Source organism: Leptodactylus fuscus, chromosome 6 (genome assembly GCF_031893055.1).
Source record: "Leptodactylus fuscus isolate aLepFus1 chromosome 6, aLepFus1.hap2, whole genome shotgun sequence".
Lineage (NCBI taxonomy): Eukaryota > Metazoa > Chordata > Amphibia > Anura > Leptodactylidae > Leptodactylus > Leptodactylus fuscus.
In genome coordinates, this window is record NC_134270.1 from 81,006,671 (window position 1) to 81,273,584 (window position 266,914).

The window sequence follows — 266,914 nt, forward strand, 5'->3', positions numbered from 1 at the left end:
GTCCCTCTTTCGGTTCTTCAAAAGTTGGGAGGTATGCATAAGCATAATGGCTGAGAGGGTGTTTATTGTGGCTGGTGAGGTGGTAACACCGACAAGGATGAAACAGCTAGCTGGAAAAAAAAATCCTCTTGTCAAAATGAATCAGGCATGTATCTGTGAGGATTTTCACACACCTCCTACTGATGCAATCCAATAGTGATTCAACTGTTTCCCTTTATCATCATGCTCCATTTACTGTAGTGCTGATGCTGGCTGCTACTCTTAAACAGCGACCACCACATACATGTGGTGGCAGTGGCGTAACTACCACGGAGGCAGCAGAGGCAGCTGCCACAGGGCCCGGGACATTAGGGGCTCGGTGACAGCCGCTACCACTGCTATCATTATTCTCGGGGGTCTAATGATTGGGGCCCCCTTTTGGTGGTACGATGCTGCAGCTACGGCTGATACACAGGAGCTGCACGTCTGGCTCCTCTCAGCGCTTCAGGACGCTTTCTCTCTCCCCTCCCCCTCCCTTTCTCTGGCTGTCCTCTGCCCACCAATGAGAGGGCTCAGGAGCACCAAGGAGGTGGGGCTTATCCTTATACAGGAAATGGACCCCTGCCGAGCTCCTGCATGCAAGAGAAGAAGCTCCAGGAAAGTGAAACTAAAAGAAGAAAGCACAGGTACACAGGTACATACTGGGGTTACTATACTTATTAATATCAGGCATTTGGGGTGATTAATTTTGTTTTAGTAACTCCATGTGCCTCATATTAATAGCAATTAACCCCATCATGTCCCTCACATTAACCCCTGTGTGCCTCACCATAAGAGTTACTAATATGTGAGACATATGGGGGTAATAATAATGAAGATACTTTATTATTACCTCCATGTCTCTCACATATCAGTAACTCTTATGGTGAGGCACACAGGGGTTAATGTGAGGGACATGATGGGGTTAACTGCTATTTCTATGATGAGGCACATGGAGTTACTAAATTGTAATGCACATGACCAGACTTTTTATCCACAATTGTCCTGGTATAACGTATGGGCATAATACTGTGTGCAGGGTCCACTATGGGGCATAATAGAGCACAGGAATGCATAGGCGGGACTCAGTCGAGATCGTCGGTGTTGGGGGGGGGGGCCCATGTCAAAAGTTCGCCACGGGGCCCCACCATTCCTAGTTACGCCACTGTGTGGTGGCAAAGCAGCTGGAAAGCAGGCTGTGCATCTCATGCCGACAATTAGGGCAATAAGCAATGAGGTTCATCACGCATGTGCGGAAATGTGTATTGACGTACTGTTGGTGTCATCGATGCATGCGCAGTTGAATGCAGTACACACTGGCATTGAACACATGGCACTGTTTTTATAGTGGACGCAATCATAGTGCCAAAATGGCCTGCAGGTCATTCTAACTAATGTCAGGCATTTAAGGTTATTAATTTAGTTTCAGTAACTCCATGTGCCTCACATTAATAGCAGTTAACCCCATCATGTCTCTCATATTAACTCCTGTGTGCCCCATATAAGGATTACTAATAAGTTAGACACATGGGGGTACTAATAAAGGACCTTAATTATGAAGATACCTAATTATTACCTCCATATGTCCCACATATCAGTAACTCTTATGTGAGGCACACAGAGGGTCAATGTGAGGGACATGATGGGGTTAACTGCTATTACTATGAGGCACATGGAGTTACTAAGCTGTAATGCACATGACCATGATGTCTCAGTTAATGTAATTTCATTGGTATCTATTTTAATTTTTGAAATTTTTGAGTAGCTGCTGCATTCTCCCGCCCCCGGCTTATATTCGCATCAATTTTTCCCAGTTTTTTGTGGTAAAATTATCGGCCTCGGCTTTTATTCGGGTCGGCTTATACTCGAGTATATACGGTATATATATATTTCCACACTCCAGTCACTTACTCCTCTCTTGCAGGGCTGCAAAGGGCTGAAATTTTGTGCTACATTTGGGCATTCAAAGATGCATTATGTACTATCATAAATGACTGGGTGGTCCTTCCAGATTCCTTATAAATGTATTAAATATTTCAGGTTTAATGTAATAGTTCTCAAAAAATTCAAAGAAAGATAGCAACATATAAAAATAATTAGAAAAAAGAAGTAGAAATCTGGAAGCTGAACTGCTGTAATTGTGGCAACACACATGGTGTATCCAGGGGTGACACGATGGCTCAGTGGTTAGCACTGCAGCCATGCAGTGCTGGAGTCCTGGGTTTGAATCCCACCAGGAACAACATCTGCAAGGTGTTTGTATCTTCTCCCCATGTTTGTGTGGATTTCCTCCCATTCCACAAAGACATACCGATAGGAAAATAAATGTTCATTGCAATTCCTATATGGGGCTCACAATCTACATAAAAAACAAAAGAGTAGGGTGAATCCCACTGACTATAATGAGTTCTGCCAGGTGTTTTTTTTTTTTTTAAACTCAAATCAGTTGAGGAAAAAGTTCTCCATGCAGGACTTTTTAATTCACCGATGTCAGGTGGACATTGTGATGAGGTCTGAAATGGAGACTTTGGGGAAGATGTGAGCATAGATAACCAGCAAACAGATATTGTAATGACATCTGTGTTTGTATCACCAACTTGTCATGTCTTACAGCATTGAGGCATAAATCATAAATATAAAACTTTTAATAAACTATTGTTAAAAATTTCTCAAAGATGCAAAACATCTATTTATAATCACATTGCATAACTAGGAATTAATTATAATAAAATTAACCCAAACCCCCCTCCCAAAAGAAGGTGCATATACAAGTAAGGCAATTGACCTCCCCCACAATCAGAATATGGCTCATGTATTTGTGGGAGATTATTTACATACGTATGATTTGTAAGCATGTATATGTAACAGTATGATAAGAAATTGGTTTAGTCTCATTAAACTGTCGATTCTAAAATAGGAGTTAAATAGGAAAGACACGAGGCGGAAGGTCCATTCAGTTCCATGGAAATTCCCTAGATTGCACCTCAATCATTTTGCCCCAGGGTCGGACTGGGAGGTCTAAGGCCCACCAATGGAATTGTTTCTAGGGACCTACCACCAGAACCCCTGCAGATCAGCTGTACAGAGACAGGGTTGCTAAAGGTAATAAAATATCAGGAGCCATGCTGCTCACCTGCCATACAATGTGCACCACTGCACTACCTAAACCCACTGCTACATCATGTATGACAAGTGCACAGCGTGGCTCCTAGAATTGTCATCATTACCTGTAGCCGCACTGCCTTGGAAAAGCTGATGTACAGAGGTCTTGGCTGTTAGACTCCCAATGTAATATTGATGGCCTATCCTAGGGACAAGACTGCTGAGACCAATGAGGTACACGATTTCCAAAAATGAGGCACTGCCTTGAGATTGAACATAAACAGGCAGGAAGGGCCGGTTTTAGACAAAATGTGGCCCTGGGCAAAATTAAAAGTGGGGCCTCACTTGTACATACAACATAGCTACATTCTGTTAATTCAGTGTACCACAGTGCTTATCACTGGTACTTACAGGTGTTCTTAATGTCTTTTAAGTGGTTGTTTGTAAATTTGTAAGTTTTTTTTACCTAGTGAAACTAGTTGCTTCTGTGCCTTATATTTAAAGATCAGGTGCAGAACCAACATGGCATATACCCTTCCCCAGACTAAAAAATATTTATATACATACAGAGTTATCAAATATGACCACTATACCAAGACTAAATACTGTCACGTCACACACTTACTGCTTTACCAGGACTAAATACTGTCACATCACCCACTGACCACTATACCAGGGCTAAAAACTGTCACATCACCCGCTTACCGCTATAACAAGACTAAATACTGTCACCTCACCCGCTGACCGCTATACCAGGACTAAATCCTGTCACATTAGCTGCTGACCGCTATAACAAGACTAAATACTGTCACGTCACCCACTTACTGCTATACCAGGACTAAATATTGTCACATCACCCACTGACCACTATACCAGGGCTAAAAACTGTCACGTCACCCACTGACCGCTATACCAGGACTAAATACTGTCACGTCACCCACTGACCTCTATAGCAGGACTAAATCCTGTCACATTAGCTGCTGACCGCTATAACAGGACTAAATACTGACACATCAGCCACCCACTGACCGCTATACCAGGACTAATTACTGTCACACTAGACATTTACTGCCAGATTCCCCTCTGCCCTCATAATACAATCCACAAATGGCTTTTTTTTACTGTATAATGTTCCCATCACAGTACCAAACAACTATCAGTTTCCTCCATTCCCCATATGAAGAACATAACCAGTTCCCTTTTATTTGCAGATGCCCCCTCATGTCAGCCAACAATTAACCTCTCCCTGCCCTGCACTGTAATAGTACGCTGCAGTAAGCAGGTTGTTCCTAGGACCCATGTACTCCTCACTTGTGCGTGTCGGTGCCCTCCAATGACATACACCGCACCACTGCAAGTTGAACAATGGTTTTATATCGCTGGAAAACCAACAGTGTGCTGAATTCAGCGCACTGTTGGCTTTCACGATCTGTGCCCCAGTTGAAGAGCTATTGGTCCTGGTACCGTAGCTCTTCACCATCAGAAGGGCGTTCCTGACAGTCTGTCAGGAACGCCTTCTTCACAGCAGCGCCTATAGCGGTGTACTGTGGGAACGTGGAGGCATGCTCTCCCAGTGTTCGTCCATAGACGAGTACTATCAGGAGGGGAAGGAGGTGTTCCTCCCTGCTCTCACAGTACAGCGCTATAGGCGCTGCTGTGAAGAGGGATGTTCCTGACAGACTATCATGAATGCCCTTCCGACGGTGAAGAACTACGGTACCGGCACCGATAGCTCTTCACCTGGGGCACCAGCGCCACACCTCTAATGAGGTGATGTGCCTCGGACGGCAGACTGGAGGAGGGGGGGGGGGGGGCGGTAGCCCGGGCGATTTTTCCACACAGTATTAAGGTTAAATTGCTGTGCTGGCACTTTGTGATAAATTATTGGAGTTTAGGTTGCAGTTTGGGCACCCAGTCTCTAAAGGGTTCACCATCACTGTTATAGACTATAATGGTATCCACTGGGATTCCACTGGAGAAACGTTGCTTACAGGGTTTTTCCCTCTGCATTTTTAGGGCTCGTTCACACGGCGGAAAACGTTTCTGAAGTGTGTTTTTTTGGCTTGACTAGCCGTGACGGGATGCTGATGCAGCATTGGCATTCTGTCGCGGTATACCACTCCTGATAAGGCTCGAATGGATGGGCCTAAACAGTAGCATGTCTCGAGCCAATGGGTGCCATTTTTGCAGGCAGATTTTGAGGCGGATTCTGTGTAAACATACCCTTAAAGTGGAATGTGGAATGCAATCCCTAGGGTAAACTGGGTGTAGGTGTGAATCTTGCCTTGGGCTCACTTGCGCTCTGCATAGTTATTTCTTTGTTATTTTACAGTTATTCCTGTACCAGTAGTAGTAGTAGTAGTAGTAGTAGTAGTAGTAGTAGTTATTCTGATACCAGTAGTAGTAGGATTAGTAGCAATAGTAATACTAATGACTAGGGAAGGAGGCAGACTGCCCCTTGTTATACATGCCCCCTTGCATCAGAGACAAATATAAAATGTGCTAAACCCATAATGGCATTATTAGTAGCAGAAAAACTGATCGCATAAAACTTGATATATGAAGGCTTGTACAGTCATAGAACAGAATGTCAAGTAAGCCCCTGCAATATGGTGACTCAGTGGTTAGCACTGCCCCCTTGCAGTGCCAGTCCTAGTTTCAAACCCAATAAAGGACAACATCTGCGAGGAGTTTGTATGTTCTTCCTGTGATTGTGCGTTTCCCTCCCAAGACATAATAAGGAATGTAAACTGAGAGCCCTATATGTGACAGTGATTGACAATGTCTGTTGGTGCTATACAAGTAAGCAAAATAAATATGAAAGATGTTTTGACTTTTCATGAAAACTCAGGTACCCTTTAAGGGTAAAACTAGCTCTATCTATTTTTATTAGAAAAAAAACCAGCAGTGGATATACCAAAATTTGACCCAAGAACAAAGGGAAATGTATTAACAGATGAAAGTGTTTGCATTATAAATCAAATACATACTGACATAACCTAACCTTCCATCAAGTACATCCTTCTTAAAATTTGCTGTGAATTTTATTTTGGCTTAATAAAATACATGCAGACACGCACTCACGACACATAATACTGGTCTGATTTAATATACTTCAGTTCAGATGATCACACTGCAGTACTGTTCTGAGCTGCCAGAGACTATATTGAATCAGCCCCTTGCAAAAGAAGCTAAGCACAGGCCTGCAGGCTTGTGGAGGAATGCCCTGTATAAAGGTAAGTAATCCATTTCTACCTTATCATAGAAAATCATGCATGCACACAAATCGAATATGTAGAAGCTGAATGTGTTATATGCATGGGGAAATGGGATTTGTCTGAGATGTCTGTATATAGGATTCTCTAGCAAGAGCCAAAACAATGAACAGCATGCTTTGTATCACCTAGATATGATTCATCAAATAAAAAGGCTATGCAGATTTGTAAGCAACAATATCAATATAGGATATGACGTGTTTAATGACTAAAGACGTGTAAAGAAAAAGCAATTTAATCAAATATGATTCATTGTAAAAAAAAACCCCAAAAAAACAGGGAAAATGTCTGTTTCATTCTCTCATACTCTTCTTTTCCATAAACCCCCCACCCTCTACTCATATCATTTTCCACTACACAGTAGTAGATCATAATGATGACTGGCTTTAGCTAGAGCCTTGAAATGGGAGAGGAGGAGAGTGGATCTAACTGTACACTCGGATTGGACAAAGATACAACATGTAATTAAAAAAAAGTCCAACTAGATTACCTTTGACATGTAATGCATTTTCTCACCTCATATGCAAGAAAAAGATATAAGCATGTGCAAGGAGGCAATGTTTTACTCAAAGTTATGGTTACAAACAGGCTTCTAAAAATTAAAGGGGTTGTGCCAATAGGGACACATCCTCTAGCCACAGGATAAGGAATAAGTGTCCAATAGCTGGGGACCCAATCAGGAGAACAGGGGACTGAAAGTCTCCCTTAAGCCCTCATGTTGATGGAGCGCCAGTGCACTTGTTTGTCTGACACTCCATCCACTTCAATGGGGCTGCAGGTACTGCTGGAGATTACAGTCCTGCACGCACATTTCACAAGGAGGCTTTAAAGGGGCTCTATCAGCAAAATCATGCTAATAGAGCCCCACATATGCGTGAATAGCCTTTAAAAAGGCTATTCAGGCACTGTAAGTGTTATATTAACCCCCGGTCCCGTTTTTAAATAAAAGGATAAAAACATATATGCAAAACTTACCTGAACGTGCACCCTGGGCGGGGATAAACGATGCAACGTCAGCTTCGGGCACACCTGCCTCTTCTGTCTTCTTGGAGTAACGCCCTCTGGTTCCGTGTCTTCCGGCTTCTTCTCTTAAAATCCTGCGCCTGTGTAGTAGCGCTTCCCTCCGAAGCGCTACTGCGCAGGCTCACTCGCGAACTGCCATTAAGTAAAATGGCGAGGGATTTGAAGAGGCGCGGGATTTGAAGAGAAGAAGCCGGAAGACATGGAACCAGAGGGTGTTACTCCAAGAAGACAGAAGAGTGCCCGAAGCTGACGTTGCATCGTTTATCGCCGCCCAGGGTGCACGTTCAGGTAAGTTTTGCATATATGTTTTTATCCTTTTATTTAAAAACGGGATGGGGGTTAATATAAGATTTACGGTGCCTGAATAGCCTTTTCAACGGCTATTCACGTATATGTGGGGCACTATTAGCAGAATTTTGCTGATAGAGCCCCTTTAAGGGTAATTTAGGTCCCCCGATCTCCTGATCGACATTTCAGCTAATACCTGAGCCTTTTTCGAGAGTGAATGTGTATTTTGGTAAATAAAATCCAATTTTTTCACTACTTCATTGGAATGCCACCTATTTTTGTATTTTTATGTTGGATCTTTGTGTATCCTTGGGCTGGCACCCATACATTTCCTAGCGCTGTCTTTGTTTGAACGTTTATAAATGATTACAAAGTAGAAGTTTATTGAGTAAGTGAGAACTAGGATTCTAATTATCTTATTATTGCTAATTATCCTGGACCTTTCTTCACCGCCCCCCTTCTTGCTTGAAGATCCCTCCTGCTCCTACTCCTCACTGCTCTGCTTCCATGAGCAGCTAGTCTCATTGGCACGTACAATAAAATTTTATTTGCGCCAATGTGACTAGCTTCTTATGGAAGCCGAGAAGAGTAGGAACAGGATGTATTTTCAAGCAAAAAAGGAGATGGTGAAAAAAGTTCCAGGCTGATGATCTGGGTGTCAGGGGTACAGGATAACACGCTCTCTACTTTGGATTATCCTTACTTGTTAGACATATCACTTGATAGCTGAGCACTCCCAATAACGAACTGCAATCTGTAGATTTTTTGCAGCAGTACTAAAGGACAAATTAAAGAGGACCTTTCATCACTTGGGGCACATGCGCTTTTATATACCGCTAGAAAACCAACAGTGGGCTGAATTCAGCGCACTGTCAGCTTTCGCGATCTGTGCCCCAGTTGAAGAGCTATTGGTCCTGGTACCGTAGCTCTTCACCGTCAAAAGGACTGACTTTCAGTAACACCCTTCTGACGGTGAAGAGCTACAGTACCGAAACCGATAGCGCTTCTGCTGTCGGCTTTCTAGCGGTATATAAAACTGCATGTGCCCCAAGTTATGAAAGGTCCTCTTTAAGCATAGTGTACATAGTCCCAATTGAAATCTATGGGTTCTGCATTCCGAAGAGGTGTCACTGAAAAATATAGCATTGGGTGAGTGCAGCTCTTCTAACTGTTCTCTGTTTTAGCCAATGAATGAAGATCTCCTATTGACTCAGAATTCCCTTATAGGGTAAAGGAATATGGGTTTTTAAACTGGACAACCCCTTTAAGTCACTGGAAGATTTCTATAGTTGGACACCAAAACAACATAATTATAGTTTTGAATATCTAATCGAAGTATGGATTGAGTAACAGGAAAACCGAAGGTGGTCCAGCAAATTCTTGAGAACCCAGATAAAGAATTTTATGACACAGTAGAACTGACAAAAAGAACAGTAAAAGTAGCAGTACATAAAAAAAATTGAAACATGCCATTGTTCTTTAAAGAGATTGTCCAGGTAATCAGTATCAGATCAGATGTGGTCCCAGCACCATTTAGAGTGGAAATTATGGATAATGAGAAGTATATAGGGAATACACAATGTTTCCGCAGATAAAATTAACATGCTGCATTTTTTTTTATGCATGTGTTTTTGAAAACAATGCTTTTTCGCATCATTTTTTTCTCCATGGGGGAAACCACGGGGAAAGCACACCAGGGAAGCTGCAAATACATACAAAACAAAATAATATACTCATAACCATTATATAAAACACAACATAAACCACAAGATATAGAAGCAGTGTCACACTGGGCTGCTGCAATTGTAGTATGATATAATATCCCCCAAACAATTTGCAGCATTGTTTTGGCTTCATTTGTGGGGGCTATGTCTGATCTGCTTCCTATAATCCTTCGCTCTGCCCTAAACACAGCATTGTTTTTCCTACTTGCTCCGCCTGTTCTATCACTCTGGCCTTGGAAAACCCCTTTAGGCCATGGTCCCACATAGTAAAAATACTGCAATTTTGCTGTGGCATTTTACAGTACCTGCAAAGCAGATGGGATTCTGGCATTTTCCGTATAGGTATAATATAAACAGAAAAGCACTGCGGGAAAAATCACGTTTCCACCAAGGTTTTTCCCGCAGTGTTTTTTGGCTGCATCCCACTACATGGGACCCTAGCCTTAAAATGAATAAAGCCTTAAAATGAAAGTTAACACATCTTTTTAACTTAAGATAATTGCTGACACATACAAAAAAAAATAATTGGTATTCAAGTGTCAAAAGCGTACATATTCTGGTTTAACATTCACTACCGTTTTTTTTATTGTCTCAAAGTTTATTGAACTTAATAAACATCAGGTAAAGTGTATATAGTATAAAACATACACTTAAAGTATTCTCATACAGTATCATACACTTTTCTTCACACCATAAAAGAGAGCAAAAGTAAAACAATGTCAACATTTGTCTTTTCCATTTTCTGATGGGTATTGAAAAGGAGCCTGCTCCCCCATGTCACTGCTCCCCTCCTCTCTCACTCCATTACACCCCCTCCCTGTCTCCCTAGCTAGGCTATCCTGCCCACTACTAGCCCTTCACCAGATTATCAGAAAATTTCCCTGGGACAGTCACATGGGTAGTTTTTTTTTTTAAATACAAGTAAATTAGAAGTTAGGAGGGAGTAGTGGGTTTAGTTTAGTTAACAAAACACCCGTCGGTACTGCAGCAAATAAAATTGGAGTTACTCTTTAACCTTGTTAGGATATTAGTTTCTGTCCTGCCAGGAGGCAGCTGCTTTTAGCCCCATCCCCAAACTTTGAATAAATGATTAATACAGGTCATTATAAGAAATTTTTTAATATATCTTATCAGAGAGAAATGACTGTTTCTGCTGTTTTCCTGCTCCCCCTTCCCTCTGCTAAAATAACTTACTTAAATTTTCACTGTGCAAATCTCTCCTGTATTGTCTCAAGATGGACTGCAGGTCACATAACTCAGATTACACATATCTATAATACTCTATAGAGAGGGGAGGGGAAATCACCACCTAAGCATTTTACTCATATGATTACATCAGTATATGTCAGTCCTCCTCTGTATATTTCCTGCACAGTAAAGGTCTGCTTTTGAGGAAGAGAGACTATTATGGAACAGATTCTCCTGCACTTATGGGATGTAAGTGTTATCGGCTAGTCTATACCCACCTGCTTAGAGAGAACTACATTCTCAAGGTGCAGCATACAAAGGGAAAATTTGATAAACCAGAATCTAGTAACACATACATGTTATTTGTACAGTCAACTCACCTGGGAAGCAGACAGAATAGTATAGCAGTTGAGCAGTAAAATTTGGTGGATGGTCATAGTATTGAGCAATGGCAATTTTATTTCTTCTTCTCCTTCTCCTCACCATTTATTCCATGGTGCTGTACATCTGAGGGTTTACATACAATACAGAAAGTAGCTATAATACTAACAGTGACCAACTAGGACAGAGGGGTAGATGACCTTACCTGGAAAGGCTTACAATCTATAGGGGAAAAGGAGTAGGTAGATGAGCCTAGAAGCTGTTTGGATAGTGGTATGGTTCCAGTAGGCTTATCGAAGGTTGTAGATCTTCCTGAAGAAGTGAGTCTTCAGGGTCTTCTTGAAGCTTGTGATTGTAGAGGACAGTCTTATGTGTCTTATGTGTCGTGGTGGTGAGTTCCAGAGTATGGGGTATGCATGAGAGAAGCTGTACATGTGGAGATTGGATAAGAGCATATTGGAGTAGGAGGTCTTGAGAGGATTAGAGATTAGGTTTGGGTAGTTATCTGGAAATTAGGTCAGAAATGTATGAATGTTGCAGGTTGTGGATGTCTTTGATTTCAGTGTTAAAGGGGTATTCCCATCTACATAATTATTTTTTTAATTTGTAGATGATTAAAAGTTAAACATTTTTGCAAATGTAAGTAATTAAAAATTCTGCAGAGTTTTAAAGATTTTCTCTAACTTTCTTAGTGGTGACAGTCTGTTATCTTGATCGGTTGCCATGGATACGATCACCTATGCAGAAACTTTCTAAGGTCAGAAAATCAGCTATGATTTCCTTATTGTGGCCGGGATATCTTCTCATACATGTAGTGTCCCTGCCTGATAACCCGGCTACAATAAGAAAATCATAGCTGGGTTCCTGACAAGTCCCAGACCATAGAAAATTTCTGCATTAGTGGTCATATCCAGGGCCGCCATCAGGAATTTTGGGGCCCCATACAGCCTAAGTGTCTGGGCCCCCCGCCGCCGCCATTTTAAAACTACTTTATTTTGCGACATACCAATTATGTATTACATTTCCCTTTATTTAGCAGCATTACAAGGCTTCATCAGATTCTATTTGCAGGTACAATCTGCTACGTGTGACAGCGCCTATAGAGAGCCATCACCATCTATAAGAGCCCTCCTAATAAATCCTCAGGGCTTTTTCACATTGCGTTTTTGGTCTCCCTTGCCGGGATACGTTGGTAACCAGTCAGAATAAGCTGTAAACTTATCCCTGCACGAAGAACTGGCCATTAAAAAAAAAAAATGGGGGCCTGCAGTTCTCCGTGCAGGGATAAGTGGGGAGCTGATTGTGACTAGTTACTAACGTATCCCGACAAGAGAGGCCAAAAACGCAATGTGAACACTCCTTTAAAGTGAAAGTCCCACCCCCAAACAGGCTGCTATGCTAGTAACATAGCAGCCTACATCATTATTAATACAAAGCACACATACCTTTGGAGCCATTGTGCGCTTTGTAGTTCTCCAGCTAAAAACTTATATATTATTGCCCCAGTTCCCTCTCCGCAGTGCTGCACACCCGATGCCCCAACAATCCCCCTTCCCCCCCGTCCACCTTCTAACATCTTTCCACTGCCCCTTGTACCCATACCTCCCAACTTTTGAAGAACCAACACAGGTCAGCTCCTCGCTTCAGCCGCATATGTGACAGCGAGAGAGGCGCACAGCGGCGAAGCAAGGAGTTGACCTGCGTCAGCTCCTTGCTTCGCCGGCGGCTACTGGCTTGAAGAGTTGAAGACACACGCGGCTGAAGCAAGGAGCTGACACAGGTCAGCTCCTCGCTTCGCCGCTGCGTGCCTCTCTCGCTGACACATATGCGGCTGAAGCGAGGAGCTGACACATGTCAGCTCCTCCCTTCAGCCGCATATGTGTCAGCGAGAGAGGCACGCAGCGGCGAAGCGAGGAGCTGAACTGTGTCAGCTCCTTGCTTCAGCCGCGTATGTCTTCAACTCAGATCTGCGTCCTCTGGATGCAGATCTGAGTTGAAATAGGACATACACAATGACTGCTATGGGCGCCTGGGGGCCGGCACACGGTGGCGGGCCAAAACCGGGCCCCCCCCATTTTTCAATTTGGCCGGGCCCCTGACGCCAGTAGCGGTAGTACTGGCCTATCGGCAGCCCTGGTCATATCCATGGCAACTGATCAAGACAACAGACTGTCACCACTAAGAAAGTTAGAGAAAATCTTTAAAACTCTGCAGAATTACTTATATTTGCAAAAATGTTTAACTTTTAATTATCTACAAATATAGATATGATTATGTTCATGGAAATACCCCTTTAACATTTAAACTTTATTCACTGGGCAATGGATAGACAGTGAAAGAATTGGCATAGGGGACAGGTTGTTTAAGAAAGGGGGAAGAGGAGGCAAGAGACTCTCTGGATAACAGGGTAGTAATGTTTCAGCCAGAGAGATATATCTGAGTCTTGATGGTGTAAACATGGTATTCAAAACCATGGGACTGTATAAGCTATCAAAGTCCGACGGTATAGATAGAGAACAGGAGAGTCCTAGGACAGAGCCATGAGAGACACCTAGAAATAAAGCGCGGTGAGAAGGTGGTGTATGGTTGGGAAATGCTGAAAGTGTGTTTGGTGAGGTATGAAAGATCTTCCTGTGGACCTATGTCACTGTTATATAGAGAATGGTTGCTGCTCCAGTCCTATGGTCACTGATGTAAATGAAGCTGTCACGAACAGGCTCTCCTAGCACATGATGTGGGTGTTGCTGCCAAGGATCAACTCATTCCAGTCACTTAATCTTGCATTCATCCTTCATTCAGGCTGCAAATTGAGTGTAAGTTGCACCTCAACACAGTCTCCGCACCTCAACTACACCGCCACCACCACCTATTGTATGCAGAATCAAGGACCAATAGGAATCCCAGACACACACTACCGCTCCCAAAAGCGAGTAATGGGTTCATAGAATATCACAAAGTAACCTTAAGTTTAGCAATTTCAACACCCAAAGGATTTAGTGCTATATATATATAAAAGAAAACATAACAAATGACACAAATGCAAACAGCCTTAAAATAATAGGAGAAGAACAGAATAATATTTAAGAGTCTTGGAGAATCTTCTGATGGAATTGGACACACACCAAGTCACGGATCTGGCTGTCTAGGCAACATATTGTTGCCCTGGATCTCTCTTTGTTCTGAGTGGCTGCCATATTTAACCCAACATTTGCCATAATTTTGTGGTGATGCCAGGAAAGGGGAAGGGTTAAGAACTATCATGCAATTCTGCTTCCAGAAATCTCACAAAGCTACGACATTGACCAGCACCAGTAAGCAATACATCACACAAGTCAAGCCATATATACAAACACTATACAATGTGCAATGGAACCTAGGTTAGAAAGGTTAGGGTGAGCCAAATTGTATTACACAACTGGTTGCCTCCCCTGCCTTTCTACACAACTGTTTGCCTGGACCAAGAGGAGAACAGCCAACTATTTAAGATTTACATCCACACCACCTTATATACACATACATAACTGCATATCCTGAAAAGTCAAATGACATGACACCTTACTGTTACACTGTATGAGTCATTTGTTTAACTTTATTGAAAAATAAAATAATTTCTTAAAAAATGAATGTAAATTTGTAATGATGGAAAAGAGGGAATTCCATATAGGGCCTACTACCGGAATTACACATCTTGTAAAGTATGTATGCCAGAGAGCTGGTGTAAATACATTGCTATATCTATCCCAATATATCTACCCCTAGACAAAATATAGTGTGGTCTATAAAACTAGACCTCATTCCAAAACTAAACTGTAGCATATACATACACAGCAATTTAGTTATTTGATGACATCTTAATGTTCTGTGTTCCGCCACTCTATTACGGAAATCTAGATTAAACAAATAATACAAATATATATATGCATTGGTTTAACCTCGGCACTGTAATAACAATCTATTGGATAATTCCTTAATATTACTTCTAAGGTGAATCAGAAAGTGAAATGCTGCACTGAACCCTCTGTACATAGATTTAAAGAACACGTTCACACGGCTGACACGAGACAAGTAAACTCTTGTCCAAAAAGGCTAAAGAAAATCTGAAAATATTCCTTAAAACATAGCCCTATTCATGACTGCAATGTGGAGACTTTTGGTTCCAGGATTAAACTGTTTACAGTGTCATGTCTCCCATTCATTCACTGGGGAAATTGGTGTGTTAGGGGAAAGATGAAAGGGACTATGGATGAAGTCAAAGGCTTGAAGGTTAAGAGACTCTTTTTCAGACTCTCCCAGATGTCTAGAAATTGAGCCCCTCCCTTTCTGTCAAGCAGAATCCTCCCTTTATGCAGAGCACATAGTCAGCTGGGTGACAGTGGAGCAAAACCCTTATTGGCTGAAAGTTTTTTTTATTCTGAGCTGCAGAACTTTTGTCTGAGGCAGTTTTCTCCCTCCCATCCTGTTTCCTCCCCAGGCCCTTCTCCTCCCTCCCACTGCTAAACCTCCACACCAGAGCAGTGGTCAGTGGTCAACATCACAGAGACACCTTCTGTCTCCACATCTCCAGGGATCCAGCTCTGTGTCCGTCATCTAAATTCCATGTGAACAGCTTCAATCCAAGCAACATGTCCAGGTCCGATGAGGTGAACAGATTGACAGAAAATGTATACAGAGTAAGTACTCTATGGAGAGCTCCTTTACTCTGCATGTACTTACAGGGTCTTCACCCTCCGCATACCTTTCATTTTTCATGTTATTACATTAGTTGTCATTCATCCGGATGGAGCTGAATTTGTCATTTATCTCTTTGTGGTTTGCATCATTTGTGCACTGTGATAATGTTGTAGGTTATTGGAAGTCCTATGTAAAATCACATAGAGTTGTGGCAAAGGACACACTCAGCCGTGCTCTACAAATGTATCTCCGGATTTATACTTATATTCACAATCTTAAAGTGTAACTCTTCTGAAATAATGCAAATTACAGGTAAAGAGCAAATAAAGTATGTACAAGCAAATGACAGACTAGGGTAGCAGTGCTGGACATGTTATACAGTCTGTGCTATGAGATTTACAGATGAGGGAATCGGATGAAATTATAACAAAAGTTACTGTACAGGATAGAAGCAATGATTTGTGGAGAATAATCCTTCCTACTAGTTTATGCACCATAACCTCAATGATATGCTTAGTTTTACTCACAAGGTTGTATAACAGAGAGAATGTTTGGGGTAAACTAATCGTCTCCTAATGGGGGCATTGTGCACGGTTCACTGTGGTCCACTTAACCCTTCTGTTATTTAGGATGGGGGAAGGGAGCCATTTTCATTGTATCCTGACACTAATATGGTCCTAAATATAACAGCACAATCTAATTTCTTTACTAATTCTGTAAAATTACAATACAGGTTCACACATATGGTGGAAATACGTTTTGTAATGAGTAGCATTAACAAATCAGTAATTCTCAGAATATAGATAAAATGCATTGGTTACAGAGTTTTTATGACCTAAGTATGAAGGAAACAATGTAAAGTATTCCCTAATCCCACATCATCCATACACAGTAAGGATGGATTTACACTATTTAAGACAACAGACATTGTCCCTCCTATTGTATTTCTGTGTCCAATGTGTGTGCCATCCAAGTCATCTGCTTTATTTCTCTGCATCCACAGAAAATAACAGTTGTATACTGATGTAGCACAGTTATGGATCACAGGTAGAGCGCATTAGCACAATGTGTCTGCAAGTCTTGTTGTGAGGTTTTCATTTGTAATTGAATCCCATACACAAACAAGGGAATGATCCAAAGATCTGCATATTTTGTTGTTTTTAAGCTTCATAAACAGTAAATGCAGGTAACATTAACCATAGTTTTGGCTTCCTTAGCAGCAGACAATTGCGTAATTGCCATTGTAGGACATAGCAGCTGCTACAGGGCCCTGGACCTACCGAGGCCTGGTGGGCTACTGCTGCTTTTTTTGTGTGTTAGATTTAGACCCAGCAGGTAACAGGCCCTATTTACTTACCGATTCCCATTCCTACTCATGCCTGCCTCCACTTCCCCTTCTGCCCTCCAGGGCGCCCTTTGTGTTCCATATCACGTCATTGATATGGGACACATGAGCCCCCTGGAGGGCAGAAGGAGAAGCAGAGGTGGCAGTGAGCAGGAGCAGGGATTGGTGAGTAAGGCCGCAGTCCCACAGCAAGATTATTTGTTGGGAGCATTGAGATTCGCCTGGTGGTTCCGTTCAGACCAAATATGTCTGAAACATATCTGAAACTGATATTGTTATACTCAGTATAATGATTGGAGGCCCTGGGGAGGTGAGCAAACATTTAAAAAAAACCCCTCTGTTACTTACCTCTCCTGGGCACTGGAGGACTCCCTGCTGTGTTCGGGCCTCTATAGTGGTCACAGACATCATGTGTGTCAAGCCAACGTTACAACACATAATGCCCCAGCGTAACCTACATCTGTAACACTGGGCCATTATGGAACATTATACATTGTAGAGGGGCCACTATGGGACATTATACTGTGTGGAGGGTCCTCTATGGGACATTATACTGTGTGGAGGGGCCGCTATGGGACATTATACTGTGTGGAGGGGCTGATATGGAACATTATACATTGTAGAGGGGCCACTATGGGACATTATACTGTGTGGAGGGTCCTCTATGGGACATTATACTGTGTGGAGGGGCCGCTATGGGACATTATACTGTGTGGAGGGGCTGATATGGAACATTATACATTGTAGAGGGGCCACTATGGGACATTATACTGTGTGGAGGGTCCTCTATGGGACATTATACTGTGTGGAGGGGCCGCTATGGGACATTATACTGTGTGGAGGGGCTGATATGGAACATTATACATTGTAGAGGGGCCACTATGGGACATTATACTTTGTGGAGGGTCCTCTATGGGACATTATACTGTGTAGAGAGCCACTATGGGACATTATACTGTGTGGAGGGGCCTCTATGGGACATTATACTTTGTGGAAGGGCTGCTATGGGACATTATACTGTGTGGAGAGCCACTATGGGAAATACTGTCTGGAAGCCACTTTAGGACATTATAGTGTGTGTGTAAGTGGGGTATAATACAGTGTGGGGACCAGGCAAGAGGTCACTATGATGTGTTAGGATGGGAGGAGCCAAAGCCAAAAGTTTGCTATGGGGCCCAGTCTTTGCTAGTTACGCTCCTGACTGCAGGTTAATGTTGCTACCCTGTTTCCCCGAAAATAAGACCCCCCCCCCTTCACCTTCTGGATCACATACAACCGGCAGTCATGCCGGAACTCCGCTAATTGTTCCCCGCTTCGTTTGCCAATTGTTCCCCGCTCCAGCCGCTGCATAAAACATCCCCCGAAAATAAGAAAGGTCATATATTTCGTTAGCTAATTAATTATAAGAACATGTCTTATTTTCGGGGAAACAGGGTAGTAGCAATGCAGCTAGTTTTGCTTCTTCAGCCTGACCTCATTCAAAGGGCACCTATTGACTCAAGCGGTCATTATCCTTAGATGCCATACACCCACATTACAATGTAGTAAATCACTAGGCCCAGCGGTCTCCTTCAGCGATTCGCTGCTGTGGTGGTGGGTTTACAACATGTCACTGCTGCAGGAAAAACCATAAAGATAAGCAGGGCAACCAAAGAGGTTTATTTAGCAAAAGAAAGAGTAATAAAGGAAAACGCCCATTGTCTTGTAGTAGACTCATCCAGTCTGGAGGGATGATACAGTATGATAGAGATATTTATTCTGAAACATAGTAATTGCTCGTGGTAAGACAATGTACTTCATGAACAGAATGAGCAATTTGTTGCGTACGTACAAAGCACTTGTTTCTAATTCTAACTTTCACATTTAATGCATTGTATCAGAATAAAGATTGCTATTAGACTGCATCATCCCCCTGACTGAATTCTACTTGGAGACAGTGCCAGTGTAGTTGTACTTCTTTCTCCTTTCATTGTTGAATTTATTAACAGAAATGGTCAATATTCTTGGCAAAGGCAACACTGCAGTTTCTCTTCTTCTGGACAATTGCCTTAAAGGGTTGTCCAGGATAAAAAGAAATTTCTACACTAATCTACACACCCTCCCACTGCCTACATTCTAAATTACATAATTTGTCAAAAATGTATATTTACCCACATTCCTGGGGTTTTCATGTGACCGTCCAGTGAAAAGCCGTTTCCCCGTTTCCGGAAATGGAACGTCACTACTACCCCTTTCCCCACCCACTCCATTATACTTACCTTTCTTCCTTCCAGACTTCTTCCTGCAGGGAACAGCTCCTCCTCCTTCTGTGATTTGTGCCCATGTGAGTCCCGGCTTTGCGCTGTAGCTAACACTCCATCTATATTGCTGCACAATAGAGATAGAGGGAAAGCTACAGCACAGTGCTGTGGCAGGCACTGGCAGAATCAAAGGAGAGGAGAAGTCGTTAGTGAAGAGGAGAAATCGTTAGTTAGAAGGAAGTCTGGACAGGAAGAAGATAGGTAAGTACAATGGGGTAGGGTGGTTGGCTGAGTTAGTTGGGAAGGGCTGTTATTGGGTAGGATAACTAGGAAGACGGAGGAGGTGTTAGAGAGGGAGGGGGGAGGAGTAAGAGGGAGATAGTGTGAGAGCCTACAACTACCATAATGCATTGCATTAGCTAAGGCAGCAGAAAGCTACACCAGGTAAACAAATGCAGAAGATGTCAGGCACTCCCATAGAAACCAAGAAATCACTCAAAACATGGCTAAAGGTATTTCGGTGCACTTATTAACCCATTAATAGCACTAACAGACCTGTTTTTAAAAATGATTTTTTTGCCCATATTTGTCACAGAGTTCTGCCTGCTAGCCCGGTGAGTGTGCTTTCAGGGAGCCGCTCACAAATGTACTTTCTAATTTTATCTTGAGGATAATACACAAAGAGTGCTTCCTACTTTTTCCTTATTTTCTTATCTTATTAAACCTAAAGGGAATACGCCAGCATTTCCCCCTGGTATAATTTGCTTGTTATGATTTTCAAAAATGCTGGCATTCAGCTTATCTGCATTGGATTTTTTTCTGCAATGTGTGGATGCGATTAGCCACAATCTCATTCACTTTGCAGGTACTATAAAATGCAGGATATATTTGCTGCATTTTCGCAACATGGGGCTTTAGTCTTCGACAATTTTTTCCACTCCCAAAATACCTCTTTAGGCCGGGGCCTCACATTGCAAATTCGAGTTGATTCTGGCTAATCCCATCCACACACTTCAGAAAAAAATCCAAGCAGAAAAGCTGCGATTTCAATAACCGTTGCAGTTTTGTAAATTGCAGCATGTTGATTTCCCTATAGGTATCATAGAACCAGAAAGTCTGTTTAGACTCTCTGTGCAAAACCATTGTGGAAAAAAACACAATATGATTACACTTTGTGATCTTTTCCGCAGCATTTTTTGGCTGCGGCTTGCTACATGGGGACTCAACCTTAACAAAAAGCTTCTTTCCTCAATGTGGGGCCTCAGCCAAAGGCTCCTTGTAAATGACTTAGGCCCCTTGCATGGATAGCACACTGACCCGTTATTTTCTATGGGCCCGTACAAACGATCGTGAATTTCACTTTTCCGAGTATGGGCTAACAGTCTGGGCCACAAATATAGAACAGGTCCTCTTCCTGTCCTATTTTGCGGCCCGTGCTTCCGTTGCTCCTATTTATTTAATGATAGGAGCTGCTGAAGCACAGCCCAAGCACGGACAGCATACGGGGAACATACCTGTATCCCCCGTGTCCCATCCGTGCTTTTAATTCATGGCAAGCCGGTTGTAGCACGATCATCTGGCTAAGGCCCCACATTGTGGGAAAGCTGCTTTATAGGCTGCTTATTTTGCTGCATTTTATTTGCGGCAAATCCAAGAGTGGCTACAAAATGAAGGAGAAAAATAAAGGGAACACTTCTCCCTTCTCCTCAATCCACACCTGGCTTTGGATTAAAAAAAAACAAAAAAAAAACAACCACAGCAAAATATCCCCCCCCCAAAAAAAAAATAAAAAGCTTTTTCCCAACTTGGGGTCTAAGGCTGGTGATACACATTGAGTACAAAAAGTAGGTTAGCAGCTGCAAAACTGCCATCAGCTAACCCTCCACGAAGTACAGTCAGCAGTGCAGTGGGTGGAATTTAAACCTCATCCACACACTGTAGAAAAACCATGGTTTTGGGTAGGTATCGTGTGAATTATTGCTGCATGTTCATCCCTGGTTTCCAATCTCTGCACTGAAAGTCAGGGTCGACCGCCAGAGAATCGCCACAGTGCTAACCAGCCTTTTGCAGCGTTTTTTTTTTTAAATTTTTAAGTGAAGGCAGTTCTGCTGCAGAATGTCTACAGCAAACATCATGCAGCAGACCCAACTCACATGGCCTTAGCCTAAACTTCTTCTTTTATTATAGACAGGAGTCTCCCTTTTCTACCGATCATACAAGATACTACCCCTTATAGCAAACAGTCACACCAGAAGTGGTGTTGCCTGAGCACAGTCTGACACCATTTTCTGTGTTATAGGGCCTCATCTTGGCTAATGCTTTCCTGAGTATCTCCAGTGTTTAATTGTAGGGACTGCCAAAGAAATAAGGTTGGATTCTAGAAATAACAGATGTGAAATGGTCTTCCTACAATGAATTCCAACAGCAAATACATTAAAAAATAAATATAAGCCATATGATGTTTCTTGAGGTTTCTCACAGTGTTAAGCAAGGTTATGGACTCACATGTCTTTTTTATAGAGGCTTAATAAAAAGTAAAATGGGTGTAGGCTGGTGTAAATCACATACTGAAAATATTGCGGATCATTACTGCATCTCATCTGCGTCACTAGTAATACAACCCAGGCTGCTTCACACAACCTCAATATGATGGCATATTAGCATCTCTATTGTCAATATTAGGACACTACAATAAATTATATATTATAAATATTTTTATACATATAGTTATAATATAACAACGCTAAACAATAGCAAGACATACCTAAGTAAAGAACACTTATCACTAGTATATGGATTGTATATTTATTTATATTTTTTGGATTATTGAATGTATGTGCTCCCTTTTGTGCACTGCTAATCTCTGTAAATTGTAGCTAAAAGAGACAGCATAAATCACAGCCCATGGGGTCTTTGTCTGGCCAGCAGTGCTGCCTGAGAACAATGTCTAGGCTGCACGAATATTGAGGACACACCATATGTTGTATGCTGATTTGTACAATTGCTTTTTTGGGTTAGAAGAGTGAATGGGTTGGGGTCCTTCAGACTACATGTCACAAAATGATAAAACACAGATTCTCGCAGCAAACCATTATCTTATCATTTTTAACTAACAAGTTCCTCTGTCAGTTACAGATGACGGCCGGGAAGTAATTAAGGTTTGGTGAAGATTTCACGTTATACATTCTTTAATGATTTCTTAGGCTTCTTGCACATGACAGACATATAGACATTGCCGGAAATTTATTTACAGTATTTTTATTTTTTTCTTAAATGTAGATTGTGAGCCCCATATAGGGATTACAATGCACATTTTTTTTCCCTATCAGTATGTCTTTGTAGAATGGGAGGAAATCCACGCAAACATGGGGAGAACATACAAACTCCTTGCAGATGTTGTTCCTGGCAGGATTCGAACCCAGAACTCCAGCACTGCAAGGCTGCAGTGCTAACCACTGAGCCACCGTGCTGCCCTGACGGAAATTTATTATCATATCTATGCTGGTTTCCTGTTATAGATGGGTGATAATGTGGCGTACATTTGGCTCAAGGTCCTTTATAAAACCAAATGTGTGACAAATTTCCATTCAGCCTCAAATGGGGCAGGCAGGAGAGACCTTTTATTAAGATTGGAGTATGAAACACTCATCTCACGAAATCTGCTACAATGATTTCAATGGGGAAATTCAAATGTTTTTTAATTTATTTTTTTTTGGGTCAATTTTATGTGTAAACTGAATTTTATTGAATTTTCAAAGAAAGAGAAAAATAACAAGGGACAAACGATCAAACAAAGAAAAATACAGGGTATTACAATAACATCAAAAGAAAGCCAACTACGGGCACGTCCAATATTCTGGAAACAACAGAACAGCACCTGAAGTGGATCAAATAGGACGAACATGCACCATGAGCATACAACCCCAGGCAACACAGGAGGCGCAACCACAGACACAACACGGCCCCAGTAGCGGGACCAACAAGACACAGAGCTGAGGTAGGACAATACGCCGCACAGACAGGATACAAAAGGGAAGAAAGACAACATCAAGAGACATGGACGTAGAAAGACAAACGACATAAAACAAAGAAAAAGAGTGAAAGAAAAACCCCCAAAAGGGACAAGCTGAAAAGAGTTTAAGGAAAAAGGGAAGAGAACTCAGACGAATCCTGAAATATGATCCACGGCCGCCAGAGGGTCTCAAATTTAGAGGAGTCAACAAGGTCTTCCGCGACCAAAGCTTCCATCCTCCTAATTAGTAGGAGTTCATGAAGCCACTCTGACAAGGAGGGGACCACAGTGCTGCACCAATGGCGTGGAATGACTGTTCTAGCAGCTGTAAGAAAGTGGCGTAACAAGTCACCCTTTACTTTAGAAATCTTTCCAGGAATAACGGAGAGGAGGGCCAATTGGGGGGAGGGGGACACAGAACGACCACTGACCTTAGTGTACAGAGAGAAAACAGACGACCAAAACTCCTGAATCTTCGCACAGTCCCACCAAATATGAAGGAGAGAACCCGCCGCGGATCCACAGCGCCAACAGTCAGCCGACACAGAGGGAAAGATACGGTGCAAAAGGGTCGGGCAACGGTACCAGCGAGACAAGATCTTATAATTTTTCTCCTGCGCATTACAGGGCATAGGCAGTTTGTGAGTCAACAAAAAGGAGCGTTCCCAGTCAGCAGCAGATAAACGAGAGCACAGGTCAGAGTCCCAGGCCCTAGTAAAAGGAGGGAGTCCCGGGGCAGAGGCCTGAAGAAGGATATCGTATAACAAGGAGAGGACACGGGATGGCGCCACGGGGCGAAGAAACTCTGTCTCCAAGGCAGTCGGGGCAGCGGAGAGAATGGGTTGTAGAGAAAACCGGTGAAGAAACGCAGCGAGCTGGTTATATTCAAGCCAGGAAAGAGTAAGGTCCGGAAAAGATGCCTGTAGTAAACTAAGAGAGGGCAGGGAGGGGGAACCTACAATAGACCCCAATCTGACATCGTCGCTAACAGACCAACAAAGAAATCGGCGGGCAGTCCGACCGGGAGGAAACATGTCATTCCGAAATAGGGGAGTCAGACGGCCCGGGACCGCGGCCAGGGAAAGAGAAGAGCGGACAGAATCCCAGGTAGACAGAAAGTGAGAAGAAAGAAGTGAGGCGCGTGGCAGGGCCGGTCGAAAATGAGGGGGGATCCACGGAAGAGAGGCGAGATGGGCAGAGAGAAGCGCAGCCTCAATGGAAACCCATTGTTTACCCGAGGCCCGAAAACGCCAATCGAAAAGTCGTAGCAACACCGCCGAGCGATAATACAAAAACGGGTCAGGAAGCCCCGCCCCCCCACAAATCTTACGGCGAGTAAGGGTTCGGAATTTAATCCTACTACGAGAGGAGCCCCAGACAAATTTACTGAACATTGATTGGGGGGTTTTAAAAAATCGCCTGGGTACGGGGACCGGAAGGGCCTGAAAGAGGTAAAGAAACCTGGGCACGACGTCCATCTTTAAAGCATTGATACGACCAAACCAAGATAATCCAAGGGACCCATACGCCCGCAAGTCTACAACTGTTCTCTCGAGCAGGGGAAGGTAGTTCAAGTTAACCAGGTCAGCAGGATCGGTAGGGATCTGGACACCCAGATATTTAATAGAGCTGGGTTGCCACTTAAAGGGGAAACTGGCGGCCAACCGGAGGACCTCCGACTGTGCAAGGGAAATATTTAGGGCCTCGCTTTTGGAGAGGTTAACCTTGAAATTAGAGGCTTTGCTATAGCGCCGGAATTCCTCAAGGATCGCAGGGAAAGAATCATGCGGCTGGGCAACATACAGTAGTAGGTCATCAGCGTAGAGAGCTAAACGAACCTGGGACTGACCCACCGAGAGGCCCGATATATCCGCGCGAGACCGAAGAGCAACCGCCAGATGCTCCATAACAAGGGCATAGAGCAAAGGGGATAAAGGGCAACCCTGTCTCGTACCATTGCGCACGGGGAAGGGAGCGGACAATAAGCCATTAGCACGAACCTGTGCCGAGGCATCTTTGGGTCAATTTTAAATGGACATCAAACAATAGCACATGGGGGAAGGGAAATATTACAGTAATATTGCTGATAAATATACATTTTAGGTAAAGTAAGTAAGATAGAAGTTAGGCGGGGAAGAGTGTTTCGCTTATGGTAAAAGTATCGTTTTACCCCAGACAGACCCTTTAGCAAAGGCCCGACAGGTGCAGGGTACAACTAATTTCTGAAAATACTCTGGCCTCTTCTTAAATCAGGCACCAGAATGGAGATCTCATGCCAGTTATAATAAACATGTCACCATAAACTTTACAGTACAGTAATAAGACTTACCATACGCCAAAATTATGCACCAAAATATTGGCAAAATTTGCACACAAAAGACACAGCCCTTCCCTGCTCGGGTGACCCTAACCTATCTATTTGCTCGGCTTGGTTGATATGCTGGGCTCTGGTGACCGATTCCGTTTATAAAATTGCTGCGCTACTGCAGAAATGTAAGCATGGCAAAATACATCTCTTTTGCCAAAGAAGGGCTCAGACACTGAGATTAGTTTAAGAAGCCGGAACAGTATTTTACTGTTCCCACAGTGCTGGGCTGCAAGATCTTCTGCTGTTGCTGTGGAAAGATGGGCAGTATGAATAGCCTCTTATATATACCAGGATATCCCACTGCAAGATAAACAACCTCTTTAGCCAGGGGTCGGGGAAAAAAAAGCTGTCACATTTTACATGAATGTCTCAGAGTTGTAGCTTGAAGCTCCTTGAGCCCAATCTTAAGTATGTACCAGGACCCCCTAACCATGATGTTATTTATAATACTGTCCTCTTATATAACAGAGCAGTGTTTGAGCTTCTTCAGGTCCCAAATCTCTGGAACTACTGCATTCTCTTCAGCCCTATAGTTACCCCACTGCTTATTGCTCTCTTAATATGGTGCTTGGAGTGTTATGTTGGGTTGTTATTATTGATATTGCAATTGTGATATTTTGTGCGGTAACTGCAAGTTTTTTTCCCCAGCTACTATTTTTGGTTAATATACTAATATGTCATAAATATGAGGACCATGATGGAATAGATGTAGCCGATACAAACTGCTGCTATCTCTAGGTGCCAACTCTTCAAAGTCACCAAATATAGAAACTAGAGATGAGCGAACACTAAAATGTTCGAGGTTCGAAATTCGATTCGAACAGCCGCTCAATGTTCGTGTGTTCGAACGGGTTTCGAACCCCATTATAGTCTATGGGGAACAGATACTCGTTAAGGGGGAAACCCAAATCCGTGTCTGGAGGGTCACCAAGTCCACTATGACACCCCAGGAAATGATGCCAACACCTCTGGAATGACACTGGGACAGCAGGGGAAGCATGTCTGGGGGCATCTAACACACCAAAGACCCTCTATTACCCCAACATCACAGCCTAACAACTACACACTTTACACACTCAATACCACCTCTCTGACAGTAGGAAAACACCTTGAAACATGTGTATTTGGCACTTGCAGTGAGGAGAGCTTGTCACCAGCAGTGAATTTGGCCCTTGTAGTAAGTTGAGGTTGGCACCAACATTTGTTTTGAAAATCAGGGTGGATTGAGCCTCTAACCAGCAGAGTTTGGGCAAATTCATGGTGGAGGGAGCCTCTAAAAACCCCAGTTTGGACCAATTCATGGTGGAGGGAGACTCTAAAAACCCCAGTTTGGACCAATTCATGGTGGAGGGAGACTCTAAAAACCCCAGTTTGGACCAATTCATGGTGGAGGGAGCCTCTAAAAACCCCAGTTTGGACCAATTCATGGTGGAGGGAGCCTCTAACCAGCCCAGTTTGGACCAATTAATGGTGGAGGGAGCCTCTAAACAGCCAAGTTTTGGGAAATTCATGGTGGAGGGAGCCTCTAACCAGCCCAGTTTGGACCAATTCATGGTGGAGGGAGCCTCTAAACAGCCCAGTTTGGGCAAATTCATGGTGGAGGGAGCCTCTAACCAGCCCAGTTTGGACCAATTAATGGTGGAGGGAGCCTCTAAACAGCCCAGTTTGGACCAATTAATGGTGGAGGGAGCCTCTAACCAGCCCAGTTTGGACCAATTAATGGTGGAGGGAGCCTCTAACCAGCCCAGTTTGGACCAATTAATGGTGGAGGGAGCCTCTAACCAGCCCAGTTTGGACCAATTAATGGTGGAGGGAGCCTCTAAACAGCCAAGTTTTGGGAAATTCATGGTGGAGGGAGCCTCTAACCAGCCCAGTTTGGACCAATTCATGGTGGAGGGAGCCTCTAAACAGCCCAGTTTGGGCAAATTCATGGTGGAGGGAGCCTCTAAAAAACCCAGTTTGGACCAATTCATGGTGGAGGGAGCCTCTAATTAGCCCAGTTTGGACCAATTAATTGTGGAGGGAGCCTCTAACCAGCCCAGTTTGGACCAATTAATGGTGGAGGGAGCCTCTAACCACCCCAGTTTGGGCAAATTCATGGTGGAGGGAGCCTCTAACCAGCCCAGTTTGGACCAATTAATGGTGGAGGGAGCCTCTAAACAGCCAAGTTTTGGGAAATTCATGGTGGAGGGAGCCTCTAACCAGCCCAGTTTGGGCAAATTCATGGTGGAGGGAGCCTCTAACCAGCCCAGTTTGGACCAATTAATGGTGGAGGGAGCCTCTAACCAGCCCAGTTTGGACCAATTAATGGTGGAGGGAGCCTCTAAACAGCCAAGTTTTGGGAAATTCATGGTGGAGGGAGCCTCTAACCAGCCCAGTTTGGACCAATTCATGGTGGAGGGAGCCTCTAAACAGCCCAGTTTGGGCAAATTCATGGTGGAGGGAGCCTCTAAAAAACCCAGTTTGGACCAATTCATGGTGGAGGGAGCCTCTAATTAGCCCAGTTTGGACCAATTAATTGTGGAGGGAGCCTCTAACCAGCCCAGTTTGGACCAATTAATGGTGGAGGGAGCCTCTAACCACCCCAGTTTGGACCAATTCATGGTGGAGGGAGCCTCTAACCAGCCCAGTTTGGACCAATTAATGGTGGAGGGAGCCTCTAAACAGCCAAGTTTTGGGAAATTCATGGTGGAGGGAGCCTCTAACCAGCCCAGTTTGGACCAATTCATGGTGGAGGGAGCCTCTAAACAGCCCAGTTTGGGCAAATTCATGGTGGAGGGAGCCTCTAACCAGCCCAGTTTGGACCAATTAATGGTGGAGGGAGCCTCTAAACAGCCAAGTTTTGGGAAATTCATGGTGGAGGGAGCCTCTAACCAGCCCAGTTTGGACCAATTCATGGTGGAGGGAGCCTCTAAACAGCCAAGTTTTGGGAAATTCATGGTGGAGGGAGCCTCTAAAAAACCCAGTTTGGACCAATTCATGGTGGAGGGAGCCTCTAATTAGCCCAGTTTGGACCAATTAATTGTGGAGGGAGCCTCTAACCAGCCCAGTTTGGACCAATTAATGGTGGAGGGAGCCTCTAACCACCCCAGTTTGGGCAAATTCATGGTGGAGGGAGCCTCTAACCAGCCCAGTTTGGACCAATTAATGGTGGAGGGAGCCTCTAAACAGCCAAGTTTTGGGAAATTCATGGTGGAGGGAGCCTCTAACCAGCCCAGTTTGGACCAATTCATGGTGGAGGGAGCCTCTAAACAGCCCAGTTTGGGCAAATTCATGGTGGAGGGAGCCTCTAACCAGCCCAGTTTGGACCAATTAATGGTGGAGGGAGCCTCTAAACAGCCAAGTTTTGGGAAATTCATGGTGGAGGGAGCCTCTAACCAGCCCAGTTTGGACCAATTAATGGTGGAGGGAGCCTCTAACCAGCCCAGTTTGGACCAATTAATGGTGGAGGGAGCCTCTAACCAGCCCAGTTTGGACCAATTAATGGTGGAGGGAGCCTCTAACCACCCCAGTTTGGACCAATTCATGGTGGAGGGAGCCTCTAACCAGCCCAGTTTGGACCAATTAATGGTGGAGGGAGCCTCTAAACAGCCAAGTTTTGGGAAATTCATGGTGGAGGGAGCCTCTAACCAGCCCAGTTTGGACCAATTCATGGTGGAGGGAGCCTCTAAACAGCCCAGTTTGGGCAAATTCATGGTGGAGGGAGCCTCTAACCAGCCCAGTTTGGACCAATTAATGGTGGAGGGAGCCTCTAAACAGCCAAGTTTTGGGAAATTCATGGTGGAGGGAGCCTCTAACCAGCCCAGTTTGGACCAATTCATGGTGGAGGGAGCCTCTAAACAGCCAAGTTTTGGGAAATTCATGGTGGAGGGAGCCTCTAAAAAACCCAGTTTGGACCAATTCATGGTGGAGGGAGCCTCTAATTAGCCCAGTTTGGACCAATTAATTGTGGAGGGAGCCTCTAACCAGCCCAGTTTGGACCAATTAATGGTGGAGGGAGCCTCTAACCACCCCAGTTTGGGCAAATTCATGGTGGAGGGAGCCTCTAACCAGCCCAGTTTGGACCAATTAATGGTGGAGGGAGCCTCTAAACAGCCAAGTTTTGGGAAATTCATGGTGGAGGGAGCCTCTAACCAGCCCAGTTTGGACCAATTCATGGTGGAGGGAGCCTCTAAACAGCCCAGTTTGGGCAAATTCATGGTGGAGGGAGCCTCTAAACAGCCCAGTTTGGGCAAATTCATGGTGGAGGGAGCCTCTAACCAGCCCAGTTTGGACCAATTAATGGTGGAGGGAGCCTCTAAACAGCCAAGTTTTGGGAAATTCATGGTGGAGGGAGCCTCTAACCAGCCCAGTTTGGACCAATTAATGGTGGAGGGAGCCTCTAACCAGCCCAGTTTGGACCAATTAATGGTGGAGGGAGCCTCTAACCAGCCCAGTTTGGACCAATTAATGGTGGAGGGAGCCTCTAAACAGCCAAGTTTTGGGAAATTCATGGTGGAGGGAGCCTCTAACCAGCCCAGTTTGGACCAATTCATGGTGGAGGGAGCCTCTAAACAGCCCAGTTTGGGCAAATTCATGGTGGAGGGAGCCTCTAAAAAACCCAGTTTGGACCAATTCATGGTGGAGGGAGCCTCTAATTAGCCCAGTTTGGACCAATTAATTGTGGAGGGAGCCTCTAACCAGCCCAGTTTGGACCAATTAATGGTGGAGGGAGCCTCTAAAAAACCCAGTTTGGACCAATTCATGGTGGAGGGAGCCTCTAATTAGCCCAGTTTGGACCAATTAATTGTGGAGGGAGCCTCTAACCAGCCCAGTTTGGACCAATTAATGGTGGAGGGAGCCTCTAACCACCCCAGTTTGGACCAATTCATGGTGGAGGGAGCCTCTAACCACCCCAGTTTGGACCAATTCATGGTGGAGGGAGCCTCTAAACAGCCCAGTTTGGGCAAATTCATGGTGGAGGGAGCCTCTAACCAGCCCAGTTTGGACCAATTAATGGTGGAGGGAGCCTCTAAACAGCCCAGTTTGGGCAAATTCATGGTGGAGGGAGCCTCTAACCAGCCCAGTTTGGACCAATTAATGGTGGAGGGAGCCTCTAAACAGCCAAGTTTTGGGAAATTCATGGTGGAGGGAGCCTCTAACCAGCCCAGTTTGGACCAATTAATGGTGGAGGGAGCCTCTAACCACCCCAGTTTGGGCAAATTCATGGTGGAGGGAGCCTCTAACCAGCCCAGTTTGGACCAATTAATGGTGGAGGGAGCCTCTAAACAGCCCAGTTTGGGCAAATTCATGGTGGAGGGAGCCTCTAAACAGCCAAGTTTTGGGAAATTCATGGTGGAGGGAGCCTCTAACCAGCCCAGTTTGGACCAATTCATGGTGGAGGGAGCCTCTAAACAGCCCAGTTTGGGCAAATTCATGGTGGAGGGAGCCTCTAAAAAACCCAGTTTGGACCAATTCATGGTGGAGGGAGCCTCTAATTAGCCCAGTTTGGACCAATTAATTGTGGAGGGAGCCTCTAACCAGCCCAGTTTGGACCAATTAATGGTGGAGGGAGCCTCTAAAAAACCCAGTTTGGACCAATTCATGGTGGAGGGAGCCTCTAATTAGCCCAGTTTGGACCAATTAATTGTGGAGGGAGCCTCTAACCAGCCCAGTTTGGACCAATTAATGGTGGAGGGAGCCTCTAACCACCCCAGTTTGGACCAATTCATGGTGGAGGGAGCCTCTAACCACCCCAGTTTGGACCAATTCATGGTGGAGGGAGCCTCTAAACAGCCCAGTTTGGGCAAATTCATGGTGGAGGGAGCCTCTAACCAGCAGAGTTGGGGGAAATCAGGGTGGAGGGAGCCTAGTATTAGCAGAATTGTGCAACGCTTATGGTGGATGAGTATGAGGATGCGGAGGAATTGGAGAGGTTGAGTACAGACATGGAGTTTCATGTTGGGGTGCTTTACACAGGTGGGCACAAAAATGACGGCTCTACCCAGTGGTGGTTCATTTTTATCAAAGTGAGCCGGTCGGCACTCTCAGCTGACAGACGGGTGCGCTTGTCAGTGATGATGCCACCGGCTGCACTGAACACCCTCTCAGATAGGACGCTGGCGGCAGGACAGGACAGCACCTCCAAGGCATATAGGGCAAGTTCAAGCCACAGGTCCAACTTCGACACCCAATACGTGTAGGGCGCAGAGGGGTCGGAGAGGACAGGGCTGTGGTCGGAAAGGTATTCCCGCAACATGCGCCTATACTTCTCACGCCTGGTGACACTAGGACCCTCCGTGGCGGCACTTTGGCGAGGGGGTGCCATCAAGGTGTCCCAGACCTTAGACAGTGTGCCCCTCGTTTGTGTGGACCGGTGAGAACTTGGTTGCCTACTGGAGGAACTGCCCTCCCTGCCGCCAACGTCACATGCTGGAAACATCTCCATCATATTCTGCACCAATTGCCTGTGGCAAGCATTGATGCGATTGGCCCTCCCCTCTACCGGAATAAAAGACGAGATGTTGTTTTTATACCGGGGGTCAAGGATAGCAAAGATCCAGTACTGGTTGTCCTCCATGATTTTGACAATACGCTTGTCGGTTGTAAAGCACCCCAACATGAACTCAGCCATGTCTGCCACAGTGTTAGTTGGCATGACTCCTCTGGCCCCACCGGAAAGTTCAATCTCCATTTCCTCCTCATCCTCCATGTCTACCCATCCGCGCTGCAACAATGGGACGATTCGAAGTTGCCCGGAAGCCTCCTGTATCACCATCACATCATCGGACAACTCTTCTTCCTCCTCCTCCTCCTCCTCCTCCTCCATTAAACGCAGTGAAGCGGACAGATGTGTGGACCTACTCTCCAGCTGTGACGGATCGGATGCTATCCCTAACTCCTCTGTGTGATCTGAGTTATCCCTGATGTCAATCAGGGATTCTCTCAGAACACACAAGAGCGGGATTGTAAGGCTCACCATCGCATCCTCAGAGCTCACCCTCCTTGTGGACTCCTCAAAGACCCGTAGGATGTCACAAAGGTCTCTCATCCATGGCCACTCATGGATGTGAAACTGAGGCAGCTGACTTTGTGGCACCCTAGGGTTTTGTAGCTGGTATTCCATCAAAGGTCTCTGCTGCTCAACCACTCTATTCAACATCTGAAACGTTGAGTTCCAGCGTGTGGGGACGTCGCACAAAAGCCGGTGTTGTGGCACATGCAGGCGTTGCTGGAGAGATTTTAAGCTAGCAGCGGCTACTGTCGACTTGCGAAAGTGGGCGCACATGCGCCGCACTTTCACCAGTAGCTCTGGAACATTGGGGTAGCTCTTTAGGAAACGTTGCACCACTAGGTTGAAGACGTGGGCCAGGCATGGAACATGTTGGAGTCCGGCAAGCTCCAGAGCTGCTACCAGGTTCCGGCCGTTATCACAAACGACCATGCCTGGGCCCAGGTGCAGCGGCTCAAACCATATTGCCGTCTCATCGAGGAGGGCATCCCTCACCTCGGAGGCAGTGTGCTGTCTGTCCCCCAAGCTGATCAGCTTCAGCACAGCCTGCTGACGTCTACCAACGCCAGTGCTGCAACGTTTCCAACTCGTAGCTGGGGTCAATCTAACAGCGGAGGAGGAGGCGGTGGCGGAGGAGGAGGCGGTGGCGGAGGAGGAGGCGGTAGAGGAGGAGGAGGAGGGGGGTGTTCTTCTCGTGTCCCTGCCAGGAATGTTAGGCGGGGAGACGAGGTACACCGGGCCAGTTTGGGAAGCAGTCCCAGCCTCAACTACATTCACCCAGTGTGCCGTCAGTGAAATGTAGCGTCCCTGTCCGCATGCACTTGTCCACGCGTCGGTGGTCAAGTGGACCTTTGTGCAAAGCGCGGAACTAAGGGCCCGCCTGATGTTGAGTGACACGTGCTGGTGCAAGGCGGGGACGGCACACCGGGAGAAGTAGTGACGGCTAGGGACGGCATAGCGAGGTGCCGCAGTTGCCATCAGGTCCAGGAAGGCGGGAGTTTCAACAAGCCGGAACGCCAACATCTCCTGGGCCAGCAGTTTAGCGATGTTGGCGTTCAAGGCTTGCGCGTGTGGGTGGTTAGCAGTGTATTTCTGCCGCCGCTCCAATGTCTGAGAGATGGTGGGTTGTTGTAAAGAAACGCCTGATGGTGCCTTTGATGGTGCAGGAGAAGGAGATAAGACAGGACCAGGGGAGGATGAGGTAGAAGTCAACAAAGTGGCGGAGGCAGATGAAGTGGTGTCCTGGCTCGTCCTCTGGAGTGCATCGCCAGCACAGTCAGCAGTGGCAGTGGCAGAGGCAGAGGCAGAGGCAGTGGCAGTGGCGTGAACGGCAGTCGGCCTTTGTCCTGCCGTTGCTGCCTGCCACTGATTCCAGTGCTTGGATTCCAAATGACGGCGCATTGAAGTGGTGGACAGGTTGCTCTTCTCAGAGCCCCTAATCAATTTCGAGAGGCAAATTGTGCAGACAACACTATATCTGTCCTCGGCGCATTCCTTGAAAAAACTCCACACCTTCGAGAAACGTGCCCTCGAGGTGGGAGTTTTTCGGGGCTGGGTACGAACTGGAACATCTTGGGAGATTCCGGGTGTGGCCTGGCTTCGCCTAAGCTGCTGACCTCTGCCTCTGCCTCTAGCTACCCTTTTTGGTGCTGCACCTGCCTCAACATCCACACTACTTTCCCCGCTTGACATCCCCCCTGTCCAGGTCGGGTCAGTGTCCTCATCATCCACCACTTCCTCTTCCAACTCCTGTCTCATCTCCTCCTCCCGCACAATGCGCCGGTCAACTGGATGCCCTGACGGCAACTGCGTCACATCATCGTCGATGAGGGTGGGTTGCTGGTCATCCACCACCAAATCGAACGGAGATGGAGGAGACTCTAGTGTTTGAGCATCTGGATACAGATGCTCCTCTGTTAGGTTCGTGGAATCGTGACGTGGAGAGGCAGGTTGAGGGACAATGAAAGGAGCGGAGAACAGCTCTGGGGAGCAGGGACAGTTTGGGTTATTGTTCTGTAAAGCTTCGGAATTTTGGGAGGAAGGAAGACAAGACTGTTGGGTAATAGGAGGAGAGGAGGCAGAGTCTGACTGGCTGCTGGACAATGTGCTGTAAGCGTTCTCTGACAGCCATTGCAAGACCTGTTCCTGGTTCTCGGGCCTACTAAGGTTTGTACCCTGCAGTTTAGTTAATGTGGCAAGCAACCCTGGCACTGTGGAGTGGCGCAATGCTTGCTGCCCCACAGGAGTAGGCACGGGACGCCCTGTGGCTTCACTGCTACCTTGCTCCCCAGAACCATTCCCCCGACCTCGCCCACGGCCTCGTCCACGTCCCTTTCCGGGAGCCTTGCGCATTTTGAATTCCTAGTTAGAAATTGGCACTGTATACCAGTAGTAAAAATTGTGGGTGCACGTAACCCCAATATATTCTTTGAATTCCCAGTCAGAAACTGGCACTATATGGCAGTAGCAAGAAATGAGGGTATTTGTATTCCCAATATACTCTTTGAATTCCCAGTCAGACAATGGCACTGTATACCAGTAGTAAAAATTGTGGGTGCACGTAACCCCAATATATTCTTTGAATTACCAGTCAGAAACTGGCACTATATGGCAGTAGCAAGAAATGAGGGTATTTATAACCCCAATATATTCTTTGAATTCCCAGTCAGACAATGGCACTGTATACCAGTAGTAAAAATTGTGGGTGCACGTAACCCCAATATATTCTTTGAATTCCCAGTCAGAAACTGGCACTATATGGCAGTAGCAAGAAATGAGGGTATTTGTATTCCCAATATACTCTTTGAATTCCCAGTCAGACAATGGCACTGTATACCAGTAGTAAAAATTGTGGGTGCACGTAACCCCAATATATTCTTTGAATTCCCAGTCAGACACTGGCACTATATGGCAGTAGCAAGAAATGAGGGTATTTGTATTCCCAATATATTCTTTGAATTCCCAGTCAGACAATGGCACTGTATACCAGTAGTAAAAATTGTGGGTGCACGTAACCCCAATATATTCTTTGAATTACCAGTCAGAAACTGGCACTATATGGCAGTAGCAAGAAATGAGGGTATTTATAACCCCAATATATTCTTTGAATTCCCAGTCAGACAATGGCACTGTATACCAGTAGTAAAAATTGTGGGTGCACGTAACCCCAATATATTCTTTGAATTCCCAGTCAGAAACTGGCACTATATGGCAGTAGCAAGAAATGAGGGTATTTATAACCCCAATATATTCTTTGAATTCCCAGTCAGACAATGGCACTGTATACCAGTAGTAAAAATTGTGGGTGCACGTAACCCCAATATATTCTTTGAATTCCCAGTCAGAAACTGGCACTATATGGCAGTAGCAAGAAATGAGGGTATTTGTATTCCCAATATACTCTTTGAATTCCCAGTCAGACAATGGCACTGTATACCAGTAGTAAAAATTGTGGGTGCACGTAACCCCAATATATTCTTTGAATTCCCAGTCAGAAACTGGCACTATATGGCAGTAGCAAGAAATGAGGGTATTTGTATTCCCAATATACTCTTTGAATTCCCAGTCAGACAATGGCACTGTATACCAGTAGTAAAAATTGTGGGTGCACGTAACCCCAATATATTCTTTGAATTCCCAGTCAGAAACTGGCACTATATGGCAGTAGCAAGAAATGAGGGTATTTGTATTCCCAATATACTCTTTGAATTCCCAGTCAGACAATGGCACTGTATACCAGTAGTAAAAATTGTGGGTGCACGTAACCCCAATATATTCTTTGAATTCCCAGTCAGACACTGGCACTATATGGCAGTAGCAAGAAATGAGGGTATTTGTATTCCCAATATACTCTTTGAATTCCCAGTCAGACAATGGCACTGTATACCAGTAGTAAAAATTGTGGGTGCACGTAACCCCAATATATTCTTTGAATTACCAGTCAGAAACTGGCACTATATGGCAGTAGCAAGAAATGAGGGTATTTATAACCCCAATATATTCTTTGAATTCCCAGTCAGACAATGGCACTGTATACCAGTAGTAAAAATTGTGGGTGCACGTAACCCCAATATATTCTTTGAATTCCCAGTCAGAAACTGGCACTATATGGCAGTAGCAAGAAATGAGGGTATTTGTATTCCCAATATACTCTTTGAATTCCCAGTCAGACAATGGCACTGTATACCAGTAGTAAAAATTGTGGGTGCACGTAACCCCAATATATTCTTTGAATTCCCAGTCAGACACTGGCACTATATGGCAGTAGCAAGAAATGAGGGTATTTGTATTCCCAATATATTCTTTGAATTCCCAGTCAGACAATGGCACTGTATACCAGTAGTAAAAATTGTGGGTGCACGTAACCCCAATATATTCTTTGAATTACCAGTCAGAAACTGGCACTATATGGCAGTAGCAAGAAATGAGGGTATTTATAACCCCAATATATTCTTTGAATTCCCAGTCAGACAATGGCACTGTATACCAGTAGTAAAAATTGTGGGTGCACGTAACCCCAATATATTCTTTGAATTCCCAGTCAGAAACTGGCACTATATGGCAGTAGCAAGAAATGAGGGTATTTATAACCCCAATATATTCTTTGAATTCCCAGTCAGACAATGGCACTGTATACCAGTAGTAAAAATTGTGGGTGCACGTAACCCCAATATATTCTTTGAATTCCCAGTCAGAAACTGGCACTATATGGCAGTAGCAAGAAATGAGGGTATTTGTATTCCCAATATACTCTTTGAATTCCCAGTCAGACAATGGCACTGTATACCAGTAGTAAAAATTGTGGGTGCACGTAACCCCAATATATTCTTTGAATTCCCAGTCAGAAACTGGCACTATATGGCAGTAGCAAGAAATGAGGGTATTTGTATTCCCAATATACTCTTTGAATTCCCAGTCAGACAATGGCACTGTATACCAGTAGTAAAAATTGTGGGTGCACGTAACCCCAATATATTCTTTGAATTCCCAGTCAGACACTGGCACTATATGGCAGTAGCAAGAAATGAGGGTATTTGTATTCCCAATATACTCTTTGAATTCCCAGTCAGACAATGGCACTGTATACCAGTAGTAAAAATTGTGGGTGCACGTAACCCCAATATATTCTTTGAATTACCAGTCAGAAACTGGCACTATATGGCAGTAGCAAGAAATGAGGGTATTTATAACCCCAATATATTCTTTGAATTCCCAGTCAGACAATGGCACTGTATACCAGTAGTAAAAATTGTGGGTGCACGTAACCCCAATATATTCTTTGAATTCCCAGTCAGAAACTGGCACTATATGGCAGTAGCAAGAAATGAGGGTATTTGTATTCCCAATATACTCTTTGAATTCCCAGTCAGACAATGGCACTGTATACCAGTAGTAAAAATTGTGGGTGCACGTAACCCCAATATATTCTTTGAATTCCCAGTCAGACACTGGCACTATATGGCAGTAGCAAGAAATGAGGGTATTTGTATTCCCAATATATTCTTTGAATTCCCAGTCAGACAATGGCACTGTATACCAGTAGTAAAAATTGTGGGTGCACGTAACCCCAATATATTCTTTGAATTCCCAGTCAGAAACTGGCACTATATGGCAGTAGCAAGAAATGAGGGTATTTATAACCCCAATATATTCTTTGAATTCCCAGTCAGACAATGGCACTGTATACCAGTAGTAAAAATTGTGGGTGCACGTAACCCCAATATATTCTTTGAATTCCCAGTCAGACACTGGCACTATATGGCAGTAGCAAGAAATGAGGGTATTTGTATTCCCAATATACTCTTTGAATTCCCAGTCAGACAATGGCACTGTATACCAGTAGTAAAAATTGTGGGTGCACGTAACCCCAATATATTCTTTGAATTCCCAGTCAGAAACTGGCACTATATGGCAGTAGCAAGAAATGAGGGTATTTGTATTCCCAATATACTCTTTGAATTCCCAGTCAGACAATGGCACTGTATACCAGTAGTAAAAATTGTGGGTGCACGTAACCCCAATATATTCTTTGAATTCCCAGTCAGAAACTGGCACTATATGGCAGTAGCAAGAAATGAGGGTATTTGTATTCCCAATATACTCTTTGAATTCCCAGTCAGACAATGGCACTGTATACCAGTAGTAAAAATTGTGGGTGCACGTAACCCCAATATATTCTTTGAATTCCCAGTCAGACACTGGCACTATATGGCAGTAGCAAGAAATGAGGGTATTTGTATTCCCAATATACTCTTTGAATTCCCAGTCAGACAATGGCACTGTATACCAGTAGTAAAAATTGTGGGTGCACGTAACCCCAATATATTCTTTGAATTACCAGTCAGAAACTGGCACTATATGGCAGTAGCAAGAAATGAGGGTATTTATAACCCCAATATATTCTTTGAATTCCCAGTCAGACAATGGCACTGTATACCAGTAGTAAAAATTGTGGGTGCACGTAACCCCAATATATTCTTTGAATTCCCAGTCAGAAACTGGCACTATATGGCAGTAGCAAGAAATGAGGGTATTTGTATTCCCAATATACTCTTTGAATTCCCAGTCAGACAATGGCACTGTATACCAGTAGTAAAAATTGTGGGTGCACGTAACCCCAATATATTCTTTGAATTCCCAGTCAGACACTGGCACTATATGGCAGTAGCAAGAAATGAGGGTATTTGTATTCCCAATATATTCTTTGAATTCCCAGTCAGACAATGGCACTGTATACCAGTAGTAAAAATTGTGGGTGCACGTAACCCCAATATATTCTTTGAATTACCAGTCAGAAACTGGCACTATATGGCAGTAGCAAGAAATGAGGGTATTTATAACCCCAATATATTCTTTGAATTCCCAGTCAGACAATGGCACTGTATACCAGTAGTAAAAATTGTGGGTGCACGTAACCCCAATATATTCTTTGAATTCCCAGTCAGAAACTAGCACTATATGGCAGTAGCAAGAAATGAGGGTATTTATAACCCCAATATATTCTTTGAATTCCCAGTCAGACAATGGCACTGTATACCAGTAGTAAAAATTGTGGGTGCACGTAACCCCAATATATTCTTTGAATTCCCAGTCAGAAACTGGCACTATATGGCAGTAGCAAGAAATGAGGGTATTTGTATTCCCAATATACTCTTTGAATTCCCAGTCAGACAATGGCACTGTATACCAGTAGTAAAAATTGTGGGTGCACGTAACCCCAATATATTCTTTGAATTCCCAGTCAGAAACTGGCACTATATGGCAGTAGCAAGAAATGAGGGTATTTGTATTCCCAATATACTCTTTGAATTCCCAGTCAGACAATGGCACTGTATACCAGTAGTAAAAATTGTGGGTGCACGTAACCCCAATATATTCTTTGAATTCCCAGTCAGACACTGGCACTATATGGCAGTAGCAAGAAATGAGGGTATTTGTATTCCCAATATACTCTTTGAATTCCCAGTCAGACAATGGCACTGTATACCAGTAGTAAAAATTGTGGGTGCACGTAACCCCAATATATTCTTTGAATTACCAGTCAGAAACTGGCACTATATGGCAGTAGCAAGAAATGAGGGTATTTATAACCCCAATATATTCTTTGAATTCCCAGTCAGACAATGGCACTGTATACCAGTAGTAAAAATTGTGGGTGCACGTAACCCCAATATATTCTTTGAATTCCCAGTCAGAAACTGGCACTATATGGCAGTAGCAAGAAATGAGGGTATTTGTATTCCCAATATACTCTTTGAATTCCCAGTCAGACAATGGCACTGTATACCAGTAGTAAAAATTGTGGGTGCACGTAACCCCAATATATTCTTTGAATTCCCAGTCAGACACTGGCACTATATGGCAGTAGCAAGAAATGAGGGTATTTGTATTCCCAATATATTCTTTGAATTCCCAGTCAGACAATGGCACTGTATACCAGTAGTAAAAATTGTGGGTGCACGTAACCCCAATATATTCTTTGAATTACCAGTCAGAAACTGGCACTATATGGCAGTAGCAAGAAATGAGGGTATTTGTATTCCCAATATATTCTTTGAATTCCCAGTCAGACAATGGCACTGTATACCAGTAGTAAAAATTGTGGGTGTATATAGCCCCAATTCTATTGCTAGGGGACTTGCAGGGTATTTCTGGGGTGAAGGTGGGGGGGCACACCGTTGGAACGGGTATCGGGGTATATATCGGGTATACGGGAATACACTGACAGTGTATTCCATTCAGGATCCTGGGAAAGCTGGGTTGCGGCGATTGAGCCCGTCAGTGCCACGTTACACTGACAAGCTTCTCCCTGGAATTTAGCTCTTATAAGAGCTGTTGGTTGTCTTCTCCTTCCTATCCTAGCCTGTCCCTGCCTACCCAGAATCTAAGCCCTAGCTAGCTGGACGGAAACCTCCGTCCTCGGTGAATTGCAAGCTCAGAATGACGCGAAGCTGGGCGTCGCTGTTCTTTTAAATTAGAGGTCACATGTTTTCGGCAGCCAATGGGTTTTGCCTACTTTTTTCAACGTCACCGGTGTCGTAGTTCCTGTCCCACCTACCCATCGCTGTTATTGGAGCAAAAAAGGCGCCAGGGAAGGTGGGAGGGGAATCGAGTAATGGCGCACTTTACCACGCGGTGTTCGATTCGATTCGAACATGCCGAACAGCCTAATATCCGATCGAACATGAGTTCGATAGAACACTGTTCGCTCATCTCTAATAGAAACCTATTACAGATATTGTGCAATATTATTTACTGACTGCAGCATTGGATTTACAGGCACAAGCTGTGTTGTTTGTAGTGGTGTCATGAAAGATTTCAAGGAAGAACGTCTGAGTCGTAGTGAACACATACAGGAAGATCTAGTTCATGCCAGCTGGTTCAAAGCTACAAAGACCACGGAACAAATAATGTCAGCTCAGAACATCTTTGCAAGTTTGAAGTTGTTTGAGACCCCTCAGGCTGTTATGAAGTTCAGCAAAATAATGTGAAATGAGCTGCAGCCATGGAAACATCTTCTGTGCCTCTGAGGTTCACAGCTCTGTTTTCCAGTACTTAGCATAAGTTGAGTGTTTTGCTGGATCTATTGTAATGCCCAGAACTCCATTGCTTTTTGCTAAGGAACTTCAGGGCTTTTGTTTATAATTATCGGGGATTAACAAGATACCATAGTAATTATGTGAATATTACCATATAAGAAATCCTAATAGGTTTAGGAAATATGCGCTGCTGCTTTAATTTCAGTGGAAGCGCCAAATATAAGTGAACACTGTACTCTGGCTATTTCTGGCACTCCCGCTGAAATAAAAGAAGCAGTGCACACACTTTATTCTGAATGGGGAGAGAAAGTCTCCCATTCTCTTTATAAGTGGTTGTCTGAGCGATTAGAGCCCCACCGATCTGCAAATTGACCCCGAACCTATGGATAGGATTTAATTGCTTTTGTGGGAAGGAAACCTTTAATACTTTGTTGGGCCATTCCCAGACAATGTAAGGTTTGATATTGGGCTGTACAGTTGAACAAGGTCATTTTGATGTTTTTGGTTTTCCTTATGATTTAAAAAAAGAAAACACAGAAGTTTGATAACAAATAGCTTCACCCAACCACTAACCATAAGTGGAGAAAAAGTTTTTGTGTTATGATTCACATTCTCCGAAAAAAAGACCATAAAATCTGCTGGGGTATGTAAACTTTTTAGCATAAGTGTATGTGGACAGGTTAAAGGTTATTCTTTTCTTAAAGAGGACCTTTCACCACTTCCATCAAGTACATCATTTAATAGGCACAGCTCTAATATTTCTGGTAAAGTTGGATTTGTGTATCTGAGTATTTACTATTAAGGCTGTGTTCACACAGAGGAATTTGCCACAGATTTGGGGACGGATTTTGTCCCCAAATCCAGAGCAGATTCCTCCCAGAATCCACCTCATATAGTTTTAAATGAAAGGCAAGGATCACAGTAGGATGCAGAAAAAAGAAGCGCTCTGCTCGATCTTTCCGTGGATTCCTCAGCTGATTCAGACACAGGGTCGGCTCGAGACTCCTTCCTGATTGAACCCACTCATCCGGGCCTAATCAGGAGCAGGAGGCCACGATGGAATGCTGATGCACTGAATCGGTATCCCGTCGTGGCTAGACTGCGGCGAAAATCCCAGTGACGGATAATGAAGAGAAATTCCTCTTCATTTTCCGCCGTGTGAACATATATACATGTTTTCCCTAGTCCCAACTTTCTCATTTTGCATACTAACTTATTATGTGGTACAGTATCAAAAGCCTTTGAAAAGTCCAGATATACTACATCTACCCATGTCAGTTTAGAGTATGTTCACATCTGCCTCTGTCACAGAATATGTTTAACATTGCAGGCACCATAATCCAGCATGCAGGTTCCAGTTTGATACATGGTCAATAACGTTTCACATAATTTAGGCTGGATTCACACCAGTGCTCAGGATTCTGTTCAGAGATTCTGTCTCCTATTCTGCTTAAAAATGTGGAGAGAAAAGTCTGGAAAACAGGACTTTTTTCTCCACATTTTTTGGAGAGAAACTGGATGGAAACCTAGCAGACCCCATTATAGTCTATGGGTCTACAGATTTCCAAGTGTACACGCTTTTTAAGCGAATTGGGTTTCTGTTTTTTAGGTCCCCAAATAGACCCGAAGAACAGAAATACAAGCCTAGGTGTGAACCTAAAGTTAGTCTCATTTCTTAGAACCTGTGATTCTGGAGCAAAATGTAATACACTTTACTTAAAAATGTGGCTGCTCTCTGCCATTAGAGATGGGATATTATTCACAGACAATAAGCAGCTTTAGTAACTGCGTTTGTAGATTCATTTTTTTCTGGGTTTTACAGAACAGTGTTGGTAATGGATAGGGGAGAAAGACAGACTGCTCCGTTTCGTACATGCCCTGCCTGAGAGAAAAATGTAAACTGTGCTATAGCCATAATGGGGATATTAGCTGCAGAAAACCTGATAGGGCATCATGTATGAAGGCATATACAGTCATAGAATGGACCGCCCAACAAAACCCTGGAGGTATTTAACATTTTCATGAAAACTCAGGTACCCTTTAAGTTTGCAATACCTGCAGAAAGAGGCATTTCTGCATCAGTGTCTTGTCTCTTGTCATGCCAATGACCACTCACCAAGCCAACCAGTACCTTGCTCTGTGTAGCACCCTGGAGTACTGCTAGGTTAAGTGTTTGTCTGTCTTGCCTCCAGGTTTTGTTGGTATGTCCCTTCTTCTATGTTCTGTGATATATGTTTTTATTTTGCTATTGTTTTTCCCACTCACAGATCAAAAACCTTACCTTGGTTCAGTAAAGGCCTATCACAGACCACGGAGTGGGGTTGTAGGAGGATATAGTCTCCACAGTGACCATTGAAGGCCAGTTCAGAGAGAGCAGCCACCCTGTAGAGTTCATACTGGACAGTGCAGGGAGAATACCAGCACTGGACCTCAAAGCTGCCAGTACAGTCTCTAGGAGGATTATTTATTGCCCTAGGCTCATGCAGGGACAGCCCTGAGACAGGGAATATTACTGAGCATTTCTGGTGGAAAATTTACCAGCCATGCCAGGAGGAGCAATGGAGGATCCTGACAGGAGGAACTTATTCAGACCTAATATCCAGGTAATCCTGTCAAGACTCCCTGCTCCACTTATATGCCCAACATCCCAGGTTGGAAGTGGCATGAAAGGAGGAGTAGGGGTGGACTTTATTACAGAGCCAAATACATCCCTGGGCAGCCTTCTAAAACCAAAGCAGGGGGATTGAACTGTGCACGCAATCCTAATCTGGAAGCTGCTGTTCTGTTGCTTAGTTGAGTTAATAAACTGTTACCTGGTTCCATTGCTCATCTGGACTCCTGACGCGTACCTGCATTACAATCAGGGCCTTTCCGAACACCACCACAACAGTTCAGAGAGGAGAGATCCCCCTTTCCAAATGGAAGTGCCCTGGGAGAATACTACTACTACTACCACCACCATCCGGCAGAGCTGCAGGACCCCCCTTGACTGTGTCCGTCCCTGGAGTGAGATTGGAGTGTATGTGGAGTGTGCATGGCCTAGTGGGTGGCACAGCATCTGCTACTACAACTCCCATCCTCTGGTCTCCTCCACTGGGTTGTGGCATCTGCACTTCGGTAAGAATTTCTGGTTTGGCTCATAACCCAAGTCATGTTAAAAGGTTTCCTGAAAGTCAGGAATTGAGTTATAGGGCGCTACTTTCCAATATGAGGAACTAAAGGAACAGTTTTTCCTTTTCCATCATGGAAAATTATTTACATGTTCTTCGACAGAATTCCTAGCAGAGCATGCATGGCCTTTATCTCTCTACACACCTGCAAAGGAAGTCTTCACAAGTAAACAAAGTACTGCACCTGACTAAAGATAGCTGAACCTCTGAAGATTTGTTTTATCTAGTGTTCGGGCAAGCCAAGAACCCCAAAACAGCTGTCTGCAGATGGAGTATCTTTTTTTTTTTTTTTTTTTGGAAGGGATTTTTTGGTTTGGGGAATACCCAAGTCATGTCACAAAGATTCTTGAAAGTCAGAAATTGACTGAAAAGATGGCACAAGAGGAGCAGTTTTCCTTTTTTTTTCTATCCAGAAAAACATGTTTGCATATCATTTTCTAGAATTCCTTGAAGGGTTTGCATGGTCTTTAAGTCCCCTTAAATCTCCAAAGATATAAATGAATACATGACAGGTTCTACTGAATTATTTTATACAACGCTGCAAATCTGTCCGGCTCCTGCTGCGCTATAACATACTGACTGCAGATTAGACTACATTTCTTTGGATGTAACTGATATATGTTGGTGATACTGTACTACATGCTATTAGATGAATTGTGATGTGGACTTAGTAAGATAGACTTGGCTTCCTTCATGTGTTACATGCCCATTGAAATAGCTGTTCTTTGTATACATTAATGTCTTTAAACGTTATGCTTTTACTATAGAGATTTTCAAAATTTTACTACAGTTTAGACCTATGTTTCAGTAAATTTAGACTCATGTGTCAGTTATGTCGCTGACAAAATAATGATTGGATTTGCTTGCAATTGTCTTAGTAGTTAGAAAAGTTCTTGCAAAGCAACTGAAAAGTGGGTCATAAAAATAACATGTATGATTTATCTGCCTTAAGGATTGATAGCAAATGTACAAAAAATATATATAAATCATGGCGATCACAGGATCCCAATGACCTCACAGGAAATATATACTTTAAACATTTGATCAGTTTGCACATAGACTTCTTCGTATACTTCTTTCCTCTTTGAGTCTTGGCTTTCCTACTCATTTTCTTTTTAGTAAAAACACATGATGTGTATGCATATTTCTCAGAAAATCTGCAGAGTTTTTCTCTGCTGACTTATTGCCCCTATTATACCTATATACCTATTATACCTATACGGAAACGTTTCTATTAGAGATGAGCGAACACTGTTCGGACCTCCGATCCGAACAGCACACAGCCATAGAAATGAATGGAAACACCTGTGACGCTGACTTTGCCAGCGTCCGGCCGGCGTCACAGGTGCTTCCATTCATTTCTATGGGTGCGTGCTGTTCGGATCGGCTGATCCGAACAGTGTTCGCTCATCTCTAGTTTCTATAAGTATAATTGGCATGCTGCATTTTCACAACGTGGGGCCTTAATGAGGTTATGAATGGTTAAGGAACGTTAGGTCATACTGAATGCACTTGGACACACAAATCATCAGGATTGGCTGCTGTCAAGTCTTTTTGTAGTTTCTGACTAATGGGAGACAAGTCAGGAGATACTATAGTACGTATAGGACTTGAAAGCAGCTTACAGTAGCACAAGCAACATGGATGGTGTCTTGTTGAAAAGATCCAGAGATACTTTAGAGTAATGGCCGTACCACTGGTTCCATGTCTAAATCAATGTAACACCAAGGCTAGAGAGGTCTAAATATCGTACATTATGCCACCCCACACCATAATCCTGGGTGTGACAATGTTCCCTTATGAAAGCCTCTTCATATTGTTGCCCATGTGGTCTTCAGACCAATCTCAGGATATCATTGCATTATACACAAGGATTCATCGCTGAAGAGGATAAACTCCATTCCAGCCTCCTTACATACTCTTCTGACCTCTTCCGGCCCCTGGATGATGTCACCATGCTGGGCATAGCCTGTGATTTTTAAAATAAAACCAGATGCGTATTTGGATCAATTTATACTATTAAATAAACAGATCCATTAAACAGATCTGCTGAACACACAGCAGAAACATGATATGAATGAAGCCTTGGCGACACCTGCTACTTCCGCCATTTGCATAATCTTATGTCTTGTCCTTCTTAGTGTTGCAATTTCAATGTTGATGAGTGTATATGAGGTCAACACAATGATCTGACACATGATTTATTCTTTATAAGAAATTTACCAAATGTCCTAGATAGACATATAAATACTAGAGATGAGCGAACACTAAAATGTTCGAGGTTCGAAATTCGATTCGAACAGCCGCTCACTGTTCGAGTGTTCGAATGGGTTTCGAACCCCATTATAGTCTATGGGGAACATAAACTCGTTAAGGGGGAAACCCAAATTCGTGTCTGGAGGGTCACCAAGTCCACTATGACACCCCAGGAAATGATACCAACACCCTGGAATGACACTGGGACAGCAGCGGAAGCATGTCTGGGGGCATAAAAGTCACTTTATTTCATGGAAATCCCTGTCAGTTTGCGATTTTCGCAAGCTAACTTTTCCCCATAGAAATGCATTGGCCAGTGCTGATTGGCCAGAGTACGGAACTCGACCAATCAGCGCTGGCTCTGCTGGAGGAGGCGGAGTCTAAGATAGCTCCACACCAGTCTCCATTCAGGTCCGACCTTAGACTCCGCCTCCTCCGGCAGAGCCAGCGCTGATTGGCCGAAGGCTGGCCAATGCATTCCTATGCGAATGCAGACTTAGCAGTGCTGAGTCAGTTTTGCTCAACTACACATCTGATGCACACTCGGCACTGCTACATCAGATGTAGCAATCTGATGTAGCAGAGCCGAGGGTGCACTAGAACCCCTGTGCAAACTCAGTTCACGCTAATAGAATGCATTGGCCAGCGCTGATTGGCCAATGCATTCTATTAGCCCGATGAAGTAGAGCTGAATGTGTGTGCTAAGCACACACATTCAGCACTGCTTCATCAAGCCAATACAATGCATTAGCCAGTGCTGATTGGCCAGAGTACGGAATTCGGCCAATCAGCGCTGGCTCTGCTGGAGGAGGCGGAGTCTAAGATCGCTCCACACCAGTCTCCATTCAGGTCCGACCTTAGACTCCGCCTCCTCCGGCAGAGCCAGCGCTGATTGGCCGAAGGCTGGCCAATGCATTCCTATGCGAATGCAGACTTAGCAGTGCTGAGTCAGTTTTGCTCAACTACACATCTGATGCACACTCGGCACTGCTACATCAGATGTAGCAATCTGATGTAGCAGAGCCGAGGGTGCACTAGAACCCCTGTGCAAACTCAGTTCACGCTAATAGAATGCATTGGCCAGCGCTGATTGGCCAATGCATTCTATTAGCCCGATGAAGTAGAGCTGAATGTGTGTGCTAAGCACACACATTCAGCACTGCTTCATCAAGCCAATACAATGCATTAGCCAGTGCTGATTGGCCAGAGTACGGAATTCGGCCAATCAGCGCTGGCCAATGCATTCTATTAGCCCGATGAAGTAGAGCTGAATGTGTGTGCTAAGCACACACATTCAGCACTGCTTCATCAAGCCAATACAATGCATTAGCCAGTGCTGATTGGCCAGAGTACGGAATTCGGCCAATCAGCGCTGGCCAATGCATTCTATTAGCCCGATGAAGTAGAGCTGAATGTGTGTGCTAAGCACACACATTCAGCACTGCTTCATCAAGCCAATACAATGCATTAGCCAGTGCTGATTGGCCAGAGTACGGAATTCGGCCAATCAGCGCTGGCTCTGCCGGAGGAGGCGGAGTCTAAGGTCGGACCTGAATGGAGACTGGTGTGGAGCGATCTTAGACTCCGCCTCCTCCAGCAGAGCCAGCGCTGATTGGTCGAGTTCCGTACTCTGGCCAATCAGCGCTGGCCAATGCATTCTATTAGCCCGATGAAGTAGAGCTGAATGTGTGTGCTTAGCACACACATTCAGCTCTACTTCATCAGGCTAATAGAATACATTGGCCAATCAGCGCTGGCCAATGCATTCTATTAGCTTGATGAAGCAGAGTGTGCACAAGGGTTCAAGCGCACCCTCGGCTCTGATGTAGCAGAGCTGAGGGTGCACAAGGGTTCAAGTGCACCCTCGGCTCTCCTACATCAGAGCCGAGGGTGCGCTTGAACCCTTGTGCAGCCTCGGCTCTGCTACATCAGAGCCGAGGGTGCGCTTGAACCCTTGTGCACACTCTGCTTCATCAAGCTAATAGAATGCATTGGCCAGCACTGATTGGCCAGAGTACGGAATTCGGCCAATCAGCGCTGGCCAATGCATCCCTATGGGAAAAAGTTTATCTCACAAAAATCACAATTACACACCCGATAGAGCCCCAAAAAGTTATTTTTAATAACATTCCCCCCTAAATAAAGGTTATCCCTAGCTATCCCTGCCTGTACAGCTATCCCTGTCTCATAGTCACAAAGTTCACATTCTCATATGACCCGGATTTGAAATCCACTATTCGTCTAAAATGGAGGTCACCTGATTTCGGCAGCCAATGACTTTTTCCAATTTTTTTCAATGCCCCCAGTGTCGTAGTTCCTGTCCCACCTCCCCTGCGCTGTTATTGGTGCAAAAAAGGCGCCAGGGAAGGTGGGAGGGGAATCGAATTTTGGCGCACTTTACCACGTGGTGTTCGATTCGATTCGAACATGGCGAACACCCTGATATCCGATCGAACATGTGTTCGATAGAACACTGTTCGCTCATCTCTAATAAATACTATGTCGGCATTTCCAGTGGACCTATCACCAAGTACAAATGCTAAATCACACACATCATTTCATGGGCGCTGTGCTCCCAAAAAGGTTACAGACCACTTGGCAAATAAAGCTAATTTACATATAACCTACTTTTGGGCCATATCTTTTGAACAGGTGGACGTATTAAAAAAAAAAAGTCATCACAGGCCTAGTGGCAATGAAATATTGTATGCCATATAACGCTTTGTACTCAGTGACCAGTTCTGTTAAAAAATGACCTGGATGCTTATATAATAAGAAATGCCATTGACGGTTACAACCTTGTGAGTTGATCTAGAAAGGCTGAACATGATGGACCAACCTGTATAACTATAATCTTTGTTTTTCGGCTCTCAAGTGACATTTTCTTCTCTTTCACAGGTTATATTAGACCAATTCAACCCAAGTCTTAAGAACTTCGTAACCATGGGGAAACATTATGAAAAAGCACTTTCTGGTATTTATTATTACTATTATTATTACTATTATTATTATTATTATTTGCTGGATATTTAATACACCTATAATAAATAATAGTTGTAATGTTATTAGTTGCAAACTGCAATATAGTTCATTTCCATGAGTTTTACTTGTGTTACTAGAATATATACAGCGCTGTGCAAAGCTTCTGAGGGCTCGTTCACATCTGCGCCCGGTCTCCGTTCATACAGGTTTCCGTTTCCTGCACAAAACAGAGAAGGAGGCGGAAAGCTGCAGGACTCTTTCATACCCATTCATTTGAATGGGTTTGAAAGATGTCCGGCCGTGAGCGCCTGTGAGCTCTCCTCCGCTAAACCGTTTTTTTTAAAACCGGACACAGAGTACACATCTCTTCTTCTAGGTACACTTATATACAGTTATTGAAAGAACTGAGCAGGAAAGCTATTCCCTACATATTGGAGAATGAAACACAGATCTTGTGTAGATGTAGGCTTGCTCAATTACTTCTGTCTCTTCATGTAATCCCAGGCAGATGATGTTGAGATCAGGGGTCTGTAGCGGCCAAGTCATCACTTCCAGGACAGCTTATTTATTTTTTTTATGCTGAAGATAGTTAGAAGATAGTTCCTGTCAGCAGGAAAATCTTTATCAAATTAATGACAGTATTTTGTAGTGTGGCTTCTACACTTTCCATAGATGCCCTTTTAATTCCACATTGCAGCTCCATTTTCCTGAATATCAGCATTTTATTCTTATGTAAAACATCTTTAGGGTATGTCTTCTCCTGCTTCATTCTCTGCTCCAGATGACTACCCCTAACGGCAGATAAATTGTGACATAGTAAGAGACGTCACTCAAGCTGAGCTGTCAGAAGGGCAGTGTCAGGTAGGAGCAGACATATTCACACCTTTGTTTTTTGCTCTCTGTCTTTTAATAGCTGTAGTTTTTTTTTAGTTTTTTTTTAGCTCACAAAGCCATATGAGGGACTTTATAAGACAAATTGCACTTTCTAATGATGCCATTTAATATTCCTGGAAAAAACACCAAATCCATATTCTAATACCAATAATTATTTTATATTTCTGTAACGGGGTTGTTCAAAAGTTGTTTTTGTGGAACAAGTTTCTGTTGTAGCTGTCTCTGATCACAGACACAGCAGGCATCCACCAGCCATGACACCCGCTCAGTGCCTGATCAATCTTTAAACATGCGTCCACTCATGGTTCAAGAACCAAGAGGTTTGTTTTTAAGATATAAAATTCTAACAAGGAGTATGGAATATTCTTGTAGATAACCTCGCAGCACGTTAAAACTAAGCACAAGAGTTGTACTTTTTTCTTTTTTTTTGAGATGTGCTCCAATTGAGTTTTTATGGGAAAAAGCTGACATCTATATAAAATGTGGCAGTAGTATATGAATTCCATTGCTTGTGCTTCAGATATTGGAAAATGTGAGCATTACAAAGAGTTTGGCAATGGAAATCTTAGCAATATCCAAAGGGTGTTGGAAGTATGTTAAGAAAAACTAGGATTTAAGGATGATTGAGAGAGGCGAGGTTAAAAGTCACACATAGAACATCCTGAAATGAAAATACTATTTGTAAATGTATTATGTTGAGTTGTCCCCTTATAGGGACCCTCTTAAAAAGAAGCCTTCCAGTATACTGTATATTTTTGCTTTCTATTTGAAAAATGGGCCTGTGTGTAGTGAACAACTTACTGACTACTACAAATTCTATTCACTGTGAAATACTGACTTTTTTTCTTCTCCTCTGATCCACACAATATTTCTTATATGAACAGGAGATCAGACTCAACATGCAGGCAGTGACATTGTTCTAATATACTTGCATTGTGAGTTCATACAGGAAACTCAGAGGAGTAGAGAGAAGGGCATTTTACCTTAATGACGATTAATGGTGATTATTTAGGCCACGTCCTATTTAAAAAACCAGACCCTTTTAGTGTTGTGTTGGGTGAACCTCACAAGTTTCATCTCGCAAGTTTGCCTGGCAGTTTAGTTCAGACTGAAACAGACCCCAGAGTATCATAGCAGTTCTGGTTTGGAAATTTTCAGTACAAACAAAAGTACAGGCAAAAGCCAAACAAATCACATTTGTTATCTGGATTGACAATTGGTTTTGTTTTTTTTAGATAAATTGCTCACTGCTACTTTACCGTATAGAAAATTGCGATTATAAGTGTAATAAGATGTACATAACAGCACTTTACACCATTAGCTTCTCATATATGTTCATCAACCGTTCTGTATATTCGCAATCCAAAAAAAACCTTCTGCAGGTTGACACACACTTGTCTGGATTTGGGTTGGATTGCATCTGCTCTGGCTATATGTAGTCACAAATTGTGGGCATACAGTATGTAAGTAAAGGTCCCTTTACCATGAGATGTTCTGTCAACATGATTAAAGTCTAGTTTGACATCTGCACATGTATATATTAGGAAACTGTAAAACAATTGCATGACATGGAAAGTCTATTGCTAGAATTCCACCCTTGATAAATATTTGCAGTCATCAAAGTTAGAGGGGAATAAAATTCTCTGAGGCTTCCTTATGAGGTGTTAATTTCCTCACAGTCTTGTGTCATACAATAAGAAAGAGCCTGGAGATAAAGGAGATGATTCCTATAAAATTATACTATTGAAATGCTATGTATGCAGTTCTCTAATATATACTTTAAAGTGGCTTGTCTTTGAATGAAAATTCTGAATTACATAAGTATGTCTAGTTCTTCCATGGCACTTACCCATAGCTAGCTATACACAAACGTGTTGAGATCTGTCTTTAATTCTTTTGCTAGTTAGTTACTAAGCCTTGGGGTATTAAATGCAGGTTGTCTGCCAGTTTGTTGTAAGCACTACTCACACTGATTCTATTCACTATTCACTAGCTCCTGGACATGGGTTGCAATACGGAAATTACTGTAATTATTGCTCATAAAAGTTTTAGACGAGTGCTTATGACTAGGAATTATTTAACCCAGGGCTGTTTTAACAGATTGGTGGGCCCAATTATAGATGAGCGAGTACTGTTCGGATCAGCCGATCCGAACAGCACACTCGCATAGAAATGAATGGACGTAGCCGGCACCCGGGGGATTAAGCGGCCGGCTGCCGTCAAAGCGGAAATACCAGGTGCATCCATTCATTTCTATGGAGGGTGCTGTTCGGATCGGCTGATCCGAACACTACTCGCTCATCTCTAGGCCCAATGCAAAGAATTGATAAATGCCCCCCCCCCTTCTGCTCTTAGAAATACTTGACCTTCACAAGTTATAATGCACTGTCAGTGGCTTCTACATGGTATAATGCCATTTAGTGGCCCTCATACAATATAATGTCCCTCAGTTGCTCATCACACTATAAAATGCCCCAGCATAGTCATCATACATTAACAGGTGCCCCCAGTAGGTCCTCATACATTAACCTGTCCCACCCCAGTGACCTATCAAACATTATATTATAATGTCCCCCTCCACGTTGCCCCCACAGTATAATTTCCATTTTCCATGTTGCCTCCCCCCCCTCCCCCCGTATAATATCCTTTTTCCAGGTTGTCCACACAGTATCATGTCCCTTTTCCAGATTGCCTCACATTATCATGTCCCGCTTCCAGGTTTCCCCCACAGTCTCATGTCCCTTGCTCCCTCACAGTATAATATCCTTTTTCCAAGTTGAGTCCACAGTATCATGTCCCCTTTGCAGGTTGCCCTCACGATGTAAAGTCCTCTTTCCAGGTTGTCCCTCCCATATCATGTTCCCTTTCCAGTTTGCCCACTCATATCATGTCCCCTTTCCAAGTTGCTTCCATAGTATTTTATTCCCTTTGCAGGTTATTCCCACAGTATAATTCCCCTTTCCAGGTTGCTCCCCTGTTTATTGTCGCCTTTCCATGTTGCCCCCCGATATCAACAAATTAAAAAAAAATCCATCTGATACCCATTCCCATGTTGTCTTCCATCTCTGCTGCTGGCAACTTCAGGGAGAAACAGATGTGATGTAAGTGACGTTATTACATCACGCCTTCTGCTCCTCAACAGTACCATGGGAGCAGAGATAGCAGAGCCAAATGGTGATGCAGGGAGCAGACATTGTACTTCATCTGTGCCCAGACGCAGATGAGTTGAAGTTGTGGAGTATCTGGGCGGCCCGGAATAGTAGGACAGCATTTTAAATGCAGAACTGTCCTGCTGTCCTGCTGTCCCAAGGGGGCTTAATGATTGGAGGTCCAGGGAAGGTGAGGGAACATAGAAAACACAGTTACTTACCTCTCCTGGCTCTGGAAGGCTTCAGGTCTACTTGTATGATGTCCCAGATGTCACGTGGGCCAGGCTTTCTTCCTTATGCGTCGCAACGCCAGCCCCAGCTCAAGTGACATCTGCGCTATCATTGAAGATGGCCGACACCTGTGGGGAGTGCTCCGGAGCCTGAGAGAGGTAAGCAACGGTGTTTTTTTATGTTTGTATCCTCCCCTGGGTCTCTGATTATTATACTCTGGGTTCTGAAAAGACCCCAGAGTATAATAATTGTTCATGATTGGGCCACAATGGGGAATAATACTGTGTGCAGGGGCCACTATAGGGCATAATACTGTGTGCAGAGGCCACTAAGGGGCATAATACTGTGTACAGGGGCCACTATGGGACATAATATTGTGTGCAGGGGCCATTATGGGGCATAATACTGTCTGCAGGGGCCACTATGGGGAATAATACTGTGTGCAGGGGACACTATTGGGGATAATACTGTGTTTAGGGGACACTATGCGGCATAATAGTGCGTGCAAGAATGGTGAGGGCGGTGTCGGTCGGGTTCTTCAGAGGGAAGGCGGTCATGGGGGGAGAGGAGGCAGCCACTGCAAACACCCCATCCCTGGTGTGACTGAAATCTCCCTTGTAAGGTCAGGAAGTGAGGAGAGACAGAACTCTAAGGGATATGTCAGTTATACCCAGGAGATGTGATCAGTAAGCAACAATGTGACAATGTCAAAACTGGTCCTGCCCATTGTAACTAACTTAATTTTCATATGACTCTTTTTGCTTTTAAACATTTATAACTTCACTTTGCTACAACAGTATATAAGTAAAGAAGGGGCACCAATAGAATGGACATTACTTGATCTTGTATATGATGGGGCAGGATTATGGTAGAAAAACCACCTGACAGATTCCCTTAAAAAAAATTAAATAAATAAATTCAACAGTACAGGATGCTTTGGATGTTACGCATTTAGAGTGTGAGTTAGGCAATTATTAGACCACATTTTATTAGTATACAATGCAGAAATCCAGTTAATTCCATTAGATAATTACAGGTCACACGTAAGTGCTGGTGTTAGGACTCAAGGAACCTGGGCAGATGCTCGGCTGGGAATTTTATTAACATAGCTTTATAGTCAGTTTCATCCATTCCTTACCTTCGCAATCCTGCTTGCTAATGTTTTTGCCCTCTGTGGCTGCTGTCCATGTGATATGTACTTCTGTACCTGTCCTGCTGGTATGTGAGAGCTAACAGATAAGTTAAAATCTTATCTTAGTAATGATGAACTCCTGCAGCAAATCTTTCTTTGTTTAAGTTTTGTTTCAAAGATATTGTCAGGGGCATGAAACCAAATTCAGGCTTTCATTGATCTTTCACATGATAGAAACCAATAACACCCATTGAGATATAATGGGGTCCATCAAGTACCATCAGGGAATTTGTCATTTACAAGATAAAATAGTAATACCTGCTGTGGTTTTTTTTTCCATAAAATATGTTGCAATCGAAAAAATAAAGTAGCATCAGAAAAGCTGTGTGTGATGATCTGTAGGAATCACATCATTTACTGAATTTAATTAATTGTGCCTCATATTATGTCTAAAAGGAGGCTACTGAGACTGTGTTACCCAAGGGCCCACTAAAACCTGGAGCAGGTCCTTCATATACTATATATATACACAGAGACAATACTGTAAGAATCATTTTACAAAGATTTAATTACACTGCAGAAACGAATTCCTAACAAATGGTGACTTATAATGAGAAACCTGCACTGTCAGGAAGCTGTATGTCTGCCAGATGGTTCTGAAGGGATGAATCATGTTCTTGTGTGTTAACAATTATTGGTCATGTCCTGTCATCATTTCATCATTCTAAGGCCCCTTGCACATGACAGTCTACTAGGTCAATGTGCTATCTGGGTTATTACATGGTCCTGTGTGCGTGCCAACAGTCTGGGCCACAAAAATCAGGATAGGTTCTGTTTCTGTCGGTTTTATGACTGTGCTTCAACATATCCTATTCATTGAATAAATGGGCCATGGAAACACAGGAGGCACATGGATGACATCCGTGTGCTGTGTCCGTGTATCGGCTGTGACACAATGGATCAGATTTACCAATAATTGGGTAACATCACACCACTTATAAGTTGGCTTAAAAGTCCTTGGCGCATTTTATTGGGACATGTCCCCTTTGCACAAGTGTAAAAGTGTCTAAAAAATTTGCTAAATTGCATTATTTCCCTACTTGGCAAATGTTCCCTGTAATTGTGTGAAAAAGTTTTCCTTCATTAGTACACTGTCTACCAATAAGTATTTGGACACCTGTGGTAGAATAGAAAAGCAACCTTTATTTATATTCAATAGTTGGTAGAACCCAGCAGATGCTTCCTTATGGATGGTATTGATCGACACAATACTCCCGGATGCCTGTTGAAACTCCTGGTGTATGTGAGCCATTGGTTGGATGCAGTTTCTCTGGCCAGCGCTCGTCGGTCTCTATCTCCCAGTTTTGGGGTCTGCCAACTCGGGGCACATTCCGACAATCACCGTTCACTTCCACTTCCTAATCACATCGGCCACTGTCGGTTTTGGGTAATTTAGTTGGCTTGCTATGTCCCTTAAGGATCGACCATTTCTGTGGTACCCCACAATTACCCCTTTCTCGAAATCGAACAACTCTACATTTCGTGGCATCTTGCATGTGACTAATGCCAATGCTGTTTCCTATTTAACGGTGGAAGGTGAGACGTACATCATGACCAGATATCTTCATTTACTTATTGGTAGACAGTGTAGTTTAAGCCTGGCATGGTGTTGGGGAGATTGCTGTCTGAATGTTCAGACCCGTTTGGACAAATTTATTAATACTGATATATCATACACCAGACTTAATAAAGGACTTGACTGGCAGAGGGAAAGAGAGATTTATGACAAGACTGTGGCCTCTTCATAGATCCATTCGATGTTCCTGTGCAAGAATGGAAATCTGTGGCAGTTAGGAACTGGTGTCGATTTCCATTATATCTCTAACCAGAAAACTCACATCCATTTTTACACATTGTTGCAAAGCTGATGTGGATTGGGGCTTGTGGCACAAGTTTGGCATATGAAATATCATTCCTCTACCTCAGACAACTGGCATAAAGGGATTGATGAAATCCCCCCATTGTTATCAGTGTGTAGACTATTAAATATACACTTTATACAGTTGATGTCAAAGAATGGAGCTGGTGAAGGGGAATGTATTACTGCTTAGCAATAATCTGCCATTTAGGATCTGTGGGAAGCTAAAGACCACCCTATGTGCACTATAGTGCCTGCTATTATTGGTTGTCACTTAACGACTGTTACCCAGAAAATTAGGAAATTTAGCCAAATAAAATATTTAAACATGGTAAATTCGGGGGCTTTCAGACATTAAAGGGGTTATTTGGTTTCTTACAATATTAGATCTGCGGGGTCCGACACCTAAGACCTTGTACCAAGACAGAGCAGTTTGCAATATTGTTTACATACCGTGATCTGTGCTGCTCACTTGCTGTATAGACTGTAGCAGTGAGTGTTGGTACTGTACCGCTGCCTCATAGATTTCAGTGGAGCCAAAGGATAAGTTATCAATGTTAGAAACCAGATAATCCCTTTAACTTAATTATATGCAAAGTGAAATGTGTTCCTGCAGTAGTATCACCACAGACAAAACTACACTTTATACTTAAAATCTTTTGCTTTCTTCTAACAGGTGTCACTGTAGCAGCCAAAGGCTATTTTGATGCCTTAGTGAAATTGGGAGAACTGGCGAGCATTAGCCAGGGGTCTAAGGAGCTGGGTGAGTTGCATGTATTCAGTTATCAGTTCAATATCATTCCAGCTTCTGTATGTCGCTCACTCTTGCTTTTGGTTCCTTTATGTTTTACAAGTATACTGTGTAGGACCCTTCAAGATCAGGGATTCATGACCAAGTTGATTAAACAGGAAGCTTTGCCTTCCTGCGGAGTGCCAGAAATTCCTGTTAACTGTCTCTTCTCGCACATAACTGCTTGGATGTAGAATATAGTGTGTCTCCTGCAGGGGAAAGTAAAATGAAGCGTCCATCAGCGTCTGCTCTGTTCCTTCCTTGACAACTCTGCCAGCTCCCGGCTTTCTTAATTTAAATCACATTCCCCATGTTGCTGCCCTGGCAACCTGCTCAGTGCTAGAATAGATTGTAAGAGGTGCACAGACAGTCGGTGCCTGGATTTCCCGTGGCCTCCCTCTTCATGCCAGGGTTACTTATTTCCATTAACACCTTTTGTTGCCCAAACGACCTTCATATTGATACAAAACACTTTGCTTTAAATCACGGTTTCTCTGTGGCTATCTATTACTGGGGAACCAGGCAACATTCACACAGAGTCTGGTCTGTTCATTATATTACAGCTTCACGCTCTAGGCTGATAGAAGATATAATGGCTGGTTCTGTAATGATAGTAAGGTTCTATAGGAGGACTTGTAAGAACAGAGTAACAGATCATTCCTAAAATATAAGCCTGTTCATACAGCACATTGTTAGAAGCATTTTACATTCAGTATATAAAATTACACATCTAAAAACCTACAAATAAACTTCTGACAATGCAGCAAAAATGAAGTATGAGCGAAGAAACACTGCTGCATGGCTGCACTGGGCTCCTAATCTAACATAGGGTAACATAGGAATTATGTTTGTGTATTCCTGTGCTTTTAAGGGTTTTGTTCAGGTTCTTTAGTTCTCTCACACACTTTAAAAGCAAATAGCTGATAGCTTAACCATAGAAAATTATATATATATATATATATATATATATATATATATTATATTATATGAAATTGGTCTGAGAAATTGAAACTATATTGTAAACCCTATTGAGAACACAGAGTTGTAGGAATGCAGAGATAGAGCAGAATAGTTGGAGGGTTATGCTACAGCTAAACAGAATATCCTTGGCATTCATATCACTGACGTCTAAAGATAGCGTTATAATAATAATCATCATCATAATGATAATTGTAATTGGACCCAATACAAATTCTATAGCAGTGCCCACCAATAATCATGTATTATTTATAGTACTGGACTTCTAAAATAGGGAAGGAGAACCTTTTTGGCCCCCTTAGGCTCCAAGGCCTAGGAGCATTTGTAACCTTTGTCTCCTTATATTAACCCATTATTTAGAGGATTCCTGTTTTTGAATCCAGCATGTAAATAATGTAGGGTCTCTCCGGTAGAAAGTCTAGTCACTGTTAACTTTGGAATAGGATACGACTAAAATTTTGAAATGTATATTTTATTGTTCAATAATGGAACACAATGGATACAAATATGTACACGCCATTCACAACATACCTCTAATGTACATACTGAGAGTTGTAGTTTACAGAATGCATGTTCTGGCATAGGCATTAGGTATTAATTCAATCTTCTTGAACCCCATCGTCAGACAATCATGATATTCCAGATAATGGACACAGCTACGTTACGTATGGCTACTCACATAGCTTTTGCAACTAAATAGAAACTAAAAGATTGAGTTAACTCAATAAAGGATTGTTGGTTTCAGCACTAGTAGCACACATCCATCTAGCCAAGGGTGCTCAGTGCTAGAATTAGATACTGTAAATGGAGAATTCTGACTGGCTGATTTTTGTTTTTAATTGACCATACCCCTTGCCCCAAGAAAATCTATCACCAGAATGAAGGATATTCAGCTAGCAACACAGTGAGATAGGATAGGCTGAATGGAATGCCTTTAACCCACTATACTCCGCTCAGTCGGCCTCAAGGACACTGCGCTCTCCTGGTTCTCCTCTTATCTCTCAGACCGCACTTTCAGTGTATCATTTACTGGCTCTGTTTCTTCCCCTCCTTCCCTTGCTGTTGGGGTTCCTCAAGGCTCAGTCCTAGGCCCCCTGCTCTTTTCTCTCTACACAGCCCCCATTGGACAAACCATCACCAGATTTGGCTTCCGGTACCATCTTTATGCTGATGACATCCAATTATACAGATCTTCCTGTGACATCACCCCTGCACTGATACAGAACACCAGCGACTGTCTTTCTGCTGTCTCTAATATCATGTCCTCACTCTATCTGAAACTAAATATCTCTAAGACTGAACTACTGCTGTTTCCACCATCTAATAGATCTATCCCTGATACATACATTACAGTCTCAGGCCCTACTATAACTCATAGGCAGCATGCCCGCTGCCTCGGGGTTATGTTTGACTCAGACCTTTCCTTCACCCCCCATATTGAATCACTCACACACTCATGGTAAAAAATATGCAAATCTATTCTCCAGGATGTAATTAGGAGAACAGTGCACTCTGTACACCACCCTATAGAGGGCAGCATCATTAACATCATGAACGACTCAGTTATAAAGTCTTTTTAATCATAAAAGACTTTATAACTGAGTCGTTCATGATGTTAAGGATGCTGCCCTCTATAGGGTGGCGTACAAAGTGCACTGTTCTCCTAATTACATCCTGGAGAATAGATTTGCATATTTTTTACCCAGAATCCCTAGCGGAGCAGGAATGACTTGTAAGTCTCAGTACTGCCTATGTAGGCAAACACGCTCCCTGATGTGTACGATTGTCCCCTGACCCTCGCACACTCATGTCACCTCTACCTCAAAAACATCTCCAGAATACGCCCTTTCCTTACCAGAGATACACTAAAGACACTTTTTGCCACTCAGATTCACTCTCGCCTTGACTACTGTAACTCCTTACTAATCGGTCTTCCCCTCACTAAACTCTCCCCTCTACAATCTATTCTGAATGCATCGGCCAGGCTCATCTATCAGTCTAGACGCTATAGCGATGTCTCTGGTCTGTGCCAGTCACTACATTGGCTGCCTATTCATTATACAATAAAATATAAAGTTATCACCCTCATCCACAAGACTCTCCATAATGCTGCACCTCCCTACATTTCCTCCCTCATCTCTGTTTACCACCCAACCCGTGTTCTCCGTTTACTCAATGACCTTACACTTACATCCTCTATTATCAGAATCTCCCACGCTCGTATACAAGACTTCTCCTGAGCTGCACCACTTCTCTGGAATGCTCTACCCTGGACAATCAGATTAACTCCCAATTTCTACAATTTCAAACGCAAACTAAAGACACATCTTTTCAGACAGGTCTATCACAATTCCTAATGTAAACCTGTCTGTACCATAGCTAGTGTAAGACACTGACCTGGATTGGTGACGGCTGAGTGCAAGTCCTGGAACGTGGGCGGGAGCAGGTTGGGAAACTTGCCCTATAAGAACCCCTGACTGAACCTGCCTAACGTCAGAGTAACGTCCTTACAAGGGCGCCCCTCACAGGAACCTAAATAGATTCCCTATAATAACCCTACAGTGGGCTGAGATGTAAAATGAAACAGGGAATAACTAGTAGCGGCAGGTAACAGAGAACAATAGCTGTATAGAGTTCAAGCTAGACCAGTAGTAGGTATAGGTAAGAAGTAGAATGCTGAAATAAACCAGAAGACGAAGCAGGCAAGGAACAGGAAGGGAAAACAAAGATTAAGAGTTTGTAGCAAGTGTACCAGAATACAGAACCTGGAAATACCAAAGTATATAGAACCTATAGCAGGCAAATGAAGATGGGTGAGTGGAGTTAAAATAGGAACTGGGAAACAACCCCACCCATCACAGATGGGAATGACTGGCCAGACACCCTGCCAGTCAAGCCGACACCAAGGAGGCAACTTAACCCCTTAGTGTACTAAACACGGCCAGAGGAATCACTGACACGCCTCCGGGGCATGCGCCGCCTGGCAGGGAAGCCATGGCGTCCGCGAATCCTGACAGTACCCCCCCCTTGAGGAGGGACCTCCGGACCCTCACCCGGACCTCCCGGCTTGGTGGGATAGGAGTGATGAAATTCTTCCACCAATCTGGGAGCGTGAAGATCTCTGGCAGTAACCCAAACTCGTTCCTCTGGGCCATATCCTTTCCAATGTACAAGATATTGGAGAGAATTCTGCACTTTGCGAGAATCAATAATTCGCTCCACCTCAAACTCCAACTCTCCTTGAACGATCACTGGTTGAGGTGGAGAACGAGCAACTACAGCGGGAATATACTTCTTTAATAAGGATTTATGAAAAACCGGATGAATACGGAGAGAACTAGGGAGTAACAACCTAAATGACACGGGATTGATTATTTCAGTGATGGGATATGGACCAATGAATCGTGGGGCGAACTTTGCTGATGGTACACGAAGGCGGAGGTTTTTAGTTGATAGCCACACTTTATCACCAACAGCATAATCTGGTCCGGGGCGGCGCTTTTTGTTGGCATATTTTACCTGTTTGAGTTGGGATTCCTTTAGAGTTTCTAAACTCGCCCCCCAAATCGTGTGCAAAATATTAGCAATGTCTTTCACTGAAGAGAAGGTTGATTCATTACCAGTTCCAGAGGAGTATCTGGGGTGAAAACCGTAATTACAGTAGAAGGGGGACAGTCGTGTCGAAGCACTAACATGATTATTGAGAGCGAACTCAGCCATAGGCAAATAACCACTCCACTTTTCTTGACACTCAGAGACAAAGCACCTAAGATACTGTTCTAGTGATTGATTAAGTCTCTCAGTCTGCCCATTAGTTTCTGGGTGAAAAGCTGAGGAAAAGGACAGCGAGATACCCAACTCGTGGCAGAATGCTTTCCAGAATTGCGACACGAACTGTACCCCTCTGTCTGACACTATGTTTGAGGGAATACCATGAAGACGTAAGACATGGCAGATAAACAACCCTGCAAGATATTTAGCTGTGGGTAATTTCTTTAACGCTATAAGATGACACATTTTAGTAAAACGATCCACCACCACCCAGATTACGGACTTTCCCTTGGAGAGGGGAAGGTCTGTGACAAAATCCATTGATAAATGGGACCAAGGTCTGCTGGGTAAAGGGAGTGGATGCAATAGTCCTGCTGGGAGCTGTCGGGGAACCTTTGCCCTAGCACAGGTTTCACAGGCTTGTACAAACCCCTTGACATCACGTTGCCAGGACGGCCACCAATAGGTGCGAGACAACAAATAACCAGTGCCGGCAATGCCCGGGTGACCAGCTAGTACCGAGGAGTGGACCTCCTCCAGAACTTTCAAGCGAAGGTGACCCGGGACAAAGAGCTTACCGGGTGGCAAGGCATCAGGGGCGGAGCCCTGTGCATCCGCAAGAGCAGACATCAGATCTGGAGTCAGGGTTGCGACAACTACCCCAGGAGAGAGGACATTTTCAGGTTCTTCATTTGGGATTCTACAAATTCCAAAACTCCTGGATAAGGCATCGGCCTTAATATTTTTAGACCCTGGACGATAGGTAACTATAAAATTAAATCTGGTGAAGAACAGCGCCCACCGCGCCTGACGGGGATTCAACCTCTTGGCGTTATCTAAGTATAACAGGTTTTTATGGTCAGTTAACACTGTAATTCTATGTTTGGCACCCTCCAGAAAATGTCTCCACTCTTCGAAGGCCCATTTTATAGCCAGCAACTCCCTGTTACCTATATCGTAATTGGCTTCTGCAGTGGAGAATTTTCTGGAGAAAAATGCAATGGGTTGAAGATTAGTGAATGGATCTATCCCCTGAGACAGGACAGCGCCAACCCCCGTCTCGGAGGCATCAACCTCCACCACAAAAGGACGAGTGGGGTCAGGGTGGACCAGGACTGGAGCAGTGGTGAAACATTTCTTTAAAGTCTCAAATGATAATTTGGCCTCAGATGTCCAGGTGGTAGGATCAGCCCCCTTTTTTGTCAAGTCAGTAAGAGGTTTGGCAATAGTAGAAAAATTTTTAATGAATTTTCGATAATAATTTGCGAAACCCAGAAAACGTTGGATCTCTTTCAATGTTGTCGGTTTTACCCAGTGAATCACGGCGGATACTTTCTGTGGATCCATACCTATTGAACCGGGGGTGAGTATGTATCCCAGAAACCCTACCTCCTGGACTCCAAACCGACATTTGGAAATCTTGGCGCAAAGTTGATTCTGGCGCAACCTTAAGAGGACCTCTCTCACATGCTGCTGATGGGACTCCCAATCTGGGGAGAATATGAGAATATCATCGAAATAAATGACTAGAAAACGGCCCAATAGATCCCTGAAAATATCATTTACGAAACGCTGGAAGACGGCTGGGGCATTACATAAACCAAAGGGCATGACTAGATACTCAAAGTGGCCCTCCGGCGTATTGAAAGCCGTCTTCCACTCATCTCCCTCTTTAATCCGGATTAGGTTGTAGGCTCCCCGGAGATCGATTTTAGAGAACCACCGGGCGCCGACCACCTGATTGAAAAGATCCGGTATCAGAGGAAGAGGATGCTGATCCTTAACCGTTATTTTATTGAGCTCCCTATAATCAATACACGGGCGGAGACCTCCATCTTTCTTTTCAACAAAGAAAAAACCAGCACCAACAGGGGAAACGGATGGCCGAATGTGTCCTTTCACCAAACTTTCCTTAACATATTGGCGCATAGACTCTCGCTCAGGGGCTGACAAGTTAAAAATGCGACCTTTAGGAAGCTTGGCTCCAGGAACGAGTTCTATGGCACAATCGTAAGGCCGTTGTGGAGGTAAAATTTCCACAGCGGCCTCGTCAAAGACGTCTTTGAAATCACAAATAAAGTCAGGGAGCTCAGGGTTACAATTAACTGAACATAAAGGAGACTGAACGGTATTTAAATGAGAAGTACATGAATTCCCCCATTTCACCAACTCAGCAGTTTCCCAATCAAATACAGGATTGTGGAGGCGGAGCCAAGGCAAGCCGAGAATAATATCAACAGTTAATTTCTCAATAACAAAAAATGAAATTTTTTCAGAATGCAGACACCCAACTTTTAACATGACCTCTGCAGTGCGAAATTTTATCCTTCCCTCAGACAGGGGAGTAAAATCTGCACCAGAAACCGAAAAGGGGGCACACAATGGAATTAACGGTAGCCCCAAGGCTTGTGCCACGGCCACATGGATAAAACTCATTGCAGCTCCTGAATCCACCATTGCCTGACAGGCAAAAGTTTTGGGCCCAAAAAACAGAGTCACTGGTAGCAATAATTTATCTGAATAGTTAGGAGGTACCTGTACGCCTGAGTGACCCTCCCGGAGATCACTCAGGCGCTGGAGTTTTCCTGTGGCGGTCTTGGTCTGGATGGGCAATCTCTCAAAAAATGTCCGGGTTTACCGCAATACAAGCATAAGGTGTTCTCCAAGCGATGCTTCCTTCTAGCAGCAGCTGTGGAGCCCAATATCATGGGTTCCTCTCTAGAGGTCTGAGAGGGAAATGGTGAAGGGGGCTGGGAAGGAATGGCGTTAGCGGTGACAGAAGAAGATTTAGAAGATAGGCCTGACCTAACCTGCAAGGTGGAACCTGCTTGCCTTTCTCTGCGTCTTTCCCTAAGCCTCCTGTCAATGGTCACGGCCAATGTCATAAAGTCGCCCAGGGACTCAGGAACGGGATGGCTTACCATGGCGTCTTTTATCATGTCAGATAATCCTTGTCGGAAAAGGGTCTTAAGCGGTCCGTCAGACCATCCGGTCTGCGAGCACCACTGGCGGAATTCAGAGCAATATTCTTCAGCTGTGCGGCGACCTTGCTGAATAGACAACAAATGGGTTTCTGCCAAAGCTGCACGGTTGGGGTCATCATAAACCTGGCCAAGTGACAGAAAAAATTTGTCTAAGGAATTCCATTCAGCGGCCCCTGAAGGAAGGGCTAGAGCCCAATCCTGAGGAGCCCCTTGAAGGAGTGATACCACAATCGCTACTTTCTCTGCTTCAGAGGGGAAATAATTAAAACGAAAATAGAGGCGACATGATTCCCGGAAAGTCCGGAACCTGTCAGGTTTACCATCAAAGCGATCTGGTAGGAGCATTTTAGAACTAGGCCGGACACTGTGTACAGGGAAGACAGGTGGAGATACTGGTGGGCTCCCAACGTCTGAAACTGAAGTTGTCAATGCGTCCAGACGTTGTGAGACTTGAGTTATTAACCCAGCCATTCCCTGCACATGATTTGACAGCTCATCCAGGCGATCAGTGACTGAGAGCTCGGTACTCATTCTGAACCGCCGGGAGTGCTGTCTGGGATAGGGGCCTGCTATAATGTAAGACACTGACCTGGATTGGTGACGGCTGAGTGCAAGTCCTGGAACGTGGGCGGGAGCAGGTTGGGAAACTTGCCCTATAAGAACCCCTGACTGAACCTGCCTAACGTCAGAGTAACGTCCTTACAAGGGCGCCCCTCACAGGAACCTAAATAGATTCCCTATAATAACCCTACAGTGGGCTGAGATGTAAAATGAAACAGGGAATAACTAGTAGCGGCAGGTAACAGAGAACAATAGCTGTATAGAGTTCAAGCTAGACCAGTAGTAGGTATAGGTAAGAAGTAGAATGCTGAAATAAACCAGAAGACGAAGCAGGCAAGGAACAGGAAGGGAAAACAAAGATTAAGAGTTTGTAGCAAGTGTACCAGAATACAGAACCTGGAAATACCAAAGTATATAGAACCTATAGCAGGCAAATGAAGATGGGTGAGTGGAGTTAAAATAGGAACTGGGAAACAACCCCACCCATCACAGATGGGAATGACTGGCCAGACACCCTGCCAGTCAAGCCGACACCAAGGAGGCAACTTAACCCCTTAGTGTACTAAACACGGCCAGAGGAATCACTGACACGCCTCCGGGGCATGCGCCGCCTGGCAGGGAAGCCATGGCGTCCGCGAATCCTGACAGCTAGAATCCCCAAAATTTAACCCTCCTCTGTTCTAGCTCCCACATTACCCCACATGATATGATGCCATCTCAGGCTAACTTTATCTGTCCAAGCACCATCCACATGTTACAGGACACCACTAGTGATGGCTCATAAAGTTTTATGTTTGTGTAATGACAGTAACCTCTATTACAAAACTGTCTGACCTCTACATAAGCAATGGCGCTCCTGCTACCTCTTGTGTCACTCCCTCTTCCTCATAGATTGTAAGCTCTGTTGAACCCTACAAAATTGTACAGTGCTGCGGTATATGTTGGCGCTATATAAATAAAATTAATTCATTTATTCATGATAATTTGCACCTGTCTTGCCGAGATATTCATTTATTTCTCTACTGTATTGAGGTGAATCCGTCTTTTAACCAGAAACTCACTTGGCTGATTCAAGATCCAAATCATGTATGTTGACGCTGCCGTTAGGCACTACAGAAGCAGATACAGCCCTATTTACTTTAATGCAAGTCTTGTTAACCCTGTCCACAGAGTGTGCCACGTGCCATATCTTCCTTGGCACTATCTCAGATCAAACAACAACAAATCCAAGAAAGGAAACCCATAAGCTCAAAAAAAATCATGTTTTATATCCCTAATAAGCTCCCTTTTCCTTTTCATAAGTACTTAAGAGACCCATGGGAAGTGTCATTGTAAAAGCAACAGTCATGTTTAAATTTGTCCTTTATTAAATTGCTCGGACTGTCCACTGCCTTGCCCTGCATTAGTCTCTCATCCTAATTGGCTCCTCTGGCCCCTCCCTGAAAAGGCTGTCCAAACCTGGAGGGAGACATTACTTGTAATCATAGGCCTATATCCCTGCTGCCAGGCTATCCTCTGATGGAATTGCTCGTCATATCACAACCATGTTTGACCACCGTAAATATGTTGAACCTCACTAATAGTGTCCATGAGCAGAAAAGGGTGGAGCAATTATCTTGAACCTTTTCCCTTATGACACTACCTAATATTGTGAAGACCTGTAGCCAAATGTTAAAAGTTTGCGGTATTAATGCCGTACTTCCTCTTTTTTGCTCTTGCCCTTTTTCCCTTATCTAAATAAAATGTTTCCAAATGTAACAAGGAGAATATTTAAACATATTCATCCTTCCATATCTTTTCTGTCACCTCCTTTTTTAGATACACTTCCAAGTGGTCCTCAAGTACACGTAAACCTCCCCTTTTGCTCTGTCATCCAGACAAATCCAATTCCATCCCCATCAGCTGCTGAATCCTTCTGCACCAGTACTATCACATTAGCCTCTTTACTGACATGGGTATCACTCTCCATTAGAGAGACATAACGATGGCGTTAGAATGGACAATTCAAGGACATGTACTCATTGGCTGCGTAGGTGCTGTGTGCCCACCAGATAGCTATTCAGAATCCTGTTTTCGAGGTTCACCATCCACATGTGCGTTGTCAGTGTGGCCAAAACCGTTGTCAACTCTCTGCTGCAGTTGCAACAAGATAGCCCACTGTGTCCACTGATGAAAGTCACAGTTGTCTGCACCATTGGCCTTGCCTCAGAGATGGTTGTCAAGGAACTGGATGGAACCAAGATGACTCCTGGTTGCATTACTTCCAAGCCCCTCTCCGTCGCTTGCAGTCCAGATCCACATGGATCCAAAAGGTGTCCAGCTGGTGGATCACCAGAAGGATCCACCCCCACTGTTGGTAAGGGGTGCCATGAGGTGGAAGTTGAAGGCTCTTCTTCAGCACCTCCCTCTAGGTGGGATATCTTGTCTCAGCCGAGCTGGAGGCTGAGCCGGATGGGGACGACGTTCCAGCACTGGAAGTTTTGAGGCCAGGCTGAGCATCCCCGGTACCTACCCCTTAAAGTTACCCTTCCCTCTGGTGCTGACAGCAGACCTGAGCTGCCCCAGGATATCTTCTATGGCGACCATAGTGGCCACTGTGTCAGTGATTAGAGCAGACCTCCGGAGTGGGACTGTTCACTTTGGCGTCCACCCACCAACTAAAGAACGCACAGCACGCTAAGCCCCGCCCCTGTCTTAAAGTGCATAACCCCACAGGGACCGCTGTACCTACAAAGCCAGTTATGCTGGCTTCTGCCTGCCACCTTCAGCTCCTGGCTCCTGCCCCCACTGGAGGGTTAAAAGCCTGTAATAAACTCAGTAGAAACCTCTTTTAGTTCTTTTAGTTAGCAAGCGTGCTGTTTATCTCATTTATCTATCAAGGAATACCCCAGCTTTCTGAAGTGTACTTTGACCTAGAAAGCAACTTATTAATGTTATAATGCTATAATGTATCCAGACATCAGCATCCCTGACTGAGAATTTCAGCTATGTGGGAGTATGTGATTAGTAATGTCTTAGTCTTCTTAAATGGAATGGAACTAAAAGATAATCTCAGTCACGTTGAGCTGCAAGAATGTCATAATTAGAGTGAAAACAATATTCATCTTTATTTCTGTTCAGGAGGGTAACAATTCGTAGCTGGTGCTGGCATAGCTGTTGACTTGATCTGTTCCATATTCTTTCAGATTCTAAACTTAATACGAAGCACTAAATAATGTATACACTTTTTGTGTCACCTGATAGCATACTGGATTTTCATTTCTTCCATTAAAGTACATAGGAATGGAGACATGAAATCCTGATCATGTAATACATAATGGTCTGAGTCTTCCCGAGTAAAAGCTGCCCTTTTTTGTAAAAGAGGGGTGACCTAAGTAGAGACTTACTGTATGATGTCCAATAAAGCCAAGCGTTGCCACTAGAGATGAACGAGTAGTATTGAATATTCAATGCACTTAACCCCTTGGTGTTCAGCCGCTTACACGGATACCTATGGCGGGGAGGTATTTGATTGAATACTACTCGCTCATCTCTAGTTGCCACATGACGTAAGCCAGTCCCTGACGTTAGACATAAGCACCGAAAATAGCAGAGAGTCGTACCAGGAGAAGTAATGCTGTTTTTATGTTTCCTCACCTCCCCTGACCCTCCCCTTATTATACTCTGGGTTCTAATGAGACCCCACAGTATAATAATAGTAGTTTTGGTTTGACCTGGATGAAACTGCAAATATTGTAATGACCAAACCAAAATAACCGAATGAACAAAATCACATCAGTTATCCTGGTTGATGTTTTGTTTCGGTTATTTTTCGATTAATCGCTCAGCCGTACCCCAAGTGGCTCCAAGACAGCTAATAATGTCCCCTAGTAGCCCCCAGGTAACTAAAATCATCCTTCAGAGGCTCCAAGACAACTCGTTATGTCCCCCAGTGGACCAATACTGTAGTTGTGCTATATAAAAAAGAAACAAATAACACTTACACATACCTCCCAACTTTCAAAGGATAGAAAGTGGGACAGTATGTGTGCTGTTGCAAATTTAGCTACACCCATTTCTACATTGACTCTGCACATTCTCCTCCATCTTTCCATGTGCCCCAACACAGTATAATGCTCCTACAGTCACCCTAACATTATATGCCCCCACATTATAATGTTCCCCTCCAACTGCCCAATAGTATGAAGTCCCTCTTCTGGTGCCCCAGTTTAAACTGCAGGAAACTAGAGGGGCACATTAAACTGGGGCAGCTGGAGGGGAACAATAAACCATGGGGGTAGCTGAGGGTAATATTAATCTGGGAGCAACTAGAGGCAGACATTTCTTCCTACAACTACTCCCATGGTTTAATGTCCCCTTCCACCTTGCCCCCATTTTAATGTCCCCATCAAATGACCCCCACTGTTTAATGTTGCCCTCCAGATGCCCCCAGTGTAATGTTCCCCTCCATCTGATCCCAGTTTAATGTAACCCTCCATCTGCCCCCCTGGTTTAATGTTCCTTTTCATCTCCCCCAGTTTAATGTCCCCCCTCATATGTCCCCAGTTTAATGTCTCTCCTCATATGCCCCCCCCCCCCCGGTTGATATCCCCCTTCATCTGTCACCAATTTAATATTCCCCTTCCATTTTCCCCCACAGTTTAACATAATAAAAACACAAATATTCACCTCTCCTTTCTCCCATGCTGCTCCTTAGAAGGCTCTTCTCCCGGAGTGTTCAGGAAGCTGCAGGCGTGATGTAAGTGACGTTATCACATTGCACCTACAGCTTCTTGGGCCGTACGCAAATGAGTTGATACTGGGACAGCAGGACAGGACCCGGAATCAAGGACTGTCCTGCTGAATCCTGGACAGTTCAGTGGTATGCTTACCCATCCTCAGTCCCCCACAACTCTGACGTTCTCCTGCTTTTTCTCTGCAGATTGATTCAGGAGATCTTCAGCAGGCATCACTAGCTGTTGAAAACTAGCATCACTAGTTATAAAGCAGGAAGCTAAAGAGTTCTTGCTGTACCGTTCTATTCCTCCTAAGGATACCGATTTAGTTAAAGGGGCTCTATCATTGGGAAAACTCATTTTTAACTAAGAACATACTTGCATAGCCTTTAGAAAGGCTATTCCACATGTACCTTTTGTATGTTAATCCCCTCAGACATTTTTGAATGAGCCCGCTTTTATTCATATGATAATTAGCCAGCAAAGACCATCAGAAGTCTCAGTGAGCACTGTCTGCTATGTGTAAGAGCAGAGAAGGCTGATGAGCATCATCAGCAGCAGCCTCCCTGCTCTCACACACAGACACAGCAGACAGTGCTCACTGAGATTTACGGGTGCATGCTGGAGGCTAATTAGCATGTGTAGATAATCAAGCATTCAAAATGGCTAGGAGGATTAACGTGCAAAAGGTATGTGTGGAATAGCCTTTATAAAGGCTATGCAAGTATGTGCTTAGTTAAAAATGAATTTTCCCAATGATAAAGGCCCTTTAAAAGGGGATATTCGGCTATTTCCCCACTGGGATGTCTAAAAACTCCTGGAAGGTGTCTACGGCACCCCAGTTGGGAATCGCTGGTGTAGGATTATTCAGATTAATTTCATGCTAGTGAATAGGGCAAAAGATGCAATGCCCTGCATAGCTGCTACTATGTAGATGTCATGCAGTGTAAACAATGAAGAAGAAACAGAGTTTGCATATTTGCCTGGTCCTTTGAGAGGGGAGCTTACAAAGAGCAGCTCTAAGGGCCCCTTCACACGGCGGATACGCTCACTGCTTTGGAGCGTGTAAACGTTCCGTAGCAGCGGCGTCTAAAAGCAGATCGCATTGTTTTCTATGGGAGCCGGCAGACGCGCGCTCGCCATAGAAATGAATGGGCTGCTTTTTCCATTCATTTTTATGGCGAGCGCGCGTCTGCCGGCTCCCATAGAAAACAATGGGAACTGCTTTAGACGCCGCTGCTACGGAACGTTTACACGCTCCAAAGCAGTGAGCGTATCCGCCGTGTGAAGGGGCCCTTACTCTGATAAACCCAGACCATCCATGTTTTACATAATCAAGCATTTATTTGCATGGCCAATATACAATAAATCCTACACTATAAAATCCTACATTTCCCTTGAAGTATCACTCTCTCCAGGTAAATTCAGATAATGGTCTTTAGTTTCTGAAAGCAGACCTGCAGTGATAATATTATCACTAGTCTAGGCCAGCTGCAGTCTAAAAATGGGGAGATTTTATGAGACTGCAATCACCTCAGTATTCATAAACAGCCCGTGTAATTTTGGCATCAAAAGAAGAGACCAGGAAAGAAAGGGATCTAGTAATGATGGAGGCAACAAGAGGATAAATGTCTATACTGTGGGACCTATCAATATAATATAGTAGAAGTACAGTAAAGACAGAGAATAGCTGGCAGCAGGGGAAAATCTGACTGCAAGCTTAGATGCTGTGATGATGCCCCAAAAATATCTGGGTGACTGTCGTCCTTAAGCCTTATTAGGGGGATCCTGCTCTGGCGGACTCAGCATGACTCAGCCATTTATGGGAAGTAGCTTTATGAAGTGATACATTTTGCCTCATCAATAAATGGATGTGTTAGAATTTTGTAAACGCCATTACTGAACCGTTGAGCTGTCAAAACAAGGATCTGTTGTTTGGAAATATACCTTCATAAGTTTGTCTGTTGTTATGTGATGATCGGGAAATTCACTTATCTTTATATTTGCTAATTCCAGGTGACACTTTATTTCAAATGGCTGAAGTTCATCGACAAATCCAAGTCCAGTTGGAAGAAGTTGTAAGTAGGCCTTTTGGTGTGGGATAACTCCATTGTACTTCTGTATTCTGAGACTCGCAGCCTTGCCCACATTCAGTACTTTGTTGTAATAAAGAGTGGAGTGATAACTGAATTGGTCGGATATTGCAAGTGTACTATGGAGACTATGTTTAGAGTATATGCATGGAGACAAAAAAAAGTCCATATTTTAGTTGTGGGATTTTATCAGAAGATTCTTATTTTGTATTATTATGAAAAATACTCATGTCTAAAGGGAGGAATTCCAGAAATAACTCTAAGGTATTGCTTAGCAGTCCTGCCACATGTTTGGCCAGCTTACATGTTCTTTTTGTCTGGTGTTTGTTGCATGTTCTTAGTTCTGTACAAGCTGTATAGTTGGAGTAGTTACAGAGTTGGGTCTGGGCTGTGTTGTAGTTATATAAATTTGAAAATAAATCCCACGCACATTGTAAAAGGAATACATTTATTAATTAAAAAATATACATATATATATATATATATATAAAACTCAAAATCTGTAGTAGCCTGCTCTATACAAATCCACAGTTCTCATCCAATTTTGGTGAAATTTGGCACATCTCCTCTCCATCCAGAGGTGCAATATACTGCGCACGTTACATCTCGCTAGCGTCCCCCCATCATGAGATTGGGGCCCCTGAAGTTAGGCCCTATACATATAATGGGGAAATGTGAAGGTGAAAGTGAAAGTGCTGAGGGGAATAACAGTAATACATATAGGTTTCCATCCCCAAGAGGACTCCCCGAACGGAATACTGAACTCAGAGGTGAACCAGGCCTTATTTATTTGCCTCTTTTTGTGGCTTGTCTGGGTTGTAATTATATTACATTCAGCTAATGAATTTGTGCTTTTTAAAAGAGTTGTCAGGCTAATTTTGTTAGCCAGAGGAGGTGGAAAAAGAAAAAAAAAACATCCACCAGTATCTCCCAGCATGATCCATTCCTATTCCCATCTCAAGGATTCTAATTGTAATTTAAGCTAACTGAAATGTTTTTACCCAATATATTTCTTGTCCTGTCCTGTCCATTTGCTAGATACAACTAAATCTCCCTCCTCCTTGTTTACAGTTGGTTACCTCGGTTACAGACCTGTTTGCAGGTCAGAATGGTGACTCAGTCCCTACTTCCAGGCATACATAATCTTTTTTGTCCCTTTTGGATTTTGAGCCCTGATACTGAGTGTCTTAAGCAGTACTTCGGTTAAAAGTGTATGTGAATCCAGGAGCTCTGTGCTGGAATGAGCTGAAAATCAGGAAGTGGAGAAGAGGAGAGACAGGAGAGCAAGTGAAATCCTGAGATAACAAATACCCTTTAAAGACCTGTCCTTGAATTGATTACCTATACTGATCCTACAAGAAAAGTTTCTTAGTAGAAAAAAATAGTATTGTGTATTTAATTGCTGACAACAAAGTCAGACTGTGTCACCTTTCATACCATTGTAAGAAGTTACAGTATTATAAGCCACAAAATAACATGTTTCTCAAATTTTTTTTTTCAGCTAAAACTTTTCCACTCCGAACTCCTGGCTCAACTTGAACACAAGCTGGAGTTAGACATTAAGTATTTAACAGTGCGTAGTTTGTCTTCCGTTCCGTTACATTGTCTATTGTGATTATTTGTTCCACCTTCTTGGTATCAGGGGATTGTCAGTCTTTAACTGATAGCATTTCCTTCACTATCCCCAGGCGACACTGAAAAAATATCAAGTTGAGCATCGTTCCAAGTCAGAGTCTATTGAGAAGTGTCAGTCTGAGTTAAAGAAGCTGAGGAAGAAGTGTCAAAACAGCAAAAACCCACAGAAATATGGAGACAGAGAGGTGCAGGTACGGCAATAATATAGTACTACTGTTGTGTTTAAAGAACAAGTCTGAGTAAAAATGTTCCAAAGACTTATTTGACGTCTTTGTTGGAGGTTCCTTTACAGATTCCATCACATTTGATGGCAAGAAATAGCTCTGCACACACAGCCATTTTTTTTCAGTAAAACAATGGACACTGTGATAGAACCAGACAAATTCCACTATGTGTCAGTAGGACCTGATGAATGCTCTTGTTTTGTGACAGATCCATCATGGCATTATGGCTTCTATCATAAATGGAAGAGCCAAAGTGCTACATAAGAACTTCTAGAAGCTTTGAAAATTTCCACTGCAGACATATCATACAGCTGTCATTCTAATCATGGCTGAAACATATGCTATCAATATCATAAAATTTATATTAAGAATTCTATGATCTATTCTTTGCAAAAACAAGAACAAAGACACCGAGCGCTCTAAGTGTAGTATCACTTATGGAAGAAACTTGAGTTTTATACTATAGGAAGAGAAACGACCAATAAAGCCTCTCACCTGAAAGGGTTGTGATGGAGTCACAACACCTATATCCGCAATTGCAAAATGAACCAGGTGAGAGTGGCAGCGGTTCCGTCTGGAGACACCGGAGGACCAGGAGAAGTACAGGGAGGTGGATGGGATCAAGGATCCGCGCTCAGAGGTTGTATGAGGAAATGATGGGTCCAGAGTTCAAACTAAGTATACTCTGGACCCATCATTTCCTCATACGACCTCTGAGCGCGGATCCTTGATCCCATCCACCTCCATGATCTATTCTTTCTCAAGGTGTATTCACGCTGTATTTAACACATAGCTACTGTATTTTTATGATAAACATATCTATTAGTTTATTTGATAGGTTTTCATGATGGGGCCATTGGGACAGTGTATGTCACCTTCACTATTCTATCCATGGATCCCACAGGGTATATGTTATTTAACATGGACTATAATAATAGCACCAGCTCTAGTGGGAGCTCTTGGGAGCATACAATACTGTGTGGGGGCCACTATGGAGCATATAATACTGTATGGTAGCCACTGTTGAGCATACAATACTGTGTGTGAGCCATTGTTGAGCATATGATACTGCGTGTGGGCCACTGTGGAGCATATAATACTGTGTGATGGCCATTGTCAAGCATATAATACTGTTTGGGAGCCACTGTGGAGCATATAATACTGTGTGAGGGCCACTGTGGAGGATATAATACTGTGTGATGGCCATTGTTGAGCATATAATACTGTGTGGGAGCCACTCTGGAGCATATAATACTGTGTGAGGGCCACTGTGGAGGATATAATACTGTGTGTGGGCCACTGTGAAGCATATTATACTGTCCCAGTAATGTTAACATGCCAGACACTGTGCTGCTCGCTCACCATATTCTTGATAACTGTAGTTCTGGGTACTAAAAACTGTATTCCTTTCAGGTATCTGAGATATCGCTGCAGCACCCATAGCCCTCACTATCATGAATTCGCTCTAGGAAGGGGGTAGGGGGCTCCAGACAAAAGTTTGCACCATGGCTCACAAGACTTTAGTTACATCACAGATCTGCATCTGTGTTGTAGGTCTCCATAGGTCTTCGTTGTATCTGGTTTAAGGAGAAGGTTAATATGTCCTTTTAGGGCACATTTAGATGATACTTGGATCTCTGCCCATCACCATCTAATGAAATAATCAAAATATTATTTATTATTTTATTTAAGGGGGCCTGTACATAATTTTATTTGGAGCCCCCAAAATGTCTGTGTGAAAAAAAAAAAAACTGCTCATTTGAGGTCCTGGTGATTATTGGTATCTCTGCTTTATGCCTGTGGGTGCAAATCTCATGTACAATATCCTGTAAATGCTGTAGCCTTTAGGTCTGTTTTGACAAATGTAGTACAGGGTTTATTCATAGAAGTTGAAATTGAGATCCTCATGTTACTCTTTTGAGAGGATCTTCAGATTGTTATACAATCAAAAAATTTTATGATATTTGTTTGAAATAGTCAACAAGTATCTATAAGCTGCTGCTCTGGATATGAAAGGGAGTCATTCTTTATGTTCAACACATGTCCCATAAAACAGCCAAATCCCATTAGTAATACAAGAGCACAAGAGCTTTGTAATTCATTGAAATCTTGTGCTGGGTCCAGGCAATTGTGCATACCAGTGCTTAACTGTTGAGTGTAATGAATGGGGATGGAAGCATTTACGTAGCGGAGCAGTCTATTGGAACTGTGGCTTATGACTGAAAGAAAATAAACACAAACAGCAGAATACAAAGATGGGGATCAAAGAGCCTAATTTGCAGGAACTCGGACTGTGTCTTCCCTGATTAATTGTATGCGTGGTTAACCCACAATGCAAATGGTAGCGTACATCAGCTACCCGGCATACAAAGTGTTTGGATATAGACAGGAGGGGTATTAATGACTGTTTATTGGGATGATGTTAGTCCTTGTAATGCGGCAGGACTAATACTAAAAACGGATGCCAGGAAATCACTGAGCACCAGCTGGAAACCGTCTCCGCTGACACATTTGTTGTAAACTGCTAAACACAGATAACATTTGTCTTAGTAATCACATATGTGGCTGAGAATATGTTGTTTGGCCAACATTAGCTATTAATGATTGTATGAAGTTGGAGAAAACGGGTCAGGTGACCTCTAAAATCTTATGAATGGAGCGATATGAATGCATTCTGCCGCAAATTTTAAAGTAAAAGGAAATTGCATTTAGTATAGATACAAAAGTCTTTGAATAAATATTTGACCCAGGTTGCAGATGATAAATCATCATTTATAACATGTACTATACAATAACAGTGTTGTCCGAAGACAGTTTTGTACTATGCACAAGTATGCTGTTCAATCTAACCGAACCTTACATAATGATGCGATAGTTAGCCCTGTTTATTTACCAACTATGAATTTTGTCTTTAATGCCGAATCATAGAGAGACAGAGTTGGTTTTGAAACAAACTTTATTGAATAAAAGGGAGTAACACTTACCCATAATCAGTCCAAAACAATACAGCTGGGAACACAGGGTGTATATAAAGAAGTTGTAACCACGTTAGTTCATAGCACCTCGCAAATGCTATGTTTAAGGGACCTAGTGTCCTGAAACGTGTCAGTCGCGATTTTAAACACTAAATATGTCTGTTTTTTCAAATTTTTCCCTTTTTGTGTGTGCTTTCGGATTTTATTTTTGTATGAATTAGAAGTTATATTTTATTGACGTGGCTCGAATCCTTCTTCAACTCTCTTGGGATATTCCTCTTTAAGGCTTCACTGAGGTCAGATGTGCAATTTAGTGGAAAAAAAAATCACATCACATCAGTGCTAAAAGGGATGCGCCACATCTCTATCCCATTAAAATGAATGGGACTTAGCTGCCTCATGGTCATGTGATGAACGGACATGATTGCACTTCTGTAAAGAAGAAAGTAGCCATGTTTTTGAAATTCTGCACAACCCCTTTAATTGTCGGTGAAAGAAGTGGATGAATTTCATTGGTAGTTTTACTTTGTAACCTAACCTACTCATCCTTTTTATTGTCAGTGAAATGGATATATTATCCCAAAAATGAAGTCCGTCAGGCCAGAAATATAGGCAAAAATAGGGCACGTCTTATTTTGTAACTGAAGTTGAGTATATACCCACTGACTCTTGCTGTTGTAAAGAGAGACGCGTCTGTTGTGTTGAGCGCATGGCCCCTTATGAATTGCAAGAAACAAATATTTATTAAACAAGATGTGGTAGAATTCAGGAATAAACTGTAAAAATTGGATATGTGTCATTTGCCAAATGTATCAAATATCTACAAAAACAAGCGAAAAAAAATGCTACAAATGTGACACATCTAGCTGCATGCTCCATAGTGTAAAATATGCATTTTAAGATGTGAGAGAAATAGTGTCTAACTTATCTTTCAAGTAGCATCAAATTTATTGTAAAACTTTTACCATTGTGACCATTTGTAAATGCAGGCCAACATGTGCCCACTTGTTTCCCAATATAATCAAGGAGGTGCATCCAGGGACAACTAAATGAATAAGTGCTCATCTGACAACTGTCAAGCTGAATTTAAGTAGCTGAGGAGAAAACACTCAATAACCACCCTCTTGGGCACCAAGGGATCTTGTCCTGCCCCTGGTGCCAATCCAGGCTTCTGCTAAACAGATGAGTCATTTGAGACTGACCGAGTTCTAGACATTCACACCCTGACAAGAGCAGCTTTGGTGACAATATCAATGACAGTAAGTGACAGCTAATGGTCAGAGAGTTCAGCCTGAACTAGCAGTGATAGGGCACAGAGAAGAAAGAAGGTTTAGCAGTATGCAGACCAAGCTTTCTTTATCTCTTATTGCAATATTAATTTCATTTTTGATGAAAAAAGACAAAGAAAACAAAAAGTAAACCCTTTTTATCCTACTAATATTATAAATGTGAAAGTTTGTGGGTTTGGATGTTTGTGGGTTTGGATGTTTGTTCCTCAATCACGCAAAACGGCCAAACGGATTTGCATGAAATTTGCCACATACATAGATAGGAACCCCGATTAAAACATAAGCTACTTTTTATCCCGGTAAATGACATCACTACACGACCACAGTGAAGGAATTTAGGTTCACACAACACTAAAGGACCTGTGATGACATCATCACAGGTCCTTGAGACATTCTAGGATAGGATCATGCTAGGCAGTGGGAGGATCTACATGCTATTTTGTGGGCGAAGCTATATAGGATGAAGCTGGACAGTGTGAAAGCTGATGAAAATGGAATTTCATGGAAGATCAGGAGACTACAGAACATGCAGGATGTGTATGGGCAAGAGGAGTATATCGGGTGTAGAGTTTCAGTGAGTACGATGGGAATGTGTTGTTCTGCCTCTGATGGGGGAGGGGGAGAACTTTTGCACATTTCAGCAACATCCGTTCAGCCCTTTGTAACACAGAAGCTGCTCAGTCACATAACAAAACCCCTGTAATCACAATTGCCCGACGTAGCAGAGCTTACGCAGCGCTGTAGCACACCTCTGTAGGCTTTCCTTATGCAAACATGTACATACAGCTGGGTATCCTACGCATATGCAGCGATGTAGCAGAGCCAAGACGCGGGAACAGGCTGATCAAACTTTGGCACATTTCAGCAACTACCATTCAGCCCTTTGTAACACAGAAGCTGCTCACACACTGACATAAGAACACCCCTGTAATCCAAATGGCCAGATGTAGCAGAGTTTAAGCAGCGCTGTAGCACAGCTCAGTACGCTCTCCATATGCAGAGATGTACATACAACTGATTATGCTTCGCATATGCTGCGGTGTAGCAGAGCCAAGACGCGGGAGTAGGTGGATCATCTACAACAGCAATTGGCTAAATATAAGTGGCTCAACGCCAAAACCAACTTGCAGACGAAGTCGCGGGCATATGCTAGTGTTTTATAGAATTATTGCCAGTCAAATGTTATTCTGTTATGTGACCTTCTGTTACCCAAGTATGGACTTCTGTCGGTCAGAAGATTACTTTTCGGAAAACTGCATACTTCCTTCCTAAGCCTATGTTTCTAAGTCTTTGCAGACCTGTGCAGTACAACTATACTATCTTCTTTAATGACATAGTATAGTAACTAACAGTTACTATAGAGTCTGGTTGCATTGTACTATTAGTCTATATATTTATTTTACCATGTAGTCCTATGTTTATAAAAGCTTTATGCCGTGCTTATTCTGTCAGGAAATGTGAATATAGAAAAGAGAACAATGGGATTTTTCAATGATATCACATCTGCGCAGGAAATTGTGAAGTGACAGAGATTCCATTGTAAAGGACAGTAACAATGTAAACTTAGGCTACACAACTTCCTCTTTCCTTCTTAAAATAGAAATCAAGTCATTCTAAAGTACTGTATGTATAACTTGTTTTTGCATCCAATCCTAGGCCACTGCTACTTTCATTTCGATATAAAGCTGCGTTCACATACTGCGTTTCTGCTCAAAAATGCATGCATATTTTACCCAAAAAATACTGAGACCGAATATTTATTTTTATGCAGTGCCCCAAAAGTGGCCACTATTAAGGACTTTACTGGTTTATTAGAGTTTAATATATTTTACACTATTTTGCATTGTCTTATACTATGTCGCACAGTTTACTACTAGTTATTTGCTCGTTCCAGCTTTGTGCTGAACACTGGATCTAATCTGCTATTTCTTTGTTGCTGTGCAAACAGGAGTGTCTTGAGTTCTTCTTTTATAGAGGGTGGGTGGAGATTAGTGGGTCCAAGAAGCCACCAGCCTTTAGCCAGTGAGTTTTTCCCATTCACCTCAGATTCTAGTTAGCCATATGTAACTCCATATGTAACTGCTATTTTAGTGATCTGTCTGTTCGTTGTTTTAGTCCTCCGATGGACCAGAAGAATGGATGGGCAACGAATGCGTGACCCTAGCTTTATATTTGAACCACCCAGTGCCCGTAAACCAAAAGTTATAAATGTAAAATTAGACTGAGGATATAAAAACATGAGTATATAACCAAACTGAAAACACAAAAACAAATTAGGCATGTATAATAAGATATAATCTAATAATGCTTAAAAAGATTCTACCATTAAAAATCTTTTTTTTTTATTTTTTTATAGCTGACATGTAGGAATAGCCTTAATAAAGGCTATTCTTCTCCTACATTTTGATGTCTTGTCCGCCCCGCCATTCGGTTAAAATCCAGTTTTCTGTCGGTATGCAAATGGTTGTTGTAAGTGTTGTAAGCGGCCATTTATTTGTGGCCAGTGGGCAAGTGCAGTCGGCTTTTCCCTAGGCCTGAGGACTAGAGGTTTGAAGCCAACCCCCGAAAGAAGACGCGTGAAAACCCCGTTCCTGAAGAAGATGCAGGCGGCGCTGGAGAGTTCTCTCGCAACATTGGAGATGCCTCCAGTGCTGTTTGAGCGCTGGGGCCCGCCCCCAGTGCTGCGAGGGAACTCATTTGCATACTGGCGAAAAACAGGAATTGAACTGAACAGCAGGGCGGAGAAGACATCGAAAGGTAGGAGAAGAATAGCCTTCATTAAGGCTATTCCTACGTGTCAACTATAAAAAAAAAAAAAAATTAATGGTAAAGTCCCTTTAATCCAGATCAAGTCCCTTCACTAAACCTACCAATAACTGCAGATTGGGGGGATAATTAATATTGTGGTTGTGGTAGGACTCTTGCACACAGTACACACAGCACTGTTAAGGGTCCACTTCTAGATTTGCTTAGAAATATTGATGCAAAATTCTGGACAAATACTGACTGTTTTTTGCATTTGGAGAAATCATTATTATTATTGTTTATTTATATAGCACCATTAATTCCATGGTGCTTTACAATTGGGGGTTTACATACGGTACACAAAATATACAAACAGATATAACAGATATAATACTAACAATGACCAACTGGCACAGTGGGACAGAGGGCCCTGCCCGCAAAGGCTTACAATCTATGAGGGAAGAGGGATAGAGACAGAAGGTGAGGGGAAAGATTGTACAGATGGTGGTGAGGTGATAGTGTTATTGGAGGTTGTAGGCCTTCCTCAATAGGTGAGTCTTCAGGGCCTTCTTGAAGCCTGTGGGGGTCAGTCTTATGTGTCGTGGTAAGGAGTTCCAGAGTATGGGGGATGTACAGGAGAAATCTTGGAGGCGGTTGTGTGAGGAGCGGAGTAGGAGGTCTTTGGAGGATCTGAGGTTATGCGTGGGCAGGTAGTGGGAGATTAGGTCGGAGATATATGGAGGGGACAGATTGTGGATCGCTTTGTGTGTTAATGTCAGTAGCTGGAACGCAATGGGTGGCCAATGAAGGGATTGGCAGAGGGGAGAAGCTGATGAAGAATGGGGGGGGGGGCGAAGTGAATCAAGCGAGCAAATCGCTACAGGTCTTCAGCAGCTTTCAATCTTTTGCAATAATTGACATGCCGTGGGTTTTAGGCCAGCCCCCCACGTGGTGTAAATGCCAAAAACAAGGAAAAAATGCAGCTTTTTACAGGAACAGTAAGGTGGATGGGATTCTAAAAAAATACCTTGTATTGATTTCTTGCGAAAAAATACTGGCTGCGGTTTTGGAAATTTCAGCATGTCAATTAAACCTACAGGAACCTTTCTCTGCAGTTCACGTTCAGTGAAAAGCGCTATGGGAAAAATCGCAATGTGTTGTCGCCGCAGTTTTTCCCGCAGTGCTTTTTTGCTGCAGGTCACTACGTGAGGCCTTAGCCGTAATCACAGTATGTGGAGCAGTTAATGATAACTTCGTTGGTCTCTCTTTATTGAGGGCCAATAAGGATATGTTCACATGTAGAAATTTGCGACTGATTTTGAGGTAGATTCTGTCTCAAAATCAGAGCTAATTTCCTCTGTCAATAAGCCCTCAATTTTTTTTTTCAGTCAGAGGCAAAGACCGAAGCAGGATGCAGAAAAAATAAACGCCCTGCTCAACCTTGCTGTAGATTCCATGACAGAAGTTGCGTGAGACACTCTACTGATCATCCCCATTCATTTGGGCAGAACATGAAGTCTGCCTCAGTTTCGCTTCATTTTCTGCCTTCCAAATGGGCCCTCTCTGCAGATCTTACATGGAAGGTTGTTACACAGTTATATTTCCCTGTGTGCCCTCTCCCTATTTTACAGTTATTCGTGTCAGTCTTTATTGTATATTTGGAATTATGTTCAACAAGAAAACCTTGGCTAGAGGTATAGCTTGCTTGAATATAAGAATTCTACGTGATAAACACCTGTAGACATAGCAATATCTGTAAAAATGATGGTGTATTTGGTAATACGCAAAGAATAGTTTTCCAGAAACATTAGTTGACCTGTTTAGCACATGCAAAGCGTGTCCTGGCATTGTCTAATCCTCTCAGCTATATATATCACTTTGAGCTCTGGAACCTGACAACACCTCTTTAGTCTATCTGTGAAATCATCTGGATAGAGGTAAAAGGAGATAGATAGATTATTAATGCTTTGAAAATGAAAGCCTACCTTGTTATGTGTGAAGTCATGATCCCAGCCCACTATTTATATTAAAAACATTCTTGTTGAATACATTGCCTATAGAGTCATTCATGGCTCTAAGAATCCATTAGTTATATGCAATCTGGACTCAGATATGCAATCTGGATTGCATGTTTATCCCCCTAGGTCATCCTGGGGGATACCATAGCCATAAGCCTTATTGACAAATAGTGAAAACTGCCATGCAGTATCCAATATTTAAATGGCCATCTCACGGTCATGAAAATCTATGGGTGTATTCACATATCACCTTTTTAATGGACTGTAAAAAGTCCATCAAAAACTGGCATGTCCTATATTCGTTTCTCTTGACAGTTACCCTTCATTCACATCTGTGTTTGGCATTCCATTTGGGGAGTCCACAGGGGGACCCCCTAAACGGAATACCGAATGCAACTGGAAGTGGTGTGCAGTAAAAGCACACGGACCCCATAGACTATTAATGGGGTCCGTGTACTTTCCACGTGCTGCCTGCAAAAATCATGCAGGCAGGAAAATAGATTGCAAACTACTTTTCTGTCCGTATGATCCCTATAGAGATCTGGCGGCAAGCACACAAACCCCATTATAGTCTATGGGGTCTGTGTGCTTTCACTGGCACACTGCTTGCAGTTGCGTTCAGTATTCTGTTTGGGGGCATCCTCATGCGGACTTCCCCGGACGGAATCCAAACGCAGATGTGAACGAGGCCTCACATGGACACAACAGAAGACAATGAGTCTGATTTATCATTGCTTTGGAGCCAGAATTCTGGTGTGTTAATACCTATTTTGTTTTTTCAATGGTTGCACCTAATTTATTGTGCTCCATTTTCCGTCTAATGTGCCTTTTTTTTTAAAAAGTGACTTGTAATGTGGGTGTGCTTTAGATGGTGAATAGGTTTACGCAGAATTTGTTATATTCTGCTTCAAAGTTTTTGCAAAAGCATGCTCCACTTCTAAATTGGCGTAAAAAAGCTCCAAAATTTTTTGCAACAAAAAAGAAAATGTGAGACAGCATTCAGAAAGGTGGGTTCAGTAAATATCCTTATGATAAATTGGCCCCAATGGATCAATTTTTAACAGGTGTCACCTGGATGACAATCTGTTTTGAAAGTTAAAGGCTGAGGCCCCAAGTAGTGGGCTACAGCAAAAAAAGTGCAGCGAGAAAACTGCAGAAAAAATGCATTGCTGTTTTCTTTGCACAGAAAATCTACAGAGTTTTCCTTTGCGGACTTTCTGCTTCCATTATAGAGAAACTGCTGTGATTTGTAAAATCATGACAGATATTTTTCTGCTATGTGTGGATGGGGTGTGTTAGATATCCGTTTCCACTGCAGCCAAACCGTGGCGTTTACAGCACGTGGAACCGCGGCCAAAAATGGACTAATACATCTGTTTTTATAGATGCTTGTCATGTGAAAAGTATTAGTGATATGAATGAAATCTAATAGTGGTTTACTGACATCTGAATAAATACTGAGAGCAAGAACTTTATCTACATGTACTATATTATTCTTTTGTAAACCCCAATTTAAAATGTATAAGAATTGCGACTAGAGACATATATTACTTGCCACTAGAGAGGTGATCAATGCTGGATCAGTAGAGATCAGACCACTGGGATCCCTCTGGTCACCAGGACAGAGCATTTTGATCTTCTGTTCCCCCAACTACAAGTCCATGACTATGAGCAATGTGAAACAGTAACAGTGCCACTCCATTCAAAGATTGTGACTCCAATTGAGCAAAGTGCTCTGCTGTTTCTGTCAGGACCTTAGACTTTGAATGACCCTTTGAAGAATCTGCTAATAATGTCTGGGTGCCAGATACCAAAGGAGACCTTCAGAGGCCTTGTACAGTCCATTCCTGAACTGATCAAAACTCTTTTGGTGGCAAAAAAAGAAAGGGGATGTACACAGTATTAGCCGAGTGTTTTTGATGGTGCGGCTGTATATAAATATATAATAATAATAATAATAATAATAATAATAATAATTTTTAGTAATATAATATAACGGCAACATATTCCGCTGCTCAAATCATAGTACAGACAAAATGAGACATTACAGAATAATAAATCAATTCTCACAATGGGACTGAGGGCCCTGCTCGCAAGAGCTTACAATCTATGGGGTAGAGGGGGTGACAAAAGAAGTAGCAGGGGCGGCATCGGAGGTAACATTGCTTATACAGTGGTCTAGACATTTTTATTAAAAAAGGTTATTTTTAATAAATAATGGCTTTATGAGGCGTCAACAGCTAGTGTCGTTTTATATGCTAATCCATATGCATATATATATATATATATATATATATATATATATATATATATATATATTACACAGACAAACACAGTTATAATCACCCTTTTTGTGTATTATTTCCTCCTTTAAGAAAGGTGTTTTAGAAGCTGTGGCCAAGGTATTGAACGAGAAAAGAGTAGTGGAATCTATAGATTTGACTTATAGGATAATATTATCCTTACTACCCACTTGGCCCAGGTCTCAGCAGGAATGCATGAAGAGATGGAGAATAATTGAACATAGAGTTATCGGCAATACAAATTAATAGTGTTGTCATTCATTGCCTGGTTCGGGCCTTTGTTTTCGTGTGTCTAGCTCTTTTTTACCTCACTCTTCCTCCATTTTTCATTAGCATGTCAGCTGTGTAAGGGGCTGAAGGGAGGAACAACATTTGGCTCCAGTGATTTAGAAAGGCTCGGCCATTATCTCTGCATCCCTTTTGTAAAGAGGGTTGTCATGGGAACCATTACTTTTGGATCATGACTTGCCTACTTGAGGCCAGTTTTATAGAAGAGAGGACTGGGGGAGGTGAACTAGGGAGGGAAGATGAGACTGGTGCTAGAGGCAGAAAAGAAGGAGGGGGCAATGAATAGTTACTGTTTCTTAAAGAGAATGTAAGGATGCCCCCACCCCTACCCCAGCTTAATGATTCGGTGCCATCCTGTTTATTGAATCACAGATCAGGAGGTCAGAGACCTCATTGTAACCCTTTCTCTGTCAAATTGTCCCTCATGCTGCGGAATGCTGTATTAACTCCAGTTTACTGGAGAGCTCCCATAGACCTCTTCTGACACAGCAAGATATCGTCTGACTTTCTGAAATACTTGGTACAGTTCATAATGGTAGTGATAGATTGTGAGAGGAGCTACAAGTCCACCAGATGCCCAGAAATTGTTCTAGTCAGGAGCTCTGGTAAATAAGCAATTGTCAAGAATGTTATCACAATGGAAGTGAAACAATCTGCGGTTTGTCTGTCTGCTGACATTTTGACATCCTTATCAGTGACCAGCCTGTTGGTTTTGTAGATAAATGATTTAATGCCTGAAATTCCATTAAGTAAACTGTTCACCTCTTAAAATTAAAAAAAGACAGAAAAAACCTGTGGGTCTGTTTTTTTAGATTACTTTTGTATGCTTTTTCTGTGTATTTGGGTCCAGTCAAGCATCTATGGTGCATATTTGCTAATGGATTTGGTATAAAACACATAAAATAGGTAACTTTAATTGAGGCTTGAAGATAAAAAAAAAAAAAAGAAAGAAAAATTTGTATAACATAATCGGTCCACTTAAAAAAAACCAAAAATAATAATCTGGGTTCATTTGCTAATTAGAAATCATCCTATTCCGTGGGCAGTTTAGCCAGAAAATTGGTGTACATGCTTTGTACTATGTTTATGAATCTATTGGCCGACAAATATGACCGATATGACTTGCCAAAACGAATGTGGCTTAACGTGCAAAAGAAAAAATATAGTACTTGCTTATTTGCCATCTTTGGAGCCCTGTAAAACTGTCTATGGGAAATAGTCTATGATGATATTTTATTGTAATGGAAATATAACAATTGAAAAACAAGTGAAATTTCAATCAGTTGGGATAATATCTTTAGAATATGGTCAGTGTAGCACAAATATCACTATTGTCCAGAAAAAGATAAAAACAAGTTTGTGTAACTGAAGAAGAAACTTTACCCTATGCCCTTAACATGGAAGGTCAAACAGGATCCTTAAAATGCCAGAGCCCCTCTGATCAGTGAATCTATGACAAGCAGATCCCTTCTGATTTATATGCAGGGGTCAAATGCAAGTGAATATATCTATTTAACCCTGACACAAGCCTACTAGACCATGTTGCAACTTCAATTACTGTATATTCATCATCACTATCAGAGTCATTTTGAAAAATTATTTTTTGATACGATTTAGGATGGAAATGCACCACTGCATGTGCATGTGCTAGGAGTTGTTACACCTGAAAGGTTGCTTATGGCGGTGGAACCTGATGCACTCATGAATAAAAACAAAATACAACACCGTACAAAAATAACATTTACTCACTTGGATAGGGCAGAGGTGTAATACATTCAGATAATAATAATAATAATAATAATAAGCCTAAATACACGTGTAAAAATACATGTGTAAAAATAAGACTCCCATTGACGTAAAAATACGCCAGTAAAAATACGCCTGTAAAATGTAATTGAAGTCAATGGGAAGGTCCATTCACATGGAGTAATGTGCCGCGTGACCTGGCACGTATACGGCGTGTGAGATTTTGAGCGCCGTAAAAGCACCCATTGATTTCAATGGGAGCCTGGATCGTATACGCCGCGTTATTTTGCGGCCGTGCTTTTACGGCGCTCAAAATCTCACACGCCGTATATGTGCCAGGTACAAATACAGCCCATGGAAAAAATGTGGGGTCTTTCTGAAAAGAAGACACTTTTGACGAGTTGCAGGCAACACCTTTAAAAAAATAATCATGTCAGACCAAGACCATTTTTATAAACAGACCCTAGTGTGTGCATACTTAGAAGTATATTGCAACAGGCAGAAGACTCATATTATACTAACCACAAATTCCATCCAAACCAAAGGTTTAATGACTCAAACTAATCTGAGTTATTAGACTGTTATTAAGGACCATAAAACAGACCAAATTATATGGAAGTGTTACAGCCATCTGCATGTGGCCTTAGGGTAAGTTCACACAGGGTATTTTGGCATCCGCCTCAAAATCCTGACCAAAAAGACAGCTCACGTTGAAATCAATGGGAGCCGGCCAGTTCTGTTTTCCGGGAGCCATTTGTTCCGGCTTCTGAAAAAAAAAAGCAACATGCTCATTCTTTCAGGAGGATTCGCCTCATGACATCCGCCTGAAGACACTCCCTCCCGAATAGGCCCATTCATTTGGGCCTAATCCAGAGCGGAGTGTATGACTGGATGCTGGTGCGCTGCACTGGCTCCAATCACAGCTACCCGTATTTTGGTCCGGAACCTGAGGCGGCCTCCGCCTAACAACCCCATGTGAACTTACCCTTAGGCTGAGTCCCCACATTGCAGAAATACAGCTTTTTTTGTTGCAGATTTTGCAGCATCTTTTTGAACCAAAATCAGGAATGGCTAGAAAGGAAGTGGGAAATATATAGGAAGCTCTTATAATTCTACTTTCTGCTCAATCCATTCCTTACTTTTGTCTCCAATGCAGCAAAATTTGCAACAAAAAATGCTTTGTTTCTGCAACGTGGGGCCTTAGCTTTAGTTAGAATATGAATATTGCATATAGAACTGATTACATAAATCCTTTGTGTAACTGTTTTACAGTATGTTGAGATCATGAGCACCAAACAATGTGAGTTGGACCAGTTTGTAGCAGAAGGATATAAAGCTGCGCTCACAGAAGAACGGAGACGATATTCTTTTCTGGTGGACCGTCAGTGTGCTGTGTCCAAACACTTTAGTGCCTACCACAGCAAGGTAAAGTACAGTACAAGTGTATATGAAGATTTTCCCCATGAACCATCCAATTGAACTATAGCAAATCTCAAGCAACCTAATTAAGGTCAGGTTCACACTACATTCAAGCTTACCATTAATATGAATCTTGTCTTTGACTTCTATATGGCAGCCATGTTTTCAAATCTCGCACAATCCCTTTAAAAATTCTTGTCACTCATTGCTTAGTTATTTCCTTGTTTAGAAAGCTAGCAGATTACACCAGTCTTTATAAATCTACTTTACTGTATTTACTGAAAACAAGCGACTCTTGTAGAATTGTCATAGTAGTAAATTTGGTCATCATATAACTTGGCAAAAATGTAACTAAAATGGGGAATAAAATTATTTAATGAATTTATTGCTATTAATCAAGTATAATATTAGCTGAATCCATGTTGCAAGTGCACCAAGGACATGATGCACCTATGATGCACGCAAAGTACAATCTGTTGGAAGTACCAACATGCCAGGAAAAACTCCTACAAATATACTTCTGATAGAGAATGATGATGTATGCTACTTTTATAGGCATACATTGGAATATAGTGTCCATAGGTTCCTATTGGCAACCTCACAAAAAGCAAAAAAACAAACCGTGTACTGTGCAGTATACCTTCTGAAATTTTTTAATGTGTTCCATTTTATGGAAAAGCCTATCTTTGTACCTCAGTACACTGACTTATACTGGCTTACTGGCGGCAATAGAACACCCTTTTAGCCTCTGTTCAGTTTCCGAATCTGCGTGGACATGCTTATTGGGTTTGTAGACTCTTTGCCTGTGTGTACACTAGAACAGTCCATTATCATGTTCTGCAGGGGGTCTTAATTATATAATTATTTAGCTTTATTAAACAACCACTTTAACAACTTGCCAGACGAGAGAACCTCAGAGACTGTTGCCATGTTTCATTTTAAAGAAAAATGTTCTTTAAAATTTATAAGTAATAAGCAACTCAGAAAAATACTCAACTCACAGTTTTTCTTTCATCTATAATGTTATACTATTCATATTATAAAGTATATATTTTGATATGTGATTCATGTTCTTGATATTTTAAAAGGTGAAGGAGTTGTTAAGTGCCAAGCTCCCGTCATGGCAGCAGTCATGTACTCAGCCCACTAAGCTTCCAGAACGCGCCCTCATGCTTGTGAAACAAACAGCTAATGCTTCTAATGAGCTGGTCATCTCAGATCCAGTGCCAAGCACAAAACCACTGGATGTTCCTCCTGAACTGGCCCCCCTTCTAGGCGGAGGACTGTCTATGAATCATGTAAGTATCTCCAAATTTCATTCTGCATAACTATGGATTATATCTGACACATGAAACCCCGTTTTGAAAGACTTAAGGACTGCTGAGCAGGTAAATGTGGTCTTATTATTAGGAATAACACAAAAGGCATAACAACAAATACTTTGTATGTAGATATAGCATATAACTGTAAAGATCACATAATATAAAATAAGTGAGATAAAAATAGGGCATGTAGTATATTATATATTTTTTAGCTTTAAATCTTCATGAATTTCGATTTAAAGGGATTGTCCAGCCTCAAAATTCCCATGAACGGCCTACCCACAGCTATTCCAAAGCCTCCATTTGCCTGGTAAGGAAGCTGTTAATGGCCAGGGAGCATGCACAGCACCTCTCGTATTCAAGTAATATGAGCTGCACAGCAGTCCCGTCCACTCAGGGGCAGATTGTGACCTCAAAGTGGAAAACATTTAAAAGTGGCCCCATTTTATAGGCAGGCTCGGTGCAAGTAGGCGGAGTCAATACAAGAGGGCAAGGCCAGCACAAATAGAGCCTCCATATAAAGTGGTCCTGTGTAAAGTAATTTTGCACAGGACTGCTTTATATGGAAGGAGAGGCAGCAGTCCTATGTAAGTTACCATGTCAGACTGAAACTGTAACTTTCACTGATATTTCTGTTACACAGGGCTGTCTGCTATATATTTAAAGGCAGCAGTCCTATGTAAATAAAGTTACAGGCACTGGAGTCATGATGGCAATTAAACTGTAGGTGCATCAGCAGCCACTGCAGTCATCAGTCACACTCACAGTTAACTGACTACTCTATATAGAAGCTCTCAGGATTTTCACAAATTCTAGAGCGGCTGGGGCAGGTGTAACATAAAAAAGGAAAATCACATTCCATGGCGTTCTGCTGTTTGCTGCCACAAACTGTTTGTTCGTTCACCATGCTTCATTTCTTAGAATCCAAGCATCACACGTGACTGGTGAGGCAACCTCAGCAGTCGCTATAGAAGGCCTGGTGATGCATGTGAGTTACATCACTGGTCCCTCTCCAGCGACTGCCTATTTGGTCTCAGTGGTCACGTGTGGTGCAGGGGGAATGAGGCATAATATGGGACCAAAAAGGCTGGAGTGGAAAGCTGAGTCCATTTCATTATGTTTTTTTTCTTACTGTTACACCGCTTTAAGAATAATGTCCCATAGTGCACACAGTATAATGCCCCACATTGACCCTCACACAATATAATTTCCCACAGTGACCCTCCACACCGTATAATGTCCCTTAGCGTCCCCTTCACACAGTATAATGTCACACATTGGCTCTCATACAGTATCATGTCCCATAATGGCCCCTCCACACACTATAATGCTATATTGTGGCCCCTCCACAGTGTATATAGTCCCATAGTGGCCCCTCCACACAGTACAATGTCCTATAGCAGTCCCTCCACATAGTACTGTATAATGTCTCATAGTGGCCCATCCATACATTATAATATCTCATAGTGGCCCCTCTTCGCACTACAATTCCCTATAGTGGCCCCACCACACACTACAATGCTCTATAGTGGTCCCTCCACACAGCATAATGTCTCACAGTAACCCCAACCGCACACTATAAATTCCAATAAAGGCCCATGCAGTTTTATAAATGCTCCAAAAATTTCAGGCTTGGAAAGAACTCAAAATTGTTTTGTGGTTTACATCCATGAACCATTAGTTTACTCTGGGGTCTCTTGAGACCCCATTTTCCGGCCTCTTTTGGTCTAGACACGTCATGAATGACGTCAGATACCACTGAGGCCTATGATTGGTGATCTATCCCGTGGAAAGGTCATCAGTATGAAAAATCAATTTGGGGCGGGACAACCCCTTTCAGTGGAAATTCATCAAGACTGGTGTTACAGATGATAGTCTTGATTTACTGTGCACTTGAATGATTTGTGCCTAATTCATTAGGAGGCATATGCCACCATACATCATGAATTTGTTGGACCCAACCAGCTAAGGCTAGGTTCACATATGCGTCGAAGTCTCAGTTGGAGACTCCAGTGTGTAAACTCCCGAATATCAGCGGAGAAAAAAATCCTGCACTCAATGTTTGAAAAATTTGCAAGTAGGGTGTCAAAAGTAAAATGTCACAATATTGCTAATAGTATTGAATTGGAACAGCTCAAGTGGAACTGTAAAAATGTGTATGCAATGAGCTTGTCCAAGTGGTAATGTTATGGGAAGGTGCATGTTCTTCTTTCATTGTAGCTATTCCACTTATAGCAGTACTTCCTATTGTGTTTATACAGGTTTGGAAAAAAATGGTACAAAGTAAGAATGCTTTCAAAACTAAAAGTATTAATAGCTCATTTTGTTAATTAACAAAATTAAGTGAGTGAACAAAAGAGAAATCTAAATCCCATCAATATTTGGTATAAACAACCTTTATCTGCAAGACGGCATCAATTCTTCTACATACATTTGTACACAGTTTTGGAACTTAGCAGGGAGGTTGTTAAATACTGTATGTCCAGAAGAACTAGTCACAGATCTTTTGTGGATGTTGACTTGCCCAAATACTATTGTGTCTTCATTTAATCCCAGACAGACTTGATGATGTTGAGATCAGGGCTCTACAGGGGCCATATCATCACCTAGTTCTTAATAACATTGGTCGTATGTTTAGGGTTGTTGTCCTGCAGAATAAATTTGTAGCCAATCAGACACCTCCCTTATGGTAATGAATAGGTTAAAGGGATTTATCAGGACATTTTAATTGATAACCTAGCCGCTTCCACGCCACTAGCCATGTGATGTCAAGTTCATTATAGTTCTGCTGATGTTGTGGGACTATCTAAACTAAACTATCTAACTAAATTTTTTGGCCCCACAATGTCAGCAGAGAGGGTACCACCCGCTTCATTGTTTGCAACCTGCTCACCCAATTACTTACCTGGCCTTCCTTCCGGTCTGGACGTGGGATGTCACTGCCAGATGCAGATGGGCTCTACACCTCCTCTTCTTTATGCAGAGCACAGTGGGAGGGCGGAATGGAAAACAGGGAGGGGAAGTAAGTGAGAAAGGGAAGAGGATAAGAAACTAGTGAGAAAGGGAGGGGAAGCAAGAGAGAAAAGGAGGGGGAGTGAGTCAGCTCTGAGTGCAGACCAAGGAATCATGGTAGTTATAGTAAAGCACAAGAAGATGCAGATGTAAAGCAATGCAGAGGATACCAGGAGCTCCCAGAGCACCCAGATATCAGTCAAAATACCGCTAAGGGTAATTGGGTGCGCTTATTAACCCATTAATAGCACTAACAGACCTTTTTTGAAAATTCTTTTTCTGCCCAGAAAACCCCTTTAATGTTTGGTCTTCAACTGTTCTTAAGTAGACATCACTGCAGTGTTTTGTTGCTTTTCAGATGCTTTATTCCAGAAAAGGTTATAAAATTCAATGTTTCAGATCTATTACTGATCCTTCCTCTGGCAGGATATGCTGTGTTGTAATAGCTGGACCTTTTGAACAGCATTGTACTATTACAGCACTGCATATCCTGTCATAGATGGTAATTGATCTAAAATATTGCATGTTACCTATAACCTTTTCTGGAATAAAGCATCTGAAAAGCAAATAAAATCTGCAGGGTTGTCTATTTAAGAACATTTTCAATTTGGGTCCCAAGGCAGATGAGGCTGGATAAGCACACAGAAGAATTTGGCTGTTCCTCACCCAGGTTTTAGCCTCCTACACAGCTGTTTCTGTTTTAGTTACTGACTGTTTTTCAACCTACATATGCAAATTATGATTATTATTATTATAATCTGCTTTATTTAATTGGATAATTACTTGAATATGCTCCCACAAAATTCCTGACCTTGTGCAAGTGTATCTAGAAGCGCTGAAATTGTTTTGAAGGCAAAGGTGATTAATGATGGAATTTAAAGGGATTCTATTATTAAAATTTTTTTTTTTCTGATTAACACATAGGAATAGCCTTAAGAAAGGCTATTCTTCTCGTACCTTTAGATGTCTTCTAAAGTTTTCTTTGGTATGCAAATGAGCTCTCTTGCAGCACTGGGGGCGGTCCTCAGAACTCAAACAGCACTGAGGGCTTCCCCAATGCTGCGAGAGAAGTCTCCAGAAGTTTCCTTCTTCTGGAATGGCCTCTCCCCGTGTCTTCTTCCGACGGTGGGGGTCAAACTTCTACCCATGCGCAGTCGGCTCTGCCATAGGGCCTCGGGCAGAGCCGACTGCACATGCATGGCAGCTGCATAGATAACTGTATTACTATTAGTCCCTCCACCGGCAAACTGTTCAGGCTGGTAAATCTGGTCAACACATGGACCAAGTTTAATGTTTAATTGTTTGCACAGTAATATATATAAGAAGTCAAATAATTCCATGTTAACGTTCAAGAGGCCTCATCTTCAGTGGTGAACCTAGCCTCTCTGCTGCCTGAGGCGGACAGTCGAAAGAAGGGGGGCGGGGTGTTGTTCATCTTTTGATCGTCCGCCTCAGACAGCAGGGGGGAACATTGAGAGCTGCCGCTCTCCTTGCGCTGGTTCAAAGAAAAAAAAAGTGCGGTGCTGCTCATCTTAAAGGGGTCTTCCCATCTGGGCAAGTTAAACTCAGACCCATATCCATCAGGAGAACAGAGGAGTCTTGTTCCCCATTCTGAATGGAGCACTGGTTGCACAGAATGAGTAACACTCCCTTCATTCCAATGGGAGTACAGATGATACATTACAGTTCTCAGCTGTCTCTGGCATTCCAACTGAAATGAATATAGCAGTGTACCTGCAGTGCACTCTATTTAAAACAGAGGATGAATGTAATCAGTGGGGGGTCTCAGCAGTCAGATTACCACTTACCATTGCAAATTATGCAAATTATGCCCTATTCTGTGGATAGAGATAACCCCATTAAATCAGGGGTCCCACATAGCATAAACGTTGCACAAAAATTGCATACGTTTACAGTACCTCCAAAGTGGATGGGAAGGCTAATTCCATCCTCACATTGTAGAAAAATATCCGGAGCGAACATGCTGTGATTTCAAAAACCGTCAAGTCTTCTGTTTAGATATAACTGAAGCAGTAAATATGCAGAAGAAACCTCGGACTTTCTGTGAAAAGCACTGCGGGAAAAAACGCAATGTGTTTCCGCCGTGGTTTTCTCGTTTTCCCTGCAACCCATGTTGCAGAACATATCTAAAAAAAAGATGAAACAGAAAAATATTGCTTTTTTTTCTTTTCTCCCTTATTAAATCTATAGGCAAATTGCAAGCATTTTCAACAGATAAAAGTGCATGCTGTGGTTTTCAAAAACGCAGCTTTTCAGCAGTCTTTTTTTACCCCGCAATGTTTGGATGGGATCAGCCAAAATCTCATTTACTTTGCTGGTTTTGTAAAATGTCAAGTCCTTTTTGAAAAAAAAAGCTGAAAAAAAATTCACACCAGTGCATGCTGCATTTTGAGAAAACACCACTCATCTAAAGCATTGTTTGGAGTGTGTTTTGCAGTATATTTCACTGTAGCCTTCGATGTAACATCCAGCCACAGCATTTTTTGGGGAAAACTGTATGAAAATGCACCACAAAAAAGTGGAGTTTTCCTCCAAATGTTGTGTGTAATATCAGTCACGAGCACAACATGTTCAGTATTTGCCTTTGGTTTAGTGATATTACCATTGTGATGCGTGACTTTATTTTAAGCAGGCCTTTTCCTTTATAAGAGATGGATATAATAGAACTATCAGTGATATTATTCAGTTACCATTATGAGGCTGTTACATGAAATATAAATAGTGTCCATTATAATATTTGTGTTGTGGCATTTACAGCGGATGTCGGTGCAAGAGGTTCTTCCCATACCTAATGGAGAAAGTCATCGAACAAAAGGAGCACGGGATATGGGAAACCCTGTTCATTTAGATCCAATACCAATGAATCAAGTGGTTCAACTGCATCCAGTAACACCAACTTCAGTTACGCCTCCAACCCCAAAGGCCAATGAATTGTATTCATGTACTTTACCGATACCACGCAAGCCAGCCTCCGAGAACAGATTGGCAACATTAGGTAAGCATAATATAATTTATTATTGTATAGACTGGCCAACAATGGACAGTGAGAGATAATTACCGGACTTACCTAAGATACCTCCTTCACTACCACAGTATGCAGATGTTTGCGAATGACTTATGTGTGGTGACATATACAGTATGTCACTACTACAGGCAGCAGCACATGGCTGTTATTTCCTATGTAATCCCTATGTATCCACTGCTTAATCCAGAGAAGCTGACCTAAGTGACATTTATAGCCCATTTTGCCATCTCTAAGTGATCCAACATATCCATTAGACTAGACTCACAAGTGCTTGTCTGAGTTACCGTCCTGACCTTCATGCTGAGAGCAGGACTCCTAGTATTTATAGTTATTTGTGATGTTAGGGGTCTTTGCCACCCAGCAATACACTGTCCTATATTGTGGTACTGGGATTCAGGGGAGTCCCGCTCCCAGCATGAAAATCAGTTCAGTAATTCTGACGAATGCATGTACCAACTTTGATGGGTGAAACTTGATGAGTGACCTTTGATGAGTGCTTTTGTTTTCTGTACCTATAAAAGAATAGAAAAATGGAAATAATAATGATGTGAACCTAGCCGAATACAGTATATGGATTCAATGTATGCAACTCGGCCATACAGTTGCGTACATCTGCCATTAACATCCAGTAACATAAGTATACTATACAGTATACATTTCTGCTGGATTCATTTCACTTGTTAAGTGTAGTTGACTTTCCTTGTCTATATTGTGATATAAAAATATGATAATGCATGCTATGTGAACAAGCGCATAGATATAGGGGATGCAAAGGTAGCATCTGCAACAGGCCCCTGGTTCCTAAGGAGGACCAGAAGCCCTTTTGCAACATATGATAACATCACTATTATAAATAACACATGGAACATTCAGGAACCAGATTTTGTATTGGATCTTAAGATCTTCACGTTACACTTTTGTTCCCATTATGACCTATGAAGTCCACAAGCTTGTCTTATCCAGGTATAGTTCCTACGTTTGACACTAGAAATGACTGATAGTGATTGCATAGATGTTATTGTTACATCATTGTATAGGTAGTCATTACAAAATACACTGCTTCTATCAGATTTGCTTTGGTAGTTATTAAGATAAGATAATCCTTTAATAGTCCCACAATGGGGAAATTTCAGAAAGTGCAAGCAGCAAAGGCTCCAGCAAGAATTGAACTCGCGACCCCTGGTTTTGAGCTGGGCCTAAGAGTACAGGCTGCTATGCATGGCTATCTGTATTCTGCACAGGGAACATTACAACCTAGCCTCTCTGCAGGTATATGCCTTGAATGTTACTTGTGCATGATTTACATGATATATTTTATAGTGGTTGTATAAAATAATATAAACATCACAACCAGACAACAGTTGTATATTACATTTGGAAAACATTATCAATGGCATTGAATTTGAAAGTTTCTCCTTTTCACCCCCTTGTAGTTGAAAATAAAACACTACCTCGGATTAGTCCTTTGTCTGTTTTGCCTCCTCGAGTGGAACGACGCAGAGTCCAGGCTGTCTTTTCTCACACCGCTGGGGAGAACAGCACGTTACTCAATTTCGAGGAGGGCGACATTATACTTTTGTTAGTACCAGAGGCCCGAGATGGATGGCACTATGGAGAGAATGAATCCACCAAAATGTGAGTTGTATATTTTGTTGTACCATTGACTTCTCATAGGACACAGTGTGCAGATGTACATAAAAGATCTCTTAGCCTTCCTGGTGACAAGGCAGATATGGTCAAGGCCAATACAAGTGCCCAATACAAAGATATTAATACTAAATATAAGGGTACAATAACATGATGTGGTCATGAAGTAGCACAGCCATGCCGTGGATGAAATCTGGGCAGCCATTCCAGCCACCAAAGAATTCCATTCTAATTCATTATACACTGATTGTTTATTTAGTGCTCCAAGTTAATACAGTTACTGATTATTACATAGACATTAACTAGAACTAGGAACACTTAAACAATCTGTAGTACGGTGGAAAGTTGGCATGGCCTTCCAGTTTTCAGCCATGTCTCAGCTGCCTCATGACTTCACCATGTGCTTGTAGCCTTATATACTATATGAAGCAGAAATCCTCTACACAAGTTCGATAAACATAACCCTATTTATATTTGTAGAAGATTAAAAGTTATTTTTGCAAATTTAAGTAATAAAAATTTTGCAACATTTTTAAGATCCTCTCTAACCATCTAAGTGATGACAGTCTATTATCTTTTTCAGTTGCCAATGGATTTGACCATGAATGAAGGAACTTTCAATTGTCTGAAACTTGAAAGAAAACCAGCCATGATTTCTTTATTGTGGACAGGTTATCAGGCAAGGACACTACATGTATGAGAAGATGACCAAGCCACAATAAGGCCAAAACAAATCATTGCTACATTGTGACAAGTGTCAAACCATAAAAAGTTCCTGCATTCATGGTCACATCCAATGGCAACCAATCAAGACAACGGACTTTCACTGCTAAGATAGAGAAAATCTTTATCATTTTTAACTACCTATAGTTGCAAAGATGTTTAACTTATAATTACAACAAATTTAGACATGCTCATGTTCATAGGAAATCCCCACGTTTGAAGCTAAGGCGTTGCGGAAGTGCAGCTTTTTTTTTTTGCAGATTTTGCTCGGTTGTTTTGTGTAGGGTTGAGCGAAAAGATCGGATTCCGATCCCGATCTTTGCCCGCGGGATCAAGGTCGAAGGTTATTTACCACAATACTTGGCTACTGGCCAATTATTGTAGGAAAAAGCTAACAATGACTGGCCAGTAACCAAGTATTGTGGTAAATAACCTCCCACCTTGATCCCGCGAGAAAAGATTGGGATCAGAATCCGATCTTTCCCGGTCTTTTCGCTCAACCCTAGTTTTGAGCCAAAGTCAAGAGGTGAATTTATCAGTAGAGAGCAGTGTAAATATTCCCGTTATATTTTCCATTCTTTTTCAAGCCCCTCTTGACTTTGGCTCAAAAAAGCGCAAATAACTGCAAGAAAAAATGCTAACGTTTCCGCAATGTCAAACCTTGTCTGAAAGAGCATTCTGATTTTATTTAAAGAAAAAAATAATAAATTTGTCAGTTTAAATTTGGGCAGGCAGTCTGAAAATTCACCAGACTTATTACAGGGCCTGATGCTGAATATTAAATGTGGCGTATCTTTAGACTCTCTATTCTGTTCATACTGCTTATTTCTTTGCTTACTATGAGCCAAAATTTTACAATTTTGCCACATCAGCACATCGTGGGACACATTTAAGCCACACCCCATTTTTCAGAGAATACACGCCCATATTTAGCGAGTCACAGATTTTTAGCCCAACCTAGATGCACCAATATGCCAAATACGCCAATGTCTAGTCATAACCCCAATTGTAAATCTGGACCTGTCACAGTATGATGATAATAAACACGATATTACAGTACAGAGATGAATGATTAATAGTGCTATTATAATAAGTTAGTCGCAAAACTCCCTGCAATAACATCTGCTGAGGGGCTTAGACAGCAGCCTTGCAACAATTACTTGCTCACCCGGCCAACTTCATATATCTCACTGTGGGAAATCAAGTCACTGTGGGAAACTTAGCAAGCCTCTTACGCCTTTTATCTATCTATTCTGTGCCTTTCAGAATGCTTTACGCTGTGTGAACAGGATTTATCTTTCTTTTGCTCCTATTTTCATGACTTTTACACAAGACTCGTCACTTTGTTGTTTTGGAAAGTGAACGTGGTTTATCTGGAGTAACATTTTGCAATGCATTTATAATGTTCATCTATGTTTTAAAAAGGTGCAAAAAAGGCTTAACTGTCCTCCGCTACATGGCCAGAGTAAAAGACTCAGAGGGGGTAATTTATTGACAGGCATTCTCGAGGAGTCCCCGGCTGTGCCAGTCAGGAGGTGTTGTAGATTTCAGATATAACTCGTGTCCAGCTTTGGGCACCGCCCACATGTGGAAAAATGGCGAGTGTGCTCCAGAAGCTGCAATGTGCCGATCTTTGGCGTTAAAAAAAAAGGACCATGTGACCATGATACACCGCATTTATATCTATCTACACCAGAAAACTGGCATAGATGGGTAAATTCCCCGAGAATATCTGCCAGCAGTGGAATCACATTTTCATCTTGGTGAATTACAGGATTTATTACTAGAGATGAGCGAGTAGTTAAATACTCGATATTCGTTTCAAGTAGCCCCGCAATATTCGACTACTCGAATATCAAATCCTATTATACTCTATGGGGGAAAAATGCTCGTTTCAGGGGTAGGCAACATTCAATCAAATTGAACTTACCAAGTCCACGAGTGAGGGTCGGGCTGGATTCTCTGAGAAGTGTTCTCCGTGCAGCGTCCCCGCGGCGTCTTCCGGCTCTCAATTCACTCTGAATTCACGCTTACAGTCAAAGTGGCCATTTTCTTGTAGCGCGGGCATGCGCAGTCGGCTCTGCCCAGGCCCGATGCCTGGCAGAGTGAATGAAGAGCCAGAAGACGCCGCGGGGAAGCTGCACGGAGAAGACTTCTAAAGGTAGGAGAAGAACCAGCGTTGATTGGCCGACTGTATAGCATTCGGCCAATCAATGCTGGTTCTGCATCGAACTTTTACATTCGAATAGCGAGTGGTACTCGATTGAGTACGAGTATTTTGAATACTGTAGCATTCGATCGAATACCTACTCGATCGAGTACTACTCGCTCATCTCTATTTATTACAGATCTTGTACCTTGTTAGAAAATTAAGTACATGTTAATACACTTCAGAAGGAGCATACAATTGAAAAGGTGCAAAAACCGCAAATAATAAATTCCTCCTCAATACAGTCCTATGAAAAAGTTTGGGCACCCCTATTAATCTTAATCATTTTTAGTTCTAAATATTTTGGTGTTTGCAACAGCCATTTCAGTTTGATATATCTAATAACTGATGGACACAGTAATATTTCAGGATTGAAATGAGGTTTATTGTACTAACATAAAATGCGCAATATGCATTAAACCAAAATTTGACCGGTGAAAAAATAATCGCACCTCAACAGAAAAGTGACATTAATATCTAGTACATCCTCCTTTTGCAAAGATAACAGCCTCTAGTCGCTTCCTGTAGCTTTTAATCAGTTCCTGGATCCTGGATGAAGGTATTTTGGACCATTTCTTTCTACAAAACAATTCAAGTTCAGTTAAGTTTGATGGTCGCCGAACATGGACAGCCCACTCTCAAATGATCTGAAAACAAAGATTGTTCAACATAGTTGTTCAGGGGAAGGATACAAAACGTTGTCTCAGAGATTTAACCTGTCAGTTTCCACTGTGAGGAACATAGTAAGGAAATGGAAGACCACAGGGACAGTTCTTGTTAAGCCCAGAAGTGGCAGGCCAAGAAAAATATCAGAAAGGCAGAGAAGAAGAATGGTGAGAACAGTCAAGGACAATCCACAGACCACCTCCAAAGAGCTGCAGCATCATCTTGCTGCAGATGGTGTCACTGTGCATCGGTCAACTATACAGCGCACTTTGCACAAATAGAAGCTGTATGGGAGAGTGATGAGAAAGAAGCCGTTTCTGCACGTACGCCACAAATAGAGTTGCCTGAGGTATGAAAAAGCACATTTGGACAAGGCAGCTTCATTTTGGAAACAAAAATTGAGTTGTTTGGTTATAAAAAAAAGGCGTTATGCATGGCGTCCAAAAAGAAACAGCATTCCAAGAAAAACACATGCTATCCACTGTAAAATTTGGTGGAGGTTCCATCATGCTTTGGGGCTGTGTGGCCAATGCCGGCATCGGGAATCTTGTTAAAGTTGAGGGTCGCATGGATTCCACTCAGTATCAGCAGATTCTTGAGAATAATGTTCAAGAATCAGTGACGAAGTTGAAGTTACGCCGGGGATGGATATTTCAGCAAGACAATGATCCAAAACACCGCTCCAAATCCTCAGGCATTCATGCAGAGGAACAATTACAATGTTCTGGAATGGCCATCCCAGTCCCCAGACCTGAATATCATTGAACATCTGTGGGATGATTTGAAGCGGGCTGTCCATGCTCGGCGACCATCTAACTTAACTGAACTTGAATTGTTTGTCCAAAATACCTTTATCCAGGATCCAGGAACTGATTAAAAGCTACAGGAAGCGACTAGAGGCTGTTATCTTTGCAAAAGGAGGATGTACTAAATATTAATGTCACTTTTCTGTTGAGGTGCCCATACTTTTGCACCGGTCAAATTTTGGTTTAATGCATATTGCGCATTTTCTGTTAGTACAATAAACCTCATTTCAATCCTGAAATATTACTGTGTCCATCAGTTATTAGATATATCAAACTGAAATGGCTGTTGCAAATACCAAAATATTTAGAACTAAAAATGATTAAGATTAATAGGGGTGCCCAAACTTTTTCATAGGACTGTATATGTATTTTGTGTGTTGATTTCACCCCAGATTCTGGTGCCTCATTCTGCATTACGTTCTTTTACAGACGTTGAAATTATAAAAATTTCAAATAATAGAAATTCTTTGTTGATACATATATGCAAGTATAAAAGTACAGAAAAGGGGTGTTAAAAATCACAGGTAAGAGGTTTATAGCTACACAACTATATATACCCCTATATACCTCTTACCTGCATTTCATTATTTTTGGGGTGCCATTCTTATATCATTGTTGCTATTCAGACATACATTGTACTTGTTGGTATCTTGCAGAAGGATTTGAATTTATGCGTTTTTTAATACCCATTCCCTGTACTTAAATTTGCATATATGTATCAACAAAGATATTCTATTATGTGAAATTTGTATAATTTCAACGTCCGTAAAAGAACATAATGTAGAATGAGACACCAGAATCTGGGGTGAAATCATCACACAAAATACCCACATTGAGGAGAAATATATTATTTGTGGGCTTGGTTCCTTTGTGGTATCTGTTTCTATATTAATAATACATGAGTGCCCTCTGGTGGAAAGGACAGGAAACTGCATGCAAAAGAATCCTGACCAAGAGCAGATTTGGCCCCATGATCAATAGATGTGTGTAAATAAAATCTTTTGTATTAGCTAGAAAATGTATCTGATCTGTTTATAGAACAAGTCACACTCCACTCTAACTTAGGCCACTTTCAGACAGCAGCATTTTGGTCAGTTTTTTGCTTCACTATTTGTCAGAACCAGGAGTGGAATATACACTGAGAAAACTAGCATGGATAGATCTGTACCTCTTGCGGATTTTGGCTCACATATCTGGTTTTACCTTGCAGATTCTGCTATAAAATACAAATCTAAATCCAGTTATGTGAAACACATAGAGATGAGCGAACGGCGTTCGATCGAAATGGTATTCGATCGAATATCAGGCTGTTCAATAAAAATTTGGGTTTCTGTCCATCCAATTGGGGAGGAAAGAAGGTTTCATAGTGGGGTTTTTTTTGAGTGTGGAAAGTGTGTAGTTGATAGGCTGTGATGGTGGGGTAAAACAGTGACTTGGGCGTGTTAGATGCCCCCAGACATGCTTGCCCTGCTGTCCCAGTTGCATTCCAGGGTGTTGGCATCATTTCCTGGGGTGTCATAGTGGACTTGGTGACCCTCCTGAGTCGAATAGTGGTTTCCCCTGAAACGAACAGTTTCGATCGAATAGTCGAATATTGAGGGGCTATTCGAAACGAATTTTAATTCTGTGTTTTGTCTGCGCCATCCACTGTGTAAACTATTTCATCTTTTTTTGGATGAAACACTGTAATTAGGATGTTCACATTAGTAAGTCCATTTTTGGGAAAGGCCACATTCACATGACATGTTTTTTTAACTTTTTATTATTCAAATTCCAATATATTACAATATATTACATTTCAAAGCAAATATCGAAGCAAATGTAAGAATAGAGAATACATGGAGTTTGTAAGCAGGACAATAGATCATATAATCTCTGCTGAACAAGTTATGAGACACCTTTTAGGAGACATTGAAAACTTGTGCACTCAAAAATTGACAAAGCAACAGTTAACATAAAAAATAGTGAATTGTGTGATCACAGAATAAAATCAAATTCTGCAGCAGACAGTACATGGGAGCAGTAAAGTGGGACATAAGCCAAGAGGGGTGGGAGATATTTGGATATTTGATAGGACAGTTGAAACATCATATGGTTTCTTTCCAAACTGTTATCCAGGGGAATTTATCAACCCCAGGTTTCTGGTATAGAGGGATGATGTTGTGATGCACATTTGCTGGGAGGCCCTTTCTTGTGCCAAACATGCATCACAACCCCCATTTTGGGTGGAGAGGAGTGGGGTGGTGAGTGACTCTTCGACCCCGACATATTCATTACTCATTTTTCTGGAGCAAGTTAGGACGGGGACCATGTGGCATAAACGCAGCATGTTAGTCACTGCAATTATTCCCATCCACACATTACGGAGTTATAATATGCGCAGTGGATATGCTCTGATTTCTACCACCATTGCAGTTAAGGAAATGACAGAATGTCAATTATACCTACAGAAATGCTGGTGGTTTCCATATAGGTGTAATGGAAACAGAAAGTCTGCAGAGGAAACTTTTGTGGTCTTTTGTGAAAAGCGCTGCAGGAAAAACTGCTTTGTACTGTCGCTGTGGTATTACTTGCAGTGCTTTTTTGTCGTAACCCACTACATGCGGCCTTCGTCTTATAATGGAAAAATGGAAATATTGAAGGCAAGAGTCTCTTCATATATGATCCTTTTTTGCTGTTTGTTGCCCTTGGTTGTTTGGTAAGGACATGTTGTTGTAGGGCCTATAATAAGTATAGGAGATACACGCATTTATTTTTATATGCGTGGTTGCTTTGTGTTTTGTTTTCTCTTCATATATGAGTTGTGCCCTGCTCCTGCTGGGCCCTTTATTAAGACTGGCAAATGAATTTCCCATGCCCCATCATGTCTTTGAATTTTAGGAGTCGTCTTATAAAAATAGGCAGTTCTGCATATGGGGGAAGTAGATCCCAGTGGGAAGCCAGTCCAGTCTCCATCATATAAGTAGAATAAATGATCCTTCTCTTCAGCCGGTCACAGACATGACATGTTTTAAAAGATTTGTCAGGTTATAGTTTTAGGCACCAGGGAATTTCATGCCACATCTTAAAGATGCAAAGGCCAAATTTATGTGGTAAAGATAGAATTCAATTGGATGATGTTTTTCTGTGGTAACAATATGGAAATTATCTGAATGGGATAAAACAGTTTAGTGATTTAGTTTACCATTTTTACAAGATAACACCTCATAACTCTCATGCTGTAACCTGGATATGATTTACTTATTACTTTATTTTTATGTAAAGCATTTAATGTAAAATTCCTTTAAGACCTTACAGACCATTACTCGTTATTCTGTAGAGCTGTATGGGGTCTCTACTGGACCCCTATATGCCTGTCATTTCATTCAGTGGTCTCTATGTGTGGACAAATGATACGTACAGAGTAGAGATGAGCGAACAGTGTTCTATCGAACTCATGTTCGATCGGATATTAGGCTGTTCGGCATGTTCGAATCGAATCGAACACCGCGTGGTAAAGTGCGCCATTACTCGATTCCCCTCCCACCTTCCCTGGCGCCTTTTTTGCTCCAATAACAGCGCAGGGTAGGTGGGACAGGAACTACGACACCGGTGACGTTGAAAAAAGTAGGCAAAACCCATTGGCTGCCGAAAACATGTGACCTCTAATTTAAAAGAACAGCGCCGCCCAGGTTCGCGTCATTCTGAGCTTGCAATTCACCGAGGACGGAGGTTTCCGTCCAGTTAGCTAGGGCTTAGATTCTGGGTAGGCAGGGACAGGCTAGGATAGGAAGGAGAAGACAACCAACAGCTCTTATAAGAGCTAAATTCCAGGGAGAAGCTTGTCAGTGTAACGTGGCACTGACGGGCTCAATCGCCGCAACCCAGCTTTCCCAGGATCCTGAATGGAATACACTGTCAGTGTATTCCCGTATACCCGATATATACCCCGATACCCGTTCCAACGGTGTGCCCCCCCACCTTCACCCCAGAAATACCCTGCAAGTCCCCTAGCAATAGAATTGGGGCTATATACACCCACAATTTTTACTACTGGTATACAGTGCCATTGTCTGACTGGGAATTCAAAGAATATATTGGGAATACAAATACCCTCATTTCTTGCTACTGCCATATAGTGCCAGTTTCTGACTGGTAATTCAAAGAATATATTGGGGTTACGTGCACCCACAATTTTTACTACTGGTATACAGTGCCATTGTCTGACTGGGAATTCAAAGAATATATTGGGAATACAAATACCCTCATTTCTTGCTACTGCCATATAGTGCCAGTTTCTGACTGGTAATTCAAAGAATATATTGGGGTTACGTGCACCCACAATTTTTACTACTGGTATACAGTGCCATTGTCTGACTGGGAATTCAAAGAATATATTGTGGTTACGTGCACCCACAATTTTTACTACTGGTATACAGTGCCATTGTCTGACTGGGAATTCAAAGAATATATTGGGAATACAAATACCCTCATTTCTTGCTACTGCCATATAGTGCCAGTTTCTGACTGGTAATTCAAAGAATATATTGGGGTTACGTGCACCCACAATTTTTACTACTGGTATACAGTGCCATTGTCTGACTGGGAATTCAAAGAATATATTGGGAATACAAATACCCTCATTTCTTGCTACTGCCATATAGTGCCAGTGTCTGACTGGGAATTCAAAGAATATATTGGGGTTACGTGCACCCACAATTTTTACTACTGGTATACAGTGCCATTGTCTGACTGGGAATTCAAAGAATATATTGGGAATACAAATACCCTCATTTCTTGCTACTGCCATATAGTGCCAGTTTCTGACTGGTAATTCAAAGAATATATTGGGGTTACGTGCACCCACAATTTTTACTACTGGTATACAGTGCCATTGTCTGACTGGGAATTCAAAGAATATATTGGGAATACAAATACCCTCATTTCTTGCTACTGCCATATAGTGCCAGTGTCTGACTGGGAATTCAAAGAATATATTGGGGTTACGTGCACCCACAATTTTTACTACTGGTATACAGTGCCATTGTCTGACTGGGAATTCAAAGAATATATTGGGGTTATAAATACCCTCATTTCTTGCTACTGCCATATAGTGCCAGTTTCTGACTGGTAATTCAAAGAATATATTGTGGTTACGTGCACCCACAATTTTTACTACTGGTATACAGTGCCATTGTCTGACTGGGAATTCAAAGAATATATTGGGAATACAAATACCCTCATTTCTTGCTACTGCCATATAGTGCCAGTTTCTGACTGGTAATTCAAAGAATATATTGGGGTTACGTGCACCCACAATTTTTACTACTGGTATACAGTGCCATTGTCTGACTGGGAATTCAAAGAATATATTGTGGTTACGTGCACCCACAATTTTTACTACTGGTATACAGTGCCATTGTCTGACTGGGAATTCAAAGAATATATTGGGAATACAAATACCCTCATTTCTTGCTACTGCCATATAGTGCCAGTTTCTGACTGGTAATTCAAAGAATATATTGGGGTTACGTGCACCCACAATTTTTACTACTGGTATACAGTGCCATTGTCTGACTGGGAATTCAAAGAATATATTGTGGTTACGTGCACCCACAATTTTTACTACTGGTATACAGTGCCATTGTCTGACTGGGAATTCAAAGAATATATTGGGAATACAAATACCCTCATTTCTTGCTACTGCCATATAGTGCCAGTTTCTGACTGGTAATTCAAAGAATATATTGGGGTTACGTGCACCCACAATTTTTACTACTGGTATACAGTGCCATTGTCTGACTGGGAATTCAAAGAATATATTGGGAATACAAATACCCTCATTTCTTGCTACTGCCATATAGTGCCAGTGTCTGACTGGGAATTCAAAGAATATATTGGGGTTACGTGCACCCACAATTTTTACTACTGGTATACAGTGCCATTGTCTGACTGGGAATTCAAAGAATATATTGGGAATACAAATACCCTCATTTCTTGCTACTGCCATATAGTGCCAGTTTCTGACTGGTAATTCAAAGAATATATTGGGGTTACGTGCACCCACAATTTTTACTACTGGTATACAGTGCCATTGTCTGACTGGGAATTCAAAGAATATATTGGGAATACAAATACCCTCATTTCTTGCTACTGCCATATAGTGCCAGTGTCTGACTGGGAATTCAAAGAATATATTGGGGTTACGTGCACCCACAATTTTTACTACTGGTATACAGTGCCATTGTCTGACTGGGAATTCAAAGAATATATTGGGAATACAAATACCCTCATTTCTTGCTACTGCCATATAGTGCCAGTTTCTGACTGGTAATTCAAAGAATATATTGGGGTTACGTGCACCCACAATTTTTACTACTGGTATACAGTGCCATTGTCTGACTGGGAATTCAAAGAATATATTGTGGTTACGTACACCCACAATTTTTACTACTGGTATACAGTGCCATTGTCTGACTGGGAATTCAAAGAATATATTGTGGTTACGTGCACCCACAATTTTTACTACTGGTATACAGTGCCATTGTCTGACTGGGAATTCAAAGAATATATTGGGAATACAAATACCCTCATTTCTTGCTACTGCCATATAGTGCCAGTTTCTGACTGGTAATTCAAAGAATATATTGGGGTTACGTGCACCCACAATTTTTACTACTGGTATACAGTGCCATTGTCTGACTGGGAATTCAAAGAATATATTGTGGTTACGTGCACCCACAATTTTTACTACTGGTATACAGTGCCATTGTCTGACTGGGAATTCAAAGAATATATTGGGAATACAAATACCCTCATTTCTTGCTACTGCCATATAGTGCCAGTTTCTGACTGGTAAGTCAAAGAATATATTGGGGTTACGTGCACCCACAATTTTTACTACTGGTATACAGTGCCATTGTCTGACTGGGAATTCAAAGAATATATTGGGAATACAAATACCCTCATTTCTTGCTACTGCCATATAGTGCCAGTGTCTGACTGGGAATTCAAAGAATATATTGGGGTTACGTGCACCCACAATTTTTACTACTGGTATACAGTGCCATTGTCTGACTGGGAATTCAAAGAATATATTGGGAATACAAATACCCTCATTTCTTGCTACTGCCATATAGTGCCAGTTTCTGACTGGTAATTCAAAGAATATATTGGGGTTACGTGCACCCACAATTTTTACTACTGGTATACAGTGCCATTGTCTGACTGGGAATTCAAAGAATATATTGGGAATACAAATACCCTCATTTCTTGCTACTGCCATATAGTGCCAGTGTCTGACTGGGAATTCAAAGAATATATTGGGGTTACGTGCACCCACAATTTTTACTACTGGTATACAGTGCCATTGTCTGACTGGGAATTCAAAGAATATATTGGGAATACAAATACCCTCATTTCTTGCTACTGCCATATAGTGCCAGTTTCTGACTGGTAATTCAAAGAATATATTGGGGTTACGTGCACCCACAATTTTTACTACTGGTATACAGTGCCATTGTCTGACTGGGAATTCAAAGAATATATTGTGGTTACGTGCACCCACAATTTTTACTACTGGTATACAGTGCCATTGTCTGACTGGGAATTCAAAGAATATATTGAGGTTACGTGCACCCACAATTTTTACTACTGGTATACAGTGCCATTGTCTGACTGGGAATTCAAAGAATATATTGGGAATACAAATACCCTCATTTCTTGCTACTGCCATATAGTGCCAGTTTCTGACTGGTAATTCAAAGAATATATTGGGGTTACGTGCACCCACAATTTTTACTACTGGTATACAGTGCCATTGTCTGACTGGGAATTCAAAGAATATATTGTGGTTACGTGCACCCACAATTTTTACTACTGGTATACAGTGCCATTGTCTGACTGGGAATTCAAAGAATATATTGGGAATACAAATACCCTCATTTCTTGCTACTGCCATATAGTGCCAGTTTCTGACTGGTAATTCAAAGAATATATTGGGGTTACGTGCACCCACAATTTTTACTACTGGTATACAGTGCCATTGTCTGACTGGGAATTCAAAGAATATATTGGGAATACAAATACCCTCATTTCTTGCTACTGCCATATAGTGCCAGTGTCTGACTGGGAATTCAAAGAATATATTGGGGTTACGTGCACCCACAATTTTTACTACTGGTATACAGTGCCATTGTCTGACTGGGAATTCAAAGAATATATTGGGGTTATAAATACCCTCATTTCTTGCTACTGCCATATAGTGCCAGTTTCTGACTGGTAATTCAAAGAATATATTGTGGTTACGTGCACCCACAATTTTTACTACTGGTATACAGTGCCATTGTCTGACTGGGAATTCAAAGAATATATTGGGAATACAAATACCCTCATTTCTTGCTACTGCCATATAGTGCCAGTGTCTGACTGGGAATTCAAAGAATATATTGGGGTTACGTGCACCCACAATTTTTACTACTGGTATACAGTGCCAATTTCTAACTAGGAATTCAAAATGCGCAAGGCTCCCGGAAAGGGACGTGGACGAGGCCGTGGGCGAGGTCGGGGGAATGGTTCTGGGGAGCAAGGTAGCAGTGAAGCCACAGGGCGTCCCGTGCCTACTCCTGTGGGGCAGCAAGCATTGCGCCACTCCACAGTGCCAGGGTTGCTTGCCACATTAACTAAACTGCAGGGTACAAACCTTAGTAGGCCCGAGAACCAGGAACAGGTCTTGCAATGGCTGTCAGAGAACGCTTACAGCACATTGTCCAGCAGCCAGTCAGACTCTGCCTCCTCTCCTCCTATTACCCAACAGTCTTGTCTTCCTTCCTCCCAAAATTCCGAAGCTTTACAGAACAATAACCCAAACTGTCCCTGCTCCCCAGAGCTGTTCTCCGCTCCTTTCATTGTCCCTCAACCTGCCTCTCCACGTCACGATTCCACGAACCTAACAGAGGAGCATCTGTGTCCAGATGCTCAAACACTAGAGTCTCCTCCATCTCCGTTCGATTTGGTGGTGGATGACCAGCAACCCACCCTCATCGACGATGATGTGACGCAGTTGCCGTCAGGGCATCCAGTTGACCAGCGCATTGTTCGGGAGGAGGAGATGAGACAGGAGTTGGAAGAGGAAGTGGTGGATGATGAGGACACTGACCCGACCTGGACAGGGGGGATGTCAAGCGGGGAAAGTAGTGTGGATGTTGAGGCAGGTGCAGCACCAAAAAGGGTAGCTAGAGGCAGAGGCAGAGGTCAGCAGCTTAGGCGAAGCCAGGCCACACCCGGAATCTCCCAAGATGTTCCAGTTCGTACCCAGCCCCGAAAAACTCCCACCTCGAGGGCACGTTTCTCGAAGGTGTGGAGTTTTTTCAAGGAATGCGCCGAGGACAGATATAGTGTTGTCTGCACAATTTGCCTCTCGAAATTGATTAGGGGCTCTGAGAAGAGCAACCTGTCCACCACTTCAATGCGCCGTCATTTGGAATCCAAGCACTGGAATCAGTGGCAGGCAGCAACGGCAGGACAAAGGCCGCCTGCCGTTCATGCCACTGCCACTGCCTCTGCCACTGCCTCTGCCACTGCCACTGCTGACTGTGCTGGCGATGCACTCCAGAGGACGAGCCAGGACACCACTTCATCTGCCTCCGCCACTTTGTTGACTTCTACCTCATCCTCCCCTGGTCCTGTCTTATCTCCTTCTCCTGCACCATCAAAGGCACCATCAGGCGTTTCTTTACAACAACCCACCATCTCTCAGACATTGGAGCGGCGGCAGAAATACACTGCTAACCACCCACACGCGCAAGCCTTGAACGCCAACATCGCTAAACTGCTGGCCCAGGAGATGTTGGCGTTCCGGCTTGTTGAAACTCCCGCCTTCCTGGACCTGATGGCAACTGCGGCACCTCGCTATGCCGTCCCTAGCCGTCACTACTTCTCCCGGTGTGCCGTCCCCGCCTTGCACCAGCACGTGTCACTCAACATCAGGCGGGCCCTTAGTTCCGCGCTTTGCACAAAGGTCCACTTGACCACCGACGCGTGGACAAGTGCATGCGGACAGGGACGCTACATTTCACTGACGGCACACTGGGTGAATGTAGTTGAGGCTGGGACTGCTTCCCAAACTGGCCCGGTGTACCTCGTCTCCCCGCCTAACATTCCTGGCAGGGACACGAGAAGAACACCCCCCTCCTCCTCCTCCTCTACCGCTTCCTCCTCCGCCACCGCCTCCTCCTCCGCCACCGCCTCCTCCTCCGCTGTTAGATTGACCCCAGCTACGAGTTGGAAACGTTGCAGCACTGGCGTTGGTAGATGTCAGCAGGCTGTGCTGAAGCTGATCAGCTTGGGGGACAGACAGCACACTGCCTCCGAGGTGAGGGATGCCCTCCTCGATGAGACGGCAATATGGTTTGAGCCGCTGCACCTGGGCCCAGGCATGGTCGTTTGTGATAACGGCCGGAACCTGGTAGCAGCTCTGGAGCTTGCCGGACTCCAACATGTTCCATGCCTGGCCCACGTCTTCAACCTAGTGGTGCAACGTTTCCTAAAGAGCTACCCCAATGTTCCAGAGCTACTGGTGAAAGTGCGGCGCATGTGCGCCCACTTTCGCAAGTCGACAGTAGCCGCTGCTAGCTTAAAATCTCTCCAGCAACGCCTGCATGTGCCACAACACCGGCTTTTGTGCGACGTCCCCACACGCTGGAACTCAACGTTTCAGATGTTGAATAGAGTGGTTGAGCAGCAGAGACCTTTGATGGAATACCAGCTACAAAACCCTAGGGTGCCACAAAGTCAGCTGCCTCAGTTTCACATCCATGAGTGGCCATGGATGAGAGACCTTTGTGACATCCTACGGGTCTTTGAGGAGTCCACAAGGAGGGTGAGCTCTGAGGATGCGATGGTGAGCCTTACAATCCCGCTCTTGTGTGTTCTGAGAGAATCCCTGATTGACATCAGGGATAACTCAGATCACACAGAGGAGTTAGGGATAGCATCCGATCCGTCACAGCTGGAGAGTAGGTCCACACATCTGTCCGCTTCACTGCGTTTAATGGAGGAGGAGGAGGAGGAGGAGGAAGAAGAGTTGTCCGATGATGTGATGGTGATACAGGAGGCTTCCGGGCAACTTCGAATCGTCCCATTGTTGCAGCGCGGATGGGTAGACATGGGGGATGAGGAGGAAATGGAGATTGAACTTTCCGGTGGGGCCAGAGGAGTCATGCCAACTAACACTGTGGCAGACATGGCTGAGTTCATGTTGGGGTGCTTTACAACCGACAAGCGTATTGTCAAAATCATGGAGGACAACCAGTACTGGATCTTTGCTATCCTTGACCCCCGGTATAAAAACAACATCTCGTCTTTTATTCCGGTAGAGGGGAGGGCCAATCGCATCAATGCTTGCCACAGGCAATTGGTGCAGAATATGATGGAGATGTTTCCAGCATGTGACGTTGGCGGCAGGGAGGGCAGTTCCTCCAGTAGGCAACCAAGTTCTCACCGGTCCACACAAACGAGGGGCACACTGTCTAAGGTCTGGGACACCTTGATGGCACCCCCTCGCCAAAGTGCCGCCACGGAGGGTCCTAGTGTCACCAGGCGTGAGAAGTATAGGCGCATGTTGCGGGAATACCTTTCCGACCACAGCCCTGTCCTCTCCGACCCCTCTGCGCCCTACACGTATTGGGTGTCGAAGTTGGACCTGTGGCTTGAACTTGCCCTATATGCCTTGGAGGTGCTGTCCTGTCCTGCCGCCAGCGTCCTATCTGAGAGGGTGTTCAGTGCAGCCGGTGGCATCATCACTGACAAGCGCACCCGTCTGTCAGCTGAGAGTGCCGACCGGCTCACTTTGATAAAAATGAACCACCACTGGGTAGAGCCGTCATTTTTGTGCCCACCTGTGTAAAGCACCCCAACATGAAACTCCATGTCTGTACTCAACCTCTCCAATTCCTCCGCATCCTCATACTCATCCACCATAAGCGTTGCACAATTCTGCTAATACTAGGCTCCCTCCACCCTGATTTCCCCCAACTCTGCTGGTTAGAGGCTCCCTCCACCCTGATTTCCACCAACTCTGCTGGTTAGAGGCTCCCTCCACCATGAATTTGCCCAAACTGGGCTGTTTAGAGGCTCCCTCCACCATGAATTGGTCCAAACTGGGGTTTTTAGAGGCTCCCTCCACCATGAATTGGTCCAAACTGGGCTGTTTAGCGGCTCCCTCCACCATTAATTGGTCCAAACTGGGCTGGTTAGAGGCTCCCTCCACCATGAATTTGCCCAAACTGGGCTGGTTAGAGGCTCCCTCCACCATGAATTGGTCCAAACTGGGTTTTTTAGAGGCTCCCTCCACCATGAATTGGTCCAAACTGGGTTTTTTAGAGGCTCCCTCCACCATGAATTGGTCCAAACTGGGGTTTTTAGAGGCTCCCTCCACCATGAATTGGTCCAAACTGGGCTGTTTAGCGGCTCCCTCCACCATTAATTGGTCCAAACTGGGCTGGTTAGAGGCTCCCTCCACCATGAATGTGCCCAAACTGGGCTGTTTAGAGGCTCCCTCCACCATGAATTTGCCCAAACTGGGCTGGTTAGAGGCTCCCTCCACCATGAATTGGTCCAAACTGGGGTTTTTAGAGGCTCCCTCCACCATGAATTGGTCCAAACTTGGCTGTTTAGAGGCTCCCTCCACCATTAATTGGTCCAAACTGGGCTGGTTAGAGGCTCCCTCCACCATGAATTTGCCCAAACTGGGCTGGTTAGAGGCTCCCTCCACCATGAATTGGTCCAAACTGGGGTTTTTAGAGGCTCCCTCCACCATGAATTGGTCCAAACTTGGCTGTTTAGAGGCTCCCTCCACCATTAATTGGTCCAAACTGGGCTGGTTAGAGGCTCCCTCCACCATGAATTTGCCCAAACTGGGCTGGTTAGAGGCTCCCTCCACCATGAATTGGTCCAAACTGGGTTTTTTAGAGGCTCCCTCCACCATGAATTGGTCCAAACTGGGGTTTTTAGAGGCTCCCTCCACCATGAATTGGTCCAAACTGGGCTGTTTAGCGGCTCCCTCCACCATTAATTGGTCCAAACTGGGCTGGTTAGAGGCTCCCTCCACCATGAATGTGCCCAAACTGGGCTGTTTAGAGGCTCCCTCCACCATGAATTTGCCCAAACTGGGCTGGTTAGAGGCTCCCTCCACCATGAATTGGTCCAAACTGGGGTTTTTAGAGGCTCCCTCCACCATGAATTGGTCCAAACTTGGCTGTTTAGAGGCTCCCTCCACCATGAATTGGTCCAAACTGGGCTGGTTAGAGGCTCCCTCCACCATGAATTTGCCCAAACTGGGCTGGTTAGAGGCTCCCTCCACCATGAATTGGTCCAAACTGGGGTTTTTAGAGGCTCCCTCCACCATGAATTGGTCCAAACTTGGCTGTTTAGAGGCTCCCTCCACCATTAATTGGTCCAAACTGGGCTGGTTAGAGGCTCCCTCCACCATGAATTGGTCCAAACTGGGTTTTTTAGAGGCTCCCTCCACCATGAATTGGTCCAAACTGGGTTTTTTAGAGGCTCCCTCCACCATGAATTGGTCCAAACTGGGGTTTTTAGAGGCTCCCTCCACCATGAATTGGTCCAAACTGGGCTGTTTAGCGGCTCCCTCCACCATTAATTGGTCCAAACTGGGCTGGTTAGAGGCTCCCTCCACCATGAATGTGCCCAAACTGGGCTGTTTAGAGGCTCCCTCCACCATGAATTTGCCCAAACTGGGCTGGTTAGAGGCTCCCTCCACCATGAATTGGTCCAAACTGGGGTTTTTAGAGGCTCCCTCCACCATGAATTGGTCCAAACTTGGCTGTTTAGAGGCTCCCTCCACCATTAATTGGTCCAAACTGGGCTGGTTAGAGGCTCCCTCCACCATGAATTTGACCAAACTGGGCTGGTTAGAGGCTCCCTCCACCATGAATTGGTCCAAACTGGGGTTTTTAGAGGCTCCCTCCAGCATGAATTGGTCCAAACTTGGCTGTTTAGAGGCTCCCTCCACCATTAATTGGTCCAAACTGGGCTGGTTAGAGGCTCCCTCCACCATGAATTGGTCCAAACTGGGTTTTTTAGAGGCTCCCTCCACCATGAATTTGCCCAAACTGGGCTGTTTAGAGGCTCCCTCCACCATGAATTGGTCCAAACTGGGCTGGTTAGAGGCTCCCTCCACCATGAATTTCCCAAAACTTGGCTGTTTAGAGGCTCCCTCCACCATTAATTGGTCCAAACTGGGCTGGTTAGAGGCTCCCTCCACCATGAATTGGCCCAAACTGGGCTGTTTAGAGGCTCCCTCCACCATGAATTGGTCCAAACTGGGGTTTTTAGAGGCTCCCTCCACCATGAATTGGTCCAAACTGGGCTGTTTAGAGGCTCCCTCCACCATGAATTTGCCCAAACTGGGCTGGTTAGAGGCTCCCTCCACCATTAATTGGTCCAAACTGGGCTGGTTAGAGGCTCCCTCCACCATGAATTTGCCCAAACTGGGCTGTTTAGAGGCTCCCTCCACCATGAATTTGCCCAAACTGGGCTGGTTAGAGGCTCCCTCCACCATGAATTGGTCCAAACTGGGTTTTTTAGAGGCTCCCTCCACCATGAATTTGCCCAAACTGGGCTGGTTAGAGGCTCCCTCCACCATGAATTGGTCCAAACTGGGTTTTTTAGAGGCTCCCTCCACCATGAATTTGCCCACACTGGGCTGGTTAGAGGCTCCCTCCACCATGAATTGGTCCAAACTGGGGTTTTTAGAGGCTCCCTCCACCATGAATTTGCCCAAACTGGGGTGTTTAGAGGCTCCCTCCACCATGAATTTGCCCAAACTCTGCTGGTTAGAGGCTCAATCCACCCTGATTTTCAAAACAAATGTTGGTGCCAACCTCAACTTACTACAAGGGCCAAATTCACTGCTGGTGACAAGCTCTCCTCACTGCAAGTGCCAAATACACATGTTTCAAGGTGTTTTCCTACTGTCAGAGAGGTGGTATTGAGTGTGTAAAGTGTGTAGTTGTTAGGCTGTGATGTTGGGGTAATAGAGGGTCTTTGGTGTGTTAGATGCCCCCAGACATGCTTCCCCTGCTGTCCCAGTGTCATTCCAGAGGTGTTGGCATCATTTCCTGGGGTGTCATAGTGGACTTGGTGACCCTCCAGACACGGATTTGGGTTTCCCCCTTAACGAGTATCTGTTCCCCATAGACTATAATGGGGTTCGAAACCCATTCGAACACATGAACATTGAGCGGCTGTTCGAATCGAATTTCGAACCTCGAACATTTTAGTGTTCGCTCATCTCTAGTACAGAGTACTCTGCTTTCTGTGGCCATACCCCATCTGACAAAGCCTTTACTAAGCACTCTGCTGTACAGACTTATGTGGGGTAATAAGTGAATGCTCTGTGCCCAACAAATCTATTATGTATGCTAAACATAGGCTGACATGTTGTTTTTTTTTTCTCAATAGGAAAGGATGGTTTCCATTTTCTTACACTCGCCCTCTTCCTCCAGCAGATAATACAGATAAAGTAGGCTCAAAGTAAGACTTATTTCTTTTACTTTCGTTTATTCAAATACCATTTTGGTGTTTACCTGTGCAGTTTAAGTAGCTCCTCATACTGCGCTTGTTCTTAGCCAAAATTCTCAATGGTGTTGAGCTACAACAGGTAAAATCCTGTCATAGACAGACCTGATCAAAAATCCGGTGTTGGAGAAAAATTACCCCAAGAAAAGAGGCAGGGACATAGCGCTTTTTCAAGTGTATGTGTCAAGGAAAAAAGGGCTATGTTCCAAAACGCATTGTGCTTGTTCTACTGCAATAAAGAACATCTCATTGGACCAGCGCTGTCTGCCTCTTTTCTTGGGGTAATTTTTCTCCAACACCGGATGATTTAATGACTACGGATGTGTGAATGACTTCACTACGTCCTTCTAGCGCCTAGCTGCTTCCTTGGTCCTATATGCATCCATTGGATGTTTAAAGGTGATTTGTGTAGTTGTGTGCTCTCCACAACTCTCTAAGGTGAGCATAAACCTCTTTATTTACCTATACCTATCTAAGGTATAATATCACTGCATTAGCGCTCAGCACTGTCTCTTTTTGTTTTTCACAGTATAGACAAACTTAAGGTCACATTTGTGACAGCAGTGGTCACCTGCTTTTTATTGACTACTACTATGTTTTATGACAGCTACAGTAATTCTTCCCAACACCAAAAAATATCTATCCTTATACATGTGTCACACATGCTTTTTCTTTAGGGGCAACACGCTGGCTCAGTGGTTAGCACTGCAGCCTTGCAATGCTGGAGTCCTGGGTTTGAATCCCGCCAGGAGCAACATCTGCAAGGAGTTTGTATGTTCTCCCTGTGTTTGCGTAGATTTCCTCCTATTCTACAAAGACATACTTATAGTTAAAAAAAATGTACATTGTGATCCTTATACGGGGCTCACAATCTACATTAAAAAAAAAAACATGATTTTTCTTTCTTTCTTGCAGTTTTCCACTTAGTAAATTAAACAGTAGCAGCACTGGAAATTTGGATAAAGTTGGTGTTTCCATCTCTGATTCTGAAAATATCCGGCTAGAAGCTGTCAGATATACACCCTCACCTCGCACAAGTACTTTCCGACAACGACCATACAGCATGATCAGTCCTGACCTGGTGCAAGTAAGTATGGAACCAAAAATCTAATGCCTATCAGGAGTCTGTTATCATGAAACAAATCTAATTCCATATATTGTATTGTTTCTGGGCATATGAGGAAATATGCCCCAGTATTTACTTTACACATGAGATGAGGTGACAGGTCCTCTTTAAGGAGGTAGGACTATAATAAATAATCAGAACTACATTACAATGTAATGCCAATGTGTGAATCTATGTCTGAATAGTGGGGGCCTATTCTAAATAATGCCATCAATATAACTATTCTAATCAATGATGCAATTACCTTGACATCATGTAAGAACATTCCCTTATATTTTACCATACAATCTATTGATATTAATCTTTGTTTTTCAGTTAGCAAATGAATTTGGAAGCTCAGCATCTTCTCCTTCCAGGTAATAAGTGATAAGAAGAATTAACTCTTTCGGTACAGATAAAACAGAGGTACCAATAAAACAGAGTGTTGCCCAAAAATGCAGCTAGAATTGTCTAGTGCTTACTCGGTAATGAAAGCAAATACAGGCATGGCCATATATGGCACCCCTACACATTTTCCAGAAAATTAAATATTTCTCCCTGAAACGTTCTGTTATACACATGTTTATTTCCATTGTGTGTATTGGAATAACACCAAAAAAAACACAATGAAAAAAAGCCAAAAATGATATAATTTCACACAAAACTCCAAAAATAGGCTGGAGAAAATTACTACCATTTGGAAAAAAATAACTGAAATCAATTGCTTCCTACAACCATCAAAAAGCTCCTTATACCTCTCAACTGTAATCTTGGACCACTCTTTTGAAAACTGCTCCAAGTCTCTCATGTTTGAAGGGTGTCTTCTGCCAACACCAATTGTAAGATCTGTACACAGATGTTCAATGGGATTTAGATCCTGGCTCATTGCTTTAGAACTCTCCAAATATTTCCAGCCATTTTTGGACGCTTTTTAAATATGTTTGGAATCATTGTCCTTCTGGAAGGACATGACCTAGGACACAAACCCAGCTTTCTGACACTGCAATTGCACTGGATTGCAACCTACATTGCAATCCAAAATCTTTTGGTAATCTTCAGATTTCATAATGCCTTGCACAGAGTCAAAGCACCCAATGCCAGAGGCAGAAAAACAGATCTAAAACATCTTTGAACCTCCACCATATTTGACTGTTGGCACTGTGTTCTTTTCTTTGTAGGCCTCATTCAGTTCTCTTCTCCTCTTTTTGTTCTTAGTGTAGCACACACACACAAACTGCAAAGATTGACTCAACTTCTCTCATTATTATCTGGTTTCAGGTGTGATTTTTATATTGCCCGCACCTGTTACTTGCCACAGGTGAGTTTGAATGAGTATCACATGATTCAAAGTTATTTACCCACAATTTTGAAAAGGTGCCAACAATTTTTTATATCCCATTTTTGGATTTTTGTGTGAAATTATGTCCAATTTGCCTTTTTTCTCAGTTTTTTTGTGTTGTTCCAACACACACAAAGGTAATAAACTTGTATATAACAAAACATGTGTAATTGCAATAATTTTCTGGCAGAAATACCTACATTTTCTAGAAAAATTTCATCAGTGCCAACACTTACGGCTATGACTGTACTTGAAAAATGTTCTTGATGCCTGTTTGAACACTTGTTAAAAGAAATAAAATGTTTATTGCTGATAAATTAAAAAAGAGCTTTCTAGGCCAATTTCAGTGCCCTGTGCAGAACCTATTACAGGCTTCCCTATAGTATCACAGACTCAGGAATATGGGTCCTTAAATATACCAATAGTGAACCATGTTATCCTCTCAACAGTCACCTGGCTGTTTTGGTTCTTTGCCTAAGTGGAACTAGCTAAAGGAGATCCCTGGGCAATCATTTTTGAGCTGCTTATACCATATAGCCAGCTTTAAAGGGGTATTCCCATCTTAAGGATCCTATGTACCCTGCTAGCTTATGTAAAATGAAGAGTTTTCCTAATTACATTGCTTTAGCAATGCTGCTTTGTTTGCCTGTTATGTGAAATTATTCCCCCTATTACATCTTTATCTTGTTAAAAAATAAACAAGCTAGGAGATATAAAATATATAACGTATAAAATCACTATCTTTATTAATACCATTTAAAAGATAAACTGCATGATTTTAATAAGTGTGCATCGCTCCATACATATAGGGGATAATGAGGGAAAATGAGGAAAATGAGAGCAAAATGAGGGAAATATCTATAGTGTAATCTGGTTGCTCATTACCATTAGCTCTCTTGACCCCCCCCCCCCCAATAGTAGCTAATTCTTAAGTAATGCTGGCGCCAAAGGAATAAGATGAGATAATAAGATAAGATAATCCTTTAATAGTCCCACAGTGGGGAAATTTCAGTATGTTACAGCTGCATAGTAATACAGATACATGATAGTACACAGTAAATATTACAGAAGTAGTAGACACACATATGCTGAGAAAGATATACTAGGAGTCCATAGCAGCTAAGGAACAGAGAAGAAAGAAGGAGGACATTCATAGTCATTTAGTTCTCTGTACGGAGTGATCTTCGCTTGGTCTGATGTAGATTATACAGCCTGATCGCGGTTGGAAGGAAGGACTTGCGATAGCGCTCCTTCTCACACTTGGGGTGAAGCAGATGGTCACTTACAGTGCTGCCAAGTGCCATCAAGGTCTCATACATGGGGTGGGATTTGTTCTCCCGCATGGAGGTCACCATAGACAGTATCCTTCTGTCACCCACCACCTGTACTGGGTCCGAGGGGCTCCCCAGGACAGAGCTGGCCCTCCTGATCAGCCTGTCAAGTCTATTTCTGCCCCTGGTTGATATACTGCTCCCCCAGCAGGCTACACCGAAAAAGATGGCTGAGGCAACCACAGAGTTGAAAAAGGCCCTAAGAAGTGTCCCCTGGACTCCGAAGGCCCTCAGCCTCCTGAGCAGGTAGAGTCTGCTGTGGCCCTTTCTGTGCAGCGCCTCCAGGTGATCAGCCCAGTCTAGTTTATTATTGAGGAGCACACCCAGATACTTATAGGCCCTGACTATCTCAATGCATGTCCCCTGGAGCACCCTGTTTACATTGCATTCCGAGTATGCAATGTAAACAGAGCCCTGGTGATACTGATCAGGTGTTCTGTAATCCCTAAAGCAACTTCCTATAAAACACAGCGACTAGCTGTGAGGACCATTAAAAAAGCATCTAACGCGTTTCAAAGGCTGGCACTGTCACCAGCGACCTCATCAGAGGCGCTACTACAAACAAGAGTGGTCTGACCACTAATAAATGGTTAAATATTTGAGCACACTGGTGCAGTCCCTCCCGCTCCCCCTTAAAGGAAGTCTACCATATCCCCTAAGCATTTTCAACTGTTACTACTTAATTACAGAACACATTATAGTGATAAATTTAGAGAAAAATCTTTGAGGTCTTTGTTGCACTTTTTTGAGGTAGTTGTTGCGCTGGGGGCATGCCTTCAGCCTTGGAAGCAGTACTCTTTCTGCTTGATTAGTTTGGGTGATGTGGAGGATAAACTCCCACTGCATGTGGTGGTGCATTCAGAAAATGGATAGGTCTGAGTGGCAAGAGCAGTGCTCGAGGGAACTGAAGACCTGCCTACAGTGCAACAATTGCCTAATTTGCATAGGACTTCAAAGTTGTTTTTCTCCATATTTACAACGGTGACATACATAACAAATGTATTATTTTTATCCTTGTAATGTGCATTGTAACATTGTGGTGGCAGTTGAATATGTTTGAGGAGGTGGTAGACTCTCTTTAATGAACTTAAAGAGGTTGTCTTGTATAAACTGTTAATAATCCCCTAAACTAAGTTTCCTCCCTCCACCCAACTTCTAATTTACCTCAATATAAAAAAAGTTTAATTACCCATATCCCTGGAGCGGACACATTCTGATAATACAGTGACGTTCTGTTTCACTGCTTCTGAGACGGTACATCCCAATGCCTCTTCCCTCTCCTCTGTAATACTTACCAAGCCTTCCTGTGTCCGCGAAATGGCTCCTCCTCCTCTTCTTGTCTTCTAGCAGTGGGCGGAATAGCTTAGCTAGGAAGATGGTGAGAGTGGGGGGGGGGGGGCAAGTAATGGGTGGGATCACTAGGCTAAAGAGACACATAGCAGGGTGGGAGGGGCTAGTAATGTGCGGGATCGATAGACTTAGTGAGATACTGAGTGTGGGAGGGGCTAGGCTTAGCGAGACAGAGGGTTTAGTAAGGGAGTGAGAGAGGAGGGGAGCTGAGTGAGAGGGAGTTAGCACAGCAGCTGCAGAAAGTCTGCACAGCAGGAAGCTACAGTATGTAAACACACACAGAGGATTCAGCAGCAACCAGAGACACCCAGAAATCACTCCAATAACTGCTAAAGGTATATGGGTGTGTATATATTAACCCATCACTAGCACTAACAGACCTTTATAAAAAAAAGATTTTCTGCCCGGAAAACCCCTTTAAGATGAATCTCCTTCTGATGACTACTGTCTCCCATCCCTACTGCCTTTTCCAATATCTAGGGTATGACTGACTGCCAGAGTATTGGGGGATTTTCCAGTGGACCCAGGCTCTGACTCCATTTTGGGCTTCAAAAGTCCACAGAAGACAAACCTATGTACAGCTGACGTTTGGAGCCAGTTACTTGCCATTGGACTTATTTTTGCATACCCATTTGAATATGTTTACTGTTTACAACAGGCATAAATGAAGAGTGGGTCCTCAGAATCATTCGCTATGGTAGAAGAGCCCAGCAGTGCTGATATCTAATAATAGGTGCTTACAGAGTTTATAGAGTCAATTGGAATTATTTATTATTTCGTCTCCTTTAGCCCATTATTAGTTAATACTCTTCATCCCCCAAGTAGTGTGTTGATTTTATTAACTCTTTGAAGCCTGAGGGATATTTGATCATTCTATATCAACGGTGGTTCAATAACACAAAAATGTCACCATTTCACTTTGGAACCTATATTGAAAATTGCCATTTTTTTTTGTATTTTTTCAAGGACCAACCCCTTTGCTCACATTAAATTGAAGAGAACAATAACTAACGATCGTTCAGCTCCTGTCATTCAGTGACCTTGTGAGGTCCTTCAAGAAGATGCTGCTTCAAGAACAGTCTATTGAAGACTTCTATTTCTCTGTGATTCTTCCTGTAAAAACTGAGCTACTTGGTCTTCTGAAACCAGCAAAACTATAATTAACTCTGGAAATATTCTGTTTACAGTAGTCATGAAACGTCCCTGCAATGTGTATGTTGACTTTATTGTTGGATGCATGGCAGCACATTTCTGTGAAAGTGTTTATGACCTCAGCAGTATTATACAAAAGGTGACCTTCACTGACCATATGTACAGAGAGCAAATTAGCCATGAACATTCTTAAGATAACCTTATGATAAAATAAAGCATTGTGGCTTGGAAATGGATAATATATCAGAAATCCTTAAAATAGATTGATATGTACATCAAGATGGCATTCGAAGGCACGGCTGCATTACAGTGCTCAACAGCATATAGGTATGAAAAGAATGCAAATTACAGTACATTAGGGTAAAGATGGAAGGAAAGCGCTGGCTTTGCTCTTTTGCCTTCAACTACATTAAGGGCTCTCATACTACGGTGTATCTGTGAAAGATGACATTTTCAATTATAAATACATATGTAATGTAATATATAGCTGTTTAAATTGCGATTAGCTTGAGATTTCTGCAACACCATATTTTTTTTTCAAAATGGCTGCGTATGTGCCAAACTTAAGATATTCAGAGAAGGAAGTGAAGTTGAAGACCTACTGGCAATGGAAAGTAAAAGAAAGTTGAAGAAAGTAAAGTCATTGAATGAAGGTTAAGCCGAAAGTGCACTGGAGGTGAAATAGTTAACAAGGCGGATTCACAAGCTCATATGGAAATAGGTGTCATGTGGAATCTGTCATTTGTTAGGCATAAATTTGAGAGTTGTACCCAGGTGTCATCTGAAAACCCATTAAACACCATATAATAAAGGCAGAAAAGAATATTGGGGAAAACGAGCTTCAGTACCTTCTGGAGTCAGCATTGACAACGTATGGTCTAACAATAGCTGTCAGTTATCCCTCTCAAGTCTCCTCACATACACTGACTACCAATAAGTATTTGGACACCCATGCAAATGAACGTATCTGCAGTCGTGATGTATGTCACGCCTTCTGCCATTAAATAGGAAACAGCATTGGCATTAGTTCATTGGCATTATTTGCATGCAAGTTACCACGAAGTGCAGAGTTGTCTGATTTTGAGAAAGGGGTAATTGTGGGGTACCACAGAAATGGTCGATCTTTAAGGGACACAGCAAGCAAACTGAATTAACAAAAATCGAGAGTGGCCTATGTGATTATGAAGTGGAAGGTGAACGGTGATTGTCAGAATGTTCCCCTAGTCAGCAGACACCCGAAACTGGGAGATAGACACCGATGAGTGCTGGCCAGAGAAACCGCACCCAACCAATGGCTCACATACACCAGGAGTTTCAACAGGCATTCTGGTATATTGTGTCGATCAATCCCATCCATAAGAAAGCATCTGCTGTATTCTACCAACTATTGAATATGAATAAATGTTATTTTTCTATTCTACCACAGGTGTCCAAATACTTATTGGTAGAAAGTGTACTTGCTTGCCTCAGCCATGTATACATCTATATCCTTTAAGGGGAGAAAGACCCTGCTAGGATCATACATGTTGCAATCCAGTAGGCCAAACATCTACAGATTAGATGCTAACCCAATGCTGCCAAAATTGTCAGGTTCAGCTGATATTAGTCTAAAGATCCAAGTGGAGATTGAAGATATTCAGAGTCACACTAAAACAACTATATACACATTGGGTCTAATATGTTAATATCAAAATACAAAACAATATATCAGGCCTATGGCTGATAATGACTATTTAGAATGATCAATTATTCTGCCCTGGGATATTAAACAAATTGAAATGCTTTTGAAGGTATTAGGAAAGTGTAAGATGGTAAATGTTATGTGTTCATGGTTTCTCTATATGATAGGACAGTTAATACATCCTTGATAAGAGAAAGGAAAAGAAAGACATTTTGTATGTATTATTATTAGTAAGGAACGATCAAAGAAGCCAATATCAGGTGGATATTTTAAGGGGTTGTCTGGTTTAGAAAAGTGATTTTCAAATATTATATTAAGAAATTCTAAAATTGGTTCACCCTCCTTTATTGGTTACAGAGAGTATCTCTGGAGGATCCAGCACATCCATACATTTCACATTTGGAACTATGCAATTCCTTATTTCTCCTGTGGGTGTGCTGTGGGGAAATTGAATAGTTGCTGTCCTGTGAGCAGCTTATTGTTGGGGGAGCCATCTAGCAAGGGATTATATAAAGAAGACCACAATTCCTTTTAAGCATCAAAGTCTGACAAAACATCTTATTCCTTGTAATAAGAAAAGAAGACTAATGTTTTCTCTTGTGCAGTATATGCACAAAAACAGATAGGCTTCACCCGTTTCAACCACCTATTTCACCAAAAATATTTTAAAAAACATAATTTTTAAATTAAATAGGACTTAATATGGATACTCCAATGTTTATAGGAAATTACTCTTTCTGTAAGGTATTTTTTTTATACAAATAACATACTTGTCTGTAATAACATACTTGTCTGTACGTACTGAATCCCTGACCTCAATGGAATACACTTGTGATTCAAAAGAGACTCCATTGTGGTTTGTGCTATATGTTTCTTTTATTTCCTCTAGCTAAAATAATTTATGAAAAAAAACTATTGTCCTTTCTGGGTCAAAGAGCAGAACAATGCATTGAAATTTATGGCCTATGAAATGTATTAGAGGCTATGTTTATTCGTAGATGGTATGGGAAGACTAAATGATATAATTAGGATATATAATGAACGATGTATAAATTATACAGTTTGTGAATCACAAGCAATGGTATTTTCCTGGCGGGATCGCTTGTAGGTTGTGGATTATTTCTGTTAACTTTATTTTTATCCAGGGTAGATTTTATGCTTATTTCTAAATGTAGTATGCGGCACAATGTCAATAAATGGTCTATTCCTTTAATGAGAACACAACAGCCATGGCTCATGCAGGTTTTCTTAAAGATAATAAATAATTTATAAAGGGTGACCTTGCGGTGACTCATCAATGACTTTGTTTCTTCATAAGAACATGTAATAAATTTACAGTGCCTGTCAGCTTCTTGTAACATATAGTGTAACATTGTAACATATATTGTACTATGTTGAAAACATTCACTAACTGAGAAAATAGATATTATATTAATACGGGCAACTGTGTTTTGTGTGTTATAATGGCTTTTGAGATATTATTAATTGTGCGGAGTATTGTTATTATAACTAGATTAATGTGTAAATCAGTTCTATCTACACAACACACATAAAGACGCAACGTTAGCAATTGGCACAATTAGCAGAGACACATGAGTATATGTAAAGTCAGCAAGGCTTGATGTTTTGTAAAAATTTCACTTCTCTTTATTTCATTTACTGACAATCAATGAGTATCCTTATACCCATGTGCACGTTACCCATCCAGAAACTTGAATTAGAGGTCTGAAAGAGCAGAATGCAACTGTGGGCGATTGACAATCTTGAGAGGAGCATGCTGCTCACTGAATAAGCACTTAGTTGGTTAGATATGGAGGTTGGAGAGCTGGAGGGACATCAGGAGGACCAGGTACAGGCTCCAAAAAGAAACTCATAGATGTTTAATGAATAAAATCAGGTCTATCAGCATAGAAAATATAGTTTGCAATTGGATTAAAACCTTGTTAAAGGATCGTATTTAACACGTCCTAGGGGAGTAAAGCTGGGAGAGTCACTGGTGGAGATGGAAATAGGTGTACTTGTAGGTCATAGGTTAAATTACAGCATGCAATGTCAATTGGCTGTTTCTAACGCCAGCAGGATGCTGTCAACTATTGAAAGGAGTATGGACTCAAAGGACAGGGATGTACTATTACCACTTGGTGCAGTTCCATCTAGAATATGCAGTTCAGGTCTGTGCACCAGTTCATAAAAGGTTGTCTTATATTTGGAAAAGGATCAGTGGAGGGCCATAAAACTGATAAGGGGCATGGAGGACCTCAGATATGAGGAAAGATTAAAGGAGTTAAATTTGTTTACTCTGGATAAGAGGCGTTTAAGGAGAGATATGATAAATCTGTATAAATATATAAATGACCCATGCAATAGATATGGAAAAGATGTGACAAAACTTCTTCACTGTTGATCTGTAGAATAACCTACCCCAGGAACTGGTCACAGCTGGCAGCTTCAAAAAAGACCATCAGGAACAGGGCTAGGTAAGTTAATAGGAGCCATTAACAGACCTCTACTCCTTATCAAAAAAACTGTGGGGGTACAGTAGGACCCCCTAAAGGCACAGGGCCCACTGGGACATTCACTGGTACCCTGGTGAACCCTTCTGAGACATTCATTTAAAAAGGAGAGATGTTCACGTAAAGCAAATGAAAAAAGCACACGACAGTCAGTATAAGATCTTATTTTAATGTTATTTTTTCCTTTTTGGCAAACATTATTTTGGCGAATAAACACCATTTGAATGAAAAAATTTTATTTTCAATTTGCACTTAAGAACAGCAAATGTTTCTATTTACAGACAAAATTGTCAAAATACATCACATTTTAACCATGTAAAAATAATGTGAGTTTCTGAGAGATAATACTGCAGTCTTTATGGTTTCTTACATATATATATTTTTATACTCTTTTCACTCATTTTATACATGATAGAAGTGTCAGCATTCCCTTAGCTACTAAAGCTCTCCTATTCCAGATGTTGTTGAACCTAATATAAAAAGAAAACAGCGAAAAAGTCATTCTGGATTTCTGTCTTCGGTCCAAACCTCATTCTAATAAATGAGAAATTTTGATAGCACATCTATAAGACACATCTATGATCAGTCTGTTGCACTGTACTATGAAAAAGTTTTAGATAGGTGTTAAAAAATTACTTCAAAGTAAGAATGTTTTCTTAATGGCGTAAAGTGTTAATGGTTTATTTTTGCCAATCAACAAAGTTAAGTGAAGAAGGGAACAAATGAGAAATCTAAATCAAATCAATACTTGGGGTGACCCTTTGGAGTAGGATGTATGTGCTATGCTCGCAACATTATCCGGTCTGTCTGGGATTACATGAATAGACAGAAGGATTTGAGTAATCCTACATCTAAGGAAGACTTTGTGGTTAGTTCTGCCAGATGTTTGGAACAACCTTTACACTGAGTTCCCTCCAAAGCTGTGTGCAAGTGTTCCTAGAAGAAATAATGTTCTGTAGGCAAAACATTGATTTAGATTTATCTTAAATAAACTATTAACATATTAACTACTAACACAGTATTTTTGTAGCATTTTTCCACACCTGTCTAAAATCTTTGCACAGTATTGTAAATCAACTCAAATTCATATGCCATTAACTTATGATCATTACACTGAAGGTGATTTGAAGTCACTGAAGATACATAGTAGACTCTACAGTGGTGCACATTTAATAAGCACACAAGAGTGGACATTTCTGAATATACTGTCGTAAAGAGAAAAGTGCTAGAACCCATATAGAAATAATCTAGGGGGCTACCACACTTTTTGGTATATCAATTGTAAATGTCCCAGAGTTGATTTGACACAACTGTCCTTCATTGCTTATGACATTATAGGACCAGACATTATACATGTGTAACATAGCATGACCTAATTTAGAATAGAGCATATAAACATTGCTAGCTTCAGTGCTGGCTTGTACAATTTATACACTTGTTGGTTGGAGAAGCCATTTACAATGTTTCAAAAAATTTTCTGAGCTGATGGTAATGCATATTTTTAATAAATAAAGAAAATTACCCATCACGCTCTGTTCACACTAAAAATTTCAATGGGATTTTAAAAGAAGCTTTCCAGAGGCGTCAATTAGTTGCTATCATACAGTCTCTGTTCTATTAGAAAACTTTATATTTGTTGGGTAGAATAGCACAGTCAACTATACTATTCTAAACAAAAACAATCACCGTATGTAATATTCCATTATTTTATCACTAAAGTCAATGAACGAATGGATCAAAATAAAAAGCTTCTGCTATCAACCATTACACTATGCATTTCCACCCACTAGAAATCGATCCATCATAAATGGAAGTCAAACTTCAGTATGAAGAGAACCTTAGTCCTTGAGTTGTTCTCATCTGTCAAGTTCTATGGTCTCCATAATAACACTGGTTCTAAATTTTAAAGATGTTGTTTCTTATCTTCCCTAGAATTTTAAAGAGCACTTTTCACTACCTCCACCAATTCCAGTTCAGGGTATCTGTTAATATGGGCCAGCTGATTCCAGCTCAGTTGAATTTTATTCTCTAGCCCCCACCATTCCTGAGCAATCGGAGCTGATAATTTTGCTGCCTAATATGCTACTCAGACTCCGTTCTGTCAGGTGGTCAGTAGAGATGAGCGAGTACTATACGTAACGGCAGTTCTGTATAGTACGCTCCCATAGGAATGAATGGGAGCGGCCGGCACGCGGGGGGTTAAGCGTCAGGACGCTGGCCCCGGCTGTGTGCCGGCTGCGTCCATTCATTCCTATGGGAGCGTGCTATTCGGAACTGCCGTTTCGAATAGTACTCGCTCATCTCTAGTGGTCAGTGTCAGGCAGGAGCAGTAAAGAGGATGTGATTCAGAGCTGCAATAAGTCATGTCAAAACTCAGAATCACACACCTAACCTGCTCCTGCCTGACACCACCCACTTGACAGTACAGAGTGTAGTTATCATATCAGGCACCAAAGCTAATAGCACTGATTTCCTGGGAATGAATGGTGGGGGCCAGCAAAAAAAAAAAAAAAATCTAACTGCTAGAATCATTGGAGCAGTACCTATGAAATAATTCCACAAGATAGACTTGGCGGAGGTGATGAAAGGTCCTCTTTAAGTGGTTAGTTTGCCAAAGAAATGTAGACCATAATAGAGCTAAGAAGGTGGTTGCAGGGTCCATGTTGGTTATCAAATAACTTCCTCAGATTAGGAAATAAATTAAAGAAATTTTGTGCAGTTTGACAGATGAGGACAACTAAAGGTCCATTGCGAATTTTTTATATATCTATGGGAAAGTGCTTAAAAAGAAGATCCTTATCATCATACAAAACTCAACATCTTTGTATACTGTCACCAAACAACATTGTGAACATTGAACAGACATCTGGTTCAGCTTGACTTTTACCACTATTCTGTTTTAAAGAAGCAGTACTAGATATTTGCATGATAAGTTCATATAAAAAGCTTGGGCTTAGCAGATAGTTCTTATAATGTTCTTGTCTGTAAACTATAATTATACATATACATGCATATATAATATACACACATATATACAGTGTATATACATAGTATACAAACTATTTTAGTGTCTAAAACCACATATGTAAAATTACTATATACTAAGATATTTTATCTTTGAGAGCTGATTAACTATATTGAAAAGGTAAGTTAACAATCTCATAGAGGTGTAACCTAAAGCTGCTAGGCCACAATACAAAATCTGTAATGGGACCTCTACCTACCAGGAGCCTTTTAGAAAGTGTGTATATTTTATGCAACCTGCAACTTTTGAACCCTCTATAGCTACACCCCTGCCATAATGCCAAGTTTGATAGAACATGCACAGAACTATTCAGTTATATGAGTAATACTATTTTGCCAAATTGGGGTTTAATTCCAAATTTGGTTCCATATTAGTTCCTTTGGCTGGGCATCTAGTTTAGTTATGCCATTTTCTATGCAATTATTTTTTGTTATACTTTCCCTTCCATTTGGATCCACATTCTGCTTTAGAGTCCAAAATCAGTCAAAAAATGCATCAATAACTGCACGTGTGGTCTACAATGTCTACAAGTAAGCCATTGATAGTTGATACATGCTGTATGTTGTAGTGTGATATCTAGTTAGCTTGAACAAACACATGGTAAAAGACCTAACAGGGAGATTTGCCTCTTAAGTAATAACTAACTCATTAATGACTGGTATCTTGGATAAGTTACAATGGCCAATGTTTTGATCAGCTTCATCAATATGTTAGAACATTTTTTCCAACTTTTCCTTCTAAACTGCATCTAATAAACTAGTGATATATATATAAATATTGTAGATATGTTCTTATTAAACATCACCTTTAGGTGCTGTCCAAATGCTTTAATTCTTTCCTATCAGGTTTGACAGTCAAAATCAAAGTGGCATTTCATCGGAAAGAGTGGCTCATTGTACATGGTATAGTATAATGGTGTGAACATTATTTAGGGTTATTAAAGTGATTATAAAGTGCCCTTATAAACAAAATTAAAGTGTTTACTTGTAAACTAGACGATTGCCCAATTTTTGAGTCATAGGCATTCAGTAGAATATAGGGGCATAATTTGAGGGTTCAGTTGTGCCTGGTCCCCAGAGCTACCTGGTAAAGATTTTGTACTGGGTCTAGTAGCTTTATGTTATGCTTGTAATGGGATATATTGATATCTTACAAAGATATTTTGCAAATCCTCCTGGGGCACAATGGGCGAATGAGAAAGTACCCCACTATTCTTAGGTTTGTTTAAAATTAGGAACTACAGTAGCACTATGTCAATGAGATCACACATGTCTTAATGCAGCAGATCACTCATGTCTTAATGCATCCATCTTACAGAATTGTAACAATTTGAATTGTCTTTGTAAATAGTCGGTCATATAGAAAATACTAGTGATGAGTTCTTCATTGTTTGCATCTGCCCTGTCTAGTACTGCTTCTTTATTAAGGAGAGGAAATATACTGCTTACTACCAATTACCTTTCTTTAGCTCACAGTTATTATTTAACAAATAAAAAAATATGGATGATCATAAAAAAAAATAAAAAGTAACATACAAATACACATTTATGAAGCCTGGGTTCTTACAACGCATTTTAAAAGCTGTACAAATGATGTGGTAGTCGGAGTGATGAGATGCCAAGTAAATGCTGTGCCACTCAATGGACCAAGAGAGAACTTGGTATGAGCTGGAGACATCTATGGTTCATTCATTGGAATCTTATAACAAACCAAGATTTCAACATAGTTTTTAGCTTTCTTCAAAGAGTAATTCCAGCATGAAGAAGGTGAAATAAGAAAATTTCCCAATATCAGAAAATCTTCTTAAAATGAAGCAAAATTCTTCCTAATGTCTTTATAGTAGAGAAGTTCATTGTTTTTTTGTTTGCTGTTGCAGCAAGAGTCATATAGCAGGGGAACAGCCAGTTATTGTTTTCCATATTGGTGTCAATTCAGCTTGGTCATGTATTAAAAACATTTTCTAACCAGTTATTGAAAGCAGCCATTTGTATCCCAGGGGTCAACACCACAGTCATTAATATTACCCATCTCCATGTGACATCTAATTCATTTCACGGTAAGACTGCAAAATTAGGCCTTTTATGCATCTTGTACTGTATAGTCTCACTACCATCAGTGCAAAGAATAAGAAAAATAAAATCAGTGTTGCAGTAAGTTATTTCATTGAACCATTTGCATGTATAATAGTTCTTTATATACCAAAACTCAGTTATGTCATTGCTTCAACCAATAAGGCTCCCTATTGGGTTTAGTTTGGCACTATGGAGAAACCAGATTATCACCAGCAGCAAGTTTACAATTCGGAACTCCTTTGCAGGTAGCAAAAAAAAAACTGCTTGGACAATAATGCTGAGCATCTATGAGGAATAAAACAATATAGACAGAGTGAGGATTCACTAAACAACTAACCAAACTTTACAAAGAGCTGAAGAGACCTTACAGCAAACTTTAAATTAAGGCCCGTATTCTAGTGCCCTTATAAACAGGCCTGGCACTACTTTTACCCTCCTCCCGCTACACACACTCCCCATCCTAGGCAGGAGAGAAGGGCCAGCATCCTTTCCATACTTTCTAATGCTTCAGAGTATGTGGAGAGGGAGTATTCTACCCATGGGGACGGGGCAAAAAAAAAAAACTTTGGCTCATCCCTCTCCAGTAAGACACATGGTACACTTTAAAACACAAGTTTGATAAAGTTTTGTGGTTAACCTTAAAATTAATTACGATGACTCAGGATGTATAAATGTAAAAGTAAACTTCATTAGCCAACATCTATTGAAATATATTGATATGTCACTGCTTTTCATCAGGGACACCAAAATCTATCTACTTTAGAAATTATTATTATTAATATTATTTTTATAAAATACATGTTAAATTCTTAATTTCACAGTCGCTAGCCTTTGATAATATGGGTAGTATAGATACTCTTAGCTTAACACAGAGCTTAAAAAGAACTCCTGGCATTTCCTTTCTCATCTCACCTGCACTATAAAAATGTCTCTCTATAAATAGTCCTTGTACATACACATCTTTCGAACCGTCTTCCCCCACTGCATCTGTTTGCGAAAAATGCGTCATTCACCAGTGCTGAGTGTTATAACATCTCAGCTAAACACCTATGTTATGTTTCTATCTAAAGTATTATACCAGCCCTGCCCCAATCCGGCAGAAAATGTCTGAAGGCGTCAGTTCTCCACTTCTATATTATTAGAAGACTGCAAGGTGTCATTAAAATACAAAAAGAACATCATATAAAATCATAAACGTATTACCGTAACCCTCGCATTATGAGCATAACCTAGCATGAAGGGTTGGCTACATTGTTTGGCACTCTGAGAAAAAGGCAGATATCCAAACAAAAGATTCCAAAAACGTTGCAACTTCAGAGCACTTGTACAGTATCATGCCCTGGTGGGACAAACATATATAGCAACATATCGGAGAAAGCCAGAAGAAAATAAATGTATCACAAGTATCTACTTGATCTGCATTGTAATGGAAAGTCAATATGACTATGTATGAAAGAAGTTCTCTAGGCTTTAAAATGAATCTTAGCTTGTGAAGCTAAGAATTAAAAATAATATGCTTAAAAAAGCAATGAAAAAAAAAAAGAATTGTAAACTGAGGCTGGAAACACTGCAGTCCGATTCACTTAGGCCCACAAGACACTGACGTACAGATCGAAGACCAAAGCTGGAACTGGACATCAAATAAAATAGAGTTAGTTTGGCACATTATTTTTTAAATATGAAGGAATCATCTTGTACAATTGACATAAGAGCTGGCTTTCCAAAATATCTGATGAAGAATTCTTGGGGGTGGCTGATTATGAAGAGCGTATATAAGATGGTCAACGTTATCTTTTGCGCCATAAATTGCAATCCACCATGCTTGTCTTTGCATGGATCTTGATAATCCAGAGAGAATCTACAGTATTTGTTCAGACATAGTGTAGAGCTGGCAAAGCAGGAAAAGAATCATAGAAAGTCCATAGTCCATAGAAAAGTAGTATGAGGCTTCATTGACTCCTGGTTGATGGCCAGATCTCTTAGCAGGAGACACTTCTTCAGTTTTCAATAGCACCTGGAATAAAAGACAATAGTCATGTATCTTATATTAATAGAATTAATTATATCAAACATGTTATTATTATTATTATTATTATTATTGTCAGAGACCATTTAGTTTGAGTTAGACAATATGTCTTAACAGGTTTGGATTACAGTCTCTGATGTACTTTTAGATAAATGAGTCGATAATAATACTAACCTGCTGGTGGAACTACATCTGAATCACATAAAGGAACATGTGGTTCTACAGCAGGCGAGACAGTGAATCGGGTGAACCTCAGCGAGTCCATCAGGTTTCCTTCCACTCGCTTTCCTTGAAGTGCTGGAGGTACTGATGTAGTAGGACTTATTGGTGACTTGAGAGCTGCACCTTCAGCTGCCATGGGAAGGAATGTGGAGTTTTGGGTCATCAAGGGAAAGTCATCATCCCATTCAAAACTCCCACCTATTAAACATGGAAGATACATTATGGCACATTATAGCAATGCTTTGGTATCTAATGTACTTTATTGGGTGACCAGCTCATTTATAGATATCAGCTACTCCTGGCTTTACTTAGAAGACAGCAAGTTGGACCTTTCAATAGCATTTCTGTAGGAGCAGTTTATTAAACGGGCTGTGCCATGAACATTACTCATCCCCTATCTAAAGACACTCCATTCACTACAAATGGTGCTGCCAAGACTGCAATCTCTGGCAGTATCATCAGCTCCATAGTAGAAAATGGAACAATGGTCCAGCAGCACTGGTACACAATTCAAAAAAAGACGCATGGAGGACTTTTGGTTCCGCACATCACTGCGCATACCAGCACCAAGCAATCTTACATATGTCTCCTATCCTGTGGCGTTCAGCCTAACACTTTCTTAGCCAACCACTTTTCCTTCAAATGCCAAGTTTAGCCAAGCATGCATGTATTCTGAATAGGCAGAGAGGAGCAAACCATCCATCTCCCCCTAAAAATTCTTTACTGCCACCTATTGGAGATGGTATTTCTATAAATCAATGTCCGACCCTTTAACTGTTCTAACAGCAGAACTTAGAATGTATGCAAAACCAGAGTATACTCCATAAGTAAAAGCCCACCTGCTGGCCACTGTTTTGGAGCAATTGCGCATCATTAGTACAGATCAGGTTGCATAGTTTTGTCACTGAAGATGTAACTAGATGAGATTTACATCCTCATTTTTCCAAGGGGTGCTAGCCTTTTGGCAACTATTCAATAAGAAACATTACCTACCTCAGCCTCAAGACAAATAGATAAGATAGATATAAAGGCCTCTCACCTAGTCAACCAGCTATGCAATGACATGAGGCAGGAAACCCGAAACAGCTGCCTTCAGAAGGGTGGTGTACATATTTTGCAAAACCTGTTAAAGGGTCAGACATTGACCTACAACTACCTCCAAGGGGTGCTATTAAAATTGCAGCTTTTATCCTTCTGAATGAAAGCTAATGTGCACATTCTTTTGACATATAAGTCTCCCCATACCAACCAAGGAGAAACAGTACCCACTAGACCACCAACTGCCTGATTCCTATTTCTCCTAACACCACCCATCTGGAGAGACAGCTTCATATATATGGTCAGCCAACATTCCTTTAATATGTATGTGCACCTTAAAGGGATTCTCTCACCAAACCAAATTATCCCCTATCTGTGGGATGGGATATCAATTGCAAAGAGAAATGGGAAGGGGGGGGGGGTGGTTCATCCCAGTACGAAAAGAACAGAGGTTGGGAAGGCTTACCCCACTCCATTCTATGGGACTGGTGGAGTTAGTTGAAGCGGAAAGGGTGATGCCTTTTGACCATTGTGCTGTTCAGACTGGGAAGTAAGACACCACCATTCTTGTGTACAGTAGGAATATGCAATTGGCAACTTAGTGCTTTGGTGTGACATCCTCTTTAAGCTTTTTTGTTAATATCAATTAAGATGTTAAGTAGATGATGTTTGGCGATGATATGTGCACAAAAGGACATTATGGGAAGTCTAATGTTTAAAATGTAATCCCTTTGGAAAGGTAAAGAGTTTAGCTAAAGCCTAGAAACTTCTGGGTTATCCATTTTAAATATAATGGCATGGTAACTACATGAATGTCATCGGATAAAGGACGTTGCTTACTGAAACCATCAGTTGATGAAAAGGCATCCAAACTTGACTCTAGTGAAGGATTCTGGGTATTCTGATCGTTTTCTGATGCATTCTGATTACTTAGTTCATTGGTGGGTGTCTCCTAGAAAGAAAGAAAATCATAACAGAATATTTATAACCAAAATACTAAGCCACTTGACTATTATATAAGAAAGTAAACGTAAAGCTGGTAATCTAAAGGTATACACTTTACTCCAATATGTATAAATAAATATCTATAGCAATTTCCATACAAATCTGCACACATAAAAGCAGCAAGTACTTTTCATCAGCGTTTACTTTTTGGCAACTGGGAGAGGCAGTGAAATAAAAATTGTCCATGCCAAAGATGTTATCCAGACATACCACATCTTTAATAGAGTTATTTAAGTACCTTTATGGTTATAACATACTAACTACACTTATAAATAAGAATAGATTTTATTTTATCGTCTAAAGTATTCCCGTTGCTGTTGTAGAAAAACACTCCCACTCCACAACATAATCCGACATTATGACATACATGTGCCCTTATACTACATATGGAAATGGTTGGCCTTACAGGACCACTGGTCTTTTCTACTATAAAGTGCAGCATTTTTTTTTTGATCTGACACATCAGTAAATTAAACTCTGATTTAACACAATTCTCATTATAACGTTTTCCTACAAACTGAAATGTTAACAGTATGTGGTATTGTCTAGGAGTCAGTAGACATTATCATCTTTAGCAAGGAGCATTTAATAACCACCTCTCCTGCCATATTCAGAATGTATAGCTCAAAACGCACAAATACAAATACAGAACAAAGGAGGAGTCTTCTTACCAAGCAATGAAATGCAGCATGAAGATAGGAACAAAAATGACAAAACAAGACATGGTAGTTGTATCATGACTGCATTGTTACAACACTGATTGACTCTCTTAAAATTTATCCTACCTGGTCAAACAAGTAAACTGTTACATCATCAAAAAAGGACACCATTTTCCGCTTTCGATCAAGGTCATCATCCACCTCATCAGCAGATTTTGGTGACTTTAGCAGACTACGGAGGTTACGTCCATCATCCATCTCTGTTACCACAATTGGGACTCCTGTTACCTCTACTTCAGCTTCTGAGCCTGTTCTTTGATGTTCTTGAAGACCAAAACCTTCATCTTCCTCATCTTCATCTTCCTTATTGTAATGCGCATCTCTTTTTTCTTCATCATTGTCCCAGAATGGCTTGCGACTGGTGGAGCTTTGGAATGCTTGAAGGTTTAGTGGTGGAAGAGATAGAGAAAGTCTTGCTACTTTTGCTGCAGGAATGTAATAAATGAAGAAAAGTAATGTAATATAAATGTGACAGTTCTTGCAATAAAATATATTCAGTTTCTGTAATCTGACTTGGAGAGCAAAAAATTTATAAAATATAGATTACTTCTGCCATTAGCTATACAGTTAGCAAATGTAAAATTTAGCAAAATTGTAATATATTTTGTTGTTTCCCTTTTACGCTAGGTGCACACTATTTTCGCCTCGCCATTGTTTTGGTCTATAATCACCGCTTGGTCTTCATGATATCACTTCTTGCCTTATCGTGGGGACAACATGAATGAAAATAACCATCCACATAAATGTTTAGTCTTGAATTCTATATTTACACAATAAGGGTTGAGCCAATCTTGAGATTACAGGATCGTTTTTAAAATCCGATTTCCGATCATTCGAACCTGATCCCGATCCCAATGCAAGTCAATGGGATTTTTTTGATGATTGAAGATGGGATTTTAAAAATGATCCTATTCACTACAAAGCATGGAGTACAAAAATTGATCGCTTTAATTGTCAGACTCCATGCTGTGTAAGGATTTAAAAAAATCCTCTGGCTACTTAGTCCCCCCTGGTGTCCACTTACCTGCACAGAAGCGCTGCTGCTGGTCCGGTCCCCGCTGTTCTCGCTCCTGTTCTCGCCTCACTGCCCCCGCCTCCCAGGTTAGTGTTACAGACCTTGGAAGAAGGCGGGGCTTGTGGCTTAGCAGAGTGTGGGCGGGTACAGGGCGGGGAGACGTAAGTGCTCCCCGCCCAGTACCTGCCCACACTCTCCTAAGCCACAAGCCCCACCTTCTTCCTAGGTCTGTAACACTAACCTGGGAGGCGGGGGCAGCGAGGCGAGAACAGGAGTGAGAATAGGGGGACCGCTTGCAGTTGCACTTGTGTTCTGTCCATAGGGGTCCTCATGCGGACTCTTACGGACAGAACACATCAGCATATGTGAAACAAGCCTTAAGCTACTAGAGATGTTAGCTAGTCTCCCATTAGAATGAATGGACGCAGCCGGCGCGCAGGGGGTTAAGTGGCCGGCTGCATCCATTCATTCCTATGGGGCCTGGCTAACATTATTAGCTTTTCCCACAATGCTTGGCCAGTAGCAAAGCATTGGGGGAAATAACCTCCGACCTCGATCCCACCTAAAAAGATCGGGATCGGAATTCCAATCGTGATCGTGAAATTTACTTGACCGCCGATCGGAATCCGATCTTTTCTACAGTATAACAAGAACATAAACAAAAGAGCAACTCTAAGCTTAGCTCCAGTAACTCAAAGCATGACAATTTAGCACATGATGGTGCTGAAAACAGTTTCATCTATATTACTGCATATTGCTTTACATCAAATCCAGGGGTATACTGCTGTGAATAGGATTTTGGAATGGCTGGATCATTAAACCTTAAAGGAAATGTCTCAAAAAAGAAATTAGCTCCTTTTTAAACCGTGTTTTTATGTTAAACATATTTTTAAGGAAATTTTGAATTAAATAAAAAAAGATGGCAACACATTTCTTTTAAAGCGAATAACTTTAGATTTTCTGCCAGCATTTATGGCATTAATAAATATCGTAACATACTTTATTAATTCATTTTGGCTCTTTTTCTGTGTAACCCTGTGCATCTTTGTTCTTTACCCTGTTTAATGCCAGCTGAAATCTGTGCACTGTTTCTTAAGTGTGAGAAGGAGCGTTATCGGAGATCTTACCTCCCAAACATGGTCAGGCTGTAGAATCAACATCAGGCCAAGGGGAGATCACTCCGCACAGAGAACTAAATGATCCTGAGTCTTTTTTCTTCCTAGTTGCTATGACTCCTAGTATATTTTCTATCTGCTATGCGCTTGTATGTGTTCTTTCTTTAATTATATTATTGTATTATCCATGCTGATGTTTCCCCATGGTGGGACTATTAAAGGATTATTTTATCTCTTATCTTACTGCAGTAAGGCCAGGTAGAGAAGCTAAGACAGGAATAGTATCATATAATAGATAAGACCCTCAGCTTTTATATGACACCAAGATCACAGTTCTTCCTGTATTATTTCAAGATATATTACCAGTTGGAAAAGAGTCAGGGTTAGCATATTTACATGCAGTTTATCTTAATCCTGACTATGTTTCAACTGGTGATATCTCTGGAAATAATACAGATAGACCCTCTGAGAATCTCATCTTTTCTATGACACAGCAACTACTGTTCCAGCTTTTAAAGTACAGGGATAAGGCTGTTTGAAGTGGCCCCATCCAGCCTTAGCTTCTGTACATTGTACAAGATTATGCCCACCTGCACTCCAGTGAGAATCAGGATACAGATTTCACTAGCACTAAAGAAACAGAGAGCAGGGTGTCACAGAAAGGAGCAAAAATGTGTTAATAATTCACTTTATTAATTACCATTTATTAATGTCACTATGCTGCCAGAAAATCAAAACTTGTGTAAAAGTTTAGAGACACGTTAATTCGCCCTTGAACTACAGTATCCCATTCCAATTATCAATATCGCTTTACCTTTTATAGCTTCACTTCCACTATTTGCTGCAGAGCCAATGTCTAAAAAGACTTTTGGTTGATTTTCTGACTGTTCTTCAGTTTGTTCAACAGGTGTCTCATCTGGTTTGTGTACACAGTTTTCAAGGGCTTGTTCTAATGGCAGTTCAACAGAATCTCCATTGTTTCCATTTTCACATTCTTCCTTTACTTCTTCAACACCTTTATTTGTGTGGCTCTCATTATCATTGTTCTCATTTGTCTCATTGTTTATGGTGAGTTCTGAAGGAATACTAACGCCTCCTGAAGATATATCCTCTTCATCTGTGTTAGGTTTGTATACATTGGGGTCATAGCTTTCTGATGACTCTTTGAAGAGAGGTTTATTATTTAATGTTCCTTCAATAACTGCATTTGATCTAGGCTCCATAGACCATAACTTTAAAACAGCTTGGTCTTTTAAGACACAAGAATTCACAGTTCCAGACTCAAAGGTAGACAGTACATTTCTGGTTACGTTTTCTCTCAAGGAGACAAGTAACTGTTCTTTACAAACCTGAACTACAAAACCACTCTCTGGTTGTTTTTTCAGCATGTTGTCACTTGAATTTTTTTGCTCTATAACTGTTTGTGACTTTTCATGTTTCTCTTGCAATTCAACAGTGGTATTGCTTTGGGGAACTGAATTACTTAAATCATCTTCTGAAATTGAATTTATTCCACCATTGCAATTCGAAATTCCATCTTCACTGTCTTGACCTACTTCTTGAATACAATCTGAGTTATGATGTTTTTCCTCTTTATCCACAGCTTCTACGGGCAATTCTACTGGAATTTCCTTTACATTCACACTATTGCCATTATTATCCTTTTTTTTACTTTCATCTTGAGAGTTTTGAATATCCTCAACTGTTGATATAACAACTGATATATCTTCACTGCAAACTCCATTGAGATTTCCACCATCAGGTGTTTGTCGAGCTATTCTATTATGTTTATCAGATTCATTGTCATAGTCAGAAAAATATGCTGAATCTCTATGTGGCGTGGCCAGATTTAATATTCTGAGGGAGCTGTCTTCTTCCATAGGTGTAGCCTGTGGTTCAGAGAAGTCATCTGTAAGAGTCAAGTCACTAGTTGATTCTGATATGGGGGTTAAGGGTAACTTTAAATCTTTAAGACCTGTTTCTTCTTCTTTCACTTCTTTGAAAATGAATTCTGGGGAAAATGTGTTTTCTGTTTCATAGCCACTATCCCCAAACTTTTGTCCAGGGGATGAAAAATGAGATGCTGGGCTGCATACATCGGATGAACTAGTATTGGAGGGAATATCCAGAGAATCAACAGAGTCTAATGTTGCCCTAGAGGAATGTGGTGGTTTTTCTGTTTGCAATGTGCTATGGTTGACTGGGAACCTATTTAGTACATCTGGAGCTATCTCTATTGTCTCCTCTTCAATGCTTTCTGCTAAGGTGGAAAGAGGGGGGATTTCAATTGGAACAATAACACTGCAGTTGGCCATTGAGTTAGAAATTCCAATGAAAGGAGAAGGAGGATGGTTAGAAATACTCTTCTGCAATGATTCATAACTTTTCACTTGACGGTTACGATAGTCTTGAATATCATAACTTTTTACTGCTGCTCCCATTAAAGGGTCATAAAATTCTTGGTGTTCTGCTGCACAAAGACTATCTCCAAAAGGACCAGCATAGAGATCTCCATCACCAAAAGTTCTTGCAGGTATAGAGCATTCTGATAAAGAACCCTGTTCAACTTTCAGAGATGAGTCATCATCCAAACCATAATGGTCTTGATGCATTGCAACATGTGTTGTCCAATCAATTACAACATCTCCCCGTAGCATTGCGCAAGAGCATCTCTGAAGACTACCCATCACCCCTCTACTACAAAGGGGACAAGAAGGCATGTTGCGATGACTGCTGTTGTCTGTGCTGCTACTACTGCTTTCAGTGCTTTGATCTTCCATTAATGATGGTTCACAGTCCCAAGGTGATGCACGATCATCTAAAAACTCTGCCAAGGACTCAGGATCTCCAGCAAGTGTCTCTCCAGCTCCTCTCTCTTCAAGTGTATCTGAATCCCAACTTCTCCTATGATCTTCAATATCTCTGTAAACATTCAAAATGGAATCAGAAGAAAACACATCAGATAGAGAAGGCTCCATCAAGGAAGTCTCCTGTACCTGCCTTGATAAGTCTCTTTCAACTGAGCCACGAAAAGGATTTACATAACGAGGCAATTCTCTTCCTACAGTAATGAAAGGATTATTATTACTGGGAGTCCATCTATCTATAAGTTTAGGAACTTCATGTAAAATCAGGTGAGCAGGAGGATCAGCTGGACTGGTTCTGCCACTCTCAAGTGGGTCCCAGTCTGAAGGAAACAATGGTTCCAGTGGTGAAGATGGGCTTCCAAGTGATATGCGTTGATGGAGCGATCTCGACTCCTGCATGTCATACTTTCTTTCATAGACAGGGCTAGGAGCACAGACAGTACAATCCACACCACTACCTCTGTCTGTATGTTCTTCTAGCCGAATATAATATTCACTGCTTACTGAAGGGCTACGGGCACTGATGACTGGGACAACACTTGGGGTCTCCAAGCTTTGGCGTGAATGTTGATGGCTGGTATCATAGAAAGGGTTAGCAGGGACAGTCAAATTACCATTATTTGGCACATAGTCTTGACACTGAGATGTTGCTTTCCAACGTCCTAATCTGGCTTTCTCCCACATGTATTCAAAGTTGAGACCACGACTGCTCTCAGTTACAGTTAAGATGTCATCCATGTCTGCATGAAAACCATCCCCACCACTAAAGTTATCTAGCAGTGGGAATGCAGAAATCTCATCAGAGTGCCGGAGAGGACCCACTGATGATTTAGTTGGTTTAAGAGCATTCCAGCGCCACTCAAAGCTTTCCTCTGTTTGATTGGAGCATTCATTTAGCAGGTAAGTGAGCTGGAGATGAAGTTCTTCTACTGTGGGTCTTTGTTCAACAGAAAGCCAACAAGATTGCATCACTTCATACCTAAGGACATGAAATTGTTACAAAGTTAGTAGGTTGAAAAAGACGGTTCATCAAGCTCAACTATTTTATATTTACAGTATAAAGTTGATCTAGATGAAGGCAAGTTGCATCTTTCACACGATCATATTCAGTGTACGAGTCAGTGAAAATGACACGGATGACATAGGGTAAAAAATATGCAAATCTATTCTCCAGGATGTAATTAGGAGAACAGTGCACTCTGTACGCCACCCTATAGAGGGCTGCATCCTTAACATCATGAACGACTCAGTTATAAAGTCTTTTAATCATAATGTGGATTTAATTGCCAAATCAGTATTTCTGTCCCAAAAGGAACAGATTTCCAGCTATGGACAGCGCTGTTTCGGCCTATTGGGCCATCCTCAGCATAGCGTAGGGATACTGATTTGGCAGAGTAAGAGACTATAGACCAGGGTCAGGGGACATATGGATTGGTATCCATATGTCATTCGTGCTATTCACCAAAACTTTATGAATGGAATGAGCTGTAAATACGGACAAGTATAAGACCTGCTTTATATTATATGGGCCCATAGAAATGCATACGTGTATACTTTCATCCACAATTGCAGATCAAAAGTACAGTCGTGTGAAGGAGGCCTTTATGGCACAGACCCAACTTTACATAAAGTGGAAAAATCCTTCCTGACACCAGTTTTTAATTTGACAGATGCCTGATTCAATGTTATACATTAATACTAATAGCCCTGTATATTGTGGTTTACAGACTTTTTGCTTGGAAATCGTGGCGTGTCTGGACAGCAGTTTTTACTGTAAGGTGGGCATGGAATTCAATTGTTTGCTAAGGAAGGTAGCAGGGGGGTAGCAAGGGGTTAGATAGAATTCTAGGAGCCCTCACAGTGTCATACATATCAATTTAAGTCAATTTGCACTTATGATTTGTGACAAACCATTTCAGACAAACAAAAATATGTAGTACAAACTAGTGGTCCTGAACAGGTCCTTGAAAGGCTCACTCATCTCTGTTAGATACTATCTTGGAGAAAAACTGTTTGGTCTTGGAGTTTTGCCTACATTCTTACATATACAGTATTTTGAGATATACTCTAGAACACTTTTACCAGTAATCTGAATGGGGCAGCTTGAGTCGTGGTTTGGCCAGCTTCATCTGTTGTTCTTTAATTACAAAAGCTAGGACCTCCTCATCTGATAGGTGGCGATATGGTTGACTTCCAAATTCAAAGAGTTCCCAGATTGTCACTCCTAGAGACCTGTATGGGATTAAAATATATTTGTAACATTTGTTATTCGCTGTATGGAAAAACTGGTCATGTGAAACTATGTTCATTCTTATTTAAAGGGTTTGACTACTTCATACATATATGAATATATATAGGACCTCCTAATAGCTCAGGCAAGAAGATGCTTAAAAGTCATGGTTATTTACACATTTTTCCCAATAAAGCCTAAAACTGAAAAATGAATGACCATCCATGTAATACCTCAAATGGCCTGAGTCTCATTATTAAAGCTTCTCTGCTGTGGCTACAAGAGATGACATCCAGGTGCCTTGATAGGACAATATTTTAAAGGGATTCTATCATTTGAAAATCACATTTTTAAGTAATGCCATATTGGAATAGCCTTTATAAAGACTATTCTACTAATACTTTTCTTCTTCTTGTGCTCCCCGCCATTTCTGAGAAAAATTACTTACTTTCAGATGCAAATTATGCTCAGGGAGTGCCGGGAGCGTTCCCCCTGTGCTCCAAGCACACCAGCATCATTGCCGCTCGTTGTCGTAACTTCTCCTCTGTGTAGCATCCGACGCTGTTCTGCTCGGGATTGAAATCCTGAACATGTACAGTTGGCTCTGCCTGAACCCGACGTGGCAGAGCTGACAGCTCATGCTCCATCGGTCATTGGCTGGCGAAGCATGCGCACGCCATCACTCTGCCTGAACTCAAAGTGGCAGAGCCCACTACGCATCTGCGGGATTTCAATCCCAAACAAACAGCATCAGATATTTTGCAGAGAAGAAGATGCGGAGGAAGTGAATATGCAACAAGGGTCGGTGAGCGGCGATGATGCTGGTGTGCTAGGGGGGAATGCCCTCTGTGCTACCTTGAGCATAATTCGCATATGAAAGTAAACGGAAGAAAGGTATGAGTAGAATAGTCTTTATAAAGGGTATTGCAACATGGCATTACTTAAAAATGTGATTATAAATGATAGAATCCTTTTAGGTTTTTCCTTTATAATCTTAGCAAATTATCTCTGGGTATAATTATATATGAAATTATAAATATTTTTGCTATTCACACAACTAAGTTCAGCTAGAGTTAAAGCTTTGTATACTTTCTCAATAGCTTTATACTTTCAAAATAGATGACATTCAACATAGTTGTTTATGACATATCATTCTACAAAAGACATACATACGGTACTGCAGCAGGAAACATATAGGGGTATTCATACTATAATAGTCCAAACACTAATTTTACAGCTGATCTTAAGGTTGCTCATACACATCAGATTTTGGACTGCTTTCATTTAATGACTATTCCAAACACAAAAACAATAATAAACTTTCTGACAAAACTTTCAACTACCCGAAACACTTGGAAAATAAACAGAGAAAAGTTGGCGAATGCTAATGAAGTGATGGAAACATGAAATGACATAAGCTTTGTGGGTGTATGTTAGTAGCACAAACACATGCCCACTATATAAAAAAAATCCAGCCCAACCAGTTTTTGGTGGCGACCAACTTAAGTTGACAGTTGGTTGTATGGAACCTTTCAGAATCTGCCATGTTAGCAGTCTAAAGTCTGGTGTGTACGGTAAGTTTACCACTTTATTGGTCATTCCATTTATATGCTTCAGTAGTATTCTTTATTTCACTTAAATGCAGGTCAAACCTGGTATTACTGGTGGTTTTATAAAGAGTATGACATAAGATTATCACAAGAAACTCATTATTTGCCAAGTTTCTGTTTCCTCCTTACAACATACAGTAAAAGAGGACAATTCTGGATCTGTCAGAGTTCTAATAAATATGTATGATGTGTTGTCTTAAATAATGCATTTCATCTGCACTTACAATTCTTGAACAATGAACAGATCAGCTGTCTACATAGAAAATAAAAGACAAAATCTAGGGAATAATAAAAGCATTGCGAAGGAATAAGGAAACCTACCAGACATTGCTTTCCTTGCTTTGGTCTACTACTACTAAGTTTCCGTGAACTTCGTCTAAAAGTTCTGGAGCAACCCAGCGCAATGGTATCCAGAGACGATCCGGAGTGATATAATAGTCCTCCTACATGCAAATAAAATATCTGTTACTGTAAACTTATCACAATAGGAGGCACAGCAGGAGAAAATGTTCTTTAGAGAGAACGTTGAGGCAACAAAGGAATATAGAAGAAAGCATTTATTTTACTTTAACAATAACTTTAGCAAATTACTTAGAATTGTCTATGGATCTTTTAATTGTCCTCAAAAGTTTTATGACATAATACTATAAAAAGAGCTGTATAGGCTTAGAAAAAGAAGATTTTATCAGAAACAGTGCATGGCATTACACCACAGCTTCACTGAAGTGAATGGGGATGAGCTGTAATATTATATAAAACCTGCGGACAGGTGTGGTGCTATTTGTATATTAAAGCAGCCATGTTTTTCTAATCCTGGACAACTACTTTTAGGCTAAGGCCTCATATAGCAAGGGAAACCTTTGCAGACTTTCTGTGGAAATCGTTGCAGGAAAAACCTTGATGCAATGCCGCCACGGTTTTTCCTGCAGCGCTTTTTTTGTTGCAGCCCGCTATGAAGCATCTTAGCCATAGGGGGCATTCACACTACCGTTGGTGTCCATCAGCAGTGTCTGTAGCTATTGTCTGTTTCAAAATTTTAGCAATGGACACTATCTGAACCATCAGTAATCCGTTAAAATTTCCAGACCGGCCGTATTTGAGCATTTATCTGAAAACCCCTTCCCCTCCACCAAACCCCTTGTGTGTGATCTTCACATAAATACGGACCAAGTTACCTTTGAATGGGTGGGGTCGGCCACAGCTTTATTACATATATATGGCATATGTATATATATATATATATACAGTCCTATGAAAAAGTTTGGGCACCCCTATTAATCTTAATCATTTTTAGTTCTAAATATTTTGGTGTTTGCAACAGCCATTTCAGTTTGATATATCTAATAACTGATGGACACAGTAATATTTCAGGATTGAAATGAGGTTTATTGTACTAACAGAAAATGCGCAATATGCATTAAACCAAAATTTGACCGGTGCAAAAATAATCGCACCTCAACAGAAAAGTGACATTAATATTTAGTAGATCCTCCTTTTGCAAAGATAACAGCCTCTAGTCGCTTCCTGTAGCTTTTAATCAGTTCCTGGATCCTGGATGAAGGTATTTTGGACCATTTCTTTCTACAAAACAATTCAAGTTCAGTTAAGTTTGATGGTGGCCGAACATGGACAGCCCGCTCTCAAATGATCTGAAAACAAAGATTGTTCAGCATAGTTGTTCAGGGGAAGGATACAAAACGTTGTCTCAGAGATTTAACCTGTCAGTTTCCACTGTGAGGAACATAGTAAGGAAATGGAAGACCACAGGGACAGTTCTTGTTAAGCCCAGAAGTGGCAGGCCAAGAAAAATATCAGAAAGGCAGAGAAGAAGAATGGTGAGAACAGTCAAGGACAATCCACAGACCACCTCCAAAGAGCTGCAGCATCATCTTGCTGCAGATGGTGTCACTGTGCATCGGTCAACTATACAGCGCACTTTGCACAAATAGAAGCTGTATGGGAGAGTGATGAGAAAGAAGCCGTTTCTGCACGTACGCCACAAATAGAGTTGCCTGAGGTATGAAAAAGCACATTTGGACAAGGCAGCTTCATTTTGGAAACAAAAATTGAGTTGTTTGGTTATAAAAAAAGGCGTTATGCATGGCGTCCAAAAAGAAACAGCATTCCAAGAAAAACACATGCTACCCACTGTAAAATTTGGTGGAGGTTCCATCATGCTTTGGGGCTGTGTGGCCAATGCCGGCATCGGGAATCTTGTTAAAGTTGAGGGTCGCATGGATTCCACTCAGTATCAGCAGATTCTTGAGAATAATGTTCAAGAATCAGTGACGAAGTTGAAGTTACGCCGGGGATGGATATTTCAGCAAGACAATGATCCAAAACACCGCTCCAAATCCTCAGGCATTCATGCAGAGGAACAATTACAATGTTCTGGAATGGCCATCCCAGTCCCCAGACCTGAATATCATTGAACATCTGTGGGATGATTTGAAGCGGGCTGTCCATGCTCGGCGACCATCTAACTTAACTGAACTTGAATTGTTTGTCCAAAATACCTTTATCCAGGATCCAGGAACTGATTAAAAGCTACAGGAAGCGACTAGAGGCTGTTATCTTTGCAAAAGGAGGATGTACTAAATATTAATGTCACTTTTCTGTTGAGGTGCCCATACTTTTGCACCGGTCAAATTTTGGTTTAATGCATATTGCGCATTTTCTGTTAGTACAATAAACCTCATTTCAATCCTGAAATATTACTGTGTCCATCAGTTATTAGATATATCAAACTGAAATGGCTGTTGCAAATACCAAAATATTTAGAACTAAAAATCATTAAGATTAATAGGGGTGCCCAAACTTTTTCATAGGACTGTATATATATATATATATATATATATATATATATATATATATATATATATATATCTGACATAAGCAGTAACCCTGTTCCCCTCCTCCTCAGCGAACGTTGTGGTGTGTGCCCCCCGGAGTGCCCCGCCTCCTGGTGGGCACGCGTTGGACTTGTTTCCGGTGGGGCACGTCGCTGGTACTCTTCATCGCTGAGAAAGGGGGCCAAGGTCCTGCTACTATGCCTGCTGTGACAACCATTTAATGCAAATATATATTTACAGCATGTCATTTGCTAACAGAAAGAAAGAAAACAAAACTTTTATCTGCACAGTACATAGTTACATAGTTAATCAGGTTGGATAAGGACATTATTCCCTACAAACGCTACAGTGTTGATCCAGAGGAAGGCGAAAAACCCCGTGATACTGATACGTCAGGGGGAAAATTCCTTCCCGACTCCAAATCTGGCAGTCAGTATGAAAACCCTGGATCAACGTGTCCTTAAAATTCTAGAGTCCATAACCTGTTATATTTTTACTCTTCAAGAAAGGCATCCAAGGCCCTCTTTGAAAAGAGGGGTACAATCATAAATGAAAAGAAATGACTTAGTGGCTTGGCTTAGGGGTGGGTGGGTGGGGAGTTGCTTTGTCAGCGCTGGCAGGGATTCAAAGGAATTTCCCCGCCCAGCGCTGCCCTGCATAATCCTGTGGGTGACCCCGCCCCCCTCCCCGGGCCACCAATTAATGGGAAACCCCCCTTGAGGGGAAGGGCATAGGTCACACGGCCGCTCAATATCCTGCTGGCTTATACAGCCAGCCGGCTTGCATGAATTTCAATAGGATTTTATCTTGTGTTCATTAGTGTCCGTTTGTGTCCATTTACACCCAATCCATCAGAAGTCCATTTTTTCCAGCGAACAAAAAATCCTACATGCAGGACTTTTGTGTCTATTTGAAAAAATGGATTCTTAATGGATGAAAAGTGTCCGTTACTTTTTTAACATTGAGGTTTATGGGCAACGGACCTATAAAAGACAGTAACCGACAGCCATCAGTTACTGTCCATTATTTTGTGTCCTTTTTTCTGTGCATGCTCAGAAAGCAGAAACAAAACAAAAAAAACGGAAAGTATAAAAAAAACAAACACTGACAGTAACTGATGCTAGTGGGCCCGTTTTTTTAATTGATCCATTAAATGGAATATAAGGAATGTTACATATACTTCTGGCTTCTACTTAAAAATTAAAACAAAGAACAACTGCATGAAAACCTACAGTGCCACTTTTCAAAAATAAATAAATCACTAAATCACCCTGAAGACTGCAATCACTACTGATATTTGTGGTCAGACATATAATCCCTCAATCACATATGTGTTTGGTATTCCGTTCGGGGGAGTCCGCATGAGGACCCTCCGGAACGGAATACTGAACGCATTTGCAAACAGTGTGCAGTGAAAGCACACGGACCCCATAGACTATAATAGGGTCCGTGTGCTTGCCGCCATATCTCCGCAAGGAACATGCGGACTCCCTAAACGGACTACCAAACGCAGATGTGAACAAGGGGTAACATTGTATCAGACTGGATGCGCTCATCAAAAACTACTGACCTTATAATTGTTGTGAGAAATGCCATAGTCTCCAATTCTGACAGTAAGGTCAGAGGTCAGAAGACAGTTCCTTAGAGCAAGATCACTGTATAAAGAATAAAACTTAGTCAATTACTTAAAAACTAAATAAAAACTCTTGAAGGGGTATTCTCACAAAAATAACCATATTTAGATTTGTAGACAATTAAAAGTTTAGCAAATATAAATAATTTTAAAAAATTGCAGATTTTAAAGATTGTCTTTAACCATCTTAGTGGTGACAGTCTGTTGCCTTGATCGGTTAGCATTGGAGAGGACCATGAATGCATGAACTTCCTATGTCTGAGACTTGTCAGAATCCCAGCCATTAATTCCTTGCTGTGGCCAGGTTATCATGCAGGGACATTGCATGGATGAAAAGATAGCCTGTCCATGAGGAAATAGGGCTTGGTTTCAGAGCAGCAAATATTCTTGCATACATGGTCATATCCATTGGTAACCAATCAAAACAACAGCCACTGAGATGATTACAAAATGTATTTAAAACTTCAAAATGTTTAATTATGAAATGTTCAACTTATCGATAATTGTCTAGAAATTGAAATATAGTTAAGGTATGTTCATTGTAAACCCCCTTTAGGCCAAGGCCTCACGTACTGGTCGCAGCCAAAAAGCACTGTGGGAAAAACTGTGATGGAAACACATTGTGATTTTTCCCGCAGCACTTTTCACAGAAAGTTTATAACAATTTATGCAACAATTTTTCCTCTGTGGACTTTCTGCTTTATTTATACCTATACACAAATTGCAGTTTTCAAAATGTGAAATGTTCTGCTTATCTGACAGATAGTCATTAGAAATGAGCGAATATACTCGATCGAATACCTCTGCTGCCTAGTTCTCGTTGCAAAAACACTTCCGGGGCTTCACATTTTTACCGCCCCTCCCACCTTCCCTGGCGCCGGGAGCTATGCAATGGAGGTATTCGATCGAGTATATTCGCTCATCTCTAATAGTTATACCACCAAAATATATTAATAAATATTAATAAATATCATCTACCATATCTCTGCTTTACATTGGTATTGTCTACAAATGTAAATATATTTATTTGTGGGAAAATCCTCTTTAATAATATAAGCATAATTCATGGTGAGTCAAAGGAAAACATGTATCGGTACTTGTATGTCAGGGGCTGTACATTGGAACTGCTCACTGTGGGTAGAAATGATTTAGTAACACAGCAACGTACCTAAAGTCAGGTTCTTCTTCATGTTGTGCAAATTCCTAACTTGCAATATGAAAATTATTATATAGTTGAAGAGGACCTTTCATCAGATTGGACACAGGCAGTTCTATATACTGCTGGAAAGCTGACAGTGCACTGAATTCAGTGCACTATCGGCTTTCCCGATCTGTGCCCTGGGTAAAGCGCTATCGGTCCCGGTACCATAGCTCTTTACAGTCAGAAGGGCATTCCTGACACTCTGTTAGGAACGTCCTTCTGCCCAGCAGCGCCTATCGCGCTGTAGAGTGTGAGCGGGGAGGAACGCCCCCTCCCTCTGCTCACAGTGCTCGTCCACAGATGAGTATTATCAGGAGAGGAGGAGGCGTTCCTCCCCGCTCACACTGTGCAGCGCGATAGGCGCTGCTGGGCAGAAGGACGTTCCTGACAGAGTGTCAGGAACGCCCTTCTGACTGTAAAGCGCTACGGTACCAGGACCAAAAGCTCTTTACCCAGGGCACAGATCGGGAAAGCCGATAGTGCGCTGAATTCAGTGCACTGTCGGCTTTCCAGCAGTATATAAAACTGCCTGTGCCCAATCTGATGAAAGGTCCTCTTTAAAGAAGATCTTTCACCACCTCCACTATTTCAGACTCCTTGTACCCTTCAATACACACAGCTCCCTGAGCCTCTGATTCTAGCAAAGTTGAATTTTTTTCTTACCCTCATCATTCCTGAACGATCACCTAAAGGACCGCCCACCTGACAGCAGAATGTATCACTGTGAATGAATGTATGACAGGGAATGGTAGGGGGTAAATAAAAATTCCAACTGCTGTAGAATCAGTGGAGCTGCCTGTTTAAGGGGTCATTCACACGGAGTAACGCCGGGCGTGTATTACAGCCGTACACGCCAGCGTTACGGCAGACTGCCGAACACTTCCCATTCACTTCAATGGGAGCGCTCATAAACGCCTCTGTTACGAGCACTCCCATTGAAGTGAATGGGAAGTGTTCGGCAGTCTGCCGTAACGCCGGCGTGTACGGCTGTAATACATGCCTGGCGTTACTCCGTGTGAATGACCCCTAATAGGGTGCAGGGTGAGTCGGAGATGGTGGGGGTGATGAAAGATCCTCATTAAATAATTGTCATAAACTCAGTCCGGGCATAGAAAGTAGAGTAATATTTCTGAACAGAGTATGTCAGACGTACTGTATAGTGGGTCCAAAACAAAGAGGTGCAAACCTTTATATTCCATTCCTGGTTTTGGAATAAAAATACTGAGAAGAATATAGCCATGTGAACATGCCCTTATGGGATCCATGGGACACAATGACCACCAATTACTAAAAGCACTGGTAATCTGAACCAAACTTCTCTATAATTTGATTAAAGTGTGAATGTGAACCAATGCCTTAGTTATAGAAGCTAGGTATTGTAAACAACTAACAATATTCACTGTCTTCTTCTCTAAATGCAGTAACCTGACAAAGTCAGTACACAGTGACCTGAGCCATCTGCTTCTGGTTCCCTACACTGTGTAGCTCCAGCACCCATGTCAGCTGATACCAGTAAAGTAAGGGTGTCAAATGTCTAAGCCCACCTATCTGATACTGATTAGGGATAGGTCATCTAAAGGCTCTGGAATATACTGTACCTGTGTATGTAATTGTTTTTATGGAGGTGCATAAGTCCAAGGGCTATCTCATATGCCATTCTCTGCAGGGTTGTCAGATCACATGTTAACAGGTCAGGGGTCATTCCATCTGCCTTCCGTTGTGCTCTGAGATACCTTTTCAAATCTCCCTGCAAAAATATGTCAGTGTCAATGTCTGTCAAATTGAAATGTCTGGCACAAAGCTTTGCATAATAATGCAGAATCTGTAAATAGATATCATGTGCAGATATTCCTTGATGCATCAGAAATACATTGAATGGATGTCTGATGTCACCTTCCATTAAATAGAACCTATAAACAAAATATGGCCAATAATATAGCATAATAAATCCAGTGAAAAATAAGGACATATACTAATGAAAGAAACACTCACAGGAAAGTATATAAATATACAGTGCCTTTGTATTAGATCTCTGGTTGGTGCCTATAATAGTTAAATATATATAGCTGATATGAGAATTATACTCCCTTGGTCGGGTGTGTTCTCCTTCTGTACTCTGTATGCATCCTCTTTTTACGCTTAACTTTTGCTTGTTTCCAATATGATTATTCGTTATTACTATTAGATAAGCTTTTATTATTTATTGCATAATGATTACGTTATCATCGTTTGCATCATGATCCTTATGCTATTAGGATATTTCTAAGGGGGTGTTCACACTACTGTTGACCGTCAGCAGTGTCGGTAGCTATTGTCCTTTATAAGATTTTAGCAACGGACCCTAGCTGAATCATCAGAAATTCATTAAAATATCCATTCATTTCAATGGGATTTTATCTTGTGTCCGTTAGGTTCCATTAGTGTCTGTTTACACCCAATCTGTCAGAAGTCCGTTTTTTTCCAGAGGACAAAAAAATCCTACATACAGGACTGTTCTGTCCGCTTGAAAAAATGGACGGCAAGAGTCCGTTATTTTTTTTAACATTGAAGTCTACTGTCAACGGACTTATAACGGACAGTAACTGATAGCCATCATTTACTGTCCGTTATTTTGTGTCTGTTTTTTCTGGCCATGCTCAATAAGCAGAAAAAAAACGGACAGTGTAAAGAACGGACACAAACTGACAGTAACTGACACTAATGATGCTAGCGTGTCCGTTTTTTTAATTGATCCATTAAATGGATCAGTTAAAAAACAGACACATTAACATCAGTTAGTGTCTGTTAATGTCTGTTATGAAAGGTGTTTTTTTTTTTTTTTTTAACCAATAATGGAATTCAACGGTAGTATGAACCCTTCCTAATAGTTCTATGGGTTTTCTATTCTGTGACCCTTCAGGGTTTGCTCCTTCTGTGGTTCATGTCTCCTGTCTTATTTATTGTGTATATGGTTTTAATAAGATTTGAATAATGATATTATATATTTTATACTATTCATGTGAGTGTTTCTTTGATTAGTATATGTGTCCTTTAAATAGGACAACTCTGTGACAAAACATATGTCTAAATTCTGAGGGCTGACTCTGAGAAGTAATCCCTAATAATAATAATAATAATAATAATAATAATAGACACAATTGGTATCTTATAATCACAGTTCTATGCCGCCATTGGTAATGGTGTCTTCTTATGTGACAAAGGGTCCTTTGGGACTCCATCAGGCACCATAACTACTGCAACCTCTGCATATCCTATGAATATGCCCCTAAACCTATCCAGATGAAAACAGGTCTATATAATCCTAATTAGTCCTGTAATTACTATAGTACACCAAAATTGTCAGTGTTCTCCACCACCTCTAGTATTCTAGGGATGATTTCTATAATGGCCATTTCAAACACAGCCGCTGCCTGGCCATTATTCACTGCCATGTGAATAAAGGTCATCTGTGTACTTTTACAGACACACACGGCTGTTTTTCACAGACATTAGGTCCATGAAAAAACATCATGACTGTATGCATAGGGCCTTAGGGCTTATTCACATGACTGTGAAAACCGTCATAGTTTTGCAGTTTCAGCTGTGAATCTTGGTCCGTGTGTAGGCGGAATTGTAGAGGGACTCCGACCAATAAACTGCTGTTTCTCAAGTAAGTTAGAATGAACTGTACAGTCTTATTTACACAACAATGAAAAATGGACGTGTGACTGACTTCACAAGTTAGTTTTGAGAAGACATTATATCCAATATGTCTATTCAGTTATCTATTTTTTGACGGTCCGTTTTTCACAGCCATCAAAAATCTGACATGCGCTATCTTTGACTGTCAAAATGGAAACTGATGGTGCCATGTGAATAGACCCATTGAAATTCATGGCTTTCAAAAACAGCCGTTGCATAGATATTACTCAGTGTCATGTGAATAAGTGCTGTCTGTGCACTTGCATGAACAGACATAGCCATATTTCACAGACATTAGGGGTGTGAAAAACAGCCTGATCATGTGCAAAGGCCTACACTATGTGATCAAAAGTATCCAGACACCCCAAAAAAACATACGTTTTTCATATTAGGTGCATTGTACTGCCAGGTACTCCACATGAGCGACCTCAGTAGACATTAGACATCGTGAGCGAGCAGAATGGGGCGCTCCGCGGAACTCATGGACTTCAAACCTGGTCAGGTGATTGAGTGCCACACATCATGCAAGTCAATGCCAAACGACGCCTCGCATGGTGTAAGGAGCGTAAACATTGGACGATTGAACAGGGGAAAAACGTTGTGTGGAGTGACGAATCACGGTACACAATGTGGCGATCCGATGGCAGGTTGTGGGTATAGTGAATGCCCGGTGAACGTCATCTGCCAGCGTGTGTAGTGCCAACAGTAAAATTCGGAGGCGGTGGTGTTATGGTGTGGTTGTGTTTTCATGGAGGGGGCTTGCACCCCTTGTTGTTTTGCATGGCACTATCACAGCACAGGCCTACATTGATGTTTTAAACACCTTCTTGCTTCCCACTATTGAAGAGCAATTTGGGGATGGCGATTGCATCTTTAAACACGATCGAGCACCTGTACATACTGCACGGTCTGTGGCGGAGTGGTTACACGACAATAACATCTCTGTAATGGACTGGCCTGCACAGAGTCCTGACTTGAATCCTATAGAACAGCTTTGGGATGTGTTGGAACGCCGACTTCATGCCAGGCCTCACCGACTTACATCGATACCTCTCCTCAGTGCAGCACTCCGTGAAGAATGGGCTGCCATTCCCCAAGAAACCTTCCAGCACCTGATTGAACGTATGCCTGCGAGAGTGGAAGCTGTCATCAAGGCTAAGGGTGGGCCAACACCATATTGAATTCCAGCATTACCGATGGAGGGCGCTACAAACTTGTAAGTCATTTTCGGCCAGGTGTCCGGATACTTTTGATCACATAGTGTATGTCAAACTGATTTATCTACTACGGACAGTGTGCCTCTTCACACACTAGATCCACCAATTGTGAGACTGCATGTAACCACTGAGCTAGTTGCCTTTTCTAATATTTTTGCAATCACTAAATCTGTTGCTATTTGTAACAATATTGTAACCACCAGATATCCAATTCAGAATGTAAAATAACTTTACACTTACCAGCTGACAGAATTCCATGATAAGAAGGAAGGGGATAGTTTCTGTGCATAGTCCCAGGCATTGTAAAATGTTAGGATGTTGCAGGCTTCTTAAAGGAAAAAAATATATTCGTGAATAGAATGGTTCTCAAATGTCCAAAAAAAATTACACAAATGTTTAAAAATCAATATTACATATAATATATTCTTTTTGTAGCTGCAGAACATGTACAACACAAACTGCATAATCATATTTCATGTTCCACATTTGAGATATTTTACATAAAGGGGTTGGAAAGGATCAGATATAGAGGGTGCAACACTGGATAATGGAAGCTTCTGCCTAAATCTTCTGCCACTCACCAGCTTCCTGTAGCATAGCCTTAGGAGCTGCTGGATCATAGTGGTAGAAGTGTTTCCAGAGCTTCCCTATGTCAAAACCATACAACCCTTGTTATATAAGTCCCCTCCTACAGTGAGAGTGCCAGAACTGTAAGGTAGTTTATGTCCTACAAAGGTGATAACCGTAGTTTTGCCTGTACTATCCATATTTGATCTCTACTTGTATCCCTAACTCTGAATGTGTTCTGCCTGTTCTGACCTCTGCCTAATTACCTTACTCTGTGTCATCTGCCTTGACATCTACCTGGATTATTGATACCCATAAACTCTGCTTGTCCTGACCATGGCCTTTCTCCTGACCATGTCTCTGTCTTTGTTGCCGAGTGTCAGCATTTCTGGACCTTTGTGGATCAGCTGTCACTGAATAAAGTCTACTCCAAGAGGTAGTGACCTCATGGTTTCCATCTCCACCTCAAGGCACAGTTCCACCTTCCCAGGTACCTGCTGGCAGACCAGGACTGGCACCAGCCATTATGCCTGTGTGCAGGTACATCTGGATGTCATCTAGGTCTACTCGCCTAACCCTGACATGTCATTGGAAGCATGTTCATCTTGTTCTATAATGGCTATAGGAGAATAGACAAGCTTGACAAGTGTCTATTTGCAAGATCTTCTCCCACAAAGGAATAATTCTTGTATGTTACTATCTCTTTATCCATTTTCAACCAGGCATAATGCCACAAGTGTTCCTCCAAAATGAACAAGTCCAGCATGTCTATGAAAAAACATAGGCGAGCATATGAAAGAAGTAGCAGTGTAGTGTATGGTTAAACTATCACCCATTTTTCATACCTGTTACATATTTTGACATACATATTACTATCACTTTGACATTGTATCAGTGCTATACGCTATGTTTTTCAAGTTTCATTTCAACACAAAATTAATATTTGAACTAAAAACACCAGAACCTGAATCCCTTAATATTTTAGAACAGACTTTAATCTGTAAAATATAATATAATATATAAAATAGATTCCTTTTGAACATGATATCAATAAATAGATAATAGTGGGAGCAAAGAGAAAAGAAGCTTCTGAAGTAATATGCTTTCCCTAACTTGAAACTCCCTATTCTAACAATGACTGAAGAACCTAACACTAATACCCTCCGACTGATTGTAGGAGAAAAACATGCCTTGACCCAAGAGAGTGGTGTCAACTTGACATTGAACATGGCAGCGGGATGGGTTAGGCCTCCCATTCGCACATCATTAATTCTGCATGTTTTAGTAGCACCTCATATATAAATATAAATATTTAGGGAAACTCTTGAAAACTGCAATTTTTTTTGATCATTTATATTAAAAAAATGTTTAACATTTAATTATCTATAATTTTAAATATGGTTATGTTCATGGGAAAATTCCATTCATAATAAATTGTAACCTTATTAGTAAGTATAACCTCACTTACATTATTATTACATTATCGTACATTAGTCTGACTTTGGTTCCTCTACCAAAATTTGCTTCTATTTGCAAGACACATGCAGCTAATCCATTTGTTTTGTTTAATAAGTTGGGACTACTTACAGGGGTTAAACATTACTAACACATAGAGAGATACTACGTAAGTAAAAAACTGAGAAGGTGTGTGTGATGTACTCAAATAAATTGATTTCCGTCGTTACATAAAGCTAATTTTACTGTTGATCCTGTTGATCTCAACGATTTCTATTTCTTCTGAACATTCAAGGAGGGAAACAAGTCTGCAAGGCAGAGATCTAGGTCACATTCCTATTATGGGTAAGAACCTCACAGATCAGTGGTTGACTCTGTGCGCAAGATAATCCTTCTCTGAATACGTTTTGAAATTGGGAAGATTTTCATAATATATCTGAGCGACTATTAGATTATTCTTATATGTATCATGGTAATCCCTTTGAGTAGGCATATTGCTGTTTATTAGTAAGATGTCATCAATGTCTGATCCATTAGAGTCACAGGGCACACTGAAACCTTAAAAGTAAAGAGATGGTTATCTATGTGCTAACTATAGAGCAGAGGACAAAAAAAAACACTGGAAGACAGAGGAGAATGAACAGACTAGCACCCAAGAATGTATCTAGGTATAATCCAAGCAACAAATCCAATTAGCTCTTAAGATGTTTAAGAATTATCCATAAACATCATCCCATTCATCATCCCATTCATCTTGTTGATCAGAATGACAGACATTCAGCCATTCAGTATTAGATACCCTAGAAAATGTATAATTTTCCCTTCATGGAAAAAGGTAACCTATGTCTTTAGTAGACCTTAAAAATTATTTAGGTCTATGAACATCTTCTCATTGGCCCCAGCAAAATGAGTGAATCTGCACATCTCTATTTGTGACGTGACTAAACCAGTAAATTATCAGACCACTGTTTTGTTTGTTGTATGCATTATAAAGCTGTGTCACAACTTTTGCACAAAAAATGTATTAAAAACATCTGGGTAAAACATCCTGATCTGTAGATAGCTTTTTCCATCAGACATCTCATTAACACCACAGGCAGGATTACAATAAAGCTAGGGTCAGATAATGCAGGTTCCACTATTGACATGGCGGGTACAGCTCATCTCCTCCTCCTCCTCCCACACACAGGCAGCTCTGTGCATATCATATAACATGCCAAAAACACTCATTTAGATATCATTTACTTGTTTTCTGATTGAGCTTTCTTGAAAAGAAAATACTGAAGTTTTGCAAATTAGCAATCCTACAAGTCATTATGTGAAACTTAAACAGGTCTTGGAACAAAACTTGAGTATAACCCAAACCAATATAACCAGACATCTATCTTCAAACAGCTATTTCTGGGTGAGTGTCTTTAAAATATAAAAAAAACCTTGCAAGTCTTCAGTAGGTGATACCTTTTTTAATGGCTAACTCATAATGATGACAGAATATGACGTTTTGAAGCTTACTATGAGCTTCTTCTTCAGATATATCTAAAAACACTTTCTGTAGGCTGCATATTTATCCACAACTGGATACAGGGATAGGATTTCAGGAGGGAGGGGGGAAGAGGCTTTAGTTAGTTCTCAGCAGAGGACTGCTTTGTTTAGGTGAGAAACCTTTGTGGGATAGTACTGGGGAGTACTGTTACTCCTTAGGGAGAAAGTCATGAAGGTTTCAGGACTTGCAATACTCCTAAAAATGTATATATTAAATCCATCCAAAAACTGGGAGTGCCATCTGTCTAGCACAACCCATGGAAATGTAGCAAGTCAATGTTTGACCCTTTCAAAAGGTCTAAAAAGGTAAAAGTGATGCTTTTCCTTTAAGGTGGACAATGGTATGTGAACTCTAAGGTCTGTCTATTCTATGGTGGTATATCATATGTTATCTGCTAATTCTAGGAATCAATAGTTGCTGACATCGGTACCCAGTACTGTGCGTCCTTTTCTAACATTCTTTTCTACACTTATCACAGCTGTTAGTCATGCTGTAACCTCAAGCACAAGGTGAGATATAGCTTGTTAACATAAGCATGATGATAAGGATTTCTTTACATCACATCATCGATAAAGTCACACTACTTTTTATTTTGAAAAATAAAATATATATGAATCCTATCTCTCAAGATGTAGGTAAGGTTACAGTGCAGAGTATTACAGTATAGTATATGCAAATAATATGTCTTAACAAAAATCACTAAGTACCTGTAGGGTTGCGCTTCAGACAGAAACTTCCGTTGTTCTAAAGGGCTGGCATTGACCCGTAGCTCCTTAACCACTACTTGCGCAGGAGTGTAGTCTGAGAATATCTCCCCCAAGATTACCTGGATGAGGCATGGATGGTGAAATGGTTAGTTAAGGTGCTTCATGTACGGCATGCATAATATCCATCAAGTATCTCTTCAACTAACCAGTTATGAAGTTTAAGGCTAAGGCAGCACGTTGTGTAAACACAGCTAATTTTGTTGCAGTTTTTGCTTCGATTTTTTTGAGCAAAAGTCAAGAGTGACTTGAAAAGGATTGGGAAAGATAAAGGAAACTCTGAAACTTCCCCCTCCCATTAAATGCACTACTGGTTTTGGCTGAGAAAAATACAGCTTTTCGGCAATGTGGGGTCTTGGACTTAACTTGTTTAAATTGATGCAAGATTCTTAAGATACTGAAGCTCATCAGTTGGAGACTGTGGGGGTCCACCTATCAGGATTTCCGGAGATAAGCTACTTTTATGGATCAGCTGTTTTGAATCAGTGCTTATTAAAGTGTATGGGAAACCACAGTAATGTTCACAACAGACACTATAAAAAAGATGTGTATGTGCAGTGTGCAGTAGCTCCCAGCATGTAGAGAAATCTGGAGACACGGTGCCGTGAAAACAGCTGATCGGTGGGGGTTCTGACTGTTGGATCCACACTGATCAAAAAGCGATGACCTGCTGTAACATTTCTGCCTGTTCAGGTCTCTGCGCCACCCTCTGCTCACGTGCTGCGGTGCAGGAGGCATGTGCAGTTTGGTTCTTGGCTTAAAGTTTTTGGTTGCACTGTGTGAACACAGGCTATAGTTCTGAGATTGTATTTGCACCACACCCGTCTTCTGCCCTTGTTTGCCTCTGTTCTTGAAGTGTTAATTTGTGTGATTGACAGCCTGCCTTCCTGTCAACTCCAGAGGCGGGTTCTTCCGCCCTATTTAGGCTTGACTCTCATTCACACTATGCTTGCTATTGCCTTGTGCATACTTGCTCCTTACTGTCGCTATTTCTGCTTGCATTCTTATCCTTGACCTCTGGCTTTCCCTACTGACAATTCTTTGGACTCCGATTTGGCACTGCATCGCTCGACTGTTACTGACCCCTGGCTAGCTGACCTCCCTTTGTTGTTGTCTGTCTTGTCTTCATTTTGTGTCTCACATATCCAGGAAGGGACTGTCTTCGTGGTTGCCGCCTATTATGTAGGATAGGGCCTGGCAATAGGAAGGGTCAGTTGGGGGCTTCAGCTTAGAGCTCACTGTCTCTTGTGTCCTGTCCCAGGGGTCAAATAGTTACTGGGGAATTGCTGTCCTAGCAATTCCCTAACAGCTGCCTTAAGGATAACCCATTCATTTTTATAAAGAAGAAAAGTTCTTTGATGAAATTTCTTTTTTTTGTACAACAATTTATAATATTCCAGACATGTCCCCTGAAAGTAATGACTACCAATGCTCACCTTTCCAAACCAGCCATTTCCAATCTCCTGTAGATAACTTAGATCCTGACGACTAAATCCTGTCTGTTTCACTGTGTGTACAAAAAATATAGTTAGTATCAAGCTATGCATTAATATATATGTCTTTACAATCTCTTACAGCCTTATATAATGGGGAGATTTGCTAATCCCCTACCTCACTTGTGTGGCATGAAAAACTCAGGTTTGTGTAATTAACACCATTTGCAACAAAAATTGTTGCAACTGACATGTATATGCTGCCCTTGCTACTTTATAAAAATGGGGAGAGGCGAAGGTGTGTTGTGAGTGGGGCCGTCTGCCATCCCCACTGGTATAAATGATGTCTGAAGCCAATGCCAGCTCCAAACAGGACACATGCACCTCGCCAAAAATCAGGCAAATCCTCAGTCAGCGTAGGGATTACCAAGACTGTCATACACAAAGGCCTCCCAATTTCTTTCACATTCTCAAGTGCTCAAATAATAAATATTTTACTTTAACATTATAAGAGGATAAAATGTCAAAGATAAAAATAAGACCTCTGCATGACAGTCACACAAGTCCTTACTATAGTAATGAAAATGACTCCATCTAGTAACATTCTGGCATATCACTAGGCATGGCACTGAATTCCAAACCATGTATTGGACAGATTCATTAATAATAAATGTGTTGAGGCCCCTAAAGTACCCCATCAATTATAAAGCATATATTCATAAAAGAGAAGAATAGGTAAATACAATAAACTTTGTAATATATGTTATTAAGGAAATATATTTCCTTCCTTTATCAGGTTGATATATAGACTCTAATGGGGTCTGTGTGGTTTCCACTCTGTTTTCGCGCAAAACATGGGGAGAGAAAAGTTTTCTCTCAGCATGATTCATGCGGAAACCAACCATTATAGTCTATGGGGTCCGTGTGTTTTCCCAGATACCTGCTTTTCTAAGCGTATACGTTTCCATTCGGGGGATCCCCAAGAAGAGTCCCCAAACAGAATCTTGAACGCAGATGTGAACCTGGGGTTAGATATTTTCACACTAGTGTCGACTCTCCATTGTTACATCTACAAAATACTATAGTTTACATGGATGCTTACTGAAAATGGTTACCTGTTTTAGGAGCCTGTGTGTTGGAGACAGGCAAAGAAACCTCTGAGAGAGGAAGAATGTAGACATCAGGAATCGACTGGGAAGAAGAGGTCTCCTCTGCAGGTGGAGTGTACTCTCCAGAAAACTCTTCTCCATCTGGATTTTCAAACTCCTGAAGAGCATAGTGACATGTGGATTACATGTTCATAGTGGATGTTTTGGTCAGTATGCAATTGTATATACAGTGGGTGAAATAAGTATTGAACACATCGCCAATTTTCTAAGTAAATATTTATCTAAAAGTGCTAATGCTATGAAATTCTCACCAGATATTGTAACAACCCATCCAATTTGCACAGGCAAAGACAACAAACCATAAGTGTCCATAAATTATAATGAGAAATGACACAGGGAAAAAGTATTGTACCCATGTAGAAAGAGAGGTGCAAAAACCCACGGAAAGTCCTGACACCAGCTAAAACCTATCAGGAATTAGAAAACAATCCTGACACTAAGTGACAAATAATATCAGCTGGTTCAACTGATGGCCTATAAAAAGGAGTCTCATTACTAAGGTGCTACACAAGGAACATCTCAGGATGGGTAAGACTAGTGAGCTGTCTCAAGACCTTTGCAACTTTATTGTTACAAAACATGCTGATGGCATTGGTTACAGAAGAAATTCTAACTACTGAAGGTTCCAGTGAGCAGTGTTGGGGCCATAATCTGGAAGTAGAAAGAACATCATTTCACCATAAACCAGCCATGACCTGGAGCTCCACGTAAGATTTCAGACAGGAGAGAAAAGAATTATTAGAAGATAAGAGCCAAAGATCATTTGTGGAGAGCTACAGAAATATCTAGAATCAACAGGTACAATGTTTCATAGAAAACAATAAGTAATTCACTCAACTGCCTTGGTTTATATGCACACTCACTACATGATAAGACTCCATTGCTGAACAAAAAGCAAGCACCTTTAAAGTTTATTCAACAGACAAGTCTGTGAAATACTGGAAGAATATAGTTTGGTCAGATGAGACCAAAATTAAACTCTTTGGAGGCCAAAAGGCACTTCAAATCACCCCAAAACATGATACCAACAGTGAAGTTTGGAGATGGGTACATCATGGTATGCGGCTGTTTTTCAGTATATGGCACTGACAAACTTCATATAATTGAAGGAAGGATAAAAGGACAAATGTACCAAGACATTCTTGATAAAAAAAATCTCCCAACTACCACAATGATAAAGATGAAACGAGAGTGGATATTTCAGTACAATGATCCCATACACACAGTCAAGGAAACTATCAATTGGATTCAGGGAAAAGCTGCTAGAATGGCCCAGCCATGTGAACTGAATCCAATAGAAAATCTATGGCAGTAACCCACAGACCCTTCAGGATTTGAAGAGTGTTTGTGTGGATGAATGGGCCAAAATCACACCTGAGCAATGCATGTGACTGGTATCTCCATAAAGGAGGCGTCTTAAAGCTGCCATTACCAATATAAGCTTTTGTACAATGTATTAAGTACAATTCAGTAAGCATGTTCAATACTTTTCCCTGTGTCATTTCTCATTATTACTCAGAACTTAATTCATGGACATCTATGGATTTATTTATTTGCCTGGGTGGATTGGGTGGGTTGTTCCAGGTTCAATATCATCTTTAGAAATATATCTACTTAGGCTACATTCACATGACAGTGAAAACTGTATGTGTGATGTCCTTTTTTTTAACGGATATCATACAGCAGAATTAATGTCGCTGCCAGTGAATGGTGACTATCCACATGACTGTTATTTTAATGGATCATTCTCATAGACTATAAGATCCTGAGAGGATACGGTTATATAGTTTCATTCTATACTCTTAGGCTAATCACACACCACCAGATATTTCTACCAGATCCAGCAAGAAGACTAATAATTAGGTCCTGTACCGGGCTTAGGATGACCAGCAGTGCTTATGGAAATTTATCTCCTAGTGCTGTTAAATATCCTTCCTCTGTTTTCACAGCAAAGAGAAGAATTGGCATCCTGCTGCTCTCTGGCATCAACATCACAGGCACTCACCCTGGCACCAATAACAGAATCAGCAGCTCAGACAAAACATCCAATTGTAAAAATAGAATTTCAAAAGACAAAACATTTGATTTTTTAATCCATTTTAAGGTCGAGCAATATATAAAAGAAGCCGATGACCAGATAGACTGCATGTGTTTATACAGTTATCCTTTGGGTGCATCTGAAACATGGATAAGGTCATCTTTGGTTACATTAAAAAACGTAAATGTAAAAATAAAGGCTCTGATAAACCTTTATATGTCGGAAATGTGCCAACTGTATGTCTTAACAGATCTGTTCAAATAAACCTTCATAAACATTAAATATATGTCCTTAAGGGAGAAACTGCTTTAAAGTTGAAGACTTGTCCTTAGAAGGTCTGAGCCAAATGGAGAACCATGACAAACTCTACAAACATAAGATGCCACCTGCGAATCGCTGGATTTAAAGAGGACCGCTCAGCATCATGGCTAGGCGGTAAGGCGCACCCCCTCATAGTATAGAGCTGTGGACAGACTGTCAGGAGGGGTGTTCCCAGTTAGACTGTCAGGAATGCCCTCGTGACAGTAAAGAGCTATCGGTAATTGCACCAATATCTCTTCCCCAGGGGCACATAATGGGAAAGCTGTTGGATTTCTAGTGGTATATACAGTGTTGGCCAAAGGTATTGGCACCCCTGTAATTCTGTCACATAATGCTCATTTTCTTCCAGAAAATCTTTGCAAGCACAAACTCTTTGGTAATAATATCTTCATTTATTTTGCTTGCAATGAAAAAACACAAAAGAGAATGAAAAAAAAGTCAAATCATTATCATTTTACACAAAACTCCAAAAATGGGCCAGAAAAAAGTATTGGCACCCTCAGCCTAATACTTAGTAGCACAACCTTTAGACAAAATGACTGCGAACAACCGCTTCCGGTAACCATCAATGAGTTTCTTACAATGCTCTGCTGGAATTTTAGACCATTCTTCTTTGGCAAACTGCTCCAGGTCCCTGAGATGTGAAGGGTGCCTTCTCCAAACTGCCATTTTGAGATCTCTCCACAGGTGTACTATGGGATTCAGGTCTGGACTCATTGCTGCCACTTTAGAAGTCTCCAGTGCTTTCTCTCAAACCATTTTCTAGTGCTTTTTGAAGTGTGTTTTGGGTCATTGTCCTGCTGGAAGACCCATGACCTCTGAGGGAGACCCAGCTTTCTCACACTGGGCCCTACATTATGCTGCAAAATTTGTTGGTAGTCTTCAGACTTCATAATGCCATGCACACGGTCAAGCAGTCCAGTGCCAGAGGCAGCAAAGCAACCCCAAAACATCAGGGAACCTCCGCCATGTTTGACTGTAGGGACCATGTTCTTTTCTTTGAAGGCCTCTTTTTTTTCCTGTAAACTCTATTTTGATGCCTTTTTCCAAAAAGCTCTACTTTTGTCTCATCTGACCAGAGAACATTCTTCCAAATCGTTTTTGGCTTTCTCAGGTAGGTTTTGGCAAACTCCAGCCTGGCTTTTTTATGTCTCTGGGTAAGAAGTGGGGTCTTCCTGGGTATCCTACCATACAGTCCCTTTTCAGTCAGATGCCGATGGATAGTACGGGTTGACACTATTGTACCCTCGGACTGCAGGGCAGCTTGAACTTGTTTGGATGTTAGTCGAGGTTCTTTATCCACCATCCGCACAATGTTGCGTTGAAATCTCTCGTCAATTTTTCTTTTCTGTTCACATCTAGGGAGGTTAGCCACAGTGCCATGGGCTTTAAATTTCTTGATGACACTGTGCACGGTAGACACAGGAACATTCAGGTCTTTGGAGATGTACTTGTAGCCTTGAGATTGCTCATGCTTCCTCACAATTTTGCTTCTCAAGTCCTCAGACAGTTTTTTGGTCTTCTTTCTTTTCTCCATGCTCAATGTGGTACACACAAGGACACAGGACAGAGGTTGAGTCAACTTTAATCCATTTCAACTGGCTGCAAGCATGATTTAGTTATTGCCACCACCTGTTAGGTGCCTCAGGTAAGTAACAGGTGCTGTTAATTACACAAATTAGAGAAGCATCACATGATTTTTCAAACAGTGCCAATACTTTTGTCCACCCCTTTTTTATGTTTGCTGTGGAATTATATCCAATTTGGCTTTTTGACAATTCTTTTTGTGGTTTTCCATTGAAGACAAATTAAATGAAAATAATAATACCAAAGAATTTGTGATTGCAATCATTTTCTGGAAGAAAAAGAGTATTATCTGACAGATTTGCAGGGGTGCCAATACTTTGGGCGAACACTGTAAAACCGCATGTACGTGAAGACATGAAAGGTCCTCTTTAACTGCACTATAAGAAATTCTATAAGGAATTCTATAAGGACTATACACAGGTACATAATTATATATACAACTCCAACTCCCAAAAAATTGGCATGCTGCGTAAGATGTAAAGAAAACCAGAATGCAATAATTCGGAAATTTCAGATAACCATAGAACATAGAACACATAGAAGTTGAAAGTTAGACAATTTTCCATTAAGTTGCACAGACAGAAAAATTAAAGTAGATAATACAACTTCTACAATGATTTGCACACTTTATTATGGAGCCTACAATTGTATGAATCCATTTTAGCCTACTAACCAATTTTTGTCTACAAGATTTTGTTATCTTCTATACAAGTCTCACCTTGAATCCAACATCACCTCTCTTGCAGCAGAGGCAGGTGAGGAGCAGGAAGATGAAGGCTAGTAGACCAGAGCAAGAGATAAGAACCACAGCATATGGTGGAGCAAGAGGGGCCCTCTGAGATGAGCCATCTATAACAAGATTGAGGAAAAGAAATTGTTTCAAATTATAGTTGAATGGTAACAGCATTGCTTTCATGCACATGATACATCCGCGCAGCTCCCAAGACCAGGCATTCATTGATAATGTTCAAGTAAATGAATGCAGAATCCTTGCCTTCCGATGTAGAATCAATTGTGAAATGTCAAATACTACAAAAGGCCAACAATACCCATTTCACAGCTACAGGGAGTGGAAATCTATTGCTCACAATACAATGCAGAAAATACTATTCAAGACTGGAGCCCTCATGTGGAGGAAATCTTAATTTATGTTCTTATTAAAAATATACATTATACCGAGGGGAAACAGCACATACTGTACATTAGAAACCAAGGAATTCTACTGACAATTTGTTTTTTCTAATTGTTCTAATATAAATACTGTACATTTTCACTTATAAACAATGAAATAACTTTGTATACCCATAACACATTCACTTTATTATAGTATCTTGATTCTTCATTGTGAATAGAATTAAATATACTCTTAGTTAAATCAACATCTTGTCCAGATAGTGTAAACTTAGCCTAAATAGTCTGGTAATGTGGCAGATTTATCAGTGGCAAATATTAGTGAACTTTTAGATAGTCTAAGATTAAGACTAATCTTATACCAGTTGGAGAGGAACCTGTCTCTGTCAGAACAGAACACCGTAATGGACTACATCATTTTCTGGATACGGTACAGTGATGATGTGTTCCTGATCTGGCAGGGCATTGTTTTGTTGATTTGACTGCCAAATATAAGTATATTCAATTAATATATACAGAGAGTACCATTTCTGGAAATAGTGGTTGTGGTTTTCTGTAGACAGATGTCTTTCCTCACATCTGCTGATTCATTACATGTTTCTTCTGCAAATCCTAGGTATTTTAAATGGGGTTTCTCATGTAAATATCCATAGTTAAATAATTAGACAATTAAAGGTTCAAGAGTTTCTAATTTAAGTAATTAAATATTGGCTGAGTTTATTTGTTGCAATCAGTTGCCAATGGATCTGACTATGAAAGCAAGAACTTTCTATGGCCTGGGACTTGTCAGAAACCCAGCAATGATTTCCTTATTGTGGACAGGTTTTCAGACAGGGACACTACATGTATGAGAAGAGAACCTGGTACAATAAGGAAATCAGGGCTGGGTTTCTGAGCATAGAAAGTTCCTGCTATTTCGGAATGTGCCGTTAGATTCTCCCGGATTTCCCCATGCTCTTTGATGGTGTCCATTTTGTATAACCCCCTCCTCCCAGATAGTTTGACTCCTGCCATGGTCAGAGTGTGGTCCAAGATGAGCCTTTGCTGAATTGCAGATATAGTTGACTCTGTGACGTAGGATGTCAGGCCTTTTGCTGATCTTATGACTAACTCAGGCTGAGTGGCATCATTATTCCCAGGTGGCTCACTTTGACCGTTCTCTCTTTGGCTCCCCTACGACTTATGAAAAGATTTGTCAGGCTGGGACCTCCACTAGGGGCCTTATCTCTTCCGTATATCAGCTTCTTGCCTCTCAGGCGACTGGTTCTCCTGTTACACGCTACATGTCTAGGTGGGAGGAGGCGGTGGGTGTGGATATTTCCCCGGGACAGTGGTAGATTGTTTGGTCTCGCGTTCAGAAGTCATCCCAGTGCGTGACCTTCAGGGAAATGCAATACAATCTTCTGATGCACTGGTATCACACCCCAGCCCTCCTTCATGCCTTGAACCCGGCGGTTCTCTCGGGGTGTTGCAGTTCCTCTGAGGGTACTCTGTATCATGTTTTTTGGACTTGCCCTCTGGTCCTGGACTTCTTGGAGGGAGGTCAGGTCTTTAACGGATGCTCTTTTTTTGCAGGGGGTCCCTTTAGATCCCTTTGTTTATCTCCTGAACCCCCCCAAACACCTAGGTAGTAAGACCTCTAGATTGTTCCTCTACCTCTGCACTGTGGCCAAGACCCTCATCGCCAAGCATTGGAGCAATGTGAACCCCCCTCCTTTACTGAGCTTCTGGACTGCATTAAGGAAGTAAGGAGCCTGGAGTTCCTGACTGCTAGCCTGAATAATAGCCTAGATGCCTTTCACTCTATCTGGTCCCCTGGGACACTTACTGTACGATGTGTGGTTTCTGAGCCTAGATTTTCCTTTCTCTCCCTCCTTGTTCCCTTCCTTCCCTCTTGTCTCTGTGTATTAGTCTTCCTTCTACCTCTCCCTTTTCTTTTTTTGCTCCCCTTTCTCGATATATACCATTACTTTATTACTTTGTTCCTTGTGTGGAGGTTAGACAGTGGAAGTGGAGCCTTCCCCCTGATTTCTTGTTTTACTGTGTGTTTTGTTATGAAAAACTTTCAATAAAAATTACAATTGAAAAAAAAAGAAAGTTCCTGCACCCATAGTCATATCCATTGGTACCCGATCACATAAAGTCCATAGAGTTTTCCTGTTTCCTCTAACTGCTTTAATTATACTTATACACAAATCACAATTTTCAAAATGTGAAATTCATTGCTTTTCAGATAGATAGTCATACCACCCAAATACATTAAAGAGGACCTTTCATCAGATTGGGCACAGGCAGTTACATACACTGCTGGAAAGCCGACAGTGCGCTGAATTCAGTGCTTTCCCGATCTGTGCCCCAGGTAAAGCGCTATCGGTCCCGATACCGTAGCGCTTTACAGTCAGAATGGCGTTCCTGACAGTCAGTCAGGTACGTCCTTCTCCACAGAAGGTGGGCACATGGCAGTGCACAGAAGGGAAGGAGTGACACTGGATGTTTGAAAATCAGATTTCGCTGGAATAGATTTCAGATGCCATGTCTCATTTGCAGAGTACCAATATATTGGAAAACACTCCAAAATTGACCCTATTTTAGAAACTACATCCCTCACAGAAATTCTCAAAGGGTATAGTGAGCATTTTGACTCCACAGCCGTTTCACATATTTTATTAACATTGGCTTGTGTAAATGACAAATTACTAAAATGTCACTTTATCCCTAAAGTTCCATTTTCACAAGGGGTTACAAACACCCCTCATGAACATGGCAATACACTATATGTAGTTGTAATCTGCTGTATGTATACATTGCAGAGCTCATAATGGAAAGAGTGCTATTTGGCTTTTGGAGGGCAGATTTTGCTGGAATAGTTTTTAAGTGCCATGTCATCTTTGCAGAGCCCCTAAAGTGCCAAGTGACCCCATTTTGGAAACTACACCCCTCACAGAATTTATCAAGGGGTGTAGTGAGCATTTTGACCTCAAAGCTGTCACAAATTTGAAAAATTTAAATTTTATAATATAATTTTTTGATCGCTTTTTGATCACTTTTTAGGGCATATTTTGTAATGCGAAATTGTGAAAAAAATCATTATTTCCAGCATATTTTTTTCAGTTTTTTCCCAGCATTCACCATGAAGGTTAAGTAATGTTTCAGTTTTAAGTAATGTTTCAGTTGTATTGTATGGGTTGTTAAAAACGTAGTGTTACCAAATACGTAATAAATAAATATATATATATATATATATATATATATATATATATATATATATGATTATATTTTTTTTCATTGAAGTAAATTAGAAGTTAGGTGTGGGAAGGGAGTTAAGGTTTGGAGATAATTATCAGTTTACCGTGGACAACCCCTTTAAGGATTTTAGGTCCAAATGCAAAAACTGCAATTGGTTCTCCATCGTTTATGTCTGCTACCTCTTATAGCTGTACACAGTGTATTGTTTTATTGGACTGGACTGTATGAAAAGGTGCATAAACCTTAATGTAGAATTGAGGGTTACAACAGCTGTAGTTTCCTCGCCTTTAGTTTGATTCTTGTCAATTTACAATGAATCATATACTGATTAAATGCTGATGTTATAAAACAGCAGTGAAGGAACAGCCAAGGGAGCATTTAGCTGGGCTGAGAGGGTGCCTGCTGCAGTGTTAAATGTGACTTGAATGCCAAGCAGAGCTATTAGCAGATAAAACACTTTATTACATCCTCTCTCCTGAGTACATTGTGAGCACATGAGAAGTATTTATCCTCCCAAATAATATACAATAAACCTCGAATACTGTAGATATATTATGTATGCATTTAGAAACCTGATACCTGACAGGGCAACCCCGTGTCAGAAAAAATTTAAGAAATAAATTACAGTCCTATGAAAAAGTTTCTTAATCATTTTTCGTTCTAAATATTTTGGTTTTTGCAGCAGCCATTTTCATAGGACTGTATAACGTAGTTACCATGAGGTCACATGACTCAGGTAAAGAGAAGAGTTTCATGAATGTCAAGATAGAAAGGAATAATAAAAACAAGGTGATACTAGTTAAATTAGATATATTAGGGAAGTACAGTGAAACCTTCCCAAAGACCACCCCTTTTAAAATAAACTCCCACTTAAAGGAGTTGTCCCATCTCAAGGACCCTATCTATACTGGTAACTTATGTAAATTGAAGACTTTTCCTAAATATATTGTTTTAGAAATGCTGCTTTGTTTGCCTGCTATGTTTATACTGCACTGCTATAACCATGTACCTGTGAAATAGGACAAGTGATGTCACTTACTCACTGATGGCAGAACAATCATGTCAGCTTTTGTAGTTTGCTAATAAAGCCAAAAACCCGAGTCTGTTATCTCTCTATATAAACACACAGATAACACTGAGTCCGTTCTTTACAAGTATCTGCATATTATCTGATCTGCATAAGTATTGTGATAATTCATTTACTGGTTCGGGGAAGGGGGAGAAAATGAGCAGAAAAGACATAATGCAAACTGCTGAAACAAGAACATGAAAAAACCCCTTTAAAGAGTAATATTCCTCCAATAATACGTTATGGAAGCTGCCTCTCTATACACAGACCAACCCCTTATCCAATCAAAGACCACTTGTGTAAAATTTGAAAGACCACAGGTTAGACTTGCATAAACTCTGAGACCAAGGTGGACGGAGATCTACTCTCTTGCACAGCACTGAGCTATAGCAATTAATAGCAAGACATTTGCAAGGGATATCAGGAAATATCCCTTTGCCCTTCCTGCCAGTGAACCACTTCCTGCCAATGACATTTTTCAATTTTCTCTTTTGACTCCCTGCCTTTCAAACTCCTATAACTTTTTAGTTTTCCATTCACGGAGCCATATGAGGGCTTAAAGAGGTTGTTAAGGCAAAAATGGACAACCTTTTTAAGGTTTAAATAAGCTAGGTACAGTAAAAAAGAAAAAAAAAATGTATACTCACCTGTCCCCATTGCTCTAGTGTTCTACCACGACTCATGTGTAATCTGCACCCGTGGCGTCTTCCGGTGTTGTGCAGTCACGTAACCACTGAGGCCAATCAGCGGCACAATGCCAGAAGACACCCAGGAGAGCAGACAACCCCAGAGGCGCAGGACGATAACGGAGAAACTAAGACAGTATGTTTTTTGTTTTTTTTCACTGCGCCCAGCAGATTTAAACCTTAAAAGTTTAGCGTGAACAACCCCTTTAATGTCTGCGGGAACAAGCTTTGACCCGCATTATACTCTGCATTATAGTAATAATATTTAAATACCCATTCTATTGAGGGGTTAAAGGGAGTTTACCAAGCACTTATGCATATTTAACTGTCACCACTGTATTACAGATCACATGACGGTAATAAACATCATAACTTTGTTATGTATGTCACTTTTGTAGATTTGGATAAAAACAACTTTAAATGTTATGCTAATAAGGCACTTGGTGCACTTAGGGGTGGGTCTTTAACTCGCTTAAGAACTGCTCTTGCCATGCAGAACCCTACCATATTCTTTCTGCACAACCTTGCACAATGAACATTGATCGTCATTGATCATCACCTATCCTACTTGAACGGTAAGGTTAGTGCTCTAAGGAACTGAAGTCCTATCCTCAGTCAACCATCTGCTTGATCTGTATCGGAACGATAGCCCTTGTATAACAAAGGTCCCCCTTAGGACCATGAAACATAAGGGCTCTGCTACTATAAATATGTAAATAGATTGTGGTACACGTTACCCCATTGTGGTCATAAGGCCTGTTATATTATCCTATCCTACTAATATTATAAAAGTGAAAGTTTGTGTATTTGGATGTTTGTTCCTCAATCACGCAAAAATGGCTGAATGGATTTTAATGAAATTTGGCAAATAGTTTGTAACCTCGATTAAAACATAGGCTACTTTTTATCCCAGTAAATGACATGGCTTCATGACTGTTATGAATTTATGTTCACAAACTATATTAAACTGCTCTTGGCAGCAGCTTATCTCAGGTTCTGATAAAGCCATGTCTGTTATCTCTCTTTTTAAACATGCAGCTAACCCTCAGTGGTTTGTGTACATGCATTTGCATATTATCTGATCTGCTCTAGGCAGTAGGCTGACACACTGGATGGGAAAACTCCTTAAATCCAAATTCACAGTTTGCTACTTTTATACCGCCGGAGGAAAAAGCAAATCTAATTTGTAGCAAAATTTTAAAACGACGACAGCTATGAAGAGAGCCAGAAGTCAACAGAGTTCTGCTCAATTGGAGCTGAGGGGGATCATCGATGCCTCATTATATGGCATAGCAGCGAGCTGCTGAGATGCCGGAACAATCATGGGCACAGTGCAAGGAACAGCTGCCAAAACACTGGAGCAGGTGGATCATTGACGTCAACAATATGCTCATTGTATGGCTTCCCAGCGAGCTGCTGAGATGCCAGAACGATCACGGGCACAACATGAGGAATGAGTTCAGCGGCAGGCCAGCTTGACAGCTGCCGAAACGCCAGAGCAGGCAAACCATCGACGGCAGCAACTTGATGAATATAGGAGGATCATCGACGATGCCAACAGCAGGCAGGAAGAGGCTAGTATGTTATATGATACAAAATTTAAAGTATTTGACCCTTCTGTGGAGGGAAATATATATAAATGCAATATAAAAGTTTTGAGTTTGCTGCAAATTTTAAACATGTTTCCACCTGTCTACCATTGTTTCTGTGACATCACCACCTGCATATCTATGTGCTCTGCTACCAGGAATAACATACTGTAAGTAAGGCAGCACGAATAATATACTGGAATAATATTATATACTCAGGGCCCTGTGCAAAGATTTCAGAAGTGAGTCCCCCCTTCTCATCACCACCACTTAGAAAGACCTGACCTGCACAAATTATAATGGTCCTTCAATGGCCCCCACATATTATAATGCCACTTACTGGCTCTCACATAGCATACTGGCTCTCTAGTGGCCCCATACAATATGCCCCTTATAATGCCCCCTCCAGATTGACCACAAAAATTCATGTCCCCCCACTTCCCTGGTTTCCCCACCATGCCCCTGTCAGGTTGCATTCGCAGCATCATGTTTTTACCACAGTTTACCCCCACAGTATCATGTCCCCCCACATAGACATTTCCGCTCAGGTTGCCTCTACAATATCATGTCCTCACCCTAGGTTGTCCCCACAGTATCATGTTCATACCCCAGGTTGCCCCCACATTATTAAGACCTCTGACCCCCCCCCAGGCTGTCCCCATAGTGTCATTCCACTATGACCCCTCCACCCACCCCCGATATCATGGCTGCATCCCAGGTTGCCTCTACAGCATACTGTCCTCACTCCAGGTTGCCCTCACAGTTTCATGTGTCCCCCATCAGTGTCCCCACAGTTTCATGTTGTCTCCCCCCAGGTTGCCCTCACAGTGTCATGTTCCCCTTGGGTTGCCCCCACAGTTTCATGTCGTTTCCTCCCCCCCAGGTTGCTCCTAGAGTTTCATGTCCCCAATGTATATAATATATATATATATATATATATATATATATATATATATATATATATATATATATAAAAAATGCAAGTGCACCATTGGCCATATGGTTAAAGTAGCCCTGTATGTACTCTTCCAAACATATTTATTCATATAATCCCATTAAAAATACATTTTCATAGTCTCTCAGTTTCATGAAAAGTAACCTTCAGCCACTATATAGGCCTCATAATAAAGAATTTCATTAATGGGTAAAGGAAGGCAAATATAATTGCATGGCATGGAGAAGCGATACCTCTGGTCTTGGTACAATCCAGGAAGGACAGAGTATGGGAAAAATGTAAGAGAGATAAAAATATGTATCTATTCCATGTGCATTTTCACTTGCTGAGCAATAAGATATTTTTCTTACTGCTATGTTTTCAGACTGGAGTATTATAAATTATAGAGGTTTACCAGCGACACTAAGTGCAAACCTCGAGTGAGCCGGATAGAAATTCCAGCATGAACAAGCATCTACTTGTTGCTGTGTTTGTCAGTTTTTAATACATCTTATACATTTTTAATGCGGCACCATCCACATAATTTTTCTTGCACAGTTACAATGCCCATTCATATTAACAATTAATTTTATCTCTGCCTGGGGCATATGGATGCTTCTCAAATGAAAAGACATCTGAGAATAGGAACCAAACTAGAGTGCTCTGCAACTGCTCATGCCAAAGAAATTGTACAACATACGCTGTAAGGGGATGTTCACACTACCTTTATATGAACATAAGATGAGTAACAGTCATTAATGGTAGTAGAGTGTAGGATTCATATGGACCTCCCCCCCCCTTCCTCCATCTATTTCCAGTCCCATTGACTCTAAAACTTTCTTTTATCATGTTTGTTTACTTTTGTAATGGAGGAAAAATCCCGACATGCACAACTTTTTCTTCTGGCAGAAAAGTAGAAACAACAGAAGAAAGCTTCCATCATGTCTTTTACATGATGAAATGTAACGGAGAATGCAGATGGACACCTGATGGACTACATTTGCATCAGTTACTTAACCCCTTAGCAGTCTTGGATGTACTACTACATCCTGTGCGCTAGATAGTTCACACGGGCGTAATACTACACCCAAGGCCAGCCAGCTGACAGCTAACTGCCTGCTCCATAAGCCCGGGTCGGAGCTGAGCTCTTAAGGGGATTTTAACTCCTTGGATGCCGTGGTCAAACAAGGGGTTCTGCCATGTTGCCAACCCCTTCCTCCCTCAGCACTCCCTTGCGGCAAGATTAGGGGGTGTCAATTTCTATTTTGTGCAGCCTGGGGTCTGGTCAGTGACCCCAGGCTGCCTGGAGTCCCCAGTACCTGGTTGATCCTGCCTGCGATGCAGGAAGCCAGCTGATGCATCTACATTGGCTAACTTCCTCCTATAGACTGCAATACACGTGTATGCTGTGTATTGCAGTGTATAGCACTGAATCAGCGATCAGAGCAAAAGTGTATTTGGATTGTTGGTTTTCGAACACCATGTCACATTTGTAGAGACCCTAAAATTTCCGCTACAAAATGTCACTTATTGGGGAATTCCAGTTTATTGTTACCTCCAGGTCTCTGCAAAAACAATACAGCGTCCAGAAGGTCCCTCTAAATCTATACTTCAAAAGCTAAAACATATTTGACATATTTCTGTAAAAATCAAATTTTTTACTTTGTACATTAATTATTGCAAAGAAGTTTTAGGTTCAAAATGTACCCTTTGATAAATTCCTTGAGGGGTCTAGTTTATAATATGGGGTCACTTTTGAGGGTTTCCATTGTCCTGGTACTTTAGGGGCTCTGCAAATGTGACATGGCATCCCAGCCACATCTGCCCTCCAAAAGCCAAATTGCGCTCTTCTCATTCTGAGCCTCACCATGTACCCATACAGCACCTTACAACCACATATAGGGCATCTCTGTGTACAGAAGAAATAGCTCTATAACCATTAGCAAAAATTAAAAATATGGTGGTAAATGGATGGTTTATTGTAAAAAAAAAAAAAAAAGTAATTTTTCATTTTTACGTCCCGATGTTAATAAAATCTGTGAAACAGCTGTGAAATCAAAATGCTCACCAAATCCCTACATAAATTCAATTAGTGGTATAGTTTTCAAAATTAGGTAACTGTTTGGGGTTTCCATTGCATTAGTATGTTAGGGGCTCTGGAAATGCAGTGTCGCTCCCTCCCTTCCGTGCACTAAACATCAATTTACACCCACATGTGGAGTATTTCTGTGCTCAGGAGAAATTGCATAACAAACTGTCAGACGCATTTTCTCCTTTTTTTTTACCTATCAGTATGTATTTTTTGGAATATGGGATGGAAATCTATGCAAACACGGGGCGAACATACAAACTCCTTGCAGATGGTTTTTTTGCCTTTGGCGGGATTCGAACTGAGGACTCCAGCGCTGCAAAGCTGCAGTGCTAACCACTGAGCCACCGTGTGGCCCCCAATGCATTTCCTCCTTTAACCCTTTGTGATTGTATTAATTTTAGAGCTAAATGAATACATCTGTGAAAAAAATTAAATGTCTAAATTTCACCTCCATATTTTAATTCTTTTTTAATTCTTGTGAAATACTTAAAGGGTTAACAAACATCCCAAATGCTGTTTTGAATTATTGAAGTTTTGAAAATGTGGTGATTTATGGGGGTTTCTAATATACAAGCCTTTATAATTCCTCTCAGAACTGAAGTCGTCCCTAAAAAATTAGTTTGAGAAATTTTGTAAATCTGGAAAATCGCTGTTACACTCGTAAGCCATCTAACATCCAAAATAAATTAAAGGACGATTAAAACATGATGCCAATATAAAGCAGAGATATGGTAGATAATATTTATTAAAGGGATTCTACCACTAAAACACTTTTTTTTCTAGTTACCACGTCGGAATAGCCTTTAAAAAGGCTATTCGTCTCTTACCTGTGGAAGTGCTCTCCGCCGCGCCGTTCGTTCAAAATACCGGTTTGTACCGGTATGCTAATGAGTTCTCTCGCAGCGATGGGGGCGTCCCCATCGCAGGAGCAGCGATGGGGGCGTCCCCATTGCAGCTCGAAAACCGACCGCAGCGCCGCCTCTCTGGTCTTCGGTGTCCTCCCCTTGCTTCTTCAGCGTACTGTCGGACGCCTGCGCAGTACGCTCTGTTCGACGAAGATTGCTGAACGTACTGCGCATGCGCGAAATTGCGATCCCAGCCATAGTGCGGGCACCGAACTTTCGCGCATGCGCAGTACGTTCAGCAATCTTCGTCGAACAGAGCGTACTGCGCAGGCGTCCGACAGTACGCTGAAGAAGCAAGGGGAGGACACCGAAGACCAGAGAGGCGGCGCTGCGGTCGGTTTTCGAGCTGCAATGGGGACGCCCCCATCGCTGCTCCTGCGATGGGGACGCCCCCATCGCTGCGAGAGAACTCATTAGCATACCGGTACAAACCGGTATTTTGAACGAACGGCGCGGCGGAGAGCACTTCCACAGGTAAGAGACGAATAGCCTTTTTAAAGGCTATTCCGACGTGGTAACTAGAAAAAAAAGTGTTTTAGTGGTAGAATCCCTTTAATGTATTTGGGTGGTATGACTGCCTGAAAAACTGAGCATTTCACATTTTGAAATTTGTGATTTTTTTCCCCCCAAAATTTCCTATTTCTTTTATAAATAAATACTGATATTGATTTGTGTTTACAACTAATATGAAGTACAATGTGCCACAAAAAACAATCTGAAAATCATTTATGTACGTTAAAGTTCTTGTTATATAAAGTGACACGTCAGTTTTGAAGAACGAGACCTGGTCCTTAACGCACTTTTAGGCTGGGTCCCTCAGGGGTTAATGTCCGGTGCTCTCATCCTGTGATGGCTGAGAGCAACAGACATTAATAGCAGTAGTGTGAACCCACCCTAAGGCTATTCTCACTGGCCAACATAACTGAATTCAAAAAGGTATTGAAATACAGTGGCTTGCAAAAGTATTCATACCCCTTGAACTTTTTCACATTTTATCACCTTACAACCACAAACTTAAAGGGGTGTTCCCATGTACAAAACTATTTTTAAATTTGGAGATAATTAAAAGTTAAGTATTTTTGCAAGTATAAGTAATTAAATGTTTTGCAGAGTTTTAAAGTTTTTCTCTAAATATCTTGTGTTCACAGTCTTGTGGTCTTGATCGGTTGCCAGTGGATACGAGCATGAATGCAGGAAATTTCTAAAGCAAGAAAATCAGCAATGATTTCCTTATTGTGGCATATATATCTTCATACATGTAGTGTCCCTGCCCGATAACAAAATGAAAATCATGGTTGGGTTTAATAAACATTCAGACCTTATAAAGTCTCTGCATTTGGGGTCGTATCCATTGGCAACTGATCAAGACAACAGATGTCACCACTAAGATAGTAGAGAAAATCTTTAAAACTGCAGAATTTTTAACTACTTAAATTTGCAAAAATGTTTAACTTTTAATTATCTAAAAATATATATATGATTATATTCATGGGAATACCCCTTTAAATGTGTGGTTGGAATGGTTAGATCAGGGGTGCCCAATACGTCGATCGCAATCTACCAGTCGATCGCAAAGGACGTATGGGTCGATCACGGGATGCAGCCAGGGATCCCCAGTGTCTGCTTGTTCACAGTGCAGGCTGAAAGTCATCTCCGGACACTTGCAGGTGGGGCCGCCGCAGCCCTGACTGCGAACGAGTGAAAGGCCCTTGCACTCGTTTGCAGTCAGGGCTGCGGCAGCCCCAGTCTGCCAGTGTCCGGAGATGACTCTCAGCCTGCACTGTGAACAAGCAGCACCCCGGCTGCTCCCTCCATCCCTAAGAGTGGGGAGCGCGTCATCCCCCGGAGCTGCTGCTGCCCGGCCTGCAAGTGTCCAGAGTGCTTGTTCACAGCGCAGGCTGAGAGTCATCTCCAAGATGACTCTCAGCCTGTGCTGTGAACAAGCAGACACCGGGGATCCCAGGGAAGCCGCCTTGCCTTCCGTGTTGTGGGCATTCTGTGGCTTCCCATCATGCTGAGCGAGGGCCGTTACTAGGCAACCACAGAATGCCGCTGCCTCCTGCTCCACGCTCCGCCCACCCCTGCTCCGCCCACAGGCCCCGCCCACAAGAAGTGGGTAGTAGATATTTGAACTTGGTCATGTTATAAAGTAGCTCACATGCTGAAAAAGTTTGATCTAACCATTAGATCAAAGAATGTTCATGTGTTAGAATGGCCCAGTCAATGTTCAGAAAACCTAAATCCCATTGATCATCTGTGGCAAGACATGAAAATTGCTGTTCACAGACGTTCTCCATCCAACCTGGCTGAGCTTGAAATATTTTGCAAAAGAAAAAGGGGAAAAATCTCAGTCTGTAGATGTGCAAAGCTGGTAGACATAACCCAAAAGACTTGGAGCTGTAATTGCAGCGAAAGGTGGTGCTACAAAGTATTGATATAGGGGGCTGAATATTTTTGCATGTCACACTTTATTTGTATAAAAATGTTAAAACCATGTATCATTTTTGTTCCACGTCACAATTATCTGCTACTTTGTGATGGTCTATCACATAAAATCTCAATAAAATACATTTACGTTTATGGTTGTAAGGCTCCGTTCCCACGTAGTACCGCGCCGCTCATTCTGACACGTGTAAGAGTGTGAACGCTTTAAAACAGATCCCATTGACTTCAATGGGTGTCGTTTTACGCGCGCTACACATTGAAATCAATGGATTAAAAAGCCTCCCATTGATTTCAATGTGTAGCGCGCGTAAGACGGCACCCATTGATGTCAGTGGGATCTGTTTTGAAGCACTCACACTCTGACACGTGTTTACGTGTCAGAATGAGCGGCGCGTTACTCCGTCGGAATGGAGCCTAAGGCGACAAAATGTGAAAAAGTTCAAGGGGTGTGAATATTTTTGCAAGGCACTGTACCTGTGTTATTTTAATCCAAACATAAGTATATTTGCTTATTTTATTTATTTATTTGCTTAATTTCAAATTGCCTTAAAATCACACTGTAGGGCTTCCATGACACACTTGGCCATACGGGAACATTAACAGCATTCTCCCTGAAGGTAACAGCGACTAAACACTTGTCACTTTTACAGTATGATTGGATTTGTCAGCTTTTTTTTAAAGATGCTCGGCAAAGTAGTCAACAAACTCAGCCCCTTATAGCAGATGATCTGCAGGCATGTCAGAACATCACCACTCTGTTGTGGTCTTACATATCCTATGGTATTAAGAATAAAATATTACCACTTCATAAATCATTGGTGCGGCCCCATCTGGAATATGCAGTTTAGATCTGGCACTAGTTCATAGAAAGGATTTCCTAGAATTACAAAACGTGCATAGCAGAGCCACAAAACTAATAAGGGGCATGGATGACCATGACCTCTGCAATGAAGAAACATTAAAATAATTAAATTATTTTACTGTGAAGAGACATATGTGGGGGGACATGATAAACCTATAGAAACACATAACTGGTCCATACAAGAAACATGAGGAAATGCTGTTCAATCCTATTAATATTACAAAGGTGAAAGTTTGTGAGTTTGGATGTTTGTGGGTTTGTGTTTGGATGTTTGTTCCAAACGGCTGAATGGATTTTGTTGATATCTCACACACATACATACACATACTGCCCAGGAAGAGGTAATAGGCTACTATAAATGTGGGTCACTCACCCCAAATCGCTGAATGTGGGGCTGAATGTGGGCGTGCCGATTGAGCAGGGACACAGTGAGGAAGATGGCGGCAGCCCACATGGTCCCGGTGCCGCAGCTATCCCAGACCACCTACCCACTTACTTTGCGGACGGCTAAAGAGGAGGCTGCTGCACCCGACACACCACATAACAGGTCAGTGCAAGCAGGTTGGGGGGGTTTCCCGGGGGAAAGGGGGTGTACCCAGGTTGGTGTCCCAGCCGGTGTCCCCAGGGATCAACCACATTCCCCCTGAACACATGTCATCCGTCGGCGCAGCCATGTCCCCTCTCCACGCTGGCACCAAGAGGAGTCTCCGGGGCCGGCGTCATGTTGAAGCCTTGCGCTGGCTCCCCTGCCTGTCAGTCTTTCGCTTCTATTGCAGCCTCGTTTGTGTAGCCTGCAATAGAGGCGCCGGTATTTTGCAGTGCATTGCATAAAACTGGCGCTTCACTTGCAGTCTACCTGCCATAGGCTGCAATCGAAACGAAAGACTGACAGGCCGGGGAGCCAACGCAAGGCTTCTGGCTGTCATAGCAACCTGACGCCAGCCCCAGAGACTCCTCTGGGTGCCGGTGTCAGTGGAGTGAGCGAGCGGAGAGAGCGGCGAGGGAGCGTGGGAAGGTGAGTACAACTATTTGTTTGTGTTACACATCGAAGGGGGACATAATCTAAGGGGCCTATGAAACTGGAGGCAGATAAAGAGCAGGAAAGAGAACAGCATGACACTAGGGCACAAAACTGGAGGCAGAGATGAGGGGACATGAAACTGGAGGCAGAGATGGGGGGACAAGAAACTGGAAACAGACATGGAGGACATGAAACTGGAAGCAGAGATAGGGGGACATGAAACTGGAGCAGCGATTGTGTACATATAAGCGGTTCAGCGCCACCGCCAACCTGCAGATGAAGTCGCGGGTAACTGCTAGTATAAAATACCCTCAAAATACAAGGGGACACTTCCCTCAGTGGGGAGAAAAAAAAGGTTTACTCTTCAGAGGTAACTGAATGTGTGCAATAGCAGACATTGGGAGCTGGCCTTACTAAAATATTTAACCTCTCTCTCTCTTCTGGAATCTTCCCATCTTCCTTCAAGCATGCTGTTATAACCCCGCTATTGAAAAAACCCTCCCTGGACCCGTCCTGTGCTGCTAACTATTGACCCATCTAACCTCCCCTTCATCTCTAAACTCTTGGAACGCCTGGTCTATTCTCGTTTAATCTGCTATCTCTATGCTAACTCTCTGCTTGACCCCTTACAATCTGGTTTCCGCGCTCTGCACTCTACTGAAACGGCTCTCACAAAAGTCTCCAATGATCTCCTAATGGCTAAATCCAATGGTGACTTCTCTCTTCTTATTCTTCTGGACCTCTCTGCAGCTTTTCACACTGTTGACCATCAACTCCTCCTCACTATGCTCCGCTCAGTTGGCCTCAATGACACACTGCACTCTCCTGGTTCTCCTCGTATCTCTCAGACCGCACTTTCAGTGTATCATTTGCGGGCTCTGTTTCCTCCCCTCTTTCCCTTGCTGTTGGGGTTCCTCAGGGCTCAGTCCTAGGCCCCCTGCTCTTTTCTCTCTACACAGCCCCCATTGGACAAACCATCGCCAGATTTGGCTTCAGGTACCATCTTTATGCCGATGACACCCAATTATACACATCTTCCTGTGACATCACCCCTGTACTCATACAGAACACCAGCGACTGTCTCTCTGCTCTCTCAAATATCATGTCCTCACTCTATCTGAAACTAAATCTCTCCAAGACTGAACTACTACTGTTTCCACCATCTAATAGATCTGTCCCTGATATATCCATTGTAGTCTCAGGCCTTACTATAACTCCTAGGCAGCACGCTGCCTCGGGGTCATGTTTGACGCAGACCTTTTCTTCACCCCTCATGTTGAATCACTCGCATGTTCATGTCACCTCCACCTCAAAAACATCTCCAGAATATGCCCTTTCCTTACCAGAGATATACTAAAGACATTTGTCTGTCTGATTCATTCTCGCCTTGACTACTGTAACTCCTTACTAATCGGTCTTCGCCTCACTAAACTCTCCCCTCTACAGTCTATTCTGAATGCAGCAGCCAGGCTCATCTTTCAGGCTAGATGCTACAGTGATGCCTCCGGTCTGTGCCAGTCACTACATTGGCTGCCTATTTATTATAGAATAAAATATAAAGTTATCACCCTCATCCACAAGCCTCTCTATAATGCTGCACCTCCCTACATTTCCTCCCTCATCTCTGTCTACCGCCCAACCCGTGCTCTCTGCTCACTCAATCACCTAACACTTACATCCTCTATTATCAGAACATCCCACGCTCGTATACAAGACTTCTCCCGATTTGCACCACTTCTCTGGAAAGCTCTACCCTGGACAATCAGATTAACTCCCAATTTCTAAAGTTTCAAATGCAAACTAAAGACACATCTTTTCAGACAGGCCTATCACAATGTCTAACGTAAACCCTTAACCCTCCTCTGTCCCAGCTCCCACATTTCCCCACATGATATGATGTCATCTCATGCTAACTTTATAGATCCAAGCTCCATCCACATGTTAAAGGACATGACTGTTGACAGCTCATAAAGTTTTATGTTTGTGTAATGACAGTCACCTCTATTACGAAAGTGTCTGACCTCTGCATAAGCAATACTGCCCCTGCTACCTCTTGTCTTACCCCCTCTACCTCATAGATTGTAAGCTCTTGCGAGCAGGGCCGTCAGTCCCATTGTGTGAAATGACTTTCTTTGTAATGTATCTTTGTCTGTATTTGAACCCTACAAATTGTACAGCGCTGCGGAATATGTTGGCACTATATAAATAGAATTTATTATTATTATTAGCTGGCCACAGCAGCAACAACTGACAGCTTCGAAAAAAGACTTAGATGACATTTCACAGCAAAATATCATTGAGTTCTTGTTTTTCTCACATCTTCCCTTCAGCTATGTCCTTACACATCTCTTGGTTGAATTTTATATAAGTATAAGCGCAAGAGTTCTTAAAATGTGCCGTGACCAGCTGGGTGGTATTATTACGCACATGTACAATATGAGTGTAAAGCTGGGAGTGGTACCTCAACTGTGGAAAACATCTTGCATGGTACCAGTCCCAAAGAAACCCAACCCGATGGGCTACAATGACTACCAACCCGTAGCACTGACATCCCACCTGATGAAGGTCCTAGAGAGACTGGTCCTGACACACCTACGCCCCCTAGTGAGCTCCGCTGTGGACCCCCTCCAGTTTGCCTATCGGCCGGGCATTGGGGTAGATGACGCCATCATCCACCTTCTTCATAGAGCTCTCTCTCACCTAGAGAAACCCAGGAACACTGTGAGAATAATGTTCTTTGACTTCTCCAGTGCTTTCAACACCATTCAGCCAGGGTTACTGATGGAGAAGCTGAACCTTGGTGGAGTGGACCATCACCTGTCCAACTGGATCCTAGACTACCTGACAAACCGCCCCCAAGTATGTGAGAGCCCAAGACAGTTCTTGCCCCATTTCTCTTCACACTGTACACTGCGGACTTTAGACACAACTCATCTAGCTGTTACTTACAGAAGTACTCCAATGACTCTGCTATAGTAGGCCTTATCACTGATGGCAACGATAGGGAATATAGAGACTTAAATCGGGATTTTGTTGATTGGTGCCAGCAGAACCAGCTCAGGATTAAAGCTGGGAAGACCAAGGAGATGGTGGTGGACTTTAGTAAACGGAGAAGTGCCCCGACCCCGGTGGAGATCCAAGGAACATGTATTGAGATAGTCAGGACCTATAAGTACCTGGGTGTGCTCCTCAACAATAATCTAGACTGGGCTGATCACCTGGAGGCGCTGCACAGAAAGGGCCACAGCAGGCTCTACCTGCTCAGGAGGCTGAGGGCCTTCGGAGTCCAGGGGACACTTCTTAAGGCCTTCTTCAACTCTGTGGTTGCTTCAGCCATCTTTTTTGGTGTGGCCTGCTGGGGGAGCAGTATATCAACCAGGGACAGAAATAGACTTGACAGGCTGAACAGAAGGGCCAGCTCTGTCCTGGGGAGCCCCTTGGACACAGTACAGGTGGTGGGTGACAGAAGGATATTGTCTGTGGTGACCTCCATGCGGGAGAACAAATCCCACCCCATGTATGGGACCTTGATGAGACTTGGCAGCACTGTAAGTGACCGTCTGCTTCACCCCAAGTGTGAGAAGGCGCGCTATCGCAGGTCCTTCCTTCCAACCGCGACCAGGTTGCGATAGTCTACATCAGACCAGGTGAAGATCACTCCGCACAGAGAACTAATGATTATGACTATGAAGTCTTCATTTTTTCTCTTCCGTTCCTTAGCGGCTATGGACTCCTAGTATGTCTTCTCTTCTCAGCATATGTGTGTCTACGTCTAATATATTACTGTGTATTATCCTGTATCTGTATTACTATGCTGCTGTAACATGCTGAAATTTCCCCACTGTGGGACTATTAAAGGATTATCTTATCTTTATAGACATAAAGGTAACTACAGTTAGATCCAGAGATATTTGGACAGTGACACAATCATGATTTGGACTCTGCATTGCAACATACAAGGGCGTGACTAGCAAAGACTGGACCCAATGGCACATTTTTGACTTGGGCTCCCTCCCACGACATACACCACCTTTCCTGGCTCCTGCACAAAATAAGACCCCATTTACAACACACTACAATGTCCAAAAGTGGCCTCCAGTCAGTATAATGTCCCATAGCAGTCCTTGCACACATCACATTTTCTACAAAGTCTCCTTATTTCAGGGGCTCAAAATTAATTGGACAAATTAAAATTACCATAAATAAAATGCTCTTTTTTAATACTTAGTAGAGAGTCCTTTGCAGGAAATGACTGGCAGAATTGTGGAAACCATGTAAATCACCAAACGCTGGGTTTCCTCCTTTGTGATGCATTGCCAGGCCTTTATTGATGACCACAGTCGCTGTCTGCTTGTTTGTGGGTCTTTCTGCCTTAAGTGTTGTTAAGTAAGTGGAAGGAATATTCGATCGCGTTGAGATCTGGTGATAGACTTGGCCATTCAACTTCATTACCATAAAAATCTCCTGGGTTGTTTTTGTAGTATGTTTTGGGTCATTGCCCATTTGCTGCATTTGGTTGAATCTGAGCAGAAAGTACATCCCTGTACTCTTCATAATTTATCTGGCTGCTTCTGTCTTCTGCCACATCAATAATAAAAACTAGTGAACTAGTGTCATTAGAACCAATGCATGCCCATGCCATCACATGGCCTCCACTATGTTTTACAGAGTATGCAGTGTGCTTTGGATCATGAACCTTTCCAAGGCTTCTCTATATTTTCATCTTCCCATCATTCTGGTACTGGTTGATTTTAGTTTCCTCTTATCAAAGATTGCTGTTTCAGAACCGTGCTTGGTTCTTTAGGTGGTTTTTGGCAAAGTCTAATCTGGTCTTTCTATTTTTGATACTCATTAATGGTTTGCACTAACAATGGTTAAATCTTTGCTTTATGGTATAATTAGTTATCATTCTCTACTTGGTAGATGTTGTGAAGGGGTTTTTCTACATCATGGAAAAGATTCCACCATTATCCATCACTCTTGTCCTCTGTGGACATCCAAGCCTTTCTGATTTCCAGAGCTCACCAGTGCATTTATTATACCAGTATGTATTGATTTGGTCACTCCTAACATTTCCATTATCTCTCTGATGGATTTCTTCAGGTTTTTCAGCCTAATGATGGTTTTTTTTTTTTTTTTACTTCTATGGAGAGCTCCTTTGACCGCATATTGTGGGTTCACAGGAACAGTTTCTGAATGCAAATGCTACACCTGGAATCAACTCCAGACTAGAGATGAGCGAACAGTGTTCTATCGAACTCATGTTCGATCGGATATTAGGCTGTTCGGCATGTTCGAATCGAATCGAACACCGCGTGGTAAAGTGCGCCATTACTCGATTCCCCTCCCACCTTCCCTGGCGCCTTTTTTGCTCCAATAACAGCGCTGGGTAGGTGGGACAGGAACTACGACACCGGTGACGTTGAAAAAAGTAGGCAAAACCCATTGGCTGCCGAAAACATGTGACCTCTAATTTAAAAGAACAGCGACGCCCAGCTTCGCGTCATTCTGAGCTTGCAATTCACCGAGGACGGAGGTTTCCGTCCAGCTAGCTAGGGCTTAGATTCTGGGTAGGCAGGGACAGGCTAGGATAGGAAGGAGAAGACAACCAACAGCTCTTGTAAGAGCTAAATTCCAGGGAGAAGCTTGTCAGTGTAACGTGGCACTGACGGGCTCAATCGCCGCAACCCAGCTTTCCCAGGATCCTGAATGGAATACACTGTCAGTGTATTCCCGTATACCCGATATATACCCCGATACCCGTTCCAACGGTGTGCCCCCCCACCTTCACCCCAGAAATACCCTGCAAGTCCCCTAGCAATAGAATTGGGGCTATATACACCCACAATTTTTACTACTGGTATACAGTGCCATTGTCTGACTGGGAATTCAAAGAATATATTGGGAATACAAATACCCTCATTTCTTGCTACTGCCATATAGTGCCAGTTTCTGACTGGTAATTCAAAGAATATATTGGGGTTACGTGCACCCACAATTTTTACTACTGGTATACAGTGCCATTGTCTGACTGGGAATTCAAAGAATATATTGGGAATACAAATACCCTCATTTCTTGCTACTGCCATATAGTGCCAGTGTCTGACTGGGAATTCAAAGAATATATTGGGGTTACGTGCACCCACAATTTTTACTACTGGTATACAGTGCCATTGTCTGACTGGGAATTCAAAGAGTATATTGGGAATACAAATACCCTCATTTCTTGCTACTGCCATATAGTGCCAGTTTCTGACTGGGAATTCAAAGAATATATTGGGGTTACGTGCACCCACAATTTTTACTACTGGTATACAGTGCCATTGTCTGACTGGGAATTCAAAGAATATATTGGGAATACAAATACCCTCATTTCTTGCTACTGCCATATAGTGCCAGTTTCTGACTGGTAATTCAAAGAATATATTGGGGTTACGTGCACCCACAATTTTTACTACTGGTATACAGTGCCATTGTCTGACTGGGAATTCAAAGAGTATATTGGGAATACAAATACCCTCATTTCTTGCTACTGCCATATAGTGCCAGTTTCTGACTGGGAATTCAAAGAATATATTGGGGTTACGTGCACCCACAATTTTTACTACTGGTATACAGTGCCATTGTCTGACTGGGAATTCAAAGAATATATTGGGGTTATAAATACCCTCATTTCTTGCTACTGCCATATAGTGCCAGTTTCTGACTGGTAATTCAAAGAATATATTGGGGTTACGTGCACCCACAATTTTTACTACTGGTATACAGTGCCATTGTCTGACTGGGAATTCAAAGAGTATATTGGGAATACAAATACCCTCATTTCTTGCTACTGCCATATAGTGCCAGTTTCTGACTGGGAATTCAAAGAATATATTGGGGTTACGTGCACCCACAATTTTTACTACTGGTATACAGTGCCATTGTCTGACTGGGAATTCAAAGAATATATTGGGAATACAAATACCCTCATTTCTTGCTACTGCCATATAGTGCCAGTTTCTGACTGGGAATTCAAAGAATATATTGGGGTTACGTGCACCCACAATTTTTACTACTGGTATACAGTGCCATTGTCTGACTGGGAATTCAAAGAGTATATTGGGAATACAAATACCCTCATTTCTTGCTACTGCCATATAGTGCCAGTTTCTGACTGGGAATTCAAAGAATATATTGGGGTTACGTGCACCCACAATTTTTACTACTGGTATACAGTGCCATTGTCTGACTGGGAATTCAAAGAATATATTGGGGTTATAAATACCCTCATTTCTTGCTACTGCCATATAGTGCCAGTTTCTGACTGGTAATTCAAAGAATATATTGGGGTTACGTGCACCCACAATTTTTACTACTGGTATACAGTGCCATTGTCTGACTGGGAATTCAAAGAGTATATTGGGAATACAAATACCCTCATTTCTTGCTACTGCCATATAGTGCCAGTTTCTGACTGGGAATTCAAAGAATATATTGGGGTTACGTGCACCCACAATTTTTACTACTGGTATACAGTGCCATTGTCTGACTGGTAATTCAAAGAATATATTGGGGTTACGTGCACCCACAATTTTTACTACTGGTATACAGTGCCATTGTCTGACTGGGAATTCAAAGAGTATATTGGGAATACAAATACCCTCATTTCTTGCTACTGCCATATAGTGCCAGTTTCTGACTGGGAATTCAAAGAATATATTGGGGTTACGTGCACCCACAATTTTTACTACTGGTATACAGTGCCATTGTCTGACTGGGAATTCAAAGAATATATTGGGGTTATAAATACCCTCATTTCTTGCTACTGCCAAATAGTGCCAGTTTCTGACTGGTAATTCAAAGAATATATTGGGGTTACGTGCACCCACAATTTTTACTACTGGTATACAGTGCCATTGTCTGACTGGGAATTCAAAGAGTATATTGGGAATACAAATACCCTCATTTCTTGCTACTGCCATATAGTGCCAGTTTCTGACTGGGAATTCAAAGAATATATTGGGGTTACGTGCACCCACAATTTTTACTACTGGTATACAGTGCCATTGTCTGACTGGGAATTCAAAGAATATATTGGGGTTATAAATACCCTCATTTCTTGCTACTGCCATATAGTGCCAGTTTCTGACTGGTAATTCAAAGAATATATTGGGGTTACGTGCACCCACAATTTTTACTACTGGTATACAGTGCCATTGTCTGACTGGGAATTCAAAGAGTATATTGGGAATACAAATACACTCATTTCTTGCTACTGCCATATAGTGCCAGTTTCTGACTGGTAATTCAAAGAATATATTGGGGTTACGTGCACCCACAATTTTTACTACTGGTATACAGTGCCATTGTCTGACTGGGAATTCAAAGAGTATATTGGGAATACAAATACCCTCATTTCTTGCTACTGCCATATAGTGCCAGTTTCTGACTGGGAATTCAAAGAATATATTGGGGTTACGTGCACCCACAATTTTACTACTGGTATACAGTGCCATTGTCTGACTGGGAATTCAAAGAATATATTGGGAATACAAATACCCTCATTTCTTGCTACTGCCATATAGTGCCAGTTTCTGACTGGTAATTCAAAGAATATATTGGGGTTACGTGCACCCACAATTTTTACTACTGGTATACAGTGCCATTGTCTGACTGGGAATTCAAAGAGTATATTGGGAATACAAATACCCTCATTTCTTGCTACTGCCATATAGTGCCAGTTTCTGACTGGGAATTCAAAGAATATATTGGGGTTACGTGCACCCACAATTTTTACTACTGGTATACAGTGCCATTGTCTGACTGGGAATTCAAAGAATATATTGGGAATACAAATACCCTCATTTCTTGCTACTGCCATATAGTGCCAGTTTCTGACTGGGAATTCAAAGAATATATTGGGGTTACGTGCACCCACAATTTTTACTACTGGTATACAGTGCCATTGTCTGACTGGGAATTCAAAGAGTATATTGGGAATACAAATACCCTCATTTCTTGCTACTGCCATATAGTGCCAGTTTCTGACTGGGAATTCAAAGAATATATTGGGGTTACGTGCACCCACAATTTTTACTACTGGTATACAGTGCCATTGTCTGACTGGGAATTCAAAGAATATATTGGGGTTATAAATACCCTCATTTCTTGCTACTGCCATATAGTGCCAGTTTCTGACTGGTAATTCAAAGAATATATTGGGGTTACGTGCACCCACAATTTTTACTACTGGTATACAGTGCCATTGTCTGACTGGGAATTCAAAGAGTATATTGGGAATACAAATACCCTCATTTCTTGCTACTGCCATATAGTGCCAGTTTCTGACTGGGAATTCAAAGAATATATTGGGGTTACGTGCACCCACAATTTTTACTACTGGTATACAGTGCCATTGTCTGACTGGTAATTCAAAGAATATATTGGGGTTACGTGCACCCACAATTTTTACTACTGGTATACAGTGCCATTGTCTGACTGGGAATTCAAAGAGTATATTGGGAATACAAATACCCTCATTTCTTGCTACTGCCATATAGTGCCAGTTTCTGACTGGGAATTCAAAGAATATATTGGGGTTACGTGCACCCACAATTTTTACTACTGGTATACAGTGCCATTGTCTGACTGGGAATTCAAAGAATATATTGGGGTTATAAATACCCTCATTTCTTGCTACTGCCAAATAGTGCCAGTTTCTGACTGGTAATTCAAAGAATATATTGGGGTTACGTGCACCCACAATTTTTACTACTGGTATACAGTGCCATTGTCTGACTGGGAATTCAAAGAGTATATTGGGAATACAAATACCCTCATTTCTTGCTACTGCCATATAGTGCCAGTTTCTGACTGGGAATTCAAAGAATATATTGGGGTTACGTGCACCCACAATTTTTACTACTGGTATACAGTGCCATTGTCTGACTGGGAATTCAAAGAATATATTGGGGTTATAAATACCCTCATTTCTTGCTACTGCCATATAGTGCCAGTTTCTGACTGGTAATTCAAAGAATATATTGGGGTTACGTGCACCCACAATTTTTACTACTGGTATACAGTGCCATTGTCTGACTGGGAATTCAAAGAGTATATTGGGAATACAAATACCCTCATTTCTTGCTACTGCCATATAGTGCCAGTTTCTGACTGGTAATTCAAAGAATATATTGGGGTTACGTGCACCCACAATTTTTACTACTGGTATACAGTGCCATTGTCTGACTGGGAATTCAAAGAGTATATTGGGAATACAAATACCCTCATTTCTTGCTACTGCCATATAGTGCCAGTTTCTGACTGGGAATTCAAAGAATATATTGGGGTTACGTGCACCCACAATTTTTACTACTGGTATACAGTGCCATTGTCTGACTGGGAATTCAAAGAATATATTGGGAATACAAATACCCTCATTTCTTGCTACTGCCATATAGTGCCAGTTTCTGACTGGTAATTCAAAGAATATATTGGGGTTACGTGCACCCACAATTTTTACTACTGGTATACAGTGCCATTGTCTGACTGGGAATTCAAAGAGTATATTGGGAATACAAATACCCTCATTTCTTGCTACTGCCATATAGTGCCAGTTTCTGACTGGGAATTCAAAGAATATATTGGGGTTACGTGCACCCACAATTTTTACTACTGGTATACAGTGCCATTGTCTGACTGGGAATTCAAAGAATATATTGGGGTTATAAATACCCTCATTTCTTGCTACTGCCATATAGTGCCAGTTTCTGACTGGTAATTCAAAGAATATATTGGGGTTACGTGCACCCACAATTTTTACTACTGGTATACAGTGCCATTGTCTGACTGGGAATTCAAAGAGTATATTGGGAATACAAATACCCTCATTTCTTGCTACTGCCATATAGTGCCAGTTTCTGACTGGGAATTCAAAGAATATATTGGGGTTACGTGCACCCACAATTTTTACTACTGGTATACAGTGCCATTGTCTGACTGGTAATTCAAAGAATATATTGGGGTTACGTGCACCCACAATTTTTACTACTGGTATACAGTGCCATTGTCTGACTGGGAATTCAAAGAGTATATTGGGAATACAAATACCCTCATTTCTTGCTACTGCCATATAGTGCCAGTTTCTGACTGGGAATTCAAAGAATATATTGGGGTTACGTGCACCCACAATTTTTACTACTGGTATACAGTGCCATTGTCTGACTGGGAATTCAAAGAATATATTGGGGTTATAAATACCCTCATTTCTTGCTACTGCCAAATAGTGCCAGTTTCTGACTGGTAATTCAAAGAATATATTGGGGTTACGTGCACCCACAATTTTTACTACTGGTATACAGTGCCATTGTCTGACTGGGAATTCAAAGAGTATATTGGGAATACAAATACCCTCATTTCTTGCTACTGCCATATAGTGCCAGTTTCTGACTGGGAATTCAAAGAATATATTGGGGTTACGTGCACCCACAATTTTTACTACTGGTATACAGTGCCATTGTCTGACTGGGAATTCAAAGAATATATTGGGGTTATAAATACCCTCATTTCTTGCTACTGCCATATAGTGCCAGTTTCTGACTGGTAATTCAAAGAATATATTGGGGTTACGTGCACCCACAATTTTTACTACTGGTATACAGTGCCATTGTCTGACTGGGAATTCAAAGAGTATATTGGGAATACAAATACCCTCATTTCTTGCTACTGCCATATAGTGCCAGTTTCTGACTGGTAATTCAAAGAATATATTGGGGTTACGTGCACCCACAATTTTTACTACTGGTATACAGTGCCATTGTCTGACTGGGAATTCAAAGAGTATATTGGGAATACAAATACCCTCATTTCTTGCTACTGCCATATAGTGCCAGTTTCTGACTGGGAATTCAAAGAATATATTGGGGTTACGTGCACCCACAATTTTACTACTGGTATACAGTGCCATTGTCTGACTGGGAATTCAAAGAATATATTGGGAATACAAATACCCTCATTTCTTGCTACTGCCATATAGTGCCAGTTTCTGACTGGTAATTCAAAGAATATATTGGGGTTACGTGCACCCACAATTTTTACTACTGGTATACAGTGCCATTGTCTGACTGGGAATTCAAAGAGTATATTGGGAATACAAATACCCTCATTTCTTGCTACTGCCATATAGTGCCAGTTTCTGACTGGGAATTCAAAGAATATATTGGGGTTACGTGCACCCACAATTTTTACTACTGGTATACAGTGCCATTGTCTGACTGGGAATTCAAAGAATATATTGGGAATACAAATACCCTCATTTCTTGCTACTGCCATATAGTGCCAGTTTCTGACTGGGAATTCAAAGAATATATTGGGGTTACGTGCACCCACAATTTTTACTACTGGTATACAGTGCCATTGTCTGACTGGGAATTCAAAGAGTATATTGGGAATACAAATACCCTCATTTCTTGCTACTGCCATATAGTGCCAGTTTCTGACTGGGAATTCAAAGAATATATTGGGGTTACGTGCACCCACAATTTTTACTACTGGTATACAGTGCCATTGTCTGACTGGGAATTCAAAGAATATATTGGGGTTATAAATACCCTCATTTCTTGCTACTGCCATATAGTGCCAGTTTCTGACTGGTAATTCAAAGAATATATTGGGGTTACGTGCACCCACAATTTTTACTACTGGTATACAGTGCCATTGTCTGACTGGGAATTCAAAGAGTATATTGGGAATACAAATACCCTCATTTCTTGCTACTGCCATATAGTGCCAGTTTCTGACTGGGAATTCAAAGAATATATTGGGGTTACGTGCACCCACAATTTTTACTACTGGTATACAGTGCCATTGTCTGACTGGTAATTCAAAGAATATATTGGGGTTACGTGCACCCACAATTTTTACTACTGGTATACAGTGCCATTGTCTGACTGGGAATTCAAAGAGTATATTGGGAATACAAATACCCTCATTTCTTGCTACTGCCATATAGTGCCAGTTTCTGACTGGGAATTCAAAGAATATATTGGGGTTACGTGCACCCACAATTTTTACTACTGGTATACAGTGCCATTGTCTGACTGGGAATTCAAAGAATATATTGGGGTTATAAATACCCTCATTTCTTGCTACTGCCAAATAGTGCCAGTTTCTGACTGGTAATTCAAAGAATATATTGGGGTTACGTGCACCCACAATTTTTACTACTGGTATACAGTGCCATTGTCTGACTGGGAATTCAAAGAGTATATTGGGAATACAAATACCCTCATTTCTTGCTACTGCCATATAGTGCCAGTTTCTGACTGGGAATTCAAAGAATATATTGGGGTTACGTGCACCCACAATTTTTACTACTGGTATACAGTGCCATTGTCTGACTGGGAATTCAAAGAATATATTGGGGTTATAAATACCCTCATTTCTTGCTACTGCCATATAGTGCCAGTTTCTGACTGGTAATTCAAAGAATATATTGGGGTTACGTGCACCCACAATTTTTACTACTGGTATACAGTGCCATTGTCTGACTGGGAATTCAAAGAGTATATTGGGAATACAAATACCCTCATTTCTTGCTACTGCCATATAGTGCCAGTTTCTGACTGGTAATTCAAAGAATATATTGGGGTTACGTGCACCCACAATTTTTACTACTGGTATACAGTGCCATTGTCTGACTGGGAATTCAAAGAGTATATTGGGAATACAAATACCCTCATTTCTTGCTACTGCCATATAGTGCCAGTTTCTGACTGGGAATTCAAAGAATATATTGGGGTTACGTGCACCCACAATTTTTACTACTGGTATACAGTGCCATTGTCTGACTGGGAATTCAAAGAATATATTGGGAATACAAATACCCTCATTTCTTGCTACTGCCATATAGTGCCAGTTTCTGACTGGTAATTCAAAGAATATATTGGGGTTACGTGCACCCACAATTTTTACTACTGGTATACAGTGCCATTGTCTGACTGGGAATTCAAAGAGTATATTGGGAATACAAATACCCTCATTTCTTGCTACTGCCATATAGTGCCAGTTTCTGACTGGGAATTCAAAGAATATATTGGGGTTACGTGCACCCACAATTTTTACTACTGGTATACAGTGCCATTGTCTGACTGGGAATTCAAAGAGTATATTGGGAATACAAATACCCTCATTTCTTGCTACTGCCATATAGTGCCAGTTTCTGACTGGGAATTCAAAGAATATATTGGGGTTACGTGCACCCACAATTTTTACTACTGGTATACAGTGCCATTGTCTGACTGGGAATTCAAAGAATATATTGGGAATACAAATACCCTCATTTCTTGCTACTGCCATATAGTGCCAGTTTCTGACTGGTAATTCAAAGAATATATTGGGGTTACGTGCACCCACAATTTTTACTACTGGTATACAGTGCCATTGTCTGACTGGGAATTCAAAGAGTATATTGGGAATACAAATACCCTCATTTCTTGCTACTGCCATATAGTGCCAGTTTCTGACTGGGAATTCAAAGAATATATTGGGGTTACGTGCACCCACAATTTTTACTACTGGTATACAGTGCCATTGTCTGACTGGGAATTCAAAGAATATATTGGGGTTATAAATACCCTCATTTCTTGCTACTGCCATATAGTGCCAGTTTCTGACTGGTAATTCAAAGAATATATTGGGGTTACGTGCACCCACAATTTTTACTACTGGTATACAGTGCCATTGTCTGACTGGGAATTCAAAGAGTATATTGGGAATACAAATACCCTCATTTCTTGCTACTGCCATATAGTGCCAGTTTCTGACTGGGAATTCAAAGAATATATTGGGGTTACGTGCACCCACAATTTTTACTACTGGTATACAGTGCCATTGTCTGACTGGGAATTCAAAGAATATATTGGGAATACAAATACCCTCATTTCTTGCTACTGCCATATAGTGCCAGTTTCTGACTGGTAATTCAAAGAATATATTGGGGTTACGTGCACCCACAATTTTTACTACTGGTATACAGTGCCATTGTCTGACTGGGATTTCAAAGAGTATATTGGGAATACAAATACCCTCATTTCTTGCTACTGCCATATAGTGCCAGTTTCTGACTGGGAATTCAAAGAATATATTGGGGTTACGTGCACCCACAATTTTTACTACTGGTATACAGTGCCATTGTCTGACTGGGAATTCAAAGAGTATATTGGGAATACAAATACCCTCATTTCTTGCTACTGCCATATAGTGCCAGTTTCTGACTGGGAATTCAAAGAATATATTGGGGTTACGTGCACCCACAATTTTTACTACTGGTATACAGTGCCATTGTCTGACTGGGAATTCAAAGAATATATTGGGAATACAAATACCCTCATTTCTTGCTACTGCCATATAGTGCCAGTTTCTGACTGGTAATTCAAAGAATATATTGGGGTTACGTGCACCCACAATTTTTACTACTGGTATACAGTGCCATTGTCTGACTGGGAATTCAAAGAGTATATTGGGAATACAAATACCCTCATTTCTTGCTACTGCCATATAGTGCCAGTTTCTGACTGGGAATTCAAAGAATATATTGGGGTTACGTGCACCCACAATTTTTACTACTGGTATACAGTGCCATTGTCTGACTGGGAATTCAAAGAATATATTGGGGTTATAAATACCCTCATTTCTTGCTACTGCCATATAGTGCCAGTTTCTGACTGGTAATTCAAAGAATATATTGGGGTTACGTGCACCCACAATTTTTACTACTGGTATACAGTGCCATTGTCTGACTGGGAATTCAAAGAGTATATTGGGAATACAAATACCCTCATTTCTTGCTACTGCCATATAGTGCCAGTTTCTGACTGGTAATTCAAAGAATATATTGGGGTTACGTGCACCCACAATTTTTACTACTGGTATACAGTGCCATTGTCTGACTGGGAATTCAAAGAGTATATTGGGAATACAAATACCCTCATTTCTTGCTACTGCCATATAGTGCCAGTTTCTGACTGGGAATTCAAAGAATATATTGGGGTTACGTGCACCCACAATTTTTACTACTGGTATACAGTGCCATTGTCTGACTGGGAATTCAAAGAATATATTGGGAATACAAATACCCTCATTTCTTGCTACTGCCATATAGTGCCAGTTTCTGACTGGTAATTCAAAGAATATATTGGGGTTACGTGCACCCACAATTTTTACTACTGGTATACAGTGCCATTGTCTGACTGGGAATTCAAAGAGTATATTGGGAATACAAATACCCTCATTTCTTGCTACTGCCATATAGTGCCAGTTTCTGACTGGGAATTCAAAGAATATATTGGGGTTACGTGCACCCACAATTTTTACTACTGGTATACAGTGCCATTGTCTGACTGGGAATTCAAAGAATATATTGGGGTTATAAATACCCTCATTTCTTGCTACTGCCATATAGTGCCAGTTTCTGACTGGTAATTCAAAGAATATATTGGGGTTACGTGCACCCACAATTTTTACTACTGGTATACAGTGCCATTGTCTGACTGGGAATTCAAAGAGTATATTGGGAATACAAATACCCTCATTTCTTGCTACTGCCATATAGTGCCAGTTTCTGACTGGGAATTCAAAGAATATATTGGGGTTACGTGCACCCACAATTTTTACTACTGGTATACAGTGCCATTGTCTGACTGGGAATTCAAAGAATATATTGGGGTTATAAATACCCTCATTTCTTGCTACTGCCATATAGTGCCAGTTTCTGACTGGTAATTCAAAGAATATATTGGGGTTACGTGCACCCACAATTTTTACTACTGGTATACAGTGCCATTGTCTGACTGGGAATTCAAAGAGTATATTGGGAATACAAATACCCTCATTTCTTGCTACTGCCATATAGTGCCAGTTTCTGACTGGGAATTCAAAGAATATATTGGGGTTACGTGCACCCACAATTTTTACTACTGGTATACAGTGCCAATTTCTAACTAGGAATTCAAAATGCTCAAGGCTCCCGGAAAGGGACGTGGACGAGGCCGTGGGCGAGGTCGGGGGAATGGTTCTGGGGAGCAAGGTAGCAGTGAAGCCACAGGGCGTCCCGTGCCTACTCCTGTGGGGCAGCAAGCATTGCGCCACTCCACAGTGCCAGGGTTGCTTGCCACATTAACTAAACTGCAGGGTACAAACCTTAGTAGGCCCGAGAACCAGGAACAGGTCTTGCAATGGCTGTCAGAGAACGCTTACAGCACATTGTCCAGCAGCCAGTCAGACTCTGCCTCCTCTCCTCCTATTACCCAACAGTCTTGTCTTCCTTCCTCCCAAAATTCCGAAGCTTTACAGAACAATAACCCAAACTGTCCCTGCTCCCCAGAGCTGTTCTCCGCTCCTTTCATTGTCCCTCAACCTGCCTCTCCACGTCACGATTCCACGAACCTAACAGAGGAGCATCTGTGTCCAGATGCTCAAACACTAGAGTCTCCTCCATCTCCGTTCGATTTGGTGGTGGATGACCAGCAACCCACCCTCATCGACGATGATGTGACGCAGTTGCCGTCAGGGCATCCAGTTGACCGGTGCATTGTGCGGGAGGAGGAGATGAGACAGGAGTTGGAAGAGGAAGTGGTGGATGATGAGGACACTGACCCGACCTGGACAGGGGGGATGTCAAGCGGGGAAAGTAGTGTGGATGTTGAGGCAGGTGCAGCACCAAAAAGGGTAGCTAGAGGCAGAGGCAGAGGTCAGCAGCTTAGGCGAAACCAGGCCACACCCGGAATCTCCCAAGATGTTCCAGTTCGTACCCAGCCCCGAAAAACTCCCACCTCGAGGGCACGTTTCTCGAAGGTGTGGAGTTTTTTCAAGGAATGCGCCGAGGACAGATATAGTGTTGTCTGCACAATTTGCCTCTCGAAATTGATTAGGGGCTCTGAGAAGAGCAACCTGTCCACCACTTCAATGCGCCGTCATTTGGAATCCAAGCACTGGAATCAGTGGCAGGCAGCAACGGCAGGACAAAGGCCGCCTGCCGTTCACGCCACTGCCACTGCCTCTGCCTCTGCCTCTGCCACTGCCACTGCTGACTGTGCTGGCGATGCACTCCAGAGGACGAGCCAGGACACCACTTCATCTGCCTCCGCCACTTTGTTGACTTCTACCTCATCCTCCCCTGGTCCTGTCTTATCTCCTTCTCCTGCACCATCAAAGGCACCATCAGGCGTTTCTTTACAACAACCCACCATCTCTCAGACATTGGAGCGGCGGCAGAAATACACTGCTAACCACCCACACGCGCAAGCCTTGAACGCCAACATCGCTAAACTGCTGGCCCAGGAGATGTTGGCGTTCCGGCTTGTTGAAACTCCCGCCTTCCTGGACCTGATGGCAACTGCGGCACCTCGCTATGCCGTCCCTAGCCGTCACTACTTCTCCCGGTGTGCCGTCCCCGCCTTGCACCAGCACGTGTCACTCAACATCAGGCGGGCCCTTAGTTCCGCGCTTTGCACAAAGGTCCACTTGACCACCGACGCGTGGACAAGTGCATGCGGACAGGGACGCTACATTTCACTGACGGCACACTGGGTGAATGTAGTTGAGGCTGGGACTGCTTCCCAATCTGGCCCGGTGTACCTCGTCTCCCCGCCTAACATTCCTGGCAGGGACACGAGAAGAACACCCCCCTCCTCCTCCTCCTCTACCGCCTCCTCCTCCGCCACCGCCTCCTCCTCCGCCACCGCCTCCTCCTCCGCTGTTAGATTGACCCCAGCTACGAGTTGGAAACGTTGCAGCACTGGCGTTGGTAGATGTCAGCAGGCTGTGCTGAAGCTGATCAGCTTGGGGGACAGACAGCACACTGCCTCCGAGGTGAGGGATGCCCTCCTCGATGAGACGGCAATATGGTTTGAGCCGCTGCACCTGGGCCCAGGCATGGTCGTTTGTGATAACGGCCGGAACCTGGTAGCAGCTCTGGAGCTTGCCGGACTCCAACATGTTCCATGCCTGGCCCACGTCTTCAACCTAGTGGTGCAACGTTTCCTAAAGAGCTACCCCAATGTTCCAGAGCTACTGGTGAAAGTGCGGCGCATGTGCGCCCACTTTCGCAAGTCGACAGTAGCCGCTGCTAGCTTAAAATCTCTCCAGCAACGCCTGCATGTGCCACAACACCGGCTTTTGTGCGACGTCCCCACACGCTGGAACTCAACGTTTCAGATGTTGAATAGAGTGGTTGAGCAGCAGAGACCTTTGATGGAATACCAGCTACAAAACCCTAGGGTGCCACAAAGTCAGCTGCCTCAGTTTCACATCCATGAGTGGCCATGGATGAGAGACCTTTGTGACATCCTACGGGTCTTTGAGGAGTCCACAAGGAGGGTGAGCTCTGAGGATGCGATGGTGAGCCTTACAATCCCGCTCTTGTGTGTTCTGAGAGAATCCCTGATTGACATCAGGGATAACTCAGATCACACAGAGGAGTTAGGGATAGCATCCGATCCGTCACAGCTGGAGAGTAGGTCCACACATCTGTCCGCTTCACTGCGTTTAATGGAGGAGGAGGAGGAGGAGGAGGAGGAGGAAGAAGAGTTGTCCGATGATGTGATGGTGATACAGGAGGCTTCCGGGCAACTTCGAATCGTCCCATTGTTGCAGCGCGGATGGGTAGACATGGAGGATGAGGAGGAAATGGAGATTGAACTTTCCGGTGGGGCCAGAGGAGTCATGCCAACTAACACTGTGGCAGACATGGCTGAGTTCATGTTGGGGTGCTTTACAACCGACAAGCGTATTGTCAAAATCATGGAGGACAACCAGTACTGGATCTTTGCTATCCTTGACCCCCGGTATAAAAACAACATCTCGTCTTTTATTCCGGTAGAGGGGAGGGCCAATCGCATCAATGCTTGCCACAGGCAATTGGTGCAGAATATGATGGAGATGTTTCCAGCATGTGACGTTGGCGGCAGGGAGGGCAGTTCCTCCAGTAGGCAACCAAGTTCTCACCGGTCCACACAAACGAGGGGCACACTGTCTAAGGTCTGGGACACCTTGATGGCACCCCCTCGCCAAAGTGCCGCCACGGAGGGTCCTAGTGTCACCAGGCGTGAGAAGTATAGGCGCATGTTGCGGGAATACCTTTCCGACCACAGCCCTGTCCTCTCCGACCCCTCTGCGCCCTACACGTATTGGGTGTCGAAGTTGGACCTGTGGCTTGAACTTGCCCTATATGCCTTGGAGGTGCTGTCCTGTCCTGCCGCCAGCGTCCTATCTGAGAGGGTGTTCAGTGCAGCCGGTGGCATCATCACTGACAAGCGCACCCGTCTGTCAGCTGAGAGTGCCGACCGGCTCACTTTGATAAAAATGAACCACCACTGGGTAGAGCCGTCATTTTTGTGCCCACCTGTGTAAAGCACCCCAACATGAAACTCCATGTCTGTACTCAACCTCTCCAATTCCTCCGCATCCTCATACTCATCCACCATAAGCGTTGCACAATTCTGCTAATACTAGGCTCCCTCCACCCTGATTTCCCCCAACTCTGCTGGTTAGAGGCTCCCTCCACCCTGATTTCCACCAACTCTGCTGGTTAGAGGCTCCCTCCACCATGAATTTGCCCAAACTGGGCTGTTTAGAGGCTCCCTCCACCATGAATTGGTCCAAACTGGGGTTTTTAGAGGCTCCCTCCACCATGAATTGGTCCAAACTGGGCTGGTTAGAGGCTCCCTCCACCATGAATTTCCCAAAACTTGGCTGTTTAGAGGCTCCCTCCACCATTAATTGGTCCAAACTGGGCTGGTTAGAGGCTCCCTCCACCATGAATTTGCCCAAACTGGGGTGGTTAGAGGCTCCCTCCACCATTAATTGGTCCAAACTGGGCTGGTTAGAGGCTCCCTCCACAATTAATTGGTCCAAACTGGGCTAATTAGAGGCTCCCTCCACCATGAATTGGTCCAAACTGGGCTGGTTAGAGGCTCCCTCCACCATGAATTGGTCCAAACTGGGGTGGTTAGAGGCTCCCTCCACCATTAATTGGTCCAAACTGGGCAGGTTAGAGGCTCCCTCCACCATTAATTGGTCCAAACTGGGGTGGTTAGAGGCTCCCTCCACCATTAATTGGTCCAAACTGGGCTGGTTAGAGGCTCCCTCCACAATTAATTGGTCCAAACTGGGCTAATTAGAGGCTCCCTCCACCATGAATTGGTCCAAACTGGGTTTTTTAGAGGCTCCCTCCACCATTAATTGGTCCAAACTGGGGTGGTTAGAGGCTCCCTCCACCATTAATTGGTCCAAACTGGGCTGGTTAGAGGCTCCCTCCACAATTAATTGGTCCAAACTGGGCTAATTAGAGGCTCCCTCCACCATGAATTGGTCCAAACTGGGTTTTTTAGAGGCTCCCTCCACCATGAATTTGCCCAAACTGGGCTGTTTAGAGGCTCCCTCCACCATGAATTGGTCCAAACTGGGCTGGTTAGAGGCTCCCTCCACCATGAATTGGTCCAAACTGGGGTTTTTAGAGGCTCCCTCCACCATGAATTGGTCCAAACTTGGCTGTTTAGAGGCTCCCTCCACCATTAATTGGTCCAAACTGGGCTGGTTAGAGGCTCCCTCCACCATGAATTTCCCAAAACTTGGCTGTTTAGAGGCTCCCTCCACCATTAATTGGTCCAAACTGGGCTGGTTAGAGGCTCCCTCCACCATGAATTTGCCCAAACTGGGCTGTTTAGAGGCTCCCTCCACCATGAATTTGCCCAAACTGGGCTGGTTAGAGGCTCCCTCCACCATGAATTGGTCCAAACTGGGCTGGTTAGAGGCTCCCTCCACCATGAATTGGTCCAAACGGGTTTTTAGAGGCTCCCTCCACCATGAATTGGTCCAAACTGGGCTGGTTAGAGGCTCCCTCCACCATGAATTGGTCCAAACTGGGGTGGTTAGAGGCTCCCTCCACCATTAATTGGTCCAAACTGGGCTGGTTAGAGGCTCCCTCCACCATGAATTGGTCCAAACTGGGGTGGTTAGAGGCTCCCTCCACCATGAATTTGCCCAAACTGGGCTGTTTAGAGGCTCCCTCCACCATGAATTGGTCCAAACTGGGTTTTTTAGAGGCTCCCTCCACCATGAATTGGTCCAAACTGGGCTGGTTAGAGGCTCCCTCCACCATGAATTGGTCCAAACTGGGGTGGTTAGAGGCTCCCTCCACCATTAATTGGTCCAAACTGGGCTGGTTAGAGGCTCCCTCCACCACTAATTGGTCCAAACTGGGCTGGTTAGAGGCTCCCTCCACCATGAATTTGCCCAAACTGGGCTGGTTAGAGGCTCCCTCCACCATGAATTGGTCCAAACTGGGGTTTTTAGAGGCTCCCTCCACCATGAATTGGTCCAAACTGGGGTTTTTAGAGTCTCCCTCCACCATGAATTGGTCCAAACTGGGGTTTTTAGAGGCTCCCTCCACCATGAATTTGCCCAAACTCTGCTGGTTAGAGGCTCAATCCACCCTGATTTTCAAAACAAATGTTGGTGCCAACCTCAACTTACTACAAGGGCCAAATTCACTGCTGGTGACAAGCTCTCCTCACTGCAAGTGCCAAATACACATGTTTCAAGGTGTTTTCCTACTGTCAGAGAGGTGGTATTGAGTGTGTAAAGTGTGTAGTTGTTAGGCTGTGATGTTGGGGTAATAGAGGGTCTTTGGTGTGTTAGATGCCCCCAGACATGCTTCCCCTGCTGTCCCAGTGTCATTCCAGGGTGTTGGCATCATTTCCTGGGGTGTCATAGTGGACTTGGTGACCCTCCAGACACGGATTTGGGTTTCCCCCTTAACGAGTATCTGTTCCCCATAGACTATAATGGGGTTCGAAACCCGTTCGAACACACGAACATTGAGCGGCTGTTCGAATCGAATTTCGAACCTCGAACATTTTAGTGTTCGCTCATCTCTACTCCAGACATTTTACCTGCTTAATTGATGATAGATTAATTAAATAGCGTATAGACCCCATTATATAGTGTCAGGGTCTGGGGTTGCTAGGTGGGGTGGCATAGACACACAAGTCCAGTTTCTTTAGTCCAAAACAAAGGTAGAGTATTATTTTCACTCTAAAATATAGTGCAGCAACAAAAGGAAACAGTACCAAAATAAATACCTGCCTGGCTAGGCTCTAACTAAACATAGAATAGGTTACCTCACCTAGAATCACAGAAATCAAAAGCCAGTTGAGTCATTCAGGACACAGCTCCCAAAATGTGACCTCTCTCTTTGGCTCTCCAGCCCAACTCTGCCCCCAGTCTGCTGCTGGAGCTGACTTCTTAAAGCTCCCTTGATGAGCAAACTCTCTGCAGCTGAGTTGCTGCCGAAACATCCCCAAAGTGTGGACTGGAGGGGGGTGGAATGACAGGTCCCACTACCAACCTACCTGTCATTCCTAAAAATCCAGCCCAACACTGAGCATTTATCCAAAATGCTCAGCAGACAAAAGTTGTCTGCTGAGAACAAACATTCCTAGAGTTTTCTCATCTCATCCACCTTAGCAACCTGGGTGAAATGTACACCCCCTCCATTACCTGACCAGCCTCCGGTTTACAATAGCTTTTGAGATAATTGTCCAATTACTTTTGGTCCTTTGAAAAAAAGGTAGCTACATATTACAGGGCTGTAAATCCTAAACTCTTCCTCCAGTTTTGATGTGAAAACCTTCAAATTAAAGATTAGAGTTTGCACTTTAAGCAAGTGTTGATGGTCTAACTGTATATTGAATATATTTTGGTAAACAGGTAAAAGGCCAAAACTTGTATCACTGTCCAAAAATTTCTAGACCTAACTGTATGCAATTATATGTAACAACTTTTGGTATGCTCAATACTTGCCCACACCTCCTAGCAAGGCCCTGCCACAAAGAAGCATCAGGTAATTACACTAAGGCCCACTTACATTATTGTAAAAAGCACACTCTTTTCTTACAGTCCTGGGGTTCTGGGTTCTGAATTTGACCATGAGCAACATCTGCATGGAGTTTGTATATTCTCCCTGTGTTTGTGTGAGTTTCCTCCAGGTACTCCAGTCTCCTCCCACACGCCAAAATATACTGTTAAGTAAATTGGGTTTTTGTAAAAGAACTAACCCTTGTGGGTGTTGGGGATGAGCGCCTGTACAGCAGTCTCTACTCCCCTACTCCACAATGCTCCCTGTGCTTTGAGTTCTTTTTGTGAGAAAAGTTATTTGCAAATGTTTGTCATTGTCATCATAATATTATCTTATTAACGTGAAAAATATGACCTGTGGGGTTTGTTTGTTGGTTTCACTAACTTTCCATCTAAAATAATCAGGAATATCAGTGATGACTATCTCCAGCCTGCAAAAACCTTTCTTTGGGATAATGGTGGAAAACTTTTTCTCCACTCATGGTTAGTGGTTGGTTGAAGTCATTTATTGTCAAACTTCTGTGTTTTCTCTTTTTAAATCATAAGGACAACCAAAAACATCAAAATGACCCTGTTCTAAAGTTCACATACCCCAGTTCTTAATAACGTGTATTGTCCCCTCTTACATCAATGACAGCTTGAAGTCTTTTGTGGTCGTTGTGGAAGAGGCTCTTTATTTTCTCAGGTGGTAAAGCTGCCCATTCTTCTTGGCAAAAAGTCTCCAGTTCCTGTAAATTCCTGAGCTGTCTTGCATGTCCTGCGCACTTGAGATCTCCCCAAAGTGGCTCAATGATATGGAGGTCAGGAGAGTGAGATGGCCACTCCAGAACCTTCACTTTCTTCTGCTATAGTCAATGACAGGTCGACTTGGCCTTGTGTTTTGGATAGTTGTCATGTTGGAACATCCAAGTACGTCCCATGCGCAGTTTTTTGGCTGATGAGTGCAAATTTGCCTCCAGTATTTGCTGATAACGTGCTGCATTCATCTTTCCTTCAACTTTGATCAAGATTCCTGTATCTTTGAAGCTCATACATCTCCACATCATCAGTGATCCACCTCCATGCTTTACAGTAGAAATGGTGTTCCTTTCATCATAGGCTTTGTTGACATCTCTCCAAATGTAACGTTTATGTTTGTGACCAAAAAGTTTGATTTTTGTCTCATCACTCCAAATTACCTTGATCCAGAAGTTTTGATGCTTGTCTCGGTGCTGTTTCGCGTATTGAAGGCGAGATTCTTTGTGGCATTTGAGCAGTAATGGCTTTCTTCTTGCAACTCGACCATGCAGCCCATTTTTCTTCAAGTGCCTCCATATTGTTCATCTTGAAACAGCCACACCGATAGTTTTCAGAGTCCTGTATTTCAGCTGATGTTATGTGTGGGTTTTTCTTTGCATCCTGATCAATTTTCTGGGCAGTTGTGGCCGAAATTCTGGTTGGTCTACAGTGGTTTGGTTTTTACAAAGCCCCTGAGTTTCCATTTGTTAATCACAGTTTGAACATTGCTGACTTGCATTATCAATTCCTTGGATATCTTTTTGTATCCCTTTCCTGTTTTTTTCAGTTCAACTGTCTTTTCCCATAGATCTGTGGACAATTCTTTTGCTTTCCCCATGACTCACAATCCAGAAACGTCAGTGGCTGGAGGAAAGATGCCACAGTCTGTCTGAATCCCAGAAACTCTCTCAGCTTTTATACACACACAGGTCACAAGTGAGGATGTTACCTTTAGTAGCCATTCAAACCCCTTTGTGTCAACTTCTGGGCATGTTATCAGGACAAAATCACCAGGGTATGTGAACATCTCACTCTCCTGACCTCCATATCATTGAGCCACTCTGGGGAGATCTCAAGTGTGCAGGACATGCAAGACAGCCCAGGAATTTACAGGAACTGGAGACTTTTTGCCAAGAAGAATGGGCAGCTTTACCATCTGAGAAAATAAAGAGCCTCTTCCACAACGACCACAAAAGACTTCAAGCTGTCATTGATGTTAGAGAGGGCAATACACGTTATTAAGAACTGGGGTATGTGAACTTTAGAACAGGGTCACTTTGATGTTTTTGGTTGTCATTATGATTTAAAAAGAGAAAACACAGACGTTTGTCAATAAATGACTTCAACCAACCACTAACCATGAGTGGAGAAAAGGTTTTTGTGTTATCATTCATATTCTCTGAAAAAAGGCCAAAAAAACAAAAATCTTTTTAGCACCACTGTACAAGTATAATGGAGCTGTGTGACAATGTAGTAAAGCTCAGCCTTCCATTTCATTATGACAACAAGATTTGTCGTTTTTCATAGGAATATGGCAAAAAAACATAGTCTATTATTTAAATGTTTTCAGCTATCATAGTACATAGAAATACTTTTATTCATGGTTAATTCAACTGTACTATACTATAGCTTGATTCCCATGATTTACAAAGCAACAGATCATGTTACACATTACTTTATTAAAGGGATTGTTCAAAAATAGACATCCTACTAATATTATAAATGTGAAAGTTGGATGTTTGGATGTTTGTGTGTTTGTTACTCAGTCACACAAAAATGGCTGAATGGATTTAGATGAAATTTGGCACATAGTTTGTAACCTCGATTAAAACATAGGCTACTTTTTATGCCGGTAAATGACATGGCTTCATGACTGTTATGAATTTATGTTCACATACTATATTAAACTGCTCTTACAGCAGCTTATCTCAGGTTCTGATAACGCCAGGTCTGTCTCTATGTAAACACTCAGCTAACCCTCAGTTTATTCTGTACTTGCATTTGCATATTATCTGATTTGCTCCAGGCAACATGCTGATACACTGAATGGGAAAACACCTTTAATCCAAATTGGCAGTTTGCTACTTTTAAACATGCCGGGAAAAAGAAAATCTAATTTGTAGCAAAATTTTAAAACAAAGACAGCTATGAACATAGCCAGAAGTCAACAGAGTTCTCCTCAAACGGAGCTCATGGGGATCATCAACGCCAACAACACACTCATTATATGGCGTTCCAGCGAGCTGCTGAGATGCCAGAACAATCACAGGCACAGTGTGAGGAATTAGTTCAGCGGCAGGACAGCTTAAGAGCTGCCAAAATGCTGGAGCAGGCAAACCATCAACGGAAGAAATTTGCTGAATATAGAAAGAGCATCGACGCCAACAACACGCAGACGAAGTTGCAGGTAGTGGCTAGTTTATTATAATTGATAAATATGTGATTTCTGAGATCCTTGCCAATCACTAGGAATAGGGTCTTGACAACCCCATTCCTCTTCACAGTGAGGAGGAGTTTGTATGGACTTTAAAGTTTCTAGTGTTGTCTGTTGTCTCTCTTGTTTTCTACTCTCGTCCTCTGGAGGTTGGATGGAGATTGATACCTCTCTCGACTTTCTGGATTTGGACTTCCTACTAGTTGATTTTTGCAAGCCTTCAATCACTAATATGGACTTTGCAGCATGGTTTTTGGTTCTTGTTCTGTTTGACAAGATTTTTTGGTCCAATGTTGCTTTGGATTGTGTACTCTTTACCATCTTTTATGTCTTGTTTTTTCTTGTACTGTAATTTGTTATATACTTTCTCAATAAAACGAATTTTTTAAAAAAAGTTTCTAGTCTTTCTAGACTTTCTAGGCACTTGGCTGTTTCTGTCAGCCCCATTGATATTGGGTAGAATGACAAAGAATATGCTTGGCTGCTACTTCATTTAAACTCCTTCTGAATGTGGTCTTGCAGTCAGGTCATCAAGTTCAGATCTAAAAATCTAAATGGTCCAAAACTGAGACATACTGCATGCTTCCAGGCTTTAAACAAGCTAAAAGGGTAGTCAATCTTCTTTTCATCAATTGTAAGTGTTAATAGTGCTCATCATAAGATACGTGCCCCCTGTATTGTTTACATGGTTAGTGCTGATACTCCCTACGGGTGGTATTGCTCATGTAAACCATGAATGGGACATACCAATTACAACATTCTGTTAGTCAGCGGGGGTCCTAGGGGTTGGATTTCTGCCATTCAAACATAATGGCTTTCCTATGGAAGGTCATAAGTGCTAAGGTCCATGACAAATACTGATGAATATGCCTCTCCAATATATGCTACTTGCTCCATTGTGCAATTCTGAAATAGTTTTTATGCCAGTCTTTATATTGACCATAGATACATTCATATACATTCAGAAATATTAATAAAATAATTCCAATAATATTTTTTTCAAATTGCATAAGAAACGTCTCTTTTGTGTTTGTATGTCAAAGTGATATATATGTAAGTTTTGTTGTGACAAGGACCAATATAGATACATAAGTTGTCTGCACCGTACTGTGTGATATGTTGGTGATATATCAATAATGGATTGTATAAAACACATCATATTGGTGTTCAGGTGGAATAGTTAGAGAGACAAGTCAAAATGTAAAAATAAAGAGGAACTGTTAAACCTTTATACAAGTTTCCCTGCATTTTCTATGCTTTAGCAGTTAAGTAAGGTGCGTGATGTAAGTAGCAAGCAGTGCATATATCCTTCCTTTGCTGTACCATGTGACTGGCACTCTGCCTCACTCAATATTAATGTGGGGATCATAGGTCACTTTCAAAATAAGCACCTCATAGGTATGAATACATACAATGGCTTCCATTCTACACATAACAGGCTTAAGGATATAGTCAGCCAAAACTGATGGTGATGTGGTGGTGTGATGAGTTGTGTTTTCAGTTTGCACCATTTTGGGGTACATGTAATGTTTCCAGTAGAATTTAATAACTCTTTTTTTGTGGAGACCATATGAAAATAATAACAACTAATAATAATAATAATAATAATAATAATAATAATAATAATAATAATAATAATAATAATAATAATATTATTATTATTATTATTATTATTATATTGGTTTATATGATGTCTTACCACTTTTATTAAATAAAATGCCATTTTTCAATAATAAACTATTTGCCTGGGTGCACTGTATTCTGTTGTCTATAATTTTTTTTACTGTTTTGTTGACAGAGCTTTGTCAGGGCTCTTTCTTGTGGGTCAAGCTGTAGTTTTTAATGGTACCATTTTATGTACAACTATCTGATAACTTTTATTGCTGTTTTTGGTGGGAGGAGAGGTGACCAAAGCACATTAATTTGCACATTTGAGATTTATTATTTATTATGATTTTTTATGCTGTATTTCATTTGTATTAATTAAGCAAAAGCACAATCTTCTATCCAAACAAGCATGTCTTGTCTAGAGAAAGAACATCCACCATTGAACAGAAATTGTGCTTATTATAAGGGGGTTTTACAATCTTTCCTCCATACCCATAATAATGATATCACAGCAATTTAAAGTTTGACTTAATTAATTTGGTATCTGGGGGAATTTTAACCCGCAAACCAGAGTTGGTAAGAATATTACTTTATCGACTAAGCCACAATAGATTTTTTCTTATACTAATTTGCAATAGTATTGTAGTGCCCAGGGGCGTAACTAAAGAGGAAGCAGCAGAGGCAGCTGCCACAGGGCCCGGGACATTAGGGGCCCAGCGACAGCCGCTACCGCTGCGGTTTTTTTTTTTAATAGGCCGTTACCGGCTGGAATTACTAACGGGTCCTATATACTTATCGATTCTGGCAGGGGCCGGGATCAGTAAGTGACGGCGCGGGCCCCACAAGCTCACACATCAGGGGTCTTTTCGGACCCCCGAGTATAACGATCAGAGGCCCAGGAGAGGTAAGATAACATTAAAAACTGTGTTACTTACCTCTCCAGGCTCCGGGCAGGCTACGGCCTACTTGCCTGATGTCATATGACCCGCGACACAGGGCCCCGGTCACATGACGTCCCGGAAGATGGCCGACAGCAACGGAGAATGCAGCGGAGTCGGGAGATAGGTAAGTAACAGTAGTTTATGTTTGTATCCCTCTGGGTCTCCGATTATTATACTCTGGGGTCTGAAAAGACCCTAGAGTATAATTGTTCATGTGTGTCCACAATGGGACGTAATACTGTGTACTGGGGCCAGTATGGGGACATAATACTGTCAAAAAGAAAAAGTAGGAAGGGCACTCACCCACAAAGAGGCTTATCTTCTTTAAAAAAGCTTCCTTTATTAGGGTATCACATCTTTAAAAACAATGTTCTTCTTAGGGAGGGAAGTACAGCATCGATGGCATGAAAGGCAACAGCCGTTTCGTGCTTCTACATGCGCTGTTTCAAGCCTCAAAATGCAAAAATATGAAACGGCTGTTGCCTTTCATGCCATCGATGCTGTACTTCCCTCCCTAAGAAGAACATTGTTTTTAAAGATGTGGTACTCTAATAAAGGAAGCTATTTTAAAGAAGATAAGCCTCTTTGTAGGTGAGTGCCCTTCCTACTTTTTCTTTTTGCTATTGTTTTTTCAAATGTCTCTTATTGGATGTTGAGCACCCCCACGGCTTTATTTATGTTCCCATACTGGGGCCAGTATGGGGACATAATACTGTGTACTGGGGCCAGTATGGGGACATAATTCTGTGTACTGGGGCCAGTATGGGGACATAATACTGTGTACTGGGGCCACTATGAGGACATAATTCTGTGTACTGGGGCCAGTATGGGGACATAATACTATGTACTGGGGCCACTATGAGGACATAATACTGTGTGCTGGGGCCAGTATGGGGACACAATACTGTGTACTGGGGCCAGTATGGGGACATAATTCTGTGTACTGGGGCCAGTATGGGGACATAATACTGTGTACTGGGGCCAGTATGGGGACATAATACTGTGTACTGGGGCCAGTATGGGGACATAATACTGTGTACAGGGGCCACTATGGGGACATAATACTGTGTAGTGGGGCCACTATGGGAACATAATACTGTGTAGTGGGGCCACTATGGGGACATAATACTGTGTACTGGGGCCACTATGGGGACATAATACTGTGTGCAGGGGCCAATATGGAGTATTATAGTGTGCGCAGAAATGCACGTGGGGGGACGGCGTTAGGTGTCAGTTGGTCGAGGTCTTCAGCGTCGGTTGGGAAGGGGGAGCCATGTCAAAAGTTCACCATGGGGCCCCGCCATTCCCAGTTACGCCACTGGTAGTGCCGTACATGCTATCTCTATATGCCAAAACATTGTATACTTAAAAGCTATATATGTTAAGCATACAATGTACTGACATAGAGAGAGATTTCTCTGAATATCATACAGATCCTATTTTAAGCAGAATGGGGGACAGGGTCCCTGAACGCTAGTGTGAACAAACCCTAAATGATGCATATAAAAATGGCACACTTGTTTGCTTTAATTAATTAGTAACAATCTTGGGTTTAATATTACTTTATACAGCCTAGATATATGTAACTGTGCACCTTTATAAAGGCCACATACACTTTTGAAGTGACTTGTCATTCGCGAATAAACCTATGAAGGGATCTCCAAGGCTGACATTTCTGCTATAGATACACTAAGGAAAGCTAGATTGCTTAAAGAAGCTAAAGAATGAGTTATGCCTTGACAGACACCAACTGAGCTCAAGTAACGGATGTAAATTCAATAAGTTACATGGTTGCATCCATGGAGTTGAAAATTACCTATTGTATAGAGCAGGTTTATATATTATACATATTTAGTATAATTTTTGGTGATGTTGATCAAAATCCAAGTGGTCCTCAGGAGTGCAACGAACCCCTCAAGGGTGTACAACAGAATGCAGTTGTAGTAAATAGAATTCTGAATCTGCTATTATAACATCTACTATTAGAACTCTTATTTAAAGCCCCATTGTCTCAGAGATATGAACACATAGCTTTAAATATACAATCTATAGGAAATGTGGTGACTCTTGGCACAAGGCTAAGATTAAAGTGGTTTCCAGGACCTGAATAAAATTTATACTGATGTCCTATCTACATGATAGGTCATCAGTATCAGATTGGTTGGGGTCCAACATCTGATCCCCACACCAATACGCTGATGCAGCCACTGGAAGTTGTATATAAGATAAATGGCCAACTGCAGTTCCCTGAAACCATACTGTGCCCTGTGTACAGCTTCCAGTTCATACACTGTACTGGTTGGTGGCTTGAATAAAATCAGAGCTGCTCCCGGCCATATACACACGTGAACAAAATTGTTGGTACCTCTTGTTTAATGAAAAAATTGCCCACAATGGCCACAGAAATAAGTTGAATCTGACAAAAAATTATTTGACAAACTACATGTTGACAAGCCACAAAGCTTCTGGGAGAATGTCCTATGGACAGATGAGACAAAAATCTAACTTTTTGGCAAGGTACATCAGCTCTATGTTCACTGATGGAAAAATGAAGCATATCTTGAAAAGAACACTGACCCTACTGTGAAACATGGAGAAGGCTCTGTTATATTCTGGGGCTGCTTTGCTGCATCTGGCACAGGGTGTCTTGAATCTGTGCAGGGTACAATGAAATCTCAAGACTATCAAGGAATTCTACAGAGAAATGTGCTGCCCAGTGTCAGAAAGCTTGGTCTCAGCTGTTGGTCATGGGTCTTGCAACAGGATAATGACCCAAAACACACAGCTAAAAACACCCAAGAATGGCTAAGAGGAAAACATTGGGCTATTCTGAAGTGGCCTTCTATGAGCCCTGACCTAAATCCTATTGAGCATCTTTGGAAGGAGCTGAAACATGCCGTCTGGAAAAGGTGAAGAGAACTAGAGCAGTTTGCTCATTCAAGGAGGGCCTGGATGCCTTTCCTGAACAGAAAAATATTACAGGTTATGGACTCTAGATTTTAAGGACACGTTAATCCAGGGTTTTTATACTGACTGCCAGGTTAGAGTCGGGAAGGATTTTTTTTCCCTGAATTGGGGCAATTGGCATGAGCCTCATGGGGTTTTTTTGCCTTCCCTTGGATCAACACTGTAGGGATTGTAGGGTTATAGGTTTTACTTGATGGACTGATGTCTTTATCCAACCTCATCTACTATGTAACTATGAGGACTGAGCCAAAATACCTGTTGAGAGGAGCAGAAGTCTCATTGACATCTACAGGAATCGTTTGATTGTAGAGATTGCCTCAAATGGTTGTGCAACTAAATATTAAGTTAAGGCAACCATCATTTCTGTCCAGGCCTGTTTCATGAGTTTTATTTTATTTATTTATTTTTTAATTCTGTTGAAGCAAAAAGCAATGTCTGACTTTCATTTGTTCATTTTCATAGAATTTTTATTCATTATTACTATTGTCAGATTCAAGTTATTTCTATGACCATTGTGGGTTTTTCTTTCATTTTGTGCACTTAGTACATGGCTTCAGGTGGCTGAAACAAGTGATTGGAGTGGAGTCCGGGCATCGGACCCCAACCAATCTGATACGGATTACCTATCCTGTGGATCCTGTGGATAGGTCATCAGCATTAATTACCTTCAGGTCTTAGACAAACCTTTTTAAGGAGTGAGGCCTTTGGTATTGGATCCTGTATATTTACCTCAGTTTGCATGTAATGTATGCTATGGGATGATCATCTTACTGGAAGTTGGCTTGAACTCTGATCAGCAATATTCCGTATATTCACATGAGTAAGATTTATGAGACATAAGATCAATGGTGTTTGTCCATCTAAAGAGTTGATAATGAATTGTCACTGTTATCTTGTTTGGATGAGGTCAACATTTTCAACCTGAGCATTCAGAATTTCCTTACCGATATACTGGAGTATACGCCAAGTTTTTCAGCACAGTTTTTGTGCTGAAAATGTCTGCCTCGGCTTATACTCGCGTCATTATGGTAATTCAGCAATATTATAGCTACAGACCCGGCATCCAGACCCGGCATACATACACCAGGGCAGGTGCCGGGCTCGCAGCATCTCCACGCTCCTGGCGATGCTTTTCATTTCAAACTGCAGAAGTACTTACAGTACTTCTGATAGCAGGCCCGAATGCAGACCCCGCCCCCACTGCTCTACCACACGCGGGGTTACGTAGCCATGTAACCTCAGGCCTGCACCCGACGTGTGTCTGCGTTCCGGGCCTGCTAGCTGAAGTACTGTAAGTACTTCTGCAGTTTGAAATGAACAGTATCCGCGTGGCTATGAGGTGGGCCCGGCACTCGCCCCTGTGTATGTATGCCGGGTCTGTAGCTATAATGGCGCCATTCTGCTCCAAAACAGTCGCCATGGCAACCAGCACCTACGTTGTAACTCTTATAGCAGTAATGATGGAGCTCAATGCTTTTCTTTTGCAGGCTGCTCTATACAGCCTGCAAAAAAAATGACAATTTTTGCAATGTATTGCAATGCATTAGCATTATAATGCATTGCATTAGTGATCAGACCTCCTGGGGTTCAACACCCCTGGGGGGTCTAATAAATGCAAAAAAAAAAAAAAAAGTATAAAAAATAAAATAAAAAATAAAGTATTAAAAATTCAAATCACTCCCCTTTCCCTAGAACACATATAAAACTAATACTGTGAAACACATACACGTTAGGTATCCCTGTATCCAAAAACGCCCGCTCTACAAATCTATAAAAATATTTTTCCTGTACGGTAAACGCCATAATGGGAAAAAAAAGTTGTCTAACTGCCCCTTCCCTGAGACTGAGTTTTTTACCCCCCACTTGGAATTCAGCCATATAGTCAGAGTATATATATATATATATATATATATATATATATATATATGGTATCTGCAGTGCTCCTATTCCGTCGGGAAGGGGTCAATAGGAGCACTGCAGATACCCTATATTCAGCCAGGCTGAATTCCAAGTGGGGGGAAAAAACCCAGTCCTCAAGCTCAGAGAAGGGGCAGACAGACAACCAAAACACCCCCTCCCCTTCCCAAGCACCTACTGCACCCAAAAACTCCGACCATTTTAATTTTTGAAATTTTCCAGTAGCTGCTGCATTTCCCCCCTCGACTTATACTTGGGTCATCAAGTTTTCCCAGTTTTTTGTGGTAAAATTAGGGGCCTCGGCTTATATTCAGGTCGGCTTATACTCGAGTATATACAGTACAAAAGTTTTCAATCATGGAATACAAAGATATTAGCAGTTTATCTGTACCTAATGGAATTGGGCCACAAGTGTGTGTACCAAACTATAAATAAATAAAAAAAAACAAAACTCCAACAGGGAAGGAACAGGATATATTAGTATCAATGCATTAGCCACCAAACAGGTATAAGAGCATATGTAGCATTCAGTCACCTTTGTTGGTTGTATTTCTCCTCATGTAGTCTACAATTATTAGTATGGCCCAGGGCCCCTGCACTACATAACAAAAAGAAAAGGATTCTCATAATTTGATGTGTATTACATTACAATGTATTGTGTCGTGTCCACTGCTCCACAGAGTGATATAATTTCTGCTGATACAAAGCACAATCACACCCATGTATACCATGGGGAGCCTTAGAGGTAAACACTTGACAGAGCCTCTGGGATTTAATGAAGAGAAGCACAAATGCTGAAGTGCATTTCACGTTCAGAAATGGAGAAGCGACCAACATTTTATATTGCATTATCTAACCTGAGAGGCCCCATAGATTAACCCTTTCATCACGGCATATGCAAAAAAAAATCCATCCTATACATCTCAACAGTATTAAAAGCAAGCAATAAAGCCATATAGTGGTCAAAAACCTGGTTTGCAGTTATTTTCTTCTAAGGCACAATTCATAATGACAGGTGGAATATGGTTAAAATATAGTTGTCATTGCAATGAAGGTGCTCTCTGTTGGTAGAAATCATATAGCAGAACACTCAGTGAATAAATATGGGATTTAAGGGGTTAAAATGGCTGAGGCAAGGATAAATGAATGGCTAGTGATGAGATAACTGAGATGCTGCGTGAAACCCTAGCCTAAAATGAAAAAAAAAAGGCATGCGGTGTATAATAGCAACAAGGATTTGCAGATAACATCAAAAGTCCAGGTGAAATAGCAGCACATGCACACTGTATGAAATAGGATGCAATAGGAAAGACACAGGACAAAAGGAAAAGGGGGGTGGGTAGCTCACCGCTTTCTGCTGGGGCTGCCAAGGCCTTTTCTGGGTTGAAATACGACATGGAAACCACCAGGATAAAGAGGGGGTCCACTCTCAGCATCTTAGGGGGACAAATTCCGTGGTCTTGGAGAGATCACACTCTGCTACAGCACAGGATATAATAAATAAAAATGGACAAACAGAATGCAATGCACATCATGAATGCAGATAGCATGCAACCACATCTCCAGTCCAACATGAGCTAACGTAAAAGTCTATGCTTCCTGCATAATGAAAATCCCCCAGATCACTAAAGGACACAGCAGAGCGATGCGGTGTATGTGTGGATTTGTTTGTCTGTATAAATTATGTCAGTGCCCCTATTGTGCCTGTCTGGAATTATCATCATCATCATCATCTTCGCAAACAGAGATGGAGAGTAAAAAGGGCCATTGAATTGCCCTGTCTTACCTGCTTCCCCATTGGTATGATAGCATTGCAGAACGGAGGGATCTAGGTCTCATGTCAAGAACGAAACTCTGCTCGTCATGAGGATAAAAAAAATATATGCATGGAATGATAAAAAAAATTCCCAGACAGATGCAATGTGGTAGGGGATTATGTTATTTCAATACTACGGCTTGTGTCTGCTATAAAGCATAGAAAAAAATACACTCAGTTATAGGAATAGGAACATGTCAGTCTATACATGTATATATGTATAGCTAGAGGAAAAATAAATGATTTATCCAAAAATATAATGAAGCAGAGATTGATATTTTTCTGCTCTGTATGTTGCAAGGGCCCCCTTCTATGTGATGGATAGGAGACCCTCCTTTTGTCCCGCCTGCCTGTCCTTAGATATGGGAATAGTGATTGGCGGTCAGGTCTGTCTTTTAGGATCTCGGGTAAAGGAGATGCTGTAGAGGGGAGGGAGGAGGCTGTCGTCATGGAGACCATGGTGCTAGCAGCCTCAGCAGCAGCTCGAACTGAGAATCTGCAGAAGGACTGAAGCTAATTTGGTGGAAAGGCAGAGCCGACATAACCTCCATTGTGATGATGGTTGAGACCATTTAAGAAGGCTGAAATCCATACGTGTCATTAGTTTCTTCATGCCATTCCTACATCTGATATTAGCAGGGATGAGATGGACCAAAGCCTGACAAGACCAAGACTCTACCTATATAATGATGACCCTCATCCCCCCTGACTAGCAAGATGCTGAAAAGCCACCACAAGGCTGCATTCACACTGGCCGATTTTTCCTGTGCTTTTATAAAATCAGATGGATGTTCAATAGCAGATGAACGGTTCTTTTTTTTAAAAAAAATCATGTTTACAGATTTCTTTTTTCTGCTGTTTTAGAGTACAATGTGTTTTTTTGCTTCAGCTTTTACATTTATTTTTTTTTCAATTTTTGCTTACATAAGATATCGCACAGGCAGCTACGTATCTCGCCATTGTACATGAACCTTTTTAGATGCTGAAGCCGGCATCCCATGTGACTGTATGGCCACCTGTCCTCTGCTGAGGGTCCAGTGTAATGTAGCAGTCACTTTGCTAGAGGAGGCTTTATATCCTTCCCTACAAAATTATTTAGGTGTATATAATATATTATTACTATGTGCAACAGAACTAAAAACAGTATGAGACTAGCTAAAACATGGAAGTAGGCACTTCTGAGAAGTCATGGACAAAAATCACCATAGATAGGAACAGAGGATTGTATAGTTATATAAAGTATGGGGATGGGAACAACGGACATAAAAGGACAACAGATATCACACGGCAGCATTAATTTGACTGTAAGTGAATGAGGGATATTCACATAACTGTTATATCTACGGGATGTTAACAGGGACCATCAAAATATAGATCATGTGCTATTTTTGGCCCTTTTCACACTCGCTCCATACACTGACATGCAAGACGTGACAGGCATTGGCATTCTGTACTGTTTTCATTTAGATGTAGCCTGTGTGCTTTGTCAGTGTGCTAGACTTCTTTTCATGGCTAGCACACTGACTCATTCATTTTTTTGCTCACATGCAAGGTGTGTAACTAGCAAAGACCAGGCCCATAGAAAACTTTTGACAGTGCCCCCCCCCCCCCCCCGACCCCACACTGTATAGTGCCCATTTTACTGGCACCCATATAGTATATTGCCCCCTTTACTGACCTCCACATAGTATAAAGCCCCCTTTTCTGGCCCTCGCATGATTTAAGGACCCCTTACTGACCTCCATATGGTATAATTCCCCCTTTACTAGCCCTCACATGGTATAATTACCCCCTAACATACCACCCACACAGTTTTTTACCCTCCTTATTGGCCCTCATACAGTATTTTGCCTCCTGTACTGGTCTCCACAAAGTAAATGTCCCTTTTACTGCCCCCTTCCCCACCTTCCCCACTGCCCCTTTATTGGCTCCAATCTACGAAGTGCCACATTTACTGGCCACAAATACAATAAGTGCTTCACATAGTGACTTTAGGATTACTCTAGAAGGTTATGACCGCTAGCATGAACACATATCACATCAGGAAGTCACTGACGCTGTTCACCGTGGCGCATGGGACTTCCTGGAGGCATAAGGCTGATGGACAAGCAGTGGTGGCAGTGGGCAGAAGTAATCCAGCAGGTAATGGTCTATTAAAAAAAAAACTAAAAAATAAGCACAGGGCCTACCTGGCATCCTAAAGTTGTGGGCTCCATAGCAGATGCTGCAGTTACTATGGCGGTAGTTCCGCCTCAGCCACATGCACATGCTTGTGTATTATCATGGCTCATATATGCAGCAGTGAGCCTGAGTCAATACTCAGGACAGGCATCATACCTGTCCATTTTGTAGCCTGAGCTAGCCGAGAGTAGCGAATGAGGCTTTGGCATGGCTGGGCATCGATACTTCAACTCAGCTCTCATTGAAGTCAAAGGACAGCGCCTGCTGCTTCTGGTGCCATGCCATCTATTGCTTCCTACACCCACAGGCAGCTTTAACATGTGATTGGTATGAAGTCCAGGTGTCCGATGCCCACCCAGGAGATTCTGATGGTCAATCCTAATGACAGGTCATCAGAAAAAAAAAAAAGTGTAGAGGCCCAGATAATCAGGCATATCTTTAGTGTCTGTCAGGGACAAAGTCTATACATAACCCTCATGGCTGAGCAGATCAACTGTGCAGTCATACACTCTTTAGTGGTGGGTTGGTGGTATCTTGGCCTCCACCTTGCTGAAGATGTCCAAAAAAATGGAATATCAAGAAGAAAATTTGCGTAAAGTCTCTGGAACTGGAGGTGCAAATGTTTAACAACATGAGGCCACATAGCTGAAAGGCTTCAGATCTTCATCAGATGACTTGTCAAATTTTCTAGCATGAAGGCTTAACCACAGCTGCCCCAGAAGCAGAGGAATGATAGACTGTGGCAGTATGTAGAAAGTCATCTTTTTGTTATACAATATTCAGACCTGAATATCTATTAGCTGAATGACAAAATGGATGGGCTCAGGAAGAGGAGTTTCATTTACAGAAACCACAGCCAGGGATTATCCAGATGTAGTGTGAAAATGCAGCTGTAGGTAAGTAAGACCTGATGTATAAAGCTATTAACAGAAACAAAGCCCAAATAAGATTGTTCAGAAACCACTACCACAGGACATGGTCACAGGAATAGTTAATTCTTAGGTTCTCTACTACTAGCCATAGGTATTGGTGCCCCTGGTTTAAGCAGACAAATCTGAATATAGCATGTCTTGTCTATGTCTGTGCTAAAGTTCCCTTAATAGCCTCCGTCTTTCCAGTTCAATGGAATTCTAAGGAGATGGAGATGCTGTTGGTACATTGGACCCAGACAACATGTCTTTTTCTACCAAGAGGACTCCTTGAGACATTCCCTAAAACACAGATCAAAATGGATGGACAGGAGAATTAAGTCCTGGATAGGCAGTATTTATGCATAACCCTAATCCAGGCATATGTCAAGGCAGGTGGCAAAGAGTCAATATTTAAATCAGGCAGAGGTCAGGGCAGACAGTACAAGTTAGGAATACAAGCAGAGCTAATATTGGCAAAATTATGGCAAAAACCTTTACAGGACACTAGTTACTTTATTGCTCACGAGAACATTGTTATATAACAATAAATGTGTGCTGATTGGTTCATACTTTGTCCAGAATGTGCATGCCAATCCTTTAGCATACAGAGAGGGCAAACACGCACCATGTAAATATTACTAGTACTAGAACCCAGTGGCCTGATGACCCAGATCAGGGAAGCTCCACTTACAATAGTATTACACTATGTTATACCGTGCTATAAACAATGATACTGACAGCAATCACCTATGACAGGATAGGGATCTATAAAGTCCCTGACACTGAAAACTAACAGTGGTATATAGGGCATGCTGCAGACTTCATCGGTTTGGAACTTATGACTGAGGCCTGTGATTTGGTCACCAGCAATCACATGGGCATGCCAAGTGTCATGACATCATGACTTTCAGCCTGCCCAGATCACCTCAGCACGTAGTCCAGCCTGATGACGTCACAGAGTACGCAGGCATCACCAGGAAAGCGCTGAACATAGTAAGGAGGACCAAAAGGTGTAATGGAAGGTGAGTATGAATATTTTTTCTATTTTTTTCACCTCCCCTGGGCCTCCAACTATTAAACGATGGTTAAGATGACTTAGGTGGTGAGGCAGGCAAAGCTGGTGGCTACTGCAGACCAGACAGTTCTCTGAACAACCATGTCAGGATCTTGTTTTGTTGAACTCTTTTTTGCCAGCAGTCAAGATGGATTTTTGTGTGTTTCCTGCCTGTGACTTACCCTGATTTACTGATTCTTGATTATTTAGCATGTGTGTTGTGATTACCCAGTTGCCTGAGTATTGTTTTCAGAAGCCTGTCTTCTGCAAGGTCCTCAAGATCAAACTGACTGTTCCAAGTTGGTTAATTACCTGCAAGTTGGTTGCTACCTGGAACCACTACCCCCCAGCAAGTCCTCCTGCTACTTAAGACTTGCTATCCACCCGGTCCACAGGAGCCGTGGAACTACTGACCCCAGCAAGTCCTCCTGCTACTAAGACTTTGCTATCCACCTGGTCCAAAGGAGCTGTGGAACTACTGATCCCAGCAAGCCCTCCTGCTACAAGGACTTTGCTACCCACCCGGTCCAAAGGAGCCGTGGAACTACAGCCTCCAGCAAGCCCTCCTGCTGAGTATAGGAACACTGCTTCCGACCAAGCCTCCCTGCCTTCCACAGAACGGACTGTAAGTCTATTTGTGTATTACTATTGCTAGACTCACTGTTCCCAGCCATTGGTCTCTAGAAAATAGAAAGGGTATTGTGACAGAATACTCAGGCCATGATGATGGAGACCGCTGGTTCAGAGAGTTTGGAGGTACGTTTCAAGAAACTATACAATCTGACTACCTCTATGCATGTTGAGATGCAGGCTCTAAAAGCAAAGATTGATGCAATGGAGGGACAATCTAACCATAATACCCAGGTGTTTGGGCAAGCAATTCAGGAACTACATAACCGCACTGCACAATTGGAGACACAGGCACCAGTTCCCATTCCCACTCCCATTCCTAAGTTACCACCTTTTAGATTCGGCGGTGAACGTGACAAGTACCATGGCTTCATAAACCAGTGCCGTTTATATTTTGATGCCAACGCTAGCCAGTTTCCAACCGATCGTTCCAAAGTGCTGTGTATTATCATGCTCCTGACTCATAAAGCCATAGCTTGGGCCAACCCTTTCATTGAGACTGAAGATCCCATCTTGGACAAATTGGACGATTTCCTTACCGCTATGAATCTAATGTTTGATGACCTCAATCGATGTGCTACAGCTGAAGCTGCCATTCTAACTTTACGTCAGGGCAGGCGCTCCATTACTGACTACGCTATGGAATTCCGAAGATGGGCTGTGGATACAACCTGGAACAGTCAGGCACAGCTTCCTCTTTTTCATAAGGGCCTATCCAGTATTATTAAGGATGAATTATCCCGAGCAGAGGCTCCTTCCAGCTTGGACGATTTCATTAATCATTGTATCCGTATTGACACGCGTATTACTGAACGGAGGCAGGAGAAAGAGAGATGGCTCGCCCTGAATCGGAGTAGTAATTTTCCCCCCTCTTCATCCGTGAAGGATCCACTGAGTAAGCCTCCCCGGGATGCAGGTGTTGAACCTATGCAAATAGATTCTCTACAGAGACGTCAAAGTCAGTACCGTAAAGAACATAGGCTTCGGGAGGGCTTATGCCTGTACTGTGGTGGTTCGGGTCACTTCCTTATGAATTGTCCTAATCGTCCACTTAGAACGGCTGCAGCAATTGCTGAATGTGACTTTTCTGATTCTGAGTCAGTCGTTTCGGAGTCAGCTTTGCTTCTGAATGCTGTCATAGCTCCTGTGACTCTGCACCCTAAAGAAAAGGAAAGAGGATCACACTGCCTCCTTCCAATTCAGATATTGATCAACTCTCAGTGGGTTACTAGTATGGCCATGATTGACTCAGGAGCTAGTGGAAATTTCATAGATCTATTGTTTGCCAAGGAGCATGGAATCAAGTTCCGGAAGAGGGCTTCACCGGTGGTACTGGAGACAGTGGATGGATCTCCACTAGTCTCAGGGCCCGTAGATCATGAGACAGTACCCTTGAGGATCCAGCTGAAACCTGATCACCAAGAGACACTTACCTTCATGCTGATTTCCTCGCCACTCTTTCCTGTTATTTTGGGTTTTCCATGGTTGCAGACCCAGAACCCTGATATCAACTGGGAAACTAGTGAGATACATTTTCCGAGAAAGGATCTCCCTGCTAGCATGCATATGTGGAATCCAGTTCCAGCCCCAAAAGTACCCTTTAACAGCATGAATATCCAAGATCCGGCTCCAGCACCAAATGTACCACTTACCAGCATGAAGATTCAAGATTCAGCTCAAATGCTGAGTTTACCATCTTGTTATGAGATATTCTCTGATGTTTGCGACAAGAAGAAAGCCGATCTACTTCCTCCACATCGTCCATATGATTGCCCGATAGATCTCCGACCCGGTGCATCTATACCTTTTGGGAGCATTTATCCACTAGCATGGCCAGAACTGGAAGCTCTCAAGTTGTACATTGATGAAAATTTGGCTAAAGGCTTTATTCGTTACTCTTCATCTCCAGCTGGAGCTCCCATATTCTTTGTCAAGAAGAAAGATGGCTCTCTCCGACCTTGCATAGACTATCGGGAATTAAATAAAGTTACAGTTAGGAATCGCTATCCTTTGCCATTAATCCCTGAATTATGGAGAGAGTACAACAGGCCAAGATATTTACAAAATTAGACCTTCGTGGTGCATATAATCTAGTCCGCATCAGGACCGGGGATGAATGGAAGACCGCTTTCAGATCTCGGTATGGGCACTTTGAATATCTTGTGATGCCGTTCGGACTTTGTAACGCTCCAGCCACCTTCCAACACCTTGTCAATGACATTTTCAGGGACCTTCTAGATCTCTTCATGGTCATACATCTGGATGACATCTTGATTTTTTCAAATTCTCTCGAGGAACATCAACAGCATGTAAAGACCGTCCTAGGACGCCTGAGGGAAAATCATCTCTACATCAAACTTGAGAAATGTGAGTTCCATAGAACTGAAGTGCAGTTTTTGGGGTACATAATCACCCCTCAAGGATTGAGCATGGATTCAAGTAAGATACAAGCAATCCTTGATTGGCCTGTTCCCAAGAACGTTAAGCAAGTTCAATGTTTCATTGGTTTTGCAAATTTCTATCGACGCTTCATTAAGAACTTTTCAGGGATCGTCTCCCCTATTACCCAACTAACAAGAAAGTCTACAGCGTTTATTTGGACCACTGAAGCACAGGAAGCCTTTGACCGTTTAAAGGAAAAATTTACCACAGCCCCAGTCTTAATTCATCCTGATCCTTAACGGGCCTTCATTGTTGAGGTAGACGCGTTGGACAGTGCTATTGGAGCTATTCTCTCTCAGAGAACAGGAGAGAAGAATTTATTACATCCATGTGCTTTCTTTTCTCAACGTTTGTCACCTGCAGAAAGAAATTATGATGTAGGGAATAAAGAATTATTGGCCATCATCGCTGCCTTTAAGGAATGGAGGCATCATCTCCAGGGAGCATCACAACAGATTGTTGTCCTCACTGATCATCGTAACTTGGAGTTTATCAGATCTTCAAAATGTTTGTCTCCCCGACAGGCTCGCTGGAGTTTATTCCTCAATCAATTTAATTTTGTGATTTCTTTTAGGCCAGGTTCTCGTAACGGTAAAGCTGATGCCTTATCCAGAATGTACGCTGCTGACCCTACTCTGGGTTCTTTACCCAAGACAATACTGTCAAATTCCAATTTTGTAGGGGTAATTCACAATAAAGATTTGTTGAGTGACATTAAGGAGGCTTATAATTCAGATCCATTTCTTTCACAACCCACAAGGGATGTACGTTTAACTCTAAGGAATGGAGTGTGGGTTCAAGGGCAAAGCCTTTATGTTCCTGAAGCGGTGAGAGTAAAAATTTTGAAGCTGATGCACGATTCCAAGATGGCAGGTCACATGGGAATACAGAAGACCCAAGATTCTCTTTCTCATTTTTTCTGGTGGCCAAGTTTTTGAGAAGATGTCAGGAATTATGTTTGCTCATGTGATGTCTGTGCCAGATGTAAGACACCACGTTCTGCACCAACAGGACTACTGCAGCCTCTTCCTATCCCAACTCGCCCTCGGGGGTCAATCTCCCTGGATTTCATTGTAGAACTGCCAACCTCCAAGGGAAAAAAATACAATTTTAGTGGTGGTTGATCGTCTGACGAAAGCTGCTCACTTCATACCCTGTGCAGGTCTACCTTCAGCTAAAGACACTGTTGACTTAATTATTCAAAATATCTTTCACCTACATGGAGTTCCAGATGAGGTTGTTTCTGACCGAGGTGTTCAATTTACTGCAAGATTCTGGCGAGGGTTCTGTGTGGCATTGGACATAGATGTCTGTTTGTCCTCCGCTTTCCATCCGCAATCAAATGGACAGACAGAACGTACTAACCAGACTCTGGAACAATATCTACGATGCTACATCTGCCATCTACAGGATGTTTGGGTTGATTTGCTTCCCATGGCAGAATTCTCCTGCAACAATTCGCAAAGTGCTTCTACAAAAGTAACACCATTCTATGCTAACCAAGGCTATCACCCAAAGATCTTTCCCAGATTTCCGGTGGATGCCCCTGTGCCAGCAATTACAGAAAGAATTGCCTCTATACAACAAGATCTGAATTTGTTAAAACAGACATTGCGCACGGCTCAAGAGAGATTTAAGAATACAGCTGATAGTTGTCGTAAACCAGCACCAACATTCAAGGTAGGAGACGCAGTTTGGTTATCTACCAAGAACCTGAAATTAAGGGTGCCGTCACGAAAATTGGGACAAAAGTACATTGGTCCCTTTAAGATTAGTGGTCTGGTAAACTCAGTAACCTATCGATTGAATCTTCCAAAGATCATGAAGATTCATCCTGTTTTCCATGTCTCTTTGCTGAAACCTACAATTTCCAATCCTTTTCCGGGACTGTCATCTCCTCCTCCTGGTCCTGTCTTGGTAGATGATCAAGAACATTTTGTTGTGGAGAAGATTCTGGATTCCAGGATTCTCAGGGGCAAGTTACAATATCTTATCAAATGGCAAGGCTATCCTCCAGAAGAGAATTCCTGGGAACCTCTGGATAACATCAATGCCTCTCGATTGATTAAACAATTTCATGATAAATATCCTGAGAAGCCTGGTCTGGGATCGTCCGGAGGCCGCTCCTGAGGTGGGAGTAATGTCAGGATCTTGTTTTGTTGAACTCTTTTTTTGCCAGCAGTCAAGATGGAGTTTTTTGTATTTCCTGCCTGTGACTTACCCTGATTTCCTGATTCTTGATTATTTAGCATGTGTGTTGTGATTACCCAGTTGCCTGAGTATTGTTTTCAGAAGCCTGTCTTCTGCAAGGTCCTCAAGCTCAAACTGACTGTTCCAAGTTGGTTAATTACCTGCAAGTTGGTTGCTACCTGGAACCACTACCCCCAGCAAGTCCTCCTGCTACCTAAGACTTGCTATCGACCCGGTCCACAGGAGCCGTGGAACTACTGACCCCAGCAAGTCCTCCTGCTACTAAGACTTTGCTATCCACCTGGTCCAAAGGAGCCGTGGAACTACTGATCCCAGCAAGCCCTCCTGCTACAAGGACTTTGCTACCCACCCGGTCCAAAGGAGCCGTGGAACTACAGCCTCCAGCAAGCCCTCCTGCTGAGTATAGGACCACTGCTTCTGGCCAAGCCTCCCTGCCTTCCACAGAATGGACTGTAAGTCTATTTGTGTATTACTATTGCTAGACTCACTGTTCCCAGCCATTGGTCTCTAGAAAATAGAAAGGGTATTGTGACAGAATACTCAGGCAACTGGGTAATCACAACACACATGCTAAATAATCAAGAATCAGGAAATCAAGGTAAGTCACAGGCAGGAAACACAAACTCCATCTTGACTGCTGGCAAAAAAGAGTTCAACAAAACAAGATTCTGACAAACCAGCTCCGCTCTGTCTCCATGGCCTAGTAGGCAGTGGCGTAACAAGGAATGTCAGGGCCCCATTGTGAACTTTTGACATGGGGCCCCCCTGACCGCCTTCCCCCTCCCCAACCGACCCCCTCCCCGAAGACCCCAACCTACTAACATCCCCTTCTCGCATTCCTGCACACACTATTATACCCCATAGTGGCCCTTGTACACATTATTATCCCCCATAGTGGCTCCTGCACACATTATTATACCCCATTGTGGCCCCTGTACACAATATTTTACCCCATAATGGCCCATGTACACAGTATTATGCCCCATTGTGGACCACCTATGAATAATTTATACTCTGGGGTCTGAAACCCCAGAGTAATTGGAGACCCAGGGGAGGATAAAAACATTAAAAACACTGTTAACTACCTCTCCCGGGCTCAGGTGCAAACCCATTGATGTCACCCATCTTCAATGATGGAAGAGAAGTCACTTGATCCAGGGCTTACATCACAATGCATAAGGGCGCAAGCCCTGGCCCATGTGTCGTCTGGGAAGTCACACTAGTAGGCCTGAAGCCTTCTGGAGCCAGGAGAAGTAAGTGACTAACAGTGCTTTTTATGTTCCATCACCTCCCTTGGGCCTTCGATCATTATACTTATACAACCTCACTTACCAATCCCAACTCCTGCTCACAGTCTCTGCAGAAGGGGAAGTGCAGGCAGCCATGAGCAGGAACCAGGATCGGTAAGTAAACGGGACCTATTAAAAATGAAAAAATCTGTAACATAAGCGCCTGCCGCCGGGCCCCCTGATGTCCCGGCCCTGTGGCAGCTGCTACCACTGCTACCCCAGTAGTTACGCCCCTGATGGTAGGCTTGCACAGAAGCAGGGGTGATAGTACTCTTGTACTCCACACCCCACAACCAGGCCTAAGGGTCTTGGTTTAGGTCCTTGACAGGTGGAGGACGCAACATTTTGCTCATCATGGTCGGGAACTGGCACACCACTTTAAGCACTTCTACTCTTAGGAAAGTCTCCTCAACACTACAGCAACTTAGTCTTGAACATTCCGGTATCTTCCGCACACTGGTTGTTGGACAGCGCTGGCTGTGCATAGGACTGAATGGGGTTGTGGTCTCAACCAAGATGATGCTCCACTTGAGACTGTTCTGGGAGGTGCTAGTCTGTTGCTATGCAGACTTGGTGTCGTCCCTCCTGAGCGTTGTTTTGGCAAACTGGCAGTTAACCTCTGCAGAGCTGAACAGAATTTGTGCGATGCAGCAATAATTCTCAAACTGGCATTAACTTCTTGCAGGCCGGGCTCTTGTTCAAAGATATATTGCAGCAAATGAGTAATCACTTAGGTAATGGATGACACTCTCTGAATATGCAGTATTGCTAATAACTTAAAAACAGTTGCAATAAACCACCAAACAGAAGTAAAATTTAGGCTACGATAATCCACAATATGGCTGGAGACTATACAGTTCAATGGCACATGTACGGAGTCCTCAGTTTACTCCACATGCAGCAGTTAGGAATTCTAATTTCTCTAGCAGCAAAAGTTTGGCAGATATTAGTACTTGCATAATATAGCAAACAGTCTTTTGCAGGAGAGCACAGTACAATACAGTCTTTACATTGACGCAAATGGTTGGGATTGCTTCAGTAGCAACTAATGCATACTTGCTAGGATGTAGCAATGCAGTCCTGCGAACAAGGAAGGAGGTTTTTGCTCACCAGTTGATGTTACAGAGGTGTTGATCTTTTTCACTGTGCCACAAAAAATGGTAGAAGGTCATAGGGGGAATGAGCTCTATGTACAGTAACCAAATGGAGGGAGCCGGAGGATGGAAGTTGTAGTTGTGGCGGTGATCTCATGGGTAGGCCTAAGATTCCAGACCAGCTCCTGCAGCCACCTCCACAGTTTGAGGGGAGCCTGCGTTGTATCTGATGGTGGTGATTGTTAGAGATGAGCGAACACTATTGGAAACAGCCGTTTCAAATAGCACGCTCCCATAGAAATGAATGGACGTAGCCGGCACGCGGGGGGTTAAGCAAAGTCTGCGTGCTGGCCTCTTCCACTCATTTATCATTGAGGTCTATGGGCAATGGACATATAACGGACACTAACTGATAGCCATCAGTTACTGTCCGTTTGTGTCCGTTAGGATAGGTGTCTGTTTTGTTTTTTTAACAGACACCAACGGTAGTGCGAACCCTACCTTAGAAGCAGGAGAGGACAGAGGAGAAAGCTTTGTTAGGGCTCAACCTGAGAATGAACAGGGATAGACAGTGAATGCAGATGACAGGCCAGCAACTCTGTCAGTAAGGGATCATTCACATCTGCGTCCCGGTCTCCCTTATGCAGGTTTCCTGCTCGAAACTGGACAGGAGACGGAAACCTGCAGGCATTTTTCAAACCCATTCATATGAATGGGTTTGGAAAGTGTCCAGCCGTGAGCGCCGGTGAGCATTTTGTGCTTTCTGCGGCGAAACCGTTTTTTTTAACCGGACACACATTCGGACATGCAGGAATTTGTGTCCGGTTAAAAAAAAACGGTTTCACCGTGGAGAGCACAAAACGCTCACCGGCGCTCATGGCCGGACACGGTCTGTCAGGTTTCTGTCTTCTGTCAGCAGAAGACGGAAACCTGAAAACACAATTCAGGCACTGGCATGAACCCAGCGTCATGTGAAGTATCTGTCTACCGTAGAGTCAGGAAGTAAGACAGAGCTTCAGAACTTTCATGTCCTGACTACGAAGAGGAGGAGAGTTTATTAAAACATCAGTTACAGGAAGCAGAGCCCATCAAAGGGACTCAGCAATACCACACTTTCATTCCATGTAGTGAAACAGAAATAAAAACAAGGATTTTTTTCATTCAGCAATGACAGTGAAGTCCATGAAGTGGTAGAGGGCGGCACAAGATTGGTAATGGATGACATAACTAGTTCTGTGACTTGTGAATATGATCGGCGCTGAGGGCTGCTACAATACTCTCCAAAGATAAAAATGAAGATGTAGAATTGACTTTTTTGCATCCTTCTAGTCCAGCACCATCCTTTGTGTATCCAAGAAAACCAGAAATTTTAAAACTTAAAGGGGCTCTATCAGCAAAATCATGCTGCTAGAGCCCCACATATGCGTGCATAGCCTTTAAAAAGGCTATTCAGGCACCGTAAAACTACCCCCCCGTTTTAAAATAATAACCTAAAAAAGAATGTGCTCTACTTACGGAACGTGCACCCTGGGCGGGCATTCAGGGTGTGTCTTCATCTTCTTCCCCGCCTCTTCTTCCTCCGATGTCTTTGGGTCTCGTCCTCCTCCGGCGCTTGCTCGCGGACACTGATAAAAAAAAATAGCTTGGGCGCATTCGCAGTAGCACATGGCTTCTACTACGGCTACTGCGTATGCGCCCAGGCTATTTTTTTTTTTTAATCAGTGTCCGCGAGCAAGCGCCGGAGGAGGACGGGACTGGAGGACATCGGAGGAAGAAGAGGCGTGGAAGAAGATGAGGTCACACCCTGAATGCCCACCCAGCGTGCACGTTTGGTAAGTAGAGCACATTCTTTTTTAGGGTTTTATTTTAAAACGGGGGGGGGGGGGGGTAGTTTAATATAACTTTTACGGTGCCTGAATAGCCTTTTTAAAGGCTATGCACGCATATGTGGGGCTCTAGCAGCATGATTTTGCTGATAGAGCCCCTTTAACAAAAATCAGATATTAAAGGGATTCAATCATTAAAATGACATTTTTTTTCTCCCTTCTTCCGGTGCTGGCTTCAAACTTCTGGGCATGCGCAGTTGGCTCTGCCGTCGGGCTTCAGGCAGAGCCATCTGCGCATGCCCGCGGCAATTTTCCTGTGGTTGCTTACACAGTAAACTGGTGTAATTGGCCATTTTCATGTGGCTGATTACACAGTAAGCTGGGGTAAGCGGCCACAAGAAAATGGCTGCTGGCATGCGCAGTTGGCTCTGCCCGAGGCCCAACAGCAGAGCCGACTGCGCATGCCCAGATGTTTGAAACCAGCTCTGGAAGAAGATGCAGGGAGAGGCCGTTCCAGGCAAAGATGGAGTCGGCGTTGGAGAGTTCTCTCGCAGCATTGGGGACGCCCAAGAGAACTTATTTGCATACAGAAGAAAACCGGGATTTCTACCAAACGGCGGTGCAGAGAAGACATCTAAAGGTAGGAGAAGAATAGCCTTTCTTAAGGTTATTCCTACGTGTAAGGAAGAAAACAAATGTCATTTTAATGATTGAATCCCTTTAACTCAGGTGGAGCCGAACACCATGACAGGCCGGACATACCCTGTGACACATTGCTAGTAAGTTCTTATGGACAAGATTACATTTCACTCACTAGAAGAGACAAATTGATGATAAAAGGCCAGTAGTTTAAATACGTCCTATTAATTGTTTGATTACCGTATAAGCCGACCCGAATATAAGCCGAAACCCCTAATTTTACCACAAAAAAACTGGGAAAACTTATTGACTCGAGTATAAGCCTAGGGGGGAAATGCAGCAGCTACTTGAAAATTTTAAAAATTAACATGGTCGGAGTTTTTGGGTGCAGTAGATGCTGGGAAAGGGGAGGGGGTGTTTTGGTTGTCTGGCTGCCCCTTCCCTGAGCTTGAGGACTGAGGTTTTTTTCCCCCACTTGGAATTCAGCCTGCCTGAATATAGGGTATCTGCAGTGCTCCTATTAACCCCTTCCCAACAGAACAGGAGCACTGCAAATACCCTATATTCAGTAGACTGCGCACTGTCAGACACAGGGATACCTAATGTGTATGTGTTTCGCAGTCATTTTCTACTTTTATATGTAGTCCCTCCACTGGCTACCCATAGCCCAGCGAATTGAATTCAAGCTACTAACGCTAACATACAAAGCCATCCACAACCTGTCCCCTCCATATATCTCTGAACTAATCTCCCGCTACCTGCCCACACGTAACCTCAGATCCTCCAATGACCTCCTACTCCACTCTGCTCTTGTCCGCTCCTCACACAACCGTCTCCAAGATTTCTCCCGTGCATCCCCCATACTCTGGAACTCCTTACCAAGACACATAAGACTGACCCCCACAATCACAGGCTTCAAGAAGTCCCTGAAGACTCACCTATTCAGGAAGGCCTACAACCTCCAATAACACTATCACCACACCACCATCTGAACTGTCTCCCCCTCTCCTTCTGTCTCTACCCCCCTTCCCTCATAGATTGTAAGCCCTCGCGGGCAGGGCCCTCTACCCCACTATGCCAGTCATTGTTAGTCATTATATCTACCTGTATATTCTGTGTACTGTATGTAAATCCCAAATGTAAAGCACCATGGAATTAATAGTGCTGTATAAATAAACAATAATAATAATCGGTATTCTAGGGAAAGGAGGGATTTAGAACTTTTATTTACTTTATTTTTTTATTTTTTCTTAAAGATTTTTTTTTTTCTCTCACTATTTTATGGGAGATTCTATACATTACTATTGTGGCTGGACATAGACCCCCCCCCCCACACACACACACACACACACACACACTCACAAAAAATACATTTTTTTTTTTTTTTGTTGACTCGAGTATAAGCCGAGGGGGGCTTTTTCAGCACAAAAACTGTGGTGAAAGATTCGGCTTATACTTGAGTATATAGTTCATATTTTATAGAATGAGGGTTTTACTACTGTACTATTCTTCTTAATCAATTTATGTTTAGTGATAAAATTAAAAAAAAAATGTTACATATAGAAATAGGTGTTAAAAATCTTGGTTCTTTTAATCTTAACATATAATAAGGATGAAACTGTATTTAGAAAATCCCACTTGAGGATATGATCAGCTTTTTTCTTTTGGTTTGTTCAATGCATTCAGGTTGAAAATGCTGGACAAGTTGTGTTCTGATGATAAGATATATTTATTTTGGCACTTACGGGATTTGTTTTTTATGTTTCTTTATTGTTGCATAATTGTTGAATTCAGCAAGTTGTAATATGAAAAGAAAAAAGGAAGAAGTTCACACAAACATAAAATCAGATGATTCAAGGCTTAAAACATTTTTTAAAAAAATTGTCCCAAGTTGAAGCCCTGTACAAATATAACCAAGAACACAAGTAACACATATTCATTTTTTTCACAATTGCGCATCAAAATTTTGAATTTGATTTCTCCAAAACAAAATATAAAGAAAAATCATCTTGTGACATATCAAATGAAAGCCGGTACCGTTCTGAGAAAAATGATACCTCTCCCAGCTCTATCTCTTTAGTGTAACCACCTCCACCAGTGAATATCTTATATCTGCAGGTTCTGTATAATATCTGTAGGTATATCCAGCACCTTAATTCTCTGTATAGTGGTAATGGCGGTAGTCACAGTGGAGAGGTAGCATATTATATGGGCCTGGTATATTGCTTTGTTCAGTAATTGTTGGTGTAGTAGTAATACTGTAATTCTCTCCAGTATAGCAGTATTATATCATAGCTATATATAGTATATGCTGCACTGCCTTCTGAATTGACTGAATCTCATGGTATTAATGGTATGTCTTCATTTAGGACTCCGCTTTTAATTTTCCCCAGGCCCACACTTTGTCTAAAACTTGCCTTGCACTTATTCTCAATCTTCTTGGTCTCAGGATCAATAAGTCACTCAGTGAACACCTATGTAATAACAAAACTATACACAGATACATGTGGAAAGAAAATACTATATCGTATACTACAGCATAATAATATCTATTATGGTGGTTTACTGCATACTGTAAGACCATATGTTGATATACTAGCCAGTCACAATAATGCATAGAACACAAACACAGCAAAATATGTCACATATGCTAAGTCTCAGCATATCTGTTACTGCATTCTGAAAATGAGGTAACTGCATGGGAAAAATCCAAATAGAAAGATTTCATACAAACTCACATGAAGGACGCCAGTAAAATTTACTTTGTCGAGTCACATACATTAAAGGGGTTTTCCAGGGAAATGATATTGATGAGCTATCTTTAGCCGATCAGTTGTTCTTACCACTATACAGTGAACCGAGCAAGAAGCAAATATTTTTTTCCATGTAATATTTTGTCATTGTTGCGTTCTATTTTGTGAACTAGGATAAGGTCAACCTTTATTCCAGCCACTGATTCTCTGTAGATAAATCACAGAGGGCCTAAATCATTCCACCTCGCATAATATGATTCACAGACCGAATGATTTTACTAAAATATAACTTTTATTGAAATAATTATTAAAACAAGGACAAAGTCAGACGTACTAAAAGTGAAAATTATGTGTCACCCGTACCCTCCATACAGTATAGGGGTGCCCCAAACAGACTCACTGTAGTGACTCAATCATAGCCATATTGTCTAGTGCCTATGACTATCAAGCTCTTTTTGTGGAAAAATGATCAATCCCTAGGGGTACTAGGATTCACATAAATCCCATACATATGTGTGACAATCACCTGGGGTCATTATACTCAAACAAGAGCTCCACAAAGTGTGCAACAAAGCACATATGACATACGAAAAAGTAGAATGCCCGAACGTAGGGTATTAAGAAACCAGGGGGCTATTGCAGTTATTCATACCACCCACTACTGTTGATAAAAACTAGTGCTACATACGGCCCCAACACTATATCAGTGACCATTCCAAAATAGGACAGATGGGTAGGTCCGTGAGCATTTTATACTGGATGGTCATATAGTTGGGAACAAATGAACAATCATCTCTAACTGTTGATGCACCTAAGTATTCAAACAGCCTATTTCCGCCAATTGCCTGACCCATGTAGTATGTCCACACTCCACAAAGAATGAGCCTAGGCTATGATAATGACCAACTCATTCCTAAACCCCTACTCTGAAGTACTGGGGCACACCATCTGTGCTCCAGGAACTGCGGTTTTTACAGTTATTAGTGCTTCTTAATGGATTGGGAATATAACACTAAGAGCAGGGACCTTATTTAGCTCCTGATGATCCTGAAAAATTGCAGGTGAAACACGTAGAGTTGTTGGTATCAGTGGAGAGTGGAATGCTGGAGCTATCATAATCGTGGCTCTAAGTGCTCCTTGGGAGTAATGTCTTGTATGTAGTGGGATGCTGGGGCTGACATAATTGGTGTGGCTCAGTAGGATCCCGGCATAGTTTGTTCCGCTACTCCACTAACCCATGAGTGCTGGAAGGTTTATTATAATACTACCAGCTATAGCCTAGGCTCATTCTTTGTGGAGTGTGGACATACTACACGGGTCAGGCAATTGGCAGAAATAGGCTGTTTGAATACTTAGTTGGATCAAGAGTTAGGGATGAATGTTCATTTGTTACCAACTATATGACCATCCAGTATAGAATGCTCACAGAGCTACCTGTCTGTCCTGTTTCGGAATGATCACTGATATAGTATTGTGGCCGTATGTAGCACTAGTTTTTATCAACAGTAGTGGGTGGTATGAATAACTGAAATAGCTACCTTGTTTCTTAATACCCGATATACCCTACGGTCGGGCATTCTACTTTTTCATATGTCATATGTGCTTTGTTGCACATGTTGTGGTGGCTCTTGTTTGAGTATAACGACCACAGGTGATCCTATATTATAAATGAAAGTTTGTATGTTTGTGTGTTTGGATGTTTGTTAATCAATCACGCAAAAAAGGCTGAATGGATTTGAATGAAATTTGGCACATAGATAGATTGTAACCTCGATTAAAATATAGGCTACTTTTTATCCCGGTAAATGACATGGTTTCATGACTGTTATGAAATTATGTTCATATACTATATTAAACTGCTCTTATCTCAGCTTCTGAGAAACCCAGTGCTGTTATCTCTCTGTGTAAACACACACTAACCCTCAATGTTCACATATTTGAATATTATCTGATCTGCTTCAGGCACTAATGAAAAACTGACATGGGCAAACACCTTTAATCCAAATTGGCAGTTTGCCAATTTTCAACATGCCTGGAAAAAGAAAATCTAATATGTCCCCAACAACGAGAGCTATGAAGGAAGCCAGAAGTCACAGAGTTCTCCTGAAGTGCAGCTGAGAGGGAACACCGATGCCAACAACACATGCATTACATGGCATCACAGTGAGCTGCTGAGATACCGGAACACTCACGGGCACAGCTCAAGGAATGAGTTCAGCGGCAGGCCAGCTTGACAGCTGCTGAAACGTCGCAGCAGGCGGATCATCAACACCAACAACATGCTCATTATATGACGTTAAAGTGAGGTGCTGAGATGCCGGAACAATCACAGGCACAGTGCAAGAAACAAGTTCAGCGGCAGGCCAGCTGAATGCCAGAGCATGCGGATCATCAACGCCAACAACACGCTCATTATATGGCGTCCCAGCAAGCTGCTGACATACCAGAAGAATCACAGGCACAGCGCAAGGAACGAATTCAGCAGCAGGTCAGCTTGACAGCTGTCGAAACGCCGGAGCAGACAGATCATCAACAGCAACAACACGCTAATTATATGGCATCCCAGCGAGCTGCTGAGATGCTGGAACAATCACAGGTACGGTATGAGGAACAAGGTCAGCAGTAGGAGAGCTTGTGAGCTGCCAAAATGCCAGAGCAGGCAAACCATCGATGGCAGTAATTTGCTGAATATAGGCAGATCATCAACACCAACAACCCGCAGACGAAGTCGAGGGCAGAAGCTAGTTGTTACATAAATGTATGGGGCTTATGTGAGTCCTAGTACCCTAGGGATTGATCATTTTTCCACAAAGAGAGCTTGATAGTGGGCACTAGACAATATGGCTATGATTAGGTCACTAAAGTGAGTTTGTTTGGGGCACCCCTATACTGTATGGAGGGTACTGGTGACACATAATTTTCATTTTTAGTACGTCTGACGTTGTCCTTGTTTTAATAATTAGTTCAATAAAAGTTGTATTTTAGTAAAATCACTGATTCTCTGTGGACACCAAAACATCTGCATTGGGTTTCTCTACTAAAAAGTACTACAATAATTAAAGGGCTTGTCCACTTTCTATCTAGTGTTAATAAATTCATCCAAATATTCAACTTGCTAATATACTGTATTTTTCACTATATAAGATTGACTTTTTTTCCATCCTAAGTGGGGAGAAAAAGTCAGTCTTATAAAGTGAACATGCTGAAAATCAAGCTGGCCGGCATTATTACAGGATCACAGGAGATTTCAATAAGCCTGCTCCTGAGCTGCAATTAAATGTGTGGGTTACACTGCAAGCATTTTACCTCAATGGTCTCAGATGTTATTCATGACGTCTCTATGACCAAAAGAAGCCAGAAGATTGGCGTCGGAGCCCAGGAGAAGTGGGTTACACTATTTATTATGATTAACCACCTCTCCTGAGCCTCTGCTCATTATATGTTGGGGGCTGAAGAGACCATAGAGTATAAAAACGGTTTGTGGATGGGCCACACGGTGGCTCAGTGGCTAGCACTGCAGCTTTGCAACGCTGGTGTTCAAATCCCACCAAGGGCAAAAAACCATCTGCAAGGAGTATGTATGCTCTCCCTGTGTTTGCATGGATTTCCATCCTATATTCCAAAAAGACATACTGATAGGAAAAAAATGTACATTGTGAGCTCTATGTAGGGCTCACAATCTACATTAAAAAAAAAAAATGGTTTGTGAGTGGCAAACCCATAACTTTTTGGTTCTTCAGAAAATTCATAAAGATACTATATGGGCACTATAGGGCATTATAGTATATGGAGGGGTCACTATGGGACACTATACTGTGTGGAGGGGCTACTGTAAGACATTATACTGTGTGGAAGAGCCTCTGTTACGCATTATAGTCTGTGGGGGCCACTATGGGACATTATACTGTGTGGGGGCCACTTTGGTACTTTTGTGTGGAGGGGCTACTGTAAGACATTATACTGTGTGGAAGAGCCTCTGTTACGCATTATAGTCTGTGGAGGATACTATGGGACATAATTATATCAAGTTTGTGAGTGGCATTGTGACAGGCAGTGAAGGATGAAATTATTCTATCATAAGCAGAAAGTACAAGCTGAAGTTTTGCCAGTTTTCTGGTGTGGAGCACTCAGGCCTCTGATAACACAATAAGGGTCCATTCACATGAACACAGAGGGGGCAGATTATGGTGCAGAATCCACATCATAATCCGCCCCCTCACAATGGTGGTCTATGGAGACCGCTATTGTTCTTTTTTCACCTGCAGAAAGAAGCGAGCTGCCCTCAACGAGCTGCGGAGTCCGCCTTGCGGCAGCAACCTCCGGACTCAGCCCATTCATGTGACCCCGCCCTTCCGCTCCCCGTGTGGGGCCTAAAAAGGAAACCACAATATGAAACTCCCTGAAAATAAATAAGTAATAAAATTTATTTTTATTTAATAAATACTAAAAAGCACATCGAGTACAAACACAATAAAACACATCTTATAGGAACAGAAGCTGTAAGTAGTAATAATGCTGGTAAGGAATTCCATGCACCTCTTGTGGCAGCAAAAATGGCAAAAAATAAATCAAAGTGATGCACACACAGCCACCTTACATATCCACACATAGTATTCAGCAAAATCATAAGGAAAGTACCCCACAATTTAGAAAAAAAGAGTATGCTACTGACCTCTATGATGTCTATGCCCCAATGCACATTTCACCACTCAGGCTTCATCATCCCCCTACAGGGATTAGCAGAAGGGAGGGCTGGTCCCCAACAACATGGTTGGGAAGTTAAAAGACTGACAATAAAGCTGTTGTGTTAATAAAATGAATGTTTTAATTTCTCAGCCAGACAGTAGGCCCCCTTGATCTCAGTAGGCCCTGGCTTCTGGCTGGTTTGTAGGGTGTTGGAGTCATACCCATCATACCCATCATGGGCTATATAGCCATTTTCCAACAATTTTGAAATTCATAAGTGGAAAAGACTCAACTGTTTGACAATCTTCCCAGGAGTGGATCTTCCAGTAAATTCACCCTTATGAGAAGTTACAAAAAAAGCTTAAGACCACATCTAAGACTCTATAGGTCTCAATGTGTTAAATGTTCAAGCTCACGACAGCACTGTTAAAAAAAAAAACCTGAATAAGTTTGTCTTAGTTTGGACGAGCTGCCTGGCAGAAGCCTCATGCTTCTAAAAAGTACATGGCAGTTCTAAGTTTGGAAATTTACAACTGAGCAAACCATAAGACACCTGGAACAATGTGATTTGAACAGACAAGACCAAATTGGAGATGTCTGTCCATAATGCACACCACCATGTTTGGTGAAAGTCAAATACAAGAAATCAGCACAAACACCTCATACCAAGTATCAGGCATGGTGGTGGAGAGGTGATCATTTGTGCTTGTTTTACAGCCACAGGACATGAGCACTTTACAGTCATTGAGCCAACCAGGAACTCCTCTGTAAAGTATTGTAGAGGCCATGTATCCAACAGATGACGTTAGGTCAAAATTGGTTTATGCAATAAAATAATGATGACAAGCACACAGTAAATCTACAACAGGATGAAATGAACTAGGGTATTACAGTGGCAAAGTCGGGAGCTTAACCCAATAGAAATGCTATAGTGGGACCCTAAGGAAAGCTATGCTTAAATGAATGCCGACAAACCTCAATGAACTGAAGCAATATAGTAAAGAAAAGTGAGTCAAAATCCCTCTAGAACTATGGGAGTGACTAATATAATCATACAGAAAATCATCAGTCTTCAAGTTATTGCTTAAGGTGGTTCTACAAGCGACTTATTCATTGAGTGTTCTTAGTTTTTCACTCATGGCTTTTCCATTTAGGCTTCTTTTCTGTTAAATAAATAAATACACAAAGTAATACGTCATGCGTTGTATTCATCTAGGACCTTCATGGAACAGATATTTTTTATTAAATTCTGATACGCAATTCCATAGAAATCGAAGACAGTGGATTTCGCTTTTCTCATAACTGCATTTAATATGGATGGTATATATGTCTTATAGCTGGAGTTATTTGTTCATATAGCCACTATTATATTGTGTCTGTGTCTGTTGTTATATGTACAATGTTGCTAGTGCTATTCATGCCTTGTAATATGGATTTTTCAGCACATGAACAGCATGTTCTAAATTCTGCAAGAATTGTCTTTTCAGGCCAAATCTGGAAGGGCTTTTTAAAACCGCATTGATAAGTATTGTACTAAAAATGCTAACAATTTTTGGTGCAGTGCCCATGCAAAGGACATGTGACAAACCTGTGACATCTGACCAATACTTAAAGGGAAAAAAAACAATGGCAAATAGCAATTTTGTCATTTTACAAGGGAATCCGTTTTGTCCTATTTAAGTTATATACATTACCAAATTTACCATACCACGGCAATGCAGCTATCTGATTTCTTGTGTTTTTCTCGTTTTAAAGCTACATTCATTATCAAATTTGTCTTATGCAATGTTTAATCATTTCTTGTGATATTGTCAGTAAACTGCATTCAGTCTGTCATACACTATCAATGCATAGAATTATTTATTGTGGTATTGTTAGTTGTAAATTGAATTTATCACCAAATTTATCAAATGGTAATGCTGGATGGCATGACAGCTGTCTGCAAGGGAAGGGGTAAGTTACTAATAGGGACCCTCAGAGAAAATGGTGCTGGCAACAGCAAAAATAATGAACCATCAGAAAATTGTGGGGGTGGCAGCACAGACGGGCATGTTTCCAGTGTTGGTGGCTGCTTTGTGTGGATATCTCCTCTGTAGGATTCTTTTTGTAAGTGACACTATGGCACCGTGCAAGATCTGCAAGCAAAGAATAAACCCAGGCACGAATGTAAATATACACATAAACACATATGGTGGCTTTTTCAATTTTCGTTTTTAGCTCCCTACTTTCCACCCCTATAACTTTATTTTTCTGTTCTCAGAGCCACATTAGAGCTTATTGTTTACATTACAAATTGTACAATGTAGGGGGCCACACGGTGGCTCAGTGCAGCCTTAGGGTGCATTCACACTACGTAACGCCGGGCGTGTATGAGAGCCGTACACGCCGGCGTTACAGCAGGGCTGCCGAACACTTCCCATTCACTTCAATGGGAGCGCTCGTAAACGCCGCTGTTACGAGCGCTCCCATTGAAGTGAATGGGAAGTGTTCGGCAGTCTGCTGTAATGCCGGCGTGTACGGCTCTCATACACGCCCGGCGTTACGTAGTGTGAATGCACCCTTACAGTGCTGGAGTACTGGTGTTCAAACCCCACCAAGGGCAAACAACCATCTCCAAGGAGTTTGTATGTTCTCCCCGTGTTTGCATGGATTTCCATCCCATATTCCAAAGACATACTGATAGGGAAAAATGTACATTGGGAGCTCTATGTGGGGCTCACAATCTACATTACAAAAAAAAAATTTACAATATACTGGGAAGCTGGAAAATGTTCAGAATGGGGTGGAATTGGAGGAAAAATGCATTTGTGAACCTATATTTTTGGGCTTCGTTTTTACGACATTCACTGTGCAGTCAAAATTATATGTCACCTGTATTCTATGTTTCAGTATGATCCCAGCTATACCAAATGATTATAGTTTTATTTACATTTGAATCCCTTAACAAAAATCTAAAACTTTGCAAATAATTTTTTTTTCTAAAAGTCATTGTATTCTGACACCCATAACGTTTTTTGTTTTTTTTATATTGCATAGAGGATGCATAGAGCACTTTTTTTTGCAGGGCCAAGTGTACTTTTTAGCTATACCATACAAATGAATGCCAGACAGGCCTGGGTGCCTTCAATAGGCTCCCAGCTGTCATGACAACAGGAAGTCAGCCCCAGAATTTGCTCCAGGTGCCAGTGATCCCTGGCAAAATGGCACCTGGATCAACCTTATTGTCCGTGATCAGTGCCATTCCCGAGATCTGCCATACTATTACAGCAGATGTCGGAAAAGATTACATACAAATGTTAATATTTTGAGCCATTTTTTGGCATGCACCTTTTTGCACCTCATCATTCCATGCACTTTGGTTAGGGTAGATTCTGTTTCTTCCATATTTTCCCTGCATGCATGCAGGGTTCCTCTGTCCGCTTGAGAAGTCGGACATCTTCTCTTGCGGACAGGAAAGGATGGGCACGGAGTGCAAAAGAACGCACCCGATGCTCATTCAAGTGAATGACAGGTGTCACGGACACATCTAGTGTCCGCTCCTAGTGTCCGTGACAGATTTTGAGCGGACACTAGGAGCGGACACTACATGTCGGACACCGACGGTAGTGTGAACGCTCCCTAACTGGTCACTTTTGCGTCATATCTGGCTCATTTCAGAACAAAGACATTTCTTAAGCATGAGAAGAGGTTATCCATGTCAGACAGGACACAGATCAGACAAAAAGGCTCACATTTCATCCATATAATCTAAAGCCTGGGGGAGGGGGAGGTAGATTAGTTAACTAGCATATTTTAATGCTATATCACAAAGTTTTTTGTTAAAGGGGTATTCCCACAAACATAACCATTTCTATATTTGTAGATAATTAAAAGTTAAACATTTTTGCAAATACAAGTAATTAAACATTTTGCAGAGTTTTGAAGATTTTCTCTAAATATCTTTTGGTTTTGATCAGTTGCCAGTGGATATGACCATGAATGCAGGAACTTTCGAAGGTCAAAAAAATCATCCATGATTTACTTATTGTGCCTGGGATATCTTCTCATACATGTAGTGTCCCTGCCTGATAACCCGGCTACAATAAGAAAATCATGGCTGGGTTTCAGACAAGACCCAGACCATAGAAAGTTCCTGCGATCATGGTGGTATCCACTGGCAACCGATCAAGACAACAATTTGTGACCACAAGATATTTAAAGAAAATCTTTTAAACTTTGCAGAATTTTTAATTACTTATATTTGCAAAAATGCTTAACTTTTAATCATCTACAAATATAGATATGATTATGTACATGGGAATACCCTTTTAAGTTCAATTTAGTTAAATGTATTTTATGTGACATTGTTTTATGTAAATTTGTAAGTAATTTGTAGTAATGCTTTTTTAAATATTTTAGATTTTAGAAAGTAAGAAGCGTGAACGTTGTTTTACTGCTTAAGTTATTTTATCCAGAAGGGATAATGGAGGAAAATGCTAGAAGAAAAAGGAACCCACTGAAGTCAATGCGGATTCCACACCAAATTCAGTACCATTTTCCTCCATGTGAATGCACCATTTAGGGTATCGTTTTTTTTCAGTAGCGGAAAATTCCGCTAGTAGAAAAAAAAAAGCTAGCAGAACCCATTGAAATCAATGGAAGGCTTTTTTTTCAGTGTGGAAAATTCCACACAAAATTCCTCATCATTTTCCTCCGTGTGAATGGACCTTAGGCTAAGGCCCCACGTTGCGGAAATGCAGCTTTTTTGTTGCAGATTTTGTTGCGTTTTTTTTAGCCAAAGCCAAGAATGGGTACAAAAGGAATAGACAATATATAGAAAGTTCTTATACTTCTCCTTTCTGCTCAATCCACTCCTGGCTTTGGCCAAAAAACCTAAGCAAAATGTGCAACAAATAAAGTTGTATTTCCGCAACATGGGGGCCTCATTCTTTTTGGTCTAGTGTTGTCCCTATCACCCAGATCCCAAACTCAGTCTGTTACCAGCACTTCTGGGACTGAAGTAATAATAATAATAATAATAATAATAATAATAAATTTTATTTATATAGCGCCAACATATTCCGCAGCGCTGTACAATTTGTAGGGTTCAGATACAGACAGAAAGATACATTACAAAGAAAGTCATTTCACACATTGGGACCGAGGGCCCTGCTTGCAAGAGCTTACAATCTATGCAGTAGAGGGGGTGACACAAGAGGTAGCAGGAGCGTCATTGCTTATGTAGAGGTCAGACACTTTTGTAATAGAGGTGACTGTCATTACACAAACATAAAACTTTATGAGCCGTCAACGGTCGTGTCCTTTAACATGTGGATGGAGCTTGGACAGATAAAGTTAGCATGAGATGACATCATATCATGTGGGGTAATGTGGGAGCTGGGACAGAGGAGGGTTAAGAGTTTACGTTAGACATTGTGATAGGCCTGTCTGAAAAGATGCGTCTTTAGTAGTAACATTGCCATGCTGGTCCAGCCTTGTCATAGAGGAAGCCATTATTGACCAGAAATGTTATCGGTACCTTGTATGATTATATAGACTAGCCTTTTTATATTGCTGTTACAGAAAGAGAATGGCCTTTAAAGAGATTCCATACTTTTAACAGACTATGTTGCTGCATTGCTCTATCAAAGAGCTGCATTGACTATTTATTTGCCATTGTTCCACCAAAACTATAAAACAATTAAAGGTATGTTTTCTGTGTGTGACTATTGCAATGCAGACCCTGTGGGGTGAGGGCTTGGTTACATTGGGTTTGGTAAGCGATCAGCTACTTTGGCCGTCTGCCCTCAAAGGAATGTTGATACTTTATTATAATATATGAGTGAGATTTAATTTGCTCTTTGGATGAGATAGCTGAGTCTTATCAGTTGTAACTTCAATAGAAAGAAGAAATAAATTACATTAGTGTTGTAGATTTATGGTTCATGTTGTATGTCTGTCTGAATGTGCGATGGTCAATAACTTTTCATCATACTTTTCATAAATGAATAGTTCAGACAACTATAAGAAACTGTAATATATTTTATCAGAGGAAGATGCTTCTTTCTGCTTTTACCAAGCTGTTTTCTCTGCCTCTATTAAAATTACTTTCATTCTGAAACACTCCTGTTGTATCCATGCTGGTGCAGCCTGCAGGTTAAATAACTCAGATTATATGTGTACACAGGCGTATGAACAGTATCAGTATAGCATAATATTGGTAACAGCTGTCAACCAATATTACTATGTCAATGGGCCAGTCTGGTAATATGTCCCACCGATCATTTTCCTGCTTGACTGCTTAATAAGTGGATTCTCTACCTTGGGAAAATAGAAAGTGCACTAATAATGCCAGACTTTCATCAGTGTAGTCTATCTATGTTAATATTATAGTCATACGAGGGCAACACGGTGGCTCAGTAGTTAGCACTGCAGCCCTGCAGCGCTGGAGTCCTGGAGTTCGAATTTCGCCAGGAGCAACATTTGCAAGGAGTTTGTATGTTCTCCCCGTGTTTGCATGGATTTCCTCCCATTCTACAAAGACATACTGATAGGAGACAAATAAGTACATTGTGATCACTATATGGGGCTCACAATCTACATTTAAAAAAAAAAAAAAAAAAAACATTATAGTCATATGACCCTGAGCTCGCCGGTCCTTCCCCTGAGAAGTTTAGTGGCAGTATGAGGCTGGAGTTTACATACTGGGTAAGACAGGAGACTGAAACTGAAATGACTGAATATGGGGTAAAGGCGAGAGCTGAGTCATATACAACCCTGAGATAGCAGGTGTTCTGCCTTGAATTTACAGTAACATCACAGAAAGAAATAGAGATATGTGGGTTAGATCGGTTAGTAAATGGAGGGAACACAATAAGTTCAGTTTTTGAAAGATTCGGTTTCAGGTAAAAAGACTCAATGTTAGAGACAGCAGATATGCAGTCACTGGTGTTCTGTATTAGTGCAGCGGTAATGTCACTGGATAAGATATGGATTGAGTGTCATCAGTATAAAGACGGCAATGACAATACACATTGGTATGAAAAAAGTCATAAAACTAAAAAGTATACAGCTCACTAAAATGTCCAGATCAGAAATCCACGCCTCTGAATTAAGGTGCACGAAACAAACAAGTTAAATCCCAGACCCAGGGGCCAGAAAGTACATGATTACTGGACCGATGGAAATACTTTTTTTTTAATATAAAGATTAAAAGTTCTATTTCATTTTAACTACAATTATTTGTTTTGGTGCTGATCAAGTTTACTCGGATGTGTTGAATACACATTGGCATATGGAATTACTGAAATTTATGTATAAAGGAATCTTTGTCAAATAGTTTTTTATTTGTTTAACAAAATATATATGGAGTACGGCTACAATATTTAATACTTTAGTGTCAGAAAGGCAGGAAGGTTGCTGATATACGTTTATTGGGTAACCAGAAAAACAAATTACATTTGCGAGCTTTCAAAATACAAAGGCACCTCCTTCAGGTACTTCCAAATGGATGACAGAACACAGGACAACACTGGCAAGAGGTGACACAAAGGCAATTAGTAAGATAAGGTAGGGCAATAAAACCAAGTTTGTAGGGGGTGAGGGTATGAGGAGGTTGGGTTTGGAGTCCTCTGGAGTCAGTCTGATGGAGTAAATTGTACCCATGTAAGGGCTTATAAATCCAGTTGTCTGAGTGATTTTGTGAATGATCTGAATTTTATCATCAGCTTTAATTCCCAAATTTTTCTAGCACTTTTTCTTGAGGGGACCTTGTAGAATCAGGACTTATAAGTCTGACAAGCTGTGATCTGGGCCAGAGAAGTGCTTTCCCATGGGGGTATCCAGTAGAAACTTTATTGTGTGCCTGTGTAAATCCATCCTGACCTGTAGTTTTTGTTTCGTTTCAACAACGTAAATTCCTTCACTGAGGCACCTTATACACAGTGTTATGTACACTACATTGATGGATATACAAGAAATGTTATGCTCCTGCTAGGTGTTTGGTATGTGGACTGTGATTGATGACAAGTTGTGTGTAGAAGTCTTTGCATTTTTTTGCTGTTACATGGAAATGTGCCAGTCTCTGATGGTGATGCGAGGGTGTTTCTAACCAGTAGATTGGTTGTTTATAGGCAAGGAGAGGCAAATCTAGGAACACTTCATTTAGTTTATTGCTCCTATGAAATATTTTTTGCAGCAAATATACTAAAGATGTTCATTTGAGGGTTGTATATAACCAATAAGGGCACCCATGCTGTTGTCCTCTGCCGGTTTGAACTATTTGAAGAGACTGCTCCATGAAATTCTTGTACATCTTCTACTACAACCCCTGAATGATATCCCTGTTGTAAGATATCCCTGTTGTATTCCTTAAGCCAGGGCCTCACGGGTTAGAAATGCCACGATTTGTCTGTGGCGGAAATGCCGCAGCAAAAATTACAGTGTTTTACAGTTACTGCAAAGTGGATTCTTGCAAATCCCATGCCCACTTTGCAGTAAAAACTGGCACGGTTTTGGTAATCGCAGCAAGTAAATTATATCTACAGAAACACCAGTGGTTTCTCCATAGATACAATTGTAACAGAAAGTCTGCAAAGGAAAACTCCACAAACTTTCTGTTTAAAGCGCTGCAGGAAGAACCACGATGCATTTCCAACGCGTTTTTTCCCGCAGCACTTTATGGCTGTGGGTTGTCTCGTGGGGCCTTAGCCCCAATGTTAGCAAAATGTACCATAGACTTTGGCCGTAGATGATGTTTATATATATATATATATATATATATATATATATATATATTAGATGAAAGCTGCTGCATCTCAGATATCCTGGCTTCTGTAGGTTTATGGTATTGTAGTTTGTATAGTGTTGTTATTGATGTTTATGGCTGTGTCCAGGAAATGTATTTGAGATTTTGAGTAGTTCACAGTGAATCTGATATTATGATGGAACATATTAATTAATTGTATTAATTAGTACTCTTTAATGAAAAGACAGTACCATATATACTCGAGTATAAGCCGACCCGAATATAAGCCTAGGCACCTAATTTTACCACAAAAAACTGGGAAAACTTATTAACTCAAGTATAAGCCAGGGGGGGGGGGATTTTTAAAAATTAAAATGGTTGGAGTTTTTGGGTGCAGTAGTTGCTGGGGAAGGGGAGGGGGTGTTTTGGTTGTCTGTCTGCCCCTTCCCTGAGCTTGAGGACTGTTTTTTCTGTCTGGCTGAATATAGGGTATCTGCAGTGCTCCTATTAACCCCTTCCCGACGGAACAGGAGCACTGCAGATACCCTATATTCAGTAGATCGGGCACTTTCAGATACAGGGATACCTAATGTGTATGTGTTTCACAGTCATTTTCTACTTTTGTATGTATTATAGGGAAAGGAGGGATTTAGAACTTTTATTTTTTATTCTTTTTAAATCTTTTTTTTTTTTTGCGCTATTTTATGGGAGATTCTATACATTGATATTGTGGCTGGTCATAGACCCCCCCCCCTCTTCCCCCTCGTAAAAAGAAAAATAAATATTTTTTTTTTTTTGCTGACTCGAGTATAAGCCAAGGGGGGCTTTTTCAGCACAAAAACTGTGGTTAAAAATTCGGCTTATACTCGAGTATATACGTACTTTTTTTAGAGGCTGTCCAGATTATTAGTAGGTCATCAATGTAATGGAAATATGCTAGAGGTTTAATTATACAAATTGATAAAAATTCCTCCTCTAGGTTCGCCATGAACAGGTTAGCGTACTGTGATAACATTTTTGCTACCCATAGAACTCACCATAAAAAATATTTGTCATTACATATTCTTTACTAAAAACAAGTGTAGCATAAAACGCCATTGACCACAGATTGCCCCACATGAGAGTGCATGTTAGCTGTAAAATAAGCAGACTAGGTAGATTTTTGTTGGAAATTTTGCAGTTCAATAAGAGAAGGTGTAATAGAGTAAACTGAGGATTGGGCTATAATAGGAGAACAGATTACACATTTTCTAAATATGTGAAATTTTCACCACTCCTCCAGATGTAGAATTGATATATTTCTTGTTGCGGTAAGGAAAAACAATCAAGTCCGCTAGTCCTTTCTAGTCATTTAGTGACTCAAGGTCATATACTGACTCTACAGATTAAAAGTATGTCACTTCATGTCACTGTTTGAAGATATTCTGAAAGTGTGCCTTCTGGTACATGATGACTTTACAGGAGAATGTTAAACACTTTAGTGAAATATTACAGTTGCTGAGATTATTACATACATTGACACAGGTTTTGGCATTTTAGATACCAAAACATATTCAAGATGCAGTTATATAATCAATATGGGCTTAAAGTACAGACTCTCAGCTTTAATTTGACGATATTCACATGGCAATTGGAGAAAGGGTTTAGGAATTACAGATCTGTAATATATAGTTGTCTCTTTTTCAAGGGACCAAAGTATCTCAAAAGCTATTTAATAGGCTACATTCCCTCCCTATCCCCTCATTAATCCATCATTACCGTATTTTACGGACTATAAGGCGCACTGGACTATAAGGCGCATTGCCCATGAGCGCCTTATAGTCCGTCTCGGTTCATATATAAGGCGCACCGGACTATAAGCCGCAGTCCGGTGCGCATTATATGTTATTGAAAGCGGCGGCAGGCAGACTTTGCCAGCGGCCGCTTAACCCCCCGCGTGCCAGCCGCTTCTATTGGAAGCGCTCGGCAGGCGAGGAGGGGCTCTATCAGCAAAATCATGCTGATAGAGCCCAACCGTAAAAGTTAGATCAAACTAACCCCCCCCCCCCGTTTTAAAATAAAAGCCTGAAACAGAATGTGAAACTTACCGAGCGGTGCAGGGCGGGCGGGCATTCAGGCCTCCTCTTCCTCCGATGTTCCGTCCTCCTCCTCCGGCGCTCGCTGATAATGGCCTGGGCGCATGCGCAGTAGAAGCATTATGATATTGCGCATGCGCCCAGGCCATTATCAGTTAGCGAGCGCCGGAGGAAGTGGTCAGGACATCGGAGGAAGAGGAGGCCTGAATGACCGCCCGCCCGCCCTGCACCGCTCGGTAAGTTTCACGTTCTGTTTCAGGCCGGCGTGACAGCAGGGCTGCCGGACACTTCCTATTCATTTCTATGGGAGCCGGCATGCGAGCGCTCCCCATAGAAATGAATGGACAGACACTTCCCATTCATTTCTATGGGGAGCGCTCACATGCCGGCTCCCATAGAAATGAATGGGAAGTGTCTGTCCATTCATTTCTATGGGGAGCGCTCACATGCCGGCTCCCATAGAAATGAATGGGAAGTGTCTGTCCATTCATTTCTATGGGGAGCGCTCGCATGCCGGCTCCCATAGAAATGAATAGGAAGTGTCCGGCAGCCCTGCTGTAACACCGGCGTGTACGGCTGTAATACACGCCGGCGTTCCGTAGTGTGAATGCACCCTTACGGTGCCTTTTATGTATGTATGGAAGCAGCACGCAGACTTTGCCGCCGCTTCCATCCATATATAAGGCGCACCGGACTATAAGCCGCACTTACGATTTCTGAGGAAATCGTAGGTTTTTATGTGCGCCTTATAGTCCGGAAAATACGGTAATTAAGCAGATAAAAGGTCTGGATTTGATTCCAGGTGTGGTATTTACATTTGGAAGCTGTTTCTGTGAACCCACAACATGTGGTCAAAGGAAATCTCAATGAAGTGAAACAGACCATCATTATGCTGAAGAAGAAGAAATCCATCAGAGAGATAGTAGAAATGTTAGGAGTGGCCAAATCCACAGTTTGGTACATTCTGGTGAAAAAAAAGCACACTAGTGAGATCGGGAACTCAAACAGGCCTGAACATCCATGGAAGACAACAGTGGTGAGGACCACAGAATCCTTTCCATGGTGAAGAAAAACTCCTTCACAACATGCAACTAAGTGAAGAACACTCTACATGAAGTAGGTGTATCTGAATATAAGTTTACCATAAAGCAAAAGGGTCATGGAACAAAGACAGAGGCTTCACCACAAAGTGGAAACCATCAGCCTGAAGAATAGGAAGGCCAGATTTGACTTTGTGTAAAAACATCTAAAGAATTCAGTCCAGTTGCGGAACAGCATACTTTGGACAGATGAAATGAAGATCAACCTGTCTCAGAATGATGGGAAGTAGAATGTATGGAGAAGGCTTGAAATGGCTAATGATCCAAAGCACACTGCATACTCTGTAAAACATGGTGGATCCAATGGCACTGAATCACTAGTGTTTATTGATGATGTGACAGAAGTGGCCAGATGAATTCTAAAGGGTACAGATATATACTTTCTGCTCAGATTCATCCAAGTGCAACAAGGTTAATTGGATGGCACTTTACTTTACAGATGAACAATGGCCTAAAACATACTGCAAAAACAGCCCAGGAGTTTTTAAGAAAAAGAAGTGGAATATTCAGCAATGCCTAAGTCAATCTTCAGACTTTAACCCGATCGAACATGAATATAAGAACATAAATTCCTTGAGGTGTGTAGTTCCCAAAATAGGGTTGCATGTATGCGGATTCCACTTTACTGGCAATTCAGTGGCTCTGCAAAAGTGAAATGATGACCAAAAACCAAACTGTCCTGCAGGAAAATAAATAGCCCTCCTTCGCTTCTGTGCCATGTCACATTTGTGATGACCCTAAAATTGCCCCTACAAAATGAGGTCACTTCTTGGGGAATTCTATATTATTGGTACCTCCAGGGCTCTGGAAAAACAACATGGAGTCCAGAAAGTTCCTTTATACTCCTTCACTTCTGAACCCTTCTGGGTGCTCAAGCAGCAGTTTACATCCACATGTATAATTTTTTTGTATCCAGGATAGCCCACTTAATAGAGGGCTCAAAGTGATAATACCCCTTAAGAAATTCCTTGAGGGGTGTAGTCTCTAAAATGGGCTCACTTTTGAGGGGTTTCCATTGTATTGATACTTTAGGGGCTTTAAAAATGCGACATGGCACCTGAAATCTATTCCAGCAAAATCTGCCTGCCAAAAGCCAAATAGCACTCTTTCCACCGTGTACGCATACAACAGTCTACACATAAGGGGCATTTTGATGTTCAGGAGAAATTGTGTAAAAAATTATGATGTTTCTTCTCTTCTTTGACCCCTTGTAAAAATTTTAAATATGGTGATAAATAGACAGTTTATTGCAAAAAAAGGTAATTTTTTATGTCCCAATGCTAATAGCATCTGTAAAACACATCACATAACCAGGGGTGAACCTATCTACTTTGCCGCCCAAGGCGGACGACAGAAAGCCGCCCCCCCCCCCCGGGAGGAGCGGGCGGAGCAGAGGGGCTGGGGCGGAGCAAAGGGGGGGCGGGGTGGAGCAAAAAGGGCGTGACGGAGCGGCGTTAGCAGGCAGAGAGCAGGCAGGAAGAGGACCTGCTCTCTGCCTGAGCGTGAGGGGAGGCCGCTGGAGCAGCGCTGTGTCCACACGGCCTCCCCAATCCACCGCTCAGTGACGGTGACGCTAAGCCAGTCCAGGACAGCTTGTCCTGGACTGGCTTAGATAAACAAAAATGCCGCCCTCTCCGGGGCCCTGGCATAGCGCTGCCTGAAGCGGTCGCTTCAGGTCGCCTCATGGGAGCTGCGGCGTTGCACATAACAAATCAGATATCAGCCATTATCTGTCCAATTAAAGTATTAATCTGATTGGATGGTATAGACAACTGCTCCACTGCAGCTTCAGGTGTAGGAATATGTAGTAAAGTACACAATCTGCTATTGGCAGATAAAAACATAAAAAATAAAAATCAGCAAACACGGAAGACTGCCCCAGACTAAGGATGATTTTCTGCTGTTGTAAAATAGGCCATGTTTGTGTTGATGATAATGGTTCATGGAAGAGTTACCTTTGAAGTAACCCAAGTGATTGTGTCACTGTGGTGGCAAGAAAGGGGCCAAATAAGGGGATTGAAGTCATTCACAGCTAACTCATCTTTGGTATTTACCTGAATAGGTTTTGTGGAAAACTTATTATTCACAATATCTGTTCTTGGATGTGTAAGATGCTGTGTCATTTTGACTGGGTACAATTCCTTGAAACACATTGTTGTCATCAGATAGAAGCATTATCCCCTTTTAGCTGTATTTTCCCTGGAATAGTCACCCTTTTCACTTTCAACACTTTCTTTCTACCCAAAAATGGGGAAAGTCTTCTGTTTTCAATCTGTGATGTGTTTTTTCTTCTTTAACCCTTTTGGAAAATGAAAAAGTTAGGAATAAAGTGATGTTTTATTAATTTTTCATTTAAACATCTCAGCTGCTTCCTATTTGCTGCTGATGTGACTCAGGCTAGGTTCACACCAGCACCCTGTCTCCACCTAGGAATTCTGTTCCCCATTCCACTTTAAAGCGCCACAATACTGAAGAATGCTGGGATACTACTACAGTGTGCCAGCGTTCTTCAGCACCCTGGAGGTGAAAGTGGAGGGTGGACAAGACAGAAGTGTGGACAGGTAAATAAAAATTATCTCTATGTGAGGGTGTGGGAAAGCGGGATGCTAAACTTAGTGGTGGTGAGATGTGTTTAAGAAAAGGGGGTCATATGTTGGATATAAAAGGTGTTTATAAACTGCGAGGACTATAAAAAAGGGTATCATATGCTGTTTGTGGGGTTTAAAAAAAAGGGTCATATACTGTTTGGGGGCCATAAAAAGGGGTGATATACTGTTTGGTGGGTCATAAGAAGGGGTCAGATTCTGTTTGAGGCCATAAAAAGGGGTCAGATTTTGTGTTTGGGCAGAAAATGGGTCATACGTTATGGGAGGGCATAAGAAAGGGGTCATATACTGTGGGAGGGCATAAAAAACGCTGTCATATACCATCTGGGGGCAAAAAGTGGGTTATATACCATGTAGGGGACAAAAAAGGCGGTTATATACCATTGGTGGTGGGCTAGAAAAAGGGGGTCATATACTGTGTGTGTGTAGGCCCACAAAAAGCGAGTTATACTGTATACCGTGTGGGAGCTTGCATAAGGAGGTAAAGTAACTTGTTGTGGGCCACAAAAGGGGGTCATATATCGTTTGCTGTGACAAAAACAAGGGGTTGTATATATCCTGTGGTGGCAAAAAAAGGGCCAAATAAGGGGATTTTTTTTTTATCTGCCGAGGAGTGATGTATCCTAATTTGGAGGGACCTATCACACAATCAAAGACAGTTGGGTGGGCATCTTTTTGGGGGGCGGCGCTTTTCTATAGTTCGCCTCAAGCAATAAAGAGGTACAGTCATAAAATGGGGTAATTTTTTTTTTTTTTTTTTTACAAAACCATTGCTTTTCGCAATATAATTGTGACTTTTCTCTAAAAAAGCATGGGCCAGCACCTTTTCTCCCATGAAAGGGTAATTTTTGGAGCATTTTGAATGTTAAAATGTGTAAAAATGAGTGTCAGCACAATGTGTAGTTAAAGTTAGAGTTTGTATCCACTGCTAACCATTCGTTGTTCCATAGACATACATGTCACATTCACTTTGACATAACTTCAGCTGTGTTTGTCTTAGAGAGCTAGAAATTGTATAGATTGATTTCTAGGAGCCCTCAGAGTGTTCTACACTATGTTTCAAGTCAATTAAAGGGTTCATTCAACTTATTTGACCCAAAACAATACTAAACGAATTTTGAGAATTTCACCATCTCTATTCCCGGATGTTTAGGTCTTTTTGCAGCCTACAAAGAAAAAAGAAGGTTCATTGGAGTCTTATCATTTAGCTTGTGGACACATAGCAACAAATCAGATATCATCTGTCCAATTAAAGTATTAATCTGATTGGTTGGTATAGACAATCTGCTATTGGCAGATAAAAACATAAAAAATAAAAATCAGCAAATACGGAAGACTGCCCCAGACTAAGGATGATTTTCCGCTGTTGTAAAATAGGCCATGTTTGTGTTGATGCTCAGATAATGGTTCATGGAAGAGTTACCTTTGAAGTCACCCAAGTGATTGTGTCACTGTGGTGGCAAGAAAGGGGCCAAATAAGGGGATTGAAGTCATTCACAGCTAACTCCTCTTTGGTATTCACCTGAATAGGTTTTGTGGAAAACTTATTATTCACAATATCTGTTCTTGGATGTGTAAGATGCTGTGTCATTTTGACTGGGTACAATTTCTTGTAAGGGAGTGTTCACACTACCGTCGGTGTCCGACATGTAGTGTCCGCTCCTAGTGTCCGCTCAAAATCTGTCACGGACACTAGGAGCGGACACTAGATGTGTCCGTGACACCTGTCATTCACTTGAATGGGCATCGGGTGCGTTCTTTTGCACTCCGTGCCCGTCCTTCTCTGTCCGCAAGAGAAGATGTCCGACTTCTCAAGCGGACAGAGGAACCCTGCATGCATCTGCAAGGAGTTTGTATGTTCTCCCCTTGTTTGCGTGGGTTTCCTCTGGGTACTCTGGTTTCATCCCACACGCCAAAGACATACTGATAGGGACTGTAGATTGTGAGCCCTATATGAGACAGTAACTGTAAATGTCTGTAAAGTGCTGTGAAATATGATGGCGCTATACAAGTAAGCAAAATAAATAATTATCTCTTTTAGCTGTATTTTCCCTGGAATAGTCACCCTTTTCACTTTCAACACTTTCTTTCTGCCCAAAAATGGGGAAAGTCTCTTCTAAGTACAAACTTCCCTGTAAGGTCCTCACATTTTATAATTCTGTACTGTATAGTTCCCAAATTAGTGTCAAAAGAAATTAGAACAGCTTTACCAATTTCAGAACCTCAGTTGATGTACCTTCAATACATTTTGGTTAGGATCTAAGTCAATCAGTAGCAGTATACCCTCAACCACCAATTTTGATTTTTCAACCAAAGTACAAATAGGTGTGCATTCCTCCACTTTTTGGCACCTTTAACAGCGCATCAGATGAACCTTAGCAACAGATGCCTGCAGTCGTGTTTTTTTTTTTTGCCATAAATAACTTCATTACTGCTCTCTGTCAAATTTGGCTCTTTTAACAATTAGCAAAGGTTTTTTGAGAACATGTAGCTTCTTGGCAACCAAACATTCATATGTACGCTTTCCCCTACAGTGAAATTCAATTAAATGACCTAACTGGGCAGATAAGGAATCACTTTGGGTAGTTCCACACTCCAATGAATCCACCTTCCTCAGGACAATATGCCAACTGCTGACACCTCCAGCTATGAATTTCAACCCTGTCTTGGATTGCAGGTCCAGAGGAAGTTAACTTTCCAAGCAGATCAAACCTCTCAGAAGCATTTTCACTGATTCTGGCCTATTGACTGAGCTTTTCCTTCTAAATGGTACTGCTCTATCCACCATCTAATAGATCTGTCCCTGATATATCCATTGCAGCCTCAGGCCTTACTATAACTCCTAGGTAGCATGCCCGCTACCTCAGGATTATTCTTGACTCATATCCAATCACTCACAAGCTAATGTCATCTCCACCTCAAAAACAACTCCAGAATCTGCCCTTTCTTACCACAGATACATTAAAGACATTTATTGTTGCCCTGATTCAATTGCGCCTTGACTACTGTAACTGCCTTCTAATTGGTCTTACTAAACTCTCCCCTCTACAATCTATTCTGAATGCAGCGGCCAGGCTCATCTGTCAGTCTAGACGCTACAGCGATGCCTCTGGTCTGTGCCAGTCACTACACTGGCTGCCTATTTATTACAGAATACAATATAAAGTTATCATGCTCATCCACAAGGCTCTCCATAATGCTGCACCTCCATACATTATCTCCCTCATCTCTGTCTATTGCCCAACCCGTGCTCTCTCTTCATTCAATGACCTAAAACTTAAAACCGGCGCATGGGTGCCGATCGGCACCATAATACACTGAAACCCTGGAGATACCAGCGGTCTGTTTGACCGCCGGCATCTCAGGGGTAAACACTAGAGATGAGCGAACACCAAAATGTTCGAAGTTCGAAATGTCGCTCACTGTTCGAACGGGTTTCGAACCCCATTATAGTCTATGGGAAACATATACTCGTTAAGGGGGAAACCCAAATCCGTCTCTGGAGGGTCACCAAGTCCACTATGACACCACAGGAAATGATGCCAACACCCTGGAATGACACTGGGACAGCAGGGGAAGAATGTTTGGGGGCATACAGTCCTATGAAAAAGTTTGGGCACCCCTATTAATCTTAATCATTTTTAGTTCTAAATATTTTGGTATTTGCAACAGCCATTTCAGTTTGATATATCTAATAACTGATGGACACAGTAATATTTCAGGATTGAAATGAGGTTTATTGTACTAACAGAAAATGTGCAATATGCATTAAACCAAAATTTGACCGGTGCAAAAGTATGGGCACCTCAACAGAAAAGTGACATTAATATTTAGTAGATCCTCCTTTTGCAAAGATAACAGCCTCTAGTCGCTTCCTGTAGCTTTTAATCAGTTCCTGGATCCTGGATGAAGGTATTTTGGACAAACAATTCAAGTTCAGTTAAGTTAGATGGTCGCCGAGCATGGACAGCCCGCTTCAAATCATCCCACAGATGTTCAATGATATTCAGGTCTGGGGACTGGGATGGCCATTCCAGAACATTGTAATTGTTCCTCTGCATGAATGCCTGAGGATTTGGAGCGGTGTTTTGGATCATTGTCTTGCTGAAATATCCATCCCCGGCGTAACTTCAACTTCGTCACTGATTCTTGAACATTATTCTCAAGAATCTGCTGATACTGAGTGGAATCCATGCGACTCTCAACTTTAACAAGATTCCCGATGCCGGCATTGGCCACACAGCCCCAAAGCATGATGGAACCTCCACCAAATTTTACAGTGGGTAGAATGTGTTTTTCTTGGAATGCTGTTTCTTTTTGGACGCCATGCATAACGCCTTTTTTTATAACCAAACAACTCAATTTTTGTTTCCAAAATGAAGCTGCCTTGTCCAAATGTGCTTTTTCATACCTCAGGCAACTCTATTTGTGGCGTACGTGCAGAAACGGCTTCTTTCTCATCACTCTCCCATACAGCTTCTATTTGTGCAAAGTGCGCTGTATAGTTGACCAATGCACAGTGACACCATCTGCAGCAAGATGATGCTGCAGCTCTTTGGAGGTGGTCTGTGGATTGTCCTTGACTGTTCTCACCATTCTTCTTCTCTGCCTTTCTGATATTTTTCTTGGCCTGCCACTTCTGGGCTTAACAAGAACTGTCCCTGTGGTCTTCCATTTCCTTACTATGTTCCTCACAGTGGAAACTGACAGGTTAAATCTCTGAGACAACGTTTTGTATCCTTCCCCTGAACAACTATGTTGAACAATCTTTGTTTTCAGATCATTTGAGAGCGGGCTGTCCATGTTCGGCGACCATCAAACTTAACTGAACTTGAATTGTTTTGTAGAAAGAAATGGTCCAAAATACCTTCATCCAGGATCCAGGAACTGATTAAAAGCTACAGGAAGCGACTAGAGGCTGTTATCTTTGCAAAAGGAGGATGTACTAAATATTAATGTCACTTTTCTGTTGAGGTGCCCATATTTTTGCACCGGTCAAATTTTGGTTTAATGCATATTGCACATTTTCTGTTAGTACAATAAACCTCATTTCAATCCTGAAATATTACTGTGTCCATCAGTTATTAGATATATCAAACTGAAATGGCTGTTGCAAACACCAAAATATTTAGAACTAAAAATGATTAAGATTAATAGGGGTGCCCAAACTTTTTCATAGGACTGTATAAGTCACTTTATTACATGGAAATCCCTGTCAGCTTGCGATTTTCGCAAGCTAACTTTTTCCAATAGGAATGCATTGGCCAGCGCTGATTGGCCAGTTTACAGAATTCGACCAATCAACGCTGGCTCTGCCGGAGGAGGCGGAGTCTAAGATCGCTCCACACCAGTCTCCATTCAGGTCCGACCTTAGACTCCGCCTCCTCCGACAGAGCCAGCGTTGATTGGCCGAATTCTGTAAACTGGCCAATCAGCGCTGGCCAATGCATTCTATTGGCGTGATGAAGCAGAGCTGAATGTGTGTGCTGAGCTCAACTACGCCGGTGGTGTAGCCGGGAGTTCAGTGCACGGCCAGCTCTGCTATGCCGGAGATTGAACTCTCAACTACACCAGTGGTGTAGCCAAGAGTTCAGTGCACGGCCAGCTCTGCTATGCCGGAGATTGAGCACCCTCGGCTCTGATGTAGCAGAGTCGAGGGTGCAGAAGGATTCAAGCGCACACTCGGCTCTGATGTAGCAGAGCCGAGGGTGCAGAAGGATTCAAGCGCACCTTCGGCTCTGATGTAGCAGAGCCGAGGGTGCAGAAGGGTTCAAGCACACCCTCGGCTCTGATGTAGCAGAGCTGAGTGTGCACAAGGGTGCTACATCAGAGCCGAGGGTGCGCTTGAATCCTTCTGCACCCTCGGCTCTGCTACATCAGAGCCAAGGGTCCGCTTGAATCCTTCTGCACCCTCGGCTCTGCTACATCAGAGCCGAGGGTGCGCTTGAATCCTTCTGCACCCTCGGCTCTGCTACATCAGAGCTGAGGGTGCGCTTGAATCCTTCTGCACCCTCGACTCTGCTACATCAGAGCCGAGGGTGCATTTGAACCCTTCTGCACCCTCGGCTCTGCTACACCACTGGAGCGCACGGCCAACTCTGCTCAATCTCCGGCATAGCAGAGCTGGCCGTGCACTGAACTCTCGGCTACGCCACTGGCGTAGTTGAGAGTTCAATCTCCAGCATAGCAGAGCTGGCCGTGCACTGAACTCTTGGCTACACCACCGGCGTAGTTGAGAGTTCAATCTCCGGCATAGCAGAGCTGGCCGTGCACTGAACTCCCGGCTACACCACCGGCGTAGTTGAGCTCAGCACACACATTCAGCTCTGCTTCATCACACCAATAGAATGCATTGGCCAGCGCTGATTGGCCAGTTTACAGAATTCGGCCAATCAACGCTGGCTCTGTCGGAGGAGGCGGAGTCTAAGGTCGGACCTAAATGGAGACTGGTGTGGAGCGATCTTAGACTCCGCCTCCTCCGGCAGAGCCAGCGCTGATTGGCCAATCAACACTGCTCAATGCAATCCTATGGGAAAAAGTTTATGTCACAAAAATCACAATTACACACCCGATAGAGCCCCAAAAAGTTATTTTTAATAACATTCCCCCCTAAATAAAGGTTATCCCTAGCTATCCCTGCCTGTACAGCTATCCCTGTCTCATAGTCACAAAGTTCACAGTCTCATATGACCCGGATCTGAAATCCACTATTCGTCTAAAATGGGGGTCACCTGATTTCGGCCAATGACTTTTTCCGATTTTTTTCAATGCCTCCGGTGTCGTAGTTCCTGTCCCACCTCCCCTGCGCTGTTATTGGTGCAAAAAAAGCGCCAGGGAAGGTGGGAGGGGAATCAAATTTTTTTGGAGTTTGCCACATGATGTTCAATTCGAATCGAACACATCAAACAGCCTGATATCCGATGGAACATGTGTTCGATAGAACACTGTTCGCTCATCTCTAGTAAACACCCGCGATCGGACCCTTTTCCGACCGCGGGTGTCACAGGGCATAGTCAGCCGTGTATTACGGCTGACACCCGCAGGGCATGGTGCGCACACAGGTTCTGCGGGAAGGTTTGTGGGAAGTCCTTCCCGGCAGCGCCGTACTATTATGGCGGATGTCGGGAAGGGGTTAATATTGTGCACTATTTAAAGGAGGTACACAGGGAAGTTATTAATTTATGCATTTCAGATGCATTTGGGGGTATTATTCATTATGGGGGTTATATTATATATTATATAATTGGGGGTAGCATTAGGATGGGTGTGCAGGTAATGACAATGTAGGTCAGGTGCTTGGAAAAGTAAGTAGCCAAAAATGTCTGTGCTGCAAACTTTACAGAGACTGGAAGAAGTGGTCGTGGCAGTGCAGATGGAAGAGAAATGGAATAGAAATGTGAATGTTTAGACAAAACTTCATCTGTAAGTCACTAGTTGTAACTGCTCTGTATTCACCTAAATCATCGGCAGAGCCCCGTGTAAAGCCGATATATACTACTACATGGTCACCATATAGTGATAATATTGTTATATCTAAGTTGGGGGCCCACTTGGACATGTTTGCCCCCCCCCCTCCTGTGCTCAACCCCTAGCTACGCCTATACTTGTTACTCAGCTTTCCAAATCTCTTTGAAGGTAAATATGCATAATATTGTAGGGATTTTGCAAAGAAACTGTCAAAGCATAACTACACATATTTGTCACAGGCAAAAGACTCCCTGCCTTCCTAAAGCCATAACTTTTTTATTGATCTATTCACCATATGAGGACTTATTTTTGAAGAACAAATACGACTTCATAATGGTACCATTTAATATTCTGTACAATGTACAGGGAAGTTGGAAGAAAATTCAGAATGGGGTGCAATTTTGAGAAAAACTGCATTTGTGCAACTTAATGGCTTTGTTTTTATGGCATTCTCAGCCAAAATTACATGTCTTCTGTATGTTGCCCAGTGCGGGCACCGATAAAGGGCATTGCTGCTGGGTCTCCACTGTACAATATAGCAGAGACCTGATGGCTATGTTAGGCTGAGTTCACACAGAGTTTTTTGGACCAGATTTTGACGTGGAGGCCGCCTCAGAATCCAGTCCAAAAAATGGCTAGCTGCGAATGGATGCCGGTGCAGTGCACTGGTATCCAGTCACGGAATTCCGCTCCGGATTAGGCCCAAATGAATGGGCCTAGTCGGGAGGGAGTGTCGTGCCACAGACGCTGTGGTGGATTCAGCTGCGGAATCCGCGGCAAGATAGGGCAGCTTGCTTCGTTTTTCCGCGAGCGGCAAAAAAGCACTATCGGAAAAAAGAAGTGAACGACTCCATTCAGCTCCCCAGTGGCTGACATATTTAAACAACCATCATCCAGCATATTATGACAGCAGATGTCGAGAAAGGGTTAATATATGTTAGGGTTCCTGGAAGAAAATGGCATCATTAACAGGATCATGAGCTCTGTGCGTCAGTCAGAAAAGACTTAGGATACTTTTTTTTTGTGCAAGTTGATTTTTTTTTTTTTTTTTTTGTGAAAGTTGCTTGTAGTTTT

At 42.1% G+C, this 266,914-nt stretch overlaps 2 protein-coding genes across 7 annotated transcripts; one reads left to right on the forward strand and one right to left on the reverse strand.

The window, feature by feature from the left end:
• Positions 1-6,285: 6,285 nt before the first annotated feature.
• On the forward strand, positions 6,286-126,398 carry LOC142210842 (BAR/IMD domain-containing adapter protein 2-like). The gene is made up of 15 exons (XM_075280299.1): positions 6,286-6,356; positions 15,471-15,669; positions 49,989-50,064; positions 58,073-58,159; positions 73,212-73,273; positions 74,790-74,861; positions 74,977-75,114; positions 89,784-89,936; positions 91,019-91,228; positions 97,043-97,280; positions 98,744-98,945; positions 118,824-118,895; positions 119,856-120,027; positions 120,382-120,422; positions 125,032-126,398. The coding sequence occupies exons 2-15, from the start codon at positions 15,622-15,624 to the stop codon at positions 125,102-125,104; spliced, it is 1,644 nt and encodes a 547-aa protein (XP_075136400.1). The 5' UTR covers positions 6,286-6,356; positions 15,471-15,621; the 3' UTR covers positions 125,105-126,398.
• Positions 126,399-133,798: 7,400 nt separating this feature from the next.
• Positions 133,799-222,450, reverse strand: LMTK3 (lemur tyrosine kinase 3). 6 transcript variants are annotated; one of them, XM_075280276.1, is made up of 16 exons: positions 222,122-222,450; positions 221,684-221,811; positions 170,535-170,665; positions 165,817-165,967; positions 164,705-164,775; positions 163,212-163,330; positions 159,180-159,267; positions 155,640-155,788; positions 152,778-152,862; positions 148,677-148,798; positions 146,598-146,747; positions 142,463-145,494; positions 139,585-139,943; positions 138,635-138,746; positions 136,709-136,954; positions 133,799-136,522 (listed from the first exon to the last, which is right to left on the reverse strand). In XM_075280276.1, the coding sequence occupies exons 2-16, from the start codon at positions 221,769-221,771 to the stop codon at positions 136,506-136,508; spliced, it is 4,920 nt and encodes a 1,639-aa protein (XP_075136377.1). In that variant the 5' UTR covers positions 221,772-221,811; positions 222,122-222,450; the 3' UTR covers positions 133,799-136,505. The 6 variants fall into 6 exon arrangements, 5 of the variants coding, with proteins under 5 accessions (XP_075136377.1, XP_075136379.1, XP_075136378.1 ...); XM_075280278.1 differs by having other exon boundaries at positions 159,180-159,264; positions 221,684-221,814; XM_075280277.1 differs by having other exon boundaries at positions 138,635-138,743; positions 221,684-221,814.
• Between the last annotated feature and the right edge of the window lie 44,464 nt (positions 222,451-266,914).

What these genes read in the sequence shown, in the direction of transcription:
- LOC142210842 (XM_075280299.1), top strand. Translation starts at nt 15,622, where the DNA reads ATGTCCAGGTCCGATGAGGTGAACAGATTGACAGAAAATGTATACAGA. An exon ending in GAGGACTGTCTATGAATCAT is followed by an intron (nt 91,229 to 97,042) that starts GTAAGTATCTCC and finishes TGGCATTTACAG; the next exon opens with CGGATGTCGGTGCAAGAGGT. An exon ending in GAACAGATTGGCAACATTAG is followed by an intron (nt 97,281 to 98,743) that starts GTAAGCATAATA and finishes ACCCCCTTGTAG; the next exon opens with TTGAAAATAAAACACTACCT.
- LMTK3 (XM_075280276.1), bottom strand. Translation starts at nt 221,771, where the DNA reads ATGCTGAGAGTGGACCCCCTCTTTATCCTGGTGGTTTCCATGTCGTAT. An exon ending in GAGGTGATGTTGGATTCAAG is followed by an intron (nt 165,968 to 170,534) that starts GTGAGACTTGTA and finishes TATGCTCTTCAG; the next exon opens with GAGTTTGAAAATCCAGATGG. An exon ending in CACACAGGCTCCTAAAACAG is followed by an intron (nt 164,776 to 165,816) that starts GTAACCATTTTC and finishes TTGTACACACAG; the next exon opens with TGAAACAGACAGGATTTAGT.